Source organism: Asterias amurensis, chromosome 2 (assembly GCF_032118995.1).
Source record: "Asterias amurensis chromosome 2, ASM3211899v1".
Classification (NCBI taxonomy): domain Eukaryota; kingdom Metazoa; phylum Echinodermata; class Asteroidea; order Forcipulatida; family Asteriidae; genus Asterias; species Asterias amurensis.
In genome coordinates, this window is record NC_092649.1 from 5,177,256 (window position 1) to 5,401,450 (window position 224,195).

The 224,195-nt window shown below is 39.0% G+C and overlaps 8 protein-coding genes and 3 long non-coding RNA genes across 20 annotated transcripts; 5 read left to right on the plus strand and 6 right to left on the minus strand.

Moving 5' to 3' along the window:
• Positions 1-7,102: 7,102 nt before the first annotated feature.
• On the minus strand, positions 7,103-10,156 carry LOC139951351 (uncharacterized). The gene is made up of 3 exons (XR_011787759.1): positions 10,011-10,156; positions 8,867-8,985; positions 7,103-8,059 (listed from the first exon to the last, which is right to left on the minus strand). It is a non-coding gene; the product is annotated as an uncharacterized lncRNA (long non-coding RNA).
• Positions 10,157-12,277: 2,121 nt separating this feature from the next.
• On the plus strand, positions 12,278-14,644 carry LOC139951354 (uncharacterized). Its single transcript, XR_011787760.1, has 2 exons — positions 12,278-12,558; positions 13,108-14,644. It is a non-coding gene; the product is annotated as an uncharacterized lncRNA (long non-coding RNA).
• Positions 14,645-14,753: 109 nt separating this feature from the next.
• LOC139951345 (uncharacterized) lies at positions 14,754-16,783 on the minus strand. The gene is made up of 3 exons (XR_011787758.1): positions 16,147-16,783; positions 15,331-15,440; positions 14,754-14,895 (listed from the first exon to the last, which is right to left on the minus strand). It is a non-coding gene; the product is annotated as an uncharacterized lncRNA (long non-coding RNA).
• Positions 16,784-28,070: 11,287 nt separating this feature from the next.
• On the minus strand, positions 28,071-29,996 carry LOC139934146 (uncharacterized). The gene has a single exon (XM_071928441.1). The coding sequence runs from the start codon at positions 29,994-29,996 to the stop codon at positions 28,071-28,073; it is 1,926 nt and encodes a 641-aa protein (XP_071784542.1).
• Positions 29,997-41,436: 11,440 nt separating this feature from the next.
• LOC139951335 (ATP-binding cassette sub-family C member 9-like) lies at positions 41,437-74,917 on the minus strand. The gene is made up of 32 exons (XM_071950189.1): positions 74,121-74,917; positions 71,909-72,145; positions 71,157-71,348; positions 69,873-70,028; positions 68,365-68,520; positions 67,708-67,842; positions 66,827-66,989; positions 65,954-65,994; positions 65,111-65,375; positions 64,728-64,754; positions 63,946-64,091; positions 63,542-63,620; positions 62,275-62,380; positions 61,072-61,170; positions 59,991-60,156; positions 58,462-58,599; positions 57,833-58,043; positions 56,871-57,079; positions 55,493-55,662; positions 53,021-53,090; positions 51,723-51,880; positions 50,966-51,058; positions 50,359-50,461; positions 49,106-49,219; positions 48,368-48,479; positions 46,639-46,766; positions 46,443-46,521; positions 45,096-45,204; positions 44,430-44,533; positions 43,239-43,372; positions 42,474-42,536; positions 41,437-41,633 (listed from the first exon to the last, which is right to left on the minus strand). Exons 1-32 carry the CDS (start codon positions 74,748-74,750, stop codon positions 41,496-41,498), a joined length of 4,731 nt encoding a protein of 1,576 aa, XP_071806290.1. The 5' UTR covers positions 74,751-74,917; the 3' UTR covers positions 41,437-41,495.
• Positions 74,918-77,917: 3,000 nt separating this feature from the next.
• LOC139954091 (battenin-like) lies at positions 77,918-94,136 on the minus strand. The gene is made up of 13 exons (XM_071953762.1): positions 93,968-94,136; positions 92,561-92,651; positions 91,082-91,165; positions 90,041-90,120; positions 89,251-89,336; positions 88,398-88,470; positions 87,963-88,106; positions 85,984-86,134; positions 84,977-85,045; positions 84,270-84,325; positions 83,297-83,390; positions 82,186-82,326; positions 77,918-80,800 (listed from the first exon to the last, which is right to left on the minus strand). Exons 1-13 carry the CDS (start codon positions 94,075-94,077, stop codon positions 80,684-80,686), a joined length of 1,296 nt encoding a protein of 431 aa, XP_071809863.1. The 5' UTR covers positions 94,078-94,136; the 3' UTR covers positions 77,918-80,683.
• Positions 94,137-94,368: 232 nt separating this feature from the next.
• LOC139954105 (ER membrane protein complex subunit 3-like) lies at positions 94,369-104,027 on the plus strand. Its single transcript, XM_071953764.1, has 7 exons — positions 94,369-94,538; positions 97,724-97,781; positions 98,134-98,227; positions 99,186-99,290; positions 99,961-100,122; positions 100,901-100,980; positions 102,001-104,027. The coding sequence occupies exons 1-7, from the start codon at positions 94,390-94,392 to the stop codon at positions 102,100-102,102; spliced, it is 750 nt and encodes a 249-aa protein (XP_071809865.1). The 5' UTR covers positions 94,369-94,389; the 3' UTR covers positions 102,103-104,027.
• An 830-nt stretch (positions 104,028-104,857) lies between these two features.
• LOC139954509 (tRNA methyltransferase 10 homolog C-like) lies at positions 104,858-109,331 on the plus strand. The gene is made up of 2 exons (XM_071954336.1): positions 104,858-104,950; positions 106,441-109,331. Exon 2 carries the CDS (start codon positions 106,479-106,481, stop codon positions 107,910-107,912), a length of 1,434 nt encoding a protein of 477 aa, XP_071810437.1. The 5' UTR covers positions 104,858-104,950; positions 106,441-106,478; the 3' UTR covers positions 107,913-109,331.
• Positions 109,332-110,372: 1,041 nt separating this feature from the next.
• On the plus strand, positions 110,373-152,806 carry LOC139954510 (protein bicaudal D homolog 2-like). Of its 6 annotated transcripts, XM_071954339.1 has the most exons (6): positions 110,373-110,689; positions 118,455-118,796; positions 119,090-120,892; positions 138,916-138,980; positions 141,616-141,664; positions 147,105-152,806. In XM_071954339.1, the coding sequence occupies exons 1-6, from the start codon at positions 110,474-110,476 to the stop codon at positions 147,108-147,110; spliced, it is 2,481 nt and encodes an 826-aa protein (XP_071810440.1). In that variant the 5' UTR covers positions 110,373-110,473; the 3' UTR covers positions 147,111-152,806. The 6 variants fall into 6 exon arrangements, with proteins under 6 accessions (XP_071810440.1, XP_071810441.1, XP_071810439.1 ...); XM_071954340.1 differs by lacking the exons at positions 138,916-138,980; positions 141,616-141,664 and adding an exon at positions 136,820-136,971; XM_071954338.1 differs by lacking the exon at positions 141,616-141,664.
• Positions 152,807-153,838: 1,032 nt separating this feature from the next.
• Positions 153,839-163,405, minus strand: LOC139933940 (GDP-fucose transporter 1-like). The gene is made up of 6 exons (XM_071928181.1): positions 163,156-163,405; positions 161,395-161,455; positions 160,212-160,352; positions 157,122-157,238; positions 156,413-156,521; positions 153,839-156,219 (listed from the first exon to the last, which is right to left on the minus strand). Exons 1-6 carry the CDS (start codon positions 163,296-163,298, stop codon positions 155,672-155,674), a joined length of 1,119 nt encoding a protein of 372 aa, XP_071784282.1. The 5' UTR covers positions 163,299-163,405; the 3' UTR covers positions 153,839-155,671.
• Positions 163,406-163,494: 89 nt separating this feature from the next.
• LOC139954127 (uncharacterized) lies at positions 163,495-208,731 on the plus strand. 5 transcript variants are annotated; one of them, XM_071953795.1, is made up of 29 exons: positions 163,495-163,776; positions 172,028-172,458; positions 172,818-172,885; positions 173,338-173,518; positions 174,463-174,647; positions 176,698-176,845; positions 177,365-177,492; positions 179,629-179,748; positions 180,363-180,553; positions 181,439-181,579; positions 182,154-182,331; positions 183,164-183,360; positions 185,331-185,427; positions 186,826-187,008; positions 187,592-187,743; positions 188,580-188,643; positions 189,512-189,603; positions 190,668-190,844; positions 192,186-192,324; positions 193,345-193,499; positions 194,601-194,892; positions 195,668-195,907; positions 196,305-196,412; positions 198,063-198,191; positions 199,961-200,158; positions 200,602-200,930; positions 201,717-201,795; positions 202,354-202,460; positions 203,913-208,731. In XM_071953795.1, the coding sequence occupies exons 2-29, from the start codon at positions 172,194-172,196 to the stop codon at positions 204,550-204,552; spliced, it is 4,983 nt and encodes a 1,660-aa protein (XP_071809896.1). In that variant the 5' UTR covers positions 163,495-163,776; positions 172,028-172,193; the 3' UTR covers positions 204,553-208,731. The 5 variants fall into 5 exon arrangements, with proteins under 5 accessions (XP_071809896.1, XP_071809900.1, XP_071809899.1 ...); XM_071953799.1 differs by having other exon boundaries at positions 203,922-208,731; XM_071953798.1 differs by having other exon boundaries at positions 181,442-181,579.
• Positions 208,732-224,195: the final 15,464 nt, after the last annotated feature.

Here is a 224,195-nt window from a genome sequence, read left to right on the forward strand (position 1 = left end):
GGCTCCGCGTGCTGGTACAATCAGCAATACGCGCTGAAAATGCAAGTTAAAGGCCGAGCTGCGTACACAGCGCGCGGAGCCTAAGCCTGAGCCGGAGCCCAAGCCGTGGTTTGAGAAAGGCCCCTTGTATCCAAATATGATTCATATCTATCCTTCAATGCACCTCATTCAACAGTCTGCGCTTGCGCATTGGTATTTGCGTACGGTCTATGTGCATTATAAGGTCTATAGCCTTTTTCCACTCTGTGGAAAACCATGGTGGCCAAGAGGATGTGGTGAGTGTCTACAGCGTGTTTTGATCTTTCGATCATGTAAGTTTTTTACACGTTTAAGCGCCGTTTGGAACCTTTTTATTGTCGAAAACATGGTTAATATTTGGTGGTAATGTTGAAGGGTCTCATTTTGTTTGTGTATTGACAAAATCTGAGTGGAATTTGCAATGATTCAGAAGCAATATGATAACGGCGAAGAAGAAGAAGGGGATTCGTTGTGGGGAATGGTAGCGATGCGAACAACCGATTTTAACGGTAAATCACTCGCCAACGTGCGACATACACGGCATAACCAGCCGCAGCTCTAACGACAATTAATTTTAAGGACAAGCAAATTGATTGTGTCTGTCCTTTTTTTAGTATTGTGTTTTAAAATCACATTGTGTGCAAACTTCCTAAAGAGCAAAATTCATAAGAATTTGGTACTCTTGGAAAATTTCTGTGTGCTGATGATGTAATGTTCAACAAACAACTCACATCCCCCAAACCCACCCATTTCCCAGTTGTATTCTCTCACATCTCTTTGTAGTTATACTTTCACATCTTGTGAACCAAAGGTGGTCAACAGCAGAAGGGCATTAAGCCTAAGCTCTTCGTAAATCTATTTTACTAACAATAGTTAAAATATAATGACATGGGTCGACAAACGAGTCATTTTGCATCACCTATCTCTGTCATACATAAAAGATGTGCTAGACTTAATTAAACATCTATTCACAAAAGATACAAATCATAAACATCTTGATTAAGACACCCTTACCTAGGACAAACGAATCTAAAATTTATTAAACTCCACAAATGAGTTAATCATTGATTTTATTTTATCGTATCTGTTTTATGCTTTTGAGAGAAAATTTGCGAAGAATTTTAAATCTCAGAAAACTCAGATAATGTCACTGACGACCAAGTCGCCCAAGTGACATAAAAACAACTATACAAAACAAAATGGCAAAAAGCTATACCGAAATATAAACCTGAGAATGTTGAAATTTATACAAATTAAATAATTGTTTTAATATTCTTAATTTGCTTTCAAATTCGTTGACTGGGATCGGGCACACAATGCTTCATCATTAATGGCGAGAGATTATGCTTGAAATGACATGTACCAATAAAACCAAATTCATGCATTCAGGGACAAAGACTGCATTTTTGCCCTGGAAAGAACAAAGGGACCTTATTAAATGTTAACATATGTTATTGTATAAGTAATGATGAAGCATTGTGTACACGATCTCAGTCAGCGAATATGAAAGTAAACTTAAAAATATTAAAACAACTATACTTAATTTATTTAAATGTCACCATTCTCAGGTTTATATTTCGGTATATTTTGTTTGCCAAAATTGTTTGAGCTTGGGTGTGCTTGGTCGTCAGTAAGATCTGTTTTATGAGTTTGAAAATTCTTAGCAAAATTCCTCTCCAATAAAGGCATTTAGCAGATAAGATCAAATAAAATCGATGATTAACTCATTTGTGGAGTTTAATCAATTTCAGAATTGTTTGTCAAAGGTAGTTTTGTCTTAAAAGATGATTATAATTTGTATCTCTTGTGATTAGATGTTTAATTTTAGTCTAGCACATCTTGGATGACAGAGATAGGTAATGCAAAATGACTCGTTTGTCGACCCAGGTCATTATGTTTTAGTATTATTTGTAAAATCAATTTACGAAGAGCTTTGGCTTTATATGCCCTTATGCTGTTGACCAAGTGGTTCTGCTGGTTCACAAGTTGTGAACGTATAACTACAAAGAGATGTGAGAGAATTAAACTGGGGAATGGGTGGGTTAAGGGTAATTTAAGATATTTATTGAACATACATCAGCACCACGCATAGAGTTACAAATCAAATGCGTGAGGGGAAAAAAGAAGAAGATTTGCTGGAAAAGCCTGGATTATAGAGTCTTGTCACATAAAATGCTTGGTAGACTAAATGAAGCGTGTTTTTTACCGGCTAATTAAGTATTCTGGTAAGCCAATTTAAACATGTCCACAATTAAGTGTGCCCAGTGGTATATGTTCTTTCAGATTATGGATAAATTTCCTTCTTTTATGCAACATAAAATATACATACAATACGCCGTGTTCTGTCATTATGTTACGTGTTTACAGTGCTTACATGGCGTGTATACTATAGCGACTTATTCATGTACTAATTAATTAACTGAATTAACCAACTCAAAAGTTATTTGTGCTCAGTTGTATTATCTTTTTACAAGTTCATCTTTTTCAACTGTAAAAGGTACATTTTCTCTAGAGTGAGCAAGTTTTTCGACAGCTGTGTATTATGGTCGGGATGCTGAGGTATTTTATTAATTGAGGCGGATAATAACGCACTTATTAGGCTGAAAAATATAATAATTGTATACTCAAGTATACATAGCGATACACCTTTTAAGAATTCTGAAACAACTATGGCAATAAAGAAAGATAATTGAAAAAATCGTTAAAATTAGAACAAGTTGGAGACGGAAATTTCACTGCATTGTACTGCATAAGGTTTTAATTTCCTTGGGGTGTATCCTGACAGATAAGGAGAAAACAGATCATCGAGCTCATTGATTTTGTGTAGGGCCTCAACTTATTTTATGTTAGAGAGATTTAAGAGCCTCTCCAGATGAGTGATTCGGCGTCAAAATGTTGACCAATATTGTGACCTGGGGGTTGTTGACTTCCAACTCGAGCAGTGGATGACATAATAGGCCCTGATAATAAATATATCTGAGAACCATCACGAAAAGCGAAATAATCAGGGTTGCTTGAAAGACACTGGACACTATTGGTAATTGTCAAAGACTAGTCTTCTCACTTGGTGGATCTCAACATATGCATAAAATAACAAACCTGTGAAAATTTGAGCTCATTCGGTCGTCGAAGTTGCGAGATAACAATGCAAGAAAAAACACCCTTGTCACACGAAGTTGTGTGCTTTCATGCTTGATTTCGAGACCTCAAATTCTAAATCTGAGGTATCGAAATCAAATTCATGGAAAATAACTTCTTTCATGAAAACTACTCCACTTTAGAGGGAGCCGTTTCTCACAATGTTTTATACTACCAACCTCTCCCCATTACTCATAACCAAGTAAGGCTTTATGCTATTAAATATGTTGAGTAATTACCAATAGTGTCCAAGGCCTTTAAAAAAAAAATGGAGTCAAACATTGGGTGTATAGGTTAAAAGGGAAATGCATATTAGAATCCATGTGGATGGCTTGAAGTCGCAGTGGAAGAAAGCATGTCGGAATGCCCCAATTTGTGGGGAAATGGTAGCCCTGTCCAAGGCTCTTTACGCAAGCACCGGCCTGCTCTGACTTAACGAAATGCATAGATACTATACCGCACGGCACACAACAGTACTTGATACCGCGGGGTCGAAGCATGGCTTTCGAGGTATCAGCGAAAACGAGGCCGGATCAGAGCCTTGTTTCCTTTGTAAAAGGCTGCTTATGTGTTTCTTTACAATTGCGCACGGATTCCAGCGCAAACTACGTATGCTTGAATTGGATGTTGAATATTCAACAGGGCAGATATTGACCAATCATAGACTCTCGTTATCTTGTAGCGTGTGTGTGTGTGCTTATCAATGAGAAAAATGGCGACCTCCTCTCGCGAAGTGCACCCATGCGATGTGTGAAGCTAGGAAGTTTAAATTCTGCTGCAGGACAAGCTAGAAATAGATGATTTTCAACCTAGAAATTCTAGGATATGACGTGTTTGTCAACCTGCACACAGGATTTGGGAAATCAGCAATTTTTCAAGCTGCACCGCTAGCTCTGCACCGATTTTCTTCGGTAAGTGATATCGTCGTAAGACCGAGTGTGAGGTGTACGGTCAATGGGTTCTCTATCGACCATACATTCAGCTTTAGTTTGGCCGGTACGATCACGATGACAATATTTGTTAGAACATTCATGGAGGTACCTCCATGGAACATTCATGGAATGGTTGAAGCATGTCTGTTGGTAATTAAAGAAAACCGTGTTGACATTATTCTTTGAAACAGTCGATAGTAATTGCCAAGTATTTGCGAACATTGACATGCACCTCTGTTGGTCTTTTGCCCATTGCTTTGTTGTGACCGTTGACTGGAATGAAACATGTTTGCTTCATAATTATGTCACTAGCCTAAAAATAGTATCCACATGTGTCTTAACAACATTAGCTTCTTTGCAAAAGTATAATTATTTTATTATAAAAATGCACTTTACCCCTTATTTCACTCTTGTAATAAAATTAAAAAAATTGTCTTTCTTGTTGACCACTGTAGGCAAAGTAATGAGGCAAGTCCTATGTATCACCATTGACGACACTGATGACAGCTTAACTAGATCATAGATGTCATTAACAGCTGCTTTAACAATGGACACCCATCAGTGCTTGAAAGCCGATGATCAGATGAAGGCATTCTTCAATACAGAAAATTGGAGACGAAGAGATTGAGAAGTGATTACCAATCTTAATGGTTCAGCAGATGCATCAACATAAATCTTGATGTATCTTTGTTGTGACACCTGTGCCAAATTAATCGTGAACTTGAGTCGTGCAATCAGATGACTTTAACTGAGCATGTATGATCATGAGCATGGTTAAACTTTCTACTGAAAAATGTCCTTAACAAGTGGTCTACCAAAATGTACAACTCAAGAAAATGCTCTTGAATGCTCTGATATGCCCTAGAAATGCCCAATTCAAGTATTGGTTTTAAATCTAAGGTTGTATTTATTTTTACTGAAACCTTCCACTAAACAAAACAAAACAAAACGAGTGTCATTTAAGCCTTTCTCTGTAGTTTAAAAAAATACCGACATTTAAGTTGAAGGCTTTCTCTGTGGTTTAAAAAAAATACCGACATTTAAATTGAAGGCTTTATGTGAAAGTATTCTTGGCAAGCGATTGATATAACATTTTTATATACATTGTTTTGAATCATCCCGCTTTAAAAATCATTTTTGTTAGTACATGAATTTGTTCTGAATTCCCCATTACCAACTAACATCAGAGTAATGAGCCACAGTCTTTGAATGCTTGCCTGGAAATTGAAACCCAGTTAAAGTTAATGATTGCATCATGTACACTGTAAAAATGGACCGCACATCATGCACTTGTGGGACAGCAGATATTTGTCCCAGAATCATGAACACTTGAGGCACTTATTTCATGCACCTCATGTGTCAGTTGTGTTGACTAGCACATAATGACTAGCACATAATGACTAGCACATAATGACTAGCACTACTTTTGTCCCAGAATCATGAACACTTGAGGTGCTCCTAGTGCCTCATGTGGTACAGGTATTGATTTGGGCCCACCTCAGGTGATAGTAAAATTTGGAACTAGCACCTGCTGACTAGCACATAATGACTAGCACATAATGACTAGCACTACTTTTGTCCCAGAATCATGAACACTTGAGGTGATCCTAGTGCCTCATGTGGTACAGGTATTGATTTGGGCCCACCTCAGGTGATAGTAAAATTTGGAACTAGCACCGGCTGACTAGCACCTGCTGACTAGCACCTGCTGACTAGCACCACTTTTGTCCTCAAATCATGAACACCTGAGGTGCTCCTAGTGCCTCATGTGGTACAGGTAATGATTTAGGCCCACCTCAGGTGATAGATATTTGTCCCAGAATCATGAACACTTGAGGCACTTATTTCATGCACCTCATGTGTCAGTTGTGTTGACTAGCACATAATGACTAGCACATAATGACTAGCACATAATGACTAGCACATAATGACTAGCACTACTTTTGTCCCAGAAAAAACAGTGACAATTTAAAAATGAAATATCAACTCTGAAATGATTTATTAGAAAAAAATATATGTATACTTTACATTGAAATCTTGTAAACCACTTATTAGATAACAAACAATGTTCGAATACAGGACACCATTTGCATGTCATAATTATACTGAAAACTTTAACAACACAACTTGAAATTCAAAGTAAAAAGTTACAATTGTTCTTGATTAAATTACGAGTTTTAAAAAGACACCTTATTATCAAAATTTGCAAATGATCAATTTTTGTAATGTCATGAAACATTCTAAAAACATTTGAATGCTCATAAAACACGATAAAAACACGTTTAGGCGAGAAAAGGCAAATGTTTGATGGTTCCAAACGTGGCTCATAAAAAACACACCTTAATTTAAGTTTTACTATGTCTATATGTGTTAGAAGGTCATTGTTGTCACTAATATGCCCACTTTTATTTTAAAAAGAGCTGTTGAAATGTTTGTGTGAACACAAATTGGCAAGATGAAATCCTTTAAATATAAAGTGATGAGGAAATTGTTTTATCTTACGCTTTCTGAATCAAGATCTGTCCAAGAAATATTCACCAAAAATTACCTCAAAATCTTTGAACCATTAATATTGTGCTCTTTCAGAAATCTGTCAACAAGTTGGTTCCTGTCTACTCTAATGATCATTGAATTAAATAATGGTTTGGGTTATGCTGCTGAAAAAAATGGCACGTTGTTCCAACTTTTTTCACTTGTTCTATTAAATTAACCCTCCATATACTGTTGGGTGTGGGGGTGGGGGAGGAGTTTTTGTGGGGGAGGGGGGTGTAGGATTGATTGTTTTTTGTGTAGTTTTTTAACCAAATAAGAGCATGAGGGTGGGATGGGGAAGAGGATGGGTCTGGCAGGGTGTTTGGGGTGCAAGATTGACTGTTTTTTTCCCAAGCCAGGACACATGGGGTGACAATGGGGAATGGGTGTGATTGGAGTGTAGAATTACCTTTTTTTACCACACCAAAAAACCGGGGGGGGGGGGGGGGGGGGCAGAGTGGGGTAGGGTGTAAGATGGGGGTTAGGGGGGGGGGTGTAGGGTTGCTTTTTTTTGGAAAAGTTTTGGCATGTCAAATAACTTTATGACAAATTGTACTGTACTATACATAGCGACACATTTAGTCGACCTTTCAAAACCCTCAAAACCAGGAAAATTGAAGGGGTCAAACAACTTCATAACAAATTGTACTGTTTACAAAGGAGGGTTAAATTCAAATACCTATTGCATAATCCTCAGTTTCAAAGTTCGGTGAACATAAAGTATTGGCAATTAAGATAATTGTACACAAAGAGTATACAGCCTAAACAGCTATACATCAGGAGACTTTTTGGAGCAAGGTTTGGGGTAGCACCAAGTGAAAATATTAGCAAAGCAAATCAACGTATCAAACAGATTCAACTCCCTTACTGTCGATGTGTCGAGAATATATGTGCACCAAAAATCCATGGCAAGATTATGAAAAATAATTTTTTACTGTCATTAATTTGTTTAGTAACGAAGACCTACCATAGTTGACTGCACATGCAGCATTCGGGAAAGTTAGTTCAACAAATGTTCTTGTCCGAAATTGCTCCTGGTCGAAACTTTGAGTGACACACACTCAAGAAATATTCACATGGCACTACCCCAAACCTTACTTCTACTTAACCACAAAGCATAGCTTTGTCTCACCCAACCGCTTAATCCACACTGTTAGCCACTCCAGCCTTTGAGCACAATGTTTTGATCGACTTGGGGATGTCCTTCACTATCCTGCCCATCAGGTAGTGCTGTATGAATTTCAGCATCATCGAGCAGGATACTCAAAATCAAGGATGTAGTAGGTTGCCATAAGCACCGCAGTCCCCTCTTCAACGCACCTTCCCCCTGCATCTCAACAAGGGTCCGCCCACGACATGACAAGGTTATCATCAGTTGTAATGACGAGGCTAGGTGATGTCTGGCCAATTACTTTCGAGTCCATGGAGTCCGAGTTGAGCTGCAGGAAGAGATACGAAAATAGAGTGAATATGTTTGATTCAGTAATTGAGCAGTGGCTTTCTTGTTTGTTAGTCTGTTTTCCCGGTTGTTTGTTAGTCTGTTTTTCCGGTTGTTTGTTAGTCTGTAATAGCCAAACACAGCCTCTGAAAACATTGAACGTTTGTTGTTTTTTGTTCTTTTTACAACATACTTTGTTCCAATTTCATCTGCTTCTGGTGCGATGTAACCCATTTTTGATTCAAAATACTTGTCTTGCTTTGCCCTGGTTTCCAGACCAGAAAATGGGTTATCAGTGAAAATACCTTCAAGGTCAATATTGTCTGTGTTGACACCAACTGAATGAAGATGTTCCGTAACTTTCTGACAATTGATATCATTTATATTTGAGATAAGTTCTTTGGTGATACCAACAACTACATCTACAGCAGTCTGTGATACATTTTTAGAGGTATGTAACTGAAGAATGTATGATGCACACTGCCCTATTGATGATGGCCCACTGGTGGTTTCGTTGTCAATATGATCAACTTCATCCATAGGATTTTCCCTATCACTCAAGTCATCTTCAGAAATGTTCCTCTCCAGTGACAGCTCATTTTGATATTTACGATACATGTGTTTCCGAAAGCAATCATATTTCACATATGTGGCTTCACAATAACCACATTTGATGATGAAACCTGCAACATATTTGTGTTTTTCTATAAGGTGCTTAGAAAAGCAGACTTCTAAATTTGTCCTAAAAAGACATAACAAACACTGATGTGGCATAATTTACAATCAGTGATTAAATAATAACTTTTACCAAGTATCCAAGGAGCTGAGGGATTCACTTCTGCAGTATTCGACATGGTCCGATACGAGGTGCCAGTTCCATCAACTCTGCCAATGATAGTGGTAGAACTTCACCACAAATTCCCTCACCTGTACATATCAAACATGCATTGCATTTTTAATGTTTTAATCAGCAGATCTGGAATACATACCATATTTTTTAAATATCTGTGTTACTTAAAATGATAAAAGCTTATTTTAAATAAAACAAAAGAACCGAATACCCATAAAAAATTGTTTTTTGTTTACACATAAAATGTCTCTTGCAAGTAGATAGTTAAAGTAGTAGAAAAAATGTATTTTGTTTGACATGATCTGGGGCCAATTTCAAAGAGCTGCTTCAGCAAAAAATTTGCTTAAGCACGAAAATAGCTCGCTTATTTTACACATGTTACTGGCCAAAATTTCCTGCCATATACATTGCTCATGACCAGTATTAAGCTGTTGTTTACTTAGCATTACAATTGAGTGGAGTCTTGGCCGGTATAAATCTGATTTTACTAAGCAATTTTTTTTGCTTTTAAAAGCAGCTCTATGAAATTGGGCCCAGGATGATTGTATCATTCAATCAGTGTGCTGACCCGAATTATGTTATCTATGCCTCTTTCATGTCATGTTGAGTCTAATTTTCCACAAAATCCAAACAAAAAATATTTGTTTGTCATATAAATTTTAAAGAAAGTAATTTAAATTAAAGTTTAATGTTTACGCAAAGGCCGCCCGCTGGTTGTCAGGGAATATTACTGTACGTACCGAGTTACAGTACGTTAGTGCCGTGTACCAGCGCGCTGGTCAATGGGAATCAGAACGTACGCGACTTGATGCCGTTTTCGGGTAAAAATACAAACCAGACATAAACCTTATAGTTCTGCATCTCTCCCCAGCAAGTACAACCAGGGTATTAACACTTTATAATAGGCATATGGCCATAGAGAATAGTACTGTGTATATGAACCTATCAATCATTCAATCTTCATCATCATGCCCATTCGTCATCATGCATGTCGTCATGACAATGTCTGTACCGTCAACATGACTGTGCAATATGCAAGAGAAAATTTGTTTGTTTAATACTTGGGAACAATAATTTACACCAGCCATAATATTATACTTACTCTAAAATTTGTCAACAACGTCCTCTGGAATTGAAGGTGTTCGCAGAAATTCACACGATTCTTTAGTTGACTTCAGCTGTTGTAGCTCAGAAAGTTCAACACTGGACGCCATGCTTTTGTTATTTAGCTATCGTGTGATGGCAGGCCGCTAGTGCAATACTTCAAACAAACTAACTGCGATGTACATTATGTTCATTACACACAAAATACACATGTACTATATTACACACACATACACACGCAGCATTCGCGTAACGCGGTTACGTGTTAGGACATGTCGACAGCCGCGTAGTGAAGTGTGCCGTGCGCGCGCAGGAGGAAGAAAAATCAAGTTTTTAAAATAATTCATTATTTAAAAATGGTGATGCATGCCAGCTCAAACTACTTTATTTTTATACATAATCCACATAGTCAAAATGGCAGTTCTATAGTTTTATAGAATTTTAGGCCAACTGATTATTGTAAAATAAAAGTATTGTAAACGTCTTTGTAAAACTTAATACACCAATGACCCTGTCATGTGATCAAAAAGGGCGGGATATTGCTTCAGGTGCTTCAGCCAACATTGTAAAACCCTGTCATGTGACCAAAAAGGGCGGGATATTGCTTCAGGTGCTTCAGCCAACATTGTAAGACCCTGTCATGTGATCAAAAAGGCCGGGATATTGCTTCAGGTGCTTCAGCCACCATTGTGATATTGGGATACGCGGGCTCTAGATTTCTGACGGCATGAAATTCGTGAAGATGACCACCAGCCCTCCCCTTGCCCGGCCCGCCCATGCACTCACAAATCCTTTTTATACTCCCAGGACTCACATCAGGTGCTATCCTTGCCACCTGATGCAACCATAGTAGGCTACACCAGGTACTTATATTGGTACCCAAGGTAGGCCTACTTCACTTCTTTATAATCGAGGTAGGCCTATTCATAATACATCAGTGCTATACCTTGTTACCTGAAATACTTGATGGTTGCGTTGTTTTATAAGCGAGGTATTCATAGTGAATCAGGTGATATCAATAGGCACCTGCAATACTTCAATTATAATGTGTGTGCTTTTTTTTAGGCGTAGTGCATCATGTGTAACCGTCGCCTGAGGTACTTCCCTTTGTGGTATACTTTTATGAGCGCCGTGTTCATAGTGGGCCTACATCATGTGCTACCTTGGCGCCTGAGGCACTTTAATTATTGGTGCGTTTTTACAAGTGCGGTGTTTATAGTGCAAGAGGTTCTATCTTGGCGCCTGATGTACTTCAATTATCTGTGTATTTATATAAGCGGTATTCATAGTGCAGCAGGTGCTACCTTGGCGCCTGAGGTAGTACTCGTTTTGGTGTGTCAAATACGTGATGTGCTTCAGGTGTGCCAAGAAGCTGCTCAGCTGAAGGCCGTTAGCTGAGGTGGGAGTTTTATTACACGCGAGGCATATGAAATGACACACATATGTAATTACGCTAAACCTAAGTACCTCAAGTGCCTTAAGTATAGTCAGAATCTGTATAAGCTATCACTTCAGGTACATTACTGCTTCATCAAGCACATGAGGTGTTGCTCTTCAACATTTCACATCGCATCAAGCTTTTCAAGTGCTACCTTGGTGCCTGAGGTAGTACACGTTTTTTGTGTTAAATACATGATGTGCTTCAGGTGTGCCAAAAAGCAGCTCAGCTGAAGGCCGTTGGCTGAGGTGAGAGTTTTATTACACGTGAGGTATGAAATGACACACACACGCTAAACCTAAGTACCTCAAGTGCCTTAAGTATAGTCAGAATCTGTATAAGCTATCACTTCAGGTACATCACTGCTTCATCAAGCACATGAGGTGTTGCTCTTCAGCTATTTCACATCGCATCAAGCTTCTCAGGTGTCAATATGCAACTACATGCACACTTTATGTGCAGCTAGTACCAATTCCCATGCACCTACAAGTGCATGAAGTGCGGCCACTTTTTACAGTGTACATTGTGCAATTTTACTGATGGACTATAACAGATTATTGATATAGCCAATATTATTATTTTTGTACAAGAAATGTAAAATAAGGACTGATATTTTAGTAGTATTCAATAAAACCTTTTCCTTCATGCAAAAAAAAACACAAATTCGCGCGGCGTACTCCGACCCAGAAAACTCAGTTTCGGCAAAAGCCGGTGACCCACGAACCATTCATACACAATGTGTGACGTCACACCACGTACCGAAGCTCTGTACACTGTGTGTCAGGTCGATCGTGTGCGTGCAATTTACATGTACATTGAATGTGGAATAACATCGGACACTATAGGCTGGATTTTTTTGACACAAAAAAACAGCGAAAATGTCCGATGGCAGCGGGTCTTGGGAAAACCACAGTATAGATGAGGAAAAGGCATGTCAAGGAGGCACTTCAGAGGAAAGTGAGGGCTCTAGCGATAAGGGGAGCTCACCGGACGAGAGAGAAGCCGAAGACGTGTTATGAGTACATGTAGTTAACCAGCCCGGGGACGATGATCGTCAGGCCGAAGACGATGAGCCAAACCCTGATGATCGACGGCTAAAGACAGGCTGGTAAGGCCACAAAACGTTTCATGAATTATACTGAATGATGCTTCGTTTGATCGGTTTATTTCTGCTCCCAAAAATAGTTGAAGGCTATCCTTGACTAAATTAAAACATGCACGAACATGATGGACAAGGTTTATTGTTTACCTCCATTCACGTTATAATACATGTATGTGAACAACACATGCATTGACTTAGGCAGTAGAAATGTGAGGGGAGGGGTAATTTTTGTCTTGCGTTTTATACTTTGTTGGCAAAATTCATACATTATCAATTTAAACTGATATTGTAGATAACCTATGTTGTTGTTTTTCTCCACCAAGTAACTGCGTGGTGGTTGACACATGTGCATCTACACAAATATCTCATGTACATGTATGTAACTGCTACTTTGGATTATGATTGCATTCTGGCATGGGTATAGTTTTAAAGCAATTCAGGTACACACATGCAATATTAACACTTCACCATGCAAACCACAAATCTGTTGTTAATAATTTTGTATGAATTGTTTTGTTAATAATTTTGTATGAATTATTTTGTTTTGTTTTACAGAAAACACTGCAATGATGATTATCAGCAAGTGGTGAGCTTAGGACTATCTTGTCCGTTCAACCGCTGCCACTGACATCATGTTTGATGGCAGCAACACGAAGGACGTTTCCAAACCCTCATGAACAGTACAGTGGAAGGATTTTCGTATCCACCAACGGATTAGGCAGCTTTGCTTTGGTTTATTTGTCTTCAGTCATAACAATTTTCCAAGTTATAATGATCCAGAGGGAGTGAGAAATAATTTGATAAGCCATAATAATTTACGTATAAATGTACATGTATATTATTTCATTTTGTTTCTTCCAGATGGGTGGGTGGTTCAAATTGATTAATTTAATTTGAACCACGCCCACCCCTCTGAAAGACACAAAATGTAAATTACTATGGCTTATAAAATTAGGTGTGTGGTTCAAATTGATTAATTTAGCACCGATGTGCAATAAACTGTCCCCTGTTGTCAACAATACACTATGATTAACATGGTAACAACATTCAACTTGGTTAGCAGAAATATAAAAACAAAACAAAAAAACAGAAGCCATGTACACCTCCATAATAACGACAACACTAAAACTGTATGTATTTGCAAACGACAATAGTTTATTTTTGAGTTTAAAATATCAAAATTGAAAAAAGGTTGCCTAGTGATAGTGAAATCATCTGAACATTCCGTCATCAAAAAAAGTTAACTATACAACCCTGTCAACGCCCCTCCCCCCAAAAAAATAAAACCTAAGCCATGTTATGTACCTAGTTAGCTGTGGTTCTCTTTGTAAATTGTAAACTAAGTTGTACATTAAAAGAATATAATAAAATCATTGTGTACAGACCATGTCATTCTGTTTTTAAACAAAGTTGATTGTACTACCCTGGTTACCCCCCCCAAAAAAAAATATATATATATATATAAAAAAAAAAATAAAAACCCACATCAATGTGTACAAGCTAGGGCCCAATTTCATGGATCTGCTTACTGTAAACAAAGAATCGACACTCGCGGAAGCAGGAAATTCTGTGCTTACGTCAAGCGTGTTTCACAGGTTACCAGCAAATTTTGGCTTTTGCGAGTCATGGGTGCATACTTGGTTTATACCAGGCATTCTACGCTTACAAAGTAAGCGCAGAAATTTAGCCTTTGGACGTAAGCGGAGAACCGTGATCATAGCGCACATTTTGGTGGTGAACAGATCCATGAAATTGGGCACAGGTCATTCTTTCTTTAAACAAAGTTGATTCTACTACCATGGACCCCTCCACCCCCTCCCCACCAAAAAAAAACACCAAAAAATCAATGTGTACAGGCTAGCTAGGGCCCAGTTTCATGGATCTGCATACTGTAAACAAAGAATCGGCACTTGCGGAAGCAGGGAATTCTGTGCTTACATCAAGCGCGTTTCACAGGTTACCAGCGAATTTTGGCTTTTGCCGGTCATGGATGCATAGTTGGTTTATACCAGGCATTCTACGCTTACAAAGTAAGCTCACGAATTTAGCGTTTGGACGTAAGCAGAGAACGGTGATCATAAGCGCAGAATTTGGTGATGAACAGATCCATGAAACTGGACACAGGTCATTCTTTCTTCAAACAAAGTTGAACCCACTACCTTTGAACCCCCACCCCCCCCCCCCAAAAAAAAAAAAAAAAGCTGTTGCATCCTTTTCCGGCTGGTGAAGGTTGATGTCAATGACACGGGGGTTACACATCAGCTGCGGATGGAGTTGTTTTCATGTCTTATTGTCACCCTGCTGACAATGAACAAGTGCATTGTGCATGCATTCTTTGCGTATCTGTTTAATGAAAAATAAAAAACAAAACCAAATAATCGTTATGTGGGATTTCTTGAAAATTTACAAGGCAGAAATACAATCTCGGAAGGTTTGACGTAACACCATGTACTGACAATCTCTCTTTTGAGTTAACGCAAAACCAGTAAAAAGGGAGTCCACATGCAACAAAACCAAGGGGGCAGGTTTTCTTTATGTCTGATAGAAAACATGACCTCCAACCACCCCCCTCCCCCAGATCTACACCTAGTACAAAACTGTTCAGGTACAGATCGAGGTGGGGGGGGGGGGGGGTTCTTGCGATTCAACACCCCATCCCCTCCCCCCCCCCCCCCCCCCCCTCCACCGTGAACAGTTTTCGAAGGGGCAGCTGAAAAACTAAAAATGAAGAAATCATCTGATCCTCTGAAAATTTGCATGCATAGGCCTACTACTTACCTAAAGTGCTATTGAGAATCTTAGGTCTCCATTTCTAGTTCTGGCTAGCATGTCGTACTGCATTGTCTTCGTCCTGCATTCTCATTGTAGTGTAGAGCTGCGAGTTATTTCTGTACAAAAAAATATAAAAACAAAAAATAAAAAAGAACTGGCCTTATTTTACAAATTCAAATATAGTAAATACTCCATAATTAACCGTGCCAAGCCAATAAACACAGCTATAGGAAAACTTCAGACTAAACTTCTCTGGAATTGGTAATTCCTGAATTAGGAGAGAAAAATTCTGAATGACCATGGATGGGCAATTATATGGATGGGAGTTTGAACATATTTTTGAGCTGTGCCTTAAAAAAAAAAAGCGAACAATTCTTAGGCAGCTTTGGCAAAAACAATGTCCAGCAATCCAGCATAGACCAATATAAATACATGTCAGCAAGGCCAATAAACTGTTAACTGTAACAATCAATTTTAAATGGACTAATATAGTGTTCACACATGGTTGAGCATGAACATGCCAGAAACGGAAAACCAGGGCATAAACATGCCTAAAGCACTTGGGTGGCTACATGGATTCATCACTCAACAGAGTCAATACACTATGTAGCTATTTTATGGTAGTCGGGTCAGATTCAGAGCATGCACATCGTGTCATTTGACAACAAGATGATTGTTCCTTGCATGAAAAGGGTAGAGATTGTTTACTATTTTTCTTATTACAATTACATGTACATTTATTTTAGGCCTATTGGGCCTGAATTAATAATGGAGATAGTTTCTCAGTAGAAGATTTAAAAAAATTATTAACAAGTACTTAACCAGGCTTTTCTCCCTCTCATTTCTGTAATGCCACTTGATTCTTTTGCTGTTCCACGGCCACTTGCGACCAGGGCCACGGCAGAGGGACCCCGCCGACGTCGTAGCATGCACAAGCAGCACTGGCTGGGGCCTGGTGGTAGAAGATCCCCCTGAATGCTCTCGATGTTACAGGTTTAAATTTCGGAATCGATCCAGGCTTCTTACACACACTTTGAAACTTCTAGTGCATCCACAAACAACTAAATAGTCGGCAGTATTTATAGCTGATACATTATAAACAAAAAGCTTCGTAGCACACACGCACACCTATAGTGTGGATGAAAACGCATACACAACACACGGAGTAACATGGCGTAATCTTTGTTTACTCTCGTTGCTTCATGGGTATGACATCACCATTTTTTGACCGCGTTCATGACGTCCGCTGGTTTACAAATCCGCTTGGATTTCAGTGTTGGTTTAATAGCCGGGAACCAGTACAGGGCGGGAAATTTCAAAATCGAAGAATCGAGGTCAAATTTTTTCGGTCAAATTGTAGCAAAATTATTTGGAGAAAAACATGACCACAACAATGAATTGATAGCTGAACACAACATAAACAAGTTCTGATAGTGATTTTAATGTAGGAGTACCGTTATAGTCCATCTTTAAATTTTGGATAATAATGTATCAGGCTTAATGAACTCTGCCTATTGCCATATTCGCACACTAATTTTATGGAGATACTTGTAATCGGAGAAGAGGTACTATAAATTTAAGTTGAGAATAAATTAAATCATTTAAAAACAAATTGAAATCATTGTCATTGTCAAGTTTTTGTATGTGGCATGCAGGTGAAAATTATACATGTATCAAGAGTACTATTATAGTGCAGGTGTAAAATAAAATAATTATTTCAATGACAAGAAAACCACTCTCATAAAAACAAAACAATACATTCTTTTGGAGTAATAATCATGTGAAAAATGCTGCAAGTAAAATTTATTAGTTTCTTCCTGTTTGATAGGAGACCAAACACAATAATTTACATTCAATGGTTTGCAGATAATGCTGGTAGCAAGCAGTTTCTTTAAAACACTAATTGCTGGGGTGTTGTGTTTGAGAAATGCAGAGTGAAACAATGTCATATAGAATAATTGTTTTCTCAGGAGTCGAAAATAATTTTAACATGGTAAAACGTATTCATTAGTTGTGGTATTCATCGCCATGTCAGACTAGCGCGGGCATGCCTTCGTGCTGTTCAGTGGACGACCTCTGCAGGCAGGTTATTTAAAAATCTAGACAAATAATGAAGCTGAAACTTCTACAGGGCAATTATATGCATTCATCTTCATTCACAGTTATTAGGAACTCATGTCATGGCCAAAAACAACAGGCATCAAAACTACGATGTGTTTCTGTAAACATTTTGGCTGTTACACGACACGACTAAACAATACACAGACATGTGAGCTTGTTTGTTGACAGTATGCAGTAGTACACATGTCACTATCACTGTTTAACCTTTAGCCTTGCTCAAGGCAGTCGAATTATTCACTCCGAAAAAAGACCGCCGCTGTATAAAAACCCAACCGTATTCACTGTGCGTAAAACCCACCCGTATTCACTGTGCGTAACATCGCACGACACGATGCCCCCGTACACTATCCGCATGCGGAGGCCGTCAGGCCGACAGCCTTGTAGGATCTGTGTTGAAGCCACTGACCTCATTACTATAATAAGCGAAGAGTTCCCACGGTCAGCTCATTACCATAATGCCCGCGAAAGACGAGACATGTTTACCTCACACACCACCACCACGGACGCATGATAGGGTCCAAAGGTCGTGATAAGGGAAGTGCGTGATTGGACGTCAAAATGAATAATTCATTTGCCTCACATCCTGTGTTGTCTGATAGGTCTGACGAACGATATACATATTCATGAGCTGCATACTAGCATATCCTCGAGCCCCCCCAATTTCGTCCACTATTGGAATTTTTTCAATACAACACATTAAAACGGGAAGATACAGATCCGACAAGGCTGTCGGCCTGACGGCCTCCGCATGCGGTTAGTGGTGTACGAGTGCGATGACTTGTGTGAACAGTATTCGTGCGATGTGACAGTGTGTATACGGGTTGGTCATTCGGTGTGATCGCACACACCATGCACTGGGTATACGGCGGGTGGGTTTACAGCTGCGTCTTTTCGGAGCGAATAATGCGACTGCCTTGAGCAAGGCTATTTAACCTTTGGACTTTAAACTGTCTCGCGTGCAAACCGTGCATTCGGTAGATGATTGGCACACCTATATTGACCAATGAGCATACACCTTCCGGAAATATTAGCATACAGCAACTGCGCCCACAATCTGGCGTGTTTACAAAGGAAACAAGGCTCTGATCCGGCGCGACCCCGCGGTATCAAGTACTGTTGTGTGCCGTGCGGTATAGTATCTATGCATTTCGTGAAGTCAGAGCAAGCCGGTGCTTGCGTAAAGAGCCTTGGACAAAGCTACGCGGTCCACGGCTTAACCAGCCCCCAGCTCCAATTACGATTAATTTTAAGGACAAGCAGTTTGACTATTTGTCCTTTTGAAACAATATGTTTTTAATTACAAACTATAAGAGCAATTTTCCTCAAAAAATTGTTGTTCTTAGAAAATGTCACATGTATGTTCATTGTGCTGATGTATATAGAACTCAAAATGTAAACCCCTTTTCCACAGTTTTATTCTCTAACATCACTTGGCGTTTATTCTTTCACAACTTGTGAACCAAGGATGCGTGGTTAACAGCATAAGAGCATACAGATTAAAACCTTTTGAAATGTATTTTTACATAATAAAATGACCTGGTTCGACAAACGACATTATTTTGTATCACCTATCTCTGTCACCCAAGATGTGCGAGATTTAATTAAGCACCTAATCACAAGCGATACAAATCATACACATTAAATTGGAATAAGTTAGAATTTACCTTTGACACAAAATTGGTTAAACTCCACAAATCGTTGATTTTAGTTTATCTTATCTGCTTTCCGAGAAAAATGAAGAGAAAAATTGCTGAACATTTTTAAACCCAGATATTAAACAGACGTCAATGGCGAACAAAAAGCTCAAGCAGTTTACACACACGTTTAGTCATTTTGTTGCAAAAATATACACTGAAATAATCCTTAGAATGTCGACATTTCAATAAATTAAACAATTGTTTTAATAATTTTAATTTTGCTTTCAAATTCGTTGACTGGGATTGTGTACAAAAATGCTCCATTATTTAATGCAGGGACCTCCACTCATTTCGTCGAATTATTTTTTTATTTTTTTTATTTTTAATCTGTACGGGTGAGTGTTGTCTCTGAAAAGAGCCGGTTGGGTCAGTATACTCTGCTCGTCTTCAGTTTCTCCTGAAGACGAGCAGAGTACAATGTTCGAAACGTCGAGACCAAACCTGGTCTTTTCTGACTGGAGCCAACACTCACTCATGAGAGAGATTTACACATGACTGAACCCGCAAGTTTACTATTTATTTATAGTTTCTTCTTATTTCTCCACATCATGCAAAGCTTCGAAGAATACTTACAAATAAATAACATGGAACCTCATTTTCAGCGATTGGATTTGAAGATATAGGCTACAGAACCGTTGTGAAGAATTATGTCATCAGGTCACACTTTATTCAAACCTATCCAATAACAGAGTAACAGAAGAATATTTTAACATTTTTTGTTTTGTCTTTTTTGTTCGCTCCGGTGCAAAATGGAGTCTATTTCCCTCCATGAATTTGGTGTTATTGGTACAGGGGTCGATTTAACAAAGAGTTAGGACTTGTCTTTACTCTTTGTGAAATCCACCCCTGTCATTTCAAGCATAACGGCCTCAATGTGTGTCCACAGAAAATGTCAATCTTCACCTTTTGATAATTGGGTGTATTCTGTATTTCAATTATGATAAGATATTTAATCACAAACTTGAGTACTTTAAAATAAATATAGATTAAGTGATTGCTTTACTATTTATATTTTTGTTTACAAATTCGTTCACTGGGATTGTGTAGAGCCAATTGTCTTTGTATAGTGAAATCCAAATATTCCTTTAAAAAATCATTCGCTCTAGCAAATCGATCTTCATGGCATCGAAGCATAGACAACTTAAAATATACAACTGTATTGTGCTGTTGTTATAAACTTCATTCATTAAATCATAATAATACTGATATTATTAGGCATTTATGTTGCGCCAATTTAATCTAAGAAATGTTTAAGGTGCAGAGACAATGTAAACCAAACATTGGATGTACATAGACAGTGAAAAGAAAGCAAAATAACAATTGGGAAAAACATACAATAATTTTAATTATTTTCCGTTGTTAAAACATTGGAAAATAATGGTTTGAAGGGAAACAAAGCTTGAAATAAAAATGGTTGATAAAACAAACATTCGAAAATCTTGGCGGGTGGGTGATAATCTGACCTTACTTCCAACTTCATTTGACTACCGTTAAAAAAAGAAACATTTTAACCGTTCAAATGCTCTCCCCATATTAGCTCTGAAAAAAGGGGAAAAAAAAGAAAAAAGAAAAAAAAGATGTGCAAGGCTGTTTAACGGAGACCTTAATGAGGCGCAACATTTACAGGGACTGTATCATTCGCTCTATTATGTGTGGCCTTCAACTCCATGCATAATTATCTATTGGTTGGGGGGGGGGGTAGGACAATGCGTTTTGTCTTGTCTTGGTTTTGTATTGCAATCTATACTCCTAGCGGAACTAACCACGGGTGGCGATCGCAACACAACTATTTTTTTAGTTTTTTTTTGTGGGGGGGGGCCTAAACTCATGCAAAAAGTCGATGTTGAGGGCTATCATGAAGTGTCTTCATGGACCGAACGGCCATGGTCCAATTACTATAATTTTTGTACTTCAGAAATTAAATAATGGTGAAAAGTCTTATTATTAAGAAGGTCCTTAATTGGCGCTAATTCGCTAATTACTGGTTTAATCGAAAGTTTTGATTGGCGCCATCTTGTCTTTAAAAGGGGTCAAAGGTCAACAAAGGTCAAAGTTCAATTTAATAAAAATGTTGGAGAAAACAGAGCGTCTGCCTCATGTTGTAGGCACTGAAAACGTTTTTTACAGACTTTGGAGGACAATTGAAGGTGCACAATAAAATAATGTTGTCTTAATGTGACATAAGGGTTGACCCTCTAACATGGGGTTTTGGCTGACAAAGGACCTAAAAAGTCGTCCTTGCCAAAAGGGTAGGTTTTTCTTATTTCAAGATTAATGCTTTGCATTTGGACATGTACACATGTGTTGTTATTTTGTTTTTGTTTTTACTGGGGGTGTGGAAGGAGAATTACATAAATTGACTATTGGATTTAAATCCATTTCAAATTGATTAAATCATAACATTTAAAAAGTCAATACATATTTTGTTTCTTTTGTTAAGAGCTTTGAGACGTTTAAGTCTGTAACCTCTAACCGCTGGTGTGACGAAGACGTCTTCAATTGATGTCTCACGGGTTCAAGGTAGTCTTCTTGATGCTGTATCTCGTGAAGATCTTTGCAATAACAGGTTGGTCCATGTAAATATAAGATTTATACAAAGCGAGTACAAGGTCTAAGTCCCTGTTTGTGAGCAGTCTGGTACCTGTACTAAGGCGCTTTGAGCCACACCAGTTTACCATGTAAATGTAACAGTCAGCTGATGGATTGAAAGACTGAAAACTCTGTAAATTTACACCAAACAATGATTTAGGTGGTAATGGGAGTAGCTTGAACCATTTACTTAATTATTCATTGCGGATAAAGACAAGGGACCAATCTATCGACCCGCCTCGCCTACCTACCACAATGGGCAGGGTTCTGTATCGTCACTGACACCTTCCCAGGGAGCTAAGATTGCTCTTAAAGCCATTGGACTCTTTCGGTACAGACAAAAAATAAAAGTTCACAGATTTACAAATAACCTACAGGGTTTACAGTAGGTAATGGTAAAAGACTTTCCTTGAAGTATTGTACCATGAAATGCTTTACTTTTTTGAGGAAACATAAAAACAATATCACTTCTCGATTTGAGAATTACGGATTTATTTTAAACGAATGTCATGACACGGCGAAACGTGCGTAAACCAAAGTGGGTTTTCCCGTTATTTTCTCCCGACTTCGATGACAGATTGAGCCTAAATAAGTTGTGATACACGAAGTGTGGGCCTAGGACAATACTGTTTACCGAAAGTGTCCAATGGCTTTAAAAGAACACTTTGCCTTGAAACGGTCGAGTTGGTATTTGAAAAGCGTTTGTTTGTTATGAAATGCATTTGGTTAGACAGTTGTTTTAAATTAGAATACAATGATCCACACACATTTGCCTCGAAATTGCGTGGTTTTCTTTTTACTTTGCGAACTAACACAGTCGGCCATTTATTGGAGTCAAAAGTTTGACTCCCATAAATGGCCGACCGTGTTTGAGGTAAAAGGAAACCCACGCAGTTTCGAGCGAAGCTTTTGTGGATCATTATATTGTACTTTTCAAATATCTTTCTAATCATATGCCTTTTATAACAAACGGCTTCAAAGGCTTTTCAAAGAGCAACTCGACAGATCCAAGGCAATTAACGTGTTCCTTTAACTGTGTACCAAAATGTTGCTTAGCAAAGTGTAATACTACAATACAAATTACTAATACTTACATTAGATTAACCTAAAAGGGAATCACTGACAAATAAACATCTCTGATTGGCTAACAAAACGAGCCTGCCTTGTTTAAACTTGTGCGTGATTGAAGGGCGCTTCTAAGGCGGTTTAGGCCTACGTTTGCTAAAAATGTCATGTTACTTGGCACATTAGGTAAACCAGTTTTCTCACTTGATGTATAGCAACACATAAATCAAATAACTAAGCGGTGAATTTTTTTGCCCAATCATCGAAGTTACAAGAGAATAACGAAATAAATGTCACCCATGTAGCAAAATTATGTCTGCTACGTTTCGTGCTTCGTTTGTTTTTAGATGCATATTAAAAGGCTTCAGCCGAGGTATTCAACTGAGAATGTGCTTTTAAAACTACGTTACTAAAGGTAGCCTTGCTCAAGGCAGTCGAATCATTCACTCCGAAAAAAAGACCGCCGTTGTATAAAACCCGCCCGTATTCACTCTGCGTAACATCGCACGACACGGTGCCCTGTAGGGTCTGTGTTGAAGCCACTGACCTAATCTATACTATTAAAAGCGTAACCTGCGCCATCTTGGATTGAAAATTAGAAGGTCCAGTGGTATGGCATCCTTGTGGAATCCGACACGGTTGTTTGTGTGGAATTCAATACATTTGTGTGGTTTCAGACGTCGGGTTGCAAGTCTGCAAAACCCGGATCCAAACTCGCACTTACAAGTCATGTGATTGGAGGAAGTTTGGGCGGCGACCGTGCGTCAACCACTGGTCGATGTTGTTACCAGACTTCCTAGAAATCTTTCTGACAGGCGACTCATTGGACAGTGTTTCGCAGATGGTGCTCCGGATTGGTTAATTCATTGCCCCTTGCCCGCCCACCCGCCATTCGATCCGCCTTTTTTGGTCAGGTTACTTTCGTGTTGTACTAAGCATGGTTCTCCGGATTGGTTCATTCATTGCCGCGCAGGGTCGAAAGGGTCGAAGAGGCTGGATGCCAGGACAAAACCGAAACCAATCTCACGAATTTGCATTGAATGGATGAAGTACCGTAGATTGATGTTTCGCAGGCGACCATGTGTCAACCACTGGTCGACGTTGTTATCAGACTTCCTAGAAATCCTTCTGACAGGTGACTCATTTGTTGAAAAGACTAAATGGAGAATCTTTATAAAAAAGCATTCACTTCCAAACGGCATGAGAATTATCATGATGGACAAGGATGAGATCAAACGGAAGCTTTATAATTTGGAAACATTGGGTAGGGCCGGCTATAGGTTGGAAGGTGTCTAAGGGAACTTTACAATTAATAATATTTTGGGGTGGGGGGGGCCTTCAATGAGCCATTCTGGTCAGTGTATTGTGAGTGGTGTGTTGTCTGGTTTGAGACAGGCCACCTGTTGCTTGGTGAAGGAGGTCGCCGTGGGACCACTTTAGGTTGACAGTGGGTGGCGACCTCGGACTTACAAAAATCACCATACAGAAATTGCACTATTGATGCCAGTAAACTCAAATGAGTACATGAATACCGTTTTAGAAGACGGTCTGTTCATGGAGGTATAATGTTGCAGTTTCAGAGTTTAACCCATCACGGAAGTTTGAGAAACCATTCCTTACTCTATGGTGAAACTTATACACACACGGCAAAGGCTGTTTTGAAGCTGTAAAATAAGAACTTTGCTTTGCATTTGGTCAAAGTTGTTAAACAAAATGACATTAATTTTCCTTTTGAATAAGTCCATTCACAAAATTGGTTAGAGCAGTGTGTCGGTCAGGTCTCAGAATGTACATTTTGCCAAATCCATTTTGTAGCCTAATTTAGCCATCGGCCCGTCGGGTTGGTTACTGATGGAGATAATATTAACAAAAGAGACCTCGTGCGGCTGAATGGGGTACATTTTTAGGAGTTTGTCTATTGACCCAAACTGGACGTAACAAACCCTAAACATAACTTGACATGCTTTCTGAAAGTGAAATAAGTTAGAGAAAATTAAGGAGTGGGGACGAATTTATCGTTTTTATTTAGTTTGTACGATATAGGGTTCCAGAGATATGGGATGTATGGAGGTTTGTTCCTAGAGCAGCGTGAACATGAACGCGGTCAGAAATTGTGTCGTTTGTCGTTAAAATTTCGCGAGATGCAATAAGCCCAAAGTGACAATAAAACAAAACCAGACCTGCCAAGTCTCACGCATTAGGCGTGAGACTCACGCATTTGGGCTCTGTCTCACGCTCACACGCACATCAACCATTATTGGGGCGAGATCGGGGAAAAAAATAACGACATTTTTTGTACAAACTTTGTACAAACAGAGCGCAAATTTGAAGATTGCGCACGCTTTTGCTCATCCAGTAGGTTCAGCTTAGTATCGGCAGAGCGCAAAACGCTTATTGCGCACAAGTTTGTTCCGATTCTTTTAGAAAATTCTTTGAAATGCGCTCCACTAGCGAAGACACAACAGGCTGAAGAAGTGAGCGATTGATTTTGGACATCATTTTTAGTCTATTTTTTTTTTAATTTTGGAAGGAAATAATCTGACACATTCGAACCTCCACATTAACCATCAATATCTCCTGTGTACAAGTGAGTTTTAATTATTCTGAGGAGGTTTTTGATGCATTTTGAAACACTTTTTTGTCCACAATTAAATTTCAGATTTTTTTATTTATTTATAAAAAAAAGAAAGAAAAAAAAGGTTGGGCGGCGATTTAGAAAGGCCTTCTTAAACTGGCACATTTTTTTCCGGGGGAGGAGGGGTTGAGCTTTGAAAAATCTCACACATAGCTAGCTGGCCTCTGGACTTGGCATCTCTGCCTGCAAAACACTTTTTTGACGTTCACGTTAAGTGCTCCTGTTACATGCAGCCTATTGACCAGAAAGTTTACAAGACCAATTCAGGTGAGAATAAACTAAAAAGAGGCCTACGCTCTTACCGCCCCCGCCCCCCGAAAAAAAAAAAAAAAAAAAAAAAAAAAAAAACAGTAGATAAGTTAGATTTGTGGCACATCACACAGCATGTTCCAAAAACTCGCTTTACTTATAGTGCTGTAGCAACGATATGCATCGTGGGACGTAAAAATGTCATTTTTGACGATGTTTTTTAAAAAGGAAATGCAAGCATTATGAATGTATATTGAGTGTGTGGAGAAAGTTTTGGTAGTGTAGTACAAAAGAAGCTTTAGTTATTGCTGGCTAACGGTCAGTTTCACCTATCAACACTGATTTGAAAAACGTGTAACGTTAGGGAGGCCCAACATATTAGACCCCTATAAGGATCACGGGGGAGCCTTATAGTTTCTAGATGCATAAGGTACGTCGTCTAACACAAAACGAGGTGGGTACAGCCACTGCAAGTAGTGGCGGACGTGCAAAATAGCTTCATTTTGGGTTAGAATTATGACGCCATGCATAAATATTGAGAGAGGCGTATAACGCCCTCACCCACATTTCGAAATATTTGTGTAAAGGATTTTTATAGCCTAGCGGGGTGCCGCGCTAAGCGCGGCATCCCGCTAGTTACTATAATAAGCAAAGAGTTCCCACGGTCAGCTCATTACCATAATGCCCGTGAAAGACGAGACAAGTCTACATCATCACACACCACCACCACGGACGCTCAACGAGCATGATAGGCGTGCGTAATTGGACGTCAAAATGAATAATTCATTTGCCTCACATCCTGTGTTGTCTGATAGGTCTGAAGAACGATATACATATTCATGAGCTGCATACTAGCATATCCGAGAGCCCCCCCCCCCCAATATCGTCCACTGGTGGAATTTTTTCAATACAACACATTAAAGGAACACGTTGCCTTGGATCGGTCGAGTTGGTCTTTGAAAAGCGTTTGTAACCGTTTTTTATAAAATGCATATGGGTAGAAAGATGTTGAAAAAGTAGAATACAATGATCCACACAAACACGTCTCGAAATTGCGTGGTTTTCCTTTTACCTCGTCGACTAACACGTCGGCCATTTATGGGGGTCAAAATTTTGACTCCCATAAATGGCCGACCATGTTAGTTCGCACAGTAGAAGGAAAACCACGCAATTTCGAGGCAAACTTGTGTGGATCATTGTATTCTACTTTTAAAACATCTTTCCAACCATATGCATTTTATAAAAAACGGTTACAAACGCTTTTGTTTTGACCAACTCGTCCGATCCAAGGCAACGTGTTCCTTTAAACCCGGAAGATACAGACCCGACAAGGCTGTCGGCCTGACGGCCTTCGCTTGCGGTTTTGTACGAGTGCGATGGCTTGTGTGAACAGTATTCGTACGATCTGACAGTGTGTATACGGGTGGGTCATGCGGTGTGATCGCACGCACCATGAACAATTCAATTCAATTCAATTTCAATTCAATTTATTTATTTCATCACAGATTACAAGTAAAAAGTGAAAATTGCTTTCCATGTGTGCACTAAAAGATTCAAATTTGATACTTATAGAAAAACAAACAAACATTACATTTTAAAAACACAGAATTAATTACAAAAATTAATATAAGCAACAAATAGGCTAGTTCAAGTTTTACAAAGAGAGAAACGTTATCAAAATCTCACCATCACTGATTAAAATGGAAAACAACAACTACTACTAAGTTACCTTATAAAAAGTGAGTTAAAAAGATGAATAGCACTGGGTAAAAAAGATAGTGTGAACCGGTTTGTGCGAGTAGAGAGAGAACGGTACCTTCCTGATGGGAGAATTTGAATGAATGAGTGAAGTGGGTGACTTGGGTCCTGGGTTATAACTTTCAGTTTATTTACATACTGCTTGTCTAGGATTTCTCTCATGGGTTTTACTTCGAACCCTATTATCTTGCTGGCAACCTTGGTGATACGATCAATTTTCTTCTGATTTTTCACAGTTAGATTATTATACCAAACAATACAGCTAAAAGTAATGACTGACTGAATAATACTCTGGTAAAATAGGTGTAAAATCGAATCACGGACATTGAAAGATCGTAATTTCCTTAGAAAATAAAGCCTCTGATTTGCCTTGGCACACATTTTTTGAGTATTTTTGTTCCAATCCAGTTTGTTATCTATAATTGTTCCAAGATATTTATATTCACTGACAATTTCGACTTCGTCATTCTTTATACAAACCGGATGAATACCTTGACGGATCTTACGAAAATCAAAAACAAGTTCTTTGGTTTTGGTTATATTCAAAGTGAGAAAGTTGTCGTCACACCACTGGACAAAGCGCTCTATTTCAAGCCTATAATTAGTCTCATTGTTTTTGAGGATCAGACCAGTCAAGGAAGTGTCATTGGCGTACTTAACAAGAGAGCAAGATTCACTGTTACTATTAAAGTCACTGGTGTACAAAGTAAGAGGACTGGTGATAGTACACAACCCTGTGGCGCTCCAGTATTTGTGAAAATCAAGTCAGAGAAAGAAGTTCTGATCTTTACACGTTGGGGTCTAGCTCTCATGAAGTCACTGATCCACAGGCACAAGTGTGGATTGACGTGCATGTTCTGTAGCTTCTGAACCAACTTATGCGGTTGTAGTGTATTGAAGGCAGATGAGAAATCAAAAAATAGTGTTCTAACGTAAGTTTTAGGTTGATCAAGATGACACTGGATATTGTGTAATAGTGTTGTTACAGCGTCATCCACCCCTCGCTTTGTACAGTATGCAAACTGGCAAGGATCGGCAAAGATCTTGGTATGTGTCAGGAGAAGTTCTTTCACAATGCTCTCAAAACATTTCATTACAATGGCGGTAAGAGCTACTGGCCGATAATCATTCCAGGCTGAAGGTTTGGCTATTTTTGGAATGGGGACAACATTTGACGATTTCCATAGTTTGGGAATGTGGTGAGCATCAAGTGACCATTGAAACATTTCTCGAAAAACAGGTGACAGTTCTTTGTAGCACATTTTTAGAGTCTTTCCCGAGATCCCATCCGGGCCCTTTGCTTTGTTGGCTTTAAATTTCTTCAATGCGTTTTCAACGGTTTGCAAGCTGAGTTGGATTGCGTTCTCTGTGCTTGCATTGGATTCAAAAGTTCTGCAGATGTCGGTGTTTAAATCGCTAAAATCGGCAACATCAAAGCGACCGAAGAAAACATTCAGCTCGTTTGCGAAATCGTGTAGCTTTTCCGGTGCAATGTTAAATGTCCTGTTCTTGAGACCACAACCGGTTATGGTTTTCAGACCCTTCCAAGCCTTTTTGGGGTCCTTTAGGCTAAAGTTGTCCTCTATTTGTTTTCCATACTTGCGTTTACCGTGTTTAATCAGCCTGGTAATTTCACGTTGAATCTTCCGTTTTTCTTGCACATCATTATTTTCAACGGCTAGTACTTTCTGTTTTAAGAGGTTGCGTATCTCCTTTGTTATCCATGGCTTGTTGTTAGGATAGAATTTTCGTTCTATTTCTGGAACAGTCAAATCTTCACAAAAATTTATATACGCACTAACAGCCTCAGTAGTCTCGTCGATTTCATTAGAGTCCATGAACACAGCCCAGTCAGTACATTCTAAACATGCTCTCAAGGTGTCGGTGTTTTCCTTTGTCCATTGTTTTACTTTAATAACGGAAGGCTTCTTTTGTTTAAGTTTTTGTTTGTATTTGGGCATCAGATGCACCATATCGTGATCAGACGCTCCAAGTCCTGCTTTATTATATGCATTATAGCCATCTGCAACGTTGCCATAGCATTTATCCAATGTCCTATCTCCCCTTGTAGGAATGTTTACATATTGATGGTAATGTGGAAGGGTGGACTCCAATTGACAATTATTGAAATCTCCAAGTATCAGTTTCAAAGAGTCTGGCGATTTCAGTTCAAGGTTTTGCGTAATCTCAGCAATTTTAGAAGAGGCAATGTTTACGTCAGCTTTAGGCTGAATGTAGACAACAGTGATGAATATTTGATTGAACTCTCTGGGAAGGTAAAATGGGCGCAGTGAAATCGTGAGTAACTCGATGTCCGGTGAACTAACTGTGTGTTTAACTTTAATATCTGTGCACCATCTCTTGTTGACATAGGCACAAACTCCACCTCCAGTAAGTTTATTTGAATCTAATGTCCTGTCCATTCTTTCGCAGGCAAAACCCTCGATTTTTGATGTGTGTGGACTGTCTGTACTCTTAAACCATGTCTCACTAAAACACATCAGGCAACTGTCTCTATATTCATAATGGTAGTCAGTGCAGGCCTTTAATTCATCCATTTTGTTTCGAAGTGATTGCGAATTACCTGTGATTATTGAAGGAAGTGGCGGACGAAACTTTCGGCGTCTAAGTCGTTGGCGAATTCCACCCTTTTTTCCCCTTTTACGTTGCTTTGATTGAATCTCTATTGGAATGTCAATGTTGGGTGGGGCACTGGTCAAAGGCCGAAGCTGCAGTAATTCCTGTCGGTTGTACACGATGGGAAATGGCCGTCCATATTCGTTCACTCCCTCTGCAGGATTGGCAAGAATTTGGCTCAAAACTCTCAAAACTAACAGCAAACAAATACAAATCCGTAAAAACATGATGCTTGGTGCAACAAGGCAGCCTCCAATTCAACAATAAGTCCAACAAATGTACTAAAAAATGACAAAAACGAGACAAATATTAGACACTGAGCACACAAGGTGGTCGCCACAGTGCAGCGCCCTCTCGTTATCAGGGTATACGGGTGGGTTTACAGCGGCGTCTTTTCGGAGCGAATAATGCGACTGCCTTGAGCAAGGCTATACTAAAGGGAGCCGTTTTCTTAAAGTGGGTGGTGTTGTGTACTAACTATCAACAGCTCTCCATTGCTTGTTACAAAGTAAGTGTTTATGGTAAACATTATTTATAGAAGTTGCCAACTGTGTCCAGTGCCTTTAAGGGCAGTTGGCCCTATTGGTAATGACTCAAAATAATTGTTAGCATAAAAACTTACTTTGTAACGAGTAATGGGGAGCAGTTGTAAGTATAACACACTGTGAGAAACGGCTCCCTATGAAGCAAAGTAGTTTTCGAGAAAGAAATAATTTTTCACGGATTTGATTTCGAGACCTCAGAATTAGATTTTTAAATGTCACTTTTGCTTTTTTAACTTTACTTCTCAGATTATGCAATGCAAGGTCTCATAGAGGAGCTACAGCGTACTGCACCTTTACCAGTTGAACAAGTATCCATACGTGATCTGTGCGAAGGAGACGAGATTAAGCGTGAACGTGGCTTGTATGACCATTTTGCAATCGTGGTCAAAATTGACCTACGGACCGGTACGATAACAACCATAGGATGGAGCTATGATTTAAAAAAATTCTGGAAACCAATGGTCAAAGAGGAAAATATCCACGTGAAAGACCTCGACAAAAAAAACATCAGGAGGGTTGTATACATTAACAGTGTCTTAAATGCTAACCCTCCTGAATTAGTCCTTCAACGAGCTGAACATTATACTGGGAACCCCAAGTATAATTTGTTCACCAACAATTGTGAGTCTTTCACAACATTTTGTAAAACTGGAATTCCTCGCACTAGGCAGGGTCAGCGGTGCTTGATTTTGTTCAGACTTACCTTATTGTTTTTAAGGTGTCCGTTCAGGTTTTTTTATTTAATTCGTTTGTTGTCTATCCTCCCACTTAATTTTCTCCAACGGCCCTGCAACTAAAACAAACCCACATCGAAGAATGTGGCTCCAGTTTTCACCCAGAACATCATCTTCCCGCCCGCCCCCAAAAAACACACCTCTTCCCACAACCCGCCCTTCAGCCCCCTCAACCAAAAATCTTCCGGTTGAAAAATGTAGTACACCAAGACCAAAGTTACTCGGTGCCCGGGCGCTCTTAGACTTGACTCAAGTCCCAAATCCGTGCCATCCCCAGAAAACTACTGTTTTGTGATGCCCTGCATTCCAAAACCTGTTCCGCATGCAGGAGTCTCGGGACCACATTTTGACGGCGAGCGCGCACTGTAGTGTATGCTACGGGTTGTTTCATAGTAAGTTGAGGTAATAGGACTGATAAGCGCGAACAAATTTAGACGACAATAGACCAGCAACTCAGCCGAAGCAATTTGCATAAACACCAGAGTTCTTGAAAGATAAAATTAGTGCATAAAAGATACAAACAAAAGCTGTGAAATTACTACCTACGGAGGGAAGCAAGAGAATTTGACACGTGCTTTAAAGACGCGCATGGTGTTAAATATCCTGCACTCCTCGCCGTAAATACAGTAAACTTGAGCAGTAAATCGTAACTTTGAAGAATTGGAGAGCAAATATCACTCATAGTGAAACAATTTCCAGAATTGTTCTTCGAAATTCGGCTCATATACCGATCCCTGCACAAAAATTAAAATCTACGAAGGCCTGAAAGGAACACTCAACAACAAAAATGTCAAAAGGCGAAACACCGACAATGTTCTGGGATAAACCAGATCTACCCAAAGAATGGAAAAGGTTCAAACAGCATTGTGAGGTCACCTTCATAGGATCACTAGCCAGCAAGTCTGAAGTTGAAAAGGTCAACTACTTAATGACCTACATAGGAGACAAGGGTCGTGAAGTCTATCAGACATTCACCTGGGCCACGCCAACAGATGGTGGTAAACACGAAGAATGCAACACACTGCAAGGAGTCTATGGTAAATACGAGCATTACGTTGCCCCACGAAAAAATCAAATTCGTGCAACAGTAAACTTCAACCGCAGAAAACAGAACGGAGGAGAAAAATTTGACACCTTTGTTACTGACCTCAAACTCCTAGTCAAAGACTGAGGCTACCAAGATGAAGAGCGAATGATCAGGGAAGCAATCGTTCTGCGTTCACACCATCACACAGTTCGAGAAAAGTGTCTAGACAAAGGGGACGGCTTGGCTTTAGAGATGGCGATCAAGATTGGTCAGAACTACGAGACCTCACAAGACAGCCTAAAAGAAATTAGCAGAGATGAGGATCACAAAGTCAATGCCATAAAACCACGTCCATCCTACAAGAGAGGACAAGTCAAGCCACGTGACCCAAAGAATCATCGACACCGGCGCAGTGGTGAAAGGTCAAGGTCAAGCAAAGAAGAAACCACATCCGGCAAGCCTAAAGCAAGAACATGTCCCAAGCGCGGCTTTAAGGCAACACAAAAGAAGTGCCCGGCCAAGGACCAAAAATGTGATTATTGCCACAAAATTGAATCACTTTGCATCGATGTGCAGAAAACGGCTCGCAACACACATGGTCAAAGATGATACTGATTCAGACGATACAGTCACAGATGACTTTTCTTCAGAAGAATATTACACCCACATTATCAGTGCTGTCGAGGATGAGGCAAAGAATGAGTGGCACGTGACTGTCACCATCAATGGCAAAACGCTGCAAGCACAGATAGATACAGGAGCAGCAAAGTCCATAATGCCACTCCACATCTACAAACGACTGGGATGTGACCAAGAACTTCGTAAAACTAACCGCAAATTTGAGTCATATTCAATAATGTTTAAAAAGTGTATATTGTAGTTTTGTATATAAGGTTTATGAGGTTTATGGATTTTGACGCTAATTCAATTTGTTGCCGATATTCATACCTCTGCACACACGCTATGCTACATCCATAAGTGCCTTAAAGGCTTTGGACACTATTGGTAATTACTCAAAATAAATATTATCATAAAACATGACTTGGTAATGGGGAGAGGTTGATAATATGAAACATTGTGAGAAATGGCTCCCTCTAAAGTAATGTAGTTTTCGAGAAAGAAGTAATTTATCCACGAATTTGATTTGGAGGCCTCAGATTTAGAGTTTGAGGTCTCGAAATCAAGCATCTGAAAGCACAAAACTTCGTGTGACAAGGTGTTTTTTCTTTACTTATTATCTCGCAACTTCGAAGACCAATTGAGCTGAAATTTTCACAGGTTTGTTAGCTTGTGCTTATGTTGAGATACACCAAGAGAGACACTGGTCTTTGACAATTACCAAAAGTGTCCTGGAGTCTTGGGACCACATTTTGACGGCGAGCGCGCGCTGTAGTGTACGCTACGGGTCGTTTCAAAGTAAGTTGAGGTAGGGACCTCTCACACGAGAATGGGACTTGAACCAAGTCTAGGGCTCTCTTTGCCAAAGTTGTACAGACTTCAAGCTCAATATGATCTTGGACCCCTCTTGCACCTAGTGTCTTGACGAAACAGTAAATGTTCTTGATAATTACGTTTATAGATAGATATCAAGGTCAAAGTAGGTTCGATCAAAGTTTCTTAATTCTAGAATGCAAACTATTAGAACCACAACTAATGAAGATAATCAGAGCATCTGATCAAAGCGTTGAGTCGTTTTTACGACCGGTTCTTTTAATAAATTACAATAATTAACCATTGTGGCTTCTTATAAAAGCGCACATGTCCGTCACCCAGTGACGCTCCTGGCGCTGTAACATACAGTACTTCCTGCGAGCTGTGGGACTACGTTTGAATTATGAGACCTAATTCTGATAGCACTATGTAATGCTTTACAAGATGCTTTTCACGTGGTTCTACCGCAAACCTCTTGTAGTTATACTTCCACCAAGTTTAAAACCCTGCACAAGTAACTTAACGTACCAATACTTCACCTTTATCAATATTTTCGAAGTGCGGACATGAGTACAAAAGATGTCCACCAAATGTCGGAACTTGAAAAACAATGTGGACTAACACACGTCCACACAGTGCCTTTGAAGAATTGTGTCGGAAGAATTGTGTCTTATGGGTCGAATGTGAACGTCACTTGTTTAGAGAGTAAACTTACAGTTACATTAATTCACTCTATGGCAATGATATTAATACGTTTTAAATGTTTGTTCTTTTTGACATTGCGTAAACTGAGCTCATTTTGGTGTTTGTAAGTGTATTTTATGATATTTATAGCCTGTTATGTAATTTTGTATATGAGGTTTATGAGGTTTATGGATTTTGACGCTAATTCAATTTGTTGCCGATATTCATACCTCTGCACACACACTATGCTACATCCATAAGTGCCTTAAAGGCTTTGGACACTATTGGTAATTACTCAAAATAATTATTATCATAAAACATGACTTGGTAATGGGGAGAGGTTGATAATATGAAACATTGTGAGAAATGGCTCCCTCTAAAGTAATGTAGTTTTCGAGAAAAAAAAAATAAATAAATAAATAAAAAATGGAAGTTATAGAAGTTTCGAAATGGAACTGGGTGTGAAATTTCAAAACTTTTTCCGTGGGTTTAAGCATTTCCAGTAATCCACGAAAGTGTGGCATAAAACTTTGTACTCATAAATACCTATGACAGATTCTCTATTCCTATTGGTGGAGATCACGTCACGTGGGGTGTTTAAGCGGTTGATAATGACCAGCTGGAGCTCTGTTTATAATCGTTTGTTTTCTGATACTACGCGCTAGTCTTGGTGCAAGACGTTTCTCGTTACGGGCGATGCCGGCGTTGGTTGTGAGTTTGCCGCACTGTGTGTGAAAGGAAAACAAAAAACGTCCTGCACCAAGACTCGTACAAAGCTCAACGATGTCGGAAAACGGATAAGTTTTACCGAGTTTCTTACTTTCATATGCCTTTTAACCAAAAAGGCATTCATGAATGGGAATACAAGAGTTGTAACCTTGCATCCTCGTGGCAGTGCGGTTAAGGCCCTCGCCTTCGGCCCGGGCCTTTATCGCACGGCAACAACCCTGCCGGCTTTAAATGGCCGTTAAAGAACTCGTCGCAACCCTTTTATTTCCACAGATATACAACCTTGTAGAGCACCCAGTCGTATTAAGACTTCCCCCAAATATGGACGAGTACTACTTTATTCCATAAGCCAGCGGCTTTTATAAAAGACACTACACTATTGGTAATAACTCACAATAATTGATAGCTTAACAAATTACTATTAAATCGAGCAATGGGGAGCTGTTAATAGTATTTAACATTGTGAGAAACGGCTCCCTCTGTTTTGAGAAAGAAGTTATTTCTCAGTAAACTATCATATTTGGGGGAAATCAAGCACCTGAACGCACACAACTTCGTGTGATAAGGGTGTTCTTTCTTCCATTATTATCTCGCAACTTCGACGACCAAGTTCAAATGTTGACAGGTTTGTTGTTTTGTGCACATCATGTTGAGATACATGTACACCAAGTGAGATACACCGATTTCACGAAACGGTGATTAATCCTATCTCAAGTTGGGATGAGTTACTCACCCTTACTTTAGGATTAATGTTGCATTGCAAGACTAATGACTCGTCCAACAAGTCCTAAGATTAATCCTAAGCTAAAGTTTGCTGTTCAAATCTTCGGCTGCGCCTTTAAACAAGTGGGTCATCGTACATGTGATGTGAACCTCCTATAAGCCCTTTTTTAGGTATGGCGGATGTGATAAGAGTGTACTGTAAGTTTGGATATATATACCACAAATTTACCCCACCCTTGTGATGCTGTAGCATTGTGTCCGCCAGATCTCAAAAAGGCTTGTTGTCCCTCTTTTGTGTTACGAACGATCACCGTTTACGGACAACTATAGAAAAGGGCCTTCTTTTATGGTACGACCAACTCAATGGGAGTTTTATGCTACTCTCACACTTGGGCGAATATTCTTGCGAATATGAATATTGAAATTCGCGATGAATTCGCCAAAAAGTTTTGATTTGATGGTGAATATGTTCTCGGTCGTCCCTAAACCCCTCCTTACCAATATTATTACGCATAATACGCACGCTTTACCAACAGTACCAATGGCTTACCAATGCTTAAGAACATAGATGGCGAATTACCGTCTTCACAACATTCGCTGGAATCTAGGAAGCGCTTCGTATCGCCCCTCTCACAGAGTGGCGGATGTTCTTGCGAACATGAATTTTTGAATTTCGCGTTGATTTCGCCCAAAATGGCGGTTGGATAGTGAATATTTTCATCTCGTTCTCAACTCTCGATCGTCCTCGGTTGGCCCTTTCCTTACCAAGATCCTACGTATATTACGAGTGCTTACCAACGCTTGCCAAAGCCTTTACGAATGTTGCCAACGCTGACGCACGCTTTGCCAACGTTACCAAACTATACGAATAATAATAATAATAATAACTGGATTAATATAGAGCCAAATTACTAAAGGAAAAGCAAAAAAAAAAGACAGCGAATTACCGTCTTCGCAACATTCGCTGAAATTTACAAACCGGTTTGTAAATTGACCGATCTTCGTGAACGCTCCGAATTGGTTACCAACGCTTACGAAGACACGGCGAATGTTGCGAAGCTTGGGCGAGTGTCAAAAATTTCATTGCGTTAGCATATATTCGCTAGCATATCGTGTGAGAGCAGCATAAATTGACCGATCTTCGTAAGGAGGTGGAGAATGGCTTGTGAACGTAGTGAGTTTGTGGCGAATGATGCGAAGTTTCAGCGATTGTTAAACATTACCGTTTTTAAGTACATTCGCTATCATATTTGCTCCCTAGTGTGAGAGTAGCATTACAAACTGAGGCCGTTTCCACGACATTACAGTTTACAAACAATGGGGAGAACTCAATAATGATGATGAAAGGAAAATCGACAACAAACTAAGCGCTGTTAGGTCAAGACTTTGTATAAACTCACAAACAAAATATATATGAATATATTGTATATTGTATTGTCAGCAAAGTTGAATCAAATTTTACAATCAGTATCATGAAAAGCGTCAATTAAAGCGACTTGGTAAAAAAATTAATATTAATAATACTTCAATGGCAAAATTAGAAATTTAAATACCTTGAATAAATGGCGACTGCTCAAATCAATCAGGACTCGGGAAAGGGGAGTCCAATGCAACCGTCAAAGTGTCGCTCTGCTAGTGGTAGTATCCCGTCAATTCCCGTGGTGTGGCCGGTCAGCATTTCACCCCGAGTCATGGTCGAAGATGGCAGCAGTGTGGGCATACAAGAAGCCAATTTGAGATATGGTGGACACAATACTGGGTGCTTTCGAATAGCTTCCCTGGGTCGACCCCGCAGTGCTCACTTGGGTGAGCCCCTGACAAGTGCATGCACCTCATCAGGTCACCCCAAATGACCCAGTCCACAAGCAGGGCACTGGGGGCTGTGAAAAAGCCGAAGTGAGCGACAACTACAGTCTTACAGTGGGATATTACTCGGGCAAGATGCTTTAAGTGGAGACTCCTTAGCTAATACAGGGTGCGTTCGTTAAGCTTCCCTGGGTGTACCCCGCGGTGCTCACTCGGGTGAGCCCCTGACAAGAGCAAGTCGAACGATCACACTCGCCCTCTCGTAGTGACGGCATGCACCTCAGGTCACCTCCAAGTGACCTACTCCACAAGCAGGGCACTGGGGGCTGACCCAGGTGAGCCCGTCAAAGCTATTCGAACGTACCGGGGCAGACCGGGGTCGACCCAGAGAAGCTAAACTAACGCACCCACTATAAACACTATTAGGTTGGGGTAAATCTGTCCATATATACACCCAAACTATACAGTGTCCCCATATAGTGGCCACCACACCTCAAAAAAGCTAATGCTTTAATATAAACGCACGTTAGAATTAAAACGTAATAGGACCATTAGAATAGCTAAACAATTGGAATGTTTAGAATGGCAATCATTTGTAAAGAAATTCCAACTAGAAATCAGATGGTCAGAATGCTTTGACCTTATAACAACAACTCCGAGTGGTTTTGTACACGCTTTCCAACCTAGGCCAATTTCATAGCGCTGCTTAACGGTAAGGCAATTTTGCGTGCTTACTGTAGCAGACAACTTGCTTTATAGCCATAACGTATTTCACAGATTAGTAGAAAAAATGGGCGGCCATATTGCGTGTTTACTGTGGATTTGTATTGTGACGTCATATATTTTCGTGCGGTAAGCACCGGAAGGTAAGCATGCCTATTCGTGTGCTTATGGTAAGCAGCGCTATAAGAAATTGCACAGTAAGCAGAAATCTGCCGCTAAGCAGCGCTATGAAATTTGGGCCGGGGGACCTTCAGTATATAGAAACCCTTGTTATAGGTCCTCGGTTTGAACTTGTGGATCTATTGGGCAAAGTGTACCACCAGATTGCGTTTTTATTGTGTGCCAGGAGTCTCAGGAATGTATTAATGGATTTATGGTGGAAGAGGGACAAAGCTATGGTATGAAAATGTGTCATGTATTATCAAATCATTTGATTTTAAAATAATATTTTTAAACTGTTGTCTTCATGTTTAGGACCTATGCAATTGTTTTTTTTTTTTTTTTTTTTCTTCTTCATCGTGTTCATCTTTGGTAAACAGTTAATTAATTTATCCCGATGCAAATTTTACATATATTAAATAAAATAATTATTTAATTACTGATTTATTGGTTCAATATCTTCCATTAATTGCCAGCACCGTAAAGCCTTTTGAGATGTTAAATGCTATATATCATCTTAAGGAGGCTTGCATCCTGCCACTTCTGAAAAAGCAACATTTGGACCCAGAGTGTTTGTCAAATTATCGTCCTATCTCTAACTTGAGATTCATCTCCAAATTGATTGAGCGTGCTGTTGTTAGTCAACTTCATGACTATCTCCATGAAAATAACCTCCATGCTAAAACGCAGTCTGCTTATCGTCCTTTCCACAGTACTGAGACTGCTCTTGTTCGTGTGCAGGATGAAATCTTACGTGCACTGGACAACCATAAGGAAGCAATCCTCGTGCTGTTAGATTTTTCAGCTGCATTTGACACTATCAACCATGAGCATCTCATCCAACGTTTATCTTCTCGCTATGGAATTACTGGAACTGCCCTTAACTGGTTCTCTTCTTATCTGAACAACAGAACCCAGCATGTCCTCATCAACAATGTTAAATCAGATCGCCATCATCTCTGGTGTGGTGTTCCACAAGGTTCTGTAGCTGGGCCACTTGAATTTATATTGTTCAGTGCACCCTTGCAAGACCTCATTGCTGCCCATGGTATTTCTAGTGTTGCTTACGCTGATGACACCCAGCTTTACATTACATTTGATCCAGCTGATCGCGCTTCTGCCATTGCAAAAGTTGAAGTGTGCATTCAAGATGTCAAATCTTGGGCGTTGTCAAATAAACTTGCTTTGAATGACTCAAAAACTGAGATTTTATTTTTGAGATCTCGTTTCGCAAAAAAGATTTCTCCGCCAACAGTACAAATTGCCCAGTCTGTCATTGAACCATCTGAATTTGCCCGTAATCTCGGTGTTATTATGGATTCATCATTGTGCATGAGTAGACATGTTGATAATGTTTGCAAAGGAGCTCTCATGGCTATCAGGAAAATATCACAAATTCTCCGCTACCTGGATAAAGCAACTACTCTTCGTCTTGTTCATGCCTTCGTCACTACTAGACTTGATTCCTGCAATTCATTTCTGTATGGACTCCCCGATAAAGATCTTGCTAAAATTCAACGTGTACAGAACACTGCTGCTCGCCTCGTTACTTGTCTACCTCATTCTCACCATATTACACCTGTACTAATGCAATTGCATTGGCTCCCAGTTAAGTTTCGAACAGTTTACAAAATTCTTCTGTTAACTTTCAAGGCTCAAACATGTCAATCTCCTGCTTATTTATCTGAACTTGTTCATCATTATTCCCCTACTCGGACTTTACGATCATCTCAACAGTCATTGCTTTCTGCTACTAGAGCTTCTTCCATTTTTTATGGCCACAGATCTTTTTCTTACGCCGCACCGTTTCTTTGGAATAGTCTTCCTGTGCATATTCGCCAAGCTAATACTTTACAATGTTTTAAGTCCCTGTTTAAAACTCATTTGTTTAAAGGTTCTTTTTTGTAATTTGCCTATTTGTATCTTGTATCTTTCTCTAATTGTTTATTTTATTGTTTCTTTTATGCGCTTAGAGGCTTTTGCATTAGGCGCTTTACAACTGTCTTATTATTATTATTATTATTATTATTATTATTATTATTATTATTATTATTATTATTATTATTATTATTATTATTATTATTATTATTATTATTATTCTTATAATTATTATTATTATTATTATTATTATTATTATATAAAATAAAATAAAGTCATTAATAATAATTATGTAATGGAGAAATAAAATTCTTGCAGAGGTGTGTGACAAACCGATTGAAAGATGTACTGTGTACTAACTTCTTCTGATGGTTCCCTCTTCTCTTTTGAATCAACCTCCTTCATCCGCCCATGTTAATTTCCTATGATGTTGATACGGTGAGATTTCCCTTGGTCGATTCAAGTCCCGTTCGATCATGTGAGACATTCCTAAGCATATCGCATATCGCGCTAATAGAGCAAACAAGCCGTCAACATGTGCTCTTTTAATGTAAAGGAGTGTACATTATACTCTCTTGTCCGAGTGATGTCAGTTCCACTCTTTTGAGAGTTAAAGTCAATCTGTGTCACTCTTTTTGAATGAAAATGGAACGAACTTTACGTTAAAATAGAGTTGAAAGTACCCGTCTTTCACTCAAAAACGAGTTGTCCGCCATATGGCTCTTTGCAAGAGTGGTATGGCGGACAATACAAGTGTTTTTCACTCTTTTACATTTACCCGCGGTACAATAGTTTTCTGGCAAAAGCAAAAGCAAGGAAATGGAACTTGGGTCAAGTCTACTTGGACAACGCCCCCCAACCCCCCCCCCCCCCCCGGGAAAAAAAATGCGTTCACATTCAACACAGGTGCACAATACCGTATCTCTGCCACTGTAGCTTTTGTTGACTTCTTGAAAAAAAAAATCATAATAATATTCCTGATTATTTATCAGATTTGACCAAAGACCCAAATATACTGTTGGGGTCTGTGAGCAGGTTTTCTGGCGTATCATACTCCACTACCTTCCCGTCACTCAGCGTCAAGATGGTGTCAGAATCCAAAATGGTCGCCACTCGATGCTGTTGAAAATAAATTAAATAAAAGTAAAATTTGTGAATCGGCTTTAAAGGAACGTTACAAAATTGGTAAGAAATGATTTATAAAAAAAATATGCGGTCTAATGATGACGATAGTACAAAATGACCATTGAAATAGTTGTCTGAAATGTCATGCAAATTATGTACTCGGTTTTTCACTTTTTTTCTCGTGACCCAGATTGCAGATGGATCTCAAACTTCTACAGGATTGTCAGTTTATGTAGATTGTGGATTACATAAAGTGCTTACACTTTAACTGTTAGTAAAAAAACAACTCTGTAATGTTCCTTTAATTTTACTGTTATTTTGTACAAATTAATAATAAAATGTGCAAATTGCTGATGTTAACAAAGACTATAAGCGGACTTTGTTTGTGCTACTGTTTTTTTTCTTTCTTCTCTGTCATTTGCAACAATATACCAAACCGAGACTGGAAGGTAAAAAATAGTCTGCTCCCTTGACCGGTATCAAAATAAACTCTTACAGGTGCTACTTTTCATACACGGGGAACATGACCAGGGCCCAATTTCATAGAGCTGCTAAGCACAAGAATTTGCTTAGCATGAAATTTCTTCCTTTATAAAAACAGGATTACTAACCAAATTTCTTCTTGTTGCATATTGCTTGTTACTGGTATTCAGCTGTAGTTTGCTGATCCTGAAAATCACGTGGAAATTTCGGCAGAAATTTCATGCTAAGCAAATTGTTGTGCTTAGTAGCTCTATGAAATTGGGCCCTGTTGTATGGTTCATATCTCGACCGATAAATTGAGAAAGGACGCGCAGATGGTTGATATTAAACGAACATAGTAAAGTCTCTTACCGCTATTGTCAGAACAGTGCAGTCTGCAAAAACGGTCGCCACAACTTCTTGGAGAATTTTATCCTGTAGGAAGAAACTACCTATTGATTTATTCCAATACACACCCAGCAGCGCAAGCGCCAATAATATGATGGTGATTGGGAAAGGATATTGTGAAATGTTAAAGGGTCGTGGGTTCTATTCCAACCCGAGTAAGATGCATGTGATGTTTGTTTAATCAGAACTCGAGAAATTACTACTGTGTTTACACATATCGCTGTTTGGGTAAAACCACAAACTAATATTCTTTATTCCCGATGCAAATTTAAGATCTATTATATAGAGAAATGTTCTGTTTTTAAATGTGGGAAGAAAATCCCAAATGGGAGAAAGCCCATTGAATCATGCAGGGGGACAGAAAGCCTAATCCACGTGCAAGACCTAATGGGAATCGAAGCGTAGTCCACGAAAGTGAAAGGGAGGAAAGGAAACCACTCAGGCAATCTGATACACATTTCAGTTTTAAGAAATTAATATCCGTAAAACATTAAATAAAGACAACATTGGGCAACAATGTGTGTCAAATACAACCTAGTTCATTAAAAAACCGTCACAACCCACAACGACTTTACATTTCAGTAGAGAGCATTCAATTTATTTAAATTCATTGTTCCAAACCCTTTTTGGAAAATAATACCTCACGAGCAGTAGGCCTCCTCATACACAGCAGTTTCAATATAGTATTTTATAAATTCTATTGATGAATTTCTACAACCTCTTTCTCACCGTCTCAATATCTATGGATGCTGTAGCCTCATCCATGATGAGGATCCGAGAGCGTCTCAAGAAAGCACGAGCCAAACAGAAGAGCTGCCGCTGACCGACGCTGAAGTTCTCCCCACCCTCAGATACCTCCGAATCTGGGAAAAAGAACAACCGGTGGTTAATAAACAGGCTCTATTCTCACTTGTTGTATCCAAACATAATAACAAATCTGTGACTGTTTGGACTCATTGGTCATCGAAGTTGCAAGATAATAATGAAAGAAAAAACATCCTTGTTGCACAAAATGAGTGTGCTTTCAGATGCCTTAAAACCATTGGACACCCTCGGTAAACAGCATTGTCCAAAGACCCACACTTCTTGTACCACAATTTGTATATAAAATAACAAACCTGTGAAAGTTTAGGCTCAATCGGTCATCGGAGTCGGGACAAAATAACGGAAAACCCACCCTTGTTTCCTCACGTTTCGCCGTGTCTTGACATGTGTTTAGAATAAATCCGTAATTCTCGATATCGAGAATTGATAATTGTTTCAATGTTTTCTCAAAAAGTAAAGCATTTCATGGACATATATTTTAAGAGAAGTCTTTCATCATTACTTTCTGTAAAGTTTTTTGTAAATCTGAGATTTTTTTTCTGTTCCAAAAGTGTCCAATGGCTTTAATAAGGTTTCAGGCCTGAAGTGTATTAATATTTGACTAAACAAATAACTACCTCGTTCTAAATAAATACGTTACTTCAGAGGCACCCGTTTATCCAATTGCTTTATACTATCAACTGCTCTCCATTGCTCGTTTCCAAGTAAGTTTTTATGCTAACAAATATTTCGAGTTTTAACCAAAAAAGTCCACTGCAGATGTGGAATATGTGACACAAAATTTCAACTTTCCTATATGACCAGTGCAGTTTCTTGCCTGCCTAACTAGCCAAAGAATGTGCAAGGTCACACTTACTGTAAACCAAGTTCACATGGTCCATACAGACATTTCAATAGAAGTACTAAACCAAGACTTACTTACCTACCTCGGTAGTCTAGTTGGTAAGACACTGCTCTAGAATATCAAGGGCCGCGGGTTCGAATCCCACCCGAGTAACATGCCTGTGATATTTTTTTTCACAGGACTCGGGAAAGTACTTAGTATACAGTGCTAACACACATCGGTGTCTGGGTAAAAATCTAAATTAATATTACCTAGTCCTCTTGGCATCTGCTTCACTGTTTCTTTCAGTTGAGCGATCTCCAAACTGTGCCATAAATCTGAATCACTTCGGATGTCTTCGGGATCGAGGTTGTATCTGCCCAAAGAGTGTACACGACCAATAACACAGAGCATGACATTGAAATCCTACTCCTTAGCCTTAAAATAAGTGCAGCTAATGTGTTCATTTACACAACACATCTGACCTAAGCTTTACATAAGTCCCATACGAAGGATGAACCAAATAGTGGTTTAGTGCCTTTCCACCTGTTTCACGCACACCTAGTCTTCATACCTCAGCTTTTACATCCATTTGGACTTTGCCGAGTACAACGTAGATATACAGATGTATATGGACAAGTATCACGATCGGGACTCGAACCCTCACTCTGCTACTCAGAAACACCAGAGCTCGAGTCCGTTGCGGATGATGACCGCTCTACACGACATGGCCGACCTCTGCAGGGATCTGAACCAGAACCTTGTTCTTAGTATCGCATGTCATCATTTTACTATGTAACGGAACTTTTTACGATTGGTCTGTTTTCATTTGTCTTATTTATGTATTAATCATTTATTGCAAAAATAAACAGATTAGCAAAAGCTGCATGCATGCATCATCATGTCTGTTTAATTGTTTGAATTATTAAGTATTTTACCTGATTGTGCCGTTGAATAAGATGGGATCTTGTGGGATGATTGCTATGCGTTGCCTTAGAGTGCTAAGAGGAACATTGTTGATGTCCACGTCATCAATAAGAATGCGACCTGTAAATAGATTTTATGTTCACGATACTATTACAGTTCTGTAAGGTTTCTTTACTCAACCAAACTCAACCCAATCCATGATTTTACATCAAGCAGATCAAACGGGGCTGTTCTAAAAAACCCTCGACCCCATCGACCCACGACCCCTCGACGTCATCCCCATGTTCGAAGAATGTCCCAATTCCGAGTTTATAAAATGTCGCTTTACGGCCGAGTAAGAATTAAGTCCCCAATTTAGAAGTGTGTGATCCGCGACGCAACTTCCTTCCACGACTAAACTTGACTTCAAGTCTGAGACTGCGGTTATATTTATCTTCAATCAAACTACTCCAAATCCAATGCAACCAAACCCAACTTACAAAATGAAACCCAACTTAACCCAATACAACCCAACCATGAACCAACAAAACTCATCACAACCCAAAACAGCCCATATACACCCATCACAATCCACCCAAACCAACACAACTTAAAGACAATGGACACTATTGGCAATTGTCAAAGACCAGTCTTCCCACTTGGTGTATCTCAACACATGCATAAAATAACAACCCTGTAAAAATTTGAGCTCGATTTGACAATGTTGCAGTTCCTTGATCATGATTGGTTTTTTTTTTTAAGAACTTAAAGGCAGTGGACACTATTGGTAATTACTCAAAATAATTATTAGCATAAAACCTCTCTTGGTGACGAGTAATGGGGAGAGGTTGATGGTATAAAACATTGTGAGAAACGGCTCCCTCTGAAGTTTTCGAGAAAGAAATAATTTTCCACGAATTTGATTTCGAGACCTCATAGTCTAAACTTGAGGTCTCGAAACCAAATTCGTGGAAAATTACTTCTTTCTCGAAAACTACGTTACTTCAGAGGGAGCCGTTTCTACAAACAGTGTCCACTGCCTTTAGTACCAACTCAACCCATCCCAACCTAATACACCCTGACATAACTTCAACAACCCAACTCAATCAAAGCCAACCAAGCCCAGCTCAACCTAATCTGCAATACAATCAAACGACACCAACAAAGACTAGCTTAACTTGCCCTGTCAGTTGTAAAGATAATACACCCTTGTCTCGTCCCAGCCTAAATGAACTCAAGCCCCAGCTGAACTCCCACAGAAAAATTCACGTTCGCTTTAGCAAAACAGCTTTTACTTATATTGAGAAACTCAATCAACCCAACCAAAATATAATGCATAGACTTTTAAACATTTATTAGAAATTGAGATATTCAAATACCTTCGTAAGTGTCAATAATTCTGAAGAGTGCCAGCGTGAGGGATGACTTCCCACTACCAGTGCGACCACAGATCCCAACCTGTATAAATGAAACAGATTGATTAGTATCCTAAATGTTTTCACCTCTAAACTTGGCACAGAATCCTAGATAAGGGAAAGAAGAATGAAAATCAAAGAAGAAGTTTTGTAGACACACCTTTTCTCCAGAGCGGAATGTGAGTGATATATTTTTGAGGACTGGTTCAAGCTCTGCTGCGTATCGTACTGAGATTCCTTGCATTGTGATTGCACCGTGCTTCGGCCAGTCGACAGCGGGCTCCGTACCTGTCAAAAAAGGAAATTTTAGTTAATAACCGTCAATTTCTCTGAACAAAATCAATATTGGACGAGACCTACTTGGGCAATTATTATTGGACGCTTCGAAGTGTCGCTCCCAGGTTGATATTGTTCCCCGCCCGTTTGTCCAAATGATGAAATACAAAGTTAGCCTGAACATCTGACGTCACACTTGGAGGCTCGTGAATAACGCCAGAGACCTGCCTCGAAACCGGCGTGTATATTCACCTTTGACCTCGGTCACTTCACATAGAGATACGCAGTCAACTTCTATTGCGGACGTGACAACAGTGTCTTTTGGGGCATGGAAATGTCACTGAACGTATCCAATGATATCATTGTATCTAATGAAATCACTGATCTGAGTAGCAGGGACCTGTATTTATCTTTGCGGATTAAGACAGGAGCCCAGTCTAAGGTAAAGTAAACGTTTGGTTTCATGAACTTCTCAATGGTGTATTCCTATTATGTAGATTTAAACAATAAAACTAACTTGTGAAAACTTCCTTTCGAAAGGTGGTCACGTTTTTGAGATATCGCCAAAATTTCTTGACCAGCTATATACGCAAGAAGAATAATTCCCAATAAAAAAATGAAATAAATGTTACATTAAAGCACACTTCTTCGAAATGATTTTTGTTTTCTTAAAATGCTCTGTATGCTATCGAAATCTGCTGTAGGCCTCTAACCAATGGTTTCCATTGCCATTAAATTGGTAACCAAACGTATACCTCCCCAGCCCTTTAAGATCAATCTTAGTTCTTTGTGAAACTTGCACGTCCCAAAGTTCACCTGTGACTCGAAGGAATGCTGAAGTAATGTTGCAGTTCCTTGATCATGACTGTTTGTTTTTTTAAGAACTTAAAGGCAGTGGACACTATTGGTAATTACTCAAAATAATTATTAGCATAAAACCTCTCTTGGTGACGAGTAATGGGGAGAGGTTGATGGTACAAAACATTGTGAGAAACGGCTCCCTCTGAAGTTTTCGAGAAAGAAATAATTTTCCACGAATTTGATTTCGAGACCTCAGATTTAAAATTGAGGTCTCGAAATCAAGCATCTAAACGCACACAACTTCGTGTGACAGGGGTGTTTTTTCTTTCATTATTATCTTGCAAGTTCGATGACCGATTGAGCTCAAATTTTCACAGGTTTGTTATTTTATGCATATGTTGAGATACACCAACTGTGAAGGCTAGTCTTTGACAATTACCAATAGTATAAAACCTCTCTTGGTGACGAGTAATGGGGAGAGGTTGATGGTATAAAACATTGTGAGAAACGGCTCCCTCTGAAGTTTTCGAGAAAGAATAATTTTCCACGAATTTGATTTCGAGACCTCAGATTTAAAACATGAGGTCTCGAAATCAAGCATCTAAACGCACACAACTTCGTGTGACAGGGGTGTTTTTTCTTTCATTATTATCTTGCAAGTTCGATGACCGATTGAGCTCAAATTTTCACAGGTTTGTTATTTTATGCATATGTTGAGATACACCAACTGTGAAGGCTAGTCTTTGACAATTACCAATAGTGTCCACTGCCTTTAAGAGAACGAGACACGCAGGGGAAAATGTAATACAAACCCAAATAGTTTTCGTTCGGCACACTGGTGTATTCTTTGACTCTCTCGATTGCATTCATTTGCATTTCCGTCTCGGCAGCGAAACGGATGGCCGATTTCATGAAATTTGCAACCTGTAAAAAAGTGAAAAAACATGCTATGATTGAAAAGGGGAAACACTCAAACAACTTCATACTGGACACGTTTGTTCGCATTGTCAAAGACCAGTATTCTCACTTTGTGTATCCCAACATACGCATAAAATTACAAATCTGTTAAAATATTGGCTCAATAATTGGTCGTCGAAGTTGCAAGAAATAGTGAAAGAAACAGCCCCGTGTTGCACGAACTAATTTGTGTGCTTTCGGATGCCTGTGAAAGGCTTCAGGCCTGATGAAGTCTTTCTCGAATTTAAATTTGAGTAGGAAATAATCTAAATCTAAAAAATTACGTCATTTCAGAGGGATTGTTTCGCATAAAGAGTTACACTTATATCGGCTCTCCGTTGCTCGTATATTGTTAATAAATGTTTTGAGACCAAACGTGTCCAGTGCCTTATTTAAAGACAATGGGAAAAACATGGAATCCAAGTAATAGTTAAATCTGAAGACAAAACGGATTCCATTATAATAATATAATCATTAGTGATTAAATTTATATCAAACCAATAAATATAATATAATCATTGTTAACTAAGTCTATTCTAAAAAGAAGTTGTTTATTTTTTTTTTTTTTGGGGGGGGAGCAAAAAAAAAGTTACCCATATTGTGTAGGATATAGCCAGTCCAACTTTGCTGGGTTCAATCGTTCCATCGATGGAACTAATGATGGTTCCAACACCTGCCACTAAAACCCCAATCGCTCCGATCGTCTCCTGAGCAAAGAAAACAAAATTCAACCGAGTAAATCATAAACATGTGCCAAGACAGAATTGGTAAAAGGGAAACAAAACAACGCAATGGTTATAATCTGAGGGCTCAAAAGTACTGAGAATTGTATCAGTCTGCAATACTGATACAGTCAATAGCATAACAATTACTGTTTTTCGACTACAGCAACCGAATTATTAAAGCCTAATCTGAAATTGTAAACAAAAACTGCCATCGATTTCACCAAATTCTTGCTAACTTAGGATTAGACTTTGGACTTAAGACGAGTTCGTATCCGAAGACGTTTGGACGCATTGAACACGTCCTTATAAGGACGGGTTACGTGTGCTAACTTGAGATAGGATTAATGCTAGCGTTTCGTGAAATCTACTACTGCAGTCTTACAATGGTTATACTAAATCTCTTACGCCTTTTTTTACTAAACATTTATAGCTTGTAGTGTCACCATTCCACTTATGTTCACATGTTTTCGAACTAATAGCAAATAAAGAGAAAAATCAGAATTCGTTGTTGCAAACTGCTTTACCAACCATTATTATTGTTTGCACCAAATGAAAAAGTTTCAGAAAATACATGAGGAAGTTAATGGGTTTATCAACAATGGTGAAAACTATGTTGCAGCACACGGCGTACGCAACCAGGGTTAGAGGCGGGACCCCCCCCCCCACAATAATGATTTTGAGTGTTTACCAATTCTGTCCACTGCCTTTAAAGGAGCACGTTGCCTTGGATCTGTCGAGTTGGTCTTTGAAAATCGTTCTGTAACCATTTGTTGTAAAATGTATATGGTTAGAAAGATATTGTAAAAGTAGGATACAATGATCTACACAAATATGCCTCGAAATTGTACGGTTTTCTTTTTACCCTGTCGACTAACACAGTCGGCCATTTATGGGAGTCAAAATTTTGACTCCCATAAATTGCCGACCGTGATAGTTCGCGACGTAAAAGGAAAACCGTGCAAATTCGAGTGATACTTGTGTGGATCATATTATATTCTACTTTTAAAACATCTTTCTAACCATATGCATTTCATAACAAACGGTTTCAAACGCTTTTAATAGACCAACTCGTCCGATCCAAGGCAACGTGTTCCTTTAAGGAATTGCTAAGATTTGCTCACCTGTCTGACTCCGTTCCATCTATGCGTTGTTAGAAGGTATAGAAAGGCCGTGTTGTTCACGTTCAATTTCTTCAAGAGAACTTCGTAGAACCGATTCTGGTCCCTGAAGTAAAAAGTCATTTATTGTTAAAATAATATTAGCATGTAAAATGTCTCCATTTTGCAAGACTTAAAGGCACTGGAAACGTTTGGTAATTGTCGTAGACCAGTATTCTAACTATGGTGTATCCCAACATGTGCAACAGACCTGTGACAACTTTGGCTCGATTGTTCGTCAACGATGCAAGAGACTAGTTTAGGAAAAACACCCGCTGAGCAAATTGTGTGCTTTGAGATGCATAATAAAGTCATTTAAACTCTGAGTGAGAATTTACCTCTTTCTCAAACACTACGTTATTTCAGAGGGAGCCTTTTTCAACAGCTCTCCACTGCTCGTTACTGAGTAAGTTTTTATACCAACTATTGTATTGAGTCAGTGTCTTTAAGGATCTAATTCTTTATATGTTTTGAAAAACGGATGAGACTTTTAAAGTACTACAACATGATTACTTGTCTTTCTTTTTGACTAAAGATTTAAAACGACTAAAATTAGATGAACTAAGCATACCTGTAAGCCCGTATTGTTGGTAGACCACTAAGAGTTTCCGAGAAGTGGGCAAATATTGGAGACTTGGTTACGCTGTCTAGTCGCTGCAGGGATCTGGAATGGGAACAGCCAAATGCTTGGTTTTATTTATATTCAATATTGCCATTAATTTTTGATGTTTTATGAACTGATCAAATGTCAGTGCATACATTTTTTTTTAGACCAAGAGAAGTCATACCCAAATAGAGACTTGACGGCAAATGGTCTGCTCCGGTATTATTATAAACTGAGATGTTGCCATACACTCTCAATCTGTATAAAGGGAAACAACACAAATATTGCTCCATTGTCTTCTTTTCTATCCATCTGGTGAAACTAATGTCCCCTTATAGTCGTAGTCGACGAGGTGTTAGTCGACGAGGTAAAAAGAAAACCTCCCAATTTCGAGGCATGTTTGTGTGGATCATTGTATTCTACTTTTACATCTTTCTAACCATAACGATTATATAACAAACGGTTACAGAACGCTTTTCAAGGACCAATTCGACCGATTCAGGGCAACGTGTTCCTTTAAAGTAAACGAGAAACTTTTGAAGGGGCACCAAGGCCGATACCAGGGTCAACAGAGGGCGTGGCCTCCGTGACATTCGTGCAGTTAGAGCTAGTATAACTTTCCTAATTGTCTCTTTAAACCAGGGTGGATTTAACAAAGAGTTAAGACTAGTCCTAAGTTAGGACCACTATTTTTATGAAATCGACCACGATGCTTCTCTATTACCTTGAAGTCGTGATGTAGAATTTGGCCACGAAGTAACCGCACACGGCCAAAGGTACAGCAAAGATAACGAATATCGGCAGAATGATGCAGTTGACAATCACTCCACTGATATAACCCACGAGAAAGTACACCACAGCATCAATGCTCTGGAATAGTTTCTGTAATGTGAAAGTAAACCAAATCAGAATGGTGACAAATTTAGAATGATGTTTTTAGCTTTGGGTTTAATATATGTTTTTGCGTTGCTGTTGTTTCTTGCACCTGGGTTACTATTTAATAACTGCAAAGACCAGTCCCCTCACTTGGTGTATCTCAGCATACACATAAAATAAGAAACCTGTGAACATTTAAGCTCAAGTGGTCGTCAAAGTTGCGAGATACAGACGACGTTGTGTGGTTTCAGATGCTTGATTTCAAGACCTCAACAAATTCTCACAATGTTTTGTACTTTCAACCTCTCCCCATTACTAGTAATCAAGAAAGGTTTTATGCTAATGTTATTTTGAGTAATTACCATAAGTGTCCACTGCCTTTAAAGAATACAAGTTGTTTATTCCCCTAACCAATGAGAGCCAGCTCTTACTCGTAAGACAGCTGCGCAAGCAACATACTGTCAAGTATTAATGCAACGGTCGTGGGTTCGAAATCCCGAGTGATTTTCATGCGTTGTTTTTTGTTCTACAGAGCTTGGGTAAAACACAAATTAATTAACCCTGATTCGGACCCTGTGCTGGGACCTGACTTATTTGGGGGCCAGAATGCCCAAGAACATTTGTCTAAGTAAGACCTAAAGACAAGCAAATACGTCAAAATAAAACATGAATTGAACAGGCCCAAATTCCATTGAGCTGCTAAGCACAAACATTTGCTTAGCATGAAATTTCTTTCTCGATAAAAACAGGATTACCAACCAAATTTCCATTTGTTGCAGTGTTGGTATTCAGCTAATGTTTGCTTATTATGAAAATCCAATGGAAATTTGGTTGGCAATACTGTTTTTATCAAGGATTTTTTTATGCTAAGCAGATTTGTGTGCTTAGCAGCTCTGTGAAATAGGGCCCTGGTCTCTGGTCACCGTGCACGTTAGTCCAGAGTGCATGGGTTGCGAGTTTGTAATCCGCTTGGAATTTACGAGGCTTCGAGGAAGGCAATAATATTAAAAATATCTGCTGTATTACAGTGTTTTAATAAATAAACCATGAATAAATATGATAGGCCTACGTGTGTATCTTAGGTACAGCCTGGTAAGGAACGAAATGCTTGTTCATGCTGTTTAAATCCATAGGAGGCAATCTTACCTTGTCCATGATATCTGTATCACTCGCCAGTCGATTCAGGATACGACCAAGAGGAGTTGTGTCAAAAAATCTATTAGAAAACAGAATAGTTTAAACCTGCTGTTTAATAAAGTGGTATAAGCTTGGTCTATGTCGATACATTGTAGTTGACCATTTGGCATGAATATGAGTGATTTAGTCATTAGCTTACTATAATATATATTATCTTCAAGTACGCGCTAATCCTCCAATCAGATTGGCAGAATGGAGTGGTGATAAAAACCTTTATAACACCCTTTGCAAGTATTCTGCCTGCTCATTGGTTTAGAGCGCGTCACATGACATGTCTTAGTTTTGCCAGACGACGGCCGTGTGATAGAGCGTCGGTTTGCCATGCGCTAGTCCGACAGACTAGCACATGGCGTGCAGTACCCAGACGTCCGTTGCGTGTACTGGGATGATAAATTAATAGTCTGTAACAACTTCGGATTGCACAACACTACATGCAGCACAGTAAGTAAAAGTGTTTGCAATCTGTATTCGCGTCGTCCGTGGATTGTAGCATTCAGGTCTGTAACTTAATAATAATAGTACAGTATTTAGAAATGTTTGGGTGTTATAAAACAAATATTGACTGCTTTTACTCGTGCAATGGTTAAAAACTATGACTCCCTCGGTGATCCCCGTAGCGTTCTATTTTCCCTCGGCTTCGCCTCGGGAAAATAGAACGCTCCGGGGATCACCTCGGGAGTCATAGTTTTAACCATAGCACTCGAAGCAGTCAATATTTGTATATTATAACACCCCTTGCAAGTATTCTGCCTGCTCATTGGTTTAGAGGGCGTCACATGACATGTCTTAGTTTTGCCAGACGACGGCCGTGTGATAGAGCGCCGGTTTGCCATGCGCTAGTCCGACAGACTAGCACATGGCGTGCAATACCCAGACGTCCTGTGCGTGTACGAGGATTATAAATTAATAGTCTGTAACCACTGCGAATTGCACGACACTACATGCAACACAGTAAGTAAAAGTGTATGCAATCTGTATTCGCGTCGTCCGTGGATTGTAGCATTCAGGTCTGTACCTTAATAATAACAGTACAGTATTTAGAAATGTTTGGGGTGTAATAAAACAAATATTGACTGCTTTTACTCGTGCAATGGTTAAAAACTATGACTCCCTCGGTGATCCCCGTAGCGTTCTATTTTCCCTCGGCTTCGCCTCGGGAAAATAGAACGCTCCGGGGATCACCTCGGGAGTCATAGTTTTAACCATAGCACTCGAAGCAGTCAATATTTGTATAATATTGCACGGCTAGTATCACTACCATGCGTCTTGTGTGTTCTATGTCACGCGCCAAGTTTGCTTGAAGATAAATACGTTATCACACGCGCGCTCGTGGAAATACGGAAAATATAGCGCGTCTGCGTCCCATATCCAACTCGGCCTTCGGCCTCGTTGGATATGGGACGCAGAAGCGCTATATTTTTCCGTATTCCACTCGCGCTTGTGTGATAACTTATAGTGGACCCTCATAAGAGAAGCTCGGTCTGTGAAAACACACGAATCCCCATTGTTAAAAACCTCGGCTTCGACGACGGGTACGCTTACCCTCTCGCTCCCAAAACTGGTCAAACCAATGTGTCTTCAATCTGCCTTATAGATACGGAGCCTAATTACGAGGTACATTCAAAAATATAAATGGTTTACTTAACTTACTATGATAGTTATAATGAAAAAGGAGTATCGTTGCCGAGCGGTTAAGAGCAACAGACACTGGTGTTTCTGATCAGCAAAGTGTGAGTTCGAGTCCCAGTCATGACACCTGTATCCCTGAGCAAGGCGCTCTTAATATCATAATAACTGATAAAGTTGACGAACTCGGCTCGAGACGTTATGACCACGGTTATGTCCAATGTTAGAAATTCGTCATCCAGGCCGATCCTGCGCAGTTTGAACAGCTTGATCAGATGAGACATTGAACCGTATGTCCCGTGTACTAGGAATGGTAGTGAACGTATAAGAACCACAAGAACACAGGAAGCTTTTATATTCCTTTTAATGAGACTTCCTATTACATCACGGGCGGCCACTTCAAGATGAGGACACACTTTAAGTGTCCACTGAGGCACGCTGCTACCTACTCCTGGGGCTGAAACTGGGTTAACCCTTTCACAATCCATAAGGATGTAGGCTTGGGTAACATTCACATAGGAGCATGGTTGGTAGAGCGGAGTGCACTATCTTCCAAGCCTTATTGGAAGAGTAGAGATTAACCCCTTGGTTCACATAGAAAACATCCTTGTTAACGGGTTTCCTCAGACTTGCGGGCTGCAGATTATTATGATGTTCGTTACCATTCCAATGTGTGTAAGCACTGTATACTCGGTACTTTCCCGAATCCTGTGAAAACATCTCTTATATCCCACAATAACGGTAATAAATCTTAGTTAAATACTTTGAATAAAAAAGCCACCTATATATACTTACCTCATTGGAGACATGATGATGTTCCGCAGCATTGTTACATGTAATTCCTTCGAGGCAAGATATGCGCCTACAACATTTAACATACTGCCGATGAAAATGGTCAAAACACCACCAAAGGAGAGCCCTGCGTAGCCCGCAATATAGTAGGACAGTGGTTGGATATCGGTTGACTGTTCGAACATAAAACATTGAGAAAGGGTTATAGACATCGGGAAAGACGACACTCAGAGCAACCAAAACTTTGCGCAGAACTCCCCGGCTCTGGTTAGAGCCACCACTAGAATTAATCACAACAGATATGTTTACAACGGTGTCACCGCAAACCTTTCCTTATTATAGTATTTACCACCAATTCTCATAATTCTTATCTTATTTGAAGCAATCAATTTCAACGGAATTGTGTTTGCTTTTGGTAAATTGATATGGGTTTAATGTAAGAATTGCTATTATGAGGCGTTCACAACCTTCGCTTTTTAAATTATTTGAACCCAACTGTGCTATTAATTTTCCGTTGCACGCGACTGCTCAAAATGTAATTGATAAGGGTGCTTTCTCGATGCTCAAATGATTCTCCTATATATCTGTTATTATAAAGGATTGTACACTGAGTGCCTTCCCGGTGGTAGAGGTGCATTGTGGTGTTTTAATTTCTCTAAACCTTGACATGACTACACAATTATTAGTGACAAGTTCAGGCGATTAACAATAAAGTGCGCCACCAAGTGCTTGTGCTTTACAGGCCATTATTGCATAATACATATATATGAGGGAAATATACACGTCATTGTGTTATGACTTACGACGCCTAAACTACTTCAGGGCGTGTTGAACCTTTTTAAAATAATTTGTTGGTTTTGTTCAGTGTTAGGTAGATGGTTTCGTAGTATTATGTGAAATGCTTGGAGGTTATTTTCACCCGGCTACAAAATTATTACTTTTTATTATAACTGATTGTTAAATGCATGCCTTCTCTTTGACTTCTTGCTGCAATCGTGTTGCATCATTTCAAATGTAAACCTTTAAAATTAGAAAAAGGAAACACATCTAGATATATCCGGTATTGATATAAACAAACCGCTCTAATTGCCATGAATGGCCGAATGTTGGCAAAACATTCAATCGGGTTAAGAGATGTTGTAACCAAATTCATTATTTCTGTAAACTTTCAATGAAACAGACTACCTCCCATGACTTGTTTACAACGAACACTATACACTATAGTGTTCTTTCAAAGTAGGTATGTGAATTAGTTACAAATTGTGGCCCTATGTTTTTGTGTTTTTTTCTCATTGACGGGTTTTAATTGTTTACCAATCTCGGTTGGCAAGGTTCTCGGGTTGTGACGTTGTGATAAAGAGGTCCATTAAACAACACTTACGTTGTCGTTGGCGATTTCGGCCTCCGACCAAGTGGCGAGCCAGAAGTTGGTCCCCACGGTAAATCCAGAATTGGCCACGTACGATGCAACATAACCGACGGCTACAATCCACGTTGCTGCCCGGCAGTAGAATAGATACACGCTGTAAGAAACCGAACCATGTTCCATCGCTTCATCATCGATCAGTTTGGTTCCTGTTGCCATGGTACCTGTTCGGATAAGAAGGAACCGTTGATTAAAGGGAAGATACGCTATTGGTAATTGTCAAAGACCAGTCTTCCCACCTGGTGTATCCCAAAATAAGCATAAAATGGCAAGCCTGTGAAAATTTAAGCTAAATTGGTCATCGAAGTTTGGAGAAAATGATGAGAGAAAAACACCCTTGTTGGACGAATTTCTGTGCTTTCAGATAACAAATAAAAGACTTCTTCTGGCTAGAAGTATTTTACTGTTTTAGTGAGAAACTACATCTTTCTCAAAATCTATACTACTTCAGAGGGAGCCGTTTCTCACAATAATGCTCGTTACTATTGTCAGTTTTTAAGTTAATATTTGTTTTGAGTAACTACCAAACGTGTATCTTCCCTTTAATATCAAGGGGAAAATCATTACTCAACTATTTTAGACATAGGGCAAAATAAGTGAGGAGGAATGGAAAGTCAGGCGCAATGAGTAGGGTCTACACGCTCTGATTAATTGGCCTTTAATATATATACATAATTCAAAGCGAAGCAATATTGTGTTAACCCAGCAGATGTACACCAAGTTATGATAGAGTTATCAGAAAGAAAATGTTGAAGGTCGCAAACCTTCTAAGTCATTTTATATTTTTTCAATCGGCGTCGAATTGTATAAAAATCTCATCGGTAAGAGGAGAGGGGTGGAGCTCAACGGGGTTAACATTATACCAATAATCCGTATCTTTTTATAACTGGTTTCCAAATCATAATATGCCTACTCACGTGTTTCTGCAGACAATTCTCGCGAGATTTGCCTTTTGATGACGCGTTCCTTTTCATTGTCTGACATTCCGCGCATGCTCTCTTGGGATTCTGATTCCGACTCTGAGAACTTGACGGCTCTTTGGTACTCGCTGTAGAGATCAGGGGATTCCTCGATGATATCGTCAAGGGTTCCTTGGTGGGCAACCCTCCCGTCTTTCATCACGATGATCTTCAAAGATGAGAAAGTACGGTAACTAAAGTATCACCAAATCTTATTAAAATAAATCATTGTGAAATGATGGCTCTTTTTAAAAAACTTGATTTCAATCAGTTGTTCTGAAAACAAATTTTCAACTAAAATTCTCAACTTCAACTTCCAACTTAAACCACTGGTTCTTTTCAAAAGAAGTATTCACATGGTGTTACCTCAAATCTCTCAATTGGATGAATTCTACTATTAGAAAGATAACTGTTTCCGAACATTCCTTTCTTTGAATTTACCATCAAATCGAGTTCAACGTGTTCACGCAAACCCTTGTAAATTATACCTTAAACCTACCTTAAACATTTTATAATTTGGAGATGTAGCAAGCTTTGAAGACTACTTGAGAAATTTTTTAACTTGAAAGGTTTTGTTTGACAATTACCTTATGGGCGTGGTGGAGGTATTGTAATTGATGCGTTACCAAGACGACGGTTTGCTTCTTACGCAGCAAAGTGCCCACGATAGCTTTCTGGAAGACATGTGATCCAACATGGACGTCTAGAGCAGACAGTGGATCATCCTGTATGAGGGAAAATTGTAAATATTTATCCCAATAAATGGTTCCGGAATCTCAAATTCGGAACACTTCTTGTTCTTAAAACTAATTTAAATTTGCCGCACGCTCACTCGGTGCTTCAGTAGGATTCGACCTTCCACAGAGCAGGGCTCGGTTTTTAAAAGCACAAGAATTGGCCCAAGATTAGTTGCCAATGTCATTAAAGACAGTGGACACTATTGGTAATTGTCAAAGACCAGTCTTCTCATTTATTGTATTTCAAAATATATATGCATTAAATAACAAACCTGTGAAAAGTTGAGCTCGATTGGTCGCGGAGTTGCGAGATAACAATGAAAGAAAACACTCTTGTCACACGTAGTTGTGTGCTTTCAGATGCTTGATTTCGAGACCTCAAGTTCTAAATCTGAGGTCTCGAAATCAAATTCATGGAAAATTACTTCTTTCTCGAAAACTAGAGGGAGCCGTTTCTCAGAATGTTTTATACTATCAACCTCTCCCCATTACTCGTTACCAAGTGGGGTTTGATGCTGATAATTATTTTGAGTAATTAAAGGAACACGTTGCCTTGGATCGGACGAGTTGGTCAAAACAAAAGCGTTTGGAACCGTTTTGTATATAATGCATATGGTTGGAAAGATGTTTTAAAAGTAGAATACAATGATCCAAACAAGTTTGCCTCGAAATTGCGTGGTTGTCCTTCTACTGTGCGAACTAACACGGTCGGCCATTTATGGGAGTCAAAATTTTGACCCCCATAAATGGCCGACGTGTTAGTCGACGAGGTAAAAGGAAAACCACGCAATTTCGAGGCATGTTTGTGTGGATCATTGTATTCTACTTTTACAACATCTTTCTACCCATATGCATTTTATAAAAAACGGTCACAAACGCTTTTCATAGACCAACTCGACCGATCCAAGGCAACGTGTTCCTTTAACAATAGTGTCCTCTGCCTTTAATGATTGGTATTGTAAAATAGCATGATTGATACATACACAGCTGAAGTTTACCCTTTTAGCTAGCCCTTTTGTGAAATAGGCCTAAGTGTCAAATACTGCCTGACCACCGTGTTCGACCACTGGGTTCGACCACCGGTTCGACCACCAGATGTGACCACCGGTTCGACCACCGGGTTCGACCACCGCGTTCACCGTTGGTGAGACGACAGAAATGGCATACTAAAAGAAGAAGAGTTCGTGTAAATAGCTAATCAAGAGTGAGTACACCAATGGGGGACTTTTGGGACGCTTGGTGGCAGCAGACTTACCAGGTAAAATCCACCGTTCTCGGTATAATGTGCACATGCTCAGAACTACTTAAACGGTTAAATTTGTACATGGTAAATCTGCTGCGACCTAGCGTTCTAAAGTCTCCCATTGAGGATGACCCACCAAGATGATGATATCTCTGCCGGAGTAGACCGTCCTAGCCACGCTAATCCTCTGCTTCTGTCCACCGCTCAGGTTAATCCCCTTCTCTCCAATCTCAGTCTGGTCTCCTCCTGGTAAGATATCAATGTCTGGTTTCATGGCGCACACATCAATGGTCTTCTTGTATCTGAAAACCAATGTCAACGAAAATATTTTGAGTATTTTGGTTTGTGTAATTTTGTTGTATTGTTAATCAAGCGTATGATTATCTTTCTAGCTTCTAGTGAAGCCACGGGAGTGTCAAACATGCACTGAAGACGGGTGTGATGGTGGACCGATATAATATTAATAACCAGTTTTTAATACCCGGAGGGCGTCTCAAAGCGCTTCCAACAATATTTCCCCTGGTCACTGGGCATTAATTCATTCATTAGAACATCTTAGCTCCCTGGTGGGGCGTATGCAGCCTGCATGTGCAACATTAATATGCGCTACTCGGCTAAACCAATCGCAAGAACCATCTCTGCCCTCACAGGTACCCATTTACCCCAGAGTGGCGTGAAGCAATTATAGGGTGCTTTCGCTTAGCTTCCCTGGGTCTCCCACGCGGTGCTCACTCGGGTGAGCCCCTGACAAGAGCTAAACGAACGACCACTCATCGCTCTTGTAGTGACGTCGTTTACCTGGGGCCAGCCCCCAAGTGACCCACATTACAAGCAGGGCACTGGGGGCTGACCTGGGTGAGCCCCTGGAGTGATGTCAAAAGCTATTCGAACGCACCGGGGCAGTCCGGGGATGACCCAGGGAAGCTAAACGAACGCACCGATAATTAAGTGTCTTGCACATGACGTCATTTGAGTAGGGCGCCCTCGGCTAGAAAAAAGGTAGCCAATTGGGCAATCGCATGAGCCGTAATAATAACATAATTATAATACATATGCATTTTGTCAATGTGAGTGGTCTGTGCACTGTGCATAAAAGCTGATGTTCTGAATAGCTCTATGGCTGAAGCAGTTTCCGGAGTTAAACACATTTGACTTTAGATTCCGGGTAATTTTTGTACTATGTGTGTATTTAATTTTATTCTATATAATACGTTTACTTTCTGAAGTTGAACTGCTCTCCAAACAGGATGTTGTCTTGCAGAGTTGCGTTCATCAGCCAAGCTTTCTGTGATGCGTAAGCCACGGACATTTTACTCCTGAAAAAATATTGTTCATAAAGATTTATAACGCATCCATTGGTTGATACACACAATGACCTCCAGTGGTAATGATGACGTCACAGTTTGTTTACCACTTTACATAAGACCACTGTTTCAGTACTCTGTCGGATTACAACACTTAAAGCACTGTAGTAAATAAACCATGGCGTCATCGGGGCCCAATTTCATAGAGCTGATAAGCACAAAAAATTGCTTAGCAAGAAATTGCATTCCTTGATAAAAACAGGATTACCATCCGAATTTCCATTTGTTGCATATTGCTTGTTACTGGTATTCAGCTGTTGTTTGCTTATCCTGAAAATCACGTGGAAATTTGTATGGTATTACACCCTGCTTTTATCGAGACAAAGCAATCATACTAAGCGCATTTTGGGGCTTAGCAGCTCTATGAAATTGGGCCCAGTACACTGGTCTGTTAAGCACGATCTTTCTAATTTGAAGTCAGATGTAGTTTTTACTTTCACGTCGGATTGATGTTTATTAAACTACTTCATGTAACGACTTAGGGTTGAAAAGCCAGGCTGGCTTGGGAGCTATGTCTGTGCGTTTTAAATTAAAGGGAGGTACATATTTGGTAATTACTTCAAAAGTTAATGTCCATAAAAACTGACTTGGTTGAGAGCACTTGATTTTACAATATACTGTTAGAAATGACATCCTTTGAAGTAATGTAGTTTTAGAGACAGGGGTAATTTTTCATCCCCAAATTTTGAATCTAAGAATAAAGAGTTCAGGCATGAAGCTTTTCTCAGTCATAACTAATAAACAAGTTCTATGCAACGAGGGTGACTTTTTCTTCCATTTTTTCTTCTTACGAATTTGATGACCAGTTTTGTTTATTTATTATTGAACTTCACCCAGGTTTGTAAATGTATCCTTTTGTTTGGCACACCAAGTGATGATACTGGTCTTCGACAAGTATAACAAAAGTGTAGTGTGCCTATAAGTATAATCATTCTAGACAGTTATTCCATCAAGAAGGCACGTTTAGCTGTTTTTTTTTTCTCTTCCATTGAAATGATATCAAATTTTGAGAAGTATCGACAAGGGGGAAAAGATGAAGTCAAATTCTGAACGAACCCGCTGTATTGAACACTGCCGGACAATGTGGTCATCTCGCCCTGCATAGCGGACACAAGGGACGACTTGCCACTTCCAACACCTCCAATAATCATCGTCAACTTACCTAAACAAAACAATACTCTTCATTTAAATCAAAAACTGCCTTGGTATATTTACCTTTTCAAAAAAAGTTTGTTGAAACTATTATTATGCAGTGCTTGGATGGGAAGTGTATAGGTATTTGTAAAACTTATTCAAACAAACTTATGATTCTTTTTTAATGGCCTGAAATTTGTCGGGCCAGATCGTCATATCATGATAACTACAAAATATAAAATAATAACCCACAAGTGAAACTGACTGCGTATTATTTGAAACGATTTTGGGTTGAACATAGACAAATTAACTCCGGCGGGATTTGAACCAACGACCTCCAGGTTAACGTGACGGCGCTCTACCAACTGAGTTATCTAGCCCTTTGTCGACAGTATCCCTAATTTGCCGATATCTTTGCTCAGGGTGGAAGCCAGAAGCTGTACAACTGTTATCTTTACTATTATGTAGCCAGGGATCACGCCCATCATAGGGCTAGATAGCTCTGTTGGTAGAGCACTGGCACGTTAATCTGGGGTAACAGATTCATGTCCCGCCCAAGTCATCTTTTCTTTGTTTAACCCCTACATAAATATTTAAAAGAGATAGGTGCCATTTTCCCCCTAAACGAGCAAGATGAAACTACATCAACAACAAACAAAAGCAACAACCGCATAAGGAAAACACAGCATCATCAAAGCGTCAACAGCAACACCAAGGGGAACAGTAGAGCAACTATGTATTTATCTAGAACCAGTGCAAGCGGTGGGGGCAAAGACATTTTGGGAGGCTATCTAGTGTATCAAACAACTCATTGATGTATTAATGTTTTAATATAATTGAGTAGAAAGGATAGCAAGTGCTCTGAGCAGCTGGGTGGCTCCTGCCAACTGAAAAGCAGGAACAACAAAAAGAAAAACAAACAAACAACAACAACAATAGCAACATCAACTGCAGTAACAGCAACAGCTATACAAACAACAGCAAACAGCCGTTAAGGGATTTGTTTTTAGGCAGCTCTTGATCCAACATTGGTCTATGTTTACCGATGAAGCTGACATTTTTGTTTTCAAATGGGTCACTATGAATGTTCTTTTGTCTTAATGTAGAATTTACATCAGATTGTCTTCACCTGTGAGGTGACAATTTAGAACCAAAACACTGGAATTAGTGAAATGTAACATTATTTTACCCGATGGAATTTCAATGTCGATATCTGAAAGGATCGGTCTGGTGCTGTTCTTGTCCCAGGTGAAATTTCCATCACTGATCTAAAAAATAAATAATGCATCAATCAACTAAATATTACTACCAAGAATAATGTTGGCACTAAAGGCATTGGACTCAAATTACTCACAATGATTATTAACATAAAAACTTACTTGGTATAAACGAGCGTTGGAGAGCTGTTGATGGGGGGAACTTTTGTTAGAAACTGCTCCCCATGAATATGGAATTATGAACTCTCAACAGTTTGCAGCACGCGCGAGCGCTCTTATCAAAGTTAGAGCATTAACTGGGTGAACGTTCATAATCCAACGTACAGACACAGGTGTTTTTTTCATTATGACGAGACAGCCCCTTTAATTTACTCACCCTTATACTAACTGAAGGAGGTAGTTTACTTTTCTGGAAGGAATTGGTTGCACCATATTTGAGGGCGCCCTTTGGCTTCACTTCCTTGATTGGTATCATGAGCGTCGTTTCATCTACGTCATCCTCGCAGACGAATTCATTCGTTTCTTCAAAACCATTCTATTGAAAAAAAAAATAGTGTAAGAAAAATGCCACTAGGTACGAATTGACGGCTATTATACGGCTTTACGGCTCCGACTGTTCCGACTGCCTTAGCCGCCAATTCGGACCCAGCATAGTCCTACGGCCGACCCACATCTTTTAAAAATGTTAACTTAATGCCAATTCAGACACAGCCTTCGATTGATCTTAAACCCTTCGAAAATGTATAGATCTTTCTTTTGCAACGTCACAGCCCGAGTTTTTGCCAACCCAGATTGGAAAACTATGGAAAGCCGTAAGTGCAAATTAAGAAAAGATCGCTATTTTTTGTAACAATGTAACCAAATTTGTTGATTTTGTTAAAAACAAAACAAATAATTATGAGAGGTATTTTATTTAATTGAAAGTTTGCAGAAAATGCTGAGTTTGGTTAAAACATCTGTTTTTAAGATTTAGTGTTTTACTAACATTCGGCCGACCATGCCAACCAAGGCGGTTTGTTTATCAACAAAAGAAAGGTCTATACTTGTGTTTTTGCCAGATAGTTTCAACATGGGGTCAAGTTCGTGCGGGACTATCGTTGACCGTAGTTCGACCCTCCATGGTTCGACTATCGTTTGCCTTAACTCTGTCTTGTCAACGATTAGTTGGACTATGCTGGTAGTTGACTATTTAGAACCAGTCATGTAACTATGGCTGAATCGAGAGCCGTTTCCAAAGCACAGCGCAGAGTGATAAGAAATGATAACGCACGTGGACCGCCAACTGGTCGCGTTGGCATCACATGCCTAGAATCGTTTGCACGATAACTTCGTCGTGACAGGGGATCCGCGCCCTACGTATGTCACTAAAAAATAACCACACGTTAACCAGTCCTTGCGCAAACTTGACCATCGTGATTAAACCAGCTTACAATGATATTAGTCTTAGATCCATCGAAAACGTAGACACAACTATAATTACGAAAGGGGTTTACCCAAACCGAACGTTAAACTCAATCAATTTTAGCTGAATTTTGAAACGCAACTCACTTGATTATCATCCACCCCCGAATCGCCACTCTTCACATCTCTTTCCCGCCAATCGTTTCCCGCGCTTTGTTTCTCCACCTCCTGCGCCATAAAGAATCGCTGCAGTCGTCTGGTACTGATGATGCCGTTGACGAGTTGGGCGGTCACCAGGGGTAACATGAATAGTGGGACGGCGAGTAAATTAAACAGGGCGAGAGAGGCAAAGGCCTTGTCCGGAGTCAGGGCTTCACCACTGATGGGTGAGTAGGTTCCAAATGTCTAGTGTAAACAAATAATGAGTTTAAATTATTTTTTTAAAACAACTTAAAAGCAGTGGACACTATTGGTAATTATTCAAAATAATTGTTAGCATAAAAACTTACTTGGTAACGAAGATGGAGTGTTGTTGATCGTATAAAACCATGTGAAAATTTGAACTCAATTGGTCGTCAAAGTTGCGAGATAATTAAATGGAAGAAAAAACACCATTGTCTCACGAAGTTGTCAGACGGTTGATTTCGGGACCTCAAAATCTAATTTTGGGGTCTCGAAATTAAATTCGTTGAAAATTACTTATTTCTTGAAAACTACGTTACTTCAGAGGGAGCCGTTTCTCACAGTGTTTTATACTATCAACAGCTCTCCAAGGCTTGTTACCAAGTCAGTTTCGAGGTAACCAAAACTGCAAACACTTGAAAATCGTTGATTAAAAAATCACGACTCTACTTCAACACTGTAAATATGTATTAATCAAAACAACACTAATTAGTCATATTTATGACACATTAGTTAGTCAAAGTCATGTCTCATAATGACTAATTAGTGTTGTTTTGACTATTAGTTTAAAGTGAACTTACCACAAGGGTTACAACAAGTGGAGCCGCTGTCACGATAAATCCTGTATTAAAGGGAAGATACACGTTTGGTAATTACTCAAAACAAATATTAACTTAAAAACTGACTTGGTAACGAGCATTGGAGAGCTGTTGATAGTATAAAACTTTGTGTGAAGCTACTCCCTCTGAAGTAACACAGTTTCTGAGAAAGAGGTAATTTCTCACTAAAATAATAACAGACTTATAGCTAGAAGTCTTTTATTCCCATTTGAAAACACACACATTCGTTCAACAAGGGTGTTTTTTCGTCATTTTCTCGCAACTTCGATGACCGACTGAGACCAAATTTTCACAGGCTTGTTATTGTATGCTTATGATGGGATACACCAAGTGAGAACACGGGTCTTTGACAATCACCAAAGGTGTACAGTGTCTTTAAAAACAAATTTCTTTTTACAAATGTTTTTTGGGTTTGTGTCTTTTGTTCGATTAAAGAGTTTTAGATATTATTTGGTTCACATAAAAGTGAACAAATCAAAAATACACGAACGTGTTTAACTTTTGTCGAGTCATGTATTCGAAGGAATTGTCTCATGTATTGTCATCCGTTTGTAAAAAAAAAAACACAAAGGGCTCAGTTAAAGGAGTATTCCAGAATTGAATAGAAGAAAATACAGCAGATTTTGCGTCCACATTTGCTGCCTTTGTTTGGTTCGATGACACAAAGAAAAGAACAAACGCACTATCATGCAAAATAGCCGTACAATTGCCGTACTTTGGTTTGTACGTACACATGTATGCGCGTCCACGGCTTCAAAGCCTTCGTGTATAACGTGGTGTTAATGCTCTAAATAGTGGTTTCAATAAATAAAGTCTGATATTAATATTTCCTACCGATAGCCCCGAAGCTCAGATTCATTCTTAGGATTGATTCCAGCTCTTTCAGTCTCAGCTTCTCGACTACTTTCAGATAGAGTTGCTCCCATCCGTAAGACTTCAACAGCTTGATACCTTGCAGAATCTCGTTCGAATGTTTCAGTCGCTCGTCTGCTAAAGTCTGCCAACAAGAACAAATATACAAAGTAATCAACTAGATAGCCCAGTTGGTAGATTGCCGGGTGGGAGGAGATTCTGTGCCCCCCCCCCCCAACCCCACAATACGGTGAACCCTCTTTTAGCTCCCTCTTTTGAATCGTCCTACCCAGCCCACGTTAATTTTCCATAATGTGGGGCAAAATCTCCGGCGGACGGATTTCCATGGACGCCAAATAATGAGAACTATATACAAACTTCTTCTGATAGCGCCCTCTATATTCTCCTTTTCCAGCCCATGTTGTTATTTCCCAATGGAAGACAGATTTTCCTAATGGGGTACATGGTGTGATGAGAGAGAAACCGGAGTAGCCTTTTTATAAGAGTATATAAATCAGCATCCCACTGAACATTACATCCAACTATGCACATGCTCAAAAACCCTTAAAAATTTACAAATTCCAGCTTCGCTTCCACCTCATATAGCGTCCCAAAAAGAATCAAACTTTACTCTATTTTGACCAATTCTAAACCACATAACTATAGTCAATGTTCCCTTGTTACTTATGCATTAATCTTGGTACCAGGAAAAAAATCGCCTAATTATTGGCAATAGTCAACTATGGGTCGAACTTGCCCCTGGATGATTCTCTTTGGCGTTATACTGTTTTAAAAAACTAATTATTTACTTTTTTTTTTTTTTCTTTTTTTTTTTTAAATAATGAAAGAATTGTGACGATTACCAGTGCCCGCTTCTGGTGTTTGGCCATGAAGTTAGCGATGCCTAGTTGAAGAGGAATGACGAGTACGTAAACCATTGAGCCAAGGAGAGCTGCAGTACCGAGCTTAGTGTATAGAGCGTAGATAACAACGCTAACCTAAAGACAAAAACAAACATTTAACATCTACGCACTTCTCAAAATAATTATGACCAAAAAACCTTACTTGGTAACGAGTAATGGAGAGCTGTTAATAGAATAAATCATTGTGAGAAACGGCTCCATCTAAAGGAATTTGAAAAAGAGGTAAATTCTCACTCATATATTTGAATCTGAGAAAGACTTTAGGCCCGATGCCTTTCGTAGACAGCTGAAAGCACCCAAATTTGTTTTTCCTTTTATTATTCTCTTCTGTGATCAATTAAGTCCAATTTTCACAGGTTTGTTATTATATGCATAAAATGTTGGGATACACCGAGTGAGATTACTGGTCATTGACAATTAACAAAAGTTTCCAGTGCCAGTGCCTTTAACAAACAAGCATTAGACTATACAGCTATTTTTGTTTGTTCATGGCAATAAATATTTGTAATCTTTAATTTCTAAAGTAAAAACTTTCAAAAAGGCAAAAGGTGCCTGTGGCGCTGTTACAAAGTTACAACAACAATTCAACTCACTTACCAGGAAAGGAACAGTCCATAGAAAATGAAAATACTGGAACATGTAGAGCAGGTTCATTGGGTCCGTCGACATGTGATTGGTGATCTGACCCACGGTCATGTCGCCTCCAGTCGTAGCAAACGTGGACAAGCTCAGAGATTTCTCATAAACCATGGACTGCGCAAGAAATCACGTTAAAACAAAATGTATTGTATATGAAACTATAATTCTATGTGCCGAATACAAAAGCGCACACCCGTGGAAAGATAGCCTATGGGTTTTTCTGCTGGAGCTCGAAATTAATTGATCCATGTTTGAAAGTCTTGTAATGGGGCATAACGAGCCTCGTTGTCATCAAGTTTAGGCCAAGTCAGAGACCTAATGGTAACATGTAACCTTTTTCAATGTTGATTTGATGCTTTTTGTTCAAAACGTGTTCAGTGTCTTTAACATCATGTTGAGTCTTATTTTCACAAAATCAAAGCAAAACAAAAGTTGCAATTTGTTCTTGGAATGAGAAGTAAATATATTATTTTTTACATGTGGATATTACGGTACACGTATGTAAGATTTAAAAGGAAGAGGACACTATTGGTAATTACTCAAAATAATTATCAGCATAAAACCTTACTTGGTAACGAGTAAGGGGGAGCTGTTGATAGTATAAAACATTGTGAGAAACGTCTCCCTCTACAGTACGTAGTTTTCGAGAAAGAAGTAATTTTCCACGAATTTGATTTTGAGACCTCAAAATTGGATTTTGAGGTCTCGAATCAAGCATCTGAAAGCACACAACTTCGTATGACAAGGGTGTTTTTCTTATACTATTATCTCGTAACTTCGACGACCAATTGAGTTCAAATTATCACAGGTTTGTTATGTTATGCATATGTTGAGATACACCAGGTGAGAAGACTGGTCTTTAACAATTACCAATAGTGTTCAGTGTCTTTAAACCTTTCAGGGAAAAATCAAAAACCGAAAATGATCCATGTGGTATGAAGTTCACAGATGCCTGCAGGTTGTGTTACTAAATTAGTCTCTTACTATAGGTATAAAAGCTAATGAAACTACTTTCAAAGTTCATTCTAACTTGACATATTGGCCGTGCATATAGCTACAGTTAAACACACTGGACACTATTGGTCATTTTCAAAGACCAGTCCTCTTACTTGGTGTATCTCGACATATGCATAAAATAACAAACCTGTGAACATTTGAGCTCAGTTGGTCGTCGAAGTTGCGAGAAGGAATAAGGGAAGAAAAAAAACCCTTTTGCAAAAGCAGTTGTGTGCTTTCAAATGCTTGATTTCGAGGCAAATAATTATTTTAGTGAGAAATTGGTTTTGGTTTTTTTCTTCTCGAAAACAACGTTACTTCAGAGGGAGCTGTTTGTCACAATGCTTCTTACTATCAACAGCTCTCCATGAGTAGTTACTAATAGTGTCCACTGCCTTTAAAGGCATATAAGACGCTTCTTGACTCAAAAAAGAAATTACGAAGAAATTAAGTTCCAAAGGAATCCTTACCTGTATACTTGATCTTACGCACAATCCGTACAGTACGGTGTAGTACATTGACGTTTGACCGGCAATAAATTGAAATGTTGTTGCGAGGAATGTTATTGTTATCAGAACAAACCCATTTGAAGTAAACTCAGTCATGTTCACAAAGTGGGGCTCGATCTGGAATAAGATTTCAGAAGAAGAGAGGAAAATAGAAGCTGAGATAGAGACAAAAATTGTATTATTTTTGCTAACCGTTTTAAAGGCACAGGGGTGGATTTCACAAAGGTAGTCCTAACTTAGGACTAGTCCTAGGCAATGCTAAGAGATAGGACTGGTCCTAAGTTAGGACCAGTAACTCATCCTAACTCAGGACTGGTCCTATCTCTTAGTATTGCCTAGTCCTAAGTTAGGACTACCTTTGTGAAATCCACCCCTGGACACGTTTGGTAAATGATTGCCAAGACCAGTTTTTCATTTGGTGTATGTCAATACGCATCAACAAACAGGGCCCAATTTCATAGAGCTTAACACAATTTTGCTTAGCATGAATTCTCTTCCTTGATTAACAGGATTTTACCAGCCAAATTTCCACTTGTTGCATTTTGCTTGTTAGTGGTATTCAGCTGTTATTTGCGTACCCTGAAAATAACTTGAAAATTTGGTTGGTAATCCTGTTTTATCAAGGCGAAAATGTCATGCTAAGCAAATTGTTGTGCTTAGCAGCTCTATGAAATTGTGCCCTGGTCTGTGCACAAATTTGTGGTTGTCAGATGCCTGAGAAAAACTTCAGGCCTGAAGTCTTTCTCATCAGATCCAAATATTTGAGACAGAAATTGCCTCTTACCAAGTAAGTTGTTATGCCAATATTATAGTTTGACTTTGAGTAATTGTCTCCAGTGATTGTAAGGCACTGGATACTATTGGTAATTGCTCAAAATAATTGTTAGCATCAAAACTTACTTGTTAGCGATCAATGAAGAGATGTTAAAAGTATAAACCATTGTGAGAAACGGCTCCCTCTGTGAAGTAACGTCGTTTTCTAGAAAGAAGTTTGTGCATATAGGGTCTTGCCAGGTATTCCGCCAATGGATTAAGGACCTCTCGACCAATCAGAAGGCTGCATTTGAGCCACGTGATACCAAATTTGCATAATTTTGAGGAGCAGCTGGACTGAACCATTCAATTTAGGGTGGGGTGTGCATAAATGCGTGGAGAATGTACTGTTAATATTAAAAACCGAGATGAAGTGTTAATGTTGTACAATTACAACGAAGGTGTCCAGTGTCTTTAATATAGTTTCCTCACCTCCACGACTGGTTCCAGCTTATAATATATCTCAGTGACGTACAGCACGATGCCGGAGAGGCAGATGGGGCCGACCAGACCAGCAAAATCACCCAGTAGTTTTAGAATTCCCGCCAACGCCATCCGTACAAAGTAGATGCGGACGATGACCTTACCTAGTGACGGCTGGCGACCTTTAGATGCGGCCTGTACCTATTGGAGAAATACAAGCAGTATCGTGAGTTAGTTAGCTCTTTCGTAGACTGGTACCTTGTGTTTATAGATAGGTATTGGTTTTACAGACCCAGCGGTTTCATTGGATAACATAATTTCATTGGATAAACGTGCAGTGACATAAATTTTCCATATCTATGTTTTTGATTGGTCCGATTAGATGTTTTTCATCTGCACTTTTGGTAGCCACGCCTGAATGCAGCGTGCGTAATATTTCTATTTACAGTAGACCTACAATATGTACATGCATGTAATTATGTTTTATATACACGTAAGTAGGATTTGAATGCAAATTTAAGAGGTCAAATGTGATTATGGGCGGGGATTGACGTATCTCAAGACAAATCTCTGGCTTAATTCATGAGCTTCGATGTGTGACGTCAGATGTTCATACTGTGCATTAATGAGCTATCTGCATGAAATATATAGCCGAGGGGGCGCCCTACCTAAATTACGTCATGTGCACTATTTTATAAAGGTATATTATTTGAGCAGCTCTAAACAAAATAAAAATAACGAAAACACGTACAAAATCTTACCAATTCTTTTTGATATTCCTCCTTGAACTGCCTGTGTAATGTCTCTGCACTGTAACTCTTGGGCAACTTCCCCAAGTCCTGAACCTCCAGTGTCTTCTTGTAGCCAAGGAAGAAGATCCAATTCAACCACCAGAAAGACACCTGAGAGGCGAGGTTGACGAAGTAGGCTCGGAACAAGGGTCCAGGGGATTTCAAGTCGTCTAGTTTTTCTTGAGGGATATTCCGACGACAGAAAACCTAAAATTGGGAAAGGTTTAGCATTGAGATGAGATGGTTAAGGCGTTGTCTAATTCGCCACACTGGTATCAATAGCCGTCAACAGCTTATAAACAAATAAAGGTGTTTGAGAAAATCGTGATTAAAGTTGCAAACATTGTCAAACTTCTATTTCGAAGTCTGCTTATTTGTTTGTCTTACTTTTAAGAAGCAACATAAAACCATAGAGCAAGGACCTAATATAAAACTGACTCCGTTTTTCGTACGGAACTGTCAATTTTCTTTCATTCCTGCCGTCGATTTCACAAAACTCTTCAGACTAATCTTAGGACTTAAGACGAGTCCCAACCCTGCACTGTAAAATGCAGACTTTAAGATTAATCCCGAGTTGAGAGGCATCCTAACTCTTTGTGACTTTTTATGGGTAATTTTAAAATGCCTTTTTAAGCACATTGTTTGACACTTCGTGAAAGCTGAATAAAACGAGCAGAGCGCTGTGTATAATAAACTATAATAACCCTTTTTGAGATAATGCTGGACACATGACGCTGTTTGGTTTGCCTGAACACCAACCAAACAGTGCATCCTTATTTATAGTGATTAATCAATAGGTTACTTTAAAGGCAGTGGACACTATTGCTAATTACTAAAAATAATTATCAGCATAACACCTTATATTGGGAAAGCTTGATGGAATAAAACATTGTGATAAACGGCTCCCTCTGAAGTAATTTGATTTCGATACCTCAGATTTAGAATTTGAGGTATCGAAATCAAGCATCTGAAAGCACACAACCAATATAGAGCTCAAATTTTCACAGTTTGATATTTTGTGCGTTATTATGTTGAGATACACCAAGTGAGAAGACTAGTGGTCCTTGAAATTACCAAATGTCCAGGTGTCTTTAAAAAGTGTATTGCATGTTAAGAGTTGAGAGTCCCATTGAGATTCACTTGGTTGGCTGAAAAATAGCTCACTTCGTGAAAACGCATAGTCGTGCACACGAGCTCCTTTAAAAAAAACTTGCAAAGCGTAAAGCGTTTTAAAGTGGCGTATCGTGATAGGTCACTTCGCGGTGACAAAAATGGCAAATATGGTTACGCCATTCATAAATAATAACAAATATCGAAGTCTTATATAGCGCACGTATCTACCAAACAAGGTACTCAAGGCGGTTTTCAAACTTTCAGAAATATAGGTTTTGCAGTGACGAATTCTGAGACCCTATTATTTAGCACCTTATAAGGGTTTACAAGGTGCTACGGCGCATACAGCAGCCACAGCCAGGAACACCAGGGCGCACCCCTTCTCTTTTCGATAAGTGCACTGGGTTCTTTTGCATGCGTTACACAACACATGGGACCAACGGCTTTACGTCCAACCCGAAGGAAGAAGCAATGGTTAAGTGTCTTGCCTAAAGGGACTTTGTACTTTTTGTAGGACAAAAAACACAATGTCCACAGAAGTACACTAAACTTACAGTTGGAAGATATAGATAGTAGAAAGCTTCCCTGAAAATATTACTTGCTGAGGTGCTGTAGTTTTTGAGAAATTAGTAAACAAATGTAATGAAAATAATTTTCACCTCAGTGATATGAAACGAAAATCATTTTAGCATGTAAAAACGTATTTTCATGACATTGTTTTACTCATTTCTCAAAAATTACAGCACCTCAGCAAGTAATATTTAAGGTTTGCTTCCCATTATCATTTTCTTCAAACTGTGTAAGTTTAATGAAATCTGTGGACATTGTGTTGTGTGTTACAAAAAGTACCCAAGGAAGTCGAACCCACACACTGCTGATCAGAAATATTATAATTACGAAACTATTGCGTTTTGGGCAATTACTTGCTTCAAATGTTAGCAGTAATGAGTGTTAAAACGATTCGTGTGTACACGCATTGCTTACATACATGGTTCTTTAAGGCTAACGGCTTCGAGACGAGAAGTAGGCCAATAAAAGTGTCTGATCGAAATATTTCATCTTTCCTTACCTTTAGTCTGATAACGTTAACATCCAGTAAAAAGAGAACTGTGTAACAAATTAGCTGCAAAAGTGCTAGATCAAACCGTGGGATCTCAATAGAGCCATAGTCCTCGCCAAGTAAGTTGACGAGCTTCCCAATCTCTCCAAGTGCTGCTGTTGCATAGTAGAGTAGAGACACGAAGGCCATACCACCAGCTTGCCAGACTTCCATGTGGTGGTAATATACAAGAGAAATAATGCAAGCAGTCAGTGCAGTGATGGGTGGAAGATAAAGATGAGGCTGACTGCCTCCAAGACTCTGAATATAAGTCTCATCCGTGAGGATGCCTTCTGCTAAAGAGGCGAAGAGACAAATCAGCAGGAAGATGGAAATCAGCCATCTTAGAATATGGCCGGGGAAACGGAGGATGTAGCCAGTCTTGCCCTTCCTCCGAAATTTCCTGAAGCAGTTCAGAACAAGGAGAGACACCGATGCTGAGAAGATGAACCCGAAGTGCGGCAGGGTATCAAGAGCATCCACGAAGCAAACATTACTAGCTAGGCTCTCGTGTATGAAGTCTCCGTGGCTATCCAGATCGGTCGAGTTGACTCCACAGAGCCATTTCCAACCACCATAAACACTGCCAACTTGCTCCATAATTGTGTCACTCACTCCCTATAGTCCATACAATACGTATCATGTATTATCCCAAAACACCATGCTTTTCTTTCCACGTACGTTGCTGGTAATATTATTCTCAACAATGTCCAAACTGAAAGGCACGTCTTTTTTTGTTGTTAACAATGCACCGCGTATTATAGTAGCAATGTAACTAGCCTGCAACCTGCAACTCTCTTGGCATCATCATTATACCGACAGTCATTCAGCAGACAACCTTGCTGACAACTTTGCGGATTAGTTTTCTGAACTTTGATCATTTAATACAAGGCAAACATTTTTACGGGCGTTGCAAATCGGAAATGCTAATAAGATAAAGATGGTATTGACCGAGTTGCCTTGAGGCATCCGTTTTTATTCAACAAGTCGGGTTTAAACAAACTTAAAATAATTTTTGTTTTTTGTTCGATTGAAAGTACCAAAATTATTGTGTGTGTGTAGCACCCACAATAGGGCGTTGGCAATCAATTTAACCATACTGACATAGATCGGGCGATTACATTTCAAACTCATTGAAGCATAATATCAAACTGCTGAAGTGTAAGCTAAAGGAATCTCAGGCGCTGAGTATACATTTAACAGTTTATCAGAGTTTAAATTTGTTTGTTACGACAAAACCCTATATTGCCCCTATATTTTCCTCTTCCTTCCGTTTTTGTATCATCCTTGCTTGGGTTAAGAGACAAAATATTCCACTTGCACTTCCTATTGAAGGACTGCTGTAGCCCATTTTCATTGTTTATAGAATAAGTTCCGGACTCTGAAAACGATATTATCCTGGACAAATTCTAAAGTGTTTCATGGCCAAGTGTAATATTGAAATCGGCCAGGATGATTATCTATTCGCCCTTTGTCTTACCACTCAAGCACGTTATCTCATACCCCGTTGCTCAGTAGACCTCTTAGTTACGCAAAATGTAGAGAAATGTTCTTAGATGCACTCAAGCAAGTTAATAGAAAAGGGAAACATATAACTAGCTATGGACTTTATAGTATGAGGTACGGGATAATGCAACAGTGGAGGTGGAAAACCACCAAGGCAAAACACGGATAATTATGTCAAAGAGTCGCAACTACTTTTTAATGGTGAAAGTTCTTTCTGATGATTAAAGTCTTGTAAAGAAGATTGCAATAATATGACTGTAGATAAAGTGAAGTATATAGCTAGAATCAGAAGGTGATTGGGCCTATCAGTTACCCCCCCCCCCCCTTCCAAAAAAAAAAAAAAAAAAAAAAAATATTTAAAACTGCCCAGATACTACTTCTAACAGTAGACATGCGGTTAACGGAACACGTTGCCTTGGATCGGTCGAGTTGGTCTTTGAAAAGCGTTCTGTAACCGTTTGTTATAAAATGCATATGGGCAGAAAGATGGTGTAAAAGTAGAATACAATGATCTACACAGATATGCCTCGAAATTGCGTGATTTTCTTTCTACCTCGTCGACTAACACGGTCGGCCATGTATATGGGAGTCAAATTGTTGACTCCAATAAAATGGCCGACCGTGATAATTCGCGACGTAAAAGAAAAACCGTACAATTTGGAGTGATACTTGTGTAGATCATTATGTTCTACTTATAAAACATATTTCTAACTTATGCATTTCATAACAAACGGTTTCAAACGCTTTTTATAGACCAACGCGTCCGATCCAAGGCAGCGTGTTCCTTTAAAGTGTAACATTAATTTGTATGATCAATTGCATTTTCTGCTTTGCGTAATTGAAGAGAAAAGCAAAAGTTCGATTGGTACTATAAAGGCTATACTAGCGATCGCTACAAGATGGGGCTCTGGATTTGAGGTTTATTTATGGAAGGTTATTTCCTCAATTCATCTAAGCCACTTGGTGAATTATGTTTACTGTTGAAAGGCAGTGGACACTAATGGTTATTGTCAAAGACTAGCCTTCTCAGTTGGTGTATCTCAACATATGCATACAATAACAAACCTGTGAAAATTTGAGCTCAATCGGTCATCGAACTTGCGAGATAATAATGAAAGAAAAAGCACACGTCACACGAAGTTGTGTGCGTTTAGATGGTTGATTTCGAGACCTCAAGTTCTAAACTTGAGGTCTCGAAATCAAATTCGTGGAAAATTACTTCTTTCTCGAAAACTACGTCACTTCAGAGGGAGCCGTTTCTAACAATGTTTTGTACTATCAACCTCTCCCCATTACTCATTACCAAGTAAGGTTTTATGACAGTAATTATTTTGAGTAACTACCAATAATGTCCACTGCCTTTAACTGCTTACTGAATATGTCAATTTCCAGACCAATGTCCGATGAGCCAAGAGGGCCTTTTTTCCTTTGTGGGAATTGATTGAATAAGAAAATAACGAGATTTAGAATTGAAAATAATAATCATTGAGATCGTGAAATATGTTAACTGCCTACTGATCATGTATTGTTTATTTCCAGACCGATGTCTGAAGAGCCGAGAGGGCTGTTTTCCAGTTGAGATTGTTGTATTGTGTTGAAAAGAACAGTGTTTTTGTTAAAAAGAAAAGAGAAGTTGTACTCAGTAGCGGCCGAATCCCGGCCTTATTCCCATGTTTTTCAATAATTTCGTAGAATATACTTGACTGCTTATTTGTGTGCTTATTGGTCGTTCATAAGGGTAAAACTGTTTTTCATGCGTATGAGCGTAGCGAAGGAGCATGACATTACCTTTTATCAGGTTTCCAGACCAAGCTTCCGCAAGCGCCAAAGTCTTTTTGCTTACGGTGCAGAGCCATGAAATTTTCTACCTATATTTTCCCAAAGATCTTCTTTGTTAAAAAAAAAAAACAATTTAGAAAAACAACTTTCCCATTGAAAGCATCGTAATACAGAAAAAAATACTGCCTGGGGAAAGAAAACACGCCCCCCGTTTGGGAAATCCTGGATCCGCCCCGTCCATTGCTTGTTACCAAGATTATGTTAACAAATACTGAGAGTAATTACCAATATTGTCCAGTGCCTCTAAGCGTCACTGGTTGACGGAAACTGACACTATAACTTTAATAAGAAGCCACTATTATTACACGGTGCACGCTTTTTGATCTAACATTATTCTTGGTTAGTCCAACATTTTGATAACAGTCAAATGTAAATGCACCTAAGACACACTTCCCAAGCTCATAGCCCACAAACTTCATACATAGCTATAGATCTGTAAGTAGATCGCATCACTTTAATGACATCGTCGATTACCTAATACTTAATATTTTAAAAACATGTTTCCTGTTATTACACAAGCAATATTATAAGTCCTATGAAAGGGCTTCAACACACATAAAATATGCGTTGAGTAACCCATAGTTTGAACTTGTCTTTCGGTCAAAACCGGAAGTTAAAGTAAAATAGAAATATTCTCCGGCCTAGTTTGAACTTGAACATGGTTTCTCTGTTGGTGCGTTCGTTTAGCTTCCCTGGGTCGACCCCGACGTACGTGTGGCGGTTTTTTCCCCTAGGACGAACGTGTGCAGATAATTACCCACGTTCGTCCTTTAAAAAAAAACTGCCACGCACCGGGGTAGACCCAGGGGAGCTAAACGAACGCACCCTGTATGAGATAGGCCTTCCAATGACACCTTTATCTTCAACAGCGCCCTCTCGTGACAACTTGAAAGTGCACTGTTTTGCGAGGAAAAAATCTGACAAGTTCAAAAAGGGTCGAAATTAACACACAACCATTAATCTCAAAATCTGGCTAGCTATGGCGTCAGGTTTCTTATAAGGCTTTATAAAAAAATCATTTTTCAAAATTTCAAATCGTTAGAACCATATAATTAACTTTCCTAAAAGACAAGTTTGTCCTCATTACCTACGTTTCACCAACTCTGCTTATTTCTACCAAAACGCATTTTGTGTCAAGAGTATATTATTGTTATACTCATGGTGTTACCACAAACCAAATAGTGATTTGTGATATAAGAATATTTTTAGTTTTCTTAAATAGTTATTATGATTTTGTGAAATTTTAGAAATACAAAAATAGACTTTGGCATTCAAAATCAGAGAAAATTTTAAAAACAAGTAAATCCCAAATATTTAAAAAGGTTTAAATAAATAAGTGTACCTTTTACCTATAAATGATTGGTCTTTAAAATATCTTCAAAATATAAAAATTGTTTTACATGTCTCAGAGCAAATGTTATTTTAAACCGTTTTGTAAATAAAGAGTAATGTTTTTCTGAGGGCAAACAAAAATAGGTACATCTGAACCCAATGAAGGCTTTGTATCAAGGGAAACTGTGAACTTTTACATACCACTAGCTACTTAAGGGAAGGTACACGTTTGGTAGTTGTCAAAGACCAGTCTTCTCACTTGGTGTATTCCAAGTTGCGAGAAAATGATGAAAGAAAAAACACCCTTGTTGGACGAATTTGTGTGCTTTCAGATAGGAAAAAAAAACTTCTAGCTAGAAGTCTGTTATTATTATAGTGAGAAATTACCTGTTTCTTAAAAACTATGTTACTTCAGAGGGAGTGGTTTCCTACAATGTTTTATACTACCAACAGCTCTCCAATGCTCGTTACCAAGTCAGTTTTTGTTTTGAGTAACTACCAAACGTGTACCTTCCATTTAAAGGTAAAGTTTAATATATTGGTAATTGCACTTGAAATTCATTGCAATAAAAACTTTTGGTTAGAACATTCATCAGCTTTAGTATAAAGCATTTTGAGAATTATTTCACTTTGAAGTTATGTGGTTTTTGTAAAAAGATTTGTTGTTTTTTATGCCAAAAACTTGAATCTGAGAAGCATTACTGTCAGTAATGCTTCTCAGATTGTGTATTCCACTAACGGATTATTCTTCTTGCGTGGACATAACACCTACAGATTTTCAGCGATATCTCTAAAACACGATCACCTTTTGAAGTGAAGTTTAAAGGCAGTGGGTGGACACTATTGGTAATTACTCAAAATAATTATTAGCATAAAACCTTTCTTGGTGACGAGTAATGTGGAGAGGTGTATAGTATAAAACATTGTGAGAAACGGCTCATTCTGAAGTAATGTAGTTTTCGAGAAAGAAGTAATTTTTCACGAATTTGATTTCGAGATCTCAAGTTTAGAATTTGAGGTCTAAAAATCAAGCATCTGAAAGCACACAACTTCGTGTGACAAGGGTGTTTTTTTCTTTCATTGTAATATTGCAACTCCGACGACCAAACAAGCTCAAATTTTCACAGGTTTGGTGTTTTATGCATATGTTGAGCATTGTTGAGATACACCAAGTAAAAAGACTGGTCTTTGACAATTACCAACAGTGTCCATTGTCTTTATACATGCTATTTTTGTAGCATATAAAACCAAAGGTATACCTAACTGTGAAAGCTTAGACTAATCGGTAACATGATGTACACACAGGTCTGAGCCCAGATTCCCTGCTAACCTGTGACGTACACAAAGGGGGCCAATTTCATAGAGCTGCTTAAGCACAAAATTAGTGTAAGCTAACAATCTTGCTTAGTAAAATTAGATAAACGGCCAAGACTCCACTCAATTATTATGCTAAGTAAACAACAGCTAAATACCAGTCACAGGCAATGTATGTGGCATGGAATTTTTGCCAGTAACATGTGTGAAATAAGCGTGCTATTTTCGTGCTTAAGCAAATTGTGTGCTTAGGCAGCTATATGAAATTGGCCCCCGATAAGCACAGATTCCACTGCTAACCACAACCACTGAAATTCAGGAGAGCAGAGCCAGAAATTTGGCCTGGGGATTCAGACCAAGAGGCCTGGAATTTCAATTTGGATAAGGGCATAGCCATTTTCATTTTGCAAAAGGCACCTCCATTAGAAAATCTTAAAGTCTATTGGTAACTTTTAAAGGGGCACCAAGGCAAAGACCGGGGGCAAGAGAGGCCATGGCCTCCATGTAATTGCAGGCCTGGACCAAGCATTACTTAGCGTGGTTCAAAGTGCGCATAACGCATTATGAACTGGAAGAGCAACTGCACCAGCCAGTGATACACCTGCTGAGTCGGCAACTGTAGTTGTCCCCAAGGCAAATTCGTTATATTTGGGGTCGACCTGTCAAAGAAAAACAAAAGAAATTGATGGAGACTTACATATATGATTTAGTAGAAGAATTGGATCAAAAACTAAGGCCATCTACCCTACTCATTATATAGTAAAAGGCATGATATTAAAGCCTTTTATTGAGTACATGGTATGACTCTAATTGACTTTTCAGACAATTTGATCACAATTCTTCAAATTTTTTCAAAGGACAAAAACATAAAGTAACAAACGAATATCATGTGCATGTAGCAAGTAACAATTTTTCACACAAATGTTTTTTTTTTTACCAAGTTAAAAAAGCCCATGGTGTCATTCGTTATGCAATCACACATCTTCAATCAATGATGTTGACATGCGTTTGAAACAGTCACATGTATAGCGGCATGCACGTAACATCAGAACTAAAAACACCATATATAATGGATTGGTCTACTGACAGCTATCAGAGTTTCTTATCTAAATTGGTCTGTCCAGGGCTCAAATTGTACACTTGACCACAGGCCAGGGGCAGTAGTATTAGTGTCAGGCCTGTAAACTCAAGACTGAACAAGTCCGGCAGTCTTGCATTTTTTAATTGAATAATAAATCCTCACTGTGCGTAATATCTTGGACAAAATAAAAAAAATTATATTCAAATGTTGACTTTGAGTCAGGTACAATATGGTTCATTTCTACTGAGTAATGAAGTATAATAGTGGATATGCATAGATAAATGAGAAGTAAAAATGCATGTTTAATAGCTGTGGAAGTTCGTTCTCGTTTTGATTCTGGTCTTGTAAACACAATTCTGGTCCAGCAACAAGTGGTCTAATGGCGCCCAACCTGCCGGGACCATCCATACATGAGCTGTGGGGTCACTGGTTCTAATCCCACTCGGGGGCAATTTCTGTCTTTGTTCAATACAAACTTAGTCAATTACGTGTCATGGCCTAGCGGTTAAGAGCAACGGACTTAAGCTCTGGTGTTTCTGATCAGCAGAGTGTGGGTTCAGGTTCCTGTCGTGACACGTGTGTCCTTAAGCAAGACACTTTACCATGATGCTTCGTCCTTCAGATGGGACGTAAAGCCAGTGGTCCTGTGTGTTGTGTAACACACCTTAAAGATCCCAGTGTACTTATCGAAAAGAGTAGGGGTTTGCCCCAGTTTTCCTGGCTTGATCGGTGCATATTTCGCCACAGCACCTTGAAGAACCGGTGCTAAGTCAAAGGAGCGCATGTAGATCTCAAACTTCAAACATAGTCCCACTTATACCTTGCAGGGAAATACTGAATTTTGAAGAGCCGTGAGCATCACTGAGTGACAGATACACGCGCTTTAAGTAAGAAGCCACTAATATTATTATTATGATTATTATTAATTAGCAGCTGAAAAATACAATGGATTGAGTGACTTACATCTTGTCTTATTTGATAGAAGGTGTTGACGTAGGCTCCGCCCCCTAGGAGCCCCTCAAATATAATGATGGCAAAGACAATGAAGATGGTTGGCATGAAGGCAAAGTAAGCAACGGTGAACATCAAGATCAGGACACACCACTGAGGAATTCAAGACAATAGTAAAGATTGGGATCAAATGAATACATTTCTTTACCCCGTTGAAACGATTTATTGTAATTATTAGCAGACAAGAACACCCGATTCCAGATGCAGGCGTTTCTGTTCACCAGAGTTCTGGCAGCTAAGTCAACAGTTGTGGGTAAGATTTGTGTTTTTTGTAATTTGTTTTAGGGTTTTTGTTGTACAATTTGTCATGTGCCTTTGAAAGCCTTCTCTGGAATTGGCGCATAATAAATAAAATTATTTGTATTATTGTTAATCCTATCCATGACACTCAGTGTGTCCTTGAGCAAGATGCTTTACTATAATTGCTTCTCTTCACCCAGGGGTAAAAATGGGTACATGAGAGTAGAGGTTGATATTGTACTTGAAAATCCTTTCGAGTGCCACATCAGCCCAGGGTTGCATACTCCCCAGGAATTGGCCCGTCAACCAGAGCGCTATGTATCGCATCGATAAGTTATTGTAAAATGCGCTATTCAAGGACTATTTATTAATAAGGGAATAAAAGGGTAGCGACAAGTTATTTAAACAGACATTTAAGAACCAGTCAGTACTCTTTTATTCCCATTCATAAATGTCCTTTTGTTAAAAGGTGAAACAGCTTCACAATTTTAGACAATCTGCCACTTGTTTCCTTTACGGTCTGGCGAACTTTGCAAATTTTCAAAATCTTTTGCGAAAATGTTTTGCATGTGGGGTGGTGTGAATACGCGCTTGTACACACACATTACGCGATGTTACTGCTAGCTATGAATTGCGTTCCGCATAAGTAAAGTTGGCGTACGTGAGCTTGCGCGCCCAACACGCCATCTGGCCTTAAATGTCCCTAGCTGTGTCTTGATCAGTCGTTTAAACAACCCCCACGTGACGTGCACTCAACCATTAGGAATAGCGAAACTGTCTAGGGTATTTATAAATGTTTTTTAATTAAATAACAATAACTCACTTGTAGAATAGGGAATATCCATAGCCACTTAAACTTCACAATATTAACAGATGACCTGGAAATAAACACTCCCAGCTGATATAAAACTTGAAACCTGACAAAGAAGCAACAAAGGGACATCCAATCAATAACCAATATAATAATTTTTTTATAATTTAGGGGGCTAATCCTCCTTACTCCCAGTTAAGATCTGAACTGCAAAGGACATTGTTCTACAATGTGTTCGATGAAGGCTACAACCTGTACGAGAAGCAGGCATGCAAGGGCGCCTTTGGCTCCCAGCCAAATCAACCCAATCTTAACATGTGAAGTGACAATCTCCTGCAAGGATTTATTTGTGATGCTTATTTTATTTTATTGTTATTTATTTATTGTCAATATCCAACAGAGGATAGCCACCTCTTACAGGTATCATTAAAAACTATGTATAAATATATATATATGTATACAAAAGTTGAAAATTACAGATGATACACAATAATGAATAAAAACATTATTTTCCATAGATAAAAATAGTACAACCAAACCTAGCCCTAGCGGTCTTACACTTTGGTATTATACTACAGAGGAATAGTCATTACCCGTTGCCAAAACATACGATTCGAACTGCCTCTAGCTACCGGGCACCCTCGGTTGTCTAGTTGGTAAGACACTGCTCTAGAATTGCAAGGGTCCTGGGTTCGAATCCCAGCCAATTAAAATGCCCGTGGTATTTTTTCACAGGACTCGGGAAAAGTACTGAGTATGGCAGTGCTAACACACATCGGTGTATTGGTTAAAAAACCAAAATTAATAAAGGAAGATTCCTATACATGTACAGGGTTAACCAAACCCACATAAAGCAGACAGTGGCAATGGGCTACACAAAACAAATAAAGGATCAATTTTAATATATCGACTGATTAAGTGACTGATTTACTGATTAAGGAAAGCAGTTGTCTCTTTGGTCTCTCTACGAGTGTCAATAACTTACCATCTATATTGAGCACTGTGTGACAGCCATATTCCTTTAAAGTAGATCAACTCCATCTGCAAAACATGAAGAGTAGAAATCCTGTTAAGGTAATGTGTCTTTTGATTTGCCCTAGCTGTCCTTTCTATTTTCAATTAAATTCAATGTACATTCATTTCAATGTACATTCATTTCAACATGTACATTGAATTGAATGTTTTCCCTTCTAGAGGGGGGTTTCATCCAAGAACCACTCTTCTCATGGGGCAGTTTTTGAGAGTGGTTTGTAGGTGATAGCCCTTAACAGGGACAAATATAACAAAATAAAGAGAACATTAGCGGATAATAGCGCCCTCTCACGGGAGAAACAAAAAAAGGGCACTAGATCAGAAGTCAAAAGGTGAAATTGCTCTGGATACAATGGTCAGCTTGAGAACGGGTGTATCAGGGATTGCTATCACAAACGGAAAACATTATTATTGTTATTCTGTTTCTTCTCCTGAAGACGAGCAAAGTATACTTTTTGAAACTTCAGAGCCAACACTCCCTCAAAAGAGATTTATTACATGGCTGTACCCTCAAGTTTACTTTTTATTCATACTTCATTCTTATTATTCACACCATGCAAAGCTTCAAACATCACTTATGACGGAGCATGGCAAACATAACCACCGAGAAAAGCCTCTTTAAAATTCAAGAGCGAGGACTTTTTGGGAAGAGAAACTCACCAAGCCTTGGTTGATGAAGTATTCAGCAAAGTAGACCAGAAACAACGGACCCATGTATTTCAGTAGATGCTAGAAAGATACAGAGGTCAAAGAAATCAAAATGCTGAATCCAATGTGAAATATTGAAAACCTACTGAACATATCCTAAGGCTGGTTCTTACTTCCTCCTGCATGTCCTGTGAATGCGATACGAATGTTGACGTCACAAATTTTCCACGAAATTTGAAGTGATTTCAGTTGTGCTCAACTCTCTTGTGAATTTCGCAGCGAAAACAGGAGTTGTGACGTCAAATTCGCATCGCATTTGCAGGATGTATAAACCGGTTAAGAGCACCGAATTCAAACTGTGGTGTTTCTGATAAGCAGAGTGTGAATTTGAATCCAGAGTCGTGACACTTGTGTCCTTAAGCAAGACACTTCAGATGGGACGTTAAGCCGTTGGTCCCATGTGTTACATGTACGTAACTTATGTAAAAGAACCCAACGCACTTATTGAAAAGAGAAGGTGCTATCAGAATTAGGTCTCATAATTCAAACGTAGTCCCACATCTTGCAGGAAACACTGTTTGTTACAGCGCCAGGAGTGTCACTGAGTGACGAATATTGAGCACTATATAAGAAGCCACAATTAATTATTGTTATTATGATAATGGGAAATTTAATTTATCATTAAAAGCCACAGTGGTTGATATTGAATGGTTAGACAGTAGGAGAGTTGTCATTGTCATGTGTAGATTTACAGAAACCACAATGCATCTTGAATTGTGACAGGAGGAGGGCTACTAAAAACAACAAAAGTCCTAAATTTCTTAAAATCAGGCATGCAAATGAGGAACTTAAACAATTTCAATGATTTTGTATAGTATTTGTAAAATTTTGAATGTTAAAATTTCGATTTAAAAACAAGAGGAAATCAGCTGATCCGAGGAAAAGTTGCATGCCTGCAGAGTCAAGACGATGTACATAAGTTAATTTTCACTGAAGGTAAATTCAAACTCAACATTTACCTTAATAAACTTGACCTTTTCTTTGACAGTGAGATGGCTGTCCTTGACATCCTTAGTATCGTCTTCTATGAGACATTGTCTATCCTCATTACAATGTATGGTATCCTGACTCTGTCTCATTGTAGGAGAGCTGACTAATATTCCCCAGTAACTAGGATCAAGAAGATATTATTCAATTCAAATCAATTCAAATTAATTTCACTTTATTATCAACGATAGGAAATTCATTTCGGGCTTTTATATCGAATTAAAAAATATTACACAAAATTATTTTACCATTAAACGGTACAAAAAAACACTACAAGCCACAAAAGTCTTTAAAGGGAAGGTACACGTTTGGTAATATTGTCAAAGAGCAGTCTTCTCACTTGGTGTATCCCATCATAACCATAAAATAACAAGCCTGTGAAAATTTGGGCTCAATTGGTCATCGAAGTTGTAAGAAAATGATGAAAGAAAAAACACCCTTATGGACGAAATTGTGTGCTTTCAGATAAGAATAAAAGACTTCTAGCTATAAGTCTTTTATTATTTTAGTGAGAAATTACCTTTCTTAAAAACCACGTTACTTCAAAGGGAGTCGTTTCCCACAATGTTTTATACTATCAACAGCTCTCCAATGCTTGTTACCAAGTCAGTTTTTAAGTTAATATTTGTTTTGAGTAATTACCAAATGTGTACCTTCCCTTTAAATATTATATATATATTGCATAAAAAGCTGGAAGTACAGACAATTGATTTTACAAAAATATTTCAGAAAATGATATCCATCAACCAAACAGCAGGCCTGGAATTTCATCTTTGAGAGGACACGGCAATTTTCATTTTGAAATGGGCACTTTCATGAGAAAAATCTTCTAATGGAAACTTTTGAAGGGGCACCAAGGCCAATACCAGTGCAACGGAGGGCAGACCTCAGTGAAACTCCAGGCCTGTCAAAACAATTTATATCGGACCAGCCGTCGATTTCACAAAACTCTTCCTAACTTAGGATTAATCTAGGACTGGTTACTCTTCCTAACTCGAGTTAGGATTAATCCTAATGTTCGTGAAACCGGCTGCTGGGTCCAAAAAAGTGTGGGCGACAGTATGACAGTAGAAAGGTTAAAGGCACTGCCGTCGATTTCACAAAACTCTTCCTAACTTAGGATTAATCTTATGACTTAGGAAGAGTCCCAACCCTGCACTGTAGCATGCCGACCTTAAGATTAATCCTAACTCGAGATAAGACGAGTCCTAACGCTTTGTGAAATCAACGGCTGGACACTATCAGTAATTTTCAAAGACCAGTCTTCTCACTAGGTGTATCTTAACATATGCATAAAATAACAAACCTGTAAAAATTTGAACTCAATTGGACATCGAAGTTGCACGAGAATAATGGAAGAAAAAAAACGTACCCTTCTTGCACAAGTTGTGTGCTTTCAGATGGTTGATTTTGATTCAAATATTTTAGTGAGAAATTACTTCTTTCTCAAAAACTATGTTACTTCAGAGGGAGCCGTTTCTCACAATGTTTTATACTATCAACAGCTCTTCATTACTCGTTACCAATGAGTTTTTATGCTAAATAATTGTTTTGAGTAATTACCAATAGTGTCCAGTGCCTTACAGTACACTATTAATTCAAACAAATTTCAGGGAGTGTATGGATGGCAAAGCATTGAAAAGGAAGGGAGGACATTTTCAAGGAAGTTACACTCAGTCCCTTCTCTAAGCCCCTTTTCTCCTTACCTTATAATCATTGATAGAGGAACAACCAGCATGACCAATAATGAATTCCTAGGACTCAGACCAGCCTCGGTCAACCCAGTGTAGGCGAGGAATCCGATCTCTAAGCCCCTTTTCTCATTACCTTATAATTATTGACAGAGGAACAACCAGCATGACCAATAATGAATTCCAAGGACTCTTCAGACCAGCCTCGGTCAAACCAGCGTAGGCGAGGGATCCCATCTTTTAGCCCCTTTTCTCCTTACCTTATAATCATTGACAGAGGAACAACCAGCATGACCAATAATGAATTCCTAGGACTCAGACCAGCCTCGGTCAACCCAGCGTAGGCGAGGGATCCGATGAAGCCGGCAGCTCCAGTACCAGATGACCAAGTAGAGACAACATTCCTGACAAAAAATATCAAGATGCCATGAATAGAAACCCGTCTTATTCCACTATTTCATTTATTAATTTCACAGGTAAAAATGCAAGTACAGACAATAGGAATGGTAAAGAGAACAAATACATGTACATACAATTAGGAGAGAGGGGGGGCGTTTCTCACAATGTTTTATACTATCAATATCCCTCTACTGATCGCTGACAAGTTGTTTATGCTAACAATTGTTTTGAGCAATTACCAATTATATCCAGTGCCTTGAACGGGATTATTGGGCCGAAACAACAAAGAGTCTTACTTTTCATAGAAGGCCATCAGACTGACGTAGGTAAATTCACCAAGGCCTGATGACACACTTGCAAACACCACCCCTGAAAGAAGAAATGCATAAAGTGATAAGTACGTAATTATTTCAACAAGTGGAGTCGATCAAATTGTAAAGTTGCGTGACCAGATTTTTGGTGAAAGAAATTTAGAACGTGTATTTGATTGTTGGGATGGGAACAAACTTTTGACAGATAACTCTGTTTCAAAATGAAAAACATTCAAAACCTTAACAATATGCCTCGAACATTGCACAAAATGTACGTGTAAAATGCCACAACTATTTGCACATTGCTAGTGGATGTACATCCCAACAATAGCTCATTTTAAAGTTTTTAGTTAACTCTCACGCTGCTTTCCAGGTTGTACACTGTCACCCCCTGACAAAGATATTAGAGAGTTTTTATTTTCAAAGACACAAAGGTTCTGCGTCATCTGCACATGCCTCGGCTTTGAGGACGGTCGTTCCTTAATTTCTACGACAGAACTTGGGATGAATCTGCGTTGTGCTGAAAACGACAACATTTGACTGAAAACTACTAACCGATTGGATGGTTCTGAGATGGTTATAACCGTCGAACCATCCGTCCAAGAAAACATAAAATCTCTATTGACAAACTAGTAAGACCACCACCATACAAATGTAGGGCAACTTAGGTTTAAGTTCCGCACTCGATCAATTTTTCTCTGTTCAACCCCAAATTTACCAATTCAATTTTTCTTGTGGTTTATTACTTGATAAAAATTTACAACAATTTCACTTTGAAGTAAAATATTAGTGATACTGTTATTATTTTTTTATTTTTTTTTTATTTAGTTTGACTCACCTAATAGGCTAAGAGCTAGCACATGAGAAAACGCAACAATGAGAAAACTGGAGACAGCGGTCACTATACAAATCCCAACCAAGATACTGAAACAAATAACAGTATTACAAAATGGGTAATAGAATTTACAAACAAATCTTCAGCCAGCTTCCCGCCAAACAGCTCAACTGACCAACTTATACCACATGTACATGTTGCATATTGCTTATTACCGAATTGTAGCCCTATATAGGACTCTTTCTCTGTACACAGGAACAGAGTCCTAACTATTGAGGCCCGTTTCTGGGGCGGAAAAATTTCACAGCTTCATAACTTAAATCGTGCGTCTTGCGTACACATGGCAGACTGTGATAATACAAACAAAAATGGGAATTCCTTAACGTTGGGAGCTGCATTATTTCATGAAAATGACGGATTTGTGAAGAATAACTTACGATCAAAACCCACCGCAGAAAAACATATGCTGCCATGGAATGTGAATCTGTTGAAATTGGTGCTTTCTTGCAGGTAAGATTTGAGTTATGAAGCTGTGAAAATTTTCCGCCCCAGAAATGTACCCTGATGTCCAGGACGTCACTGTAGTACAATACGAAAGTGTAAGGCCGCCAGGGCTAACCGAACTGTTGCATATTGCTTATTCCCGAAATTCATCTGTTGTTTGCTTATCCTGAAAATCACATGGAAATTTGGTTGGTAATCCTGTTTTTATCAAGGCAAAAAACTCATGCTAAGCAAAGTTTTGTGCTTAGCAGCTCTAAGAAATTGGTCCCACGTCATTGGTTGGACTTACTTGTATTGAATATAATCAAAGAACCATGGCGCTGACAACTTGATGAACAATGTTGGAAGAACATCGGCAAGCAGGACAGCCTGTACAGTACATGTAAAACAGAAAGTAACAAGTTTACAAATGTATAGACAATGTGACCTGTGACATCACATGTTTACAAAAGGGCCAAAGAGCCTGTACTTCCTGCAGGCAAAATTTGTACATGTAGCCTAATGGAATAAATCATATAAATCTTATATTTTATGGAGATTGCACTGTCCAATTCTTATCAACTTTTGATAAGATGAAAGGGGTCACACCTTAAAATTTGTCCAGCTTTTACTTTAATAATTGTTGGATTTATGTGGAAATTATGACACAAAATGTAAACTTTCCCATAGGACCTGTGCAGAATTGTGCCTGCCAGAATACTCATAGAATGTACAAGGTCACACTTATTGTAAACAAAGATCACATGGCCTATTGGCCCGTGTCAACAGTCCGATGTTAACCAAGTTACCATGGTGATTGGGTTTCAATTCTTACATTGTTCCTATTTCCTCTCATATTTTTTTTTTCTTGTGTTTAAATCAGCCTTTTTGACATTGCTGACAGAAAGAGATCACAGAATAAATTTGAAGGAGATGGTAAACAAATGATCCATTGTAGATTTGAGAGGAACACCTGCAATGGGTGAAACCCAAATCCACCAATCCACATTAACAAGGTTCTCCGCATGATTTTTCAAAACTGTTGCGGAACTTTGGATGTTTCAACGAAGCACGCTGAATCCCAACAAGGTCTTCAGAATGTTTTTTACCAAGTGTTTATCCGGAGCATATATATGGTTTTCTCTTTATTTCTTTTTGTGAAAAGAAACCAATAATAATTTGTGCGTGTCAGCCGAAATGTGCGCGTTTTGACACGCAATTTGTGTGTATTGGCCAGATACACAACATTGTGCATGGTGAGAATCCGCACATGCAAGGCTTTGTGCCAATGTGGGATTCCAACAGGGTGAAAAGGGGAACAGTGTTGATAAGTTTCATGATTAGTTTTTACCCCTGTAGAAACTGGATTGCAGTCAAATCGGTTGACACCTGTTGAGTTGGTGAGGTTGAACATAGCGTCTGGCTTGTCGATATCCTACAAAGATAGAATGAGTGAGAGAAGGATCAGGGGCCAATTTCATAGAGCTGCTTAGCACCAAAATTTGCTTAGCACCAAAATTTGCTTAGCATGAAATTTCTTTCTTGATAAAAACAAGATTACCAACCAAATTTCCATGTGATTTTTCACAATATGCAAGCAACAGCTGAATACCAGTAAAAAGTAATGTGCAACAAATGGAAATTTGGTTCGTAGTCCTGTTTATAAAAAGGAAGAAATTTCATTCTAAGCAAATTTTGTGCTTACAGGCTTTATGAAATTGGGCCCAGGAAATCGATATGAAACAGAATGTAAAAAACCGGGCCTGATACATGTACATCATGAAGGCAATGAAGGCGATTGCCTCCATGCCCCCTGGTCATTGCCTTGGTGCCCCTTGAAATGCTGCAGTAGACAATTAACAATTTCCTCATAGGGTGCCCTTTACCAAGGAGAAAATGCCTTGGTGCCCTTTCAAATACGAAGTATACCAGCCTGCAAAACCAAACAATCAAATCCAGCCAGTAAGGTAAGCTTGACTTTGATTAAAGAGTTCTCCTAGCAAGAATAGCTACATGTAGTACAGCCTTGTGCTTTTAGAGCCACTGGACACTATTGGTAACTACTCAAAATAATTATTAGCATAAAACCTTACTTGGTAACCAGGAGCTTTTGATAGTATAAACATTGTGTAAAAACGGCTCCCTCTGAAGTAACAAAGTTTTCGAGAAAGAAGTTATTTTCCACAAATTTGATTTTGAGACCTCAGAACTAGATAGTGAGGTCTCGAAATCAAGCATTAGAAAGCACACAATTTTGTGTGACAAGGGTGTTTTTTTCCTTTCTTAGGCCTATTATCTCGCAACTTCGACTACCAATTGAGCTCAAACTTTCACAGGTTTGTTGTTTTATGAATATATATTGAAATACACCAAGTAAGAAGACTGGTCTTCAAAAGGTGCCCATTGTCTTGAACTTTTGTTCACTTTTTCCGGTTTCACATTTTGATACTTCAATCATGCATGCGTCAAACATTTTTTTAATATTATTTGAAAATATAGGGATGCTTCATGTAGGTGTCCTGACAGACTTTACCAGTCAATGTTTTTTACTGTATATTTTGTGTATAAGAAGGTGTTTGTTTGGAAATTAAAAAAAAGTCAATCAATCAATCGATCATGTAACGTTTTAGTTTTCTATGTTTTTTGTAAAATCTGTAGATTTTGTGTATAAATAAAGTGTTTGCTTTAAAAAGTCAAAAATTCAATCAATCAGTCAATCAGTCAAACATGTCAAACAAACAGTCAATCAATCAATCAATCAATCAATCAACCAGTCAATCAGTCAATCAATCAATCATTCTATCTATTGATTACAGTATTTTTTACATACATTTTCAGGAACTGTTTCTTTGCTTCCCAAGATGTCATGTGCAGCGCTCAACATGATGACGTAGGCATAATTGTTACATAACCCAAGAAGCCTGCAAAAAGAAGACAATTGATGAAACAATTACGGACTGTATAAAATATGAACTGCACTGTAAAATGTAGATTACTGCATAAAATCGTATTTTATGTCTCGCAATTTTTTTAGCCAACCAATGCGCGCTTAGGCAGTATGTTCATTTGAGTCCATACTGATATTAAGGAATAATAATAATATTATATAATTAATGTTATTAACTTTTTATTTTTTACCCATACACCGATTAGCACTGTATACTCAGTACTTTCCCGAGTCCTGTGAAAAAAATATCACATGCATATAACTCGGGTTGGATTCGAACCCACGACCCTTGCAGTTCTAGAGCAGTGCCTTACCAACTAGTTGCCAGGTAGCTAGAGGCAGTTCGAATCCTAGTTTGGCAGTGGGTACTGCAACAGCCGGAGCTAAATTTGTTTGTTGCCCAAACAACATTGCAATGATTTGGTAAAAGAGCAGGCCAAGTTCATGATGACGGAATCTGATGGACAGAGCCAATCACAGCGGCAGGGGGACAATATATTGCAATGTCGCTTGGGGGAGAGAAAAAATCACGGCCGGGGGGGGGGGGGGGGTAATAAATTGGCACATGCTAGGGCGTTCCCCGGGGGTGGGGATATAATGGTGGGTGGGTTTAATATCCGGGTGAACGGATAATACCGACACCACACTTTCTTGTGATAGATAATAATTGATAAATAACAATGATAAATTAAAGAATCGCAGGATTTAGGCTATACAGGAAAATTTGTGTAACCATGACAGTAATGTCGGCCCCTCAACTCAACCGTCGACTTGTCTTGGCCTTCCGTCGAGTTTTCTCAAAGTCGAGTTGTCTGAACCGTTGAGTTGTCCGAACGGACGAGTTGTCTGACATTCCAACTAAGTTACCCTCCTGACCGGCTCGCCCCAGGACTTTATAAGGTCACCCCCTGACAAAACAAAGTCAAAGTCACCCCTATCCTCATCCCCTAGCAAAGTTACCCGCCCCCCCCCCCCCCCCCCAGCAGATGTTAGTTTGGAAAATAATTATTTGAAGGCTCCGTTTCCTTCTTATCCTCTAGAACTTTCCGCATGGCGCCACCACTTTTTCACTCATTTTTAGAAAAAGGGATATATCAATCAGGTAAATAAGTTCCTATATTATTTCATATCAAATGAAAAAGTGGTGGCGCCATACGGAAACTTTTCCATTGAAGATGTATACTGGGAATGGGATAGCCCCATAAATAGGTCCAATCCACTCCGTGTGGATTGGACCGATTTATGGGGCTAGGAATGGGATAGTGAAACCTGGTGAGTGGTGTAACTTACCAGAAAGCAACAAGATTTCTTATCTTCACTGTTTTGTTTTGGGTAAGATCAACAGGAACAGATTGTGGGTATATTACGTTATCCATTTGTTCTTCTTGAACTTCCGACATTTCTGAAGCCAGGAATAATCATGGAATAATCGTGGAGGTTTATAGTCAGTTACATACAATAATACAGTCAGCACAGACAGTGTATTATATGATTGTGAAAGTTTAGAGTTCAAGTTAAAACAGGTCGTTCGTATGTTTGTGTATCGCTCTCGTCACGCGTCGTACACAGTCCACACACCCGCATTTCTGGTACAGTGCTAAAGGCTAGTAGCTAGTCTAATGAACAAAGTCGAAGTACCGGCTGCAACAGCGCCACCACTCGTCCGGAGTCGTTAAACCTCCAACCCAAGTCGTCCTCCATCATCTGCCGAAATGGCAGAGTTATTGTTGGACCCAAATATTCGTCTTTGGGTCGTGTTACCCATAGTTTTTATCACATTCTTTGTTGGAATCATCAGACATTATGTTAGTTTATTGCTTACTTCACAGAAAAAAGTAACTCTTCAACAAGTATCAGACGGGTAAGTATTTAATTTCATGTTTTAGGTTTTTCATTTTTTGATATTTTAGGTTTTCATCAGTTTTCACGGGACGAGTCGTCCATTTCTAACCTTACATTACAATAATACTATGGCCCTATGGCCTACGTGAAGGTTCTGCGACAAAGTCGCCACATTTATAATCTCGCTTAGTCATCAGTGCGGAAAACTCTGTAAAAAATGTCGCCACCATTTTGTCACCCATTTTTTGACAAAAAGGGATATCTCATTTGGGACCTCATTAATTAAATCGAATCAATGAAAAAAGTGATTGATTCAGAAAAGAGAATACGGAAACTTTTCTGAAATTTTCTTTTTTTTCTTCTCAATCAAACGATTTTATTTATTTAGGATTTTTAGCCATCAGTTATTTTAAAACCGGTCCCAAAGCCTTAGGGGTTAGGGGCCTAGGTCAAGGCCCCATGACAACCATTTATTTTACATTTTCCCCATTAACATTAGGGTTTATATCGCGATTCAGAACCGCAATGCATTGTGGGAAGGCATATGGGGCAGTTTGCTATGCGATGTAAGATGTCATGTACGACTCGCGCACGCTTGCCTATATATCTTTGTGTGGGTTCAACAGCGCCCTCTCTTGATATTTTGCTATTGGCGATAAACCTTAAAGGCAGTGGACACTATAGTTGCGATAACGTAACCCTAATTACATGATTGTTTCGAGCGGAAAAGGTTGATCTGGTCCAACACGTACAATTTTGACAGCTAGTCACCAGATTTGCCCCATTTTTACCACTTTCAAAAATCATGACACAAATTCTGAGGGTACGAACTTAATCCGCAATGTCTAATGCAGCCTGCCATAATACTCAAAACAAAACACCATTGAGGAAATATTTCGAAGAAAAATGGACAAAAACTTACCAGAACCGGAGCGAAATTCACAGGTTCAAACGTCGAACCTGCGTGGGGCGGAGCTTCGGCTCTACGTGTGTGACGTGTAGTTTGTGGCAATGCGTAGGGTGCATTGTGTAGCCCGGCAACTGTGCACACATGTATGTGCGGTCATCAGGGCCCGTATTAAAATAGGACAATGTACTGTACATGATTTTGAGTACAGTACTGTACACCAAGTACATGTACATGTACATGTACATGTACATGTACATGTACATGTACTGAACTACACGTCACACACGTAGAGCCGAAGCTCCGCCCCACGCAGGTTCGACATTTGAACCTGTGAATTTCGCTCCGGTTCTGGTAAGTTTTTGTCAATTTTCTTTTGAAATATTCCTCAATGGTGTTTTGTTTTGAGTATTATGGCAGGCTGCATTAGACATTGCGGATTAAGTTCGTACCCTCAGAATTTGTGTCATGATTTTTGAAAGTGGTAAAAATGGGGCAAATTTGGTGACTAGCTGTCAAAATTGTACGTGTTGGACCAGATCAACTGTTTCCGCTCGAAACAATCTCGTAACCCTCCGGCCTGGCGGCCGTCGGGAGGAGGGTTACGTTATCGCAACTATGGACACTATTGGTATTTACTCAAAATAATTATTAGCATAAAACCTTTCCTGGTGACAAGTAATGGGGAGAGGTTGATGGTATAAAACATTGTGAGAAACGGCTCCCTCTGTCTGAAGTGCCAGTAGTTTTCGAGAAAGAACTAATTTTCCACGAATTTGATTTCAAGACCTCAGATTTAGAACTTGAGGTCTCGAAATCAAGCATCTGAAAGCACACAACTTCGTGTGACAAGGGTGTTTTCTTCTTTCATTATTATCTCGCAAATTTGATGACCGATTGATCTCAAATTTTCACAGGTTAGTTATTTTATGCATATGTTGAGATACACCAACTGTGAAGGCTAGTCTTTGACAATTACCAATAGTGTCCACTGCCTTTAATATAGAGAGTGGCATTGCATCCTCAGTCAGGTGTAGGCCTGGGCGAATAATTCGAATATCCGGTTAATGGCGAATAGGTTTTCCTATCCGTAACCGCGAATGCCTTTTTTTTCTTAACCGGATATCCGCATAGGGCGCGAATAGCTATTTATAAACCGGATAGTTCTGTAATTACAACCAAGTAACCGGATATTCTTTAATATCCGAATATCCGCGGACGTCGGGCGACAACTGACATGAATGTTTTGTCTGAATCCTAATGAAACTTCTATTAAGACAGCATAAAACAGCATAAATTAAGTATTTAACTATGCTCACCTCCGTGAAGAGTCAAAACAATGACATTTCTGACGTAATTTGTTCAAAGATTACAAAAGTTTTCCTTCACGTAGAGTCATCCACGATCAAAAGAAAAAGCAAATCGCCATCTTTAAATTAGATCCGGTCATTTTTATGAATGAACCGAGTGACACTGTCTAAAACTAATATCAATCCGCCCAGAAGATCTCATTCACGAACGAACAGCGCCCTCTAGCGACAAAAAAATTTTTTTTCTAAATATTTTTTTATTTTTATTTTTTTTATAGCGCCCTCTAGCGGCGAAAAAAACTATTCGAATATCCGGTTAATTTCGGATAGTTGGCCAGCGGTATCCGAATAACAAAATTTCACTATTCGCCCAGCACTAGTCAGGTGTAAACAAAAAATAAAAAAACATTTTAAGAAAATGGTGGGGTGGTGTGGAAACTTTTCTGACATTATAAATGGCCTAATATATAATAATAAAAAAGTGTCGTCCTATAATATAGTGCGCATATTAAAAAGGTGCTTTAATAACATACATTAATATTTCCTGCAAGGTATGTCAGTATGTGGGACTACGTTTGAACTATGAGATCTACTCACCTTGTATTAATTAAGTATTTTTTTTTATTCAAAAATAAATAAAAGACGAGCAAATGAAAGTCAGGTTGGTTGGTTGTGGCAGGACTCTCTGATATAAGATTCTGTCCCCTCAAAGATCCCCCCCCCACACAACGGCCTGACTGATTCGACTGAGTTGCTGAAAGACACTGTTGTTATAAAAGGGGGCTTAGCCCTTTTTTTCATCCAACATTGACCCACAATGCCTTTGGCCATTCAGCAAAATTAGCCCCGCGGATTGGCAATAGGATATTGTGTGAGACAGAATCCTATTATTGCCTAAATTTATTGATTAAATATCTAGATTCGCTTTGTTTAAAAAGAACTTAGTTCACAGCATTCTTATTTTAAAATGTGCTTCTTTTCTTCCAGACAAGCTTTGCTAAAGAGCAGACTTCTTAGAGAAAATGGCAAGTTTATTCCCCGACAGGTAATCAAACATAAATTTATTTTACAAAAAATACAAAAATTATCACAACTACTACAAAAACAGTTGTGACTACCTGTTTGGCGAACCACTATTCACGACAAAATACATGGTATGTAATTAACTAACGAATCACAATCGGACCTTATCAGTGACACAATCCTTTAATCTTTTCAGAGTGAATTTTAATATTGTGCTTGCGGTAAACATTATGCCGCAATGCATCTTGGGAAGTAAAAATTAGTAGCGACTAGTGTCAAAGTTGCGACTAGAGTAGTAAATTTCACTAGTCGCCCCGGCCTAGTTATCAGCTTTAATAATTTTTATTTTGTAACTTTTTTCTTGCATTGTGTAGTCTTTCAACATGAGGAAACAGTTCTTCAATAATGATGACTCTGGATTCTTCAAAACGCAGAAAAGGGAGGGAGTGGTTCAGAACCCAATGGCTGGTAAGTTTGATCATGGTGGACCATGGAGAAAGAAACCATGGTTGGACCATGGAGTACACAAATAGTGAGCCAGGCACATTGTGCTTGATGTCCAGCTGTGTTAAATCTCGCCCAAAACATTCCATTCGACCCTCCAGAAAACACACTCTTCAATTTCATCAAATTTGTCACGCAAGCAAAATCTATGGCAGCAGTTTTTTTTTTTTCGGCCACCATCAAGAACTTGAATGCCTTACCCTGTAGTGGGATTTTCAGCAACTCATTAGATATCTTCAAAGACGTTCTCACTAAGCACTTCAAAAATTAAGCCATTCCATCCACCATGTCCACACAATGTGCATAACGTAGTTTTTTAGAAATAGGTCATTTCTCACTAAAATAGTAAAAGACTTCAAGCTAGAAGTCTTTTATTCCTATCTGAAAGCTCACAAATCCGCCCAACAAGGGTGTTTTTTCTTTCATCATTTTCTTGCAACTTCGATGACCAGTTGAGCCCAAACTTCCCACATGCTGGTTATTTTATGGTTATGATGGGATACACAAGTGAGGACACTGGTCTTTGACAATTACCAAACGTGTACAGTGCATTTAACAATGAGCATTCTGAGATGCATGTGCATAAAGCACACTATATATATCAGGTTTGCTCAGTGGTTTCTTTCCCTGCCTTTCATCTATGTGGACTCCTGTTCGAGTCCCACCAGGTGACGGAGCCTTGTGTGGATCGGGTTTTCAGTCCCTACCTAATTGCATGGGTATTCACCCATTTGGGGTTTTCTTCCCACATCTAAACCTGAGCATTTTTTCTCGTTTCCGATCCATCCTGTTATTGGGGCTAAATTTGCTGTTGGGTCAAGTGTAATCAAATAATCAAATCAACAAATACAAGTTCTGAATTCAGTGTATCATTATTATTATTATTATGTAATAACTTTTATGTAACATCTATATTGTTTAGATCCGTCCATGCTGACTGATATGCTGAAGGGTAATTTAACCAACATTCTGCCCATGATCGTCATCGGTGGCTGGATCAACTGGACCTTCTCAGGCTTCGTTATCAGTAAGTCAACTGACCTAAGACTTTGTTGCTACTGTGCTAGGGAAGGAAGAAAACAAATCTGTAGGTTAGAAGAGACTGGTCCCTTGTAGCTCTTTTTCGAAATATCACCAAGAATCGGATATGGTTGTGTCCAAGCAGGGGCAATAATCTGCAATTGAGAAACGTTTCATGCAGACAAATTTCTGAGATTGAAGAGTTTGCGAATCCCAATCTCTAAAACCACATTTCTTTAAATGGTAATATTTCTCAAAATGTTATATCAACAGCTGCAGTGCTTCCTGTTTTTGGAGAAATTAACAAAGGCTTTAAACTTTAGAGACACTGGACACCTTCGGTAATTGTCGAAGACAAGTATTCTCACTTGGTGTTTCCAAGCAAATGCACAAAAAAACAAATCTGTGAAAATATTAAAAGAAAACTCACCCTTGTTTCACAAGTTTGTGTGCTTTCAAATGCCCAAAAAGCCTAAAGTCTTTTAATATTTGACTGAGAAATTATCTCTTTCTCTACGTTACTTCAGGGGGAGCCGTTTCTCACAATATTTTATACTAACAACAGCTCTCCATTGCTCGTCACCAACTAAGTTTTTAAGCTAACGATTATTTTGAGTAAATACTGGTAGTGTTCAAGCTCCTTTAAATCGATATTTTGTTCTTGTGTCTGATTACAGCTAAGGTTCCTTTCCCTTTAACACTACGCTTTAAGCCCATGCTTCAACGAGGTGTGGAACTGGCTTCACTGGACGCATCTTGGGTCAGTTCAGCCAGCTGGTACTTCCTGAACGTATTCGGTCTACGTAGCGTCTACTCGTTAATCTTAGGAGAAAATAATGGTGAGGACGAAAGGGCTTCTCAAAAAGCATCCCTGTACCTTGCTTTTAAATTACTTTACTTTGCTTGTCTTTATGTTAACTAGTTTGCCCTGCCTTACACTGTCTCTAAATGACGTCTAGAATACACAATTAATAAAATATAACCACTTACCACTCGACCACTCGGTCTCACCACTTGACCACTGTGACAATTGGTTCATAAAGATCACCGCACACCAAACTTCTTCACATTCCACATACACTGTCCACACTACTCATGGTGAACCCGATTCGTCTCACATTCTGGCCATGCCATATGGAATGAACTCCCTCCTGATCTCTAACATGTCACAACTTATACCACCTTCAAAACTCAACTGAAAACCTATTTGTGTGGTTAAAATGTCATTTATTTAACTCGTTGCTTCTGCATTTCACCTGCGCTAGGAGTGTCTTTTAGAGAGACTTGGCGCATTATAAATTTTGTATTACTTTTATTATTCATGAGGACTCTCGCCGACTCTGACTGACATCTCCTCCCATACTTTTGACCAGGGCCCAATTTCATGGAGCTGCTGAGGCAGAAAATAACGCTTAACAATTTCCTGCTTAGCACAAATGAGCAGCATACCAGTCACAAATTGTACTTGTGACATGGTACTTTGGCTAGTAATCTTATTCTTCTAAGCATAATGTTGTTGTGCTTAACTACTTTTTGTGCTATAAGCAACTCTATGAAATTGGCGCCCTGGCCTTCTGTTTGTCATTGTTAACCATGTTTGACTCTTGATTATTGCAGCGGCTGACCAGGCTCGCTTGATGCAGCAACAGATGAGTCAACCGATGGGTGCAAATCCCGACCCCATGAAAGCATTCAAGGTCAGTGAACTTAGTTAAAAAAAAATTTTAAAGGTGATAAGCCTGATGATTCGTGCCTAGCAGAGTCTTTCTTTTTAGCCTCCGAGAAAGAAGCGACTAGGTTTGAAACGTCAGGCCATTAATATAAGTACTTTTTGCATTTATACTATAGATACTTTTGGTTGGTGAGCAGTTTGCAGATGCTAATTCTATATGTATCATTGAAACACAAATTGTAAACATGACGTCAAGCTCAGAATTGTATTCTGATGCCCCAAAATACAATTACCTCTATTTTATTATTCGGTATTAAGCAAACATTTTAAAACCAGAAATGGCCAGCTCATAATTGTGTTCCATATACCCAAAAGTGTCTGAATTTAAAAATAACTTTATCATCTAACTGTTATAATTAATTGACAAATTAAGGAAACGTCTTGGAACTTGACTTGTTCTGAGAGTCCTCAGATCACACATGAGAACAGCCAGGGCTCCCCGAAAAAGCAAGTCTTCCCTAGTGCTTAGGTTTCCTTTTTCTCATAAAAATAATTGTTTCAAAGTTCCAATTGGTTCCGAGCTAAGGCACGGTAAACAAAATTGTAATACCGTCTGTAAAGTAGTTAAAGACACTGGACACTATTGGTAATTGTGTCAGACCAGTCTTCTCACTTGGTGTATCTCAACATATGCATAAAATAACAAACTTGTGAAAATTTAAGCTCAGTCGATCGTCAAAGTTGCGAGATAATAATGAAAGAAAAAACAACCTTCCTTATCACAAGAAGTTGTGTGCTTTCAGATGCTTGATTTCGATTCCTCAAATTCTAAATCCGAGGTCTTAAAATCAAATTCGTGGAAAATTACTTTTTTACTTGAAAACTACGTTACTTCAGAGGGAGTCATTTCTCACAACGTTTTATACTACCAACAGTTCCCCATTACTCGTTACCTAGTAAGGTTTTATGCTAATCATTATTTTGAGTGATAACCAATTGTGTCCACTGCCTTTAACCTGTTCATTTTTCTCTGTCTCTTTTACAGGCGGAGTGGGAAGCCCTTGAAATCTGTGGTCATAAGTGGGCTTTGGAGAATGTGGAAGAGGAACTGGTTGACAGAAACAGCTTTATGACCAACAGAACTTAACAGTGTTCAATATCAACTAACCGTTAAAGGAGCATTACAGAATTGGTTTTGCTTACACAACATTTGCTGGCAGTGTAAGCACTTGATGTAATCCACCACATACATAAACTGACAAACCAGGGGTGGATTTCACAAAGAATTAAGACTAGTCTTATCTCGAGTTAGGATATCTCCTAGGACTAGTCCTAAGTTAGGACTAGGTCTAACTCTTTGTGAAATCTAGTTCTGGAAAAGTTGGAGATCGATCGGCCATCTGGGTCACAAGAAATAAGTGAAAAACCAATTGCACATTTTGCATGACATCGATGCAAACAAAAAAAACGAATAAAACGCTCACTGAGCGATAAACTCCAAATGCGAAATTAGATTATTTATTTCTCACCAAATATGACGTTTCAGGCAGAATAATTTCAAGGGATGTTTTCTATTATCACCATTCATAATTAGACCGTGTAAGTTTTATGTGAATCTGTAATCTTCATGATTTTGTTTCTTACAAATTCTGTAGCGTTCCTTTAGCTGACACATTCGACATAGAGCATTAATAAACTGGCAGCACACACACACAGGCTTGTATAACGCCTGCAACCGAGGACCTCCTATTGTCCCTCGTTTGTTATAGCTCTTATTGGTTTTGTACATGTTTCCCAACTGTGGACCTTTCCCGAACCGTGGACCCTACTGTCCTCTTTTGTTATAGGTCCCCGGTTTGAATGTGTATAACTACTCACATGGACACAGGGTTGTGGGGACTTGCTGTTGTTGTTCTATTAGTCCCTCGTGTGAACTCCGTTTAACAGCAAAATTTCTTTGTGGGGCCCTTTGTTTCATTGTGTCCAAGTTCCCACAGTAATGTGTATACCAGAACTGAAACACAAAGGGAAATAGATAGATATACATGTATTGAAGTCGGTGTGTATTTGTTTAATGTAGTTATTTTAGGGGGAGGGTTGTGAAAATTGCTGTATATAAACTGGTTCTAATTATTTACCTGTGGTGCATGCAGGGCAAAGCAAGACCATACAAGCCATGGTAGAGCCATTGATTGACAGTTCCTTTGGTGGGCGGGGCCTAATGGACCAGTCTATATTATGCATTAAGTAATTTTTATTACGGTGTTCAAAATTTGTGAATTGATCATAATTATTTGAAGAGCAAGAGTAATGTCAAATTCAATTTAGTGATGTACCATCCTCATTTCCCAACTGATAGAGTCCTTATGTGTGGGGGGGAAAAGCCATTGCTTAAAGCTCGGTTCATACTTCCTGCGAATGCGAATTTGACGTGAATATGACGTCACAACCCTCCTTTCGCACTGATATTCGCAAGTGAGTTGAGCAGAGTTGAGCTGCTGCGAATTATTCGTTGCGAATTTGTGACGTCAACATTCGTATCACATTCGCATTCGCAGGAAGTATGAACCAGACTTAAGACACTCTTCAGTGCAAAATTTGTCAACGTCCAAAGAAAGCATCTGATGACATTCTAAAAAAAAATGGGTCTGTACATGGATGTTTTGGTTCACTTTGATGATATTCAATTAAAACAGACTTGACTTTAAATCTTTGTCTGGCAAATAATCCTCATTGGAATGTAAAGTTCCATTAGTTGTTGAAATTCACTGATGTCATGTTTAAATTTTCACTCTGAAAAGTCAAAAATGGACCAAAACATTCCCGCACCCAAAACGTACAGACTAATTTTTCTTAAAAAGATGTCTTCGGATGTTGACAATTTGCACCGGAAATTTAGAGTTTAGTGTGAGGTAAGAGGTTGTAATTTTGTACTCTATCTTTTGGAATCACAAAATTGAATGTGACACTTTTCTCCCTCTTTAATAGATTTTAAAAAGAAATTACCAAGTGTTTTGCATTGCAATGATTTGTTTTGATCAGAAATTATTATTAAATTTAATTTATACCAGACTCAAGAATAATGTATGTTTACATTTTTTTGGCAATTTTGTTTTACCACTATTTGCAGTCTTTGCTGTTTATGTTTACTTTTTATCAGCCATCACTAGAGCGACTATACATAATTGTTACAACTAAGTTTTCAATCATGAAAAGGAGGAAGACTAAACAGAAGATGGAGAGACTTTTTAACATAAGGACATTGCTTGGCAACAGACAGCTCAGGGGGGAAATTGAGAACTGGTTAAGAGGCTTTCCTCCTGCTACGGAGTGAATAATTAGGTAAGAAAGAACTTATAAACTAGAGCAGAGGGCTAGGGGTACTGTGGGGGTGGGCAGGCTGTTCCGAGTCCTCCTTCAAACCACCCATAATCTTCTTACAACAAAATAACATTCAAGTTAAAGTGATTTTGTGGGTGGGCTTTGACGTTTTTTTTTTAGTGGTAGCCTTGAAATGTTTTGAAGTTCCCCTACAATAATATGACAATATTAATCATTAATCTTCTTTACCAGTGGTGACTAAAAGCATAGTAGGCCAAATAAGAAAAGGGTTTTATTCGTTTTCAAATACAAAGCAAGATTCAGAAGAAAACAAATTTCCGTATCCTGACACCACTTGTTCACTCATTTTTTACAGAGAGGAATGTCTCATTTTTAGAGTAAATTAGATACTTTATTATTCATAACGGAAGAAAAATGGTGGATGTAATGAATATGAAAAGTTTTCAAAGATTCTGCCCCAGCTCAATTAAAACATCAATAAAGTTATGATCATTTTCTGAAAGCACCCCCTCTGTAGACGGCAAAGTGCCAACTCACATGTGACATTTCACGCCATGCGTGCTGCATGCTGTGATGTGCTACTTTACTACAACTCTCGCTAGCTGCGAATGGTCTGCGAATGATACGTGCTTGATCGTGTAAAAAATAAAAAGGTAAATAATTGTGGCAGTATTTGTTCATCATAGTTATCATTTTATAGCCTTAGTTTAGTTTCTAGAACTTGTAGAAGTAGGCCTATATTATACTGAATAGCATTAGCAAGTAAGTATAGTTCAGAGTTAGAACAGCCCATTATTATTATTGACATGAAAAATTTAAATTTATTATAATAATTATTAATTAATTATTAATTAATGATTAATTTAAAATTTAATACCCACCAATTAACATTATAACACACCTCTTGCTTGTTCTGTATTCTGTTTGGCTGAAACACGGTCACGTCATGCACGTGGGGTGAACTAATAATAATTAGTAATATCATGGAGGTATAGTTTAGCTAGTGATCGCGTGCGCCTGTATTGCGGGAATAGTGCTCGGGGCGCCGGGCACTAGTCTTTGAAAAAAGTGCCTGGTGACAGCGCCCTCTCTTGACAATCATATTGGATTGCGATCTGTTTGGTCATGGGTCATTCCAGATCAAATCACCCAAAGGGTTAAACACTACCCTCTTCAAATTTGCTCAAATATTATGGATTATGGGGTAATCTGGTTCAACAAGCTCAAATTTCAAATTTCAGCTCCATCCGATATAAAGGCGATAAAATGGTTTTCGCGCTACGGCATGCTCTTTCTCGTTGATTTCGGTCAAAATGCGCCTGACCATAAATTGGTAAACATTGGGTCAAATTGGTTGAAATTGGTGTCTTTGGTCTTGGAAAGGAAATTGCATGAGCTTTCCAAATCTGCCAACTTTTCTTGTAGGAACATGGATAAGTTTGATAACCTTTCGACCTCTACTTTGACCTTGAATTTGACCTTGAGGATCACGTGATCTGGCGATGAACTTTGGTGAAAATTTACGGTCCTCTTATGTTTTCTCCACAATATCAGATATGATATTTTTGGCTTGCTTTCAAGCTCAACTCAAAGTTGCCCCACTTGCCTATTCCTATACAAATGAATACTGTACATACCTGTTCATCTTATGGTTAACGGTTTTTAGTTTATGGTCGTTTGAATATCGGAGGTCAGGCGCATTTTGACTGAAATCAACAAGAAAGAGCATGCCGTAGCGCGAAAACCGTTTATCGGATGGAGCTGAAATTTGAAATTTGAGCTTGTTGAGCCCTGATTACCCCCATTTGAGCAAATTTGAAGAGGGAAGGGGGTTAAAATTGTGCTTTTAGGGGGTGATTTGACACGGAAAGACCCGTCTATGACATCACATGATTATTCATGGAGAAATTTGGCCATTGTTTATTAACAGGTTACAAAGGTTTAAAAGCAGTAAGTCTGGGTGATCTGTATTTTGACCAGATAGAATGGATTGAAAACTTTAAAGTTATTTCCTCATTTATTACAACATGGAGGTCCCTGTCGGTCTCTGTTTCTGTTCAAAACGTCCTCCATGGTCCTACCAAGGCTACATGTAGTGTTGATGATACACTAAACACTTGCCCTAAAACTTTTCTCTTTTCAGGTTTTTTTCTTGAAGTGTTTGGTGGATCAAAGGCAACAATGTTTCATCGCATTAGGAACTGTGGTTGTACCTTGCTGAGATCCTGCTTCAGTAAAGGCAGAAATGGCAAGCTGCATCAATCATCCTTGCAGGACTCATCCTTTCAGTGTTCACTCAGAGCAGTTTCAAGCTTTTATCTTCCGACTTGGCAAATTCAAAAACCTTTGAATCTGTCAGAACTTCTGCCATCTTGGAATAGAACTCTACTTTGTAAATGCAGCACAGTTGCTGGTCATTTAGAGACGGACAGTATTGAAAATACAGACGATGATAAACGTACTGCAGTTAACGACCAGAAAAATGGGGAGTCGGCACAAATGCAGGCGGCTAGATTAGATCTTGAAATGATGAGAAACGCCGGCCGCCTCGTCCCAGAAAAAATAAGCGATGCGGATTTGGAATACTACAGTTCAATGTCATCGAGAAATAGCCGTAAACGTTTTGCAGTGTTCCTCGCACGGAAGGAACAGATCCGTCTGAGGGAGAAAGAGAAACGGCGGAGACTGAGGGAGGAGAGAGAGCTGGAGTTTCCAACTCAGGAGCCAGATTTAAGCGAACCTATGTTGAATCGGATTTTGGTTCGGCTCCAACCAAACAACATGCTCCAATTTGAGAACTGGCGTCTCGCGGCAGGGATGAAGTTCGGCCCAAAGATTGCTTATGACTTCAGCTACGATGAGCATATGAAACGACCGGAGATCATAAGTCTGGTGAAGCAGATGATGCATTCGATCGGCGCAAACAAGCTCGCTAAGGATCCGTTCGACATCCACTGGGTCGGTCTGAAAGATGACAGCATGTCTATGCGGGAGATGCGGAGGATGTTTGGCAGTGAACATTTCCAGAACCTTATGGTCACCACAACTGAACGTGAAGTCCAAGATGTCTTCCCAGTTGAAGATATCGTGTATCTCACGTCTGACTCTCCAAATATCTTGCGAGCGTACGACCCGAACAAAGTGTATGTACTCGGTGGTTTAGTCGATAGTCACAAAGTCCTCAAAGGTGTTTCCTTTGCTAAGGTGAAACGTCTCAACCTCAATCATGCTCGTTTGCCTCTTGACCTCTTCCTTAAGTGGGGTACTGGAGGCAAGAACCTTACCCTGGATCAAATGATTCAAATCCTAATTGAGCTGAACACCTCTGGAGACTGGACCAAAGCTCTGAGTTATGTCCCAACTCGCAAACATGAAGGACTTAAATCGGAACAGCCAAAATATTTCACCAAAACCACTCATCAGAATGCAGACAGTAAAATGCCCAAAGACAGATCACATCAGCCATCGGCAAAGTATTCTTTCAGTCGTGCTAAGCATTCGCGCAATTGGCCAACACTTGATGAACCACCCTTTCAGAGGTCAAAGAAGGTCATTAAAAATCCCTCAAGGCAAAGGGAGAACCAAGTCGCTCCAAATGCTGAAGAGAAAAACTAAAGTTTAAGAGAGTGTCAGTGAAGCAGCTAGACCCTGTTTACATGATCTTGGACCCAAGGTTTTTTTGGGTCAGGATTTGGTAAAATGGTGTCCACATTGCACTAAGCATTATCAACCGCCATATTTGATGATAAACAATGCAGTGTATATAGTGTATATACAGTGTATATTGTGGTTTACATTGATATCTAAAAATTTTGAATTCAATTCGAGACCTCAGCTGAGGTCTCAAATTGAAGCATCTGAATGCACACAACTTGTGTGACAAGGGCGTTTTTTCTTGCAAAGCGCTAGGATGTGTCGGAACAAAAATCAAAGTTGGCCCGAAGTAAAAATCAATCTACCAACCAAGTCGGTCTTTAGCAATTTCTTGAACAATTCAAGTGAGTTTGTTTTTCTGCTGCTATCAGGAAGTGAATTCCACGGAGCAGGGCCCTCATTGCAGAAGGCTCAGTCTCCTGCTTTAACCCTCCTACTGATACACCATTCAAAACCATTCAAAATTCACTAATGTTTACAACCCCATCGTTTTTGTACACACATGGCAGTACCATTTGAGCAGGGTTGATGATAAGCTGTACTACCACTTAAAACCATTAGTTAAAACGGAAAAAAGATGTTGGCACCTACATGTTGTAATATTTAAGAGTTTTCTTGGTTATTTTTTGCCTGTCAGTAAATAACGAATGTTTATTGCTAATGCAACAATATTAAAGTGCTACTGGGCAGGAAAAGTGTTTATGTACTGTAACCAGCAAGGTGGATATGGGTTAAAATTAACTGTATCTACACTGTAGACTTCTGTACATTGTTTGTAATACATGTATTTATTTCTTTTCTTTTTTCATTCAATGTTCACGACGACATCAATGAGTTTAGGTCTGTTACTCTGTGAACCAGGGCCCAATGTCATGAAGCTGCTTAATGGCTGGTTTTGTGCTTACTGCGCTTGTTTTCATTTCATAGCGCTGCTAATAGTGTAAACAGTAAGCACACGAAAAAGCATGCTTAGATTGCTAACCTTCCATTTTTTTTACTAAGGGAATAAAAGGGTAGCGACGAGTTCTGGGCGAGGGCCTTTATCGCACAGCAACGACCCTGCAAGGTTTTAAATGTATGTTAATGAATGACAACAATTTAAAACCATAGTGAATGCGCAAGCTGGCTGCTTGTTTTTTTATAGCTTAACTGAAACACTAACAAGTGTAATACGCTTTCTGCTTTAGTTCGCACAAGATTATGCTTACCATCCATTAAGCAGTGCTGTGAAATTGGCCCAAGTTGCTTAGCTATCTAAAATACAATAAAATGCTTCAATTGTGTGACCGGCCTGTGATAAATTTAAGATGTTCTTTTTGTCCCCTTAAATGCTAGTATTTTGTAATTTTGCAAAAACTAAATAAATAAATAAATTTTAGTTCAAAGGATAATATTATTAGTCAGGTGTTTGGTTTACAGTTCTTATTTGTCTTTTTTGTTCGTTTGAGTTTAGAATAGTTCAGCCTTGGAGGAAGGAAAATACTGGTCTGCTCTGCAAACCCACATAAAAAGAAGCAATATATGTTTTTTGTCACATTATTTGAAAAAAATTACACTACATGTACCGATTCCAATATTTTACAAGATAGAATTACCCGTTGCAAAACTGCTTTGCAACCAGAAAAGGACCTATGGTAAAATGCTCAAAAAAGGCTCAAAAAAAGGTTTTAAATTGCTCTGACGTTTTTACTCTTTAGCCGAGTCTTTTTCGAAGGTTGAATGACAAGTACACAACATACAAGAACGGGTATTTTTAAGTCTCACATAAGCAGTGAAGTGGAAATAGAGAGGAACACAGTCTGAAAGCAAAAAGTGAGGGAGTCAAAGGGGTGGGGTCAAGGAGCTGGTTTGACCATGCGAGGATGGACAACATGGACATTATTAAGGGGGGGGAAGCTGTGGGAAAAGGAGAAGGCAAAGATAAAAGGTTATTAGTCATTTCCTTGTAGCGGATCAACATAGAGCAAGTTTTCAGACCATATATGACCATTGAGTTGAATGGTCTGAAGGCGCCTTATCCACAGTTTCTCCCATCTGCATCTGTTAGCTACTGTACAAACGCCTGGTGTGGCTATCCCGTACAGAACGCCCGATGCAAGGAGGCGGTACACATTAATTTTTGTGACATTTATGTAGATCAGCCAACTTTTTGCAGAGTTGGTGCACCGCGGAGTGGTGCGGGTAGTAAGTTCCAGGCAGGAAGTGTTTTAGGGTATTTGTTTTCAGTGCTGCATTTGAAAGTTTATTGATTTTTTCAGGGATTATTAAAATCACTCACAGTGGTACAAAGGATCAGTCTTCAAGGAATTTTTAATAATGATAATGTGACCACTCAACAGAGGGCGCTTGCTAGTCGAGTATTTGGGGCATATCAACAGCAAACAGCCGTCGTCAAACTGCGAAACTATGCAATGTACAAAAATGGCGACGTGCGGCTAGATTTGCAACGTCTGGATTTTTTAGTCCATCTTTAGGTCGAATTATTTTCTTCATTTTTCATTTGTGTTGTTTCAAAACCCACAATGTCGGATTCCGACGAATATCCAGAGACGATAGAAGAACTCAGGGCTGAAATTGAGCGTCTGAAGGACGAGTTAAACCTTGCCAGTCAGGAAAAAATTCAGGCGGCGGAATACGGCTTGGTTGTTCTGGAGGAGAAGCAAGCGTTGAAACAACAATATGAAGAACTGGAAGTGTTGTTCGAAACCGCTAAACAGGAGCTTCAGCTGGCAAAAGAGGTAATCAAACAAAATCTTCAAATTACTGAGACTGAATAGGTAGTCGTTTGTGGTTTGTTTTGATAGATTAATTAGGTTAAAAAACTATTATTGAACTGGAAGAAGCGGCAAGAAAGCTGAACAACAATGTTTATTTTGCGGGTTTTGGGGGGTGTGGTCAAATGTTTGTGTAGAGAGGGATGCTATTTTATTGTCGTGTGTGGGTGGCGAGTTTGTGCATATTTTTATTTTAAGTAATTGTATCCTCGGGGGCAACAAATTTCAATTAAAAGTAGTTAAAAAAATACAAGTACAAGTAGTTTTAGTACTTTAATTTGCTTCATTTTTAATAGATTCCATAAAAAAATGCATTAAAAAAAAAGACAGTAGGCGATGCAACTGTGGTACAAGAAAGTATTTAAAAAGTGAACACTAACAAATACATTAAAAACCAACAGATACAAAACAAAACTCACTACACATTACCATAAGCAGGCCTGGAGTTTCATCTTTGAGAGGGCAAGGCCATTTTCATTTTGAAAAGGGCACTTCCATATTGTAAAATCTTAAAGTCTATGTGAATTTTTGAAAGGGCACCAAGGCCAAGACAAGGGCACTGGAGGCCATGGCCTATGGGCCTCCGTGAAATTCCAGGCCTGCCAAAGGCTTTCTTAAAAACAAAAGTTTTGAGATGTGATTTAAAAAGACTTTGTGAATGCAGTTTACAAATGTTTGCTGGCAAGTTGTTCCAGATCAGTGAAGCGGCAAGCAAACTGGTCCCACTGGATAGTTACTGGTCCCTGACAAAGTTGGGGTTCCATGAGCAGCCATATCAACACCTCTCATCCCAGGCCTGTATGCCTCGTTTTTGAAAGGGCAAGGGCACCAAAGCATTTTTTCTTTGGCAAAGGGCACCCTATGAGGAAATTGTAAATTTCTACTGGAGCATTTCAAGGGCACCAAGGCAAGGGCAAGGGGCACTGGAGGCAATCACCTCCGTTGCCTCCGTGAAGTATCAGGCCTGAACCCCTGGTAGGGAAGTACTAAAAAAACAACGCTGCTTGGCTCCAAACAGAGACTACTTCGCGTGCATCATTGTTAAAAACGTCCCTTGTATGGTGTCTGTACTGTAGGACGCCTAATGTGCGCATGTGGAAATGGAATTATTTTGACGCTTTAAATTTTGTACTTGGTCACCCTTAGAAGGCCTAAACTGCATCAAAAAATATAGAAAATAATGAGAGGGGACCAGTTTTGCTCTTTGACTTGACGCCTCTTTTGCGGGTTACCATTATTGAGTGGGCGTGGCCACATCAAGTGGGTGGGGCACTGCCTAAATTAAAATGCGTTGAATTCTGACGCATTTTAATAAACAAATTCAGTTAGAGGGTTAATTAGCGATAGCAAGCATGGTGCTGGATCACCCACCCTTGAGAATGATATGCTTGAATGAAAACATAAAAAGGCCCCCATCCTCCTGTTTACTAGAAGAAAGAAACCCACAAAAACACCCCCAAAATAACAGGATGATCGAATGTATGTTTAACTTGGCCTTACTGGGTAAATTTATTTGTGGTACATGTAATCTATATATTTAGGCTGTTTTACTAATGTTCTGAGGCTTCAATCGTAAAAACAATACAATACAATAATAAAAAAAATTCCTGAAAAATACTTCACTTAGGCCCCCTAACGAAAATTGCAAATTTGTTGTGGTTTAGAAATGTCTATTATTTTATAGTCAAGTGAATCGGCTATGATTGTTAAATACACTGTAATTTGAGAGATATTTTGGTCAAATTACATACTAGGCACGTACATGTACCCATGTATTGTGTGCATGAAAACATGTCAGAAGTGGGTACAAAAGACCCATATTTGTCTAAAATTGTACACCCGATTGGTACTGTGTGCATGAAAGCATGTCAGAACTGGGTACAAAAGACCCCTATTTGTCTAAAATGTTACACCCGATTGGTACTGTGTGCATGAAAATATGTCAGAACTGGGAACAAAAGACCCCTACAGGCTGACAGGCCTGTATGCTGCGTTTTGAAAGGACAAGGGCACCAAGGCATTTTCTCTTTGGCAAAGGGCACCATACATGGTATGAGGAAATTGTAAATTTCTACTGTGAGCATTTCAAGGGCTCCAATGCAATAGCAAGGGGCAACGGAGGCAATCGCCTCCGTCGCCTCCGTGAAGTATCAGGCCTGCCCTATTTGTCTAAAATTTTACACCCGATTGGCCTGTAAAGACAACGAGACATCCATTTTGTCTAAAAACAATGCATCACAAAGTTTCAGGGGAATCCTGTACATAGGTCACTGACTGTAAATTTGTTCATGCACATGAGTCAGACTGATGTAGGCCTACACCAACCAATACAGATTTATATAGAGTCCCATGTGTAATTATTCACTGATTGATGGACCAGACAGATGGTCTACAGTCTAACCATTAGCTCCATGGTCTAACTACATGTAGTATGGTGTATTCCCTGCGCATCCTCATAAATATTCACGAGGAATACTAGTGAGTCAATGCATTTGTTACTAATGAGTCATAACAATAGTGGAAACCCTTAACTAAACACGCCTCTACTGTAACTGTGTTCTGCATATTATGATGTGATTAATGTTCACTGTGACGTACAAAATACAATGCATCATCACCTCTTGAACCTGTTTGATGCACTGTATTGAGAATTTGGAATGTTGTGTGTCATTCAATTGCTATTACATTTGAAAATTTTGCGCCCAAGATAATTCACTTTCTCTTCTTGGTGTATTGTCCAAGTTCTAATTAGATACAAATATTAGAACACATAAAACACAAACACTCCCCTTGTATTCTACAGATTCACAATTTTCCATGTCAATTATGCACGATATGAATCTTGATAGGATAGCGCTGTATAAATTTTAATTGTTTTGTTAAATGTATCATGTAGTAGTCTCCAATGTACACTGCATTTGTACATAAGGATGACCCCTTTTGCACCAATCACGTGCGGATAAAATCTGCAACTTTTGCCCATTTTGGGAGTCAAGTTTTTAGTAATACAAACTACACTGTATAAGCACATGTACATGTAGTATGACAAAAGCCTGTGAATGCTGAGCACTTCTTTTAAAAGTGTAATAAAAAGGGGACTTTGACTTCCGAAATGGTCCTTAACAAAACTTATTGTGATAATGCACAGAGCATTCAATATAAGAAGCCAGCGTTCATTTGTAATTTTGTGGTGTCAATTGAATTGAAGGAATTATTTTCTCCGGGTTTAATTTTGGACTTTGGCCTGGCTTTGTGACAGTGAGGACATGGTTTACATACCTTACAAAATTTGTCTTCAATATCGCAGAAAATCTAACCTCGTCAATTTGTTTGATTTGGGAAATCCTTAACGTATAATATGTAAAGACTCAAGCAACTTCTTTTATTTTTCATTTGTCTCAAAAAATGTCTGTTAATATTTAGGGAGGGCTGCGGTTATTAAATCTTTTAAAAACCCAACAGATAAGGAAATTTAGTCATTTAAGAAAAGTCGTTTTACTCATTTAAGAAAATGTTTCAATTTGCAAATGATTTGAAAAAAAGAAAAACAAAAAAACTGCAGTACACCCCTACAGTACACCCCCTGTTGTTTATAGGCCTACAAACAAACTTGGTTGGTGGTGCAGTTAACTGTAGTGTTAACTGGCCAATATTTTACTGGACCCAGGCCAGCGACAAATGGGCATACCCTGATTTAAATAGCCACCCCTTGGCCCAATTTCATGGTTTTGCTTATGGTAAGCACAAAATCTGCGCTTACGGAAGCAGGGAATTCTGTGCTTACGGCAAGCGTATTTCAAGGGTTAGTGGCAAATTTTGGCTTGTGCGCGTGCGTACTCCAGGTTATTAGGCATTCTACGCTTACAAGGATAGTGCAGAATTTTGGCGCTAGCGTGTCAAGCAGGGAATCGTGATAGTAAGCGCAGAATTCGGCAGTAAGCAGAGCCATGAAATTTGGACAAGCTCACCGCTGGAGTAGGGTTAAGTAGTAAAACCCTGGGGTTTCTTGAAACGTTCACCCAGGACCCTATGGAATTAGGACTCATGTAGGTGGGAAGAGTGTGAAAATGCGCTGTATTCCCATGGAAATACGACGTAAGAGGTTTACAGTGATTTCATTTTCACTACCTTAAGGAGACAGAGAATAAAACAGAAAAGAGATAACAAAGAGTCTCCATGTATCAGGTGCTCCACAAGGAATGTTGTGTACAAAGTCTATGGGATATTGTAGCCGGGAAGTTCTTAATCTACAGCACAGGGACAAAGGAAAGAACAAAAGATGTCTCCACAGGGATGCACAGATATAGAATGTGTATTTAGTATGAAAAGCGCGTCCGTCTTCCAACTCTTGCACTTAATTTAAAATATACCATTTGTAAAAACATGAATTCTTTTTTTAAAAATCATGTTTTTAATATAGTGTACACATTTATTATGTACACATTTCACCTACACACTGTACAGTGACAGCACATTTTGTACAATGTTCACCCACCGCTATACAATAAATGCCAGGAGTTTGATGACACGATACCGTGGTCTGGAGGGCAGTGAAGAGGCAGGCAGGCAGGCAGGCATGTTGTTTCCCTCATAGATGAGTCATCCATAGTCCATATTGACCTTTCATACGACCTTCATCCTATTAATAATATAGTGTACTGTGGATGTACTTTCACTACCTCCCTATGCATCCTATGGTGAAGGATAATAAATAGAACCTTACTCTATGATAGAACTGAATGCGTGTTCTCAACACACTACAATGTAGGCTAAGTGGGAATTATTTTTGATCCTCCAGTTTAAATACAGTGTATTTCTCTTTATGACATTCACATAAGATATTCTCTGCATTTATAGGCTTACTACAACGTGGTGCTTAAAGGAACACGTTGCCTTGGATCGGTCGAGTTGGTCTTTGAAAAGCGTTTTGTGACCGTTTGTTATAGAATACATATGGTTAGAAAGATGATGTAAAAGTAGAATACAATGATCTACACAAATATGCCTCGAAATTGCGTGGTTTTCTTTTTACCTCGTTGAATAACACGGTCGGCCATTTATGGGGGTCAAAATTTTGACCCCCATAAATGGCGGACCGTGATAGTTCGCGACGTAAAAAGAAAACCGTGCAATTTTGAGAGATACTTGTGTGGATCATTATATTCTACTTTTAAAACATCTTTCTAACCATATACGTTTCATAACAAACGGTTTCAAACGCTTTTTATAGACCAACTCGTCCGATCCAAGGCAACGTGTTCCTTTAATCCACATCCACAGTACTTATAACATTATAAAGCAGCGTGCAGCATTCACATAAGATATTCTTTGCATTTATATAGGCTTACTACAACGTGGTGCTTAATCCGCATCCACAGTACTTATAAAGCAGCGTGCAGCATCAGAGTCTAGCTTTCTCCAGAAGAGCATACTGATCGAAACGTCGAGTTGAAACCAACGGTTCTTTTAAGAACCACCCCAACGCATTTTAGAGATAGTCTCATTACATTGTACATGGTGTTGCCGCAAACCTTTCCATGTACATGTATATCGTATTTCCAACATGCAATGTTTCAAATCCTACTTAATTTCCATCATGTTCCTCACTGGACAATCTGACGTTGTGCATATTTAGGATAATTAAATGGCTTGAACGGAGTCAAAAGTTCATTGTGAAAACTGTCTTCATTGCACATGGCTGTAGGGTGTGTCTTCTCTGAATCAGATGTCAAAGTCCAATACAATACATAATTTGATCTGCTTGGGATGCACATTGTAATTGACATACAATTGTACGTGTATAAAATTGTGTTATTATTGGTTTATCAAAAAATATTCAAACTTCGCAGCCAAAAGCTGAATTGAGTTAAAAAATACAGTTATAATCAAAATAGATTTTGTACTGACATAAAACTTAAAAAGAACAACTTTATACAAAAACATGTAGGTTGCTGGTCGATGTAGCGTAACACTGGCCTGGAGCACATATCATTTCTGGGTCTTGTAAGGTACATAATGTACTCTGTACATATGCTGTGCATCATTAGGCCAAGTAAGAAAAAATTCCAGTTGATTGTTCCCGCCCGCATCCTTTTTTGGGGCCGCATCCTTTTTTTTTTTACTATTTATTATTTTTCGATTTTTGTATATAAAAAAAAGTTTGATTTTTTATTTTCTTTAAATCTATCTTTTCAAAAGGACTGGCCTAGGAGCTTTTCCCAAATCTAACGTGATGCTCTTGAACACTTGTAACCGTCTGTTTCATAAAACAATATTAGTGAATGGTTACCAGCAAATCTTTTTAGTGTTATCCGATCCTGTTAGTGTTAGTGTTAAACAGGTCCTCATGCAACTAATAGGTATAAAATAATTGTGCAGTTGATTCAAACTGAAGAATTGGTGGCCGGTTTGATTTGAAATACTACGCGGCCATCTTGAAAACAAATAGTAAATAATATACAAATATTGAGTGGCTCAGAGTGGAATGGGAGGAATATTATCGGAAGGTAAAATTTGGACTGTTCCATTTCACGAGGCGAAGTGTTTCGAGCGATAATATTATTCCTTCCATTCCACGAATTAAAGCCACTCAATATTTGTTTTATATAACTGACATTATAGATCCTTGTCATTTGATGTATTTTAAATCATATAGCGCCGCGTAGCGGCAACAATTCACAAATTTAATAGCAATCTGCTCACAACCTTTTGCACAGATGCACCTTTGTTTTAGCAGCGGCGCTGTACTGCTCAAACTTGTCAAAAACATTGGGAACAAGGATGATCCTAAATGTTGAATGGGAAATGCTATTCCCCATGGGCGAATAGGTCTTTTTGATCGCCGGTGCGAATGGGAGTAATAGTCACATGAATTAAGTTCCACCAATTAAATGACAAGGATCTGTATGTCAGTTAAATATAATGAATAGTAAGGCCCTCATCCTCCTCTTTTTTGAAAAATCCGCAGGAGCAACTGGTATTATTTTTTATTTGGCCTATGCGCTTTATGTGTGTTTCATGTGTACTTCATTGTGTGTATCAAGTTTGTCCATTTTCCAATTTGACATGTTTGAATTTGAAGTACCTAGTATTTAGACAGACCCTTTTATTTCATTCAGACTGCACTTTCTACGCAGTCATGACAGTTACCATGGTTACTGTCATAACAAGTACCAAGTCACCAACAGGCATTGTAAAAATGTTTGCTGACTGAAGTACATTTTTACACCCCTGGTGTCAAAATTCAGCTTTTGCCCTTGAATTTCATGAAGGCTGTTCTTTGCATTCCCTCCCGAGGTCTTGGTCTTCGCAAGAGTTAAAAATTGATTTGTTATAATGTGTTACAACTTTTTCACTCGGGGTTTTTAGGGGTGATTTAAAAAAAAACGTGATTATAATACATCCAACGTTCGAAAAGTAGGGGCGCTATAGCATATTCCAGCACCCCCTTCATTTTTGGTAGAGGTGCTGCAGCAAACGAGGTGGGCGTCCTCATTGGCGTGGAGTGTTGAAGTCACTGTAGTAAACCAGGTTTCGTAGCCTGTAGGCTGGCATTCTGAGTACATAGTTGGCCAAACAGCTTTTTTAAATTTGAGTTCAATGTTAAATACATTGGTTACACTCACACAAATCTGTTACCACTTATTTATGAAACTGAGCCCTTATTCCAATCGTTTAAATAACTATTATTATTATTATTCATTTTATTATCTTTTTTTCAATTAAACAGGCCCTGGATCAGCACCAGATCCATCAAAAGAAACACACCCTTCAAGAAGTCAACCGAGAAGAGAGTCTCCTCCAAGAAACGGCAACGAGAGAGGCGGACCTTGTCGATCGTATCTCTGATCTTGAGTCGGAGATCAAGACGAGTCGTCAGGATCTAACGCACACCAAGATTGAGAATGAACGGTTACACGCACGACACATTGAGCTGGTCATGCAGACGGAGAAGCTGGAAGCGGCCAAGAAGACGTGCAAAGATGACATCAGAGACACCAAGTTTCGGGAGTCGAGGCTTCTTCAGGATTACAGTGAGCTGGAAGAGGAGAATATTGCTATGCAAAAACAGGTGAGAAACTCCCTTCTCGATCAACCCTTAATCTCTGTTTCTCTGAAAACAAAATATAAACTGATTTTTATGAAAGGTAAAAAGAGCCAAAATAAAACAAAAACATTGCAAGTGAAAGATAAAATAACTTATTGGTAATGATTGCCTTTCTTCAACTTTTTCAACAGAAGATTGCTTTGAATGTTGAAAAATATGATTCTTTGAAAACTAATTGGAAACTTTAGATTGTCTTATTGAGTTATATTTTAAATGATTCATGCTAGAAAGTCACCACTTTTTACTGTCCTTTTCAGATTTCAATGTTGAAGTCATCTGTTGTGGAGTACGAAGCCATGAAGCATGAGAACCGCCGTCTGACGGAGGAAACTCAGTATCTGAACACTCATATCGAGGACTTGATCCGGTTGAGGGAGATTGCCGACAAGCAGATCGAGGAGACACTTCAGGCGCTAGAAGCTGAACGAGAGCAGAAGCATTATCTCAAGAAGCAACTGGACCAGGCCATGATCATGGAGATGGAGGCGTTCAATAATGACCTTATGAATAGTTCAGGACTCTTAGCTGGTGATAGCGACTCAGATACAGAGTCCCAGTCCCCGGATCATCCAATCCTTCGGAGGATGGAGTATGAGTTCCAATCGACCAATGGCACGAATGGAGACAATGCCCACGCACAGCTGTCAACCTGTACTGGCTCTGATTTATACAGTGAACTGCAGTCGACAGAAGTGCAGAAGTTAGAGCAGCAGTTGGCACAGTTACAGACGGAGAAATCAGAGTTGTCACAGAATCTGGAGCAGACAATCGGGGCACTGAACTGCCTCCCTGATGAAATGTATGTCTCGGGGACAGATAGTGAAGCAGAACCGTTACCGGAAGACTTGAACATGCATCAGCGCAAATTGCTGAACCTTGTGCGGCTTGTACAACACCACGAGAAGAAATACACATCAGCATTGGCTCAGATTGCTGCTCTCAGAGCTAAGGTGGACAGCCAGCAGGACAAGCTAAATGAAGAGAGCAAGAAAGCGGATCTGCAGTCAGAGGTGGACCTCTTGAATGACAGGAATCGGCATCAGGAAGGGACAATCAAAGGTCTCCAAGGACAAATGAGACAGATGAATGACATCATCATCGAGTCGCAGGGACACTTGAATTGCACGCAAGATGAACTGATCAATGTTAGCGAGGACTTGGCACAGCTGTATCACCACGTCTGTATGGTAAACGGTGAAACCCCCAACCGAGTAATCCTAGACCACCTGAAAGCCACGCGGCAAAGTAGAAGAGAGAGCTTCCGTGCTGAAATCGCAAGCAGATTAAAAGAGGTGTCGTTTGATTCGGAGGCAATCAGGGAAAAATCAAACTTGAGTTCCGGCGATGCAGATGGAAACGCGAGCGCCGATGAAGGCTCCTCACCAGCATCCAGTGTGAAGTCATCCACGCCAGTATCAAGCCCGTCAAGGCGACTCCAAGTCCAAGATGCCTCCCCAAGGAAGATGACTAGTGATCCCATAACCTGTAACAACCTCCTGACAACAATTCGAGATCAGATTAAGTATCTCAAACGCTCTGTTGAGCATGCTGTTGAGATGTCGCGGCAGCGTGGTAATGAGAGCAGTGGATCAGCAGAAAATGAAGACTTACGTGAGGAGGTTATGAAACTCAAAGCACTTCTTGCAACGAAGCGGGAACAAGTGGTGACACTAAGGACCGTTCTAAAAGCAAATAAGACAACTGCGGAGGTTGCACTCGCCAACCTCAAGGGTAAATATGACAATGAGAAGTGCATTATTGCAGAGACAATGATCAAATTGAGGAATGAGCTGAAGGCACTGAAGGAGGATGCGGCCATGTTTGCCAGCCTCCGTGCCATGTTTGCGACGAGATGTGACGAGTACGTTACCCAACTGGACGAGATGCAGCGACAGGTCTCGAGCGCCGAGGAGGAGAAGAAGACACTCAACTCACTGCTGCGTATGGCCATCCAGCAGAAGCTTGCTCTGACACAGAGACTGGAGGATCTAGAGTGCCACACGGAGTTGCAGCAGATCCACCCAAGGAAGCCTGCACAGAGGCGTCACAAACCCTCCAAAGTAAGCCACCCAGTCTACATGCAGGGTTATGGCCCACCCTTTGGGCTGTTCCCAATGCCGGTAGCATCCCGATATGCTCCTTTAGCTCTTTCTATGCCTCATCATTCACATCTTCCTCCACCCCATTCCTCACATCTTCCTCCACCCCATCCTTCACATCTTTCCCAATCTCATCCTTCACATCTTCCCCCGTCCCATCCTTCACATCTTCCCCCGTCTCATACTCCTCCTCCCCCTCCACCTACTCCTCCCCTTCAGCAGGTCATGTTACCTCCTCCACATCATCCCCATCATTTTCATCCCCCTGGTCCGCCCCATTTCTAAACTACATGTACTTTTGGGGTTTGCTTCACAACAGACCTTTATCATGGTGAAGCCATCTTGTATTTCTCCCAGCCTATGTGATCAAACCGAGGCTGGGAGGACAAAAAATAGTCTGGTACAGTGAGAGAGATCAGTATTCATTATAGATAATGCACACTGGGTACAAGACAATGATGGTCCTCCTTTGTCATCTGGGAGCCATCTTGTATTCCTTCCATTTGGGTCAATGTGACTTCAAACCGAGGCTGGAAGGACAAAAATAGTCTGGTATAATGAGAGAATCAGTTTGCATTATAGATAATGCACAATGTTGGTCTTGGCATGATAAAGGTCTGTTGTTGGGAACTTTGTCCTGTTGATTGTTCAGTGGCTTCAATTCTGGGCATAATTTTTCCCCCGGTGAATGAGTTGTCCGCAATTCCGATCACACTGTGACAATCATTTTTAGCGGAACGAAAGCCAGGACAGAGTGTCCAGTCTCTACGGGACCTGATTTCTAACCGTAACTCATTTTGCATGCAGGTGGAATTTGGATGATGTTTTAACAATAATAAATTTATTCTAAAACAAAAGTCATCATTTTATAGTGAAGTGCATTTCGCATCGATGACGAGACTTTTCAGAAGAATGAACTTCAGAGATTGCTTTTAGCACTTGCCCCCAGGCCTAGTGAAGAAATTCTGAAATGTGCACATCAAATGTTCATCTTTATGTATTTGATTGTTTTATTGGGTTTTTTAATGTGTACAAATTTGTATTTAAAGACTTTGGCGTGATGTACAGTCTGTACGAGTGATATTTAAGGCATTTGTGAATGCGTTGTTCTTTGAAATTTGGGATACCCCAAGAACTAAATGTTTTTATTTAAGTTTTCAAAAAACAAAAACAACTCATTTGTATCTAAAGATTTCAAGCAATTTGTTTTAAGTTAGATGTGGACAAAATAAATGTTTTTCTAATTGGGCAGCACCAAGCACCGCCCCTTTTTCTCTTACGTAATACATGTACAGTACATTGTATACAGTCATGACAGAAGTGTACATTTGTAATGCGTTAACTGAAACTTTGAAGAAAAAACTTAGTCTGTCCACAGAAATGCAAAAGTACAGAAAGTTATTTTTAAAGTTTGTTTATTATTCCTGAATTTCCTTGCCTTTTCCTGAAAGTCTGCATCTTTTTAAAAGCGATATATCCTGTTTAATTTGGTTCAAGTGTAATAGATTTCAAGGCAAAGACCAGTGAAACAGTATATAACTACTGAATGAATGTGAGTGGACTGTTTCAGTTGATGATGTGAAACTTCCATTTAACGAGGCTAAGCTGAGCAAAATGGAAAAGTCAGTTTTCAACGAGTATATTCTGCGACAGTGTACAAACAAAGCTCTTAGAATCTTTAGAATCTTAACATGTAGACCCCTTTATTACTGCTAATAAAGCGAAAAAGGAATGTGAACCAATCACAAGAACCATACATCACTTAGTATTTTAGCTGGTAACCTGAGTTTACTAAGCATGATTTTTCTGTGCTCAGTAAATTTGTTAGTGTGAAAAACGGCTGAATGAGATGTGCCCCATTGATTGATCGATCCTTCCGGTAAGGATAAACGTTGATCAGTTGATAGGGGACTTGACCCTGGAGTGATTGTTCCTTGTCAGGGACTAAGGTACTGATTGATAAGACAACGCACTGATTGAGCTTCCTACCTGCTCTGTTTTGAAATAAACCACTCGAATACCTTGAAGGGATGGTACTACATCGGTTGGTTGAATATGTTTAAGGGGGGGGGGGGTTCTTTCCTTAATTAAAAGAAAAAATAATAAATGGATGGTTCATTCATTCATTCATTCTGGAAAATAATCTAGTTTGCCAGAAAGCTGTGAAAAAGTATAATTTTATAATTTGTTTTTGGGCTGTTCTTTTATTCAATCTTCTAGTTCAACAAAAAAGAGCGATAGGCATAGTCATGGAACAACAAACGCACATTACTCATACACCATGTACAATGTAGCAGTAAGCAGGCCCGATACTTCACAGAGGCAACGTAGGCATTTGCCTCCTTGCCTTGGTGCCCTTGAAGAACTCTGGCAGTCGAACATGTAGAAATTTACAATTTCCTCACAGAGTGCCCTTTACCAAGAAGAAAATGTCTTGGTCCCCTTGCCCATTCAAAAGCAAAGCATACATGGCCTGAGTATGTATATGCATGTAGTACCCATAAAAATAAAAACTCTTGAACAAGCAGTTGAAAAAACCTTTGAATCAAAAGCCCAAGAATACAACCGTTGTCGTACCATTCCCTGAAAGCCATTTCAGACTTGAATGCATCGAGACATGTGCAGTCCTCGCTAAGATTTTGACTTGTGTTTGTTTGAGAACCTCACAGTACTAATGATTAACCCTAACCGATTTCCCTTGTTATTTTGCTACCATTTCTTTTTCCTTGGTTAAAAGTACTAACGATCATTTGCATGTTAACTATGATCTCATTTGCATGTTAACTATGATCTCATTTGCATGTTAACTATGATCTCATTTGCAGCATGTGTAACTGTTACCCCTTCATTGCACTTTAGTATTGTTCATCTCCATCGGAGGCACATTTAGGATTGTAAAGTAGAAATTATGCAAATGTACTTCTTGAAAATGAAAAGTAGATTCTATAGAAATCTTACTCCATGATGATGATTACAATCCAAAGAGGATACTTTAAGGACATGTGTAAGAACCTTTGATAGGCCAGAGTTTTGCTGACGTCGGAAAATTTGTTAAAGATTTTTCTTTTGAATCTAGTTACATACATGTACATGTATACCTCGTAAATTGACACCATCGAGGGGAGGAAAATACATATGTACAGCTACATGTCAGTTGTAAATCTTTAGTTTTCCTTTAATGGTGGTGTACATTATCTGTGGCTGGAATGTAAAAATAGTAAAGCCCCCTTCCAGCGCTGACCACTTTCCATTATTCGGCAGAAAGTTCCTTGGAAATAAATCAATCTCATTCTCTGAAAGCCTTCTTTCATAATGCAAGTTCAATATCAGGCTACTCCTCATGGGGGGAAATGCCAAAGATGGTTGCAGCGGGATAACGTGGTTTGATACTCCATGGTTTGAGGCACAAAAGTATCCGTCGTACCTACTGACTGTATTAGGGCTACTGACTTTAACTGTGCTAATTAATTATTAGGACCCACTACAGGTAAAAACATACACAATAACCAAATAGCAACTCAACTATGTAACTTCACTTCCTATATGTATCCAATTGACTCATGAACGTATTTAAAAATCCATTTATAATCGTCGCTCATGATTTAGTAGGCATCTTTATGGTCGTTGACCTTTCGCAGAAACTGTACCTACATACCACTGTGGTGAAAGAATGTGTGTTCATGTAAATTACAAAACAGGTACATGCCTTGCTCATTCACACATGTATGCACGTTTGTATGCATACATTTTCAATGATTTGATATGTACACTGTAGATTAACAGGCTACACAAGATTAAATGTGTACATGCGAACACATTGTACTTCAAGCATGGTGGAAGTCCAAACAGACGGAAAGTAACATTCTAAACATACTTCATGTACACATTTTGTCATGTTTGTATGCGCATTTGCAAAATACAGTTCCGAAGCAGATGAAACATATCTGTTATTTTTCGTAGTTGATGTCAGAACTAATTTACAACTATTTCCTGTCTGACAAATATTGATCAAACCTTGAGTTTGACAAGGATCAGTTGAGACAAAGTACAATTCACTGTAGCAACACTTTGATGACTTTGTTGCAGGAAGTCAAAGATCCTTTTGATAGCAATAATTTGTGTACAGACAGTTTTCCCTGAATATCTCTGGAAATAATTATTTTACTTTGGATTGGAGAAAGCTTTGACCCTAGCAGTGCTCTGTATTAAAAGTTAGTGTGTCATGTCATGTATTTTAAGCTGTCATACAGCCTCCTGTTGTGTTTTGAAATTGGCAAATAAAAATTGTAGAAACAATTTTTGCAGTGAGAGACGACTTCCCAACTACCATAGGATAAAGTGGAGGAAAATTACCCATAGCTAAGATGAGAGCAACAAAAATATTATGATAAGTTAAGTAGGCCCTATAGATTCATATTAAAATGCCAGAAACTGATGAAGTGGAAAAATACATATGGAACTATTTATAAGTTGTTGTTTTTTTTTCGGGGAAATTTTGTAATGGTAAACATATGAAGTAATACTATGCAAAGTCCTTGTCACAGAAAATTGTTAGTGTCGAGATGAGCCTGGCAGCCATGTCCCTGTCCCATACAACACCTGGGAAAAATCGAACAGAGGCTGAATGGAAAAAATGGTTTAAGTCTCCCTGTGCATCACTGTGGTCCAGTGGTTAGACTGCAGGACTTGCAATCACAAGGTTGTGGGTTCAAATTCTACCAAGGTAACTGCTGATTTCACAATGACTAGAATAAGTATTGTCGACTCTTTCTGAATCACAATTTCTTGATTTGTATGAGAGAGATTGGTTGTTGCCAGCCTGGTGTTTTGTATTCCCTTGTGGGAGTTTGCCGAGTTCCCTAGACTGAATGATCATCTAACAAACAAACGAATACACAGATAAACAAGCATGAAATAACTGTTGGGAATTGATATTGTACTGATGTGGGGACCTGTTGATAGGTCATGTCACACGTGGCAATTAACAGGCAAAACTAGTTCCAGACAATCTCACAAGAAGAAAATTCATTAACATTTCAAGTTGTCATATTCTTCAGGACAATGAGTTACAACTAGAAGAATGTCTTTTGTGCTGCTAGTGTCTTCCTTGTGCATTTAAAGACGGTGGACACTATTGGTAATTGTCAAAGACCAGTCTTCTCACTTGGTTTATCTCAACATACATGGTTGCATAAAATAACAACAAACCTGTGAAAATTTGAGCTTGATTGGTCGTCGGAGTTGTGAGTATGAAAGAAAAAACACCCTTGCCACACAAAGTTGTGTGCTTTCAGATGCTTGATTTCAAGACCTCAAATTCTATACCTGAGGTCTCGAAATCAAAACCGTGGAAAACTATGTCACTTCAGAGGGAGCCGTTTCTCACAATGTTTTGTACTACAGTATCAACCTCTCCCCATTACTAGTAATCAAGAAAGGTTTTATGATAATAATTATTTTGAGTGATTACCGATAGTGTCCACTGCCTTTAATGCATTTGGTCATGTTGGTTGCCTCCACGTTGGGAGTACAAGTAGTGCCCTGTGTGACAAGTCCTTAAAGGAACACGTTGCCTTGGATCGGTCGAGTTGGTCTTTGAAAAGCCTTTGTAACCGTTTTTTATAAAATGCATATGGGTAGAAAGCTGTTGTAAAAGTAGAATACAATAATCCACACAAACATGCCTCGAAATTGCGTGGTTTTCCTTTTACCTCGTCGACTAAACACGTCGGCCATTTATGGGGGTCAAAATTTTGACTCCCATAAATGGCCGGCCATGTTAGTTCGCACAGTAGAAGGAAAACCACGCAATTTCGAGGCAAACTTGTGTGGAACATTGTATTCTACTTTTAAAACACCTTTCCAACCATATGCATTTTATAAAAAACGGTTACAAACGCTTTTGTTTTGACCAACTCGTCCGATCCAAGGCAACGTGTTCCTTTAAGACAGACTGCATACAGAGAATGTTGTTTCCCCAAAACAAACAAAATACGAATGGTGTAGAATTTTTTCAGGGAACTAAAATGAGGTGGTGGTCGCCTTGTTTTAATGAATTGTAAACAATGTGTGCGCGCGGATGGAACCACCTTGCTTACATGTACATGTATCGTGTCCAAGTTAATTAATTTGACAACCAAAATAAACTTTGATAGAGTAGCTATCTCTATATATACATGTAGTAGCTACACATGTACATGTGTACCATGCATTTTTTTTCGAGAAGAACAACTTCCCAACATACATTTGATAATTAATTAATTGGTTATTGGTTACTTAAGATAATACATGTATGCCAGGCATACTCAAATACTCAAATCCCAGTTAGCTTGCCATTTCACTAGTCTGTCACCTTTTTCACTGGTAACTTCAAATGAAATCGGAAAGCCCATCAAAATGAACTAGCCAGATTAGACTAATTAGGAGTCGATTTTGACTGGTCCTCTGCTGTTTGAACTGGCATTTGGCCAGCAGACCACTGTAACAGGAGAACGCTGCCAAAATACATGTTTACGTTAGGAAAACAAGTTTATTTTATTACTCAATATTTCTTATAAATGGAGACTCTGACAAATACAGCAGTAGGTTTTCAGGTTACATGTAAAAGGGCTTCGAAGGTTGCACTTATTCAAATTTTAATCTTTTGTTTTCTAGAATGTGGTTATGGCAATTCCCTTGTTGGTTGTTGTTAATTGTGACTGTGTGTGCTTTTTGTGGTTTTTATTTCATGAATGTTTGGATTTTGTTTTAGTCATGAAAGTTCCGATCATGTTTGCGTGGGTGTGTAGAGTGTGTGTGTCTAAACCAACTACAGACCCCCATGTACATGTACAGTGCTCTACACCATAGTTACATGTACTTTTGTTTCTGACCTTGCATGCTGTTGCTCTTTGTGAAATGTAATGTGGAAAGAAAAAAACAAAACACCATTTTAATCCTTGAGCCAACACAGAAATAAACTTCACCTTTCGAGATCGCTTTCCAAGCATTCAAGGTTTGCCTACCTGAAATTCTTGGCTTAAGTCAGAGGGTGGTGGTGGGGGGGGGGGGTGGTCCTTGGGGCACCCTGTTTGATTTGACTTTAGACATTTTTATTTGAAATGTGTTTATTCAAGCACATCAAATCTGCATTGTTTAAATGGCACTTGTTTTCAAATTCCTAGCTGAGCTTCTGCTTACATTTACCTGAAAAAATGTCAAGTAAAACAACTTGAGATTAATTTTTACATTTATTTCTAATTTTGACACACACAAAAAAACAGTTGAAAAAAAAACCAGTTTGAAAATAAGTAAACGTGACAATTTTAATATTTTACTAGATTTAGATACACAGGGGGAAAAAATAAATAAACACTTTTATAAAATTAACTATGTGCCTCCTGGGATATAAACAAAGATATTGACAAAACAGTGAGACAACCAACATACATGTAGGGCTAGATAGCTCAGTTGGTAGAGTGATGGCACTTTAGTCTGGTTCAAATCCTGCTCTATGTACGTGTAGTCATTTTTTCTTTGTTCAACCCAAATCAATATTTTGAGGTTTTCTCCTGAAATTTCCAGGACAGTACATGTCCTCATGTATAAAAAAAAAAACTATCTTGGCTCTAGGTACCTTTCATTTTTTTTCTTCATCTGCCCTCCCCACCACCTGCATGGATAAATAAACATTAAACAAAGTTATCTGCACTTGTAAGTTGTCCCTCCAGTGTGGAACAGCCCTCTCTTAACATTTCACTTGCGGGGACGTTTCTTGTTGTCTTCATCAGTCCCTTCACGAGGTCCAGGGAACAACTTCGTCCAGCAATTTTGCTCAGCAAAATATTAAGGCTGAGCTTCTTTTGTGCACACTGAATGCTAATATTGAGTAGCAATCCTGATTTTTGAGTAGCAATGATACATTTTGTATAGCATTTTGCTCTCGGCTATACAAGGGGAATTATTCACTGAGGTCAAATGAATGTTTTGGTTTCAATTTGTAAAGTGTGTTCATTTCTGGACTGTTTTGCCTTGTTTGTATACAAGAAAAGCTGCTTTGTTTAGGCATTTAAAGCTGAAATCTGTTTCACTGGCAAAGGGTTGGCTTGATCATTATCAAACACAAACATATGAAATGCAGTTATTTTAGGGTTACCCGTGAGTGAACATGTACATCACATGGAGTTCTTCTTAAACTAAAGGCACTGGACGATGTTGGTAATTGTCAAAGACCAGTCTTCTCACTGGGTGTATTTCGACATGAAGAAAAAACACCCTTGTCACACAAAGTTGTGTGCTTTCAGATGCTTGAATTTGAGTTCTCACACAGAGATCTCAAAATCAATTAAATTTTTTTTTGTGAACAATTACTTCTTTCTAAAAAAAAAAGTTACTTCAGAGGGAGCTGTCTCTCACAATGTTTTATACTCTCAGCAGCTCTCCATTACTCGTTACCAAGTAAGGTTTTATGCTAATAATTATTTTGAGTAATTACCAACAGTGTCCACTGCCTTTAAGAGCATGTCCCAGTTTTACAAAGCTTTTGCACTGCTAAAATTGTTATTCTTGAAATAAGAACAAACATTTTATTTCAAGACACAAATCTAAGGCAAAGGTTGGGGGTTCGAATCCCATTTCTAGAAGTCCAAACAAGTTGTATTTTTAAATTGATTAGGCTTGTATCTGTACCAAGTGTGCAACAAACCTACTTAGACGTAACATATGAAAAGAAAATCTTTAGTTGAAACTTTGTTTGGTGAGAGTAAGGTTTGAATGAGGGGGCAAGTGATTTTATAAAAAGGATGAGTCAAACATGATGGAGAATTGCTATTTTGCATCAAGCTGAGTGTTTTATACAAAGTTTAGTAATTGCATTTATTTGTGATGTTTGAGCAATATTGTAAAAGAAACAAAGCTTCCACATTCAAAGACCACAGTGCATTATTAGTCTTTTTATTTAGTCAAACACAAACCAAATCCCAGATTTGTTTGTAATTGTTTTATCTGCTAAAAATAAATAAAAATAAATGTTCTCCATTGGAGTAAAGCAATTTTTAAAACGAAATTGACCTTTATCATGCTGCCAACATCTTTGTCATGTTCCCACTGTTCTTTAACATTGATTCTACTGAATACCAAAATGGGATCAGACTAATTTATCCTTTCAGCCTCGGTTAGGTGAAATTGGTTTCAATGTTAGATAAAGCCAAAATGGTGGCACCATAAAAAAGGCTACTTAGGCGGAATAAACAGAAAAAATATGTTTAGTGTGCCCACCCATTTCCTTTTTTAGAAGCCGCCTGCTTTTCATTAAAATTGTTATTATTATTATTATTTTTTTCGAAAACAGTTATACATTTTTCATAATCCCTGGCAAAAGAAAAATTAATTTAAAATTAATAAGATGGATTGTATTTATAAAGGCATTTATAAAGCACACAAAAAACATAATGGAAAAAGCTGGCAACAATCTTTGAAAGTACCCCTGACGGTTGTCTTGAAAAAAATGTGTCAGGCGGCCATTTTTTTTTTGAAAAAAAGAAGAAGAATTGAAAGGCCTTACTATTTTCAAAAAGGCAGAACATTAAACATGTTTCTTTCCTTGACCTATGTGGGTACAAAGAGTTGATTTCTACATTTTCTTACGAAAAAATAAAAATGAAATTTAAATTGCGTGTAGAATAAAATGATTAAATAATTAGTAATTGCAAAGTTAAATGTTTTTATACCTGAGTTTTGCCAGTGGAATGAACAAAATTGTTTGGTTGAGTTCAAAACACAATCCGCGTTTAATACATGGGGCAGTGCAAAGCTTAGCAAATGAAGCAAGAAGAATTTATCAGAGATGGTTTAAAAAAAAATGTAAGTCCCGAAGTTTTAGTAATGTGTATATTAGATTTTAACGCATCAAAATATGTATTTTATTGCCTAAATTATTCTTAAATTAAGATGTCATTTTTCATTGAACAATAATATTTATTAGACGCTGTGATAATAAGGCTAAAATATTAGGAGGAAATTTGCTTACATATGAATAACCAAAAAAATTCTAAAAATGATAAATATAGGCCTATAGGCCTACAATATCTGAAAAAGAATATTTATGAATATTAATATGCTTGCATTGTGCATTAAATAGATTTCCTTTAGAAGTATACATAAAGTTGCCCTCAAAGTGTTCCTAATATTCAACCAAGCCTAATAAAATAGAACTATCTCTCGGTTGTATGTGGTGAAATTTATTACTGTCAATAGTTTTTAGCGACGCTCAATGTCAGTTTAATAGATGATCTGCCCAATAATACGCTAAAAGTTATAATTGACCCACATACAAATTGTATCAGTTGTTTATTTTTAAGGGGAGCACATAAAAGGAGGGTACTTTGTAATTTATTGGTTTAGTTCCTTTAGTGTTGTGAAAGATGTGTTACTAATGTGATTGCAGATTGTTCTAGCTTAGAAATTTTGACTTATTCGCAACATGTTCATGTATGATCCCCTTTAGAAAATGAAATATTTTGGCTGTGAAAATAATTTTTTTTTCATTTTTCAATATGCTTTATAAATGATAAACGTTTATTTAGAAGTTGATGTGTGCGTGTACAAATGTGTATATTTCTACCTACCCGTGAAGTACCATTTAAAATACTTCACATCAAAACAAAAAGTACTTTTCAAATAACAGTACGGTTTGTGCATGCTTGTTGTTTTTGTAAATGTACATAAAGTTGTACACATAAATGCATTTACATGTGTAACTAAGACCATGTGCGTTAATGTTCATAATGCCCCTGTGTGAAGTGGACACTACTTGTACATGTACAGGTACATGGTCAGTTAACATACAACACAATAATATTCATAATACATGTAGCTTGTGTTATGAAAATACATACATGTAATGCCTCCTCAATCCTCAACATGATACTAAAATAAAATTAAATGTTCTCTTAAACTTAAATAGTCGTATAAGCATAATTTATAGCTAATAACCAACATATATCCTGTCAAATCTGCATGATTTTTCCTCTCATATATTTTATAGTTTGCCACAAAAAAAGAAGAAGAATAGTTGTCCTAATTCTGTCTACATTCTCATAATCTAAACGCTTTAGGGTTTTACTCAGTCATGTCAGTATAGAATGTGTTATGCCATGATATTAGAAAAGATGCAAACACCGTCTCAGTACCAGCAAACAGAAACATACACAAAAATAGAAGGTGTACAATGAGTTTGCACTGAGCAGTGTACAAACTATTTTGATGTTGGACCTTCCGTTTTGAATTTGGACTAACTTAGAAGCTATTAGTGGCTAATTGGGTCAAAGCTATTAGCTGCTAATTGGGTCAAAGCTATTAGTTGCTAATTGGGTCAAAGCTATTAGTTGCTAATTGGGTCAAAGCTAGAATAAGCTAATGTCGTGGGTTCGAATCCCACTTGAGTAATATGCTTGTCATATTTTTTTCACAGGACTCTGGAAAGTACTGAGTACATGTATACAGTGGTAACACATCGGTGTATGGGTAAAAACCAAAATGAATACTAATCATATTGAAAAGCCAAAAGAAGTACTATAGTATTAAAATTGTACACCGATGTACATGAACATGTAGGCCTAGCATTAACCATGCCTAAATATAGTGAGAGTGTAAATGATTCATTTGAATGTAATTAAACAATTTCCATGCATTGCTATAACCAACTTCTGTTTCATACTCGTGTCTCCATTTGTAATGTCGTGCAGTAATCATTATAAGGCACTTTCAGATCAACTTTACCCCTTAAGAGGTCATTCATTTCTGTATTATAATCATCTCAAAATGCACAAAGTGGTAATGCTCAGTTCTTAAATTCAAATTTTGTTTCTGTTAAACGTCAACAGAAATAGTATGAAACAGAAATTTAGTTTTGTGTTTATCAATTGCGATACTACACATTATGTTAACATGGGCTACTTCGGAAAAACTTCATTGCAAGACATGACCTTTACTTTGACCTCATTATGTTAAAGAAAGTTGGTCAAACAATGTCGTCATTTGCATCTGCTATTGTAACTTTGGTACAAGCTTGTGGTTGCTATGGTCTCTAAAGGGTTAAATCAGGCGGGCAGTTTTTATCAAAAATTTAAAAAGGGCCCCAGTTAAACTAGCAATATTTTGTGCCAATTTTCCTTGTAATGTGTTTAGCTGTCAATGGTCAAAGTCTTTTGGGGATTAGGCTTAATTTTTACCAAGTTTTAATCCCATATAATTTTTCTTATTTTTTTCAAAATGTTTTTTAACTTATTTTTATTGGCACCCAATATTCTGATAAATTAAATTCAGAAAAAGTTTTTTTTTTTTTTTTTTGGGGGGGGGGGGGGGTTTGATCTTGCCACCATAAGGCATGATAGGGGTGGTAAATTTTTTTCTCTATAAACCCAGCGAAAACAAGGTGGTTCCATCCGTTTGTTAACCAATGCTGACAATGCGGATTGCGCGTCCTGGTAGTGTGATTGCAGATGGTGCATTATTTGTCCACTAATTAATGGACTGGTTATAAATATGAAAGTTTGGTTCCTCACATTCGGGATGCGTAGGTTACACATGGCGTAGACGGGCGGTGCGTAAATTTTGACGCCATCCATCTCAATGAAATGGTGGTCACTTTGTGTCTTTTAGAAGGCTAATATCTGTTTATGGTACATGTATCTTAAGAAACTTTGCCAATGATGCTCAACTTAAATCAAGCTGTATCGCAGTCCAGGAACTGCTCAGAGCAGCAGATGATGAAAGAGCATCAATCCAGCCGAACTGACCTCAACATAATGACCCTAAAGGTCATGTTCTGTTGGGGGTCAGAGCTGAGAACATCCAAAAGGCAGTCAAAAGACTAATTGAAATGAACCTAAGAGTCATATTCTGTCTACAGACTCTGCTGAGAACAACGGGAAAGCAGCTGCCAGGACATCCTACTGATCTGACCTCAATGACCTGACCTTTAAAAGGTCATTTTATTTAGGATCATGTACCAAATTATCAAGACTTTTAAGTTTGTACAAATTTGTGGAATCAGTCGGGTTCCCCGATAGTGATTTAAAACCCAACCTATGGGATAAGTGGGTGCCATACAGCTGGTGGCCAATCTTCACGGTATTGACTCGTTAACATTAACGTTCTAATTAGCACTCTTTGGTAAACACACATAGCATTCTACATTAATAAGGGTAGCCTAATCATGAGCTTCATCTACATCATTGATTAACAATTTCAGTTAATTAATTTTTCAATTAGATCTCCTTTTATCTCATACTGACCATCAGCATCTGGCACTGGCGTCACAAACCTCTTTTCTTCTAACCACTCAACCTAACCTTGACACATTACTTTTACATTCTATTTTGACTCATTCATTTGTAATTTGTTCATTTTGAGGTAAGTCGTTGTGAAACATAATATTTTAAAATAAAAATTACAAAGACACAAAGATAATTCCTTCAAAGGGATTTTTATATTAGATCACTTAACAGCACTTAACAGTTGTATGGCTTCTGACTGGCACCCCCGAACAAAGATATTGAAAAAATAGGGACGCCGCCAACATAGGGCTAGATAGCTCAGTTGGTAGAGCGCCGGCACGTTAATCCGGAGGCCGTTGGTTCGAATCCCACTCTAGTCAATTCTTTGTTCAACCTCAAAAATAATAAAAAATAAGGATAGACAATGTGTTAAATTTCTCCCGACTCAGTCCAAACATTAATTCAGAAGATTTTCTAAATGCTACAAGTGCATCAAAATTGCTATACCTATATATAGGTACTTATATATTTTAAGAATTTTTTATTTTTGTTTATTGCAACAAAAGCATGAGAATCTTGTAAAAAACAAAGCATGAGTATTAACAGCTCGCCTTAATTTATTTATTTGTTTGATTGACTAGCCCTTTAGTGCTAGTCGGCTGTGATTTTTACCCGCACGAAAAGGTTGCTACCTTTTGAAAAGTTTGTAATACTCTCCACTAGCATGATTTAGTGATTGCACGGAGGCCCAGTGACTAATCTGCGTGAATCTTCTGTGCATACTTAAATGCATGGTGATTCAATTATGAATGTTAATCAGCAGAGTGTTGGTTCGAGTCCCGGTCTTGTCCTTTGAGTAAGATGCTTTACCATAATTGTTTTGTCCATCAGATGGGGTCGTAGGTCCCGAGTGCTAGGATTGGTAGTGCTTACAAAAGAAGCCGGAACACTCGGAAGAGTAGGGGTTAGCCCCCAGTGTTTCTGGTTCACACATGTGTAGCAAGTACCCTTGTGTACAGGTTTCCTCAGGCTTACGAGCTACAGTGATTCAATTCACAAATGATACAGATCGACCTCTGTTGGTTGCATTACCAGAATTATACCATAATAATAATTCATTCATTCATTCAAAATGGTCTATGACAATTACCAATAATCCCTTTGTGTGGATCGGATGAGTAAGTAAACAATATAAAAGAAAACTCGTAGAAAAATATCTTTAATCATTCCGACTCTATAATGAAAACAAAACCTTTGCTTGTAACCAATGTGTGTGAATAGTCACACTCTGCCAATTTTAGGAAAAACCTGCCATAGGCCTACTGCCCCACTATTGTTTATAATAGCTCTGTAGAATTTTTAAACTGCGTGCATGTGGCACATACACCATGCATCATACATTATAACATAGCACAGACAAAGCTATACTAAGTTCTCCATTCCTTCATAGACCTTTATCGCGGTGCAGCCATCTTGGTTTTCTCCCTATTCAAAAGCAATGACTAAATTGATACTGGTAGAAAAAAATAGTCTGGCCCATTTTGTTTTGTCTTCATGTGTGATTACTTTAGCATACAGGGAACTTGACAAGGATGGTGATGGCATAATGAAGGTCTAAAGCCCGATTTCATAAAGCCATTAACCAGAAAAATAGTGCTCAGCAAACTTTTGTTAAGCAAGAATTACCAGGGAACCAGTAAAATCTGCTCTTAAAACTATCTTTGGGCTGAAAACCTGTTTCTGCTTAGCAATTGTTTTTTTCTGCTTTTAATCGAATTGTGCGGTAAATGACTTTATAAAATTGAGCCCTGCACCCCAAATTTCCTGCTCTGCTCTTGCAACAAGCATATTCCAGAAAATATCTAACAAACTTTTGCTAAATATTCATTTCATAATAATGCTGAAGGTGGTCATGCGAAACATAAATTTGCATCTTCTTTAGGAGAAATCATGTCGCACCACAGTCCAGGCGATTTTTGCAATGTATCCCATCAGTTTGTATGACTGTACTCCATAATGAGACATTGAAATTAACAAAGAATAACTTAGCACTGCCCACTCCCAAATTAAAGGCTTGTATACATTGTTCAGGAAGTGATAGAATTTGAGTTGAAACTCTTGATCATGATATCGTCTGCACATAATTGCCCCAGGTGCAGCTGTTGATGTGCAAGCAATCCACGACAAATGACCTGATTAATTTGTGCAGGGGAGGATCGAAAACCCGTAATGTTATCAACAAAACAGGAAAACAAAGAAGGACTGGACCGTCCTGGTGGCCATTACCTTGGTTGCCCTACTCTTGATCTCAACGTACGCCCTTGTACAAAATGTTCCTTATCAAAAAAATTCTTAAAGAAACATGAGAAAGGTACATCATGCATTGTAATTCCAAGCTTGAATTTACAGAACTGTTTAAGACTGATCTTCGTTTAGCAATGTGCCTATAGCATCTCACAAAAGGCGATTGTCACCTGAGTAATCATTAAGTGTTTAGGGCCTGTACATTGGCTTCTTTTTTTTTTTAGGGCTGTTTAATTTTGCTGTTGTAAAATTTATGATCTGTACGCATATTTTCTTTCCGTTGAATGATTTTTCTCTCTCTCGCTTATTGATGTAATTTTAATAATAGACTCGGAGGGACTCTGCGAGTTCATCTCATCATACACAATCATCTCCAGCCAACCGCATCGTCAGTCGCAACGTCCCTAAAGGATACCACGGTCAAGACGTGTGATACCCCCCCTCTTGCTGTGAATAGTACACTCCCACCGACTATAGTTTGTATGTGGAAAATGGAACATACCATTTTTGAATTTTGTGATAACAGGGTACCTGTTCTGACTGCGCATGGGAATGGTCTCAGCATTTTTCTTCATTAACACAAGTTTATTTTGTTCCTTTCAGATTAATGTTCTGGAAACCCGTCTTTTAATTGACGCCAATGTTTTTTTAATTTCCTTTAAGAAATGATTCTCTTAACCTGATGGATGCATGCAGTAATAACATGGTCCACATACATGTATACAACGGCCATTCTTGTATCTTAGCATCAAAGAGTCATTCTAGTCAAAGACTGCCCCCAACCCCCCCCCCCCCCCCCCCTCCCCTCTTACAGGAAGAAAGGGCAAACAAACCAAATAGTATACCCTTTACACTGACTTGTTCATTTTGATTTTACCCATATTCACCTGATGTGTGTTAGTACTGTATACTCAGTACTTTTTAAATCTGAGGTCTCGAAATCAAATTCGTGGAAAATTACTTCTTTCCCAAAAACTACCCCTTGCTCTTAAGGGAAATACTCAATAAAAAGAAACTTCTTTTCACCTTCTAAGGTGAAATTCCATGCCATGGCAGTTTCCAGTGTTTATCCAATGCAGCTATTCCACATTTAAGTCTAAAGTGCTATTCACATGACAGTTATTTAACTGGGGCCACTTGCTTAATTTTAGCATTGTTGTAAAATGATGTAGCAATGTTTGACAAGATTTACAAGAGAACTTGGACAGTAGAATTTGTTTTTGTCTTTTCACGCACGATCAAATTTTACAACCATGCTACAATTAAGCACGGGACCCTTTACCACTGAAATACCACTGTTTATCAATAGAATGACTCTTCTGATGATTTTAGTTTTATGTTCGTCAGCAGACCTTGTTAATTTGCTCCTTGTTAACTTGTCTTTTGTCTTGGTGACATTGTCGTTATGTGTTTAACGAGCATGCTGCTAATTAAATATGTATTCACCCCTTCCCTCCCGAGCCCATGTCGTGATGGCAAGCTATTTTGTTAATTTACTTTCTATGTGCTGTGAATATTGATGTTCCTTTTTCTCAAGAAAATACCTACGACGTCGTTTTAAAAAATAATTTCATTTTTTGCTTTCCTTTGCCTCACTTCAAATGTTAACAAATTTAAACTTTCCTATCGTTGGAAAGAATTGCGTTCTTAGATATTGATAATGATTGATTTCTGAGGATTGTTTTATTATTTTTGTATGCATGAGACAATGTCATTTCTATTGTAGTTTTAGCCTTTCCCAGCGTCTTTATTTTTCATTCTCTTCTCTCTGATCTATATGGAACAGTCGATAAACTTAAATCATTACACTTCACATTTCTGTCAATTTACACAATATAACTGCATCACTCTACTGACACATTCCATATTTAAACACATAAGAAAAAGTGCAGAGAAACTCACAAAAAAATAGAAACTCATAATCGAGAAATTGTAGAAGCAGATTAACTCAACAAATGAGGAAAATATATCAAGCAATAAAAATTCACCAATGAGAAAAAAAACCCTCACCAATCACGGGCTTCTCTCAACCCCATGATCAGTCAAAAAGTGAACTGAAATAAGGAGTGGTGTCATGTACAAAAACACATTTAAAACTCACCAATGCATGCTCAAAATTAATCAACACTTATGCATGTTTTAAACGAACCTCGCCTGTCTTCCGCTTTTTCTTGGCCTGAAAATCCTCTACACATTTCTATAACTTCCCCACGCTTCAGTAGATCTACACATAGATTCCTTCACACCAGATATCACGCTCAAAATCAGAATCTGAACTTCTCTTTTGGAAGAAACAAAACCTAGTTTCGGTGCACTGTAGTCTTTTTCTCTTTTCATCTCGCGGTAGTTCTAGATACCTCATCCATTCTGAAAAGACAGACAAGAACCATGTTGGAAATGTTTTCCACTTGTTTTCTTCTAAAGGTTGGTTCAATGTTTTCCAAATTGATGGAGTCCAAACCAAAGCAGCCAAGTGATCAACCCACCAGGTCTGTCATATTTTAAATGCAAAATTTTTTAGTCAAAGAAAATAGTGATTTGTTGTATAAAGTATTTTAGGAAATTCAACTGTTACCCACATTGCACTGACCATAGACAAAAGAAATGCGGGTCCAGGTTTTAATGATCAGATTGGAAACATGATTGAACAGTTTTGTGAGTACTGTTCAGCCATAGTGATTTATCTTTTCAGACCAAACTGAAACTTGGTTTCAGAATGGTCGGCCATTTTGTATAGTCAAAAGTTTGACTCTACAAAATGGCCAATGGTGTTAGTTTGCGACGTAAAAGGAAAACTGTGCAATTTCGAGGCATAATTGTGTGGATTATTATATTCTACTTTTCAAAACATCTAACCATTTGCATTTCACAACAAACCGTTTCAAACGCTTTTCAAAGACCAACTCGCCCGGTCCAAGGCAACGTGTCCCTTTTAAGCGATGGACCTACTTTATGGACAGTTTCTGACTACCGACCAGGACATTGTTTCAAAAACTTCAAAAGACACTCTAATTGATTGTCTGAATGGTTCAATGCACTATTAACAAAAAAATCTACTTTTAAATTTTGTGAAAAAATCTCAGAAAATCTCTTTTCTGATAAAATGTGGTCAATGTAATGTGAGTAACATTAAAAAATGCAGCTTCTACAAAATAATTTAGAGTATCGTAAGCTTAGTCAGTTGCTGGGACAAAAATAAATTAAAAATACAGAAAAAAGTAGTAACTGGCTCACAAGGCTTTCTTAAAGACTAGCAGAGTCTTTCTTACATGTCTTAAAGACTAGCAGAGTCTTTCTTAAAGACTAGCAGAGTCTTTTTTAAAGACCAGCAGTGTCTTTCTTAAAGACTAGCAGTGTCATTCTCACAGTCTAGCAGAGTCTTTCTTAAAAGCTAAACATAAGTAGGTAAGCAGCAAATTAGAAAGATTGAATAGGCTCAATTAGAAGACTTTCCCGTAGCATTATCTCTATCATAGGCAAGTTGAATAGTTTTTAGAAAAGTTAAGGTTTTTTTTGCAATGTCGCACCCCCAAGTTTTGTAAACAAATATAAGGTTGGTAAACAAAAGGACATGGATAGCCTAAACTTAAAAAAATAACAAATTTGTTTTGTCTTTACACAGTAACACTCTCAGATTGTCCATATCAGTGATAAATCACATGTGCTACTCACAGCAAAAAAACACTCTCTAATAAGGGTTTTACATATGTTTTGTTTTAATTGGGCAGATTTGTGCCAACCCAGCCTGTATTTTGTGATACCTAAGGCCCCCCCCCCCCAATACAAGACAGTGGTCAGTGTTTGTAATTAATTTTTATTAAAAAAATAAATAAAAAAGGTCTTTGTATGTACTTGAGTCTAAAAACTAATTAGAGGTGCACTGGTCAGCCTCAGCAAATAGTGTGATATTGAGTATCACCACGTCTGACATCAAACTCTAGAAAAGCCCTCTCAAACTTAACACTATGTCAAGTTGAAACGGCACTTCAACATGCAGCCACATTACTTATCCATCTACACCATTGTACATGTTCACCAAGAAATTTGTACAAATTGAACACGTCCACACGGTTACTTGTGTTACAAGGGACCTTTCCAATGGTGTTAAAAGGTAACTGAAGTTACTAGGAAACTGTTACCACCATTACACTTCAAAATATAGGTCATAATTTATTATTCACATTGATTTAAAAGTTGGGGAATATGTATGAAACATTTCATTTGTTTCTGAATAAATCTTCTTTTTAAAGCCATTATACACTTTCGGTAAACAGTATTGCTCAATCGGACATCGGAGTCGGGAGAAAATAACGGGAAAACCCACTCCTGTTTTCGCGCGTTTCGCCGTGTCATGACATGTGTTTATAACAAATCCGTAATTCTCGCTAACGAGAATTTATATTGTTTTACCGTTTTCTCAAAAAGTAAAGCATTTCATTCTAATATTTCAAGAGAAGTCTTTCACCATTACCTTCTGTAAACCCTGTAAGTTATTTGTAAATCTGTGAACTTTTTTTTTTTTCCTGTACCGAAAGGGTCCAATGGCTTTAAGTTTGTGGTTGTTTGTCTTAAATTATGAACATTACTTACAGCAATTTTTCTATTGCTCTTACCCCTCTATATTTTTTTAATTTACTATTTTTTTTATATATTTGTTTTACTTCATTGTGTATAATCAGCATTCAAAGTTGCTAAGTACTTTGGCTTTGTGACTGATTACATGCTTACAAGATCAACTTAAATACATGTACTTAAATCTGCTAAAGATTAAACAAGAAATTCATCATGTTCATTTTAAACCTTGGTTCTGCTCTATATCCAATTAATTACATTTTGCTTTGTGACTGATTACATGCTTACTAGATCAACTTAAATACATGTACTTAAATCTGCTAAAGATCAAACAAGAAACTCATCATGTTCACTTTAAACCTTGGTTCTGCTCTATATCCAATTAACTACATTTTGTTAAAAAAATAACTGTTTCCATCTGTGCCAAAATCTGCTTTATAACATCCGAACATCTGTACCCATAACACTAACATTAATCACTGTCACAATTAAAGGATCATTCCCAATGATCAGAAAGTGTGTAATTATTTACGTCTGCTTTTTTTATTGAAGACACGAAAGTCGCGTTTGGGTTCCGGTTCCTCCAATTCACCAAGTTCAGGTATATATGCGTTTCAAAGATTTCTAGTCACACAACGTATCATATATTCCAATCCCCAACAAACTTCACCACACCCATAATAAAATGCCACACCCATAATTATATGCCACACCCATAATTATATGCCACGCCCATAATTATTTGCCACGCCCATAATTATATGCCAACCCATCAAATCAACCTCGCTCTATCGATAATGTATATCATATCAATCACATTCATTAAATTATCACACTCCTCCATGTTAGGGGTCTCTTTAACTTGAAGCTCAAGGAAAATGTTCCCTTGGATCAGACAGGTGTCTTTAAAAAGTGTTGGTAACCGTTTGTTACAAAATGCATATGGTTAGAAAGATGTTTTAAAAGTAGAATACAACGATCCACACAAATTTGCCTCGAAATTGTGTGGTTGACCTTTTACCTCGTCGACTAACACGGTCGGCCATGGCACACCGTGTATAGTTCGTAAAAGGAAAACCACGCAATTTCAAGGCAAATTTGTGTGGATCTTTACATTCTGCTTTCAAAACATCTTTCTAACCATATGCATTTTATAACAAACGGTTACAAACGCTTTTCAAAGACCAACTTGACCGATTCAAGGCAACGTGTTCCTTTAACTCCCATCACGTCGACCACACCCATAAAATTGACCACACCTTCTAAAGAAGACTAACTGAAACAACCAAGCTAGAAAAAAAAAATTTTCGCAACAGACTGACATACTTGTCCGATGGAAAATTCATAACTCTTTGGGGATAACGGATATTGACCTTGTACTATTTGCACTACCTTCTCAAGTCTCTTCTAACATCTGTCACTGTATTGCTAAAAAAAAAGAATAATTAATTATTTTACATGACTAGAAACCTTTTCCCCTGCGGTTAACATTTTACCAACAGTGCACATTGCACAACTTTCTTAACAGAGCTTATGCACTTAAAGTGACTGGATAATGGTGCCCTCTTATATATGTAATTCAAACATATACCATACATACATGTAGTAACCCACACTCTACTGACAGGCCCTACTACACAAGATGCTCACTCACAATGAGAAACACACATCTAATAACCCTGAGCCCTCCAACCACAGTTCTCCTTTCAGAAGAACCAACCAGAGCAGTGAGTGACTCTACACTGAAACCTCTGAACCCAGGCCATGAGGCAAGCATTTCTCACTCTTCAGTCTCCTGATGACGACGATAGACTTGCTCTAGTAAAGCAAGCTAGTTGAAACATTGGGCCCTGTTAAGAACTCACTCTGCGACAGTGAAAGTAATTTTGAGAAGTTCCCCGATTCACTAAGCGAATATAGTAGTCCAATTTCTTACCTGCTACCCAGCTAGTAGTTAATAAGCAGGACAGTTCTTTCTCATGTAGTATCCCAAATTCTGATTCCTTCCTGATAAGACGTCAGCATAGGTTATTTTACTTTTTGTTGATTCATATCACATGTGATCTTTGCTCTACTCTATTACCTCAGATGGCCTACCCTTGGGTAATATCTTGCATTTAAATTGCATTCCATCTTGAAAACATTATTTTATATTTGAAAATTGAAGAGGGGGAAGGACTATGAATACAAGGTCAAAAGAAACAAAATTGTTCCAATATTTAAGCAACAATATTGCTTAGCTAATATCTGCTGAGAAGAAATAAGTAAAGATCAGTTACAAAATATCACACCCAGTACAGGGTAAGGACAGGTTTGCGGTAACACCATGTAATGACTATCTCTATTTAGTTGGGGTGGTTCTGAAAAGAACCGCTGGTTTAAGACGATCTAAAGCGCCATCTTCAAAATACCTGATGTAAACACGCAGACACACACGCAGACAATCAAAAGAATAGTAAACTGTTGCTGGTGTAGCTGGCAAACGAGGTCACTTCGACGCAGACCAAACACAGAAATTGAAACTGCAACTTTATCCAGAGAAATCATTGGGCCTGTATGATCAGTGCCTGGCTTCATCATCGTGGATAAACAATAAAGACGGGGGTCATTGTGGAAGTGTTGTGGCCGAGCTGTTCAGAGCATAAAATTCGAGTGGCGTTTCTGATCAGCAGAGCGTGGGTGGGAATCCCCAGCCGTGACACTTGTGTCCTTAAGCAAGACACTTAGCCATTGCTTTGCCCTTCGGATGGGACGTTAAGCCGTTGGTCCCATGTGTTATGTAACGCATGTTAAAGAACCCAGTGCACTTATTGAAAAGAGAAGGGGTTCTCCCCGGTGTTCCTGGTCCGATCGGCAGCAAATTGCGCCACAGCACCTTGTAAAGCATTACAAGGTAGTCCCAAATCTTGCAGGAAATACTGTATGTTACAGCGCCAGTAGCGTCATTGGGTGACGGACATGTGGGCTATATAAGAAGCCACAATTATTATTGTTATTATTCTCATGAACACCTGCATGACTAACATGACTAAGGTTCAAAAACCAGCGCTAATGAAAGCTATCACTTTCAATAGAAGCTTCACTAAACATTTCATTCATACATTTGCATCAGACGTTTGACAACTCTACACATTTTTCAAAATTCATGTTTAATTTTTTACTCACCAACTTATCTTCCTTTTTTATTTTTAAACCACAAAGTCATTATTCATCATTCATTTAAAAAAATAACCATTATGATTTCAGACTGTTTGCACATAATATAAATCCAAATCAAGCCAATCTGCGTCATGCTTTGTTTGTTTGAACTTTAAAATCAGTTTTTATAATCTAACAGCATTTTTGTTTTTAACCAAAGTAAGGAATGCAAACTATAACACTGTATATCTGTATAACTTTTCACTAATATTATTAACATTTGCTGCTACTAACCTACTTTAATAATCTGTGAATAACAACTAGCTTTGAGTAGAAATCTTAATTAGTTATTTCTTTTAATTAACTAAGTCAATATAACTAACAATTTCAGATTAAAGATTAGTTGTATAGGGACAATACATTTTTATCAACCCTTTCAGAGTAAAATATTTTTTATTTCGAAAGTGGTTTTTATAAAAGAAATAGATAGTTCCTACTTCACACAGTGTTAAAGGCAGTGCACACTACTGGTAATTACTCAAAATAATTATTTTCTTAAAACCTTACTTGGTAACGAATAATGGGGAGCTGTGGATAGTACAAAACATTGTGAGAAGCGGCTCCCTCTGAAATAACGTAGTTTTCGAGAAAGAAATAATTTTCCAAGACTTTGATTTGAGACCTCAAATTTAGAATTTGAGGTCTCGAAATCAAGCATCTGAAAGCACACAACTTCGTGTGACAAGGGTTTGTTCTTTCCTGATTATCTGGCAACTTCAATGACCAATTGAGCTCGAATTTTCACAGGTTTGTTATTTTATGCATATGTTGAGATAGCCTGGTCTTTGACAATGACAGTGTCTTTAAGTCAAGTTGGCAATATTTACGCCAAATCAATCAATGCGTTATTGCATAAAAACTCCATGCTACACAAGGGAGTTTTCCTTAGCAGGATTAGTCTGTGAACCAGTTGTTTGCGTAGAGAAGTTAAAATGGTTGCCGCAGCTCAAAGACAAACCAAAGCTGCTTTTAAAGATGGCTGCTGTTGGGAACTATCTATAGCTTTTGATATTAGAGAAGATGTTGAGAAGTAAATGCAAGGTAAGTGATTCAAATGATCAAGAAATAATTTTTAGATTAGGATTAGCGATTATTTTTGTCACAAGTGAATAAAACAGACGTTGGATGCATGTGAGTGCGTTGCTGCAGTAGATAGTCACTTGGTGAAAAATCATGAAATCTGGCGATTTCTAATGAAACGGAAAAGCTAAATTCACTGAGTGACTATATTTTGCGATATTGTGTTAGCAAAATGCATTCAATATTTATTTTATATTAACTCGCACAGAGATCCTTGTCATAAACAAAAGTTCACAATAAGCATGGAAAGGGACGAGGGAACTGTCCTCCCCACAGTCTGAAAATTCTGAATGAAAAGCTTGGAAATAACATGGACGACTCAAAATAGACACTAACCTTGTCTGTTGTGACAGTCCTTGCCTTATTTGGACAAATAGGCGATGAAATTTTGTGTGTTTGAAATTGACACTGTAAAGCAGCCTATAATTAATTCCATATAGTACTCCAATATTAAATTTTGGAGTGTTGCTGGCTAGGATGCGTGTTCAACCCATCAAATGACAAGGCTCTGGGTGTGCGATTTAGTATAGAGGATAGATTTAGATAATGGCTGAGCATTGTATGGTTTCCCAGTGTAGCCTCATGGCAACCTGGGTTTGGATCACGCTGTATAACCCAGGAGGTCGAGTGCTGATTATGAACGTGTTTTAAAATTGACTTGAAGGAACACGTTGTGTCTGTAACCGTTTGTTATAAAATGCATATGGTTCGAAAGATGTTGTAAAAGTAGAATACAATGATCTACACAAATTTGCCTTGAAATTGCATGGTTTTCGTTTTACTTTGCGCACAACTCAGTCAGCCATTTATGGGAGTCAAAAACTTGACCCCATGAATGGCCGACTGTGTTTGTCAATGAGATAAGGAAAACCATGCAATTTCGAGGCATATTTGTGTAGATCATTGTACTCTACTTTTAAAACGTCTTTAACCATATGCATTTTATAACAAGCGGTTACAAACATTTTGAGAGCAACTCGTCTGATCCAAGGCATCGTGTTCCTTTAATTGTCATGGCTAGAACCTTTACTCAATCCATCAAAATTCTCCAGTACTCCATTCTGTGGTACCTGCATTTCCGGAACGTGTGTACTTTGTTTGATATGCCTTGATTCATGCTGAAAATGGATGGCTTTGTGGTGTCGTACAAACAGCCACCAAAGTACTCCACTGTGTGGTATTCGTTTAGCAGCAACACCAAAAAGCATTGGCTCGTTGTTTCAGGTACTATGTAAAGAGAGTAGCTGTTTGACTCTGCTTTGCTAATAAGCCATTCGCATGTCAGATTTGAATATTGTCTGGTACAATGACGTGCTTGATCACAAGTTACCATCTAAACTTGCCTTCCTCAGACTATAGAGACAGTTGCCACATAGATGTCACATGACTCGGGGCAAGCTTGTGCGTACATGTAGTTGGGTAAGAGCTGACAAACACCCCTACACAATTCTAAACTATATGAATGGCTCAATGGTGCCATGTGTTTGCTCAACTGGAGGTTGATATGCAAAAGCTTGCCCTGAACCATTTGCAAAACTGTCTCTATAGTGTGATGGATTCCAATATAAGCGGTTACTTGTGACTGTAAGTAAGTCAATTTGTACAAGACTTTATACTAATCTGTCTCACAAAATGGCTTATTCCATTAAGTTACTTAAGAAAAACCATCAATGGATTATGGAGGGTTAGGGATGGTGAGCTTGGGTTCACCAAGAGAAGTTGTGTCTTGACAAAAATGTTCTCTCCTTTCCCCCTCCGTCCAGTGCTGAGAGTGTAACAGTGCCTTTGTCATCAGACACATCAGAATCCAGATGGAAGTGGCTGTAATACCAGAGATCAACAATATGTGACACATTGTCTCATGTCACCAACACTGACAATGACACCAAGAGTGCCAGAGGATCATGTGTCACACCCAGCTAATGACCTCGGTCCCCTGATATGAGGATCACTAAGTTGCAAACGGGGTAATAACCGTGAGTAAGTTCGAATTCGCACATTTAGTTGACCCTTGGTCGACCACTGGCTAGCAACAGACATGCGTTGTGAGGTACTCACTCGAACAACTCGTTTGGAAGCCCAGTCAACACTTCCATTGCGTTCAGCCACTTGGATATAGTGTCACTGGTTCTCTTCTGTGCTTTACACAAGTTGGCATGAAGGCTACGAGGACCAAGGAAGAAACCATGGTCCTGAGACAGGTTCCAAATGGTCCCCTGCCAAAAGCCCAATGTTTTCAAGTCAAATTAAATTACCTTAAAGGAACGTTACAGAATCGGCTTTTGCTAATAAAACAGTTGCTGGCAGTGTAGCACTTTACGTAATCCACCATATACATAAACTGACAAACCTGTAGAAGTATGAGATTAATCGGGCATCTGGATCACGAGAGAATTGTAAAAAAAGGTTTACAAATTTTGCATTGCATTGATGCCAAAATAAAAATGAATAAAACGTTTACTGAGCGATAAACTCCAAACGCGAAGTTAGATTATTTATTTCTCATCAAATATGACATTTCAGACAGAAATATTGCAAGGGATGTTTTCTACTATCATCACTAGACCATGTTAGTTGTATGTAAATCTGTGATCTTCACGATTATTTTTCTTACCAATTCTTTAACGTTCCTTTAAGTTAACCATGGTGCGCACTCCAATTAGCTCAATGTCGAGAGTTCAGCAGGTGGTTATCGGCAATGATTTTGTCCTTGAAACTCTTGTAACATAATTTTGTCAGATTATTAACGAATTATGATTTAGTTTTTATTTGTATATATACCATTATTATAACGGTGCTCAAGTACTTTGTAATTTTTTTATGAGTGTAACAGTCGATAAAATCTATTGCATGATAGTTAATTATTAAACGGGTTTCATTATTGATGTATTTTTAACGTCACAATTTCCTGCAATAACCAAGTTGCCTTATACAGAGTAACCAGCCCGCTTTGACATTTTCTCAGCGTTTTAGATTAAAGTGCTACTACAATTCACAATTGTAAAAATTGTTAGACCATTTCATGGCCTTCTGATTTAACAGTTATTTATTAGTTCTTGACATAAATAATAATAATAATAATAATAATTACAACATTTATAGAGCGCTAAATACTAATGTTTCTAAGTGCTATAACCAGATTGACAAAACAGATGGGTTTTAAGTTGATATTTGAAAGTGTCCAATGAAGGAGCTGTTTGAATGTGGGTGGGTAATTTGTTCCAAAGTGTTGGAGCTATAAGACTGAAATGGTCCGATCGCCATAGCTAAATTACACCTAAAATTACTCTTCAATTAATGTTTAATTGGATAGCATGAAAACGATTCTGATACCACAGGAAAAAAATGTGCAGACCTTGGGAAATTTCGCAGTCTTAACCTCAAGTCAAAAACCACAAAGGAAGCTGACTGGTTAAATTTTTTAATTTTTTGGGTTTGAACAAAGACAAATTGACTGATCTTTAACCATCGACCGCCGGCGCTAACAACTAGATATCCATCAGACCTATGTTGGCGGTCTTCCTAGAAGTCAATATCTTTGTTTAGGGATGCCAGTCAGAAGCCATACCTGTTGGCTGCCTCTTCTAACCTTACTGATAATCCATTTTGACTTCAAACAAATATTTCTTGATCTGTTTGTTTTTTATCTGATAATGCAAGCAGATGGGTTACTATCCAAATCGATGTTACATAACCCATGTAATTGGCATTGCGTGTTTGCATCCGATCAAGGGCCTAACTCAGAAAGATGTTAAAAATACCGCTTTACAAATTTATTTGCTAAGCAAAATATGAGTGGGGTACCAGTCGCAACATGTAAACTCAATAGAATAATTACTGGTAACCTGGTTTTGCAAAGCAACATTTTTGTCTATGCTTGGCAAGTTTTGGTGCATACAGGGCCCAGTTTCATGGCTCTGCTTAGCGTGGAATTCTGCACTTATGTATTATAGAACTGTGTGTTACAAGGGTTCCGTAAGCACGGAATTCTGTGGTAAGTTAGAGCCATGGGGCCCTGGTTTCATGAAGTTGGAAATCTTTACAATATGACGTCGCTTGCGGCTACTGTCTGCTAGCACTGCCAATTCTCACTGATTCTGCAGAGAGCTCTTTGAAAATAAACCAATCTTTCCATGTTCTGATGAACAAATTTGAAAAACTCTCTGTTTATGAAAATCATTAACCTTTTACCTGGTCAAAATTCCAGTTGAACCTAGTTAAACTGTGTTTAACTGGAACTAGTTGAAAACCAGTTGGTAAACTAGTTAAACACAGTTAAAACCAGTTGGTTTAATATGGAAAATGGACAGACACCAACTGGTTCATAATTTAAACCTCGTTGAACACAGTTAAACCTAGTTTAAACCAGTTGGTAAATATGGAAAATGGACGAGTTTGGTCACTATCCAGTTGAACCAGTTGACCCCAGTTAACTATAGGTTCAACTGGAATTTTGACCTGGGTTGTGTTGAATGTTATTCTAAATATCTCCCTGACTGTAAGATACAATGTCGGCAGCTCTGTCATGATCTAGTGTACATATCTGGGAGTTAAATTGCACCCGCTATCCAACGCCTTACATCGCATAAGACTTGCATAGCGCATCAGTAACACACAAGGGAGCCCAAAATAGCACAACTGCGGTTAATCATGGGCGATGACGTCAAGCAAATTGGGTCAGTAGTAAAACCAGATTAAACGGTATGATATGATAAAGTAAGCAACTAAGAAGTATACTTTTTCTAAATTGGTTACTAATATAGCCCCACAGTGTCTCATAGAATTAACAGGGATGAAATTGTTCACTCTTTAATCTGAACTCAAACTTTGAAAAACCTACTTAGTTATTTAATCAAAATGCTGTACTTTTCTCCAAATGAATAAGTCATGCTCTTTGATATATTTTTTCTTAAACTCAGGATACTATTCCTAAAAGTTCCTTGAAACATTTAACTCCAACTCTATAAGGCTGATAAAAATATACAATTTCTGTCTTTGCAAGTGCTTCCTAAGATCTGGACCTAGTTTTAAAGATTTTTTCCAGCTGTGTGACTCTCATACCTGGATTTAGAAAATGATGTTGAATGACGTTTTTTTCACAGGTCATTATACATTTTGTGATTGGCGATTATGGAATTGATCATGGAATTGATTTTCCAACATTAATAGCAACAATGTAACATGTATTTTTATTTATTGCTAATTTTATTTGCATGCTGAAGAACAAAACCTTTGGTTTAGACAAGTCGTAATAGGAAAATGCTGCCTGTTTTAAAGAGCAATTGCAGTTGATTGTTCATTAAATAATATATTTAAAGTGGTTGCATGCTTTATGTTTTGCCACAGATTACTAACATTTGACAGTCAGAGCTTTGTCTGCAGATGTTTAACTGCTTGTACAAAGGAAATTATAATTGCTGTTTTAACAACTCTATATTTTTTACATGTAAGGAATGAATATGTTTATTAACTAATCGTTGTACACGTAGCCGTTTGTGTTTTGATATTTATGCTCATTATTTATTTATTTATAGGCATTATATTTATTGGCTGGATGGGAAACTTTTGGGGACACTAGATGGCAGCAGACTTAACGATTGCTTAACCAGGTTAATCCAAAGTTCTCGGACATGTGCTGTGCGAGGGCTCAGATCTATGCAACATTTTAAATTTACCTGGTATTTTTCTGCTGCCAGCAAGTGTCCCAAAGTCTCCCATTATGTTTTTTTTCTGTTGTAAAGTTTTGTTAACTGGTTAAAGGTGTTTTCCACTTGCACTTTATCTGAATAATTTGGTGCCCCTAACCTATAACCTTTGACCTGCTTGCAGTGGACGTTATTTATGCAGGTAATTGATGCAGTAAGGGTCGGAAGTTATAGCATTTAATGCATCTAATGTTTTTGGAGAGCGCAATGAAACAACACTGCCATATTTATTTTTGATGACTTTATTCTGTATTCCTTTTGCACTTTTTGAATGTTTTTAACTTGATGCAAGGGTCGGTCACAAACTTACAAAAAGGGTCAATTTTTTTTTAATTTAACTATTTTTTATAAATAACCAGCACTGTAGTTGAGTCCCTGTTGTACGAGTCCATAAAAAAACAATGGCCTTAAACCCGCCAGCACTGTCAATAATCAATTCTAACATATCAATGTGTCAGTCCAAAATAGATGATCACAGTACAAAATCCTAATTTTGCAAAAACATAGTATCGACGCACGCAAATGCTCTGGTCTGGTTTGTTTTTTAATTTTTTGAAAGGCGTCTTAAAGCACTTCCTACATTATTACCCCTGGTCCTGGGCCTTAATTCATTCCTTAAACCATTTCAGGTCCCTAGGGAGCAGCCTGTGCGCAATATATGCACTACTCGGCTATACCAATCACAAGAACCATCTCAGCCCTCACAGGTATACCCTCTTACCCCTGGGTAGAGAGAAGCAATTATAGTTAAGTGTCTTGCTCAGGGACACAAGTGTCACGACCGGGATTCGAACTCACACTCCGCTGAACAGAAACACCCGGGGTCAAGGACCATCTCTATTAACTTTTACTTCTCTTTTGTTGTCATCTCAAAGCGCATAGAGACTTCTCTGTGATTGTGATATTGCACTCTACAAAAATGGTTCATTATTATTATTAAGGACATCATTAAAAAGAAAATTGTACCTTGAAGCATAATATAGCCGGTTTATTTTAAGCGACATACAACTTGGGCAATTTCAAACTCGCGTGTACTTAAATGCTTTTAAGGAGATGCTCTTTTTTTGCACTGGCATAACGGTATAACACGAAAATCATTTAGAGAAAGAGATGTTTGATTTATGTGGTCAGGGTTTATCCAGGAAGTTGCCAAAAATTTCAAAATAATGAATCAAAGGAGAATAATATTAAATTTTAATGTATTTTGTTAACACAAACACAATATTTTTTCTTTGTGCATTGTGGGTTGAGCATAAACGTGAAGGACTGAATGCTCTAGTCTTGTTTTAAGACATTCTTACATTGAGTTGGCACGTATTGACATGCACCTCATGACTATTCAGCCAATAGAGGGCGTCCTCTGGGAATCAAACTTGTTTTCTAAATTTCACCTACATTTTTTGCCTGTAAAAGTTAATGTTGATGATTCCATTAGAGTAATTCTGATTTTTTTTGTTTACCATGATAACCAATACCCTGCAGCATTATAGTGTCTTATACAATAACATTTGCTATTGCACCTAATATATAAGTTATTAGTAATGCTTTTTGATTTGTGTATTAAAATACACAAATCAGTGTGTCCATTTCTGACCTTTGACCTTTCATAGAAGTGGCTGCATGAATAATTTACTTTGTTGATGATAGTGATTGCTTTGGCTGTAACGGTTTTTAAGGAGCAAGACAGTCATAAGATAGGAACTGGAAACTAAATTAATCAGGAAAAATGGAGAAGAAATCTGTCATTAAATATCGATGAATTATTGATCTCAAAATGTAATTTGTAGACTCTTACTTTTGTTCTTCTCATTTTGCGTATTGTGGATTTTTACTTTGTCCTCTAATAGTTAGAAACTATTGTTACTAGGCCTTAATTTCATCTTTTAGAAGGCAAGACCATTTTCATTTTGCAAATGGCACTTCCATTGGAAACTCTTTAAAGGCAGTGGACACTATTGGTAATTGTCAAAGACTAGCCTTCACAGTTGGTGTATCTAAACATATGCATAAAAAAACAAACCTGTGAAAATTTGAGCTCAATCGGTCGTCGAAGTTGCGAGAAAGAAAAACGCCCTTGTCGCACAAAGTTGTGTGCGTTTAGATGCTTGATTTCATGACCTCAAATTCTAAACTTGAGGTCTATAATTCAAATTTGTGGAAAATTATTTCTTTCTCGAAAACTAAGTTACTTCAGACATGTCAGAGGGAGCCATTTCTCACAATGTTTTATACTATCAACCTCTCCCCATTACTCGTTACCAAGTGAGGGTTTAGGCTGATAATTGTTTTGAGTAATTACCAATAGTGTCCACTGCCTTTAAGCCTGTACTACTGTCAGCACAAAATCTAGCTATAAACAAACAAATCTTGCTTAGCAGGAACATGTCACCAGCCGAAATTCTAGGAAGCTTGCATTGTGTTGACTGGGGCCCACTCATTTTGTGTTCAGCGTAGAAATTTTATAAGCGGTATTTTCTGCTCCACAGCTTCATGAAATTGGGCCGTGATTATTTGCTGCCACTGATAGAGTGCATTATCCAGGGTTTCTTATTTTACGCAAATTTGGACTTTTCTTGAATGATGCACTTGCACAAACTCAAAATCTTATTTTCTTTTATGGCATCTCCGTTTGAAGAAGTAAGGTTAGATTACACATTCACTGGACTTGGGATAAAGCTTTTAACAATTGTGTTAGTTGGGCTAGCCTAAGGCCTCTGCGTGCAACCAATTTTTATTCTTACTTGACAAAAGGATTCACTCAAAAATACAATTTTTAACAAAACAAGCAACACTCTCAGTTTACTTCACATTTATATCCCAATACAAGATACTAAATATACAAATTTAAGTCTATATTTGGGTGTAATTCCATCTTTTTGATCTTGAAAGACAATAAAGGACCCCGATTCAAATCACAAATACGTGGATCATTGGTTTTTCAAGAAAATGGAGAATACCATTGCCTTGTGGATGCTTTAAGAATGAAACATTTTTTGACCACGAAAAAAAAAGAAGATATACATGTAAAGGGTCTGTTCATGGACTGATGTGACAAACGTTGGCAGTCAATGTCATTCGTTATGAGTCTTATGGCCTCCCCAAAAATAACTTATTAAAACTCGTTAATAAATAGCTTTCAAAATGAAAACACCCCTCTATAAGAACTAAACAAAATCTTACAAACTATTTAAAAATAAAAACCGAAAAATTGGAATGTAAAATACTGAATATTTACATCACAGAAAATATAATTTTTTTAAACTACAAAAATATTACCCTAAACTGTAGTATAGTGGGTCTGTTAAAGTTTACCCTTTAAATTTATATCAAAAATGTGCCTAAAAATCTTACCAGACACGCATCTTCTCAGCGGATCAGCTGATTTTCTCTTTTAGTTTTTCATTTCTCAGGGTTTATGTTCCGTAGAAAATTGAAAAGCACTTTACAAATAATGTGTCAAGAGCATTTTCCTGCCCCCTTTTTTTGCCAACAAACATTGTGTCAAGAGCATTTTCCTGCCCCTTTTTTTGCCACTGCAAATTGCATATCTGTCTTACACAACTTTTTACTGTCAAGCAATACACCACGTGGGAAACTGACTGGGTAAAGTATTAAAGTTTTGGGGTTGAACAAAGAAAAGTATTGACTAGAACGGACTTGAACATGCGACCTCTGGTTTAACATGCCAGCTGCTATCAAGCCCTATGTTGGCAGTCTCCATATTTTGTCAATATCTTTGGTGGGTGTGCCAGTCAGAAGTCATGCAACCATTCCCTTGAACAAAGATAATCTAAAGAGACCACCAACTACAAGATAGCTCAGTTGGTAGAGCGTGGCACGTAAAAGCAGAGGAGCAGGTTCGAGTCCCGTTAGTCAATACTTCTTTGTTTAGCGCCCAAAAACTGATGCAGCATCACACAAAGGAATGTGACCATTTCCAGAATACCCTGTTGCCTAAGAAACAAAATTAAGTATTTACGAATACATGTTTTGTTTTAAAGCAGTAAAACCACTACTGCTTGAGACATCATTATAGTCTGTTTAAAAATTAAAGTCTCTAAACAATAAAGATAACAAATTATTTTCTTACACATAATGTTAAAGAACAAAAGCCAAATTAAGTACAATTTTCTAACAGAGATACTTGAGGTCGATGAGTGACAAAATCTTTCAATGTTTGAAAATTAATGAATGCTTTAAAAGTTTTTTTATAAAGCAAAAGCAACTGCAAAATGATTTCAAACAGATTTCAAATCTTGATAAGCAAAGACAAACTTACTCCGGCAGGTTTAAATATTGGTGCTCTACCAGCCGGACTATCTAGCCCTATTATGGCAGTCTCCCCATTAATTTTATCACTATCTTTGTTTGTTGGGCACCAGCCAAAAGTCATACAACTATACAACATGTATAGCCAGGGATTGCACCCAGTTTTCTGTACAATGTGCGGAAGCAGTATTGGTGTAAGGAGATTGCCTGAAGACGATAATATTACTGTTCCTACTTAAGATCAAGTAATAATCCACAAGGGAAACTGACTGGGCATATTTCAAACAATTTGGGATGAACAACAAAAATTAAAAAATTCTTGAGCTTAAACAGGGTCACCAATTTTTCAGCTGCATCTAAACGGTGATTTTGACGGACTTCTTTGGACCATTTGCCTTTGCATCTTGCGCCTCAGCTTTCAAGTTAGCGTTGTGTTCCTTCACCATCTCCTGCCGGCGGACATGACTATACAGCCCCGATCCACCCAGAACCATGAAGTTACTGAACCACCAGAGGGCGGTCTTCACATCCTGAAAGTACGTCACAGCCAGGATGGTTTGGGCGCATGCCTTGGCCGTCCCGCTGATGTTGTGGGTGAGCGGGCTGGTCACCTTAATTTGGAGTCCCGTCACGAACCCGATCATGAATCCGAACACTCCGCTGACGGTCAAGAGAGCCCAGAAGTGGCCATTGTACAGATGAGGGAAGTTCCACACCACGCTGAACTCGCCTGTGAAGTAAACAAGCGGGATGAAGAGCAGGATGGCGTTGATGTTGTTGTAGAACATGAGACGCCAGATGTTGTCCTCCACCACGTACAGGGTCTTCTTGGTGAAGATGGCGTTGAGGCTGACGAAGAGGCTAGCCAAGATACCGAAGATCACTCCTGTGTAGGATAGCACACCTACAGGCAGACAAAACAAACAAACAAAAAGGTCAACAACAAATTAGTCAAACCTGGGTTTGACTAATGGGTTCTTTTTCGGAACCAACACTACTCAAAAGATATTTTCACCTGGCGTTACAGTAGACCTCAACTTAAAATAGTATGATCGTGCAGCAGCTAAAAAGGTTGTTTAAGGTCAAAGGTCACTTACCTGCACTATCCTCTTCTTTAACCCCAAGTAGGAAGCCCCCGATGATTACACAGCAGCATACCACAGCACGTAGCGATGTGGTTTGCTTTAGGAAAACGTACGACAAGATCTGAATATAAAAAAAAACACAGCAAGGTTTTAGTTTCTCTACAATGGGCCGATTTCACAAAGAGCTGAGAAGTGAGCAAAACTGATTATGAAACCATCTGACCATTGGGCAAAATTTCATGGAGCTGCTTAAGTAGCAAATATTGCTAAATAAATTTTTGCTTAGCATAAATGAGCAGGATACGAGCTACAAATCGTTCTTGTTGAATGCTATTTTAGCTGGTAACCTTATTCCGGTAACGGATTATACTGAGCATAATTGATGCGCGCTCAGTTACTTTTTGTGCTAAACGGCTCTATAAAAATGTTAATGCTGACAGTATGATATTTTGGCTGCTAACCTTATTCTGGTCTGCAAAATTATTTCGTGCTTACATCATGTACATGTACAGTAGCTATAATATTGGCCAAGGTTTTGAGTTTCCAGAAAAACTCATCATTCAACTGGAGGAATCCTGCCTCAGAAATCCATTAAAAAAATTTTAAAAAATACTTTAATTCTGTAATGTTCATATTTGTCTTTTGATTGAGAAATGGAAAAAAAAAAAAAATAACTAGAAGAATCTTTAGTTTTATTTAGACGAAAGCATTCAAATCTTACCACATTGAATACTGTTGAAAGTGAGCGGCCGATGTTGTAGAATGCTACGCCGACATGCTTTAGACAAAGGTTGTTCAACGTTATCATCCCCACAAAGAAGATTGACAGGGGCATCACCTGATTGACAACAAGTTAGCGATAGATAATTATAACTCAGAATGTGGTAACAGTAATAGACGCTTCTTACTTTACAGTGTACAGTAGCTATGATACTGCACATTTAGCCAAGACCAGCATGACCAGGGCCCAATTTCATACATGTAGCGCTGCTAAGCACAAAAAAATTGCTTAGCATGATATTTCTCCCTTGATAAAAACAGGAATGCCAACCAAATTTCCACATGATTTTCAGGACAAGCAAACAGCAGCTGAATACCAGTAAGAAAGCAACATGCAACAAATTGAAATTTGGTTGGTAAACCAGGGTTTTTTTTAAAGGAAGAAATGTCATGCTTTAGAAGCTAATTTTTGTGCTTAGCAGTTCTATGAAATTGGGCCCAGGGCATTGGAAGCCACGCCTATGTGGCCTCCGCGTGTAATGCCAGGCCTATGTGGCCTCCGCTTGTCATGCTAGGCTTGCCTTTGGCACTACACTTCAATTTAATTGGACTTGGATAAGATTGCATTGCCTGACCCTACAACAAGTGATTAGCACTTGTTGTTTGGGCTAACTGGACCCAGCTGTCCAACCGAATCCTTCACTTTGGCCAGGCCTCGCGAGTTAAGCCAGGGCAACCACAGCAATTTCCGTGGTGCCCTGTGCTTTTGCTGTGGTGCCCTTTGCATAGCCTTGATCAAGGCTGTTGCCGTACTGTTCCCCGGCCCGGTTCGCGGTACACGCATGCAGTGCATACACAAATGACATTACCATACGTTGTACAGCGAGAACAGTATAGCGTAGTCGTGAGAACGGTCGTGTCTTTGTATTTTCAACCTCATACACGTGGCTCAAACAACAGCCTTGATGGGTTTGTAAAGCTTTATCGGAATTCCGATAAAAGGGTATTCATGATGTGGGCGTGTCATTCTAAACATTGGCCAATCACAGGCGCGATTGAGAATGACGTATTACTTCTAGCAATCATGCCACGTCCATGTGTGTATGTGTGTGTGTGTACGCTGTACGCTAGCTATATGTACATATGTACTGTACTACGTGCTTTTTATAGCAGTGTCGGGAGCGTGGTGTTTATTAGCTAAGATTGTAAGGGGTCTGAATACGCTGCTGGACGGGTGAGCCGGACATGACTCGCCCGGTCGGTAATGGTGTTGAACAACTTCGAACAACTTGCGTTGTCTTGCGTTTCATTATAACACGAGGACTAGCATCATAATTACAACGTAGCTGGTAGATTTGTCCCAGAATTGGAAGCTGCTGTACTATAAGTGTAACGTTGTAGTGTAGTACTAGTATGTCAAGAGTTAGTTTATGAAATTGAACTTTATTTGTAGTTAATGTTCAGCCACACGCCATCTTCTACCGTCTGTCGACAACACATATTTTCGATCCCCAACTTTGATTTACCGCGAGAAACGTAATGAATAATATATGTCTACATTAATACAAAATAAAAAGCTGTTTTTTTTATCTCATCTGGTCTGTGTTTGTGCTTCAAGGGGATGGAATGTGTTGTACTGTCATATGCCCAACACCGAAGAATTCTTACCAAGTAGCCATCTTGCCGGAAACCCACGACACCTGGATACTTTTTTAACCTTTCTCAAACACATTTCACATGGTCTAATTTTCTTCCTTCTATTTCTAAACCCATGATTGATGCATTAAACGCGGCTGTTATATTTTGTTGAAAGTTTCTGTAGTTGTATTGCAAATTATACACCACTGATTTCCAGCGACTTACAGTTTTGTTTTACTAGTAGGGATTTCTCCCTCGCCCGCCGCCATTATTGCAACTCTACTACAGCCACTGCTTGTTTACAATACGTCGACAAGCACATGTGTGTGAGCGCTTGCAGAACAACGTTGTGATTGACATCGCAGCGAGAGTTTATAGGTCAACCAACAACCAATGAGAACGGGTTGTTAGTAAACATTAGCATAATGAGCTCCGCCCTAAATTTTGGCAGATACAAAACCATCAAGGCGCTACTTGGGAAGTACCCATGTACCGTAAGTGTACCTACGTATGTGTACATACAGTGTACGCCGTACACGTATTATATGCACTGTGTTATGTATGGGGGAGCGATGGCGGAATTCAGTGATGGGGACTGGGATTTTGCAGATCGCGGCTGGCTGTAGCGCCTTGATCAAGGCTACCCTTTGCAAGGTTCTTGTACAAATAAGTAATGTCCCTTTTAGAAGTGTCACTTACCATGCATACTAGAGGACAATTGCTGTGCCCCAGCAACAGCAAAGTTCAAGGTCTGTTTGGCAATTGGAAATATAAGGATTTGGAACTCAAAGCTTTAAAGGAACACGTTGCCTTGGATCAGACGAGTTGGTCTATAAAAAGCGTTTGAAACCGTTTGTTATGAAATGTATATGGTTAGAAAGATGTTTTAAAAGTAGAATATAATGATCCACACAAGTATCTCTCAAAATTGCACGGTTTTCTTTTTACGTCGCGAACTATCACGGTCGGCCATTTATGGGGGTCAAAATTTTGACTCCCATAAATGGCCGACCGTGTTTTTGAACGAGGTAAAAAGAAAACCACGCAATTTCGAGGCATATTTGTGTAGATCATTGTATTCTACTTTTACATCATCTTTCTAACCATATGCATTTTATAATAAACGGTCAAAAAACGCTTTTTAAAGACCAACTCGACCGATCCAAGGCAACGTGTTCCTTTAATTATTAACCTTTTAAAGACACGTTGGATACTATTGGTAATGGTCAAAGACCAGTCAAAATCTTATTCTGAGGTCTCCAAATCAAATTTGTGGAAAACTACTTCTTTCTCCAAAACTACGCTACTTCAGAGGGAACCGTTTCTCAATGTTTTAAACTGTCAACCTCTCCCCATTACTCGTTACAAAGTAAGATTTTATGCTAATAATTATTTTGAGTAATTACCAATAGTATCCACTGCCTTTAATTAAACAAAAAAGAGAGTAGCTTACCTCTCTGGTCACCTTGTAGTCAAATTTGATGGATGGAAAAGAGATGACATTCGGTGCTATGGTACTAACAATGCTTAACACTACGCATATTACGGTTGTGACGGAACACTGAAAGAAAGTAACAAACAGTGGTGCATCCAGCTGGGAAAGAAGAAGGGAAAGAAAAAGTTAAATTTATACCTCCCAAATTTTATTTTATTTTATCAAGACTTAAATGGTCCACTGATGGTGGTAGACATGATACAAAAGGGATTTTTTTGCACTTTTCACTTGTTCACTTGCAATAAACTATCAAGTAACATTTTGCTGTCAAGTCTTTAGCCCAGCTGCTGCAGTCCAGTTGGTTGTTAGTTGAGTCCAGGTTATTATTGACCACTGTGACATGAGTCCGTGTCATCAAAACAAAGTGACTTTCATGAGTCAAACTCAAGTCCGAGTCAGGAGTTTCTTCTTTGTGAAATACGACCATGCCAGGCCTGGCATTATAATTTTGAACATGTTGAAAGGGCAAGGCCATTTTCATTTTGCAACGAGGGCACTTCCATAGGAAAATCTTAAAGGAACACGTTGCCTTGGATCGGACAAGTTGGTCAAAACAAAAGCGTTTTTAACCGTTTTTTATAAAATGCATATGGTTGGAAAGATGTTTTAAAAGTAGAATACAATGATCCACACAAGTTTGCCTCGAAATTGCGTGGTTTTCCTTCTACTGTGCGAACTAACATGGTCGGCCATTTATGGGAGTCAAAATTTTGACCCCCATAAATGGCCGACGTGCTAGTCGACAAGGTAAAAGGAAAACCACGCAATTTCGAGGCATGTTTGTGTGGACCATTGTATTCTGCTTTTACAACATCTTTTTACCCATATGCATTTTATAAAAAACGGTTACAAACGCTTTTCAAAGACCAACTCGACCGATCCAAGGCAACGTGTTCCTTTAAAGTCAATTGAAAACTTTTCAGGGCCCAAGGCCAAGACCAGGGGCAGGCGAAGGCCATGTAACTCCATGCCTCCATGCTTAGGCCTAGTAGTAGTGGTAGTAGTGGTACATCATGTTAAAAAAATTATGATAAATGCTACTGGGGGTGAATAAAGTAACCAGACGAACATAGGGGGGCCTAGCTGACAGAATTGCTGGAAAGTAGGGGAAGACAGGCAATAGTTATAAAGAGTAATTTACCTTCAGATCTTCGCTGCTGAGTAGGTACTTATTGATAAACACCAATGAAATCGAAATAAACCTGAAAAATTGAAAAGGACAAACAAACCGTCAGGAAATTTGAGTCTCGAATTTAAGATGCAGGCTAGGATTATTTTGGGGGTACAAATTGTATTTCTTTGGATACAACATTGGTCAACCAGGAAGCAAAAACTAAGATCAGCTGTTATATATATAAAACAATGAAATTATTACAAGATTTGTGACATTGTTTACAATTCACAATCTTAAATTTAGGTTTCCGTCCGAATAACTTTATGTATGGCGCCACCACTTTTTCACTCATTTTTACAAAAATGGATATCTCATTGAGGTTAATTAGATATTATTTTATTTCATATCGTAATATATATGTTGGGAGCGATCGGTCAATCTACGCAATCGGTTGATCGCGCTGCGCTATCGACCGATCGCGCTGCGCTATTGAAATATCTATTGGTCGCGCAGAAATCGGTCGATCGCGCAGCAATCGGTCGATCGCGCAACAATCGGTCGATCGCGCAACAATCGGTCGATCGCGCAACATTCGGAAACGAACATGCGCGATCAACCGATCGTGCGGGAATGGCTCGGCGCGATCGGCCGATTGTGCAGGAATGATTCTGCGCGATCAGGAATCTTTGCGCGATCGGCCGATTGTGCAGGAATTGTTTGGCGCGATCGGCTGATGTTCAGGGGCCGAATTCACAAAGATGTAACATTGATTGTAACTGCAAATCAATCGTAGTGTGACGTCACTATATAAATCACTATGGTGATACTGAAAATTTGTCCTATGAATTTTATTGCTTTGAGAAATCGCCCCAAGGAATAGTTTACCTGCACGATCGGTCGAACGCGCGAAACCATTCCTGCACGATCGGTAGATCGCGCAAAACTTTTCTTGCACGATCGGTAGATCGCGCAAAGGCTTTCCTGCGCGATCCGCTGATAACGGGGAAAAAATACTCGTAGTGCAATCGGTCAATCGCACAAAGATGTCATTGCGCGATCGACCGATTGTTGCGCGATCGACCGATTGCTGCGCGACCAATTGATCTGAATTTGATTGTTCAATAGCACAGCGCGATCGGTTGATCGCGCAGATTGACCGTTCGCGCCCAACATATATATATACTATTTGTATACTTCTATGTAAAACAACTGCCTAAAACACACTAATAATACAATGTAAATGGAGGGTACTATGACTACGTGGTCGTTCAACTTCTAACCTGACCGATAATGACAAATTTCACTGAAACGAGTACAGAACCCCAGTAACCTGGGTCGGACACTCGTAGTCATTTTTTAGTTTTAACTCAACCAGAACCATGGTTCCTTTAGTTGTATTTACTTTTTAAATCTGGTATATCGTTAGTGAAAAAGTGTTGGCATGAAATACAAGGTATTATAAGATTGATTAAGACTTTAATAAGAGGATTGTCATGGCACTGTGGTAACTAAATTAATGTCAAAATACAGTATACATTGTTGGATGATTAAATAAAGAGTTGGATTTTCAAAGGGATAACTTTCCGTACGGCGCCACCACTTTTTCACTCATTTTTACAAAAAGGGATATCTCATTGAGGTAAATTAGATACTATATATTGTTTCATATCGAATGAAAAAGTGGTGGCGCCATACGGAAACTTCCTTCTTAGGAGTTGAATCAAATGTTCTTAGCAACCTTAGCAAGAGACCATGGCAAGACAGACTCCAGAGAAAGTTTTTTTTTACCAGTAAGCCGTCACAACCACTGTAATCTTCACGAACTGCCCCAGCAAAGGTGCCCTTCCCTCATTTGCAGATCTAGACGACAGTGCCATGTTAGCTGTCGTGCTACTCTCTGCTCCGTTCCCAGCATAAGATGACTTCTGCATTGGATCGATATCAAGTGAGTGACCTTCAAATAAGAAACCAATTTCGACCGCTAAACTCAAAAGTCAAAGCGGTAAATTCCTTGGATCGCAGCAGCTGGCCACGTACGTCGCATGGGTTTCTACTGTACATTTCTCTTGAGGGCGCTATCACAAAACAGTGGCTCCTGAACAAAATAATTAATGAACCAGGGAGCTCGATTTCTCGTGTGCACGGTGTCTAAAGTGCATGTGGAAAATTCTGAGGTTGTTTACTTCGCGAATGCGAGGTTCAATATTGAAGTTACTTTTCCGTATTCCCTGCGGCCCATCGACAGTTCTCATTGCACCTCACTTTGTCTACAACAACAACGAGCAACCATTTGCCATTGATTCAGGTAACCTCCTGTTGATTTAAAAGAAGAAACAAATCTAGATTGAGGAGAGATGTGGACATTTTTGAGGAAGTGAACGAGAGTTGGGACTGAAGTAAAAACTGTAGGTAAAGTAGCATTTGTGATTGATTTACATAATTATAATTGGAGTAACTAATGCTTTACAACCATGCTAACTTGAACTGTTAATGTCTGCACAAATCGCCCCAGATCATCCAGATGTGGCTGTTATTATTAAAACGTTAAATTTTATCCATGCATATGTAAATGTTTGTCTTCAGTCAGATTAGTTGCGATAACGTAACCCTCCTGCCGACGGCGTAGCCGGAGGCCGCCGTCGGCAGGAGGGTTACGTTATCGCAGCTACAGTCAGATGATTTCATATTCAGTTCTGGTTTTGTGCCCCTACACTGGTGGAGTCACACAGTGTCACACCCACTGTCAGTAAGACTTTTGGTTGTGTTTAAAATGTTGTAATATTTTGTATTTCGTACGTAGAGTTTAAGTTTAGTTTCATACACCTAGAACTATGGGAGACGATAGTGGAACCATCCATGGAGACTCCATTGGAGTCCACGGGCATGGTGGAACTAACCTCATTACATAGTTCGATACAATTATAGAATACAGGGCCACTCCAGGGTACCTTAGGTTTAGGGTTAGGGTTAGGGTTAGGCCATTAGGGTTAGGTTTAGGGCTGTCGCCATGTTTGGCCTGTATTCTATAGACTCATTTGTGCATTTTGTATTGTTTTGTTTGGTCGTATATAATAATATTGGATGTTGGACAGTTCGTACCTTTGCCACCTCTTACCCTGGACACTTCGTATTGTAACCAAATTGGTCACTTCGTACAGTGGTGGGCGGGGTACAAAGTTACAAGTGACCAACAGCCAATTCATTTCGTACCTTCATTGTTGAGATATAAAATAATACTTTTAAAATAAATTGTAATTTTTATTTAATTATGTGAATGTCCTTTTTAATGTGAAATTAATATTTTTTACAAGAATGTCCGCCAAGGATGCAGCTTTCACCCTTATTTTGTATAAATATTTTAAAGTCAAACAATTACGCAATCGTCAAAATAGCGCCTTGGTGCCAACAAAATAATAATAATTGGTTTGATTTGCTTTGATTTCATAATCATCCGATCACAAAGCACAAAATAATCATAAACTAGTGGCCTAGTGCAGGACTGTTGCCCATGTGTTCCAGTCGCCATTCTGGTTGGTACACAATGTACGCATGCCTAATTAACAAGTACGCACGCTTGATAAACAACAGCAAAAATAGCACGGCATGTGATGGTGTATGGACCAGTGGAAATTGGGCTGTCTATCTAGAATGATGCAAACTTAAGGGGCACGTTGCCTTGGATCAGTCGAGTTGGAACTGTGAAAAGCCACAAACCATGCATTTCATAACAAACGGTTTCAAATGCTTTTCATAGACCAACTCGACCGATCCAAGGCAACGTGGCCCTTTAACTGCTGCACCTCGGAGTCAGTTCTTAAATCGGTCTCAACATTTCAACTAGCTTGCTCTATAGACGATGTGACCTATGTTTACATTCAAACCGCCCTCTGTTGACAAAACACTCTATATACGTCATGTTTCGCCGGGCACTGAGTTGCGCAGTCACAGTAAAATTACGTACACTTTCTAGCTGGCTGCCAAAACACAAAGGTTTTGCCAGGCGGTATGCGCGCGAATCATGTTATGGTTTTCGTGTGACGTCAGAGGTCACATCGTCTATAGTCATCCTCAGGAGACTGAAGAGATATCAGAGAAGTGGGCCTACGTATTTATAGTGGTTGAGAGGTTTCAGTGCAGAGTCGGAGTCAACGCTCTCATTGGTTCTCTTGAGGTTGGTTGGCTCAGGACTATTGTGTGTGTTGGCCATTGTGTGAGAAAGCCCCTTGTGTAGTGGGGCGTGTCAGTAGACTGTGGGTTGAGGAGGAGGGTGGTAGGATAGTGTAGTATGCCAAATACTGCTAATGAAATAACCAATATCTCGTGACACAGTATGGTTTCTGTGTATTTCGATAGCTTCCCTGATGCGCTGTCAATGTCTCTCAGGAGCTAGGTTCGAGCCTGATCCCAATCTATGACATGGTCTAGATCGGTAGAGTGTTTGACAATGGCAGATCTGTCATCCCTCTGTGACCCTGTTAGTAAGGTCTCTACCAGTATCGCTAATATGTACACTTTACCGCAAGAACAAGGAATTCTATAGACTTCTGCCTGACTGTAAGAGACATGCTTGTCTTTGTGGGTGTGTAACTTCAATCCAGATAAAATACATTTTAGAAGAAAAACAGGGCCCTCATTTGACCAAAAACGCAGTACAACGCGTACAATCTAACAGGCCCTTTTCGTGTTAGCGTGGCGGGGGCACTTGTAATTTCTACTGCTTGAGCACCAATCGACCACTAAGCTTTACATCCCAACTTCTGGATCCTGCTTAGTAAACCAACGTTAACCCATAAATCGTAAACCGTAAACCCCCTTAACAAATTGCCCTAGAAGATGCCATCACCCCAATGGAATTGGTACACATGCAATAAATGTCACGACATTGCAAATAAATTTGCAAAAAGCGATAAATTTTGCAATGTCGCACGTGTGCCCATATATTTGCAAATTGTTCACGACATTAAATGCGTGTGCGCAAATATTTGTGAGAAATTTTTCGACATGGCATACGTGTGTGCACGTATTCTCGATAAATTTCATGACATGTCGTATACATGTGCGCACACATTCATGATAAATTTTGCGTCAGCGCATACGTATTTGTATGCGTACATATTTGCAATATTCGATGTCCCTTCAGGCCACTATAGTCACTTTATTTATGCACAGTATGTACACCTTTAAAACTGCAACCGTGGACCGATACGCCTGCAACCGTGGACTTCCTATCGTCCCTACTTGTCTTTTTTGCAATCAGCTCCCATTGGTTTTGTACACGTTTCCAACTGTGGTGGACCTTTCCCGGACCAAGGACCCAAGTACTTATCCTCTTTGTTAGTAAGTACACGTAGGTCCTCGGTTTGAGTGTGTATACCTACCCACCATGCCCACTGGTGGATAACACACAGGCACTACACACATTCCCCTTTTTTTGCATCCCTGTGGTACTGTAGATCTTCCCATAGACTTTGTACACAAAATTCCTTGTGGAGTACCCAGGTCTTTAGAATTTCCCTAGATGGAGTCCTTTTATTTTCCCTTTTTTGTTTTGTCCTTGGTCTCCGTAAGGTAGTGAAAATGAAAGCACTACAAACCATAGAGTAATATATAAGAACTAAAGGGCGCACTGGCCTATATACGCGCCCCGGCATGCGCGCAGGCGGCCATTTTCTAAGTTGACAAAACAGCTATCTCACAGCGTGTGTTTGTGCGGCCATTTTGTAAGTTGAACAAACAGCATCGCGTGAGCGTTCAATATAAAAAAACTCATACGTGTATTTCATATTCAACGCGCGTGCAGAATGACGCGCTTGTCATCTTGTGGTCCCGTGGCGTTTGTGCACGAAGCATCACTCGTGCGCCCTCTAGTTCTTATATTATATAACTCTATGCTACAAACACACACTGTTTTTAGTGTACAGTTGTAATTGCTGCTTCATACCATGGAGGAAGGAAGAGAAGGAGCTCGAACGACCCGCAAAACCGCAGTAGTGACAAAAGAATACCCTGACAATGCCCTTGTCTGACCAGTGGAAAAAGATAGACCTCCTGCTGGACGGCCGATTAGTGAGCGCCATTAGATCTCTTTGTACAGAAGGTGTGGTACCGCCAGACGGCGCCATTGCCTACGTGTAAAGTTGAATCATTCGAGACAAGAATTGTGAATAATAAACACGTTTTCATTTACCGTTTGTGTTTTTTTTCATGGAAATATCATAGCATATTTTTACATTTTTTTGCGACTTTCATGTCACTAGCGGTGGTTCAAAATTTGGGTATTGTTACACAAGGGTGGTTGGTATTCAATTGTGTTTTTCGATGTGGTGGGCAAAAGTGTACACAAATTTTCAGGTCTCAAAAAAGTTGTTTTTTCTTTATAATATCCATACGACATACGACACCATAGTTGAGTGAAGAACCAAGTGCACACGCGCAAACTCACATACGCCAGGTCGCCCTTTGTTTGTGTAAGGTATGTGGGTGATTACGAGGTGTCGTTAAACGACCGCGGTACCACGGGTTCGGCTTTTGAAGTCCATTCATTCGAGCTCCTTCTCTTCCTTCCTCCATGTTCATACAAAGTATGCAGGCCTGTACCTTTTATATTAAACTCAATTATCAACAATCCTGGAATTACACAAAGGCCACGTAGGCCATGTTGCCTGTTGCCCCTGGCCTTGGCCTTGGTGCCCCTTTACCAATGGCGGTAGTGCCCTTTGTAAAATGAAAATAGCCTCATTGTGTCCTCTTAACGATGAAAATCCAGGCCTGCAAAAATAATTTGCATTATACAATTTTTTTTAAACAATACTTGGTAAATTTTACCAACACTGTGCATACACTGTGCTGTACACTCCTTCCTTCATTATTGATGCATGATACAGGTTGTTACACGTTATAAATTCAACAATTTATTTTTACCTCTTTGGTAAATAAATTTTACCTTTAGTTTACAGACACATAAATCTAGTACACTAGGCATGCCATACATACAGTGTAATATGATTAGGTCTAAAGGTGTACACTGAAATTTGCGGTAAAAATACAGTGTAAAGGTCCAATCACACTGCAGTGATAACGAAAACGATAACGATAACGCATTCTATTGGTTGAACTGCTCCGCGCAGAATACGCCTACGCTTATTCAACCAATAGAATGCGTTTTTTTTGTGTTGTGATTGTAATTGTTTTCGTTATCGCTGCAGTGTGACTGGCTCTTAATGCACATTCCAGAATTCAAAACGAATTCATGGACACAGTCACAATATCTCTCAAGTTCAAATCAAACCACACCGAGGCTTGACGGAATAGTCTGATCCCCATAATGGGAATCAGTATTCAACGTTGTTGTTGCACCCAGGGAACAAGACAAAAATTCATCAATTAGATCTTTAAATTTTAACACAGGTGTTGGCAAATAAATTAATTTAAATTATAATTATTTTGTTATCAAACACACACCTCATTTTACATGTAACTTAGTGACTTGGTGAATTCTCTTTCACTGGCCTACATTTGCATTGCTTCTAATAGTTTTGGTTTGGTTTATTGAATGCAAAGGTCTTCAATGTGTTGATAAATTTTGCGGCATGTTGATTTAACCTTAGCCCCTGGTGTTCGTAATTCTATTGAACTATAGAGATGTTCATCTGATAATAGAACAGAGACTTTTGTGCAGTCCAAAGTAACATCATCCAAACGAACATCGTTCAGTCCTTGCTAATAGAAAACCATACTCCAAATAGGCCTGTGTTGTCTACTGTGTAAAGTCACCAGAAACTGTTTCATGGAGACCATGCATTTTACATCATCTCCATATCCACACATGATTGATGTATTTCATTGGGTTTTTTTTTAAAGAGAAATGCAATGATTGCAGAAAAACACTTTCCTGTAAAGTCATGACAGTATGACAAAATGTTAAAAAATTATGTTAATTTTTTAACATTACTCTTAAATTATTTAATGGGAGGTGTATGTACACCACATCTTGGAGAAATTTAAGAAGCAGCAGGCTTTCTAATTTGAGAAGCAAGCCAGCCATACATGAAGCCACTGCAACGGATCTGATAGAAGCCACTTGTAGCCATGTATATATATACAATGTACTTTGTTGACGACAGTGTAGACTACGCAGTGTATTATTTCTTTCCAATCTAGCCATGTGAGCTCAAAATCAAATCCCGATTTGAACATAATGTTTGAATATTACGGGTGGTTAGGGTTAGGGTAAGTGTCGGGGTAAACAGGTAAAAGAAGACAGAACAGGATTGTATACAATGTACATTTGCAAGCCCATCATGGTACACACGTACAAACTGTCAACATGGTCAACACTGAAACCCTGTTTCCATGTGCTTCGTACACAAGCCGCTGAATACAAAATGGGGAGAACTGTGTATATGTAAGCCAATGCGCTGTAGAGGATGCAAGCATCGGACATGTAATGTATGCCCACAATTGTACACACAATTTCTGATTGGAATTATGAATTGTCAAGAATCACCTTGATTGCCTTGATATGAATTAATGAGCTCAAATATTTTGGACATAATTAAGCACCTGTGACAAATTTATGTCAGTAAAAGAACGAGGCCTACCAGACATTACTAGTGTCAGGTCTGATACTTCACGGAGGCAACGAAGGCGATAGCCTCGATGCCCCTGGTCATTGCCTTGGTGCCCTTGAAATGATCCAGTACAGATTTACAATTTCCTCATAGGGTGCCTTTTACCAAGGAGAAAATGCCTTGGTGCCCTTGCCTTTTCAAAAACGAAGCATACAAGCCTGTAGTGTGCATTACAGACTTAAAGTTGCCATCTTGTAGGGCAAACCGTATGCGCGTTTACACGCGTACACCAATGAAGCATGCAGCATGCAACATTCCTGGTTTGATTTCTACGGCACATGCACGAACACACGCACGCACACGCGCACAGACGCCATGTTGTAGGTCAGATATTTGACATTGACGTCAAATTCAATACGGTCTATTGAAATATTGATTGTGACACAGATTTTTCAGGCCTGTTTATTTTTCCAAGACATCTCTTTATAAATGAGGCCTAGATGTTTATTAATGTTTGTTTACATTTGTTGATTTATTTGTTTATTAATCTGCTTCTCTAACTTGCAATTCTATTTAGCTTATTAATTTCGTTTTTATGTTTATACATGTAAATTTAAAGATTCATTTATTTGAAAATGTGTGTTTTATTTTTACCTTTCCTGTAATTGGCGGTTCGTCGGCTGTTTGTTTAGATAACAAATATAATACTGTCCTGGATTTACTGAATTGAATTAGAGGCATACATTGTACACATACTGTAAATATTCAATTTTGTGAATTTTGATTTTTGCCTGTTATGAAGGATCAATCAATTAATCATAAATAATCGGTACAGCGCCTAAATAAAAAGTTTGCTCAAAGGCGCTTTGGATCAGTGTTTGAGGCCTGGTTGAGCCATGAGCTAGGTTGGCATTGAGAGGGTTGTTTGGGTGTTGTATTCTTATTTTAAAAGGCACAATTTAAAGGCAGTGTACACTATTTATTGGTAATTACTCAAAATAATTATTTTAGCATAAAACCTTATTTGGTATCGAGCAATGGGGAGCTGTTGATAGTACATGTATAAAACACTGTGAGAAATGGCTCCCTCTGAAGTGACATAGTTTTCGAGAAAGAAGTAATTTTCCACGAATTTGATTTCGAGACCTCAGATTTAGAATTTGAGGTCTCAAAATCTTGAAAGCATCTGAAAATACACAACTTTGTGTACGTTTTTTTCTTTCGTTATTATCTCGCAACTTTAAAGACCGATTGAGCTCAAATTGTCACAGGTTGGTTATTTTATGTTATATGTTGAGATACCAATAGTGTCCACTGTCTTAAACATGTTAAAACATTCTTTTTTACAAAAATTAAATAACTGTACTCGTTTGTCATGTTTAGTGTATATTTTTCTGGAAAATTTATACCATGGTACAAATCTCACAATCAGTCATCTCAGTGGGCTTCCAGGAAGATTACAAACTACATACCCCGACACCCCCTCCCCCCTTGATGGTGGCAAATTCTGTGAAAAATTATAAGTATTTGCCGAAGCAACCCCTGGATTAATGTGCCAGCGCTCTACCAGCGCTCAACTGAGCTATCTACATATGTACATGTAGCCGTACATGTACGTATGCATATTTATGGTTTTGGCCTCGGTGCCCTTCAAAAGTTTCTCATTGGAATTGCCCTTGGCAAAATGAAAACAGCCTTAGCCCTTTCAAGTGTACTAAAAAATGAAATTCCAAAACTGCAATCCCCAGGAGAAAACCTTGAAATGTGAACTGGATTCTCTTCTTGTACGTAGATGGTTACAGGGCTGTATGCTTAGTTTTTGGAAGGGCGAGGGCACCAAGGCATTTTCTTCTTGGTAAAGGGCACCCTATGATAAAAGTACACATTTGTACTGGAGCATTTCAAGGGCACAAAGGCGATGACCAGGGGACACGGAGGCAGTCACCTTCGTTGCCTCCGTAAAGTATCAGGCCTGTTGTTGCCTGGAACTAGTTGCCTGTAAAATTGCCTCGTGTGACATCGCCCTTCGCTTTAGATGCATATTTTCGAGTTGCAATCTTAATGGATTCTCTTTATTATTCCATTGGCAGGTGCTTTTTGACCTCCTTGAAAGTGATCTCAATGATGAAGCCAGGACTGTTAAGAAATCAATTGATTTGATTGATGTACATGTAGGCCTATTGATTAGTTTATGAGATTTCATCGGTAATATTCTCAACCCACAACCGCCTCCCCTGATAACCAACAGCATGTGGAATGGCTAGACAGCGGAGAACCGGGCTCCCCACCCAGGGGATCCCCACCCAGGGGATTCCGAGCATCTGCCTTAACGACGGCGATGACAAAGAGCCGCAAGAGTATCCCCTCTTTGAGTTGGCTGTTCTGAAGAGTCTGAGAACTCCCGTCAATAAGGTCGGATTACATGGGCGGAGCTATGTTAGTCACAGTAGGGTGTATATTCGATTGTGCGCTCAGAGGCAGCGAGGGAGTACGAGCGTGACTATCATGGTCTGCAGTAATGGTGAGTTTGGAATACATCAGTCTTAAACAGTGTTCTCCCTTGCCGAGGGGCGACTGGCCAAATGGCAGTTTTAGATTACACAAGGACAGGAAACTCGTCCTAACTTAGGATTAATCTTAAGGTCTGCATGCTACAGTGCACGGTTGGGACTCGTCCTAAGTTCTAAGATTAGTCTTAAGTTTAGGAAGAGTTTTGTGAAATCGACGGCTGGTTTCTTACCTACTTTTTGCTTAGAACAAAAGTATAGGCGTCTCCTTCAGTATCTCTATGGCTTTAGGCTTGTCACGTTTGTATGGTTCCTTGATTCATTCCAACTAATAAATAAATAATAAACCAATTGAATTATTTTCCGTCTTTAGGCTACCTTCTGGTGAGGAGTGACGACCCTGGTAAGGCGTCTCAGATGAAACAAATTCCTTGGTTCCAGGTGAGTTGTCAGTTTAGTTTCTTACTGGGTATGCGCTGAATTTCTGCAATACATCATATTTCATAGTTAGCGAAGATTGTTTGTTTGTTTGTTTGTTTAGATGATCTTCCCATCAAGGGAACAAGGGGATTAAACACCAAGCTGGCAACAGCCAATCTCTCTCGTAAAAAACATTGGTTTAACGTCTTTGATTATGGGTTGCACACATCAAGAAATTGTGATTCAGTAACTAGACAACAATATTTATTCTAGTCATTGTGAAATCAGCGGTTAGCTGAGGGATTCGAACCCCACAACCTTGTGATTGCAAGTCCTGCAGTCTAACCACTTGACCACAGTGACTACTGCTTATTTATTAATGAGTAATTTTAACAAGCAAGAGTCCTTTTCAAACATATGAAATAGGTAACGGATGGATTTTTCAAGTCTCTACATGTACTTTGCCATTTCAGAACCCAAAGAAAGAGATTCTTGCAATTGCTTTGGATCCATCGGGTCGGCAGGCGGTGTGCGCATGCAGAGATGGTTCCCTGTACGTTATCCCTGTTTATACTGTACTCAATCAGAGTACCGCTGTTAAACACAGCTGGAAGTCAAATGACCTGACGGAAATCAGCTCTTCTAGTCACCGAGGTATGCTTTCTCAAAAGCTTCTTTGTAGATTTGCTGCATATTGCGCCATCGCAGCACCTTGTAAACCATTACATGATGCTACATTGTACATTATGCAAAAGGAGTAGGTCTCATATTTCAAACGTAGTATACATACATGTACCTTGCAGGAAAATACTGAATGTTGAAGCGCCATGAGCCTCACTGAGTGATGGATATGAGTGTTGTATAAGATGCCACTAATATTCATCTTACTATTATTAAATATTATTAATATTATTATCATTTTAATTGAAAACAACCTTGGAAGTTCGTTGTATGTTTCCATCAGGTTTCGGTATCCAAAGTCCGTTTGAATGAAAAATAAGACCGACCAAATTTGACATTATTAATCTCAGTCCCATGGTGCTCCAACCGGCTGGGCCAGATGCCATCAAGCTGGAAGACACACACATTTGCTTAGCAAAGAAAATTTTTGCTTAGCAAAGAAAAGTATTGCTTAGCAAAATGTGTAACTGGCCTAAAAACCATTTAATGTAACATCAGTTTTGACTGGTTCCCTGCAAATTTGCTTTGCAAAGAAAAATAATGCTTAGCAAAATCTGTTACCGGCTAAAATACCATGTAGTGTAACATAAGTTTTGACTGGCTCCCCTGCAAATTTGTCCTTGACAGATAAGTTTGCTTAGCAGTTTTTTTTCCGTCTTTTTTTAGGGCCCAATTTCATAGAGCTGCTTATGCACAAGAAGTAGTTCAACACAACAAAATTATGCTTACCAGAATGTTGCTGACAGCCAAACTACCATGTCACAGTGACTGGTATTCTGCCCACCACGTCTGCTTAGAAGAAAATTGTTCAGCAACAATTTCCGCTTAAGCAGCTCTTTGAAATTTGGGCCATGCTCAAAGAACTTTGGTTCTCAGTTTCTTTTTCTCTGATTTGACTAAATTTGTTTACTCTGCAGGAACTCCGACAAAGATAGCTTGGTGGACTTCGTCGGACGGTCGTAACGTTGGGATTGTGGGCAATGGGAATGGAGAGATAGTTCTGATTGATCTCGGCCAGCGTAAAGAAGTGAAGAGTCTCTGGCTGAAGGAAGAGATCTTATCACTGGAGATTGTTCATCATCCTGGGCTTAGCTACCTCATTGTAAGTGGAACGATATAAGTGTTTTAACTATTGAAGTAAAAGTTTGTTTTTATAATTTGCCTTTTCTACAAGAGAAGCTTGTTATTTATAACAGGATAACAGCTAACAAAACTACCAAGTTCACGTTGGGAAAAAGTATTGTCAGAAACTTATTCAAGAGATATTTTTTCAAATTCACCATAGTCTTTCAATTTATGGTAACTCAACAACTTTTGATGATGGAATCAAGCAAAGATGTGAGTGTTTTGGGTGATAATTTATCAAATCCATAAAATTCAAGCAACATAATGAACATTGTGAGATGGTTTTTGGAGGATATTTGGATGTTTGAAGTGTAAATATTAAAACTGTTTCACAAGTGACCGCTACATGTCACATGGTTCGGGCAGCATTTTGCACTGTTGTGTCTGAGACGTCAACTGTTGCCCATCTAGAGTTTGCTACATAAAAAGCATGGCACTATAAATACCATGTTACCTAATTAGTGCTTGATATGGGCAAGGTGTACCTATAGACCTTTATCATGCTGCCTCCATCTTGGTCATGTTCCTCGAATCACATAACAATAGTGAATGCTCATAATCATTTTGCAATTAGGAACCAGACTAGTTTGTTCTTCCAGCCTCGGTTTGGTAATATTAATATCAATGGGAGAAACTCAAGATGGCTGCACCATGATAGAGGTCTATTATTTCGCTTCATTGTGTGCTTAGAATCTCAGGAATTCTTTTGAGGATTTTAGGGAGTACTTTTGTAAGAGTAAAATAATGTGTCAAAGTATGGGAACGTTTGGGGGGGGGGGGGGGGGTGGGTGTACCCTCTGGCCCCAAACATTGCCATACTGGACATGGACCAATCAACACTGCCTTTAGTCTGGAGGATCCAATAGACCTATCAATTAAGCCTCGCCCCATTATGTATTGACCAATCACAACCCATTGCTCAACCAAAAGTCCGACAAATTAAGGTCCGACATGCGCGCGCGTATGCTTGACGCGTGCGGCAGAATAAGCAGAATGGCATTGGAGAGGCCCACGTATCAATGGGAGAAACTCAAGATGGCTGCACCATGATAGAGGTCTATTATTTCGCTTCATTGTGTGCTTAGAATCTCAGGAATTCTTTTGAGGATTTTAGGGAGTACTTTTGTAAGAGTAAAATAATGTGTCAAAGTATGGGAACGTTTGGGGGGGGGGGGGGGGGGTGGGTGTACCCTCTGGCCCCAAACATTGCCATACTGGACATGGACCAATCAACACTGCCTTTAGTCTGGAGGATCCAATAGACCTATCAATTAAGCCTCGCCCCATTATGTATTGACCAATCAGAACCCATTGCTCAACCAAAAGTCCGACAAATTAAGGTCCGACATGCGCGCGCGTATGCTTGACGCGTGCGGCAGAATAAGCAGAATGGCATTGGAGAGGCCCACGTAATCTTGCTCACACGTGCACCGTGGGCGGAGCCTAATGGATCGGTCTATTGAGTATTCACCTGTGGTGACCAATCAAGTAATTTTTATCAACACCGAAATTATGTTTGCAAATGGCTTATTGTTTAAAAAGTTTTTATTTTAGTTTTTAATAGATTAAGCTGTTGCAAACTGCTTACCAACCGAAGGACCTATGCAATAAATAGTCAAAGGGTCTATGTACTTTTTGTAGAACGAAAAACACAATGTCTACAGATTTACACTAAATTTACACAGTTTGAAGAGAATGATAGTATAACCCTTCCATGAAAATATTAGTTGCTGAGGAGCTGTAGTTTTTGAGAAATGAGTAAAACAATATCATAAAAATAATTTTTGTCTCACTGATCATGAGACGAAAATTATTTAAGCTTTTAAAATGTATTTTCATGACATTGTTTTACTCATTTCTCAAGAACTACAACACCTCAGCAACTAATATTTTAAGGGACGCTTTGTATAATCATTATCTTCAAACTGTGTAAGTTTAATGTAAGTCTGTGGACACTGTGTTTTGTGTCAGAAAAAGTACCCACATCCTTTAAAGGCCTGACATGTGAATGAATGTTTGCTTTGTAGATTCAGAGTGACATGGGTACTCAGTGGGGCTTGATACTGGAGAAGACCCGCAGGAAACTCAACCCAGTGGAGAGGGCTAACATGGATATAACAGTTGCTGGATTTGAAGTCATCCATCCACAAAATGCACTCAACATTCTTTATACACGTACGTAGGTTAAAGGGTTTTATACAGGAACGGAAGAGCTGACAAAATAGTCACAGACAGTGATCGCATTTTTTTGTTTAGATATCGGTGAATATCCGGAGCGGTTATGTGCTCATACATGTCATAGGAAGAATAAGCAAGAATTCGAATACACAATCTGAGAGATGTTAGTTTTTAGTTCTCAGATTCTTATGTGTATGTTTGTCCATAACCACTGTACTTCATACCAGGTACAATTTTGTTGCCACTAATTTTAAGAATGATTACCAAACGCATACATTCCCTTACTCAGTATTGTGAGTCGAGGAAAAAAACAGTGAAAAAAAATTCACAATTTCCAACATGTAAATACATGACTAAAATAGCATACTTTGATTCCAATTAAAAAATACTTTCCAAAATTAATATAAAAATGAACTAGCGAAAATGGTGGCAGACTAGTGAAATCACACGTTAACGGCAAACCCTGATTTTCATTAGAGTTGGAAATAAAGTGGTATATTTTGTTGACATTGACAGAGGAAGGTCACAGCACGTTTCAGCCGTACTGTTTTCACAACTTCATGGATGTAGTGACTCTTTCTACTCAGTCAGCGATGGATCACAGCTTCGTTGCAGCACATGACTACTCCTCCAACATCCTCAAGGTACAATAATATCTGAACATGTAATTTGTCACGGCTGAGCGGTTTACTTCATCGGTCTAAAGTTCTTATAGTGGAGTTTTTGGAGTGTGGGTTTGAATCCCAATCATGACACTTGTGTCCTTGGGCAAAACACTACAATTTCTATTGTACACATGTAGGGTGTCGTGGCGAAGTGGCTTAGAACAACCAGTTCTGATGGTTAGGTCATTGAAGTGTTAAGAGCCTTGAGGCCGTGCATAAGGCGCGGTATACATGTGACCCGCTCTGTGAAAATGAGTCAGATGTAGACAATTTCAGGAATGGAATTATATGCATGGCTGGAAAGAACACATCAGCAGATGTAATTTGGTATGTTTCTAAGCTTTGGGGTGCATACTCCCGTTTGAAATTAGCCACTACACCATTTTTTTGTGAAAAACGAGTTACAAGTAAAATGATATTTTAAACTACCATTGTGTGCAAAAGGATACAAATTAGACATAAGTACATTATGATCACAAAATTGTTGTATTCATAGCTTTATTGCCTAAAAGTAAGTGTTCTAAAGGTTAATCATGCAACTAAAAATCTTAAAAAGAAAGAAAAAGTTTTTAATTTGTTTTTATACATTTTCCACATTCAACTGTCCATAACTTAAAGCCATTAGACCCTTTCGGTTCAGAAAAAAAATAAAAGTTCACAGATTTACAGATAACTTACAGGGCTTACAGAAGGCAATGGTGAAAGACTTCTCTTGAAATATTATTCCATGAAATGCTTTACTTTTTGAGAAAACAGCAAAACAATATAAATTCTCGTTAACGAGAATTACCGATTTATTTTAAACACATGTCATGACACGGCGAAACGCGCGGAAAAACAAGTGTGGGTTTTCCGTTGTTATTTTCCGACTCCGATGACCGATTGAGCCTACATTTTCACAAGTTTGTTAATTTATATAGAAGTTGTGGTACACAAAGTGTGGGCCTTGGACAACACTGTTTACCGAAAGGGTCCAATGGCTTTAATACTGCATTGGGCGACATGTGACTCATTTTCACAGAGTGGGTCACAAATACTCTTTTATTATTATTATTATTATTATTAAGTGCGGGTTTGCGTCCCTTTCATGACACTAGTGTCCTTCAGCATTACCATGATTGCTTCTATTCACCTAGTGGTATAAATGGGTACCTGCGAGGGTAGAGGTTGATATTGTGTATGAAAAAGCCTTCAAAGCACCACGGCAGCTCTTGGCTGTACACTCCCTATTGGGAGCTGAGAATGATTAAAGGAATGTAGTTGGTCCAATGACCAGGGCACTAATAACAGCGCATCGATACGGTTATTATAAAGTGTGGTGTGCATTGTGCAAGAACTAGTTGTTTATTTATTCATTTATTTAACGACACCTACATGTACATGTATTGAGTGTTAACCCAAGATCATCACAAAAAACACCTAGACACTGCTTTTATTGTTCATTTCTTTTTAATCAAAATTTGTTTTCAGTAAAAATACCAACAGAAATTACATGAAACAGAAAATTTAGTTTGGTGTTTATAAATTGGGATACTTTACATCTGTACATACTACATTGGAAAATCTGGAAATGACCTTTAATTTGACCTCTTATGTCAATGGGAGTAGGTCAAACCTTGCGGCCGTTTTTAGCCAAGTGCACATTAGCTGAGTTTTTTTACAATTCAGCTTCTCAGCTACGGTTGTGGCTCAACCTCGTTCCGAGGGGGTGATCGATCTCACCGCACCTTTTTTTCCCAGCATGCCTTGCCCCCTGGAATTGGCAAATTTAAAATGTGCTATATGCTAGCACATTTAAATGAGCCATGAATGAGAGTACATATTTATTATTCAATAATTTCTACGCGCGCACGCATGTCTTTCGTCTTAAAGAATGTTTTTGTTTTGTAAAAATGTGTTTGTGTCAAAAAACGCGGGCGTGATCAACATACAAATACACGCACTTGACATCTAATGCATAACCAATTTTCTGAGCCAATCAGGGTCGTTTCCCAGTACATCCCTCCCAGGGGTTAGTGATGAGAGGTATCGATACGGCGCGCTGCCCATGGTAGCGAGGCTGAGTCAGGCTATTTATCTCCTAAATTAGTAATATAATTATTTGTTTCTCTCTAGATCTTCGACAGCAGCATTGATAACTGGTTACCGCTGCACGTCTACCGGTTACCCCCGCAATGCTCCGACATCCTTCTAACAGATAGACTGATCTTTGCCCTTTACAACCATTACAGTGTGGTGAGTACACAATGAGTAGCTCAGCTGGACATTTTGCAGGATAGGGACATTTCAGATTTTTATTTGAATTTGGCCTTTTTCATGATTGCCTTTAGAAAAAACGTAGCTGTTGTTTCATACTGTTATTGGCACTGGACACTATTGGTAATTATTCAAAATATTTGTTAGCATAAAAACTAACTTGGCAATGGCCAATGGAGAGATGTTGACAGTATTAAACATTGTGAGAAATGTCTCACTCTGAAGTAACTTAGTTTTTGAGAAAGAGGTAATTTCGCACTCAAATAATAAAAGACCTCGGCTGAAGCCTTTTATTATGCATCTGAAAGCACACAAAGTAATGCATGAATCTACCACAGTTTCCTTCTTAGGTCCTAGTAGCTTGTTCCATGCGAACATGTGTTAAGTGCAGAGGGGAACCAGTGACGCTGTAGCAAAAAGGCGGAAGGCAATTGAGTGTTGAATACTGTGTAGTACCGATAGTTGACTAGACTTCCAAACGAGTCGTTTGAGTGAGTGCCTCACTGCACTTGTACGTTGCTGGTCAATAGCCAACTAAATGTGCCCACTCGAGCTTGCTCTTGGATGAATCAATCAATTTTGTTTCCCTACAGACAGTTCTAGGCATCTTTTCAAGCCACATGTCGGAGATAAGTGATCACAACCATCCAGTCAATGAGGACGCCCTCATGCAGAAGTTCCTTCTTCCGTCCGGCCAAACACCCCTTGGGATCTTCAAATGCTCCTTCCCAGTGGACTACTTAGACGGCAAAATGGCTCCTAGTGATGATAAGCCGTCCACAAGGTAAGAGAGAAAGAAATAACGCCACGGTGTACAGTAGAAACGTCCAGTTAAATGTGCTGTATTTTTGACCGTGTGAGGGCGCTCTCAAACATATTTGTTTCACTTCCGGGGTACATCATTCATACCCAAAACAGTTATTAAAGACTGGAACACATTACCCCTACAAATATAAAAATATCCATCACAGACAATAAGACCTTTAAAGCAGCTGTTATACCCCACCTCTCAAGCAACTTAAAACTACCGCGCAACAAAGGTGACACAAGAACCCCATTTAAAACTGTGCAGGACAATTCGTGTATACCTCCCCCCTCCCCCCCCAGAAATGATAACATTACTATTTAGAGCGCCCTCACACGGTAAAGCACAACCTATTGGACCAACGGCTTTACGTCCCGTCCGAAGGACGAAGCAGTGTCTTGCTTAAGGACACAAGTGTCACGGCTGGGGATTTAAACCTACACTCTGCTGATCAGAAACACCAGAGTTTGAATGTGGTGCTCTTAAGCGCTCGGCCACGACACTTCCACTTCCCTGAATGCTTGTTCAACTCATTTTGATTCTGGTCTTGTAAAATAAATTGTGGTCAAGTACATGAAGTAATCATTTTAAGCTATACAAACCCTGCAGTCTTGATGTATTTCCCTAGAAATTAATAAGCTCCGTAAGGGAAGTATGATTTCAGTTTTGATCGTCACTGATGTTTAGGAAAGAAACTAAAATCATGTCTTGCTTTTCCCTGATGGAATTACTGCATCAGAGAACAGTTTGTTATTTACAAATAAATTCATGCTATTTATTTTGCTGGTGTCAATGGATAGAGCGTTACTATAAATTTTCATGAGAACTTTTTGTTAAACTCTCTGTTATTTCATATGCATATAGCAGTCAGCCATTTACCGAGACCCCAACAGAGCAGCCGGGCGGCAAAACATCACAAATACTTCTATCCAATGTAGAGAGGCATACAATCTTGGAGGGGTGTGTACTGGTAACTGATAAGGCAGTCTACCAGTGCAGACCGAGGTAAGTGGTGGAGACAAATAATGTACGCATGTGGTTTGTTTCAGATTTGTATAGTCGGTCTAGTACTTAAAAGATCGTTACAGAATTGGGAAGACAACCAAATTGTGAAGATCACAGACAGACAGATTTACATGAAACTTACAGGGTGTAATGATGATGATAGTAGAAAACATCTCTTGAAAAATCTCTGTCTGAAATGTCATATTTGATGAGAAATAAACAATCTAATTTCACACTAGTAGTTTCGCTCAGAGAGCGTTTTATTCATATATTTTTTTGCACCGATATCATGCAAAATAGGCAATCAGTTTTTCACTATTTTCTCATGACCCAGATGGCAGATCGGTCTCAAACTTCTACAGGTTTGTCAGTGTATGTATAAGGTGGATTACAAGTGCTTACACTGCCAGCAACTTTTTTGTTTGCAACAACCAATTCTGTAGTGTTCTTTTAAAGGCAGTGGACACATTTTTGGTACAAATATTGTCAAAGACGAATATTTTCACTTGGTATATCCCAACATATGCTAAAAGAAATCCTAAAATAACCCGAAATTATATTATTTTTTTGTCAGAATTTCACCAGAGGGGTTGTTCTTAGACTTAGCCATGGAGGGGGGTGAAACATCCCTGCCGGATAATCTTGGGATCTCCCTTGGCCTGGATATGAATGGACTGTATGAGCTGGCAGCCAATCAGAGACTAGCTGAGGGGCAGACCATTCTTGCCATGAGACTCTACAATCGCTCGGAGGTAAGTTTGTAATTTCATTTTTGCAGCAGAATCTTCCCAGCCTGTATTGAAAATTACTCCGTTAGACAAACACAGCAATGTACGCTTGGTAATTGTCAAAGACCAGTGTTCTCATTTTGGTGTATCCAAACATATGCATAAAACATGTAAATCAACAAATCTGTGAAAGGTTGGGCTCAATTGGTCAACGCAGTTACAAGAAGTTGCCCATTTTTATTTAACTTTAAAGCAGACAGTTCTGATCGGCAGTTTTCTTTGCTAAGCAAAACTTGAGTGGGGCACCAATTGCAGCAATGTCAACTGAATTGAGTTTTAGCTGGTACCCGATTTTTGCTTAACAGAATTTTCTGTGTGCTTACTGGCTTAGGACCTTTTGTGGTTACAGGCTTTATGGGGCCCTAGGGGTCGAAGAGCTAAGATTGATTTGAAATGTAACTTAAATAAATATTTTTATTTCTTAATGTTTTTCTGTAATTTCAAAAATAGTATATATTATATTTTCTTATGCTCTGTAATTTTAAACGCATATCAGCCTCTGGGCTGCCAAGTTTGGATGTTTTTAAATAAACCAATAAATAAATAAAATAAAATAAATAAATTTTAGTTGCTAAGCAAAGTGTGATGTCAAAATACAAATCACTACGATACAGTTATACTGTCTTGCGATGAATTTGACAAAAACTGGCTACCAGCAAAATTTTCATAAAGTTTACACTGTTGCAACTGGTGCCCCACTATTAGTTTTGCTTAGCAGAGAATTTGCTAAGCAGTATTTTCTGCTTAACAGCTTTATGAAATCGAGCCCTGATCGCTAGTGTTAATTTTTGTTCAGTGTTCCCAGTTGAAGCAAGTGGCTAACTTTGTTAAACAAGGCTACATGGAGGAAGCCATAAGTCTAATTCGCTCTGCTAACGTTCGCTCTAATCTGACTACGGCTGATAAGAGGCTCTTGGCCGATGCAGCCATTAAGTGTTACCTCCACCAGATACTGGAAGGACGAAGCGACGAGGCCCTCATGGTCAAGTTCAGGTTAGTTTTCGATTGATGAAACAATCAATTAATCAATTCTCAAGAAATAAACCACAAAGGAAACTAACTTGATTCAATTTTGGGGTAAAGGACCAATCACAATATTTAATTTTTTTAAAGTTATTTTGACCTAACTTCAACCCCAAATTTGGATTTTTTAATATTGAATTGCATCATAAATAATCTATACACTGCAAGAACAAAGTAATGCCTTTACTGAACCAGCTATTTTTGATCAAATGTCTACAACATAAGTAGTTTTCAATGGCTTTTCCTGGCTCAATAAAACCACTTTTACTTTTTAGTTTAATCATAGAGCAAAGAACGGAAGGAGTTACAACTCCAGACTTAATCCCCCAAGCTCAAATTAATCCGATGGGCGCTGCACCCGCCTCATTAATCCGATGAGCGCTGCACCCACCTCCAGTGGAACCACTATGGAGGTGAACCACAGCGCCTGTAAAAGGCTGGACACATTCCGACCGCAGCAAGCTCTTTTCCCATTCATAGTTCAACGCGTGCGCAGGACGATGTTAGCCACGTTGCATGCGCACAGTGCTACATTAGAAACTGTTGACTTTGAGCTTTCTACTGACCTTTGAACCAAACAAATCGGCCTTCCCTGTTATGAGTTATTACACTTGTTGGGTTTTGCTGATCGGAAAAATATTGAAAAAAGTAATATTGATTATTTTATCATGAAAAGAATGTCGGTGGTCTCCGGCCGTTGAAAACGAATTGAGATTGTTTGCAAACATTTTTCCTATCGGGGGATATGCATTTGAACGGTAGACAATTAGACACAAACTGAAAAAAGGGAATGTAAAATGGATTTTTTTTTTTACTTTTAGACAATTTGGGGTGGGATATTTTTTGTTAAGAAAAATGAGAGAGCCGTAATAATTCAACTGATTTAGTGGTTTTCCTTTTACTAAACGGTCCATTATTTTTGGGAGTCAAAAATTAGGGTTCTTTTAAATTAACTGAGTTTCACAATTGGTTTATTGTGATTCCCAAAACATATTGGAGAGTTTCATGTACATGGTGTTTACTCAAACATTACTAGAGGTTGTGAGTTCACCTTAGAGTAGAGTGTCATGGCCGAGTGGTGAAGAGCATCGAATTCAAGTTCTGGTGCAGTCACCGGAGTGTGGGTTCGAATCCTGGTCGTGACACTTGTGTCCTTGAGCAAGATACTTTACTATAATGGGAGACTTTTTGAAAGCTCTGCCACTAGAGGGCAGCAGACCTACCAGGTAAGGGTGCAGAACTCCTATAGCAAACAATGGTAAATGCTAAACATTCAAAAATACTCAACAAATATTTAGAAGTCTCTCAGCCTCTTGAAAATTAAATCAGATACACTTTCATACAACTAAACTTCAGATTTCTTCTCAATTTTTGGTAGGTCAGTATTTTGGAATTTTTGCTAAGTACCCTAGAAGAAACACTCCCAAAAACTCATGCACACCGCTTGTTATCCTTGGGGAACTCGTGTCCAGTACGTCCTGTTCCAGAACAGTTTGGTTTATGCTGGCAATGTGTAATGTAAAACAAAATACAGTTTGGCTAAATCTAAAATACAAAATCAAAAACACGCAAAACACAAGGTATTTGCTGTCAGTGACCGTCACTCATGCTTCTCCTATTCCTAAGTTGTTGACATTACCTGGTGAAGAGCGCCCTCTCTTGGTGATTGACAGATACATGTAGTCTAAAGTTTCCCATTGCTTCTCTTCACCCAGAGGTATAAATGGGTACCTGCGTGGGTAGAGGTTGGTGTTGTGTATGGAAAAGCCACAAGCGCCTTACAGGCAGCTCGGGGGTGTATACTCCCGAGGGAGATGAGAAACATTAAAAGGGATGTTATTGGCCCTATGACCAGGGCATTAATGTAAAGAGCATTGATACGGTTATTGTGAAATGCGCTATATAAGAATTTTTTATTATTATTATTATTATTATTACAGGCAGTATCTAATGGACAACTTTGACTACAGTGAGATGGCTGCCATGCAGATATTTGCCGAACACGGAATGCAGGACCTGGTCTTTGAAGTGGCACGGGTAAGGAGCTACATTGATTGCAAATATATACTCTTTTGTAAATTGAAAGGAGTCGTTTCCACTGTAGGTCTGTATCCAGCCGCTGTCTTTTCTACAGATATTTTTGTTGAAACTGTACCACGAGTTGGAAGTGTCGTGGCCGAGCGGTTAAGAGCATTGAATTTAAACTCTGGTGTTTCTGATCAGCAGAGTGTGGGTTTGAATCCCCAGCCGTGACACTTGTGTCCTTAAGCAAGGCACATAACCATTGCTTCGTCCTTCGGATGGGACAAAAAGCCGTTGGTCCCATGTGTTGTGTTAATGCATTTTAAAAAAAACAAGTGCACTTATCGAAAAGAGAAGGGTTTCGCCCCGGTGGTCCTGGCTGGATTGGCAGCATATTGCGCCACAGCACCTTTACATGGTGCTGAGGATTAGGTCTTATATTTTAAAATTCGTCCCACTTCTTGCAGTAATAATACCTGGCGCTTTGTATCCCTTGGCAAAAGGCGCGTTATAAATACGGTTAATATTATTATTTAGAGTGTGTCCGACCTAGTTCTTACTATAGGACTGTTTGAGCGTGATACCAGACTTTCTGCTTCTTCTCATCTATACACTATTGATCTGTTGAGATGTAGAACAATGAGCCATTCCAACAGCTTTATTCAACGTACTGCATCTCTTTGGAACTCCTTGCCTGGTGCATGTTTCCCTCCATCCTACAATCTAGACTGTTTTAAGAGGAATATCAATTCCTACCTTCAGCTTCCCAGAGTTCTTTTCACATTTAATAATTTTTCTTCTTGTAGCCCCGTACCAGGCCTTGTTCGGGGCAAACTTGCATAAACAATGAAAACAGTAACTCTTAGCCCTCCAACTATAGTTATTCTTTCAGGAGAAAAAATCAGAGTAGTGACTGACTCTGTTGAAACCTATGAACCATGATGAACTGTTATAAGTAGCCGGACATGTCTCACACAATCCAGTCTACTGTCAATGACTAGAGCAACTAGTCCAAACGTTGAAACCAATTAAGAACTTACTCACTTCTTATGACGTTAACAATGAGAAGTCTCAAATGTCAAATAAGATTTGTTCTTTAATACTTCAGGTTGACCATTTTTTGAAGTTCACTTAGTAGAAATTTGGCATAGAGTAGTGTTCAGTTATTCGTGAGCAAAAAATGCGTGCTCACTTGTGCAATACACTTACTTCAGCAGACAATTGTCTGCAACTGTAAGCAACAAAATGTTTGCTTAAATTTGTCAAAGTTTGTCACTCATGGTAACCAGAATAGGAATAGAAAATGAAAGCTGTTGACAAACTTTTTTTTCCCAGAGCCACCCCAAACCATCTGAAAGATTATTACACGGTGTTACTGCAAGCCCTTAATTCACCTAACTTTGTCTTTTACAGGCCAGAGGTCTAGTTGGCCAGGCTCTGGAAGCTCTCCTCTCCACAGGGTCTCCTGAGCTAGACTGTGAGCAGCAGTGCCTTCTGATCAACCAAGGCTTCATCTCTACCATGTCCAATGCTGGCGACAATGCCTTCTTGCTCTGTATGACCACACAGGAGGCTGTCAACAGGCTTGTTGAAAAGGTAAACAGTTTAAGATTGTCGGCCAGTTTCTCAAAAAACCTGTTGCAACTTTTGGTGGATCATTTTAACTATTAATACCTAACCACCTTAGATCTATCTAGAGCAGTTAAAAGTTGTCCCTTGGAATGTAAAGGAGTAGGATTGACGTACTCCCATGTACTTTGACCCTCGATGACATTTCTTAAGAACATGCCTTGCCTTGCTTACGCCTTGTTCGTCCATTGTAGGATATAGCCTCTTTGTATGCTCACCATGTGCCCTGTCTTGAGTTTGTCTTATCCATGTTGTAACCAGGTGTAGGATGTGATGTCATCTCTCCACCTCTTTCTCTGTCTGCCTTGTTTCCTTGTCCCTGTTCTTGCCAATCTGAAATTCTTGTGGTCCATCTGTTGTCATTTACGCATGCCAACAACAAGAATCCGAGATCTATTCCGCACCAGTAGAACAAAATAGCAAGACAGGCTCTCAAAAAACAAAAATATACAAAGCAAAGTAGATATACACTTGGTGTAATACTGCAAACCAAAGTATACATCCCCTAAAGTCATTCATTTCTAGAGGTGTCTCTCCCTTCTTGATTTAGCCGGAGCTGATGTACCGCTACATGGAGCTCTTCAGTTCCTTCTTGGATGATTTGAAGTTATCCCTCTTGATAAAACTGGCCTGGTTGTTTGATCCTTCTAAGACGACCATCAAGCCACTTCTCTCAAGAGCTGTAAATACAACCAATACAAGGTAACTATGCAAATATCAAGTAATTTCTTGGAGCCCAGTGTCATAGAGCTGCTTAAAGGAACAAGTTGCCTTGGATCGGACGAGTTGGTCTATAAAAAGCGTTTGTAACCGTTTGTTATAAAATGCATATGGATAGAAAGATCTTTTAAAAGTAGAATACAATGTTCCACACAAATTTGATTCAAATTTACAATTTACGTGGTTTTCCTTTTACTCTGCAAACTACACAGTCGGCCATTAATGGGAGTCAAAAATCCCATAAATGGCCGACCGTGTTAGTCGACCAGATAAAAAGAAAACCGTGCATTTTCGAGGCATGTTTGTGTGGATCATTGTATTCTACTTTTACAACATCTTTCTACCCATATGCATTTTATAACAAACGCTTATAAACGCTTTTCAATGACCAACTAGACCGATCCAAGGCAACGTGTTCCTTTAAAAGTTATTAAGTTTTCAATTCAGATACACAATTGTGTCCACACTTCTATGAAAAATATCGACAGGTACATGTAACAAAGTTAACAGAGTTAAGTTTAGTAGTAAACAGGATAACATAGTATTAAATATTTAAGGCTAGTCCTAAGTTATGACGAGTAACTCGTCCTAACTCGAGATAAGACTAGTTTGAACTCTTTGTGAAATCCAGCCCTGGGGTTGATTTCACAAAGAGAGTCGTAACGTAAGACTCGTCCTACACGTAGGAGTAATTAAATATTTATGCTAGTCCTAAATTATGACGAGTAACTCGAGATAAGACTAGTCTGAACTCTTGGTGAGATCCACCCAGTCTACCTTACATGTACATCAACCTATTCTGTTTTCTCCCCTTGCAGAGCTGACATGTTTTCCTCGTCCATTGACACCATGACTAGTGATGAATCCATAGACTCTCCACTGGTGAGTTCACAGGAAGTTGAAGATCAAAATCCCACTAAAGGCTCCTTCTTTATTCTCACCCATGAAACCAAAAGATGATGTCATTTTGGAGCTCACTTCGACCACCAATGCAAATCAGTATTCATAATTATCTTCAAGCGAACTTGATTTCTAGCTGCTGATTGGTCAACCCCATAGCAACAAACGCACTGCCCACATCACTCCCAACATTATATCGCATATGGCCGAGCGATTAAAAGCACCAAATTCAATCTCTGGTGTTTGACCGGCAGAAGTGTGGGTTCGAGTCTCGGTTGTGACACTTGCTATGTAAAATTGGGGAGGTAGTGCTTTCTGCTCTACCGGCCAGGCTTTCGGATTGATGATACCCAAGCCTACATCTGTATGGACTGTAAAGGGGTAACCCTGTTTAAGCCCTAGGAGTAGGTGGCTACGGCCTGTGGAAAGAAATGATTGTAGCCTTCAGGCCTTGTGTGTCTGGTGACTTACATAAAACAAAAAAAAGGCCCTTATCACTCCCTGCATTTTGCGCCATTCTTACTCAGCTTATTGGCTATTATAAGATTTACTCAAAACGTGCAGCTTTGGTGGTGTTAGGTTGCACGTCAAGGTTGCTTAACATGCTTGAAGATAAATTCTTAACCACACATTTGCTCATGGGATAGGCCTCATGCTTATAGGAAATGGGACGCAGAAGTGTTAAATTTTTTCTTATTCCTCGAGCGCGTGTGTGAGGAAGAATTTATCTTCAAGCATGTGTGATAGCTAAAACCATCATTACAGGGAACACAGCAGAACAAAGACGGTGGCAGACATGGTTCAAGCATATTTACCACAGCCTCAATGTTTGATCTTTTCTGTTTGACAGGATACCAGCCAGTCTTTCCCTAGACCGTCTGCCCTCGTTGAGTTCTACCTCAAGGTGCTCATCATTCTCAACCATAGGATGACAATAAAAGGGTAAGCTGCAAAGGGAACACAGTTAAAAACTGGGAGTCAACAAATTTCAGACTTTTATCTCAAAGGGAAGGTACACGTTTGGTAATTACTTACAACAAATATTAACTTAAAAACTGACTTGGTAACGAGCATTGGAGAGCTGTTGATAGTATAAAACTCTGTGGAAAACAACTCCCTCTGAAGTAACGTAATTTTTGAGAAAGAGGTAATATCTCTCTAAAATATTAAAAGACTTCTAGCCAGAAGTCTTTTATTCCTATCTGAAAGCACACAAATTCCTCCAGTTGAGCCCAAATTTTAATTCAACATACCTCCTTTAATTAAGACAATGGTTTCAGACCTTTTTGTGTTGTTAGCAACAATGAAAGCAAAAAATGGAAGTACAATGTATCTTCCCATCAGTTTATTGTGCCCAGATCCCATGCTGTATCATTTGCAGATCACTCACTCTCCTGTTTTGGACCAAAAGAATGGAACACTCTCCCTAACCACGTCAAGGATGCTAACGCTATTTACATTTTCAAGAAATCCTAAAATGTTTTCCTTTCCTACAAGTGATTCGTAGTTAGTTTGATCCAACTGTCATTAGCGCCTTTGAACAACTTTGGTTAATTTTGGCGCTTTATAAATTCCCTCTGATTGATTGAAAAACTCTCATGCCTGAATTTATTACACCAGGGGCCAATTTCATCGAGCTGCTTAAGCAAAAAAATTGCTTAAGCATGAAAGTAACTCGCTTATTTTACACATGTTACCTGGTTACTGGCCAAAATTTCATGCCATATACATGTAGATTGCTTGTGACTGGTATTTAGCTGTTGTTTACTTAGCATAACAATTAGTGGAGTTTTGGCCGGTAATCTGATTTTGTTAAGCAAGGATTTTTTTTGCGTAGGCAAAATTTTGTGCTTAAGCAGCTCTATGAAGTTGGGCCCAGGGATCACTAAGAGATCGAAATGCCATCTAAAAAATTGTTCGTAGTTTCAGACTTTTTCAGTCAGCAATGACACTCACTCCTGCAGAACGAAATCCAAATTTTAGTCTAATACTATTTCTTTTGACAGTGACTCTACTAGCTTGGTGAACTTTGACCCGAGTTGCGATTCGACCAATGAACAGACCCGGCAGGAGAATGTGGTCAGCTTACCCCAGCAGAGGAACGCGCTATCCTGCGGTCAGTACCACGTTGCCATGGTGTCAGAAGATGATGTCTATACATGGGGGACAGCTCATGGCGGCAGGTAGGATGGTTGCCATGGTAATTGGTTTACCACCACAAACAAAATGGTTGAAGGTGCCAGCTGGCAAGCGCATTGTTGTTGTTATGGCTCACATAGGTTACAGTCAACCTTTATAGTATACAGTCTCCTGACGATCACTGGAGCAAGCTAGTCGAAACGTTGAGACCATTTTAAGAACTCACTTCGCAGTGCAGTTAATAACAATCCTACAATGTATAAACTAAAGTAGTAGTCACAGCCGATTTTAAGTACCTTCCGTTCAGGTACTTTTAGCAGTTAATAAGCAGGACAGTTCTTTCAGAACTGAGAAGTCTCCCGAAAAAAACCTGATAAATCTACTCCGCGGTTGTAGAATATAGAAAGGCAGTTCTCCAAAGAGCAACTCTACCTGGAAAGTAGATACACACATGGTGTTACCGCAAACCAAATATATATTGATACCTCACCATGGCAGCAATGTCTCAGATCTATTACAGTCAACCCTTGTTAAAAGAGCACGGTTATAAGAGTACATTCTGAAGTCCCGAATCTCATTTCTGCTTTGTCGTTATTTTTGTCTTGCTGTCCTCTTATAATAAGGTTATGCTATAAAGAGGTACATGTACTCTTGCAGTTTCCTAAATCTTGTTATATTGAGAGTTGATTATATATTTATTTCGAGTATTTCCTAGACATTTTCACCTTCTAGCCAGCTTGACTAGTTATTAACTGGTAAACTAATTGTACACTAGTTAACTGGTCAACTAGTTAACAAATTAATAAGTTAACTAGTGAACTGGTTAAACATGTTAAATGGGTTAGTGAAACAACAAGGTTACCCCTCCCCACTGTCTAGTCACTGAAAACATTAAAGGACAAAACCCTTTAGCCATTTTTATGGACCCTTGACTTGTAGGGATCTACAAAGGTAGTGGCGCTTTTTAGAAGCAATAAGCTAACCAGCTGGACCACGCCAACAGAGTTTGTTATTTTTGCATCGGTACAAAGAACATCATTTTTTTTTAAAAACACTTTATACCATGTACATGTAAACTCAGTACTTCTCGAGTTCTGTGAAAAAATCCACAGGCAAATCACTCGGATTGGATTCAAACCCACAACATTTGCATTGCTAGAGCAGACCTCTTACCATTAGACTACCGAGCTACCCTTTTGTGTAGAGGCAGTTCGAATCATTTGTGTTAGCAGTGGGTACTGCAACAATTTATCAGATGTTTTTTTTGCATCGAGGATAAAGAGTAAAGCTGTTTATACCCTTACACCGATGTGTAGTAAGTTCTGAATATTGTAATGGTCTGATGGTTTTTAGCTTGCATGTGGTGTTTTCTTTTGTCTTTTTAGGCTAGGTCACGGTGACATCATCCCAGCTGACGGAAGGTCAGCCCCATTCCGTGTGGAGACACTTCACATGCATCGGATCCGGGTCATCTCGGTAGCATGCGGGAAGGAACACACCATGGCACTAGGAGAGCAGGGCAGGGTAAGGGTGTGGGTGACAAATCTACCGTTACGGAATTATCACAGGCAGTCCTGATTTCAAACTTTTAAGTTGACTTGCGCGAATAAAAAAAAAAAGGGTAATATTTAAACACACTTATACAGGGGCGAACCGGCACAAAGTCTTTATTGTACATGTTGTTTTTGAATGTTTATGGTAATTTGCTTTTAAGATTTTTTCGAACAGAGGGTATTCTCATTGTAAAAGCATTATCAAGAAATAGACTTAGCTAAAGAACATGCCAAGTTGGAGTCAAAATGCTAAGTGCGAGAGTGATTAGTGAGTGTCCAGTCAGGTTTTATACACACGTGGAGTCAAGAAAACGCACCTGGTGGTTTGAATGAAAATAATGCATGAGGGCCGCCTGGGGGTGTTTAATGGGACAGTGGAAAATAATGTAAGGGCTACTACAATGGCATGCACATCAGTAATGGAGAAGCGTGTGTGTTGTTCGGCTTGGGCTTGATGAAATGGTTTATAAGCATCGCTCAATTGCATAGAGCTGCTTAATCACAAAAAGTAGCTAAATACAATGAGCTTATGCTTACCAGAAAAAGTGTGACCAGCTAAAAACACCATGTCAACTGTATCCTGCTAATGTTTTTGACTTAGTAGAAAACTGTTCATGGCCTAATTTCATGAAGCCGTTTTGGCACAAAATACTGCTTTAAGCATATTTCTTCGCTTAGCAAAAATGGAGTGGGACACCAGTCACAACAATGTAATCTACTGTAGTTTGAGCTGGTAATCTGTTTCTGTTAAGCTCTACTTTTCTTTGCTTTGCAAGATATTGTGCTTTCAGGCTTCATGAACTTGGGCATTAAAATTAATTTAAGACAAATTGTCAGTGTCACCATAGTGATTTGCATTGTGACGTCACACTTTAATAAGCAACTACGTGTACTACGATTGATTTGCAGTTACGATCAATCTTAGCTCTTTGTGAAATCGGCCCCTGGTCTATGTAATTGGGCCATTCATTGTTTTTTTCCCTGTCTACAGTTGTACTCCTGGGGGACGTCAAAGTGGGGTCAGTTGGGGTTAGGTGACAGGACAACTCATACCCGACCGATGTTAGTACAAGCGCTGACCGGTACCTGCTGTGTAGCCATAGCATGTGGGCAGTACCACTCCATGGCGCTGACACAAAACCAGAAGTAAGTTTCATCATGATTCATCTTTGTTAAAGAGAAATTCAATTGGCACACTCGGTAGTCGTGTGGTTAAGATATTTGTAATACTTTTGACAGATAAAGTTATTTTCTATCCTCAAGTTTATGCACACACGAAACAACTGAATTTCACCACTGATAAAATGGTAACCATGCTTTAAAAAACACCATATACTCACATGCACTGACGTCAAATTCGGCTACAGTTGACCATTTTGGGAGTTCACATTTTTGGCATTATATCTTTGGAAGTTAGGGCTAATGTCAGGATATGTCCTTTGGAGGTTAGGGTTAATGTCAGTTTATGTGTGTCTCGGCCCATCATCATGGCTGAGCGGGTAAGAGCACCAGATTCAAACTCTGGTGTTTCTGATCAGTAGAGTGTGGGTTCTAGTCCCAGTCGTTAGACATACATGTACATGTTAGTCCTTGCACTAGACACTTAACCATGTTTCATCCTTCGGATGGGATGTAAAGTCATTGGTCCCGTGTGTTGTGTAAAGCACATAAAAGAACCAAGTGCACTTACCAAAAAGAGAAGGGGTTCGCCCCGGTGTTCCCCAGTTGTCCCTCAATTTCTACGACAGTGCTTGGGATGAATCTTCGTTGTGCTGAAAGCGACAACGGTTGGCTGAAAAACCGTCGCAGAACCACCCGTCGTTGAAAACGAAAACTCCCTATTAATAATAATAGTAGGTATTTGTAATACGCCAAACTAATCTTTACAGATGTTCAAGGTGCAAGCAGGGACAATGTAAACACAACAATCCATGTACATATCCAGTGAATGCCAAACAAACAATAATAATAACACCATTTAAAAACAACAGACCTGCAGCAATGAGCCAAAGAAAGTCCTGCAAAATCCGGTCTGTCTATGACGAGAGCGTGCAGGCCAAACAAAAACATAGTATGAAAGATCAAAAAAGCAAAGTAACAAGTAGGGAAAACGTACAAAAATTAACAATGGAAAGCAACAAAACTATGAATATGCGCATTATAGAAGAAGTCACTATTATTATTACTATTATACTATGTATTTTGGAGATTAGAGCTGATGTCAGTTTATGTCCTGTTTACCCTCAGAGTCTTCAGCTGGGGTTGGGGTGTACACGGTCAACTCGGACATGGCATGGTCGAGGACCAACTTCAGCCCTGCCACATCACCTCTCTGGACTCGGTCAAGGTCACTCAGATGTCGGCCGGCTACTGCCACAGCCTGGTCATCTCAGCCACCGGTCAGGTGTATGTGTTTGGGGCAGGGACGTTCGGTCAGTTGGGTCTGGGCAAGCAGGTGATCAAGAGGAACTTGCCGACTCTGTTGGATGGATTTGAAGGGGATGAGGTTACCATGGTGGCCTGTGGATTATTCCATAATGTAAGTGTAGTTTGTTTTTTAACATTTAAAGACACTGGACACTGTTGGTAATTGTCAAAGACCAGTCTTCTCACTTGGTGTATCTCAACATATATACATGTATGCTTAAAATAAAAAACTGTGAAAATTTTAGCTCAATTGGTCGTCGAAGTTGCGAGAGAATAATGGAAGAAAAAACACTCTTCACACGAAATTGTGTGCTTTCAGATGCTTGATTTTGAGACCTCAAAATCTAATTCTGAGGTCTCGAAATCAAGTTCAAATATTTTAGTGGACAATTTCTTCTTTCTGAAAAACTATGTTACTTCAGAGGGAGCCGTTTCTCACAATGTTTTTTACTATCAACATCTCTTCATTGCTCGTTACCAAGTAAGTTTTTATGCTAACAATTATTTTGAGTGATTAACAGTAGTGTCCACTGCCTTTAAACCTTTTGTGTTCTCAACTCTCCTTCCTTGGTTTTTCTTTCTCTACACCCCCCAGTCCTCCCAAATCAGTGACATCAGCAGTTATATTTTACAGTGTCTTTTCCTTAGCATTTGTTTTCTAATTTGTGTACATTTGAGTGTGTAATTAACTGAATTATTTAAGAGAAGTGAAATAAAAATACCACCAGATCACTCTTTAATTTTTTGATCAAAAATAAACTTTGAATTTGTTTTTTAAAATGGAAATATGCATGGATAATTGAAATTTTCTTTATCCCGATGCAAATTTCCATTTAGTAAAAATTACATTTTGTATCCACATAAATGATTGCAATCGCTTGTTACAGATTGCAGTGACCAGCAACCCGCAGAAGGTCTACATGTGGGGGAAGAGCCCTCTAGAGTTGCGCCAGTCCCTCCAGGCTTCCAGAAAGCGTAGAACGGCGCGAGACAGCGGAGATTCAGTCATTGTGGGTCGACGACGGTCAGTGACTGTCATGGAGACACGACCGGATGCGTATGATGAGAATCAGTACTTAAGGCCCTACGCCTTTGACTTTGGGCAGATTCAAGCACCGATCAAACAGGTTCGTTTTAATAGGTGTATCGGGGGAATGAGGCCTGATTTTATTCAGCTTGCGTAAGCACGAAAAGTAGCTAAGCACAACAACAAAAATTATGCTTACCAGAATAGAACAACAACTGCTATAATTATAAGTAATATCATTATATGGATACCAGCCAAAACACCATGTCACATGTACAGTGTACAGTACTATCTGTGACTGGTATACATGGTATACTGCTCAATTTTGCTTAGCAGAAAATCAGGGTTTTCGGGTTGGTGTTGTAGGTTTCTATTGCCATTAATTTAAAGAGTGATTATTGTACCAAGCGTATTCCTTCCCTTTTTTTTTAAAGGGAAATTTGGTTTGAGTGAAACAGTGATGTAGAATCCAATGATTTGACTGATTTTGATTTCAGCTGGCTTGCTCCTTGAATCACAACCTGATTCTAACATCAGGAGGACAGCTCTACAGCTTTGGGAAGAACGATAGCGGACAGCTTGGGCTTGGCCATCGCGCTGAGCAGGTATGTCTACTTACAAAATGTCAAGCTTCCATATTTATTTTATTTGTTTCTACTTTTGAGAATATAGAATTAGCTGTTGCAAACAGGGCCCTATTTCACGGCTCTGCTTATCGTAAGCAAAGGATCAACGCTTACAGGGCAGGGAATTCTGCGCTTACATGTACTTCAAGGGTATTTCACTGGTTAGCAGGGAATTTTGCTTGTGTGCATGCGTATTCCAGGTTACTATTGTTACGTGCGACCAACTCACAAGGTTGAACCCCATAAGTTGGTATGCACGACAGAGTAATAAAAACAATGGAATTACCTAAACAATTAAAGAAAGGGAAAACCAGTAACTGAAAAAGTCAATGGTTGAAACATTCTGTGTACAGTAACAATTAATTAAGTAATTTATTTACAATATCAAAGCTTACAAAGGGTTATCACAAAATAAGCATAAATCAAGGCATAGTTCGTAAATGAACTGGATCAGTATAATAAAGTAAGAATTCAGCGGAATATAGATGAAATTAGAATATTGAAAGTAATACCAGTTTTCGTGCTCAATCGACCGAGGAGTGCTGGGGAACCATTGGGTAGCCTTCGGTAGTACGGTAGTACATCACAGTTAAGGTAGTCCAAGACCCTCAGTACCACGCCCAAAGAACTCCAGTCAGTAGCGCCGTCAGTCCCCACGGTAGAAGCAGTGAACATCACATACCCGAGGTTTGCACCAGTCAGCATCCCGTCCCGAGCTTCCCAGAACCTATGGCATGCGTTACCTTTTGTACCGCATAATTTTTCAAGCATGACCTAGTCTTGAAAGAAAATAATTGTAGTATTGACACTTGTGTCCTTAAGCAAGACACTTAATCATTGCAACGTCCTTCGGATGGGACATAAAGCTGTTGGTCCCATGTGTTGTGTAGCGCATGTAAAAGAACCCAGTGCACTTATCGAAAAATAGAAGGGGTTCGCCCCGGTGTTCCTGGCTGTGGCTGCTGAATGTGCCGTAGGTGCCACGTATTTGGGTCTCATAATTCTTCACTTCAATAACCTATCTTTCGGAAATTTTGTATATCTAAGCACCTCGAGTACCTTGTTGGTAGAAAGATGCGCTAGATAAGACTTAGATATTATTATTGTAGTATTATTTATTTTTACTAAAAGTACCCACACCCTTTAAAGATGCTATGTCAGATTTTTGGCCGATTTGACCCAAAAATTTAGGTATTTTGATGGGGGTTGAGAAAGTTACAAGCTTTCATTCGAGCCATTGCTTGAAAAAGTCCGCCAATTATTAGTAGCAGTGAAATAAAGTGCTCAAAGTTTTTGTCGGGACAATCTATCACGTGACCAATTCTTATGTGTTTTATAAGAAACGTTTTAAATTTTTGTCATGGTTCCTGACCATTAAAAGTAAAAGTTAAACTTTTTTTCGTTAGAGCGGGTGATACTCTTTGAAATACCATTCTCTCACAAAAAATTATTTTTTAGTGTTTGAGGCCAAAAATCTGACATAGCATCTTTAAAGGGTTTGGGTACTTTTTGTAGGACACAAAACACAATGTCCACAGAATTACATCAAACCCACACAGTAAATTTGTATGACAAAAAGTATCCAAACCCTTTCATTGGGCTTACCCGTAATGATTGATATTTTTACAGAGAGTTCCTGTGCTGGTGCGGTTATCAGAGTCCCAGAGTATTGCCGCAGTCGGTGCGGGGGTGGAGTTTTCAGTCGCTATTACCACACAAGGTCAGGTCTACTCCTGGGGGTCACCAGAAAATGGGCAGGTATGTACATGTACATGTAGACCACTCAAATGGAACCTTAGTTTTTCTCCAGAAGACGATCAGAGCATACTGATCGAATTGTCGAGTTGAAACCAATGGTTCTTTTCAGAACCACCCCAAGTCGTTAGAGATAGTCATTACATGTTGTTACCGCAAACCTTTCCATATCGTATTTTGACCATGCAAAGTTTCAAATCCTACCTAACCTTAGTCTCCCATGATGTGGGAAAGCTTTTAGCTTTTAGCGGATAAGAGCACCAAACTCAAGCTGTGGTGGTTCTGTTCAGTAGAGTGTGGGTTTGAGTCCCAGTCGTGATACTTGTGTCCCTGAGCAAGACACTTAATTGTAATTGCTTCTCTCCACCCAGGAGTAAATAGGTACCTGAGGGCGGGTGATTGATTTAGCAGAGTAGCGCTTATTTGTTGCACAGGCTGTATACTCCCCAGGGAGCTGAGATGCTTTAAGATATGTTGAAAGCGCTTTGAGAAGCTCTTCGGGTGTGAAAAGCGCAATATAAAAACTGGTAAACTGGTACAAATTTCACAGGGTTCACAGATTATTGTTTTGGTGTTACACTTGCATCAATGTTTGATATTGATGTTTCATTGAATTCCTCGGGCAGATAAAAAACCATGCATATTACACTCGACGCTTTCTGAATCCTTTGGAATTTATGTATTAACTATGTAGGAATTTAATAAAAGGTTGACATGGCCAGGGGTGATGGTGGAGGTAAAGCTTAAACATGGGTTTTTGAAAACTTTCAAAAAGATTTTCCAAGTTTCGCCAAAAAAAAACCTTAAAAAAATATTGTCATTTTCACCAGTGGGTATGTTTACATTGAATTAGTTGGGTCATTAAAGCCAGTGGACTCTATTGGTAATTGTCAAAAACCAGTCTTCTTACTTGCTGTTTCTCAACATATGCATAAAATAACAAACCTGTAAAAATTTGAGCTCGATTGGTCGTCGGAGTTGCGAGATAACTATGAAACAAAAAATCGCCCTTGTCACACGAAGTTGTGTGCTTTCAGATGCTTGATTTCGAGACCTCAGATTCTAAACTTGAGGTCTCGAAATCAAATTCGTGGAAAATTACTTCTTTCTCAAAAACTACTCCACTTCAGAAGGAGCTGTTTCTCACAATGTTTTGTACCACCAACCTCTCCCAATTACTCGTTACAAAGTAAGGTTTTATGCTAATAGTTATTTTGAGTAATTACCAATAGTGTCCACTGCCTTTAAACCTAATGGTTGAGCAGTTGGTCTGCCTGAGGCATGATCCACTTATGTCCACTGTTTGGAAAAGAAGTTAAATGGAGGTAACAGGTGTAAGTCGCCAGATGTAGAGGATGCTTTATTTTAGCCTCATTCATTAGAGGAACAGGGGCACCTTTGATAATTGTCAAAGACCAGTCTTCTCACTTTGTGTATCTCAACTTATGCATACAATAAGAAACCTGTGAAAGTTTGAACTCAATTGGTCGTTGAAAATAATGGAGGAAAAAAACCTACCCTTGTCACACAAGTTGTGTGCTTTCAGATGCCTTGAAATAGAGACCTCAGCTGAGGATTCAAGTTCAATTTAAATACTTTAGTGAGAAATTACTTCTCTTTCAAAAACTACAATGCTTCAGATGGATCCGTTTCGCACAGTGTTTTATACTATCAACAGCTCTCCGATGCTTGCGAGTAAGTTTTTATACTAACAATTATTTTAAGTAACTACCAATAGTGTCAAGTGCCTTTATTATAATTGTTCACCATAGCTTGGCATCGACACAAGTTGCCGATCGCATCTCCAGATCCAGCCGAGCTTCCACGTCAATATGAGAGTAGCCAAATGTACATCAGTCACCCGGATTGTGTTGAACCCTTTGCTGGTACCCGGCATTCCCCTGGTAACCATGGCGTCCGGACTCGGTATGAACGATGGCGGTGAAGAGAGTGATGAGGATGATATGGGGGTGAGTCTTTTGCAGTGTTGGTGACTCGAGTCGGTGACTTGGACTCGAGTCAGACGTGAGTCGCCAATTTCACTGATTTGTGACTTGACATGACTTGAGGTAAAATGACTAGAAAATTTACAATTGAGTTGAAGTCATTTGGTTTAACAACGATACAATTAATATTGTTTCAAATAAACGTAGCAAAATTTAGTCTCTGGCAACATGGTGAATCAGATTTGTTATTTATACATGATATACAGTATGACAGATTGAATGTTGTTTTTATATTTTTAGATTTTATATTATTTCTTACAGCATCTACAGTGAAAGCACCAAAAATGGATAGATAAAACTTTCAGTGATTAAGAATAAAAAAAACAGATTTAAAGGACACAATAAACAACTTACACAAAGCTTAAATGTTCAGATTATTATTGTTATTTGTTTGTTTCCATTTGCAGAGCTCTGACGAAGAGGAAGGGATCCTGGACTGGGACCTTCCCAATCTGAGCACCACCTCAGACCCTTCTGAGTGCCCCTACGGACCAGAGAGTCTAGCCCTGTCCCTTCAAGCCCTGGACTCCCACTACAACCACCAGGTGGTGCTGCGACTGTGCCAAGACTGGCAGGTGTGGTCGGCCGCAGCTCAGATCTGTGAATTGGACAAGAACTATCCGCTAGCTTTACTGTACAGACTGAAGGATAGACAGTGCAAGGGGACTGTGATTATTGGGGCTGGCGAGGAGGGAGTGCTCCAGGAGATAACAGCTCTTGTGGATAAGTTCATCAGGTTAGTGGATAAGAGGATTAATTTTGTTGATAGGATCATCAGAGTAGTGGATTGGATTATCAAGTTTGTGGTGGGAGCTCCTGTGACTTGTGGATAAGTTCGTCGTGTTGGTGGATCAGAGGATTAGTTTGGTGGATAGGATCATCGGAGTTTAGTAGATAGGATCATTAAGTTTGTGGTGGATGGGCTCCAGTGATTTGTGGATAAGTTCATCATCAGGTTAGTGGATTAGAGGATTAGATCATCAAAGTAGTCGGTAGGGTTATTAAGTTTGTGGTGGATGAGCTCCTGTGGTTTGAGGATAAGTTCATCAGGTTAGTGGATTAGAGGATTATTTTGGTGGATAGGATCATCGGAGTAGTGGATTGGATTAGTAGGTGTGTGTAGTAGGGCTCCTGTGGCTTGTGGATATGGATAAGTTCATCAGGTTAGCGGATTAGAGGATTATGTGGATAGGATTATTAAGTTTGTGGTGGATGGGCTCCTGTGGTTTGTGGACAGGTTCATCAGCTTAGTTTGATAGATAATGTATGTTCATCACATTTTAGTTTTATCAGTTTATTGTGTAATACATTTATATAGGATTAAAATAATCAAACGGTTAAAAAAATACAAGAGGTTTACTTTGCCTAAATTACTGACTTTTTATTTTAAGAAGATGATAAATGTACGAAGCAGTACGAGCCAGCTCTTTTCAGATCCACCACTACTCACAAAAGAGATTTGTTCATGCTGTCACCGCAAACGTTACTTACTTATGAGAGTATTTCCTTTTACTGTTTTTAGATTGACTTGCGAGAAGCCGTCCAATGAAGCTGCAAAGGAACCTGCAGCCAATGAATCTTGTAAACATCTTCTAGTTCAGGTAAGATCTGAAGGCCATCAAAACAAAAACATCCATTGTAAGAGGACCTTGAATCGCACAGACAGCAGAGTGTGTCCAGTTTGATGATGACGGACATTAGGGTTAACATTTTAAAAATATTTTCCCCTCCAGCCCTAAACAAGAGTATTTATTTATTTCCTCAAAACCTCAAAACATTTAGAAGACATAAAGATATATATCAAGTATATAAGTACATAAGTTTACCATTCAAGTTATAAACCAAGTGATTTGGTAGACATTTAATAAACTTTGTGTTGATCAAAGAAATATGAGACTTGAATCTTCAACCTACAAATTCACATGGCGGTGCTTTACCAACTGAGCTTTCTAGTCCTAATGTTAGGCACGAGATATTTTTATCCACGGTAAAAAACGCAAGTGAATATCCAGAAAAGTCTATGTTACCATAGGAACAGCTCTTGCACATGATAAAATGTTCCTCCATTTCCCCCCAAACCCAAATATCATGCCTGTGTCGAGTGTCATTATTTTCCTTTTGATTTTTAATGAGGTGTACAATATTGCATTAATATTTAGATTCTTCGGTTCTGGGCGGAGCAAGATCTACCACAGGAGGTACTGGAGGGCGTATTGAGAGACCATTTGGACAAAGTCGCCTATCCACTCAGCGTGCTACTGCTGTGGTGAGTGAATAGCAGTCCCCACTATGCTAAAAAATAGAAGCTCGGCTACCAAATCTCAGACGTGTTAAATTTCACCAGCGTTCCCGTGTACATTGTTCAAGCTTAAAGTTTACTCACGTGTACTTACAGTAAAAATAATAGTGTCTTCTTATAAAGCGCTCATATCCGTCGCTCTGTGACGCTCATGGCTTCAACATACAGTTTGTTTCCTGTGAGGTATGAGGGACTACATTTGAATTATGAGACCTGCTCCTTTTACATACATTTGTTGCACCAATGGTTTACAAGGTGCTGTGGCGCAATATGCATCCAATCAAACCAGGTACACTGGGGCAAACCCCTACTCTTCTCAATAAGTGCACTGGGTTCCTTTTTCCTGCGTCCAACACCTTTTTCCGGGACCAACAGCTTTACGTCTATAAGAGATAAAGAACATTAATTTTGGTTTTACCCATACACTGATGTGTGTTAGCACTGTATACTGTACTTTCCCCGAGTCCTGTGAAAAATAAAATCACAGGCATGTTACTCGGGTGGGATTCGAACCCACGACCCTTGCAATTCTAGAGCAGTGTCTTACCAACCTGACTACCGAGGTTGCCCGGTAGCTAGAGGCAGTTAGCTTTACGTATGGTGCTCTTAATCCCCAGGACATGCCACTGTTCAGTAACTGTACTAATAAGGTCTAAAGTGTTGATGCAGAGATTGGTGAGTGGTCAGCCTCTCTACCATGGGCAGCGTGCCGTATCGATACTTGTTGTATCTCAACATATACGCATGAAGTAACAAACCTGTGAAAATCTGAACTCATTGGTCTTTGAAGTTGCGAGAGATTCATGGAAGAAAAAGCACCCTTGTTGTACAAGTTGTGTGCTTTCAGATGCTTGAATTTGAGACCTCAGCTGAGGTCTCAAATTCATTAAATAATTATAGTAAGAAAATTACTTCTTTCTCAAAAACTACGTTCCTTCAGAGGGAGCAGTTTCTCATAATGTTTTATACTATCAACACCTCTCCATTGCTCGTTACCAAGTAAGTTTTTATAGTAATAAATATTGTGAGTAATTACCAATAGTGACCAGTGTCTTTAAGATATTCCTGAATAAATCTTGTGTTGAAAACTTGGGTTTGGGGAGCGGGCTTTCGGTTGTTTATAGATAGATAGACAGATTTATTTATTGTCCATGTTAAAAAAAAATAGAATCTTGTCTTAGACCTGGATTATTGCAGTTTTGCTCATTTTTAGTCGATAAGGAACGAGAGCTGTTATGTCTCAGACTCTACCCCAAGACACTGTTTTCTGATACCAGTATTCTACATGTATATAAGGTCTATAGTTATACAAATTAGTACAAATTCCAAACAATGACGTATGTATTGTTTATGGGATGAGGTTTTTCTGACGGTATTTTATTTTTGTTGCTTTCATTCCATCCATTTACTTTGATTCAGTGACAGCAGTGACTCATCCGCAGCCCCGGATGTCAGCAGTACGAGGATAGTCTCCCAGGACCTGATTAAACGATTCACCAGTAAGTTCACTCTAGAGCTAACGTCTACCGTCATCCAGGGAATCCATCAAGGGGAGTCCCATGATGAGTACCGCTTACCGAGCACGATCGATCAGGAAACACCCTCTGAGAACAATGTCGTCGATTCGGTGAAACCGTTGCTGACCCGCAGCGACGCTTACAACCAGAAGAGCGACCGAGCAACCGCCGAGAGACTCTGGCAGGAGATACTCTTCAACCTCGGTAAGGACATCAAAGCGAGGGCGCACGTCGGCATCAGCAAGAGCGAGATCGCCGGATTGGTGGATTCGAATCCTTCTGAGGAGAATGTGTACGAGAATAATGAGGACTGTCTGGTCTTCACTTGCGGTCATCACTACCGCAAACGGAACCTGCAGGAGAACATTATGCCGTTGTGGAACAGCAAGATGGCCGACTTGCCTGTGCCGTTGCCTAGCAACGCACAGTCTCTTAGCAACCAGTATATGGCGGGGGAGGGGTTCATACCCATTGCGTGTCCAAACTGCGTTCATAGTTCCTTGCAGCTGGAGCAACTCAAACAATTGGATAAAGTTGTATGAGTTGTCGTCAAAATCGCATAAAATTTTTTTTAAAAACGGGTTCGATTTCACAAAAAGTTCAGATTGATCTTAAGAACAAATGGTTCTTAATTGCTTAGCAAAGTGTGATGTCCATTCAATTCACTGCGGTAGTACTGACAACTCATCTTAAGATGAATTTTAGTGCTTTTATGAAATCGAACCCCAGCTATAATACCAAAGTCAAACTTTAAGATCTGATCAACTTAATTTGTTTTGTGCAAACTAAAGAAAATGTAAAACGATAAAATGATTTGACCAAACAACTTGTCCTATTAATGTGGAAGTATGTGCTGTTTAGTTGATTCTTGCCAGTCCTTAAATCTGAGCTCTGCGTGAAGAAAGGCGCAGGACTCGCGCAGGATTTGTTTTATATTAGGCATACAATTTTTTTTATGTTGGCGTAACCTGACCTACCCTAAACATACGGCCGACCCTAGGTATTTTTATTTTTTTCAAGGGAAGAAATTTAATGATAATAATCTAATAAAGACATAAAAATAAAATAAATGTCATCAAGAGTTAAAAAAATATGCTATTTGTTGTGTGTAGCCCTTGTTTTCGTGTATACTACCGGCTTAAACATATAGAAAACATGTCATTTTCCTTGCTGGGAGTGAATTTTTTTGTTTTTTAAATCCCTACCTACCTACATTGTACCCTATCTTTGGGGGCCTGTTTCGCCAACATAACATATATTTTGTTTATGCCTTAAACAGAAGTGATTCAACTCTATATAATGAATTGGCAAGTCGGTCTTCACACTAAAATTAATATTTACACTGAAATAATATACAAAAGTTAAGAGGCCAAAAATATGAAATACGAATGTAATGTTGTTAATTACTTAGTTACTATACTATGCCCAATATTTGACATCTAGGGAGTTCCTCCCCCCACTCTTTCTCTCCAAATTTGTGTCCTATAATGTAACACACTCTTAACATCTTGTACAGAAATACTCCCAGAAATTCCCAGAAAACAACAAAGACACATTTGCCATGTTCAGACAGCATACTCAAGTTAGACCCAAACCGTTTTACCTTAACTGGCTTGCATTTAGTCAACTGCAATGGGTTTTACATGTACATGTATCTTTGTTTAAAGATCACACAGCAATATGTCCCAACACAACAACATCCGCTACAAGCGTGTCCAAAGGATGCTCACTTTCACAATTGATGGCATGTTGCACAACATGTTCTGGGTCTTAATTTTTTTATTTTGCTTACCCATACACCAATGTGTGTTAGCACTGTATACTCGGTACTTTCCCGAGTCCTGTGAAAAAATATCACAGGATATGTTCTGGGTCACCAACTTGAAACCAGATGTGGTTGATTTGATTCTGTCCACACATTATGCTGAAAGATAAAACCGAAGTGGTTGAGCGTTAAACCACCCTCGCCGACCGATTTAACTAATGCGGTTTTAACTTGGTACATGTATAAAGTTTTAAGAGCGTTCAGACACACAAAGTTTAAACCAAATGAGTTAAACCAAAACTGTATTTGGGAAGGTTTGTGGTAACACCATGTAATGATTATCTCTAAATGAGTTTTGCTTAAAACCGATTAAAGTACTGTTCCTGAGCGACCGGATGGGAGGATGGTTGGGGGGGGGGGAATAATTCATTTGTCACATATTGTACAACAAATGGGAAATAGAACATTAAGAAGAGGCTATTTTGCTTTTCTGTGGTGCTCTGTTGTTTCTTTCCGCCCTGATCATGATGATGTTTTGATTTTGGGTCACAAATTGTGGCAATTTGAAATTAAGAACATATTATTTTGTTTGTTAAAAGCTGTCTTCTATTCTCTTTGAGCATTTAGCTGGTGGATTGCAAGGTGTAAATGAGGTTCTACTAGGGTTTGATGTCCACAGATTTACATTAAACTCACACAGTGTGAAGATAATGAGCTTCCTATAAAATATTAATGATGCTGTAGTTTGTGAGAAATTGGTAAAACAAAGTCACACAAATATTTGTTGTCTCTTTACTGATTTCTCAAAACTACAGCACCTCAGCAAGTAATATTTTAAGGGGAGATTTCTACCATCATTAACAAGCCATGTAAGTTTAATGAAAATATGTGGACATTGTGTTTTGTGTCCTGCAAAAAGTACCCAAACCCTGTACAAGTTCAAAATATGAGTTGTTGTCGTTGTTTTATGTGTAATTCAAAGAGAAGTATTAATATTACAAATGTATATGGTTGGTGTATGGTATCTACTTTTCATGTTAATATTTTAAATATTATTGTCTAATTTGGTGTAAATAATAACTAAACTATTTTAATATAATGCTAAAAAAACAAAATTGTAGCATTTTGTTCCCTTTATTTTTTTAAATCATATGAAAATATCCCTCCATAATAACAAAAGAAGTATACAAATTAAAAACAAATTAATTTGGAATAAAGATAAATTAAGAGACGTTTTGTAAAATGTTTGTTTTGTCTGAGATGTATGTATAGCGCCAACTACTTATTGCTTTCCTAATAAAGTACTTGTACTTGATCAGTAATGCTTGAAAGAAAACAGGAAAGTGTTATTTTCTTTTTAAGTATCAAAGCTTAATTTTGTACCATTAACTGCGTAAAATGTTATTGTCTGAAATAAATGAGGTTTACCCAAAGTCTAGATGCTTCAAGGCACTGAACAGTATTGGTTATTACTCAAAATAAATGTTAGAATAAAAACTTACATGTACTTGTTAAGGACCAACGGGAAGCTTTTGGTAGTATGAAACATGTAAAACATTGTGAGCGATTGCTCTCTTTAAACATGCTGAAGTAACATAGTTTTTGAGAAAGAGGTAATTTCTCACTCAAATATTAAAGTATCTAAATGCACACAAATTTGTGCAACAACGGTGTTTTTTCGTTCACTATTCTCTTGCAACTTCAATGACCGATTGAATCCAAGTTTAAACAAATGTTTTTATTTGGTGCTATGTTTGGATACACAAAGTAACAATACTGGTCTTTGACAATTACCAAAGGTGTCCATTGCTTTTATTATACTGTACTTGGTAGTGTAACAAAAATGAAGGGCCGCCAGGACTATTTCTACCTCCATGATTGTAGCACAAGGGCTGCTCTCCTATCAGTGTCCTAGTTCTGGCCCAACTATAGAATCGGCCCCAAATTATGGTTGGGGTCCTCAGTTTAACTGTAGTGGGTTAGAGAACCTATGTCTTTGGGGGTTGTCAAGAACATTATACGGGATTTAAAAAGCGAAAGTTTTTGATCTCTTACGTAGGCTGCCTTGAATATTGTCCAATGTGATAATGGTGCGTGGAGACCGGCTTTGGTTTGAACTATTATAGTGTCAATGGAGAAGCATAGTCGTATTTATTTTGGTTTTACCTATATTTACACTGATGTTAGAACTGTGTACTCGGTACTTTCCCGAGCTCTGTGATGAAAAGAAGAAATCACAGGTATGTTACTCAGATGGGGTTTGAACCCACAACCTTTGCAATTCTAGAGCATGTGTCTTACCAAATAGAGCTAGGGAAAATACTGAGTATACAGTGCTTACTAACACACATCACTAGTGCATATGGGCAAAACCAAAATTAATATTCTTTATCCCTGATGCAAATTACCTTCCATTAAAGTATAGTCAATGTTTCTTCAAGTACTGATGAAACATCATCTTTAAGGCAGTGGACACTATTGGTAATTACTTAGCAGAGAAACGGCTCCCTCTGAATACCTCCATGCTCTGAAGTAACGTAGTTTTCGAGAAAGAAGTAATTTTCCACGAATTTGATTTTCAGACCTCAGATTTAGAGTTTGAGGTCTCGAAATCAAGCATCTGAAAGCACAAAACTTCCTGTGACAAGGGTGTTTTTTCTTTCATTATTATCTCGCAACTTCGGTGACCAATTGAGATCAAATTTTCACAGGTTTGTTGTTTTATGATAAATGTTGAGATACACCAAGTGAGAAGACTGGTCTTTGACAATAACCAATAGTGTCCAGTGTCTCAGTTCTCAGTACTTAGTGGTCAATTCTGTGGTGCTAAATAAAATTGGTTTAATGTAATGTTTTAATGTTTATGTTTTTTCCTGACAAATTATATATCAGTAACACCAAATATCGTCCTTTAAACAATGTGGGTTTGATTATGGTTTTTTTGTATGTGTATATAAGAGGAATGCACAATAAAACAAATAAAATCATAATAAGTGTGTTATGTTATTATGTCTTATCAATAGCTGCTGTGCCATGGTAGCCTAGGACTGTGTTAAAGCCATTATACACTTTCGGTAAACAGTATTGTCCAAGTCCCACACTTCGTGTATCACAACTTATGTATAAAATAACAATCCTGTGGAAATTTAGGCTCAATCGGACATCGGAGTCGGGAGAAAATAACGGGAAAACCCACTCCTGTTTTCGCGCGTTTCGCCGTGTCATGACATGTGTTTATAACAAATCCGTAATTCTCGCTAACGAGAATTTATATTGTTTTACCGTTTTCTCAAAAAGTAAAGCATTTCATGGACTAATATTTCAAGAGAAGTCTTTCACCATTACCTTCTGTAAACCCTGTAAGTTATTTGTAAATCTGTGAACTTTTTTTTTTCCTGTACCGAAAGGGTCCAATGGCTTTAAGGCAGTGGACACTATTGGTAATTAATTACTCAAAATAGTTATTATCATAAAACCTTACTTGGTGACAAGTAATGGGGAGAGGTTGATGGTACGAGAAACGGCTCCTTCTGAAGTGACATAGTTTTCGAGAAAGAAGTAATTTTCTACAATTATGATTTCGAGACCTCCAATTTAGAATTTGAGGTCTCGTACGAGTAACAAGGGTGTTTTTTCTTTCATTATTACCTCGCAACTTCGACGACCAATTTTCACAGGTTTGTTATTTTATGCATATATTAAGATACACTAAGTGAGAAGACTGGTCTTTGACATACCAATAGTGTCCAGTGTCTTTAATTGTTTGAGCTAATAGTGTATAACCAAAGGTCTCTTGTGTAGATTTTCAGACACGAATCCCTTTCAACGCGTTAGGATTGAACAAAATGTACCACCGAAATACAAGTTTTTAAACACTGTGTGCTAAACGCATGGTGCGACTTTAAGGCCTTTGTGCATTCTGAACCTAAGATCTGTATTTTAACTACAGAGCTCCACTCCGTCCACCCACCATACATACGCCAGAATCCGCACCCCTTTCGCACCCGGAACTCAAGATATAGAAAGGCGCGATCCTATTCAAATACACGACCCGATGATCAACGTCCGCCGTCCACATACATTGCATGCATTGCATTGGTACCGCGTAAATGAGGGATTTTCTACGCACTACCTCAATCATCATTTTGCGTGTAAAACCAACGGGAGCAACATCCGACTCATTTTCACATAGCGCACCCAGAAAATGACTGTTTTTTTTAGCTTCAATTGGGATAATATTATCCGAAGAAGTAGCACAGAAATGCGTAGCGCGACTTATGGCACCTTTTTCGGTGATGGGTCCCTGGTATTGCAGGTTATTTTGTACGATACAAGGGTAGCCTTGACTCAAGGCTGTTGGCGTAGTGTGCCCCGGCCCGGCGCGGCACAATTCGGCAGTCTACGTACATGTATACAGTACATTGTACAGTAAATTGTACAGCGAGAACAGTATAGCGAAGTCGTGAGTACGGTCGTGTCTTTCTACTACTTTCAACCTCGCACACGTGACTCAAACAACAGCCTTGATGGGTCTGTAACAGCTTTATCGAAATTCCGATAAAAGGGCGTGCATGATCTGGGCATGTCATTCTAAACATTGGCCAATCACAGGCGCGATTGAGAATGACGTATTACTGCTAGCAATCATGCCACGTCCGTATGCGTGGTTGTGTAGTTTCCCATTGACTTGTGTATGGTTGTGTAGTTTCCCATTGACTTGTGTATGGTTGTGTAGTTTCCCATTGACTTGTGTGTGGTTGTGTAGTTTCCCATTGACTGGTGTATTGTTGTGTAGTTTCCCATTGACATGTGTATAGTTGTGTATTCCCTCTGACTGGTGTATTGTTGTGTAGTTTCCCATTGACTTGTGTATGGTTGTGTAGTTTCCAATTGACTTGTGTATGGTTGTGTAGTTTCCCATTGATATGTGTATAGTTGTGTAGTTTCCCTCTGACTGGTGTATGGTTGTGTAGTTTCCCATTGACTGGTGTATTGTTGTGTAGTTTCCCATTGACTTGTGTATGGTTGTGTAGTTTCCCTAGACTTGTGTATGGTTGTGTAGTTTCCCATTGACTTGTGTATGGTTGTGTAGTTTCCCATTGACTTGTGTATGGTTGTGTAGTTTCCCATTGACTTGTGTATGGTTGTGTAGTTTCCCATTGACTTGTGTATGGTTGTGTAGTTTCCCATTGACATGTGTTTGGTTGTGTAGTTTCCCATTGACATGTGTATATGGTTGTGTAGTTTCCCATTGACATGTGTATGGTTGTGTAGTTTCCCATTGACATGTGTATGGTTGTGTAGTTTCACATTGACTTGTGTATGGTTGTGTAGTTTCCCATTGACTGGTGTATGGTTGTGTAGTTTCCCATTGACATGTGTATGGTTGTGTAGTTTCCCATTGACATGTGTATGGTTGTGTAGTTTCCCGTTGACTTGTGTATGGTTGTATAGTTTCCCATTGACATGTGTATGGTTGTGTAGTTTCCCATTGACTTGTGTATGGTTGTGTAGTTTCCCATTAACATGTGAATGGTTGTAAAAAGTCCTGCTGACTTGTGTATGGTTGTGTAGTTTCCCATTGACTTGTGTATGGTTGTGTAGTTTCCCATTGACTTGTGTATGGTTGTGTAGTTTCCCGTTGACTTGTGTATGGTTGTGTAGTTTCCCATTGACTTGTGTATGGTTGTGTAGTTTCCCATTGACTTGTGTATGGCTGTGTAGTTTCCCGTTAACTTGTGTTTTGTTGTGTAGTTTCCCATTGACTTGTGTATGGTTGTATAGTTTCCCATTGATGGGTGTATGGTTGTGTCAATTCCCATTGACTTGTGTATGGTTGTGTAGTTTCCCATTGACTTGTGTATGGTTGTTTAGTTTCCCATTGACTTGTGTATGGTTGTGTAGTTTCCCATTGACATGTGTATGGTTGTGTAGTTTCCAATTGACTTGTGTATGGTTGTGTAGTTTCCCATTGACTTGTGTATGGTTGTGTAGTTTCCAATTGACTTGTGTATGGTTGTGTAGTTTCCCATTGAATTGTGTATGGTTGTGTAGTTTACCATTGACTTGTGTATGGTTGTGTAATTTCCCATTGACATGTGTATGGTTGTGTAGTTTCCCATTGCATTGTGTATGGTTGTGTAGTTTCCCATTGACTTGTGTATGGTTGTGTAGTTTACCATTGACTTGCGTATGGTTGTGTAGTTTCCCATTGACATGTGTATGGTTGTGTAGTTTCCCATTGACTTGTGTATGGTTGTGAACCGCCCATTGACTTGTGTATGGTTGTGTAGTTTCCCATTGACTTGTGTATGGTTGTGTAGTTTCTCATTGACTTGTGTATGGTTGTGTAGTTTCCAATTGACTTGTGTATGGTTGTGTAGTTTCCCATTGACTGGTGTATTGTTGTGTAGTTTCCCATTGAAATGTGTATAGTTGTGTAGTTTCCCTCTGACTGGTGTATTGTTGTGTAGTTTCCCATTGACTTGTGTATGGTTGTGTAGTTTCCCATTGACATGTGTATGGCTGTAAAGTGTCCTACTGACTTGTGTATGGTTGTGTAGTTTCCAATTGACTTGTGTATGGTTGTGTAGTTTCCCATTGACTTGTGTATGGTTGTTTTGTTTCCCATTGACATGTGTATAGTTGTGTAGTTTCCCTCTGACTGGTGTATGGTTGTGTAGTTTCCCATTGACTGGTGTATTGTTGTGTAGTTTCCCATTGACTTGTGTATTGTTGTGTAGTTTCCCTAGACTTGTGTATGGTTGTGTAGTTTCCCATTGACTTGTGTATGGTTGTGTAGTTTCCCATTGACTTGTGTATGGTTGTGTAGTTTGCCATTGACTTGTGTATGGTTGTGTAGTTTCCCATTGACATGTGTATGGTTGTGTAGTTTCCAATTGACTTGTGTATGGTTGTGTAGTTTCCCATTGTCTTGTGTATGGTTGTGTAGTTTCCCATTGACTTGTGTATGGTTGTGTAGTTTCCCATTGACATGTGTATGGTTGTGTAGTTTCCCATTGACTTGTGTATGGTTGTGTAGTTTCCCATTGACATGTGTATAGTTGTGTAGTTTCCCTCTGACTGGTGTATTGTTTTGTAGTTTTCCATTGACTTGTGTATGGTTGTGTAGTTTCCCATTGACTTGTGTATGGTTGTGTAGTTTCCCATTGACTTGTGTATGGTTGTGTAGTTTCCCATTGACTTGTGAATGGTTGTGTAGTTTCCCATTGACTTGTGTATGGTTGTGTAGTTTCCCATTGACATGTGTATGGTTGTAAAGTGTCCTACTGACTTGTGTATGGTTGTGTAGTTTCCCATTGATTTGTGTATGGTTGTGTAGTTTCCCATTGACTTGTGTATGGTTGTGTAGTTTCCCTTTGACTTGTGTATGGTTGTGTAGTTTCCCATTGACTTGTGTATGGTTGTGTAGTTTCCCATTGACTTGTGTATGGTTGTGTAGTTTCCCATTGACTTGTGTTTTGTTGTGTAGTTTCCCATTGACTTGTGTATGGTTGTATAGTTTCCCATTGACCGGTGTATGGTTGTGTCAATTCCCATTGACTTGTGTATGGTTGTGTAGTTTCCCATTGACTTGTGTATGGTTGTGTAGTTTCCCATTGACTTGTGTATGGTTGTGAAGTGTCCCATTGACTTGTGTATGGTTGTGTAGTTTCCCATTGACTTGTGTATGGTTGTTTAGTTTCCCATTGACGTGTGTATAGTTGTGTAAGTTCCCTCTGACTGGTGTATGGTTGTGTAGTTTCCCATTGACTGGTGTATTGTTGTGTAGTTTCCCATTGACTTGTGTATTGTTGTGTAGTTTCCCTAGACTTGTGTATGGTTGTGTAGTTTCCCATTGACTTGTGTATGGTTGTGTAGTTTCCCATTGACATGTGTATGGTTGTAAAGTGTCCTATTGACTTGTGTATGGTTGTGTAGTTTCAAATTGACTTGTGTATGGTTGTGTAGTTTCCCATTGTCTTGTGTATGGTTGTGTAGTTTCCCATTGACTTGTGTATGGTTATGTAGTTTCCCATTGATTTGTGTATGGTTGTGTAGTTTCCCATTGACTTGTGTATGGTTGTGTAGTTTCCCATTGACTTGTGTATGGTTGTGTAGTTTCCCATTGACTTGTGTATGGTTGTTTAGTTTCCCATTGACTTGTGTATGGTTGTGTAGTTTCCCATTGACTTGTGTTTTGTTGTGTAGTTTCCCATTGACTTGTGTATGGTTGTGTAGTTCCCCATTGATTTGTGTATGGTTGTGTAGTTTCCCATTGACATGTGTATGGTTGTAAAGTGTCCTACTGACTTGTGTATGGTTGTGTAGTTTCCCATTGACTTGTGTATAGTTGTGTAGTTTCCCATTGAATTGTGTATGGTTGTGTAGTTTCCCATCGACTTGTGTATGGTTGTGTAGTTTCCCATTGACTTGTGTATGGTTGTGTAGTTTCCCATTGACATGTGTATGGTTGTAAAGTGTCCTATCGACTTGTGTAATAATAATAATACACAAGCATTTCTAAAGCGCCCCACGAAGAACGGAGCGCTTTACAAAGAAGAGGAATAAAGAAAACAGTGAAATTATGGAAACAAATGAGTTTTCAATTTCCGCTTGAACACAGACAAAGACGGCGCTTCACGACAACTGATCGGAAGTTCATTCCAAAGACGAGCCGCGGTAGATGTGAAAGTCATGTCACCAGCTTTCTTGTACAATCTTTGGACAACAAGCCGGTCCGATCAGTGGAGGAGCGCAGTCTTGGTCTGTGTTCAGCGGAACCAGTGTTCTGGAGTTGAGTCATGGCAGAAAGATAACTAGGGGCAAGGTTGTTGATAGCCTTGTAGACATACAACATGAGTTTAAAAGCAATTCTTTGTCTGACAGGGAGCCAATGAAGTTCCCTCAGTAAGTCAATAGAGGGCATGTCCCGTCCACAAGCAATAACTAACCGCGCTGCTTTGTTCTGCAGGCGTAGCAGACGAGTAAGATCGGCCTCGCGCGCCCCATTAAGAAGGGAGTTTGCATAGTCCTGGCGGTATAGGACGAGTCCTCTAACGACATGATGGCAGGCATCAATGGTGATGAAGCGCTGAATACGCCACAAGATACGTATGTGGAAGTTGACAGACTTACATATGGTATTATGGTTGTGTAGTTTCCAATTGACTTGTGTATGGTTGTGTAGTTTCCCAATGACTTGTGTATGGTTGTGTAGTTTCCCATTGACTTGTGTATGGTTGTGTAGTTTCCCATTGACATGTGTATGGTTGTGTAGTTTCCCACTGACTTGTGTATGGTTGTGTAGTTTCCCATTGACATGTGTATGGTTGTGTAGTTTCCCATTGACTTGTGTATGGTTGTGTAGTTTCCAATTGACTTGTGTATGGTTGTGTAGTTTCCCATTGACTGGTGTATTGTTGTGTAGTTTCCCATTGAAATGTGTATAGTTGTGCAGTTTCCCTCTGACTGGTGTATTGTTGTGTAGTTTCCCATTGACTTGTGTATGGTTGTGTAGTTTCCCATTGACATGTGTATGGCTGTAAAGTGTCCTACTGACTTGTGTATGGTTGTGTAGTTTCCAATTGACTTGTGTATGGTTGTGTAGTTTCCCATTGACTTGTGTATGGTTGTTTTGTTTCCCATTGACTGGTGTATTGTTGTGTAGTTTCCCTCTGACTGGTGTATGGTTGTGTAGTTTCCCATTGACTGGTGTATAGTTGTGTAGTTTCCCTCTGACTGGTGTATGGTTGTGTAGTTTCCCATTGACTGGTGTATTGTTGTGTAGTTTCCCATTGACTTGTGTATTGTTGTGTAGTTTCCCTAGACTTGTGTATGGTTGTGTAGTTTCCCATTGACTTGTGTATGGTTGTGTAGTTTGCCATTGACTTGTGTATGGTTGTGTAGTTTGCCATTGACTTGTGTATGGTTGTGTAGTTTCCCATTGACATGTGTATGGTTGTAAAGTGTCCTATTGACTTGTGTATTGTTGTGTAGTTTTCCATTGACTTGTGTATGGTTGTGTAGTTTCCCATTGACTTGTGTATGGTTGTGTAGTTTCCCATTGACTTGTGTATGGTTGTGTAGTTTCCCATTGACTTGTGAATGGTTGTGTAGTTTCCCATTGACTTGTGTATGGTTGTGTAGTTTCCCATTGACATGTGTATGGTTGTAAAGTGTCCTACTGACTTGTGTATGGTTGTGTAGTTTCCCATTGATTTGTGTATGGTTGTGTAGTTTCCCATTGACTTGTGTATGGTTGTGTAGTTTCCCATTGACTTGTGTATGGTTGTGTAGTTTCCCATTGACTTGTGTTTTGTTGTGTAGTTTCCCATTGACTTGTGTATGGTTGTGTAGTTTCCCATTGATTTGTGTATGGTTGTGTAGTTTCCCATTGACATGTGTATGGTTGTAAAGTGTCCTACTGACTTGTGTATGGTTGTGTAGTTTCCCATTGACTTGTGTATAGTTGTGTAGTTTCCCATTGAATTGTGTATGGTTGTGTAGTTTCCCATCGACTTGTGTATGGTTGTGTAGTTTCCCATTGACTTGTGTATGGTTGTGTAGTTTCCCATTGACATGTGTATGGTTGTAAAGTGTCCTATTGACTTGTGTAATAATAATAATACACAAGCATTTCTAAAGCGCCCCACGAAGAACGGAGCGCTTTACAAAGAAGAGGAATAAAGAAAACAGTGAAATTATGGAAACAAATGAGTTTTCAATTTCCGCTTGAACACAGACAAAGACGGCGCTTCACGACAACTGATCGGAAGTTCATTCCAAAGACGAGCCGCGGTAGATGTGAAAGTCATGTCACCAGCTTTCTTGTACAATCTTTGGACAACAAGCCGGTCCGATCAGTGGAGGAGCGCAGTCTTGGTCTGTGTTCAGCGGAACCAGTGTTCTGGAGTTGAGTCATGGCAGAAAGATAACTAGGGGCAAGGTTGTTGATAGCCTTGTAGACATACAACATGAGTTTAAAAGCAATTCTTTGTCTGACAGGGAGCCAATGAAGTTCCCTCAGTAAGTCAATAGAGGGCATGTCCCGTCCACAAGCAATAACTAACCGCGCTGCTTTGTTCTGCAGGCGTAGCAGACGAGTAAGATCGGCCTCGCGCGCCCCATTAAGAAGGGAGTTTGCATAGTCCTGGCGGTATAGGACGAGTCCTCTAACGACATGATGGCAGGCATCAATGGTGATGAAGCGCTGAATACGCCACAAGATACGTATGTGGAAGTTGACAGACTTACATATGGTATTATGGTTGTGTAGTTTCCAATTGACTTGTGTATGGTTGTGTAGTTTCCCAATGACTTGTGTATGGTTGTGTAGTTTCCCATTGACTTGTGTATGGTTGTGTAGTTTCCCATTGACATGTGTATGGTTGTGTAGTTTCCCGTTGACTTGTGTATGGTTGTGTAGTTTCCCATTGACATGTGTATGGTTGTGTAGTTTCCCATTGACTTGTGTATGGTTGTGTAGTTTCCCATTGACATGTGTATGGTTGTGTAGTTTTCCATTGACTTGTGTATGGTTGTGTAGTTTCCCATTGACTTGTGTATGGTTGTGTAGTTACCCATTACATTGTGTATGGTTGTGTAGTTTCCCATTGACTTGTGTATGGTTGTGAATTGTCCTATTGACTTGTGCATGGTTGTGTAGTTTCCCATTGACTTGTGTATGGTTATTTAGTTTCCCATTGACATGTGTATGGTTGTGTAGTTTCCCATTGACTTGTGTATGGTTGTGAAGTGTCCCATTGACTTGTGTATGGTTGTGTATTTTCCCATTGACTTGTGTATGGTTGTGTAGTTTCCCATTGACTTGTGTATGGTTGTGTAAATATGGTACACGTACGGTACATGAGTATTTCTAAAGTAGCGCCTTGATGGTTCTGTAACTGCCAAAATTTAGGGCGGAGCTCATTATGCTAATGTTTACTAACAACCCGGTCTCATTGGTTGTTGGTTGACCTATAAACTCTCGCTGCGATGTCAATCACAACTTTCTGCAAGCACGCGCACGTGCTCTCCGACGTAAACAACAAGCCTTGTGGCTGCTGTGCAAAAAAATTGCAATGGCGGCGGGCGCGAGGGAGAAATCCCTACCCTAAAACAAAGTTGTGTACTGTATATCAATGGTACGGTGTATAATTTGCAACAGTTCATCGTGGCACAGCTGCAGAAGCTTTCAACAAAATAAAACAACCAAGTTTAATGCACCAATCATGGATTCAGAAATAAGAAGGACGAAAATTAGACCATACATTGTGTGAAATGTGTTTGAGAAAGGTTAAAAAAGTATCAAGGTGTCATGGGTTTCCGGCAATGGCTACTTGAGTAGAATTCTTAAATGTTGGGTATACCCATCCCCTTGAAGCACAAACACTTAATAACATTACTGTTTTCTCCATTTCAGACCAGATGAGATAAGAAACCCAGCTGTTTATTTTGTCTAGACATATTATTCGTTACGTTTCGCGGTAAATCAAAGTTGGGGATCGAAAATAAATTATGTGTTGGTCGAAAACATACCAGACGGTAGAAGATGGCGTGTGGCTTAACAACAACTACAAGTAAAGATCAATTTCATAAACTAACTCTTGCCATACTACTACACTACAACGTTACACTTATAGTAAAGCAGCTTCCCATTCAGGGACAAATCTACCAGCTACATTGTACTTATGATGCTAGTCCTCGTGTTATAATGAAACACAAGACAACAGACCTACCAAGTCACGCAATAGGCGTGAGACTCACGCATTTGGGCTCTGTCTCACGCTCTCATGCACAGCAACCATTTTCTCACGCATTGGGGCCAGACCGGGAAAAAAATAAAAATTAACGACATGCATCGCCAAATCGCGCTCGTGTGTACAAAAAACGCAATCTACAATGTTTGCACAATTTTCAGATTGCACGCAGTTTATCAGAATCATCATTCTTGTACAAACTTTGTACAAACAGAGCGCAAATTTGCAGATTGCGCACGCTTTTGCTCTTCCAGCAGGTTCAGCTAAAATTCGGCATAGCGCAAAACGCTTATTGCGCACAAGTTTTTTCCCGATTCGTTTAGCAAATTCTTTAAATGGTACTAGCGAAGACACAACAGGCAGAAGAAGTTAGCAGATGATTTTGGACATCATTTTTAGTAGATTTTTTTTTTAGTTTGGAAGGAAATAATCTGACACAATCGTACCTCCACATTAACCATCAACATCTCCTGTGTACCTCAGTTGAGTTTTAGTTATTCTGAAGAGGTTTTTGATGCATTTTGAAACACTGATTTGTCTACAATTAAATGTCTGACTTTTGTTGATTTTATAAAAAAAGAAAAAGAAGTTGGGCGGCGTTTTCGAAAGGCCTTCTAAAACTGGCAATTTATTTATTTTTTTTCCCGGGGAGGGGGGTGGGGGTTGAACTTTGAAAAATCTCACGCATAGCTGGCCTTTGGACTTGGCATCTCTGAGACAACGGGGCCAAGGAACCCCTCCTCTCTTCGAAGTTGTTCGACACCGTACTGACCGAACGATGCTTTTCCGGCTCACACCGGTAGCTGGCCCGTATGCCGTCCAGCAGCGCATTCAGACCCATTATACATCATAGCGATTCCCACTCATGTCCATACAGCTAGCGTACAGCGTACACACACACACACAAACTACACAACCATACACAAGTCACTGGGAAACTACACAACCATACACAAGTCAATGGGAAACTACACAACCATACACATGTCAATGGGAAACTACACAACCATACACAAGTCAATGGGAAACTACACAACCATACACAAGTCAATGGGACACTACACAACCATACACAAGTCAATGGGAAACTACACAACCATACACAAGTCAATGGGAAACTACACAACCATACACATGTTAATGGGAAACTACATAACCATACACAAGTCAATGGGAAACTACACAACCATACACAAGTCAATAGGACACTTCACAACCATACACAAGTCAATGGGAAACTACACAACCATACACATGTCAATGGGAAACTACACAAACATACACAAGTCAATAGGAAACTACACAACCATACACAAGTCAATGGGAAACTACACAACCATACACAAGTCAATGGGACACTTCACAACCATACACAAGTCAATGGGAAACTACACAACCATACACATGTCAATGGGAAACTACACAACCATACACAAGTCAATGGGAAACTACACAACCATACACAAGTCAATGGGAAACTACACAACCATACACAAGTCAATGGGAAACTACACAACCATACACAAGTCAATGGGAAACTACACAACCATACACAAGTCAATGGGAAACTACACAACCATACACAAGTCAATGGGAAACTACACAACCATACACAAGTCAATGGGAAACTACACAACCATACACAAGTCAAGGGGAAACTACACAACCATACACAAGTCAATGGGAAACTACACAACCATACACAAGTCAATGGGAAACTACACAACCATACACAAGTCAATGGGAAACTACACAACCATACACAAGTCAATGGGACACTTCACAACCATACACAAGTCAATGGGAAACTACACAGCAACCATACACAAGCCAATGGGAAACTACACAGCAACCATACACAAGTCAATGGGAAACTACACAACCATACACAAGTCAATGGGAAACTACACAACCATACACAAGTCAATGGGAAACTACACAACCATACACAAGTCAATGGGAAACTACACAAACATACACAAGTCAATGGGAAACTACACAACCATACACAAGTCAATGGGAAACTACACAACCATACACAAGTCAATGGGAAACTACACAAACATACACAAGTCAATGGGACACTTCACAACCATACACAAGTCAATGGGAAACTACACAACCATACACATGTCAATGGGAAACTACACAACCATACACAAGTCAATGGGAAACTACACAACCATACACAAGTCAATGGGAAACTACACAACCATACACAAGTCAATGGGAAACTACACAACCATACACAAGTCAATGGGAAACTACACAACCATACACAAGTCAATGGGAAACTATGTATATGTATGGTAATGTGTATGTACAGTAGGTATAGGTGTGTACATACGCTGTACACGTATTATATGCACTGTGTTATGTATGGGGGTGCGCTGGTGGAATTCAGTGATTGGGACTGGGATTTTGCGGGTCGCGGCTGGCTGTAGCGCCTTGATCAAGGCTAATATTACAAGGGTCGATTTTCAACGCGTGGGATTGAACAAAATGTACCACAATATAAAGTTTTTTTTAAAGACTGGGTGCCTTATCTTTTCCACAGTCCACATTAGTACCGCGTAAATGAGGGATTTTCCACGCACTAACACTTCGACGAGTTCAAGTTTACCAACGGGTGCGACTTCGGACTCAAAAATGCGTGGCGCGACTTATGGCACCTTTTCGTTTTTCAACGCGTTGGGATTGAACAAAATGTACCATCGAAATACAAGTTTTTGAACACTAGGGCCGTAAATATTACGTTGCTGTTTCTCAAAAAGTAAAGCATTTCATGGAATAATATTTCAAGAGAAGTTTGCTTCTGTAAACCCTGTAAGTTATTTGTAAATCTGTGAACTTTTTTTTTTCTTTTTCTGTACCGAAAATGTATAAATATATGAATAATCTTTTACCTGCTTGTTTCAACTCCAGTTTTACACTCCTCAAACATCCACTCCTATTATACCCGTAGCGCTGCTAGGAAAAATCTGTATGTTAAACTATCGTAGAACCTCGTTGTCTAAAAATGGTGTTGTCCAGCGTGGCTCTTTATTTTGGAAGTAGATGACTCTTTTAAATCATTGCGTATTCTCTCAACTTTTACCAACAAGATTCTGATGTTATGTTTGTATGTAGAAATGGTAACGGCTTTATTTTCTGTCTTACACCTGTCAGTTTTGTCCTGTTAGTTTTTGTCTTAATGTCAGTCTGTTTTTTGGTCTGTATGTTCATAGGCTGGGGAACAAAAGCTGTGCTTCTCCCCGGACCTAGCTAGATGTTGCCTTTACTTTAATTTTGTCCATATTACTCAGTATTGTACACTATTTTGCAACATTGAATACAGTCAGGCGTTTGCACTGACTCATCAACGATTGGACACAGTCAGACTGTAAAAAAAAAACCCTGCAATACCTGGGACCCATCACCCAAAAGGTGCCGTAAGTCGCGCCACGCAGTTCTTTACTATTTCTTCGGATATTTATTATCCCATTGAAGCTATAAAAAAAAACAGTCACTTTCTGGGTAAGCTTTGTGAAAACGAGTCGGAAGTCGCAGTTTGTTTTTTACACACAACATCGATTGAACTCGTCGAAGTCGTGCGTAGAAAATCCCTCATTTACGCGGTACCAATGTGGACTGTTGATGTGCACGTTGAATTGGCAGTTTATTTGAATAGGATCACCTATATCTTGAGTTCCGGGTGCGAAAGGGGGTGCGGATTCTGGCGTAATTTGCACCCATTATTCAACGATGGACGGAGTTGAGCTCTGTCTGTGGTGGTGAAAGAAAGTCAATCAGATATTCTATTCAAAATGCGAGACGGCCGTAAAGTCGCACCACACAATATTTACGGTCCTGCAGTGTTGTAAAACTTGTATTTCGGTGGTACATTTTTGTTCATTTCCCAACGCGTTGAAAATCGACCCTTGTAGCGTACAAAATAACATGCATACCAGGGACCCATCACCGAAAAAGGTGCCATAAGTCGCGCTACGCATTTTCTTTGCTACTTCTTCGGATAATATTATCCCAACTGAAGCTAAAAAATAGTCCATATCAGCGGTTCCAATCAGTCATTGTTTCGCGCACTGTGCCCCAATGTAGAAAGTCAATCATTTTCTGGGTGCGCTCTGCGAAAATGTGTCGGAAGTCGCACCCGTTGGTTTTACACACAAAATGATGATTGAACTCTCGTCATGGAACTCTCGAATTCGTCAAAGTAGTGCGTAGAAAATCACTCATTATCGCGGTACCAATGTGGACTGTTGGTGTGCACGTTGAATGGCCGTTTATTTGCACAGGATCACCTATATCTTGAGTTCTGCGATAACGGTGCGGATTCTGGCGTAATGTGTTTTGCACACATTATTCAACGATGGACGACGGAGTTGATGAGCTCTGTGGTGAAAGTCAATCAGATATCTTCGGTTCAAAATGCAAGAAGGCCGTAAAGTCGCACCAAGCGTTTCTGCGCACATAATATTTCTCGTCTAGTGTTTAAAACCTTGTATTTCGGTGGTACACTTTGTTCAATCTCAACGCGTTGAAAATCGACCCTGTAGCGTACAAAATAACCTGCAATACCAGGGACCCATCACCGGGAAAGGTGACACAAGTGGCGCTACGCATTTTGCTACTTCTTCGGATAATATTATCCCATTTGAAGCTAAACTTATTGTCCATATCAGTGGGTCCAGTCAGCAGTTGTTTCGCGCACTGAGCCTCAATGTAGAAAATTAGAAAACCAGTCATTTTCTGAGTGCACTCTGTGAAAATGAGTTGAAGTCACACCCGTTGGGTTTACACACCACACCCGTTGGGTTTACACACAAAATGACGATTGAACTCGTCGAAGTAGTGCGTAGAAAATCCCTCATTTACGCGGTACCAATGTGGACTGTTGGTGTGCACGTTGAATGGCCGTTTATTTGCACAGGATCACCTATATCTTGAGTTCCGGCTGCGATAATGGTGCGGATTCTGGCGTAATGTGTTTTGCACACATTATTCAACGATGGACGGAGTTGAGCTCTGTGGTGAAAGTCAATCAGATCTTCGGTTCAAAATGCAAGAAGGCCGGAAAGTCGCACCATGCGTTTCTGCGCACATAATATTTCGGTTCTAGTGTTTAAAACCTTGTATTTCGGTGGTACACTTTGTTCAATCTCAACGCGTTGAAAATCGACCCTGTAGCGTACAAAATAACCTGCAATACCAGGGACCCATCACCGGGAAAGGTGACACAAGTCGCGCTACGCATTTTGCTACTTCTTCGGATAATATTATCCCATTTGAAGCTAAACTTATATAGTCCATATCAGCGGGTCCAATCAGCGGTTGTTTCGCGCACTGAGCCTCAATGTAGAAAATCAGTCATTTTCTGAGTGCACTCTGCGAAAATGAGTTGCAGTCACACCCGTTGGGTTTTACACACCACACCCGTTGGGTTTACACACAAAATGACGATTGAACTCGTCGAAGTAGTGCGTAGAAAATCCCTCATTTACGCGGTACCAATGTGGACTGTTGGTGTGCACGTTGAATGGCCGTTTATTTGCACAGGATCACCTATATCTTGAGTTCCGGCTGCGATAAAGGTGCGGATTCTGGCGTAATGAGTTTTGCACACATTATGCAACGATGGACGGAGTAACGAGCTGTGGTG

Bases quoted from the DNA above. Each gene is read 5' to 3' on its own strand.
- LOC139954127 (XM_071953795.1), top strand. From the start codon at position 172,194: ATGGCTAGACAGCGGAGAACCGGGCTCCCCACCCAGGGGATCCCCACC. The intron at 190,845-192,185 runs GTAGGATGGTTG...TTGTCTTTTTAG, and splicing joins GGGACAGCTCATGGCGGCAG to GCTAGGTCACGGTGACATCA. The intron at 193,500-194,600 runs GTAAGTTTCATC...GTTTACCCTCAG, and splicing joins GCGCTGACACAAAACCAGAA to AGTCTTCAGCTGGGGTTGGG.
- LOC139933940 (XM_071928181.1), bottom strand. From the start codon at position 163,298: ATGCAGAAGTCATCTTATGCTGGGAACGGAGCAGAGAGTAGCACGACA. The intron at 160,353-161,394 runs GTAAATTACTCT...CTTCTTTCCCAG, and splicing joins TCAGCAGCGAAGATCTGAAG to CTGGATGCACCACTGTTTGT. The intron at 157,239-160,211 runs GTAAGCTACTCT...GTTGTCAATCAG, and splicing joins ACTACAAGGTGACCAGAGAG to GTGATGCCCCTGTCAATCTT.
- LOC139954509 (XM_071954336.1), top strand. From the start codon at position 106,479: ATGTTTCATCGCATTAGGAACTGTGGTTGTACCTTGCTGAGATCCTGC.
- LOC139934146 (XM_071928441.1), bottom strand. From the start codon at position 29,996: ATGGATGAATTAAAGGCCTGCACTGACTACCATTATGAATATAGAGAC.
- LOC139954510 (XM_071954337.1), top strand. From the start codon at position 110,474: ATGTCGGATTCCGACGAATATCCAGAGACGATAGAAGAACTCAGGGCT. The intron at 110,690-118,454 runs GTAATCAAACAA...TCAATTAAACAG, and splicing joins AGCTTCAGCTGGCAAAAGAG to GCCCTGGATCAGCACCAGAT. The intron at 118,797-119,089 runs GTGAGAAACTCC...TGTCCTTTTCAG, and splicing joins ATATTGCTATGCAAAAACAG to ATTTCAATGTTGAAGTCATC.
- LOC139951335 (XM_071950189.1), bottom strand. From the start codon at position 74,750: ATGGAGCAAGTTGGCAGTGTTTATGGTGGTTGGAAATGGCTCTGTGGA. The intron at 61,171-62,274 runs GTTCGTTCAGAA...ATATTTTTTCAG, and splicing joins GGCAGTGTTCAATACAGCGG to GAGTAAAATGTCCGTGGCTT. The intron at 46,522-46,638 runs GTGTGTCTACAA...TCATTTATACAG, and splicing joins CATTCCGCTCTGGAGAAAAG to GTTGGGATCTGTGGTCGCAC.
- LOC139954091 (XM_071953762.1), bottom strand. From the start codon at position 94,077: ATGTCGGAAGTTCAAGAAGAACAAATGGATAACGTAATATACCCACAA. The intron at 89,337-90,040 runs GTAAGTCCAACC...TATTTGTTTCAG, and splicing joins TTTGATTATATTCAATACAA to TATCTTGGTTGGGATTTGTA. The intron at 85,046-85,983 runs GTAAATGTTGAG...GTATCTTTCTAG, and splicing joins AAAAGGTCAAGTTTATTAAG to CATCTACTGAAATACATGGG.
- LOC139954105 (XM_071953764.1), top strand. From the start codon at position 94,390: ATGGCAGAGTTATTGTTGGACCCAAATATTCGTCTTTGGGTCGTGTTA. The intron at 97,782-98,133 runs GTAATCAAACAT...TGCATTGTGTAG, and splicing joins GCAAGTTTATTCCCCGACAG to TCTTTCAACATGAGGAAACA. The intron at 100,981-102,000 runs GTCAGTGAACTT...TCTCTTTTACAG, and splicing joins ACCCCATGAAAGCATTCAAG to GCGGAGTGGGAAGCCCTTGA.